Source organism: Hylobates moloch, unplaced genomic scaffold, assembly GCF_009828535.3.
Source record: "Hylobates moloch isolate HMO894 unplaced genomic scaffold, HMol_V3 SCAFFOLD_10, whole genome shotgun sequence".
Taxonomy (NCBI): Eukaryota; Metazoa; Chordata; class Mammalia; order Primates; family Hylobatidae; genus Hylobates; species Hylobates moloch.
Genome location: NW_026652285.1, coordinates 63,905,712 through 64,191,706, shown reverse-complemented (window position 1 = coordinate 64,191,706; position 285,995 = coordinate 63,905,712). Strand labels below are relative to the sequence as shown.

Here is a 285,995-nt window from a genome sequence, read left to right as displayed (position 1 = left end):
AAAAAAAAAAAAAAAAAAAAAAAAAGAAAAGAAATATATCTACCAAAGAAACTCAGGAAACAGAACTGGGAAGAAACTGAAGGACATTTTGGCAATTAGAGAACCTGGATTAGTCGGGTGTGGTAGTCACACCTGTAATCCCATCACTTTGGGAGGCCAGGCAGGAGGATCGCTTGAGCTCAGGAGTTCGAGACCAGCCTGGGCAACATGGGGAAACCCCGTCTCTACAAAAAATTTAAAAATTAGCCGAGTGTGGTGGTGTGCGCCTGTAGTCCCAGCTGGTCAAGAAGCTGAAGTAGGACAATCACTTGAACCCAGGAGGTCAAGGCTGCAGTGAGCCGTGATTGCACCACTGCACTCCACCCTCGGCGACAGAGCAAGACCCTGTCTCAGGAAAAAAAGAGACAAAAAAAGAAAGAACCTAGATGAGAACGAAAATTTAGAACTTGGATGAGCAGGGAAGATGTGTTGGGCCTGAATTCTACTACTGGGGGCAGGGGGCGGTAAAGTGATGAAGTACTCTGCATCATTGCAGAAGGGAATTTATTCAGAGGATTAGTAACAGAATTCAAAGATAAACATAGAACCAGTTGCCAAAGGACCTTGAATTCCAGGCTTAAGAAAATGCCTTTGATGTTTTCCAGTTTCATCCATGTCCCTGCAAAGGACATCATTCTCAGTAAACTATCGCAAGGACAAAAAACCAAACACTGCATATTCTCACTCATAGGTGGGAATTGAACAATGAGAACTCATGGACACAGGAAGGGGAACATCACACTCCGGGGACTGTTGTGGGGTTGGGGGAGCGGGGAGGGACAGCATTAGGAGATATACCTAATGCTAAATGACGAGTTAATGGGTGCAGCAAAACAACATGGCACATGGATACATATGTAACAAACCTGCACATTGTGCACATGTACCCTAAAACCTAAAGTATAATAATAAAAAAAAAATAAAATAAAATAAAAAATAAAAAATAAAAAAAGAAAACGCCTTTGATTCACTTAGGAATGGCTGGAGGAAATGTAACCTTGTAAATGCTGCTGAAAGACTTATCGGGGTGCCAGCTCAAGGTGAATCCAGGTGTTAGAGTCAGGAGAGCAAGTGAGCAGGGGTCAAGAAAAAGATCTGGAGAAGCCAAAGAGCTCTTCCTTCCCTGGGTACATTAGTGTGTTCTGAACACTTCAACAACAGTGAAACCCCAGCAGAGCCAAGGTCACTGAAGATGGTGGATTGTAATGAACCTGTTCTTCATTGTCTGCAAAGTATGATAAGTATCATGATGTTATTTTTTGCTTCTTCAATTTGTAGTTGCTTTTGTATTGTATGCCCCAAGTGGCACCTAATATCATACCAACATCCATACAGAACAAAATTGGGGTAATTACTGAAATAATTCAAGGGAAAGTATTCTCAATTTTTTGATATTGTAAATGAGTGTGTTTCTAGAAAAATCAAGATAATTGTCTATATTTTCCACTTCACTTGCTGTGAACATGCAAATTAGGCCTAAAGCTTGCAAAACACATTTAAAAACTCATTTTCTCCGGGTAGAAAGAAGCATCTTAGCACCTCCTCAGAGTCATGGAAAAAGGCAGAAATGAGGGAAGTGTCACTCTTCCCATTCATTAAGTTTGAGAGTAAATTAGCCTCAGGCCAGAAAGTTCTAGGATAGAGCAAAGTGTACTATAGGCCAAGCATGGTGGCTCACGCCTGAAATTCCTGCACTTTGGGAGGCCGAGCCAGCCAGATCACCTGAGGTCACAAGTTCAAGACCAGCCTGGACAACATGGTGAAATCCTATCTCTATTAAAAATACAAAGAATACAGGTGTGGTGGTGCACACCTGTAGTCCCAGCTACTCAAAAGGCTGAGGCAAGAGAATCACTTGAACCTGGGAGGTGGAGGTTGCAATGAGCCGAGATCATGCCACTACACTCCAGCCTGGGCAACAGAGCGAGACCCTTGTCTCAAAAAAAAGAAAAAAGAAAGAAAGAAAAGTATGCTGTAATAACTGGTGAAAGCACCAAGGTGGGGTGGCTCTTGCCTGTAATCCCAGCACTTTGAAAGGACAAGGAAGGAGAATCCCTTGAGGCAGGAGTTTAAGACCAGCCTGGGCAACGCAGCAAGACCCCGTCTCTAAAACAAATTTTTAAAAATTAGCTGAGGTGGTGGTGGGCACCTGCAGTCCCAGCTACTTGGGAGGGTGAGGTGGAAAGATTGCTTGAACCCAGGAGTTTGAGACTGCAGTGAGCTATGATAGCTCCATTGTACTCCAGCCTGGGTGATGGTGAGACCTTGTCTCTTAAAAAAAAAAAAAAAAAAAAAAAAAATTCTTTTTTCCTCTCTGTGCTTCATATTGGGTAATAAATAAATAACTGGGGTAAGCAATCAAAACTGGCTAAGCAGAAGAAAATACAAGCAATGGCTAGAGCCTGCTACTTTTATTTGTCCCTGCCTAATGTTCTTGCCAAGTTCTCTTATACCTCAGTACTATGAATAGTGTACCAAAAATTAAATGGTGCCTTAAACGTGCAGTAACGCATATTTATGATGAAAGCGTTAAGAAAGAATGAACAACAGGTTATTTTTGAGTATGCCTTTTATGTACTTTAAACATACACAGTGACAGTGAGTGCTAAGGCGAGAGCCCTGCTGGCATTTCCTTTGCCCCCTCTTCCCACAATTGTGATTGAAGAACTAGGTGACCAGGCCGCCAGTGACAGCAGATTTGGAAGCTGCTTCAGAGGAATGTTCTGCCTTTGCAGAGGGGAATTGTTTCCCTGGGGACATGGCTGGCACAGCTGGATTCCGTGAGCGCCAACTCCCAAGGAAGTGTGGTCCTCTGGGCTTCTGTGCGATGCCACTAACATTCACTGTACTTTGAGAACTCTTCCTGTGTCCCAGAAATAGCCTTTCACAGATCTCAACAGGGAAATTTAAATCACCTGGCCACATGCACAGAGTGGGTAGGTGGGGAGCAAGGAGGTGACTTTGAGAGCCACACTTCTAATCGCTATGCGACACTGCCTTAGGTCTGAGCTGGTAGCATTTTTTTTTTTTTTTTTTTTTTTGAGACAGAGTCTCGCTCTGTCGCCCAGGCTGGAGTGCAGTGGCGTGATCTTGGCCCACTGCAAGCTCCGCCTCCCGGGTTCATGCCATTTTCCTGCCTCAGCCTCCGGAGTAGCTGGGACTAGAGGCGCCCGCCACTGCGCCTGGCTAATTTTTTGTATTTTTAGTAGAGACAGGGTTTCACCGTGGTCTCGATCTCCTGACCTCGTGATCCACCCGCCTTGGCCTCCCAAAGTGCTGGGATTACAGGCGTGAGCCACCGTGCCCAGCCGCTGGTAGCATTTTTAAGGGCAAAAAAATCATGGGAGGGAGGGTGAGAAGCACAATAACTGTTTTACCCCCTCAGTTTAGGCCACAAGAGCCTAAACTAGTCTGTGGGCTACCACTACTGTCCCCAGTGCCAGCGAGCCCTGCATCATCTACCATGCTGTGCCCACTGCTACAGGCCAACCACCTCCCCAAAGCCCACACTGAGACACACTGCCCACCTTCTTTTTTTGTGGGGAGAGAGTCTCACTCTGTCGCCCAGGCTGGAGTGCAGTGGTGCAATCATTGCTCACTGCAGCCTTGACCTTGATGATTGCTTGCATGGCTGGGTTTCATGATGTTGCTCTGGCTGGTCTGGAACTCCTGGGCTCAAGCAATCCTTCCGCCTTGGCCTTCCAAAATGCTGGGATTATAGGCATGAGCCACTGTGTCTGGCCACATTGCCCACCTTCTAAAAACCTCAGGAGGCCCTCTTGGTTACAAATAACAACGCCTAAACCTCCTTGTCTGAAACTTAAGGCCCTCAACATTTCAGCTGATACTAACCTTTCCTGGCGTATCTCCCATCCTCTGTGAATTCCAGACTGTGGGTTGCAACTGCACTGGCTTGTGCCATGAATGCCAGGGACACTAGCCCGCATTTCAGATGCAGGAACAGACGACATGGCAGTGCATTCAAGGTAGCAAGTCTAGCTGCGGTTTTAAGAAACACACATCCTGACATGTTTCCATTTACAATGTAAAATGCATCTCTTATGATAGGTCTCTGCTGAAGCAAAGTCTTGAAAGCCACGATTTCATACCACTGATGTGAACTGTTCTCCTTGGAACCCAGGAAGCCCACAGAGAGGCTTTACCGGCCTCTGGGAGGCAAAAGAAGGGGGCATGAAAGCCTAGGTCTCAAGGCCCGGTTCTCCTCTCATTAGTGCTCCTCTTTTTCGTGTGTGTGTGTGTGTTTGTGTGTGTGTGTGTGTGTGTGTTTGTGTGTGTGTGTGTGTGTGGTATTGGGCTTCTACCTGGTAAAAGAGTTGTGCTCTTCCATACTCTGTGACCACATTCTTCATCACCCCACATACTGGGTGCTCTTACGCTTCTACGTCTATAGCACACGCCTGCCCTAGCATCCATCATACAGCTCTTTTCCTGTAGCATTATTCAAGTAAATTCTGATACAAGAAAATTAGGACTACCTTTTCAAGACAATCATTTTCTAGGTTAGATAATAACTGTGTACTACTGGCATTACTGTTCTTTCCATCTAAAAATTAGCCCTCTTAAATGGTACCCCTTGAAAACAACTTGAATAAATTAAGTAGTACCTCGCCAGGTGCTGGAAGTGCAAAATAAAAATGTCCTGGTATTTTAGACCAGTGGTTTCCAACTTTTGTTTATCCCACAGTCCTAGCTATTGAAAGGAAGGAAGGAAGGAAGGAAGGAAGGAAGGAAGGAAGGAAGGAAGGAAGGAAGGAAAGAAAGAGGAGGGGAGGGGAGGGAAGGGAAGGGAAGGAAGGAAGGAAGGGGGAGGGAGGGAGGTAGGGAAAAGAAAAGAAAAAAGTACATCTATCTATGTATCTATTATCTACTTTCCTACCTATCAACCATCTATCATCCATCTGTCATCTATCCACCCATTCACTCATCCATCTAGCTGTTTTCTATTTACGTATCTACCCATACATACATCATACATCTATCTATCTGCCTTTTTATCCATCCATTCATCCATCCGTCTATTCGACGAGAGAGAAAGTGCAGGTACTAAAGTCAGTTTGAACATTAAATATTAATAAACCTTGCTGAGTGGGGTGGCTCATGCCTGTAATCCTAGCACTTTGGGAGGCCAAGGTGGGCAGATCACTTGAGGCCAGGAGTTTGAAATCAGCCTGGCCAACATGACGAAACCCTATCTGTACTAAAAATACAAAAATTAGCTGGGCATGGTGGCACACACCTATAATCCCAGCTGCTTAGGTAGCTGAAGCACAAGAATTGCTTGAACCCAGGAGGCGGAGGTTGCAGTGAGCCGCTGCACTCCAGCCTGGGTGACAGAGCGAGACCTGTCTCAAAAATAGGCATAAATAAAATAAATATTATTAAAGCTTAATGTATCTCATTTTCAGACGTGGAAGCAAATAAATACGAAAAATAATTCCAATATTCTCCCTGCATCACGGAAGATAATTTTGTAAACATACTGGGCATCATCCTTGGACGCCAGTAAAGACCACTGCTTTGTATGAGGAGGGATTGGAGGTAGAGGAATGGCAGCTCTTCATATACTTGATCAGCTAACTGGGTTTTTACAAAAAAAAAAAAAAAAAGTAAGGCACATTTTGACATCCCAGTTTAAAGCTTTTAGATGTTTCCAAATGGTAAAAATATACACACATCTCTATTTCTTCTTCTCCCTATTTCTTCTCACCAGCTTGGATTTTAATGGATAAGATAGCCTTATAGATAGTTTCTAGTTTTGGACTATTTTTGACACCTACACTATATTTTAAAATTGAGGCTATGTTTGTCTTATAAAATGCCTAAGACTTGTTTATTACCTAAAAATGAACAAGGAAAGTCATAGCCTGCCTTAGTGTTGTTCCAGCGGTCAGCAAAAAGCTTCTACCACTGAGCAGTTTAATGATGCAATGGGAAACTACATAAAGTTTGGCTTTGAATCCATCAGGAATCGTGTTGATTCAAGGCACCAGACAGCTCCTTATAGAATATAAGGCCAAAGAATATAAGTTCCCCTTTTATTTTATTTTATTTTATTTTATTATTTTTTGAGACGGAGTTTCGCTCGTGTTGCCCAGGCTGGAGTGCAATGGCATGATCTCGGCTCACTGCAACCTCCACCTCCCAGGTTCAAGCGAATTCTCCTGCCTCAGCATCCTGAGTAGCTGGGATTACAGGCATGTGCCACCACACCGGGCTAATTTTTTTTTTTTGTATTTTTAGTAGAGACGGGGTTTCACTATGTTGACCAGGCTGGTCCCGAACTCCTGACCTCAGGCAACCCACTCTCCTAGGCCTCCCAAAGTCCTGGGATTACAGGTGTGAGCTACCATGCCCGGCCAAGTTCCCACTTTAAAAGTTGTAAATTCTTTCAGGGCTAGCATTCAAATAGGCTTTGAGGGAAAGCAATCACCTATTAAATTCTTTGTGAGAAACATTTCTGGATTAAACTTGTGAGGGATTCCATCTGGTCTCTGATCTTTGAGATTCTTTATAATTACAACCGACCCCAAAGTCATTCTATTTTGCAGTGTTCTACCTTGGGTTCCAGCAGCCTTCATGATGTTTGTAAGATATTAAAATTACCATCTGCTATTGCTTACTATGTCTTAGGCTTCTGATGTGATAAAAGTATTAATTATTTTAAGCAGTACATTTTTAAACTTTTTATCCTCTTTTATGAATGCTCACTAATGAATTCTTATTAAGCCATTAAGGTAAGTATGGTAATTTATTATTACATTTTTTTTCTATAAAATGGGAACAGCTTGTCTGGATTTGCATCTATAATGATAACAGAAGCTTCAAGAACATCTGCTTTGGTGTTAACTTCTAATAGGCCTTGCATGGAGCAATCTGTTCTCCATGTATGAGACTCAGTCATTACTCACATTCCTGAGAAAAGATGGCACCAAGTCAACTACTGCTGGTTTTATTTGTATTATTTTTAAGTCATTTTATTTTTTGCTGTAGATATCCTGTAATTGAAACACACTACTTACTTATAAGAATTCTACTAAAATTCCATTTCTATACTAGGACTAAAGTATTAAATTAGGAAGAAACATACATAGTACATTCAAAGAATGCATATTTCATGAATCTTTGAGGTATTCTTGCCATTTGAGGAATTCCTGAAATGAGTCATAACCCACAGGATACATATCCGCAGAACTTTTGTTGTGTGACTTGCAGCAGCAAGTCACTTACAACCAGTTTTACACATGTTTGTCTGGTTTAACTTCCTAAAATACAAATGTGATCAACCCAATCTTCTGATTTCTTACTTTACAGACTAAGCTTTGCTATTCAAAGTGTGGTCCAGGCCCCAGCAGCGAGAATCTGACATGGAATCTTCTAGAAATGCAGACTAGCAGGCCCCTCTCAGAATTAGAATCTGCATTCTAACAAAATCCCCAGGTGATACATCATACTCATTAAAATGTGAGAAGTAAGAGCTATAGGAACGGCCCCCAAAAAAGTCTGTCTTGGTGAAATTAGTGAAAAATGAAGAACACAGTGAGTTTGCCATAAAGCTAAAGGTATCTAACATTCTTAGTAGACAAGTATGAAATCTCCCTCTCCCCGCACTGCCACCCTCCAGTCTGTTCTCCATCCGCAGCGTCCTTGTTCCCACCTTGCACAACTCTGGGGCTTTGCACATGAAGCTTCTTTCATTGGGAATCCCCATCCCTGTCTGACAAACTCCTTTGAATTCTTCAAGACCGACTCAGTTTCTACCACATCTGTAAAGACATTCTCAGTGGTGTCCCTACAATGCCATACTCATGCTGTGATTATAGTGTTTCTCACATTATATAAAATATTTTTCATGTGTCTGTCAACACACTTAGACCATGTGCTTCTCAAAAGCAGGACTGTGTCCTCTCCGTCATCGTCTCCTCAACTCCTAAGAAAGACAGACACAAACTAGTTGCTCAATATGTTTGCTGAATGAATGTGACCTATGTGGAAATAAGCACCAGCAGAGATAGTTATTGTGAAACACTCCATTTGATAGGTTGAACATGGTACATGGAAAGGCTGTCGGTTCAGGAGACCACTTGCTAGAAGACTTTGGTCAAGTCACTTAATCCTTCTGTGCCTCAGTTTCTTCACTTGTAAAATAATACCTGATTTCTCTCAATGCATTGGATTATTCTGAGGGTAAAATGCAAGGAATTATGAAAGAATCTTTAAAAGTTAAAAAGCAGGAACATCAAACACATGGTTAAACATCAATATGAGGCAGTAATCTTTTTTTTTTTTAATGTACCATTAGAATGAAGACATACTGTATATGAGTATTTGTGGCTCTTTTGGTTTTCTAGAGCTGCTGTAACAAAGTCCCACAGTCTGGAGGCTTAAACAACAAAAAATCTATTTTCTTGTAGTTCTGGAGGCTAGAAGTTTAAGATAAGGTGTTGGCAGGGTTGGCTCCTTCTGAAGCCTCTCTCCTTGGCTTGCAGATAAATGACGTCTTCTCCTTGCATCTTCACATGGTCTTCTGTGTGTGTCTGTGTCCTCTAACTCTCTCTTTTTATAAAGACACCTGTCAGATTGGGTGAGGGCCCACCCTACTGACCTCATTTTAACTTAATTACCTCTTTAAAGACCCTGTCTCCAAATATACTGGCATTCGGAAGTACCAGGTGTTAGGACTTCCACTTACAAATTTTGAGGAAGACAATTCAGCTCTTACTAGTGACTTATTTAACTTTACACAATAAGTGTTTGTGGCATTTTAATAAAGGTAAGGTACCTCCTACCTGCTCTATCCATTCCTCAAATCCAGCCGGTTGTTAGGGTTCCCAATCTTTTTTTCCAACAGTAGGCCATTCAGAAATGCAAAGCACCATTCAGTCAATAATGGTGCGCCAAGACGGTTCAGACTTGGTAAGTGGGATTTCATTCGAACATGACTCAAGTGGAGAAGGAGGTTTTTACGATATTTTTAACGTTATAAAAATATAAAAGAAACATAATATAGAAGTATAGAAAGAAAAATTTAAAACGTCCCCTTCCCCAATCTGATCCCCCCAAGATGACCAATGTTATGTGGTTTAGTGTGTATTTTTCCATATTAAAAATGCTTATATATGCAAACCTACACAAAAACATATGCACATATGGAGTCTCCATATGGAGGCATTTTCACACCCATTTTACTTTTGTCAGTAACCCATCATACTGTCTCAGTTTCATGATGTAATTGCAGTGGAATTACATTTAACAGCTCAAAGTTACATATAATCAACACATTTCGATGGGGGTGGAGGAGGCAAGCAATGTGCCTCTTACTTGCCGGTGAGCCCCAGCACTCTACTACCTCCTCATGCAGACTTAGTCAGTTGGCCACCATGATGGCTAATTTTAGGTATCGACTTGACTGGACTTAAAGGATACCCAGATGCTGGTAAAGCATTATTTCCGGGTGTATTTGTAAGAGTGTTTCTGGAAAAGATTACCATTTGAATTGGTAGACTGAGTAAAGAAGGTAGCTCTTCCCAGTGTGAGTGGGCATCATCCAATTTGTTAAGGGCCCACACAGAACAGAAGAGCAGAGGAGGGGCGAATTTGATCTCTTCCATTTGGACTAGGACATCCATCTTCTCCTGGCCTCAGACATCAGCACTCTGGGTTCTCCGGCATTTGGACTCCAAGACTGACACCGTCACTTCACTGTTCCTGATTCTCAGGCCTTCAAACCCAAACTGATTTACATCACTGGCTTTCCCGAGTCTGCAGCTTGCAGACAACAAATTATGGGACTCCTTGGGCCTCCATAATTACATGAGCCAATTCCCATGCTAAATCAATTCCTCTCTCTTGTGTGTGTGTGTGTGTGTGTGTGTGTGTGTGTGTATAAATCTATACAACCCTACAGTGAACTCTTAACTCACAAGAGTCAACCTCTAAGATGCTGTCCTCTGTTTTGTAGCTTTATACTGATTTATTTTCTTTCTTTCTTTTTTTTTTTTTTGGAGATGGAGCCTTGTTCTGTTGCTAGGCTGTAGTGCAGTGGCGCGATCTCTGCTCACTGCAACCTCTGCCTCCCAGGTTCAAGTGATTCTCCTACCTCAGCCTCCTGAGTAGCTTGGATTACAGGAGCCTGCCACCACACCCAGCTAATTTTTGTATTTTTAGTAGAGACGGGTTTCACCATGTTGGCTAGGCTGGTCTTGAACTCCTGATCTCAGGTGATCCACTCGCCTCGGCCTCCCAAAGTGCTGCAATTACAGGCATGAGTGTACTGATTTCTTGAGTCACTTGAAGCACAAGTCTCTCATTTTTAAGAAGCTAAATTTACTTACTACCATGCTTAATTTAAATGTTGTTTTTCTGGCTTTAATAATTTCTTGTCTTTAGAAAATTATCACATATGTTCATATTCCAATGTGATTAAATGCTTGCAACTAATTTTTTGTTTCCTTTTCCTAATATTTAAGGCACTATGCCTTGTGGCCTAGCCGCTTTCCTTTCCATCTCCCTCTGGGGTCTACCTATCTGGGGAAGCATGCATTCTCTGCTCCTCTGTGCCTTGAGTCTTAGGGCACCAGCTCCTCACAAAGATGAGGAAGCAAACAGTTTATCAGCTACAGCAGTTGTCCAGTTCTATCGGTGATCGAGCAAGTAGATCTTATTCTAGAACCTGGTATTGGCAGGCTCATTTGGCCTACAGATGGAAAGCCATGTTTGCTAATAGTCGTGTTAGTAATAAAAGTAATAGAAGAGAACCTGAGATAACACATAAATGAATGTTGGCTTTGTCTCCCTCTCTAGTCCCATTGCTCAACAGGTTGGGGTAGTAGAGTATAAAATGCATAGCATTACGTGCATGTTTTGGTGGTGTTTGTTAATATTCAATTCTGCTATGGAAGGAAAAAAATGGAAAGGAAGAAACTTAAGATAGAAGTATAGATGAGTAGTAAGTATGTAGCTTGGAAGACATCCACAAAATTCCCAAGATACGTTAGATAAAGAAAAGTGGTTAGCAAGCAAAGCGTGAGAGAATGGACTGAGAGATACCCAACATATATTACTCTAAATATATAGGAGGCACTTGAGGCACTACATATTCATGAGGTTTTAATTCAACCACCCATCGGTGACGCCCTTTCTGGCCCTACCTGTTCTCTGTCTAAGAAAAGCAGATAAAACCCTTATCTGCTCAGCAGGCTAATTGACAAGCTGTCAAGGGGCCAGGCATCCTTGCCCCCTTGGTGCCAGGCATCTCCTATGGTTGGGCACCCTGGCTCAAACCTCAACACTAGTCCTTATAACATCATCTATAGGGACAGCTGATGAGACAGAGATGAATGACAGACACACCACATGAACACTGTCATGTACCAGGATTCAGAGAGCATGGCCCTTCATCCTGCTCGCACCCTACACTAAGTCTGCTAACTAATCCTATTTCTTTTCCCTTGCATCTCCGTGTGTGTTTTAAATTGACTTAATACATTAAGCGCCTGGAAGAGTTTAACTTGTTCGGTGAGACTTTCTGTTCTGTGACCTCTGGAACCACTTGGCTGGTAATGTCAAGTTGGTGATGAGTATGGGATGAATCCCAACTAAATTAACAGGAAAACAAGGTCACACTGCAGAAAGACTCTCTGAAATCAAAGCCATACTTAAAAGGAAAACCTCCAGGCTAGGAAGACTATGAAAAACTGACTCACGGTCTAGTGTAGAAAAGGCATTAAACAAGAATTTAGGAAATAAATCCAGGTTAAAACTCAACGCAGGCCTAACCAAATCCATAGGAGTGAAAACAAGAAGTGAAAACCTAGAGCCAAAGGTGATGGCTTCAGTGTTAGTGGGAGCTTTGATAATGTGCATAGGCAGAAGTTACGGCAGAAATCAGACTACATAGTAGCAACTGCCCACCTCTGGGAGCTGACCCTGGGGAGTCTTTGACAACACCCCAACCTCTGCCTGGAGGATACAAAGAGGATCACTACGATTGACCAATAGAGTGATTGTATGCTTCAAAACCAGGAAGTACTGCCTGTGGTCCTGTTGCTCAAATCAAGGAAATGGGAGGCTTATACTAGGTCAGACTTAAAACAAATGGTAGGAGAATTTAATTAAATCTCAAGAAACATAATGAATTAGCAGACTGGATTAAAAAAATTCTAGGCTGGATTTAAAAAATCCCAGCACTTTGGGAGGCCAAGGTAGAAGAGTCACTTGAAGCCAGGAGTTTGAAACCAGCCTCAACAACAAAGCATGTCTCTACAAAAATAAAAAATAAAGATAAAATAACCCGATATGGTGGTGTGCACTTATGGTTCCAGTTACTTGGTAGGCTAAGGTGGAAGAATCGCTTGAGTCTGAGGTTACAGTGTGCGTGTAATCACACCACTGCACTCCAACCTGAGTGACAGAGTGAGAGTCTTACTCAAAAAAAAAAAAAAAAAAAAAAAGCAGAGCTTGGTGGCTCACATCTGTAACCCTAGCACTTTGGAAGGCCAAGGCGGATGGATCTCCTGAGGCCAGGAGTTCAAGACCAGCCTGGCCAACATGGTAAAACCCCGTCTCTACTAAAAATACAAAAATTAGCTGGGCGTGGTTATACACGCCTGTAATCTCAGCTACTTGGGTGGCTGAGGCTCAAGAATCGCTTGAACTGGGGAGGCGGAGGTTGCAGAGAGCCAAGATTGTGCCATTGCATTTCAGCCTGGGTGATGACAGAGTGAGACTCTGTCTCAAAAATAAATAAATAAATAAATAAATAAAGAATGATAGAAGAATTTAACTAAATCTCAAGAAACATAATGAATTAAAAAAATTCTGGGCTCGATATGGTGGTCACATTTGTAATCCCAGCACTTTGGGAGGCCAAGGCAGAAGAGTCACTTGAAGCCAGGAGTTGGAGACCAGCCTGGACAACAAAGCACATCTCTACAAAAATAAAAAATAAAGATAAAATAACCCAGTGTGGTGGTGTGCACCTATGGTCCCAGTTACTTGGTAGGCTAAGGTGGGAGAATTGCTTGAGGAGTTTGAGATTACAGTGTGCTGTAATCGCACCACTGCACTCCAGCCTGAGCAACGGAGTGAGAGTGTTACAAAAAAAAAAAAAAAAAAAAAAAAAACACCGGGAGTGGTGGCTCACTCCTGTAATCTCAGCACTTTGGGAGGCCGGGCAGATCACTTGGGGCCCAGAGTTTGAGACCAGCCTGGCCAACATGGCGAAAACTCGTCTCTACTAAAAACACAAAAATTAGCTGGGCATAGTGGTGCACATCTGTAATCCCAGCTACTTGGGTGGCCGAGGCATGAGAATTGCTTGAACCGGGGAGGTGGAGGTTGCAGTGAGCCAAGATTGCACTACTGCACTCCAGCCTGAGTGATGACAGAGTGAGACTCTGTCTCAAAAATAAATAAAAACAAATGACAGAAGAAAGTAACTAAGTCTCAAGAAACACAATGAATTCGCAGAATGGATTAAAAAAATTCTGGGCCAGGCATGATGGTCACACCTATAATCCCAGCACTTTGGGAGGCCGAGGCAGAAGGGTCGCTTGAAGCCAGGAGTTTGAGAGCAGCCTGATCAACAAAGCATGTCTCCACAAAAATATTTTAAAAAAATAAAATAACCCGGTGTGGTGGCATGCACCTGTGGGTCCCAGTTACTTTGTAGGCTAAGGTGGCAGGATCGCTTGAGGAGTTCAAGGTTACAGTGTGCTGTGATCACACGACTACACTCCAGCCTGGGTGACAGAGTGAGATCGTTACTCCAAAGAAAAATTCTGTTCAGAACCACTCTACCATTATAGTTTTTGTTTTTGTCTTTGTCTTTTCAAGAATGTCTTATAAATGGAATCACATGGCATTTAACATTTTGCATCAGGCTTCTTTCACTTAGCACAGTACCTTTGAGATGATCCAAGCTGTTTTGTGTATCAACGATTGGCTCCTTTTTATTGCAGAGTAGAATACCATGATGATACGGCTGGACCACCATATGTTAGCCATTCACTCTTTGAAAGACATTTGGGTTGTTTCCAGTTTGGGGCTATTACAAGTAAAGCTTGTGCAAAGTTTTGTGTGAAAAGAACTTTTCAGCCCGGGTGCAATGGCTTATGCCTGTAATCCCAGCACTTTGGGAGGCTGAGGCTCATGGATCACTTGAGGTCAGGAGTTCAAGACCAGCCTGACCAACATAGTGAAACCCCATCTCTACTAAAAATGCAAAAGTAGCTTGGCATGGTGGCACACGCCTATAATCCCAGCTACTTGAGAGGCCGAGGCAGGAGAATCGCTTGAACCCAGGAGGTGGAGGTTTTGGTGAGCCGAGATAGTGCCACTGAACTCCAGCCTGGGCAACAAGAGTGAAACTCCGTCTTAAAAGAAAATAACTTCTCATTTCTCTAGGGTCAAAACCCAGGGGTGGGGTTACTGGGTCATATATGTAAGTGTGTGCTTAACTCTGAGAAACTGTCAAACCGTTTTCAAAGTGATGGCACTGTTTTGCATTCCCCTGGCAACGCATGAGGCTTCCGGCTGCTTCCTATCCTTCCCAGCACCCAGTATTCTTTATGGTACTCATTCTAATGGGTGCCTAGTGGTTCCTCCTTATTTTTTTCTCTGTCTCTTTATAAGAAACTTTGAAGATTAACTCATCATAAAAGAAAAAACAAAACATTGTCACTTGTTAGATACCTGAAAGAAAAATAATAGAATGTAGCCAAGGAAAAGAATCAATTAGGCCAAAATAGCGATAAACTATTTAGGCATTACCCAAAGAAGGCCTTAGTACTAGATGTTATAAAGGAAAAATAAAAATAACAGCTCTTCCTCTCTGGCAAAAAAAACAAAACAAAACAAAAAACTACACAGAGGCCCAGAGAGACGTTTGAGTACTGGAGACATATATTTTAACCTCGGGTAACCTCTTTATGCAATTACTGGAAGACCTGGGACATTGGGAGAAGGGTCTCACAACAGCTCACCCTTGACCCACCTGAGCAAGCTGGTCTCACCTCCCTCCTATTCTCCCCATCCCTTTACCTGGAAATCACTGTTTTGGATAACTGTGCTTTCTTGTCTCTGACATCAACAAGTAGGTGGTTGGACAGTCTGAATCAAATACATTGATACATCGATTTACACAGATACACAAACACACACACACACCCCCCACACCACACACATGCTACAATAGTATACCGGGCATTACAACAAACTGGAAACTAGCCAGCAACACTGAACACAACAAGGGCAATGGGTTGGATTTACCCCCGGCCAGACATAGTGGGGATACAGCCTCTCTACTCAGGTAAAATGAAGAAGGACATCACAGAAGGGGCTGAGAACCTGCGGTGTGCCATTTGCTGTGGGCCTGCTGGGGTCTAACAAAGCTTGGAGGGGTTAGGGGGTGGGAAGACCCTTGAGGGGAAGGCCCTGCGGATTTGGGCCCTCCCTGTTCAAAGCTCTCAGACAGGCAGTGCCTGAGGCCCTGGGTATGCTCTGCTGAAACTCCCAGGGACCGAGCCTGGCCAGGCTTAGCCAAAGGTGGGGAAATGTGTCAAGTTGGCTGAATTACAAGCTATGCTCAAAGACATAATTGGTGACATATTTTACACTGATTCCTAAACAATACCAAGTGGTGTAACTACTTGGTCTGCACATGGACAGACTACAAACTGGGAAGTTAATGGCAAAATGGTGGCAAAATCTAGCAAAAAATCATAAAAATTTAAAAAAAGAAAGAAAGAAAAGGCCAGGCATGCTTCGTGCCTGTTGTCTCAGTTACTCAGTAGGCTGAAGTGGGAGGTCGTTTGAGATCAAGTGTTCAAGGCTGCAGTGTACTGTGATTGCGCCTGTGAATGGCCACTGTGCTCCAGCCTGGGCAACACGGTGAGACCCTATCTCTAAAAGATGTTTAAAGATTAAAAAAACAAAAAACCCAACCAACAAAACAAGCACACAAGCAAAAAGAACATTGCCATGTAGCCCAACCCTCACCTTAAATAAATATCTGAAGCCATATAACAGGAGTCAATGGACAAAGTAACTCAGAAAGTATATACAAGACTGTATTACACAAGGAACAGTAAAAATTCAACATAAATTAAGCATAGTAAGATATTAACAACAATAACTCATAATAAAATGAGCAATTATAAGAATATACTGAAATAAAAGTTATGTGAATGTAGTCTGTGTCTCAAAATATCTTATTGTACTGTACTCACCTATTAGTGGAAGGCGCTTGACTGTGGGTAACTGAAACCATGGAAAGTGAAACCCTGGCTAAGGGAGACTTCTGTACACTAATCAAACAAAAACAAAGCTTGGCAAGTGACACTTTTGAAAAAAAAAAAAAAAAACACCAAAAACCCCCATAAATTATCCCATAGAATACAGTAAATTGTGTTTCTGAAGACTCAGGACACTCAGGAAAAAATTCTCTGACAACAAGAATTGAGCAAAAACACATTCCTTTAAACAACGAGGCTATTTTACCAGCTCTCCAAAAATGTGATCCATGTCATGCTGATGAAGTCAGCCTTTCACTTGTCGATGGAGAGATTGACAGATCAGAGGAAATAAACTGAGCCAAAGATGGCAGATGGGTTATGGGCAGGTATTACCCAGACCCCTGTCATGGAGCAGAGAAATACTGTCTCAACACCTAAGATACAAACTCAGCACTGGCATTTGCTGTCCAGGCAGATCTGCAATTCCTGACCACTGCTATAGGGTCCTGCCGTCTCTCCAAAAATGACTTCTGCTCACAAGCAGAAAATGATCAGAGAAAATGACCAGCATACTTCACAACTCAGGTGGTCCAGGTAGGGGCAGAGGTACATAGGCTTATCCATTTAAATAGGGCTTTTACCTCCCCTTGAACTCTGAGTTCAGAATTAGATGAAGTTCCTTTTATTAATTTGGCCTACAGAACTTTAAGAAGCACCAATTTAAAATAGGCCAGAGGGCAAAAACAAAAAGCAAGAACAAAATTGGGATGGGTGACAAAATAAACTTCTAAAGTTTTAAGGGTGTTAGTCTTTCAATATGAGTCCTTGTCTTACGGAAGTGGCCAAGAGAGTCCATAAATAACAATGACTAAATAGCTAGATAACTAGATAAACCAGAACACCAAAAAAAAAAAAAAAGAAAACATCGGTACTATTAAGTACAATTTATTTTATATATATTTTTTGAGACGGAGTCTCGCTCTGTCACCCAGGGTGGAGTGCATGGCGTGATCTTGGCTCACTGCAACCTCCGCCTCCCAGGTTCAAGCGATTCTCCTGCCTCAGCCTCCTGAGTAGCTGAGACTACAGGTGCACGCCACCAGGCCTGGCTAATTTTTGTATTTTTAGTAGAGATGGGGGTTTCACTGTGTTGGCTAGGCTGGTCTCGAACTCCTGACCTCATGATCCGCCCGCTTCGGCCTTCTAAGGTGCTGGGATTAGAGGTGTGAGCCACCACGCCCGGCAGTACAATTTAAATGAACTGTAACATTTGGTTGGTAAATGCAGAGGTATACAAATTGTATGGAGAACATCATGGGTGGCCAGGCTCAGTGGCTCACACCTGTGATCCCAACACTTTGGAAAGCAGAGGTGGGAGGATTGCTTGAGGCCAGGAGTTTGAAACCATTCTGGGCAACATAGAGAGCTCCTGTGTCTAAGAAAAAAAAAAAAAAAAAGAATAAACTAGCTGGGCATGGTGGTACATGCCTATAGTCCCAGTTACTCAGGAGACTGAAGCTGGAGGATCACTGGAGACCAGGAGTTTGAGGCTGCAGTGAGTCATGATTGCTCACTACAGCCTGGGTGACAGTGAGACCCCAACTCTAAAAAGAAAAAAGAACATCGAGGGTTATATTCCTATTTAATATGAATACTTGAACACAGTATGTTAGTACACACAATATATTCAAAACACAGTATATTCAAAAACATCTATTTGTCTTCTCTCTAATCTCATTATTTTATACTTTCTAAATTTCCTCTGTTGATTTCATGAGTCAGATAAATTATAATTCTTTACACAAAATATGTAAAGGCATAAAAATATAAATATATGTATTTAACTAAATTAAATAGCAACTGCTGTTTTCTAAAAAGATTTGTTCCTGTAAACCTGAAATAATAGTGTAAAACAGTTCACTCTTGCTATCTGCATGTGATTTTTTTGTTTTTGTTTTTGAGAGACAGGGTCTCACTGTGCTGCCTTGGCCTGGTCTAGAACTTCCGAGCTCAAGCTATCCACCTTCCTTGGCCTCCCAAAGTGCTGGGATTACAGGCATGAGCCACCATGCCCAGCCCTTCATGTGATTTTTTTTTTTTTTTTTTTTTTTTTGAGATGGAGTCTGGCTCTGTCTCCCAGGCTGGAGTGCAATAGTGGGATCTTGGCTCACTGCAACCTTGGCCTCCCAGTTTAAGCGATTCTCCTACCCCAGCCTCCCGAGTAGCTGGGATTACAGGTATACACCACCACCCCCAGCTAATTTTTGTATTTTTGGTAGAGAGAGGGTTTTGCCATGTTAGCCAGGCTGGTCTCAAATTCCTGACTTTGGGTAATCCACCTGCCTCAGCCTCCCAAAGTGCTGGGATTACAGGTGTAAGACAACATGCCCAGCCCTGCATGTGATTTTTAAATATTGTACCTTTGATTTTTAAAATCAACAATGATTATATCACACTTTAAATATAATTTTGAGATCTGTAATTGTCTTCAAGACCTATGACTAATATTCAATTAAGGTAATAAATAATATTGTCACCTGAAATCTTTGGTGACTAAAATGCATAAATAAGAACAGAGATTACAGAAGTGATAGACCACTCTATAATAACATATTTGCTCTTTGCAAAGCTCAAATTAAGATGGTAAATTTATATGAGGTATATTGCTTTAGATAATACAATGGTATTTAATTTATCAATGTTTATTTTAAAAAGCTGAAGTTAAAACTTTAACTACATATGTATATTTAATAAAAATGCATATAAGGTATATTAAAGATGTTAAATGAAAAGATCCTATGAATAATGAAGACAGAGTGAATAGTTCAGGCGAATATTATTTTGACCCTTGAATATGCAATCTGCTCTTTAAAAAGAGAAAACAATTTTGTTCTCTGTCTTGAAAACAGAACCCCACTGTTAACTCTTCTCACAAGAGTGAACCTCTGAGAGGTCGTTCTCTATTTTGTAGCTTTGCCCTGATTTCTTGAGTCATTTTAAATAAGTCATTTTGAAAAAGTCAAATTTAGGTACTAGTATGCCTAATTTAAATATTATTTTTCTGGCTTTAATAATTTCTTGTTTTCAGAAAACTATCCCATGTTTATATCCTGATATGATTAAATGTTTGACAATTCTTTTTTTCTTTTCCTTTTCCTAATCTAGGTACACAAATTAAACCTGGCGAAAAAAGAAATTAATTATGTAGTGATAAAATATAACTAATATAAATTTCAATAATCATTTGCTTTTCAGGTTGGATAGAACATACTTAGGTTATGTATAACAATTGAGGCAAAGCTGTCAACAAATTAGTTTATTCCTAGATGCAAAACTCCTTGTAATTTGGTACAACTCTAATATAGGAACAAAATCAAAGACCCTGGACATTTGTCAGTATCTTCCCTGATAGTTCCTTCTCTCTGTATGATCATTGGCTAAATACCCAAATAGGGGATTCCATTCTCCTCTCTTCTGATTAAATAATATTGACTAATCAGAGCTATTCAGTCTTGTCTCCTGCAGGTGGTTTTATAAACTGTAAATCAGAAATTGAGTTTTCTAGAAGTGCCTCCTCCTCAAAAAGCCCTAATAAAAGATGGTACCAGATAGGAACAGACTTTTCCCAAGGGATAAAATTAGGATTTCCAGGACTCTTAGTATCTAGAGAGAGATGACTCCATTGAAGTAGACTGCTCGACCCAAGTTTATCAGTATATTTGACTTTTGAGACTATGCCAACTGGATATCCATGTATTGAAAAATTAAAATCAGAGTACTATTTCACACCATACACAGAAATAATTCCTGATAGATTAAGGACATAAATGTGAAAAATAAAATATTTAATATTTTAGAAGAAAGTATAGGAAAATATGTTTTAAGACTCTCAAGTAGGAAAATATGTAGAAAAGTCACATCTGATAAGAAACAACCAGTAAACCTGACATCATTAATGTAAAACCCCCATTCAACCAGTGACAATAGAAATAAAATGAAAATAGAGCTCAAAGAGTGAGAAAAGATACTCAAATGCACATAAGAGGATATAAAGAATATATTAAAAACTTCTACAAACCAATAAAAACAGGATATACCACTCAGAAAAAAACCTAGATAAAGGATATGAGTAAAGAATCTACAGGAGAAGAAATTAAAATATTGCATAATCATTTGTAAACCACTCAGTCTCTCTAGTCATCTGAGAAGAGCAAATTTTTTTTTTTTTTTTTTTTTTTTTGAGACGGAGTCTTTCTCTGTCCCCCAGGCTGGAGTGCAGTGGCGCGATCTCGGCTCACTGCAACCTCCACCTCCTGGGTTCACACCATTCTCCTGCCTCAGCCTCCCAAGTAGCTAGGACTACAGGCACCCGCCAACACGCCCGGCTAATTTTTTGTATTTTTAGTAGAGACGGGGTTTCACCGTGTTAGCCAGGATGGTCTCGATCTCCTGACCTCGGGATCTGCCCGCCTCGGCCTCCCAAAGTGCTGGGATTACAGGCTTGAGCCACCGCGCCGGGCCCGAGAAGAGCAAATTTAAAACACAAAGATCAATCATTTCATGGCCATCAGATGGGAAAAATAATTTGTTGTCATTATCTTTGTAGAAACAGAAATTCTTTTTTTTTTTTTTTTTTTTTTTTTTTTTAACAGAGTCTCGCTCTGTTGTCCAGGCTGGAGTACAGTGGCGCGATCTCAGCTCACTGCAAGCTCCGCCTCCAGGGTTCACACCATTCTCCTGCCTCAGCCTCCCAAGTAGCTGGGACTATAGGCACCTGCCACTAGGCCCGGTCAATTTTTTTTTGTATTTTTAGTAGAGACGGGGTTTCACTATGTTAGTCAGGATGGTCTCGATCTCCTGACCTCGTGATCCTCCCGCCTCGGCTTCCCAAAGTGCTGAGATTACAGGCATGAGCCACTGCGCCCGGCTGAAACAGAAATTCTTATGCATTGATAATGGAAGTATAAGCTCACACAACTACTTTGGAGGATAATTTCTCAATATTTTATGAAGATAAAACTGCTCATATCTTTTGACCAGTTTCATGATTTGGACAATATTTGTAATTTTCTGGCAAGTGTGTATAAGAAGACAGATAACAGAATGTTCACTGCAGTATTGCCTATAATACTGAAAAAATTTGAAGACAATGTAAATGCCATCAACAGAGAATAAAATAATGATTTATTCCTTTAATTGATACAAATAATCAAAAGAGTGAACCAGAGCTGCATGTATCAAAAAAGATACATTTCAAAATCAAACTGAGTTAAAAAATACGCACACTGAGTTTGAAGAGTTAACAGTGTAACAACTTGCAAGAAACTAAGCACAATATTTTAGAAAAGTGACCATCTCTGGGAAAGAAGAGGCAATGAGAGGATTTCAGAAATAGCTTTAATGTTTCCATGTTATGTAATACCCTTAAAATAATTTAAACTAAGGCAAAATACTAGACTTTGAAAGGACTGGTTTGTGGGTATATAGGTGCCATTTTGTTACTCTTTGTGTGATTTTCCATGTTTGAAGTATTTAATCACAAAAATGTAATAAAGAATTTTAGTTGTCTCAATAACTTCCGTCAGTTGCTATAATTTAACAAATGAAATCTGGGATAGTTCCTCAGGCTTTGTCTTTTGTGGCGTTTAAGAATATAAGAATACACATATGTATAAGAATGTTCTTCATTTGGAGCTTGTCTAATGCCTCCCCACGAGTAGAGTCAAGTCACTTGGATACTGTGCAGATGATGGGTCTTTCACAGGATTCACATCTGGTGGTAAGTGATATCACTCATTGGTATTGCTAATTTTGATCATCTAGTCATGCTAGTGTCCAGCTTCTCCATTGTACAGTATTTCCCCTCTTACATTACAATAAGCAATCTGTGGGGAAAGACTAGGATCCACTCCTCATCATAATGGCTCACCAACTTGGTTTATCCTTCATCGCTGCTTCTTGATGGAATCAGTATTTATGAAGGATGTTGTAATATGAATTTCCAACTCCAGCATTTCCTCCATGTTTACCACTTGGCCCTTGACATTCTACTGTAAGCAAATGCTTTCCCAGTGCAATCAACCATCCATCCACCCACCCATCCATCCATCCGTATCTGTCTATCTATTGTCAACAATCTTCAGTATGGACTCATTGATTTCCCCCTTTTTTTCTTAATGGTTTATAATTTATTACCATCTTAGTTATTTTGGTGTTCAAATTATCTCGGATTTGGCCACTGGCATCCCCTTAAAGCCTGCTCATGCAACATGTGCCCCTTATTTTATTTTATTTTTTTAGCATTTCTTTCTTTCTTGAATAACAGCATATTCCAGGATTATCTTCTGCCATCTTTGCATGATCCCTGGAAATTCTCTCCAGGGACTACGATTATAATTTATCGGGATAAGTTCCTCATTTTCCCTTTCAGTGTGATTATGATATTCATTTGAAATACAGGTAGTTTAAGGTTTGCTTTCAGTTTTTTTCTTCTTCCTCATTCTTATAAATTAATATTATTTTTTGAAGATGTAGAACATTAACATGCTTCTAAAAATCAAACTGATATAAAAAGGAATAGTGTCATTATCTTCTGTATCCCATTAATCACAACATCCCCTCACTTATAGTTAACTATTCTCATTTTTTTTACTTATCCTTTTTGCATTTTTCTTTGTTTTTGTAAACATAAGCAGATATGTGTATGTCTTCTTTCTTCCTCTTCTTTCTTACATAAAAAGTAGCATACCATATATGCTCATGTTGGTCCGGCACGGTGGCCCATGCCTGTAATTCCAGCACTTTGGGAAGCCAAGGCGGGTAGATCAATTGAGGCCAGGGTTTGAGACCAGCCTGGCCAACATGGTGAAAACTTGTCTCTACTAAAAATACAAAAAATTAGCTGGGTGTGGTGGCGCATGCCTGTAATCACAGCTACTCAGGAGACTGAAGCACGAGAATCACTTGAACCAGGGGCGGGGTGGGGGTGGGAGGCGGAGGTTGCAGTGAGCCAAGACTGTGCACCACTGCACTCCAGCCTGGGTGACCGAGTGAGACTCTGTTCCCCTCAACCAAAAAAAAAAAAAAATATATATATATATATACACACACACATATATATGTTTACTTTGCTTTTTTTCACTTAACTGTATATCTCAGATATAATTCAATCTGTCTAGAGCAATATTCTTCACTCATTTTACAATTGCATAGGACTCTTCTGAGCACAGAGTTCTTGAACATTATGACAAGACCTGATGAATTAAGAACAGAGAGAGGAGAAAGGCAGGAGACAGGTTTTCTAAGGATATAGAGAAAAAGGCTGCTTCATTTACTTAAAATGTCACCCAGGGCTCTGGGAGTGTGCCAACACCATAGTCAAAATACCAGCACTGGGTTGGAAGCCTGCATTTCATAGCTTCTGTCTCAATTCCATTTAAATCTCCTTTAGAGACAAGAGAGGAAGCAAGAGAAAAATACACATCTATCTGCTATCACCCTCTTCTCCTTTTTACTATAGTCAGGATTTCCAAACTGGAATGGAACTCAAAACTTGACTACACTATACATTTGTGCTTGGCCCAGCCGTAATAGTTTGTAAAACTAAAAATATAAATTAAGTGATCCTAAGAAAGTCTCAATTTCTCAGCCAAATAATGTGTTCCTATAAAACAAAATAGAAGATTATTACCTATAAGAACAGCTACACCATAGAATTTTTAAAAATATACTCTACATTCTTGCTTCTTTGTATAAGAACTCATAATCTGACCTCTTGGGTTAAATTTTAAAAAGAAGTCTCACATGTTCTTAAATAAATAATACTCAATTATTTTTGCTGTAATCTTTCTCCCCTGGGCAGTAGTGAGGAGAACTTCATAAACAGAGTTACATCGTATTTAAACTAATAAGCAATCAATGCACTAATGTCTCCTCTCATTTTCGGTATTTCTTCAGTGGTATCTACTATGAAATGGGCTGGGCTCTTATCAACTCCAGGAAATGACCAAGAGCCTGATAGTGATTTAAGAGAAACATCTGGTTCCTTTTATTAAGTGTGGAGATAGAAATCAAGATAAATGTTATCATTGGAATGTTGCTTGTGTTTCATTATCCTGGCCACTGATAAATGAAGTTCCAGAGTGCTGTTCTTGCTCAATAATTCAGAGATTACCCAGAACAGCAATTTTATGCATTTCTTGGCCAAAAGAGCCCTAGTTGTTGGAAACAGCCTCTCAGGCAGCCTTTCTTCTTGTTCTGCTGAGACACTGATACCTTGTGTGCTTGGAGCTGCAGGAACTATTGAATTAGTGATTTCTGCCCTTCAGGGGACTTTAAGTATGCTGTACAAATATCAATTTCTGTGGGCACCATAACATGAAAATGACCAGAAGTGTTGTTCATAAGACAAAAGTCACTTATTGTCTATATGCATTGATGGGCAAATAGCATTTTTCAGCTGTAAAATTTCAAATAATTTTTAAGTACTTCAGAAAGAGAATATAGCTTAGAAGAATGCAATTTAGTAACAATTGCTTTTAAATGCCTATATGTACTATATATAAAATAAACGGCCTGAAGAATCTGCCTCTCCTAACAACACTTTAATACAATGTGTATTAGTCCATTTTCACACTGCTGATAAGACATACCCAAGACTGGGCAATTTACAAAAGAAAGAGGTTTATTGGACTCACAGTTCCATGTGGCTGGGGAGGCCTCACAATCATGGCTGAAGGTGAAAGGCAAGGAGGAGCAAGTCACATCTTACATGGATGGCTGCAGGCAAAGAGAGAGAGAGCTTGTGTAGGGAAACTCCCATTTTTTAAAACCATCAGATCTCGTGAGACTAATTCACTATCACAAGAACAGCACAGGAAAGACCCAACCCCACAATTCAATTACCTTCCAACGGGTCCCTCCCATGACACATGGGAATTGTTGGAGTTACAATTCAAGATGAGATTTGGATGGGGACACAACCAAACCATATCACAGTAGTTCTCAGCCTTGGCTGTACATTGGAATCGTCTGGGGAGCTTTTAAAAACCCCAATGTATAGGTAGGTGAAGTGGCTCATGTCTGTAATCCTAGCACTTTGGGAGGCTGAGGTGGGAGAATCACCTGAGGCCCAGAGTTTAAAACCAACCTGGACAACATAGTGAGACCCCCATCTCCATAAAATTAAAAGAAAAATTAGCTGGCATGGTGGTGTGTGCCTATAGGCCAGGGCAGGAGGATCACTTGAGTCTATGAGTTTGAGGCTGCAGTGAGCTATGATCCTACCACCAGCCTGAGTGACAGAGAAAAACCCTATCTCTAAGAAAAACAAACAAACAAAAAAAAACCCCACAAAAACACCAATGTCCAGGCTGCAGCCTAGACCAATTGAATCAGAATCCTTGAGGGTGGTATCAGCAATTTTAAGAGTCTGGCCCTCCTAGGAGATTCCAATGTATACCCGAGAGTGGCCACTCTAAGAACACACATTTTATTTTGTCACTTCTTCATTTCCTATTTTGTGAGAGCCTGTAGAAAGGTGCCACACAGCACCAATATGGCCAATACCTACCTGGGCTCTACCCTAGTGAGTCTGAGGTCTTCATCCAGCTGTCCATGTTTTCGTTTTCCTTAAATGAAATTCAGAGGAATGTTTTAACTTTAAGTGTTGTCATTTGACTCATGCAATCCATTGAAGAGTGACGTGTTTAAAAAAATACAGCTAAATAAATGATGTTTTAACTAATCTACCAGAATTGGTACAGCAGTGACAGATTAATACTATCTGCTCTACAATTCTAATTTAAAAGCCAAATGCTAAGTCTTCAAAATTAAGTCGTAATTTTTGGAGGGTTTGGTCCTAGTTCTGACTGACCTCATGGAAAACCACATATCTTAGTTTTATTCTAACAGAATGAACAAATGCAATGTTTTGCATGGACACAAAGAAGGGAACAACAGGCACTGGGGCCTGTTGTGGGTGGAGAGAGAGGATAGAAAAACTACCTATTGAGTACTGTGCTTATTACCTGGGTGATGAAATAATCTGAGCCAGGTATGGTAGCTCACGTCTGTAATCTCAGCACTTTGGGAGGCCAAGGTGGGTGGATCACTTGAGGTCAGGAGTTCAAAACCAGCCTGGCCAATATGGTGAAACCCTGTCTCTACCAAAAGTTAAAAAAAAATTAGCCAGGCATGGTGACAGGTGCCTGTAATCCCAGCTACTCGGGAGGTTGAGGCAGGAGAATCACTTGAACCCAGGAGCAGAGGTTGCAGTGAGCAGAGATCATGCCACTGCACTTCAGCCTGGGCAACAGAGCAAGACTCTATCTCAAAAAAAAAAAAAAAAAAAAGAAAGAAAGAAATAATCTCTACAGCCAACTCATGTGACATGCAATTGACCTATGTAACACACCTGCACGTGTACCTCTGAACCTAAAATAAACATTTAAAAAATGCAGTGTTTCAGACCATCTAATTTGTGCCAGGTGTTGTGGCAGACCCCGGGAACACAGTGGCACGTAAGATGCACAAAGCCACTGTTCTCATGATTCTGATCACTTAGCAGTAATGAGGTGTGAATTCTGAGAACACACATAAAAACCACAGACATTCTTCAACATAATTGAGAAATCCGTCCTGGCCTACGGACTTGAAAAAGAAGAGCACTTAGCCCCAGATGTCAAAACTTAACACATGGCTCTAGATTATACTTTCCCATACAGTAGATCTCATATGTACTTCCCAGAAACCGATACCATTGATAAATAATTATAAAAAACAATAAGCATTTTCCCAAGCAAGATTCATATTATACCAAATGCCCCCACTTAGGCATAATTTTCTCTAGTAGCACCTCAGTGATGTGCTTGCTAAAAATACATGCTCTTTCTTTTATATTTAATAGGAAATGAAGTCAGCTTTGTCTTTAGGGCTAAATATGCCTTTTGGCTCTAAAGGCCAACATATTCCTGGGCATTCGCTGGGTTATAACACATTGTGACTGAGTTGAAACAAGCCACAGGGATTTCTGAGGTGTGTCCCCTCTCCCTGGGGCTCTACACCCCAAAACACCTAATACTTGGAGGGGACGTCTCTATTGTTTCAAAAAACGATTTGTTTGATAGGTTTGATATTCTTAGATTTTTCTCCCTTTTCTCTTCTGTTTCTCTTTCAAAGCGGTTATTATTTCAAGCAAAATTTTGAGTCTCCCTTTTGCCTTGAACTGCAACTGTAGACTACCTTTCTCTTAGAAAAATAAAAGTCAGGGCCAGGCACAGTGGCTCATGTCTGTGATCCCAGCACTTTGGAAGGCCGAGGTGGGTGGATCACCTGAAGGTCAGCAGTTTGAGACCAGCCTGGCCAACACAGTGAAACCCCGTCTCCACTAAAAATACAAAAAATTAGCCTGACCTGATGACGCGCACCTGTAATCCTAGCTACTTGGAAGGCGGAGGCAAAAGAATCACTTGAACCTGGGAGGCGGAGGCTGCAGTGAGCCGAGATCACAGCATTGCACCCCAGCCTGGGCAACAAGAGAGAAACTCCATCTCGAAAAAAAAGAAAAGAAAAAAGTCAGGCTCCCACATGGCAGGTCCTCTGCATCAACCTCCTGGGTGGTAGCCACTCAGGAAGGTGGCACAGAACAAATGTGCAAGAAGCACAGGGCGCCCACACTGCTGCTGATTAACAGGGGTTGAAAATCAGGAGTTCTTCCTTCCACATCTCACAAGCCCCAGCTTCATTTAACTAGGTTTTCTAATTTGGAGATAGATAATTATCAAGTGACTTCATTTAAGATGACAACATGGAGAGTTTCTACTGGACATCTATAGTAATGTTGCTGATAAAATAAGGTCTTACTCATTTCCTGAATTATTTATAAATTCAGTTGCTGAAAATAAACCCACTGCTCTTGATCTGTTGATTTGACAAAGGAATTTTCATGAATTGCTGGGGTTGGAAAGAAACGCATCATCCCGGCTTTCTTGGCCCTAGTTCAAAATGTGAATATTCACATGCTACGCTACAGGTTGGCAAGCTTTAAATAAGTAATGATTTGAAAATATGTTGTGGTTTGTATGAAAGAGACTTAATCTTGAGAATGAAAATTCTATAACACTTCTTGGCCTTTTGGCTAAGATCAGGTGAAAATGCTCTACACTGGCCAGGCAGGTGGCTCACGCCTGTAATCCCAGCACTTTAGGAGGCTGAGGCAGGTGGATCACGAGGTCAACAGATCGAGACCATCCTGGCTAACACAGTGAAACCCTGTCTCTACTAAAAATACAAAAAATTAGCCGGGCGTGGTGGCAGGTGCCTGTAGTCGCAGCTACTTGGGAGGCTGAGGCACCTTTCATCCAAGAAGTGCTTTGCAAACATCGGGCTGGGTTCTATCAATTGTATAAATCACATCTGTGACCCCCTGAATGCCCCACCTGCTTCATCAACCTTCTGGCTACTACTGTAGGGGTGGAGAGCAGTTAGCGATTCCCCCGCAGGCCCCAACATGATAATGAGACCTTTAAGTTCTGGAAGAAAGAGGCTCAGGGAGAATGGTGTGAACCCGGGAGGCGGAGTTTGCAGTGAGCCGAGATCGCGCCACTGCAGTCCAGCCTGGGTGACAGAGCAAGACTCCATCTCAAAAAAAAAAAGAAAAAAAAAGAAAATGCTATACAAATATATGTTTCTGGACTTTTATTAAATCTCTGAGCCAATTGTCTCCAATTTTTAAAAATCACATCTTCTACCAGTGAAAACATTTTTAGGTACGTAATTCCTATATATACATGTTCACACATGTATGTATATATACCCACATATGTATATGTATGTATGTACACACACGAATAAAAGTTATAGGGAGAAGTAAAAATACAAGCAGAAGTCCTAGGGTTTTTTTTCCTATCCTAATGTATATTGTCTCAGAATAACTAATCATGCCAAAGTTATTGTATCTTAAAGGTAATGAAAATAACAACTGACATTTATTGAATGCATATAATATGCTGTACTATACTAAGTACTTTACATATATTATTTCATTAAACCCTCAAATGAATTGCTATGGTCTGAATGCTTATGTCCCCCCAAAATTCCTACGTTGAAATCTGATCACTAATGTGACGGTTTTTGGATATGGGGCCTTTGGGAAGTTATAGGTCAGGAAAGTGAAGCCCTCATGAATTGGGATTAGTGCCCTTATAAAACAGATCCCAGTCTGCCCCTCTAGGGCAGACGCAGTGGCTGATGCCTATAATCTCAACACTTTGGAAGGCCGAGGTGGGCCGATTACTTGAGCTCAGGAGTTCAAGACCAGCCTGGATAACATGGTGAAACCCCGTTGCTACCAAAATACCAAAATCAGCTGGGCATGGTGGTGCATAACTGTAGTCGCAGCTCCTCGGGAGGCTTAGGCAGAAAGATTGCTTGAGCTCAGGAGGTTGAGGCTGCAGTGAGCCGAGATCATGCCACTGCACTCCAGCCTGGGCGACAGAGAGAGACCCTGTCTCAAAAAAACAACAAACAAAGAAAAACATAAAGGAGACCCCAGAGAGATGCCCTGCCCCTTCTATCATGTGAGGACACAGCTGGGAGGAGCCATGTATGGACCCAAAGTGGACCCTCAACAGGCAACCAACCTGCTGGCACCTAGATCTTGCACTTGCCAGTCTCCAGAACATTGAGAAATAAATTTCTGTTGTTTATAAGCCACCAGTCTATGGCATCTTGTTAGAGCAGCCTGAATGGACAAAAACACAACTGTATAAACCAAATAATATTATTTCTCCCCTTTAATAAATGAAAGTTGCTCAAGGACGCACTACTAATAAATGGTCTCATTGAGGCCGACATTTACATGGTTCGAATCCAGAGGTCATGCTTGTAATCACCATTCTCCCAAAGTGATCTTAGTTTCTGCAACATATTTTTAATTTCACTTCCTTTACTTTTAAAAAATTATCAGATAATAAATGAATGTGGTTGAAAAGATCCAAATGGTTAAAAAAAAAAGTACAAAAGGAACAGGAAAAGTCTCCCTTCCCTCCTAACTCAATTTTTTAAGTGATTTGCCAAAAGATCCTAGATATTGCGATGTCAAACACAGGAAGCATTTTTTTCTCAGAAGCACAGCTAAATTGTCTTTGCCTCATGTTTGGAGTTCCGTTTCTGGTAATGACAGAGTGGCTCGTATCAGACCAAACCTCCTGAAGATGACAATTATGACCTCTGGGCAAAATATAAAAAACAACTATCCAAAAGCACTGGCGGGAAAAGAAGAGTGGGAAGACACTTGTTGAAGTTATTAAGATAATCTGGCTTCACATCGTTGAAAAGATAGGAATATTATAATAACTTTTACTGATAATTGTGGATATTCTTTAACATCACACTAAAATTTGACAACTGGTAATTTCTTAACGGTTAGTTGCAATGTGGAATCTGAAACTGTATCTAGTCTGCTTTATTTCATATTCTATTCTATCAAAATCCATTGTTTTATACTGTACTTTGAATGAATAGTTATGTATGTTTTCCCATTTATTCTTTATAACCCTAAAACATGAGCTCTTCATATTCCTACATTACAGATGAATGTTTTAAAATTTGTACAGGTGGGTGGATCATGAGGCCAAAAGTTCGAGACCAGCCTGGCCAACATGGTGAAACCCTGTCTCTACTAAAAACACAAAAATTAGCTGGGCGTGGTGGTGCATGCCTGTAATCCCAGCTACTAGGGAGGCTGAGGCAGGAGAATGGCTTGAACCTAGGAGGCAGAGGTTGCAGTGAGCTGGGATTGTGCCACTGCACTCCAGCCTGGGTGACAGAGCAAGACTCCATCTCAAAATAAATAAATAAATAAATAAATAAATAAATAAATAAATAAATAAATAAAATTTGTACAGTAAGGCATATTGATCCTTTCCTTCAAAAAACACATAATCTCATGAGGTCACCAGGTGAAAAAACAAAACATATGTATCAGCTATGACTTTGCTACTACAAACCTTTATTTAGCTTAATCCTTTTTATAACAGGCTTGTATTCAGATACTACTAGTATATGAAAATAACAAGAACAAATGTGATTCAAGAACATTTTCTGGCCAGGTGCGGTGGCTCATGCCTGTAATCCCAGCACTTTGGGAGGCTGAGGAGGGCAGGTCACTCGAGGTCAGGAGTCGAAGACCAGCCTGGCCAACATGGTAAAACCCCATCTCTACTAAAAATACAAAAATTAGCCTGGCGTAATAGCGTGTGCCTGTGATCCCAGCTACTCTGGAGGCTGAGGCAGAAGAATTGCTTGAGCCTGGGAGGCAAAGATTTTGCCACTGCACTCCAGCCTGGGCAACAGAGTGAGATTACATCTCCAGGCCAGGCTAATTTTTTTTTTTTTTTTTTGAGAGATAAGGTCTCATTATGTTGCCCAGGCTGGTGTTGAACTCCTCAGCTCAGAAGATCCACTGTTCTCGGCCTCCCAACGTGCTAGGATTACAGGCATGAGCCACCGTGTCTGGCCTGGGAGAGTTAGTGTCTAGCATACTGCAGACCTAGCCTTTGCAAAACTTGGTGGCTAGTCCCCCAAATGTCCAAGTGATTTTTCTCTTTGCGATACAAATGGAAAACTACTTTACTCAAAGAAACAATTATGACCCTGATAGAGCAGTACAAAAAGAACAACATTGGAAAGTCTTGAGAAGTAGAATCTACTTTGCTGCTTTTTTTTGGTAAATTAATTTCTGGATAGTCACGAATCAAAGAGACAAACCAACTGCACTGTCATCTGTTGCTTTTTTTCTGAAGCTGCTGAAAGCACTAATGATCAGGAGATTAGCTAAGGCCTATTCTTTGAGCAAAAGGAAGCATTATTCTATCAGTGCCTCTACTGTCAGTGCCTCGTGCCTAACTATGACAAAGACTTTAATGAGAATAACTGGATGTCCTGGAGAAAAAAGAGAACGTGAACAGGGAGGCAGGAGGTTATGACAAAATACCTTGCATGGATTTGCATAAGGTTCTGCAGCTTACTAGCTATGTGACCTTTGGCAAATTGCCTTCCTTAACAGGGGGAGACAGGGTGCTGATGGGCATAAGAGGAGGTGTGGGCTGTTGACATTATTATCATCCAGGGAGGCTGCCACAGATTTGGGGAGGCTCAGGGATATGGGGATAGGTCTACAGAACTGGCTACGGGAAACAGAGGAAGAAGAATCCCTTTGTTATAGACTGAGCTGTACCCCTCCAATTCATATGTGGAAGCCATAAACCCCACTGTAAGTGCATTTGGATATAGGGCCTTTAAAGATGTAATTAAGGTTAATTGAGATCATAAGGGTGGGGCCCTCATCTGACAGGAAAGGTGTCCTTTATTTAAAATTAAAATTTAAAATTTAGTTTCAGGGGGTACACGTGCAGGTTTGTTACAAGGGTATATTGCATGATGTTGAGGTTTTGGCTTCTATTGATCCTGTCACCCAGATAGTGAACATGGTACTTCCAATAGGAAGTTTTTCAGCCCTTGCCTCCCTCCCTCCATCTCTCCTCTTGGAGTCCCCAGTTACCACTGTTTCCATCTTTATGTTCGTGTGTACTCAAGATTTAGCTCTTACTTACAAGTGGCAGCATGCAGTATTTGGTTTTCTGTTTCTGAGTTAGTTTGCTTAGGATAATGGCCTCCAGCTGCATCCATGATGCTGCAAAGGACACGATTTCATTCTTTTTATGGCTGCATAGTATTCCGTGGTGTATATGTGTCACATTTTTCTATTCTGAATAGTGCTGTGATAAACACATGAGTGCATTTTTGGTAGAAGTATTTATTTTCCCTTGGGTATATACCCAATAATGAGATTACTGGGTCGAATGGTAGTTCTATTTTTAGTTCTTTAAGAAATCTCCTCTCTACTAAAAATACAAAAAATTAGCTGGGCATGGTGTTGGGCACCTGTAGTCCCAGCTACTAGGGAGGCTGAGGCAGGAGAATGGTGTGAACCGGGGAGGCGGAGCCGGGCGTGGTGGTGGGCACCTGTAGTCCCAGCTACCAGGGAGGCTGAGGCAGGAGAATGGCGTGAACCCAGGAGGCGGAGCTTGCAGCTAGCCTAGATCGTGCCACTGCACTCCAGCCTGGGCGACAGAGCGAGACTCCGTCTCAAAAACAACAACAACAACAACAAGAACAACAACAACAATGAAATCTCCAAACTGCTTTCCACCATGGCTGAACTAATTTACATTCTCACCAGCAGTGTATAAGCATTCCCTTTTGTCTGCAGCCTTGCCAACATCTGTTATTTTTTGACTTTTTAATAATAGCCATTCTGACTGGTATGAGATGGTATCTCATTGTGCAGGGGTCCCCACCTCCCGGGCCACCGACCGGTACTGGTCCACGGCCTGTTAGGAACCGGGCCATACAGCGGGAGGTGAGAGGTGGGCCAGCGAGCATTACCACCCAAGCCCCGCCTCCTGTCATATCAGCGGGGGCATGAGATTCTCAGAGGAGCCAAACTCTATTGTGAACTGTGCATACAAGGGATCTAGGTTGAGTGTTCCTTATGTATAAAACTCTAATGCCCAATGATCAGAGGTGGAACTGTTTCATCCCCATTCCCTCCCGCTCCCAATCCTGGCCCAGTCCATGGAAAAATTGTCTTCCATAAAACCGGTCACTGATCCAAAAAAGGTTGGGGACCACCGTCATTGTGGCTTTTATTTGCGTTTATTTGATAATTAGTGATATTGAGCATTTTTTCATATGTTGGCTGACTATATGTCTTCTTTTGAGAAGTGTCTGTTAATGTCCTTTGCCCATTGTTTATTTTTTATTTTTATTTTTTGAGACAGGATCTCACTCTCAGTCAGGCTGGAGTGCAGTGGCCCGATCTCAGCTCACTGCAACCTCTGCCTCCCAGGTTCAAACAATCTTCCTACTTTAGCCCCCCACCCTAGTAGCTGGGACTACAGGTGTGTGTCACCACGCCTGGCTAATTTTTATATTTTTAGTAGAGATGGAGTTTTGCCACGTTGTCCAGGCTGGTCTCCAACTCCTAAGCCCAAGTGGTCTGCCTGCCTCGGCCTCCCGAAGTGCTGGAATTATAGATGTGAGCCACCATGCCTGGCAGCTTTGCCCATTTTTTAATGGGGCTATTCGTTTTATTCTTGTTGATTTGTTTAAGGTCTTTATAGATTCTGGATATTAGGGTTTGCTGGATGCATAGTTTGTAAATATTTCTTCTATTCTGTAGGGTGTCTGTATACTCTGTTAATGGTTTCTTTTGCTGTGCAGAAGCTCTGTAATTTAATAAGTTCCCACTTATCAATTTTTGCTTTTCTCGCAATTGCTTTTGAGGACTAAGCCATAAATTCTTTGTCTAGATAGATGTTCACAAGAGTATTTCCTAGGTTTTCTTCTCTGATTGTTACAGTTTGAGGTCTTAACTTTAAGTCTTTATTTCATCTTGAGTTATTTCCCTTGTATATAGTGATAGATAGGGGTCCAGTTTCATTCTTCTGCATATGGTTAGACAGTTTTCCCAGCACCATTTACTGAAAAGGGAGTTGGAAAGATGGTCTTATAATGAGAAGACATACCAGGGATGTGCACACACAGAGGAAAGGCCATGTAAGAACACAGGAAGAAGACGCCATCTGCAAGCCAAAGAGAGAGACCTCAGAAGGAAACAGCCCTGCTGACACCTTGATCTCGAACTTACAGCTTCCAGAACTTTGAGGAAATAAATGTCTATTGTTTAAACTGCCCAGTGTCTGGTATTTGTTATGGCAGCCCGAGCTGACTGACATACCCTCTTCAGTACCCTTTACTCCATAGAAGGTTGGTTGATTTAGAGGAGAGAAAAAAATTCTCATCCACTAGACAAGGGCTTAAGTGACAAAGCACAATGAACCCGAAGACTATAAACAAGAGGGGGCTAAGACCATAGATGTCTAGTTATACCCTGATAGAGCAGGTGTTCTTTTTACCTATTTGGAGGAGTATGAGGGAGATACCACCTACCTTAAACTAAGAGGGTTAAAAGCAATAGGGTGGGCCTCCTGATCTTAGACTTAAAATTTTATGAACAATTTATATCCTAGACCTGCTGAAAGCAGACAAGAATATCATATTATGTTATTACAATAGTATATCACTGATTAATATCTGTCCTTACTACTTTAACTACTGTTGGCTTTGTTTATCTTTGATACCTTCCTCGGGTAGGGCAGAGTATCTACATGAATTATTGGAAATTCTTCTGCTTGGGAGTTTGGTCTCTTCTCTCTCATTTAACTATTCAATCATTTATCTGTATCAGTATGGATTCATGGATATTTATTTTATGCTTTTGGATATCATGATATGCCACTTTATTCTATTGTTCATCTTGTTCCAGCTGTGGCCACTGGGAACTCTCTCAATTGGTTCCTGCGTCTCTTTGACATATGCCCATCATTTTGGGGTTATTTTGAACACTTTCTTATTTTCTGGTACCACAACATCCTTCAGGCTCATCTTGTATATTTCCTGCCCCAGTCCTAGAATCACCCATTCCTCCAAGGATCAATGGGGAATTCTTTTTTACTGGAGGATGGTATTAGAAACCAAGATCTAACACTAGGTGTGCTCGTCGTTTCTGGTGTGTTATTGCTTCTAGTTCATCTTAGCTGACAGAGCAGGAGATATGTGTATCCTCATGTGTGCATATGTACTTATCTATAGATGTTTCTATGTGTATCCATCTATGTCTGTATTAAGCTAAACATGAGTTCATACTGATGTTCCCAGTGCTAATCCCTTATCAAACAGATCATCCTGGCCTCCTTCCCTTGCTTACCTGTAGTCTCCCATACCAACAGGGAGAAACTGGCTTCTACCATCTGCCATCCATTTACTTAATTGTTCACTGATATCTTTAAAAAATGCTAAATGTTTCTATCCATTACTAGCATGGTTCTCTTCAATGTTCTAATTGTCCCAGGCGAGGCCAGTAGAAACCCTTCCGAGCGGTGGTCTTTCACATTTCTGTCAATTGTGGAACACTTCAGTGTTTTCTGGCACAAGGAGATATTCTGATCTCACCTAGTTTTTCTCTGTCTCAGACAATCAATCATCTCTTCAAGGATCCCAAATCCCATCTCCTGACTTTTGCAGTAGCTTTATTGAAGTATTATTCACATGCCAAGCAATCCCCCCATTTAATGTGTACTATTAAATGGTTTTTAGTATATTCTCAGAGTTTGTGCAAACATCATACAATCAACTTAGGACATCCTTATCATCCCTAAAAGATGCCATGTACCTTTTTGATCTCATCCCCTAGACTCTCCGTCCCTCTCATCCTGAGACGATGAAGGTTTGTATTTTCAGGGTATGGTTCATGTGTTTGTATATTTGCATGTATGCACGTATACACAATCAGCAACTATGGAATTGTCAGGGAGAAGAAGCAGTATCTGGGAAATCATGACCATGCAGGATCCAACGCAGTGAGTGAAATTTCCAAATGAAATGATAACAGAAGAGCTTGATAAAACTCCCTACTGATTGGGGTCAGAGTAGTGGTGGAGAAGATGAAGCCCTTACAATCAATTAGGAAAAGCAAACAAAAGAAAGTCATGGTTAAGAACTCAGATTTTTGGAGTAGAGTGTTTGAATTCCAGTTTCAGCTTTCTAATTTATTAGCTATGTAACTTTCAGTAATTATGCCTCTCTTTACTTGTCTGTATAATGTCTACTCTTCTCCAGAGGTCATGGAGCTCATAGGCACACATGGTTGCTACCTAAAATGAGACCTACAATAACCTTGGTGGGGGTGGATTGCAGTGTCTGGTCAAGGAGTCTCTGCAGGGCAGAGTGAGAGAGGGTGTCTTCAAACACACCTTTTCCCTGGGGGTAGTGTCCTTGGGTGAGGCTTACTGGATCCCTTCAAGGCTCTAGAGATTGGATTTTCTGGATTTGACATCCAATCCTTCCTTTTGGAGATAAGTACTCAGACTAGATGGGAAAAGACCTTCTGGAGTGAAAGGCCACCATGGGGCTTATGATATCATGATATACTAAGAAAAAGATATTTGGTCCATGTCTTAGTCCATTTTGCATTGCTATAAAAGAATACCTGAGGCCGGGTAGTTTCTAAAGAAAGGAGGTTTGTTTACCTCACAGTTCTGCTGGATGTAGAAGAGGTAGAAGCAGGTTAGGAGATTAGTGAGTGTAGTACTCTGAATACTCCAGCTTTTCCACTCTTTCACTCTTGCCATTTCTTCCTTTTTTTTTTTTTTTTTTTCAGTGGCGGAGTCTTGCTATGTTGCCCAGATTGGCCTTGAACTCCTGGGCTCAAGCAATCCTCCTGCTTCAACCTCCCAGTGCACACCACCACACCTGGCTATACTCTTCTCATTTCAAACAACAAGCCGCTACCCGCCTTTTCCCAAACTGATATTCATTATTCCTGTTTCATACTTGACAATCTTTCACTGAAAAGTAGAAAGGAATTCCAGAGGTCATGACATTTTATTGAGTGCCTTAACATTTATTGAAAGGCTGTTCTAACTAGTGATTAAGAATATGGGCTTTGACTGGGCCCACTGGCTCACACATATAATCCAGCGCTTTGGGAGGCTGAGGCAGAAGGACAGCTTGAGCCTAAGTTCAAAACCAGCGTGGGCAACATAGTGAGACCCTTGTTTCTAGTAAAAAAAAAATTAAAAGATTTTTAAAAAAGAAAAAGAACATGAGCTTTGGAGTCAGATGTATCAGTATTTGAATTCCAGCTCCATGGCTTCCCAGATGCAGGCTTTGGTAAGTAACTTAATCTCAGTTTCCTCATCTATAAAAATGGGGGTAGTAATACCAACTTGAAAGTTTCTTGAACATTAAATAAGATATCAAAATGCCTTCTTAAACAGACTAAGAAGGAAGTTGGTAAATGGTAGCTAATATTTCTATGCTGTTATATTTCTTTCTTGGTGCCAAGTGTTTTACATACTTATCAACCCAATAAATGGGCATAATTATTCTCATTTTATAGGTGAAGGAATTGAAGATAAAGAATTCAGCAGGGCATGGTGGCTCATGACTGTAATCTCAGCACTTTGGGAGGCTGAGGCAGATGGATCATGTGAGGTCAGGAGTTCGAGACAAGCCTGGCCAATGTGACAAAACCTTGTTTCTACAAAAAGAAGAAACAAAATTAGCTGGGTATGATGGTGTGTGCCCATAGTCCCAGCTAGTCGGGAGGCTGAGGCAGGAGAATCACTTGAACCCAGAAGGTGAGACCACACCACTGCCCTCCAGCCTGGGTGACAGCAAGACTCTGTCTGAAAAAAGAAAAAAAAAAAAGAATTCATAAGGTGAAATAGATATATTAGCTATACTGCAGATGAAGAAGTGGAAGAATGAAGTATTTAAATAACTCACTGATGTCTCAAAGTGGAGCAATTATAGAGCAGGGATCCAAAGCCATGTCTATTTGGTTTGGAATTTGTTAAATTCCTGATATTTGGCAATTTGCTATTAGTTGTCATGCTTGACAGGTTGTGATAGTCATGGTGATGTTTATTAGTTGCATTAATTTTTAAGAATCAACTTTGGTCACAGACCTGAGATAGTGCATGACTATTGTAAATAAGGACAAGAGTCCCAAATGTTAGGGAAGGGGATAGTCCTCTATATTGCATTTTTTCCATCAGGCTCTATGCCTTTAGAAACAATGGGTGGTCCTTTGTTTTCTTCTATGACCCAAACAATCCATGATTATCTTTCTGCAACTGTCCTAGTCAATTATCAGTATTATCTGAAGTTATATTATTTTAAATAGCACTGTCAGGAGCTCTGTATAACTGCTTTCTCTAAATTTACCATCTATTGATGAACCGACATAAAGATATCAAAACAACTGGAGACCAATATTAATAAACAGTAATTATATAATTGCAATAATTGCAATGGTTGATCTGTAAATACAATTCTGAGTTTCCTAGTGTTACGGGACCTTTGAGGTGTCGATTTCTTGGCCAGAAACCTCTGTGGCTGGTGGCACCTTTGCCAGAGTTCTTGTCCTGTGCCCAGGAAGAATGAGGTATGCAGACAAGTGGAGGTTGAACAAGACAAAGAGAAGCTTTGTTGAGCATTAAAACAGCTCAGAGGAGACCCGCAGTGGGTAGCTCCTCTCTGTAGGCAGGTTGTCCTGAAGTCTGCCCAGCTCCTAACAGACAGGAGACCCTGGAGAGGGTCACTCCCTTCTGAAGCTGGTAGTTCTGACATCTCTGCAAGTCTCTGAAGCTCTCAGCTAAGAGGGTAGCTCCTCTCTGCAGCTGGTTGTCCCATCATCTGCTCAGCTCTGGCTGAGTTGGGGATTTTATGGGCCTCAGAGCAGAGCAAGTGCCTGCTGCTGATTGGTCCATGGGCAGCCATGGGCAGGCTCGGAAAAGGCACCACAAGTTCCCACTCTGGTTCGTGGGGCTGGCAGCCTGACCCCCAGCCTTCAGGCCCTCCTTGGCCAGAAATTGGGGCCTCACTGGGGACCTACCCCCTTCTACCCAGGAGTCTGTCTGCCTCCCACTGCCATTCATGGTGCCTGGGTTCAGCCTCAACTTTGCTCCAAGAAGGGAGCAGGTGCTAACAGCAGGGAGAAGCCAGGCAGCAGGAGCAGGCACTTCTGAGCCTGTGAGGGCATGCAGGGCCTTCCTGGTCCCCCAAGAGTGCAGGGATGCCTGGGGCTGCAGCTGTGGTTTGGGTGGCTGCAGCTGCCCCCAGGAGGGCAGGGCTCCTGCCTGCTCCTGGCCCCCCAAGAGCACAGGGAGGCTCAGATCTGCAGCCACACCTTGGGCGGTGCTCCCATCTGCTCTGTGGAGCAGGAGGCCCCAGTCTGCAGCTGTGTTGCAGAGGAACTCAGGGAGCTCCCATCCCAACTCAGAAGGGGTAGGTCTCCCGCTTATCCCTGGCTCCTGCCAGAGAGCGTGCAGCCCTGGCCATGCCTCCTTGCTGCAGCAGCAGGCCGTCTGGAGCAGCCGCTGCCATCGCTAGTACAGTGATTCTCATAATTTTATTTTGCGTTGGCATCTATTTTGAACATGTTTAACTTTCTCATATGAGAAGCAGGGCTCAATCACCTTTGATACAGTTTCCAGTTCTCTGCTTCCTCCCAGTTCTTCAATGTGATCCATCCAGATATCTGCTTAATGCAACCACTTCCTAGTGACCATCTCCCTATGGGACAGGTAAATGCAGCCTGCTTGACTCACCCGTTGACCTCTATAACCCACACGGACTGTGTAGATGGGCTCCAGTGACCACCTCACAGTGACAGGGTGACTCCATGGAACTTGTGCCTGCTTGCTCTAAACCCACCAATTAGAACTCCCATGGGAAACTGCTTGGGTAACACGCTGGACCCCAATAGAGGCTTTAGCTCCACAAGTGCCCCTTCCTTGACCCCCTTCCACTGGCTGAACTCCCTGTCACCTCCAGATTTACCCTCCCTCTGGTGACCACAAGACCAAATTAGAAAGAAACCATAACAATAAAAATCACAACACCCAGCAGTCAAAGTGAACATCATTATCAGAAAAGAGGAAAGATACAAAGGAAGCAAAGTTTTCCTTGTAGTAAAATTCAAGAAAATTTTCCTGCATGGAACTTTACAAAAGATAGAATAAAAAGTGGGCTGTGCATGGTGGCTCACGCCTGTAATCCCAGCATTCTGGGAGGTCGAGTTGGGTGGATCACTTGATGTCAGGTGTTCGAGACCAGCCTGGCCAACATGGAGACACCCATCTCTACTAAAAATACAAAAATTAGCCAGATGTGGTGGCGTGTGCCTGTGATCCCAGCTACTCAGGAGGCTGAGGTGGGAGGATCATTTGAGCCTGAGATGCAGAGGTTGCAGCGAGATGAGATCACACCACTGCACTCCAGCCTGGCCGACAGAGCCAGAACCTGTCTCAACAAATAAAAAATAAAAATAAGAAGGTGCCTTCAACATCATTCTACAGCAGATGCAGTAATGGAATTCAGTCTACTTTTTGTTTCTACATTGGATAAAAGCTGAGGACATAATGAAGGATGTTTTGCTTAGGACTAAAAAATACAAGAAATTTCTGTGGCACTAGACATGCTCATAGCAGCACATTTTTCAAACTGTATTCTTTTTCTTTTTTTTTTTGAGACAGAGTTTCACTCTTGTTGCCTGGACTGGAGTGCAATGGTGCAGTCTCAGCTCACCGCAACCTCCGCCTCCCAGGTTCAAGCGATTCTCCTGTCTCAGCCTCCCGAGTAGCTGGGATTACAGGCATGCGCCACCGCACCCGGCTAATTTTGTATTTTTAGTAGAGACAGGGTTTCACCATGTTGGCCAGGCTGGTCTCAAACTCCTGACCTCAGGTGATCCACCCGCCTCGGCCTCCCAAAGTGCTTGGACTACAGGCACGAGCCACCGCCCCCTGCCCAGTATTCTTAAATGCAAGCTTTCCCATTAGAGATCTGATAAAAGCTAGGTAGCAAAAATTCTACTGCAACGTGCTTTGATGAGTACCTACACACTAAATTGATATCCCGAGTTTCTGGAAGAGCTACATACTCTAAATCCCATCTCAGCGTATGGCTTGTTTGAACCCCTATAGGACTCTTTCCATCCAGGAATGGCCATGGGACATCGGTACGAGTGGGTGGGCTGGAGAAAGAACTCCTTTGCCTGTTTGCTGTTCTCATCCTCTTCCTGAACGCCACGTAGTATACATCATTTATGCTTATCAGGGACGCTAAACCAACAACCTGAGATCCATAAGTAAGGCAGTGACCAACGATGGGCTGCCACACCTTCAGCCAACTTGAGGAGACAAAACTTTTTTGTTCACTTTTGCAGCTTACTTAACACAGGACCGCAAGGCATGGTCCAGGGAGTACGGGGAGACAATTCCCTCTGGGTAGTTCTTGTAGAAAAGTCTTCCCTGAATTATTCCATAGCCTTGGAAAACTACTTTCTTTCCTTCTGTATTGGACAAACCATCCAACCTCGCGTGGAGAATGAGGCAAGGCCTCGGGTCACGGGGCCTCGGCGGGGCGGTGAGGGGCGGGAACACGGCTCCGGAGGGCGGGGCCAAGCCGGAGCGAGGCTGGGGGTCGGGAAGCCGTGCGCGTGCGCGCGGCAGGTCGGCGCCGGGCGGCGGCGGAGCGGCACTGGCAGTTCCACGCCGTAAACAGACAACATGGCGGCCGCGGTGGCGGCGGCACCTGGGGCCTTGGGATACTTGCATGCTGGCGGTGCCCGCCTGGTGGCCGCTTGCAGTGCGTGGCTCTGTCCCGGGTTGAGGCTGCCCGGCTCGTTGGCAGGCCGGCGGGTGGGCCCGGCGATCTGGGCCCAGGGCTGGGTACCTGCGGCCGGGGGTCCCGCCCCGAAAAGGGGCTACAGCTCTGAGATGAAGACGGAGGACGAGCTGCGGGTGCGGCACCTGGAGGAGGAGAACCGAGGTGAGGTGCGAACGCTGGGCAGGCGCGGGGCAGGGGGCGGCCGCTCGCTCTCAGGACGGGCAAAAGGTGCAGCGTCCGCCGGCAGGACGCGGGGTCGAGGTCAGGCAGGCGCACGGAACCTGGGTCCCTCCCCTTTCTCACCTCCCTACTCACCCAGCGTGGCCGTTTCCTTGTACACCTATTTCTTGCTTTTAATAACCTAAACGTGTACCCCCGAGCAGCTTACCTGTAAAGTGACCGCATTCAGCGCGGCAAACAGAAGTGCAGCTTACGCCCTCTGCTCCAGACAAACCAAGGTCAATATATACCCTGGGTATTTAATCCTTGCTACCAGGCTTTATTCTTGCTGTGTAATGGCTTTCTGTAAACTCAGCTATTAGTGGTGGAGTTGTAAAAGCTGCAGTGAAACTGCTTTTTATTATTACGGAGAATCTTAAATTTGAAGCTGCTCAGCTGGAACAATTTTTCCTCTTGTTCATTTTCTCTTAGAAAGTTAGTCTTGAGGGACTGTTCCACTTCATTTAAACAATTTTGAGCACTTTTTATTTTCCTCAGCTCTGGCGATAAGAATGTGGATGGTATGGATCTTGCCCTTGAGCTACCTTCTACGAGAGGAGACATCATTAGCAATATACACTACAGAGGGTTGAAGGCTTTGAAGGAGGCTGACAATCCTAGGGAATACTGTTAAAGCTCAGTTCCTTTCACTGGCAGTGCAGGGAAAAGCTAAACGGGTCGTGAAGGGTGGAATAGCAGTTTACCCGGGTTAAGCCAGAGGACCAGTCTTTTAATTTTGACATGCATTTGTTGAGCACCTATAATCTGTTAAGCAGAAGTGAAAAGCGTGTAAGTCATGATGCTTTTAGTATAGTGAAGCAGATCCTGGTTATTAGTAGGCTGTGTGAACTTCAAGGCATGGTAAGAGGAAAGGGCTGTAATACCTGCAGGGTTTCGCCATTTGAAAGGGGTTCCAAGGCATTCTTTAATAGGCAGTGGATTTTGCCATTTGTGAGGGTTCTTGGGCAGACTTATCTCACGTGGAAAACAGGAAAAACAATACCAACTTTATAGGTTTGTTATGAAGATGAGATGAGATTGTTAATATAAATTGCTACTAGCCCGTAGCAGTGCTTCAGGAGTATGATGAATTACTTTATTCCTTACTTATTATTCCAGACAGGAACAAGAACATGGTCAAAGCATGGAGATGTGAACATGTGTGGTGTATTTGGGATGTAACATAAGGCAAGTGTGGCAGTAGTGTGGCATAAGCAGAATAGTAAGAAATTCAGCTGGAAGCGTAGATTGGCACTGGAGTGATTAGAGCCTGAATGCCATCATCTTTTGGGTAAGCTTAGTCATGCTGGGACTTCACTTCCGTTAAGTGTACCAACAATATGTTAGATATAAAGGGATTGCAAGAACAGCTACTAATATGCACCATATTCTATTTTTTTGGTCGTTATGACTTGAACGCAATTAAAGGAATATTTGTGCAAAATGTCTGGACAGACTTTAAGTTAGGATCTGAATGGACAGAATAGAGAATATCAGATAATAAAAAATAATAAACGAAAATGTTTTTTGGATATCATGGTTTCTTTTTTTTTTTCTTTAGCCTTCATTTCCTGATGAGATAGGACATACATCATGGTTTCTTAAAGTTGACCCCGCCTCCTTTGAGAATCGGCAAGAATGACGACTCAGGCTTGGCTAACATTACCTAGGCTTTGCTTTGCTTTACTGTTGAACCAGCAATAAGCAGTGCAAAGAAAAACATGAGGTCAAGGATACTACAGGTGAAGGAGTTTCCTGGGTGCCTTTGTTCTCTTAGAGGTGGGTCCAAAATTTGGTGCTCTCAGCAGCCTCTGAGGAATAGGATAACTCTCCTAGTCACAGGAGCCTCAAACAGCACGCAGCACTTTAGGTGGGTGGGGGTAAGTAGTGCAGAATACACCAGGTCTCATCTGGGCTCTATATGTGTAATTTGTTGTGGGAGGCGTAGGTCTATAACCAAATTTCCTTTTCTTTTCTTTTTTTTTCTTTTGAGACGGAGTTTCACTCTTGTCGCCTAGGCTGTAGTGCAATGGTGCGATCTCCGCTCATTGCAACCTCCGCCTCTCAGGTTCAAGTGATTCTCCTGCCTCCGCCTCCCGAGTAGCTGGGATCACAGGTGCCCGCCACCACGTCTGGCTAATTTTTTTGTATTTTTAGTAGAGACGGGGTTTTGCCATGTTGGCCAGGTTGGCCTCCAACTCCTGACCTCAGGTGACCCACACGTCTCGGCCTCCCAGAGAGTTAGGATTACAGGCATGAGCCACTGCCCTCAGCCACCAAATTTCTTTAGTGGTTATTTCTTGCATTGTTGTCCATCCTACTCAGTTTTAGAGCAGGAGTCCTGGTCATGGCTTACAGAGGTCTCTCCTGCACAGCCTTCTTCATAGGTCACATGGTCTCCAAGCATTCTCCTTCCCACTTTTTCTTCCAGGGGTGCTGGAGTTACCTTTTTTCAAGGCCAAAAACCACGAATCTGCTCAGTTAAACACCTCCAAAGGCTCCTCGTTGCCTGCTGGGCCTTCTTAACCGTCAGGCATCTCATAGTCTATCTCCCTGCCACTGGACCTGAGCTCTGCTTTTTCCTGTTCTTTTCTGTGTGTAGCTTTTGCACACACTTTCTGGAATGACTCCTCCCCTTCCCCTACCAACCTTCCTGCGATTTGGCATAATTATGGCCCTTTTCAAGATCATCTTTGTGAACCATGTCAGAACAACTTCTAGCAGAAATACAGCAAACAAGCAATTGCATAGTACAGATCCTCCTTGATACCTGCTTCTTCCTCCTCTTTCACATCTAGATTATCATCAGGTCTTCTCGTGTTTGAAACCTTTCCATGTGCTTCTTTACTGACAGCATCCTTGTCCAAGCCTGTCAGGTGGACTGTGGCAGAGGTAGCAGGTCTTTCGGTACCTACTGCCTTTTCTGATTTAACAAGTTGATTCCTTTCATATGGTTTTTTCCATGTTTAAAAAAATATATTTTTATATATTTTATGGTATGTAAATTATATCTCAATAAATATATGTATTGAGATACAGTGTATGTATTTTTAAATCTCTAAGATTAAGATTTAATCTCATCTATATTGAGATTTAAATCATATACCATAAAATTCAAAATGTACAGTTGTTTTTAGTATATTCACAGTTATGCTTTGTCAATACAAGCCAATTTTAGAACATTTATCAACTCAAAAATAAACCCTGTAGTCTTTAGCAGTGACTCCCTACTCCCCCCCTTATCCCTCCAGCCTTAAAAAACCCTCATTTGTCTACTTTTGTATCAATAGATTTGTCTATAAAAGAATAGTATAATAAGTCGTGTTTTTGTGGCATCTTTCACATACCATATTTTCAAGGCTCATCCTTATTGTAGCTTGTACCAGTACCTCTATGCTTTTAATGGCCAAGTAATATTCATTGTATGGATATATCGCATTTTATTTATCTATTCATTGCTGATGTACATTTGGATTGTTTCCATTTTTTGGATAATATGAACCATGCTGCTTAGAACATTCATATATTAATATAAGCTTTTGTGGTCATCTTTATATTTTCACATAGGAGTGGGATTGCTGGGTCCTATGGTAATTCAATGATTAACATTTTGTGGAACTGCTAAACTGTTTTCTAAAGCATCTGCATTTTATATGCTCCTAGCAAGGCACGAGAGCTCCAGTTTCTCCACATCTTGGCAACAGTTGTTATTGTTCTTTTGTTAGCCACCCTATTGGGTGGGAAATGGTAACTTTTTGTGGTTTGGTTTGGTTTTCCCTCATGGCTAGTGATGTTGAACATCTTTTTTTTTTTTTTTTTTTAAAGATGTTGAGGAAGACTATTCAAAAGGACTACCATGATGGGGTTCTGTTGTAGGAGAGCTTCAGATCAGGTTCAACTCCCTGTTGGAACATTTTTTCATATGCATATTGGCCCTGTGCATACATTTGGAGAAATGTCTACTCATATCCTTTGCCACTTTTTTTTTTTTTTTTTGAGACAGTCTAGCTCTGTCTCCCAGGCTGGAGTGCAGTGGTGCAATCTCGGCTCACTGCAAACTCCGCCTCTTGGGTTCAAGGTATTCTCCTGCCTCAGCCTCCTGAGTAGCTAGGACTACAGGCGCTTGCCACCAGGCCTGGCCAAGGATTTCACCATGTTGGCCAGGATGGTCTTGATCTCTTGACCTCGTGATCTGCCTGCCTCGGCCTCCCAAAGTGCTGGGATTACTTGTGTGAGCCACTGCGCCTGGCCCCTTTGCCACTTTTTAAATTGGATTATCTTTTTATTGTTGAGGCATGAGAGGTGTCTTTTTATCGTTGAGACTGGATACAAGCCTCTTGTCATATGGATGGTTTGCAAATATTTTCTCCCATTCTCTGGGTTGTCTTTTCACTTTCTTGATGATATATTTTGAAGAACTAGTGTTTTTAATTTTGATGTAGTTCAGTTTCTCTATTTGTTCTTTTTGTAGCTATGCCTTAGATTATATTTAAGAAACTATTGCCTAACTCAAGTTTACAAAGATTTACACTTACGTTTTTTATGAGTTTTATGGTTTTCACTGTCATGTTCATCTGTGACTATGATTCAATTTTGAGTTAATTTTTATATGTGGTGTGTAGTAAGAGGCCTAACTTCATTCCTTTGCTTGTGGATATCTAGTTGTCCCAGCTACTCAGGAGGCTGAGACGGGAGGATTGCTTCAGCCCAGGACTTTGAGGCTGCAGTGAGCTATGATGGAGCCACTGCACTCCAGTCTGGGTGACACAACAAGACCTTGTCTCTTAAAAAAAAAAAAAAAAAGTATAAACCTATTTATGTAGAATAGCTCCAACAGAACATATGATGCATTTATGTAAAATAGCAACAACAAGCCAAATGGTAATATACAACTCTATTTCTGTATGTAGGTACGTTGAACATCTTCTGGAAGATTACATTACATGTAGCTGTGATAACTGTGGCTTCCTCTGGGGAAGGGAGTGAGCTGGTTCTAGGGAAGGAGGACTTTCACTTTGAGTGTATTTTTTCATTTTGTATAAGCAAAATGTATTTTTTTTGTTTTTAAAGTCTCAGCAAAGTTGTTACATTCATCTTTCAGTTGTGTGAGCTTTATAGAGCAGGATTAATGCTGTGATGTGACCTTGTTACAGATTCACTGAAGATTTTTGTATGTTTTGTGAAAAGTCAGGAAAATTAAGATTGGCATGTGAATGCCTAAGCTTTTCTGAGTTTGGTAAATTTTCTAGGTTATGTGAGGAGGATGCATGATAATTGAGTTCTTGAGAAGTGATTGAATTGTGAATTAAAGTGAGACAGTTATAAAACAAAAACTTTCAGACTTTGCCAAATAAAGCTAAGGTTTTATCCATTTTAGAATACCAAAAGTCTACAGATACATTTGATGGTACAGTTGTTACATATTAGATAATTCATTTCAGATTGCAGAGCTAATTTCTAGCTTTTTGAAGTGGAAGTACTCAAAACATCAAGTCTCAGATATGGGACCAAAACTGCTGGAATTAACTGCGTTAGAATGTTTTGATGGCACTTTACACTTCAGTAATAATGTCAGCGCTATCATATCTAGCAGAAATTATGGTGAAACTTATTGCATGAGAGGTGTTCATGCTGGAAGGGAGGATAATTGAGTCCTCATGTTGTAAATTTTACATGTATCATATCATTTTATTCTAATACAGTCCCATGGAGTGTGGAACTGTTAGTATCTTAATAGAGTAAGAAACTGAGGATCAGAGAGGTTAAGTAACTTGCCGAATAGCTAGTAAGCGGCAGACTGGGATTTCATCCCCAGCAATCACACCTTAGAGCCTGCATTCTTAGCCCTTGAAGGTTGTATCAACTTGGATGTCTGAAAGGCACTTCAGATTCACTTTAATTCAAAACAAAACTCATGAGCTTTACTCCCCTCCACCCTTACCTTGGTAGTTTTATGATTTTGTCTCATTAAATATCATCTTCTTTCATCCAGTTGCTGAAGCCAGAAACCTGGTAACTTTCTTAACACTTTCTTCCAGTTAAATCAGTTCTCAGTCTAGGCATCCTTAACTCATTTCAAATTTTTGAATAGTTCTTGAATCCTTTCACTATCCTTTATTCTACCACTGCCAGTCTCAGCCAAACCTGTTATCTGTTGATTGGACTCGAATTGTGTCTTGAAGCTCCCACCCCTATCTACTTCTGGTATGATCTCCAAGTATAGAAACTATTCCCCCGCCCGCCCAGTTTTATATGTGCATGTGTATGTTTATACCTACATAAACTCCTTCAGTGGTTCTTAGGATGAAGACCAGAATTTTAGCAGGTCTGTAAGGATATTTCTGGCTTGTGCTGACCTCTTTACTTTCATTGGTCACTCTCTTCTCCCCCTCGTAGGTTACAAGACATTCAGTGGGACCATGACTAGTTTATGCTTTTCCTGTTTCCTCCGCCTGGCAGTCAGTCCCTCTCCTTCACTCTCACCTTAACTCCTACTTATCCTTCTGACCTTCACTATCTGGGGTAAGCTTTCCCTAACCATCTCCTTTTGCCCCAGACCATTATCAATTCTAGTTACAAGTTACTGTGGCACCACTTACAGCTTGTAAAGCAGTTTAAATTGATTATTAATGATATTTATGATTATTAATGATTTCTATGATTATTGTTTGTATTTCCCTCCTAGACTCTAGTTCCATGGCTGCTGATCACTATAGTACGTACTCAGTACGTTTGAATGAATGGACACATCTAGTCTTAGCTGCTTGATTTTCTTCCTGAGGAAACTGAAGCTTGAACAGTGTAACACAGTTTTATTCAAGTATAGAGTTAGATTACCACTTAATAGCTGAAGGAAGTTACTTCACCTCTCCAAGTCTCCATTTCTTTATCCGTTAACTGTGGATAAAAGTAGTGCCCACCTCTTGGGTTGTGGTGGGGATTACATGAGTTAATTCGCTTAAAGCACCTGGAGCAGTGCCTGAGGCCTACTGGTGGTAGCTGTTGTCAGTAGTATTGGGACCTACCCAAAGTCATTCAGCTGTTTAATACAGGTCCTGTCAGATAGCAGTCCTTTATGCTTTTCTCTGTACTGAGAGCATTTGGAATTCTTGCAAATTTACTCTTGTGAGCAGAAGTTCATCTTTATACTTTAAAGAATGGGTCTGCACAGTTTCTTGCACAGCGAAGGCATGCGTACATTTTGTTGTCTTCAGTTTAACTCAGTTGCAAATAAGAACCATACCCACCCTGACTCAGTGGAAGGCATTTCTGATACACGGTGAAAATTTGTCTACTCCAGGAAAAAGAAGGTTAGTAGAGGTTGTGTAGAACTTTGAATATCAAATTAGGATCTTTGAAGTTGGATATTTTGAAATAAATAATGAAAGGATTTTAAGTAGGGGGTGAATTCTATGCATAGTACTGTTTTTAGAAAATTGGTAACTGGAAGGAATGGGAGGCTGGGTTTAGATGATGGTCTTTGATTAAAAAGTGGGGCAGTTAGGAGTGACAGCTGGGTTTGTGGGAGAGATAATGAACTTTGTTTTGTATAGGTTGAGTTGGAAGTACTTCTTGGACATCTAAATGGAAGTGCCCTCAGGTTAAGTGTATCAGACAAATCAGGAGAGAAGCTTGGGATAGAATTACTGAAAACTGTGTAGTATGAACAACAAAAAAAATTGAGATATTAACAACTGGTCCTAGAAAAAGCAGATGCTGTAATACCTGCATGTGACAAGGTTTATTAGCGGTTACTTCTGTATCTACTTGAAGATGATGAAACCACATTTTAAATAGTATCCTTTAACTTAAAACTTTCACTAATAAGTGTGGTCTTCCCTCTAGTTTGAGTTAGTGATGTAAAATTTACCAAAATGTTGCAAATTACCTTGGTGCTTAAGAAGAGATCAATTGAAGGGAACCTGATGTCATGAATTTCTTTGATTTGTTAAGTTCAAGTTAGCTAGATGTCTGATGTAGAGTCTGTTCTCTGAATGCCTTGCTCACTCAAGTGCTTGTGCTTTTTTTCCCCTTTAACTAGGAATTGTGGTGCTTGGAATAAACAGAGCTTATGGCAAAAATTCACTCAGTAAAAATCTTATAAAAATGGTGAGTGTAAAGATTAAACTGTTTGCTTCTAATATTAAGATACATTATTGTCATCAATGTAAAAAGGGGTGTTTTTTTTTTCTCTTTTTCCTCCTATGCTTCCTATTTCTGTTTAGCTATCAAAAGCTGTGGATGCTTTGAAATCTGATAAGAAAGTACGGACCATAATAATCAGGAGTGAAGTCCCAGGGATATTCTGTGCTGGTATGTAAATATGTTGTATTATGAAATTAAACTGTAGTCTGATTTTTCCTCAGTAGTAGTCTGTTTTCCATTAGAATGTTCTTTGATTTGAACCCTATTACCAACAACTCCTCTTCGTCTGTGTTTTACTGATTCACAAGAAAAAAGCATGCTTAGTCTGTCAGCATTAGAAAGAAGCTTTTGCAACATTTAGATCGTTTTGGAAGTTGAAAAAAAATCTTTGAGCCATTAAAATACTTGTTTGTAGTACATGTAGTACAATATTGTTTGTTGTGTCTTAATTGTAGCCAATATTCTTTAGTTTCATTCTTTTATTTTTTTAAGATAGAGTCTTGCTCGGTCACCCAGGCTGCAGTGGCGTGATCTTGGCTTACTGCAACCCCCACCTTCCCAGTTCAAGTGATTCTCCTGCCTCAGCCTCCTGAGTAGCTGGAATTACTGGCGCCTGCCACCTCACCTAGCTAATTTTTGTATTTTGAGTAGAGACAGGATTTCACCATGTTGGCCAGGCTGGTCTCGAACTCCTGACCTCAAGTGATCCACCATCTTTGGCCTTCCAAAGTGCTGGGATTATGGGGGTGAGCCACTGTGCCTGGCCCCTAGTTTCATTCTTAAGGATTCTCAGTTTTTTTAAGCTTCAATCTCTGTGGCTTCTGCCTTAAAATATTGCAGAATAGTGTGATATTTAGAAATATGCAGTGTATTTTGGCTTTTGATAAGGTTTTATTGCCTTCTTAATACATTTCTTAAAATGGAGGATACCGAAAAGAATTACTTTTAATTCCAGTTGAGTAACCGAAGAGTGTAGGTTTATCACTCCCAACTGCTAGGGTTATGGCGTTATGCAGTACAGATTTCTGTTTTTAAATTTGTCAAATGTGAGTAATACTGTCTGCTTAGTAGGAGTGCTTATAAGGGTTTTATGTATATTTTGATTTCTTTTCTTTTTAAACCATGTGAAAGACTTATATGAAGAGAATTAGGATTCTTATGTCTAGATCATATTCACCAGGTGAATATGATCTTGAGGTAAAGGAGTGTAACACATGACTGATGGTTGAGAGGTTCTCTAAAGGTCATTGGATGGCTTATTGGGAAGATACAGAGTAGCTTTAGGGTTTTTAAAGAAGGCCCAATTATGTGAATTTTTGAGGAGTGATATCAATGTTGTGAAGACAGGTTAACATTTTAAAAATAAGTATTAGTGGTCATCCTGGCATTGTTTTTCTGTTGGCAGTAGGTTTTATAACTATCGCACTATAGTTACTGGCAGAATTCTTTTTATTTTACATACTCTTTTGCAGCCCATTTGTTCTGGATTTCTGCATTAGGAATATACTTTGAAAAAGGGTTTAATGCCTTAGCACAGTGTGTAGCTGTCTGTTACAGATTGCCCTTTTGAGGATATGCAAAATGTCCTCAAATAATATACCACATGCTGTTTATAAGAATAACTTGTTAGCCTTGAGTACTTTTTAACAAGTTAATTTAATCTATTTACTTTGCTTTATGTGCTTTTAAACTTTCGTACAATCAGGATAATCTTTTAACACAAGATTTGTGACTGTATTTTGTCAACAAAAGTCAGTGTCTTATTTATAGAAAAATTGGGGCATATCATTCTCTTTTAGTAATTCAGTGTATATGATGGAACTGTTCTTTCAGATTTCTCTGAAAGGTTTTCCTTTCTTTTTTTTTTTTTGAGACAGACTTTCACTCTTGTTGCCCAGGCTGGAGTGCAGTGCCACGATCTTGGCTCACTGCAGCCTCTGCCTCTTGGGTTCAAGTGATTCTCCTGCCTCACCCTCCCGTGTAGCTGGGATTACAGGTGCCCGCCACCACGCCTGGCTAATTTTTTATGTTTTTACTAGAGACGGGGTTTCAACATGTTGGCCAGGCTGATCTTGATCCTGACCTCAGGTGATCCACCTGCCTCGGCCTCCCAAAGTGCTGGGATTACAGGCCACACCTGGCCTCTTTTTTTTTTTTTTTTACATGTATTTACATTTATAAGCTGACCAGTAGGTCTGTCTTTTTTGTTTTTTTTTTGAGACGGAGTCTTGCTCTGTCACCCAGGCTGGAGTGCAGTGGCACGATCTCAGCTCACCGCAAGCTCTGCCTCCTGGGTTCACCCCATTCTCCTGCCTCAGCCTTCTGAGTAGCTGGGACTGCAGGTGCCCGCCACCAAGCCCGGCTAATTTTTGTATTTTTAGTAGAGACGGGGTTTCACTGTGTTAGCCAGGATGGTCTCGATCTCCTGACCTCGTGATCCGCCCACCTCGGCCTCCCAAAGAGGTCTGTCTTTTAACATGTACATATGAAATAAAATTCTAGGTAAATAAAATCTCTTTACATTATTTAAAGAATATTTAAACTTACAGCCTATATTAGTATAAACATCTTAATCAGGCCACATTTATCAGTTATTGTTGGAGAATGTGGTCTTTCACATAATTAAAGCTTTAATTTGTATTCCAAAGTAGTAATATTAAAAGAAACCTCAGCTGGGCGCGGTGGCTCACGCCTGTAATTCCAGCACTTTGGAAGTCGAGGTGGGTGGATCACAAGGTCAAGAGTTCGAGACCAGCCTGGCCAACATAGTGAAACCCCATCTCTATTAAAAATACAAAAAATTTTCCGGGTGTGGTAGTAGGTGCCTGTAATACCAGCTACTCAGGAGGCTGACGCAGGAGAATCGCTTGAATCCGGGAGGCAGAGGTTGCAGTGAGCCGAGATGACGCCACTTCACTCCAGCTCAGGCGACATGTGAGACTCCTTTTCAAAAAAAAAAAAAAAAAGAAACCTCAAAAACCACAGTGTACCATTTATTGGTTATCCTTTTAGCCTCTTCTCCATCCCTTCAAAGTCATCATTTTCCCTCTTCTTTTTCTTCTCCCACAAAGGTTTCTCTGTATATATTAATACCTGTATTCCAGTGATACCCTTGTTCATTTCTAAATAATTAAAGCTTAGCAAATGGTCTTGCCTCAAATTTCTTGAGCATAGGGACTCCTCTTATTCTTTGAGAATCATCTTTTACATTCTCAGAACACAGCAAACAACAGGGACTCAGCATTTATTTGCTGGAATTGATCAGCCTTTAAACTGTGCTTTAATTCACTGATTTTTTTTCAGGAATGGTTGGGATATAATAAGCAACTTCTCTGAATTGTCTCATACCACTCTCCTATTTACTGATAGTAAGTTTGGCTACATCTTTTTTCTAAAATGCTAGGAAAACAGATAAACATTAAAGAGATTCCTACATTGCATTGGAGGTCGGGCCAAGTGATTTCTGACTTCTCATTTAAATCTACCTATTATTTAGCATTATTAAGTACTTCACTTACATTTTAAGTTTTTTAATCAATTTTTAATTAAAAAAAGTAGAATGGTAGGTCAAAATGTATGAAAATGTATACAGAGAGAACTCTCTCTAACCCTATTTCCTCTGCTTTATTCATCCCCTAATAAAAATAATTATTTTTGTCCTTCTAGTATTTTACTTTATATATATGTATATATATATACACAAATACAGTCATGTGCTCCATAACAACATTTTGGTTAACAGTAGCCTGCATTATACAGTGCTGGTCCCATAAGATTATTTATTTTTATTTTTTTGAGACGGGGTCTTCCTGTCACCCACGCAAGAGTGCAGTGGTGTGATCTCGTCTCGCTGCAACTTCCGCCTCCAGTGTTCAAGCGATTCTCGTGCCTCAGCCTCCTGAGTAGCTGGGATACAGGTGTGTGCCACCATGCCCAGCTAAATTTTGTAATTTTAGTAGAGATGGGGTTTCACCATGTTGCCCAGGCTGGTCTTGAACTCCTGACCTCAGGTGATCCACCTGCCTCGGCCTCCCAAAGTGCTGAGATTACATGGGTGAGCCACTGTGCCCAGCCTCATAAGATTATAATACTGTATTTTTACTGTACCTTTTCTGTTTAGGTACATATAAATACTTAGCATTGTGTTACAGTTACCTACAGCATTCAATACAGTCACCGTACAGGTTTGTAGCCTAAGAGAAATATGTTATACCATATATCCTATTTATGTAGGGGATGGTTTCAGGGTGAAACTGTTTCATCTCAGATCATCAGGCATTAGATTCTCATAAGGAGCGTGTAACCTAGATCCCTCGCATGCGTAGTTCACGGTAGGGTTTGTGCTCCTATGAGAATCTAATGAGGCTGCTGATCTGACAGGAGGCACAGCTCAAGCAGTAATGCTCCCTTGCCTGCGCTCACCTCCTGCTGTGTCACTGGTTCCTAACAGGCCACAGACCAGTACCATTCATCAGCTCGGGTTGGGGACCCCTGGCCTATACCATGTAGGTTTGTGTATATATACTCAATGATGTTTATACAAGGATGAAATTTTCTAAGGACTCATTTATCAGAATGTTCTCTTTAAGTGACTTCTTATATACCGATGTGCTCATTAGAATGTTAAGTAGGTATTTAAAGTGATACATATAAAGACATATAAATATATGATACTTATAAAGTGATATACATGGAGTGTGGAAAACACCTGTTATAAGCGTAGAGAGAGTTGTATATAAAATGTTATGGCCATTATTACTGTAGCTGTGTAAACTATGTCTACCAATAAGATCATGGGCCAGGTGGCTCACACCTGTAGTCCCAGCACTTTGGGAGGCCGAGGTAGGCAGTTGGCTTGAGCCTAGGAGTTTAAGACCAGCCTGGGCAACATCGCAAAACCCTGTCTCTCCAAAAATATACTAAAATTAGCCAGGCATGGTGGTGTGTGCCTGTAGTCCTAGCTACTCAGGAGGCTTAGGTGGGAGAGTCACTTGAGATTGGAAGATCAAAGCTGCGAGCCATGATTGTACCACTGCATTTCAGCCTGGGTGACAGAGCGAGATCCTGTTTGAAAAAATTAAAAAAAAAAAAAAGATCATGGATTAAAGGTGATATTTTTTCTGTCTTCAAACTTTCTGAAATAACTTCATTATATTAACAAATTATGTTAAGCAAATATATGCAAAGTAAATAATTTTGAAAAAAGTACAAAGTATATTAGTGTATTTTTCTTTTTTTGGAAACTAAAATTGGGATATTAACTGAGTTCCTAAATTGTTGTTACAACTTTTTTTTTTTTTTTTGAGATGAAATCTTGTTCTGTCACCCAGGTTGGAGTGCAGTGGTATGATCTCTGCTTACTGCAACCTCTGCCTTTCAGGTTCAGGTGATTCTCCTGCCTCAGCCTCCCGAGTAGCTGGGATTACAGGCGTCTGCCACAATGCCCAGCTAATTTTTGTATTTTGAGTAGAGACGGGGTTTCACCATGTTGGCCAGGCTGGTTTTGAACTCCTGACCTCAAGTGATCTGCCTGCCTCGGCCTCCCAAAGTGCTGGGATTACAGGTGCGAGCCACTGTGCCCAGCCCGTTATAACATTTGAGAATATAAATTTTAGACTAAAAGAGTTCCTATAGAATAATTCAGGCCCTTTAATTTTATAGAATCCCTGTGAAGTGAAAGACCTGGTTAAAGGTGGTGGCTTAGCTGAAACTACTTCTCTTGACAATTAGGACAGAGTTTTCTCTTAGACTGTGGTTTCTAATCTAGAACCTAGAAGGAATATGAGGTCTCCCTTTAAAGTTCTTAAAATTTTATACACTTAGACATTTTAGTGGCACTACGTTAAGAAGGTGTGTAATGTCAAAATGTCATTGTTACAGTAATGTATTAAAATAGATGTTTCTGTTAACCACAGTAAAATGTAAATACAGATAAAAATATGTCATAGTTGTCACAGATACAGTGTTTCCCATACATAATGTGTTTTCACATGGTGTGCTATACCCCCCAAATTTTAATATATTGTCGATCGTGACATTCTGGAAAAGTCTTTCTGGTTGGCCAGCTGCATTGGATGTAAATGTGTGATCACAGTCATACCCTTCAGGTTGGGAATCACTGTTGTGTATTCTTTCTTGTAGATTAGAACACCACTTCTGGGTTCATGGCTTGCCTGTACCTGTCTTAGAATACTAAGAAATACAATTTTGTTAGTCAAAGCTTCTTGTGAAGCATTGGCTACATGGATTATGTGAGATTGGCCTTAATGTGTGCTGCCTCCTTACATATCCTAAAAACTGTAATCACTTTTAGTTTACCTTCTCTCTCTCTCCCTCTCTCTTCTCTCTCTCTCTGTGTGTGTGTATCTGTCTCTCTGCCTCACACACACACAACCACACACACATGCACACAAAAGTCAGAATAATTCCGCTATTTCAAAATGTTTATGTAGTTAAAATTTTAATATTTGCCAATCACAAAATTCTAAAAAAGTCTGATTGGGCTGCTGCATTGGATGTAAATGATGTAAATGTGAGATTACCGTCATCTGTTTATTTTTGTTCTTTTACTTTTCTAATTCAAAGTAACAGAGTGCACATGCATTGTTTTTACCAGAACATTTTTGAAATGAAATTTTGTGAGAAATTACTGAGACTGAGGATTTTTTCTTTTGAAATTCCTAAGATATATGATAAACAATTCTTGGTAATTGATTGCTGTATGTAGAACCCTAAATTGTTTCACTGAATTACACCAGTGTGGGTTTTATAAAAAAGTAAAGGTAGTTTTGCTTCTGCTTTTGAATTCTAGTAAATTATGTTATGACTAAAGACTGACTTGTCACTAAAATTGTCAACATGCATTATTGAATGTTGTGTGCTGTTCATATGGATAAAAATGTCATGATCTGGACAGATGTGTGGGCACCTTGGACTGTGAAGTAACCTGGCCGTTGTTGTTTCAGAATCTTAGATTGTCATATTTATATATTTAACTGTTAGTCCTTCAGAGAGTTTGATAGGTAACGTGAAGGGATAGATACCATAAATTTGTAGTAGTTTAACAAGTTTGTGTTAGTTTAGCTATATAGGGTTTTGTTCTTTTGTTGTTGTCATATATGGTTTGTTGGAATAAAAAATGTTTTATTGAGGTATGAATTACTTGGAATAAAGTTTACCAATTTAAAATTGGTGTACTTATAATTGATGAATTTTGACAGGTATTTAAACCATAATCAGAATTATGATACAGAACATGTTCATTACTTAAAAAGGTTTCTTGTGTCCATTTGCAGTCAAGCCCCTTCCCTTGCCCTGACCTCCGAAAGTACTAATCTCCTTTCTACTCCTAGTTTAGCATCTTCTGTAATTTTTAAAATAAATTGACTCATACTATGGGTAGTCTTTTGTGTCTGACCTCTTTCATTTAACATAATGGTTTGAGCTTCATCCATGTTCATGTTTCACTAGTTTCATTTTGTTGCCATGTATTTTATTTTATTGCTGAGAATAGTATTTATTGTATGACTATTTCACAGTTTGTTTATTCATTAGGTGATGGTCATTTGGGTTTTTCCATTGTTTGGCTTTTATGCATCACTTCTGTGACCATTCACACACACCTTTTTGGCAATGCATAATTTTATTTCTCTCAGGTAAATAGTCAGAAGTAGAATTACTGGTTTTATCCTGTGTGTTTAATTTTGTAAGAAACTGCCAACTGTTTTCGGTATCATTTTGCATTCCCACTAGCGATGTATGAGAGTTTCAGGCGTTCCACATGCTCACCAACACTTGATAATATGAGGTTTAAAAATTGTAGGCATCCTAATGGATACAAAGTCGTATTTCATTGTAGTTTTAGTTTACATTTCATATGTGTCACCTGTATATCTGTTTTGGTGACTTGTTTATTCAAATTTTTTCCCAATGTTTTTCTTAGAATCTCATCTCATTGAGTTGTAAGAGGTTTTTTTTTATATTCTTGATACAAGACTTTATATTTTCTAAGTTTTCTTCCACTAAATGGCCTGTCTTTTTTCTGCTTTATAATTTGTTTTGAAGAACAAAAGTTTTTTATATGATGACTGATTTTTTTTAAATTTACGTATTGTTTCTTTTTTTATTATACTTTAAGTTCTAGGGTATGTGTGTACAACTTGCAGGTTTGTTACGTATGTATACATGTATGAAGACTGATTTATCATTTTTTTTCCTTTTATGGTTTGTACCTTTTTGTGAATTTTAGAAATTTTCTTTTATCCCACAGTCACAAAGATTTTCTCCTGTTTTCTAATACTTTTGTAGTTTTTATATCTTACATTTAGGACTCTGAAGTATTCTGAGTTAATTTTTATATATGTTGTGAAAGAGAATAAAAAATATATTTGGTCTTTGCCCTTGTTCTTGGTACAGAGCTCTTAAAACCCTGGGAGTTTCCTGAATGGTCCAAGTGCTTTTTGTTGTGTAATGAGATGACCCTAGATAGCTTCAGGATGAGGGGGCGGCTTGTCAGAAAAAGCAGTCATGGGTTAGAGGATTAGAACTTTTAGCACCCTCTCCCCACAGAGGGGAAAGGGGCCAGAGATTGAGCTCAGTTACCAGTGGCCAGTGATTTAGTCATTCGTGTCTCCCTGTGGAGGTAATGAAACCTCCATAAAGACCCTTAAACAGCAGGGTTCAGAGCCAGGCACGGTGGCTCATGCCTGTAATTCTGCCACTTTGGGAGGCTGAGGCAGGTGGATGGCTTGAGTTTGAGACCAGCCTGGGTAACATGGCAAAACCCCATCTCTACAAAAAAAAAAAAAAAAAAAAACCCTCTTAACTGGTTGTGGTGGCACATTCCTGTAATCCCAGCTACTTGAGGGGGTTGAGGTGCAAGGATTGCTTGAGCCTGGGATATTGAGGCTACAGTGAGCTGTGATTGTGCCACTGCGCTCCAGCGTGGGTGACAAAGTGAGACCCTGTCTCAAAAAAAACAACAAAAAAAATGGGGTTCAGGGAGCTTCTAGGTTGGTGAACACATTGATTTTCTAGGAGGTTGGCACTCCTAAAGAGGGCATGGAAGCTCTGTTCTCCCTCTTCCTATACCTTGCCCTATGCATCTGTTCCATTGGTCTGTTCCTGAGTTACATATAGTAAATAAAGTGTTTTTTTTTTTTTTTTAATTGTAGGAGTCATTCTAGTGAATTAAGTAACCTGAGGAGTTTAGGGGAACCCCCAAATCTATAGCTGGTTGTTTCAGAAATATGGGTTGCCCCTGGGACTTGTGAGTTGCATCTGAAGTGAGGGCAGCCTTGTGGGACCCCTTAACTTGTGGGATCCCACTAATTTTGGGTGGTGTCAGAATTTAACTGAATTGTTGGACACCCGCTTGGTGTTGAAGAATTGGTGTGGAAACCTTCAGACATTTGGTGTCAGAAGTGGTGTTAGAAAAAAAGACCTCATAATTGGTGTCAGGAATGAAATTTGCTAGAGCATCTCATGAAACTCAGGAAAGTGCTTTATTTACTATTACCAATTTATTATAAAAGATAAAACTGAGGAACAGTCAAGTGGAGGAGGTACTTAGAGCAAAGTTAGGGTGGAGGGTTGCAGAGCTTCCATACCCTCTCCAGGTGTGCCACTCACCTAGCACATCCATGTGTTCACTAACCTGGGAGCTCCCTAAGCCCTGTTTCAGGGATTTTTTTATGGAGGCCTCTTTACATAATGATTGATTACATCATTAGCCATTGGTGATTGAGCTTAATCTCCAGCTCCTCTCACTCCGCGAGGGTGTGGGTAGGGCACTGAAAGTTCTAACCCTCTGATCATGGCTTGATGTTTCTGGTGACCAGCCCCTATCCTGGAGCTATCTAGGGGCCCTCTAAGAGTCACTTCATTAGCATAAACTCAGGTTTGGTTGAGAAGGGCATGTTAGGAATAACAAAAGACACTCTATCACTCAGGAAATTCTGAGAGTTTTAGGAGCTTTGGGCCAGGAACCCGGAATAAAAACGACCAAGTATTTTTTTTATACACAGGTGGCTTTTTTTAGGGTTTTTGTTTTTTTGCATTTTCAATTCTCCCAGCACCTTTGTCAACAAGACCAACTTTTCCCCCATTAAATTATTTTGGGACCTGTCTAAAATATCAGTTGACAGTATATATGTGATTATGTCAGGGTTCTCTGGGTGTTTTTTTTTTTTTTTTTTTTTGAGATGGAGTCTCACTCTGTCGCCCAGGCTGGAGTGCAGTGGCACAATCTTGGCTCACTGCAAGCTCTGCCTCCTGAATAGCTGGGACTACAGGCGCTTGCCACCATGCCCAGCTAATTTTTTGTATTTTTAGTAGAGACGGGGTTTCACCCTGTTAGCCAGGATGGTCTCGATCTCCTGACCTCGTGATCCACCCGCCTCGGCCTCCCAAAGTGCTGGGATTACAGACGTGAGCCACCGCACCCGGCCTTCTCTGGGTATTTTTAATGCCAGTAGCACACTGTCTCAGTTACCATGTTCAGGTCTTAGATGTGTTTGGTTAAATTTATTTCTAAGTTTTTCGTATTTTTTGATGTTACTGTAAGTGGCATTTCTTCTTAATTTTACTCCCAATTTTTTATTGCTAGTATATTGCTAGTATATACAATTGATTTTTGTATATTGTCTTTGTATCCTGCAACCTTGTTAAATGCACTTTTTACTTCTAGGACTCTTTTTTGTAGATGCCCTGGGGTTTTCTACAAATGTAGTCAAGTCATTTGTGAATAAAGATAGTTTTACTTCTTCCTTTCCTATCTGTTCACCTTTTATTTTTTTCTTATATCCATTACATTTTCATTATAGAGTTGACTAAAAGCAGTGTGAGTGTTCATCTTTGTCCTTTCTCAGTCTTACAGGGAAGGCATCCAGTCTTTTACTACTAGTATGACGTTAGCTGTAGTTTTTTCACAGATGCAGTTTATCAGAGTGAAAAGTTTCTTTTTATTTGTAGTTTGCTGAGGCTTTTTTTTTTTTTCATGAACATGTATTGCATTTTGTCAAATCTCTTTTTGGCATCTATTAAGATTCTCGGAGAGGCTGAGGCAGGAGAATGGCATGAACCCGGGAGGCGGAGCTTGCAGTGAGCCGAGATCGCACCACTGCACTCCAGCCTGGGTGACAGAGCGAGACTCCGACTCAAAAAAAAAAAAAAAAAAAAAAAGATTCTCATATTATTTTTCAGCCTGTCAATATGGTGAATGATTGATTATCAATTATTAACAATTGTGTATTCCTGGAACAGACCTCTCTTGGTCATTTAATCCTTTTTATATACTGCTGGATTTGATTTGCTTAAGTTTTTTAGGATTTTGTAACTGTTCATAAGGGAAATTGGTTTGCCTTCTTTTCTTGTAAGGTCTATAGTTCTGGTATCAGGATAGTGCTGGTCTCATAAAATGAATTGGGAAATGTTCCTTCCTTCTATTTCCTTGAACAAGTTTGCATAGTTGTTATTATTTCTTACTTGTTTGGTAAAATTCACCAATGAAGTCATTTGGTCTAGGAAGTTTCTTTGTGGGAAGATTTTTAACTATGAATTTGATATCTTTAATAAATACAGGGCTACTTGAGTTACTTCTGTTTGAAAAGTCAAATTCTGTAACATATTTGAAGAGATTTATTCTGAGCCAAATATGAGTGACCAGCCCCAGGAGATCATGAGAATGTGTGCCCAAGGTGTTCAGTATACAGCTTGGTTTTATACATTTTAGGGAGACATAAGACATCAATCAATACATGTAAGATGTACGTTGGTTCAGTCTGGAAAGGTGGGACAACTGGAAGCAGTGAGGGATAGGGGGCCTTCCAGGTTATAGGTAGATTCAGTGATGTGCTGATTGGCAATTGGTTGAAAGAATTTATCTAAAGACCTGGAATCGGTAGAAGGCAGTGTCTTAGTTGTGGAGACCAAGGTTCTTATTATGCAAATGAAGCCTTCAGGTGGGAAGCTTCAGAGAAAATAGATTGTAAATGTTTCTTGTCAGGTTTAAAGGGCCTGTTCTGTCAGTCTTCAGGTCCTGTGTTGACGTTAATGCTGGTCATCTGTGCCTGAATTCCAAAGGGAGGAGAGTGTAATGAAGAATGTCCTACTCCCACCCTCACTTTCCATCATGGCCTGAACTAGTTTCTCATGTTAGCTTTGGGTTGCGCTTGGTGGAGGGGAGGGTCCATCAGTCAGTTGGGGAACTCAGAATTTTATTTTTGGTTTACATTTCTTTTTGAGTGAGTTTTGGTAATTTGTGTCTTTTAAGTTGAGTGAGTTTTGGTAATTTGTGTTTTATCTAAGTTTTCAAGTTAATTGCCATAAAATTTTTCATATTATTCCTTATCCTTTTACTACATTGAATCTGTAATGATATCTGATCGATTATTTATTTATTTATTTATTTATTTATTTATTTATTTATTTTGAGACAGGGTCTTGCTCTGTCACCCAGGCTGGAGTGCCGTGGCGTAATCTCAGCTCACTGCAACCTCCACCTCCCGAGTAGCTGGGAGTACAGGCATGCACCACCACACCCGGCTAATTTTTGTATTTTTAGTAGAGATGGGGTTTCACCATGTTGGCCAGGATGGTCTTGAACTCCTGGCCTCAAGGCCGCCTGCCTCAGCCTCCCAAAGTGTTGGGATTATAGGTGTGAGCCACTGTGCCTGGCTGATGTCTGATTATTTATTTTTGATGTTGATACATTGTGTCTTTTTTCTTAAATGCTAGCAAAACATTAGTCACTTTTGTTTATCTTTTCAAATAAGTGGCTTTTGGTTTCATTTTTTTAATTTTGCTTTTCTTTCTATTTCATTGATTTCTTCATTATTTTCTTCTCTCTGTTTGCCTTGGGTTTAATTTACTCTTTTTTTCTAGCTTCCTAAGGTGGAAGTTTAGATAATTGATTTGAGGCCCTTCATTTCTTATAGTTGACCCTTGAGCAACATGAGAGGTTAGGAGAGATGACACCACCAACCCGCACCCCTGCCCCCACCCCTCACAGGTGGAAATCCTCCTATAACTTGACTCCTCAAAAACTGAACTACTAATAGTCTACTGTTGACTGGAGGCCTCACTGGTAACATAAAGGGTTGAATAACAAACATTTTGTGTATGTATTATATGCTGTATTCTTACAGTAAAGTAAGCTAAAGAAAAGAAAATGTTACTAAGAAAATCATGAGGAGAAAATACATTTACTATCAATGGAAATGGGTCATCACACAGGTTATCCTTGTCATCTTCATGTTCAGTAGGTTAAGGAGAAAGAGGAGGGGTTGTCTTGCTGTCTCAAAGGGGTGGCAGAGGTGGAAGAAAATCTGTGTACAAGTAGACCTGATGTTGTTCAAAGGTCAGCTGCACTTAAATTTTAATGTTTTCATTTGAGCACATCAGAGATGCCGTTAAAAATGACTCAGAGTACTCGTGCCCTTTCTGTGTAAGTAATGATTGATTGGTTGTTGCTAATTCATTTCTGACTCTAATTCCATTTTTTAAAAAGCCTACCTGTATAATGTTTTAGGATCTGTAGAGATTTTCTTTTTAAGGAATAGGAAATGTATATTACTAATAACCTGCTGACTAATCTGCTTCCACTCTTGCCCTTTCCCCACACAGCAGCCCAAATGATCTTAAAAAAGTTAATGGATCACATCACTCTGCTATTTCAGACACTCTTCAGAAATAAACTGTGTGGGAGGCAGAAATGACCCCCAAAGCTGTCCACGTCCTAGTGCTGGAACCTTACATGGAAATGGGAACTTTGCAGATGTGAGGAAGGTGAAGATCTTAAGATGGGGAGATTTTCCTGATGTATCCACTGGGCCCAATGTAAAGACAAGGGTTCATACAAGAGGGAGGCAGGAGGACTCTGAGCAGGAGAAATGACAACAGGAAGCAGAAGTTGGAGAGAATCAAGGAAGGGGCCATGAGCCAAGGACTGTGGACAGCCCCTAGAAGCTGAGAAAGGCAAGGGAGCTCATCTTTCCTAGTGCCTCCATAAGGAATGCAGCCTTGCCAACCCATTTTAGACTTCTGACCTAGAATTGTCAGGTAATCCCTTTAAGCTTGTAGTTATTTGTCCAGCAGCACCAGGAAACTGATACCAAGTGTGTCAGGTCTCGCCTACTCTGGCCACATTGCCTTTTCCCACCCATTTCCCACTGCCTTTCTTACTCTCTCTGCTTGACAAAGCTCATTCTTCTCTCCAACTCATTGTACTCAGTGTTCTCTTTGTGTTCAGAAAGGCCTCTGCTCTAATGTCATCTTAGATAGCTGTTCCCTCATCACTTAAACCAAAGCAGGTCTCCCTACTTCCCCCAGCCTCCATCACATTTTTCTATTTTAGCTTCATCTCTGAACGTTTCTGTTCCTGAATTTATTTTTTACTTATTGATTATCAGTCAGCCTCCCCCGCAAATAAGCTCCTTTCCTCGGCATTAGGGCAGAGGCCTATTGCCAGAACAGTGCCTGGCCCATAGAAGGTGCTTAGCAAATAGTTCATGGGATGACTGTGAACCATTTTGGTCATTGAGGAAGTAACATTGGCAAAATGTCATGGTTAAATAAAACAGGCTTTGATACAGAGCATGTGTAGGTGGCTCATGTGGTTAAGAAGAGTGATTTGTTCTTGAGATATTGTCAATCTTATAAATAGAAGGTTGTATCTAGGGTACCAGTAAATTTAACCAGTAGAGATTAAAACATTAGCTTTATGACTTACCGTTAAACCTATTTCAAAGATATGGCTTTGATGTGTTCCCAGATGGACTTCAAGTTCTGTCTCCCACCTGCTACCACAAGGGATGTCTTGGAGGAGCACAGCTGCCTCTGTTGGGGTGAGCAGAGAATGGGCCCCCCAGTGGGTGTGCAGCTGGTCAGAGAGCCTAGGCTGTTCTCTCTCAGTCCGCTTTCTCCAAGGCTGCCCAGTTATGTGGTGAGGTGAGTATTGTGGGCAGTGGGAGGCTGGAAGGGGTCCTTCCTGCAGGAGACCCCTCTTGCATGAGGCCAGGGGAGTGGAATTCAGCTCTAGAACTTTGGTTAGCTTGAGTAGAGCTCCAGCAGCTAGAAAGGGAAACTTGAAAAAATTAGATTTTTGTCAATCTGCTTCTGGAAATTGATACTCGGTAGTAGTTTGCCTTCTGAGGGCTTTCTCTGGGAACTGGCATTCGTCTAGACTGAGGTTAGTACATTTTGTGTGTAAAAGGCCAGCTATTTTAGGCTTTGTGTGCCTCTTAACAATTTTTGTCACATATTCTTTGTTTTATCTTTACAACCCTTAGAAAAGATATAAAAGCTGGGTGCAGACTGGCCTGCAGGCTGTTTTTTGCTGTCTTCTGGTTCACACTCCAGTTTTCTCTGTTTGTTCCAGCTGGAGGAGCTGGGGTCAGTCACACTGGGCTTTGCAGGAAGAAGCTGGAGAGGCCTGGCCATGGAGGCTGTTTTTCTTGACATAAAAATAAAAATGTTCATTTTTTCTTGTGTGCTTGGTGAGTGATCTGGAAACAGTTGTACAACTCATAGTTTGAGAAGTATTTTGTTCAGTGATAGTGTCATTTGGGTAAATGTTAGATTTGAAGGCCACTACCAATTAGGATGATCTTGAGGTTTATGGTTCTTAAAAACTCCCTGAGTTGAAGTTTCATTTGAATAATGTATTGCTTTTTGGGGTAAAATAAGGTTGAAAGAGATGGAGGTAGTCAATATTTTTACATTCTCTAAAAAAGGCAACAGGATTAATACCAGTATTATTTACTCATTAAATTTTATATTAATGGATACTATGTTTGTTACCTTTTTTGTGACTGTAAACATTTGGTAATTTTTTTACTCTTGAATTATGTGAAATACCTGTCAATTGGTTTTGTTTTGTGACAGATAGGACACATGCCTATTAGGTGTCTTTCTTATTCAGTGTGGTTTTGCTGCAGAAGGTAGTTACTGTCCTGGAGGATCAGTCCAGCTAGACATAGGTGTTCACAAGTTCTCTCTATTCCTGCTGGTCATAGCATGAATGCCTTTCAGCTCAGTGTAATCTCTAGGATTTGTTCATTTCATAGCTCCCCGGTTGTATTTTCTTTCTCTAGTAATTTTCTGTGAATCAGTTTACTGTTCAGCCTAAGCGTTAGGGAACCCTAGTGCAGATTACTGGAGCTCTTCCTCTGAGAGGTTACCCCACCTTTCCATTTATCTGCCCTGCAAATTCCAGCCACCTCAGCCTCCCTGCACTCTGATCTCAGATCAGCAAGACCACAGTGCTTTGTTGGGGTACCCCTGCCTTGCACCAGTCTGTCAGGTGTCTTCAGGAAGAAAACAGGGACAGTCACAGGTTCCCAGACGGTCGTCTTTTACTGCCTGTTGATCAATAGCTGAGCCATTTCATATATTTTGAGGGAGGGGATCCAGTACCAGTTACTCCATTGCAGCCACAGGTGCAAGTTCTTAGTTCCCATTAGTGGGGAATGGTATTGAAGAACCAAGATCTGGGTACAACATGTGCACACTGTTATATGGGTGTCTTTGCTTCTCAAGACAGACCTAAGAAATAAGTAGATAAATTACATTACATATTCACACACACATTTTTACAACCATTTCTGTACTTACATGTTGAAAACCATGAGTTTATATTGTTACCTCCATTTCCAGTTTATCAGCACAGGGTTCATTCTTACCTTCTCCCTTTCCATATTTGTAGTACCTGCAGTATATTGACTCATTTGCTCAATCCTGTAACATACTGAAAGTAGTTTCAGAGTTGCTGATCCATACCACTGTGGTAAACATACCTTTTATCCAGAGCTTATTACCTATTGACAGTACAGTCCCTGACTTACAATGGTTTGACTTAGCGATTTTTCGATTTACGATGATGCAGAAGTGATACACATTCAGTAGAAATTGTAACCCCATTTTAAGTTGAGGAGCATCTGTAAAATGCATTTTCCAGTTGTGATATTTTCAACATCCCATGAGTTTATTGGGATATAACCCCATTGCAAGTCAAGGAGTAGCTGTACTTTATATCTTTGGACTGAAGGTATGTAATACTGTAATATACAATACTAAACATATTGTGTGAAGAGTTACTTAGGTTATTTCTTTATTGTGGTTGTGTTTTATTCATTAGAGGTAACGTTAGGTTTCCTCACTCCTATTTATTTTGATATATAAAATATTAATATGGTTTCAGAAGTCTATACCAAGAGATACAATCATAGAAGTGTCAGTACCCACTTCCTCCCTCTAATCTCTTCCCTCCAGTTCCCACCCTTGAGGGTGTTAGTGAGTCTCATTAGTTTCTAGATTATCCTTCATGTTTCTTTCTGCAAAATTAAGGCTATACCTATTTGTTCAACTATTTCCAATCTTTCTTAACGATAGTAGCATTTTATATATATTCTTGCACTTTACTTTTTGCAGTTAACAATATCTCTTCCCAGCACTTTGGGAGGCTCGGGTGGGTGGATCACCTGAGGTCAGGAGTTCGAGACCAGCCTGGCCAACATGATGAAACCTCATCTCTACTAAAAATACAAAAATTAGCCGGGCGTGGTGGTGGGCACCTGTAATCTCAGCTACTTGGGAGGCTGAGGCAGGAGAATTGCTGGAACCTGGGAGGCGGAGGTTGCAGTGAGCCAAGATCGCGCCATTGCGCTCCACCCTAGGCCAACAACAGTGAGACTCTGTCCCCCCCGCCAAAAAAAAAGTACCTCCTAGAAATCAGTCTCTGTTAGTTCATTGAAATGTAGTGATGGCTGGAAGTGTATGAGGGATCTGTGAGACTTTTTCACGATGGAGGTGTTACAATAGTTTGCATGCTGATGCAACTAATCTGATTCTATTGAAGAGGGAGAGGTGTCATCATGTTTCAGAAAGAAGCCTCGAAGTAGGCCTTCAAGAGGGGCTGAGATGCTGGACAGAAATGGAGGGTTTTGGTTTTGGTTAGTGAAAGGACACTTCACTTTGAGGAAAAGTGACATCTGATTTATTAGAGCCTTGAATTCTTATAGAAATCCTGTAGCAGAATAGTCCTTTTCATCAAATGGGCAGGTAAAATTTTACTGGGTGAGTTTCCAAGATAGAAATTTTTTATTTAATTGGAGTGAAAGGTGGGTGCAGGCTCTGGATGAGGAGATAAGTGAAAGCACTTACAAGTTGGTATTCTTATTGAGGATCTAGTGCTCTAGAAGCTGTGACAGTAGTCATATTATACCAAGAAGGTCATGCTCCTTAATCTCACTTGATCCTCTCCAAACCTTAACTAGAGACTTTCTGTAATCATTAGAGCTAACTTTATATCTCCACCAATCAATTCCTTCCCTTAAGAACAGATGTGGACTGAAGCAGAACCAATTTGTAATCATTTCTAATACATCATCTAGTTAGATAATAAGCTCTCAGCTCCATCTAACAAAGCATTTTCGCAAATTGAGTTAAACTATAAGCCTGTTAGGGTTGTCTGAATCCAGTCATTTTGAATTTTTCTGAAATTCCTATAGTTTACTCTGTTTGCCAGCTTTATATATGGGTTGGTGGCCTAAAACTTCAGTTCTGGGCCCCATATCCATGCATGACTCTGTTGAAAGAAAGAGAATACTCTGCTGCAATCCAAGCTGGAGCCCTTCAATTGACCTTAATTTGATTGCTTAGGGGAATGGACCATGCTGGTTAGCTTAAGCTAACCATAGTCCACTCCTGGATATGGGGGTAGATTCGTCTTCTTCCAAAGTATATGGACTGTGGGGAGTTGGGAGGGCAGACACCAGAACAAAAATAAGGCTGCCATCAGGAAATGGGAGGAGGGAAGTTGGAGAGGATGTTAAGGTAGATGGTTAGTATTCATACGTCTTAAGCATTTCTACTGTAAACTCTCTTCATCAGTTCTCAACTACAAAGAAAACACATGAATTTAATTAATTCATGTATGTAATATTTTTTAGAGGGAGCCTGCCATGTGTCGGGTACTGTTCTAGGATCTGAGGATATAGCAGTAAATAACAGAGAAATAATCTCTGTTCTGTGGGCAATGGGGAGGGACCATCCCATTTTGCCAAGAGGATGTGCGATAGTATTGTTGGATCTCATATGATGTTTATATGTGAACATTTACTTGATACAGCTTGTAAATGATGTGTTGAAGGCCCTTGTGTATACAAAGGTGATAAGAAGGAAATAGATGGCATAGAAATGAAAACAAGTCATTGGCTTGATCATTCTGACTGATGTTTATAAATCTAAAAATGAAAGTATATTGCAGTTAGGGAGCAAAGAATATGGCTGTCCTCTTTAAATTAAGAGCCATCAGTGTTTTCAAAAACATTGCATTTCTACAATGCAAGTCCAAGAACCAGAAGTAGTGATAGTAATGATGATCTGCTAGAGATGTATTTGAAACCTATATTCAGCTTTTATAAACCTGTGCAATCCAGTTTCATTTCTTTTGCTTTTTTTTTTTTTTTTTTTTGGAGACCGAGTCTTGCTGTGTCACCCAGGCTGGAGTGCAGTACAGTGGTGCAGTCACGGCTCACTACAACCTCTGCATCCCAGGTTCAAGTGATTCTCTTGCCTCAGCCTCCTGAGTAGCTAGGATTACAGGCGTGCACCACCACGCCCAGCTTATTTTTGTGTTTTTAGTAGAGACAGGGTTTTGCCATGTTAGCCAGGCTGGTCTCAAACTTGTGGCCTCAAGTGATCCACCCGCCTTGGCCTCCCAAAGTGTTGGGATTACAGGCATAAGCCGCAGTGCCTGGCCAATCCAGGTTTATTTCTGTCTATTAACAATTTCGTTCAAATGACGTGGCCTTTTTCAGGTGTGTTTGTGTATGTATGTGAGTATATATTTGTATATTTATAATACGTATGTGTTTGTAGGTGTGTGTGTGTATATACATATACATGCATATACCAGGAAAACAAAATAGCGATATGGATTTGTTACGTTTAAATTTTTACTAAAATTTCTAATAAAGTTGTTTTTTCACTATTATTTTTCTTTAAATTGTTTGTAAATTGACCTAAATATGAAATAAAGATCTAAGGAGTCCATTGGCCCCAGCCGATAGAGTGTTGGTTACTTTTCCTGTTGACTGAGGGTTAATGTAATATACCTGCGTGGACATTCATCCGCAGTGGTTGATGACTAGGCATTCGTTTCAAGCACACATGGACTATTTATGAAAATTAGCCATCTGCTAGGCCATAAAACCTCCACAGATTTCAGAGGACACCTATCATCAGACCACATTCTGTCACCACAGGCAGTTAAGTTAGAAGTCATTAACAAAAAACGTAATTAGAAAAAGTCCCCTACATTGGGAAATTTAAGATAACTTCTAAATAACTTACAGCTCAACAAATGAATCTTAATGGAAATTAGAAAGCATTCAGAACTAAATGCTAACAAAAAATACTTTAAAAATTGTGTAATATAGCTAAGGTTGGACTTCAGGAAAGAAAAAAGGCTGAATAAACTAAGCATGTTCCTTAAGTGAAAAAATAACTGCAGGATAACCCAAATAGGGTAGAAGAAAGGAAATGAAGTGAGCATAAACTAATGACATGGAAGACACATTAAGTATTAAGGGTAATAAAGCCCAGAGCTGGTTCTTTGAAAAGCCAAATAGTCAAACTTTTGGCAAGATTAATCATGAGTGAGGGAAAAAATACACAATATTCAGATTGGAAAAGGGAGCCATAGATATAAATTCCGCAGAGATTAAACTGGTAAGATAATGTTAAGAATGACTGTGCCAATAAAGTCAAGATTTTAAGTGGAATAGATAAATTAATAGAAAATCAAAATTAACCAAAACTGACTTAAGAAATAGAAAACATTAGTAATACCAGAGCAGCATGGAAATTGAAGCAGCAGTTAAAGATCTTTCCACACAGAAAGCACCTGGCCACAGTGACTTCAGAAGAATGTTACACCTAAGCATTCATGCAGCAGTTAATTCCAATCTTTATATACTCTTTGAGAAAACAGAAAAAGAGAGCCTTTTCCAGCTCATTTTACGAAGCTAGGGTACCCCTGACAACCACCACGTAAGAGCAGCAGGAAAGGAAAACAGACTAGTTTCCTGGTCCTAGTTGGAGATATTCCAGGACTCAGGAGAATCCCCGCTTTATCCAGTTTGCTTGCAGGTTAAGATGTGGATTTAGCCACATGGAAATCATTGGTTATCTTGACCTGATTATTTGGCTTTATTGGAGAGAATAAAAGCCTATTTAGAGTGGGATCAAGAGACCAGGGTGTTCGAATTGGCAGCACATGTACAAAAATTGGAATGATTGAAATGATGACTTTAATCACTGCATAATAACCCCCTACAATTTTGTGAAGCATTTCATCTTTTACTTCTGAGAAAAATGCAACTTAAAATTACCGTTTCTCATTCACTAGATTGCCACAATTTAATAAGTGTATTAGGGTTCTCCAGATAAATAGTATCAATAGAATATAAAAGATTTATTGTGAGGAATTGGCTCACAGGATTATGGAACTGAAATGTCCCACAGTCTACATCTGCAAGCTGGAGACCCAGGAAAGCTGGTGATGTAATTCAGTCTGCGTCCAAAGGCCTGAGATTCATGGGAGCCAGTGTAAATCTAGTCCAAGGGCAGGAGAAGATGAGGTGAGATGTCCCAACTCTAGCAGTGGGGTGGAAAATAGAGGCCAGTTCCTTCCTCCTTCACCTTTTGTTCTATTGAGGCCCTCAGGGAATTGGATGATGGCTACCCACAAGGGAAGGGCTGCTGCTTTGCAGTTCATGAATTCAAATGCTAGTCTTCCAGAAGGACCCTTACCGACATACCAAGAAACTGTATTTTATCTGGGCACCCTGTGACTCAGACAAGTAGACACATAAAGTGAGTCATCACAGCAAGTATGACAATGCCGTGTACTGGAGGCAGTGTGTGGATGTGCAGCCACTTTGCTAGGTCACATGTGCAGTTGCCATATGACCTGGCAACTGACTGCTGACTGATGGGACTTAAAAACAAAGATCCCCTGGCTGGGGCCGGGATGTTTCTAGGCCTTCAGGAGGTGCACAGATCTGTCTAATACATAAAGGATCTGTCTAATACGTAACGTGTACCCTGTCATAAAACTCTTCAGGCTGAACTGGAGGTTCCAGTTCTCTTTCTCTTCGTAGTTGCCTCTTCCACAATGGAAAGTTATTCCTGACCTTTGCTTTGTTGCTCCAGGGAGGGGAAAAAAGCCTATGAATTGCCAAAAAAAGAGGCCTTTAAAATATTAATGTTGAGAATTTCAACTGGGATTCTTATTCTGGCAGTTTCTGGTTCTTTGCTTTCAACATAGTTTGAAGACAGTTTACTAGAATTGTTGGGAAATTGTTAAATGTTTCTTGATTACGATGTGATTTTTTCACCAGAGTGCTAAAGGAATGACATTGCTGTAGTAAACATCTTCCTTGTTTATGTGAAAAGGTTTTCTCAGCATGAGTAAAATTGATGGTAAATCCTGCCTCACTCTAGCAGTAAATAATACTCATTCATGAATATATGAAATAATGAGAGGAGGGAAGGTAGTCCCATCTATCTCATTGTGATGCATGTCTAATAAAAGTTTATATTTAGTATTTGTAGTTATCAAATTTGAAATATATTTTTGCTTTTGTCAGTTCTGTGCTAATAATACTTGTAATGAAAATTCAATCCAGAAGAAAACTTTTAAACTTGGCACTTTATAGGGAATTTAATAAAAATTAATTTAATTTGCATACACATTTTGTTGCAAAGAAATGTGACAGAATGACCAATAAAATATTTTAAAGCACAAATACCAGTTGTATCAGGAAAAAAAAATTGAAGGAAAGTGGAGCAAAAATACCAGTTAATGAAGAAAAGAGATGATGTAACATTTTTTATATTGAGAAATAAAAATGAAATGCTAAGCCAACTGACTTGGACAACTGTGACCCCCTTTTGGCCAAGGAAAATCTCAGCCATGACAGGATGGGAGGTTGGACATCTCTTATAATACCCCCTCCCTGGAGAACTGCCATTAGGCTTTCTTTCCTGAAGGTTAAACAAACCAGCCCTTTGGAAAGACTTGCTCCACTGCCGATATCAACCTACTGCCTGGTGCTGCCCCTGCCTTTTGTAGTTTTAACTGCTCACCAGCATTCTTTACTGATAAGAGAGCAAGAACCACAGAGTGGTTCTGGGAAGTCTACGAAAGATGCACAGTGAGGGTTTTTGTGTCCTCTGCTTCACCTTTGACAGCAGAGGGCTGGAAACTGCCCTCGGGCCATGCTCACACCCCCATTTTTTGTATGTGACCCATGAAAGTGCATGAAGCTCAATTGTGTACACGCATTTCTCCTTTTATAATATTCATGACTTAGAGCTTATTAAATATGTATATTCAGTCACCTCGTTCAGCATAAATTCCACTTCCCTTTGCCTTTTCCTTGAAGTGTCTGTTTCCAGCTTCTGGCCAGAGGCTGTGCTCCCCAGCCTGTCAGTATGGCACAAGCTGCAACCCTTTATGAGAAATAAAATTCTCCTTTCCAAATTTATGAACCTCCTCATTCTTCAGTTTACACTTTTTAAGGATAGGTTTGTTTGTATGTTTTATTTATTTTTTTGAGAAAGAATCTTGCTCTGTTGCCCAGGCTGGAGTGCAGTGGTGCGATTTCAGCTCACTGCAACTTCCACCTCCTGGATTCAAGTGATTTTCCTGCCTCAGCCTCCCAAGTAGCCGAGATTACAGGCACCCGCCACCACTCCTGGCTAATTTTTGTGTTTTTAGTAGAGTCGGGGTGTCACCATTTTGGCCAGGCTGGTCTTGAATTCCTGACCTCAAGTGATCCGCCTGCCTCAGCCTCCTAAAGTGCTGTGATTCCAGGCGTGAGCCACCACGCCCGGCCTGTTTTAAATGCAGTATGTTTTAAATGTGGATGATTTTGAGAACCAAATCACTGATAATGTAGATTCCACTGGATTCATTGAAAATGGCATATGAGTTTTGTTTAAAACTGTCAGTGTTCATAGTGCATTGAAATCTTTGAAACTACTTAAACTTACGATGAAAAATTTTAAATGTCAGCATAAAAATGTTCAAAGGAGCACATACTTTCAAAATTCTTTTAGCAATAATAGGAACGAAAAGGTCGAAGATCACTGGTTTAAAGCATTAGATCTCAAGGGGGACGTTAACACCCACTGTGGAGCGTTTTGGAATTTGAGGGACATTTTTGGCTGTTGAGGAGCTTTATTGACATATGGTTAGTGGGGGCCAAGGAAACTAGACATCATGCAGTGCATAACAAAGAATAGTGTGTTTTCCCATAACTTCTCTAAAGTTCACTGGAGTAGTCTACTGCAAATGTAAGTATAGAAATTTAATACATACTAATCCTAAAGAATATTTAAAAGAAGGAATTTATTAAACTGAAATTTTAGGAGAGGGCCATTATAGTGGGTGGTGTTTAAAATATATGTTTTCTCAACATTGTTAAATAATGTATCAATTCCATGCATTGTCTACTTAGTGTATTATACATTTCCAAATATGTATTTAGATGAAAAGAGTTTGCAATAGATGATGCAAAAGCAATACAAGTTATTACTGGCAAGTTACATACAAATATGTAACAGGAGATATAAAGTTCATTTAAAATGTCTGAGAACCAGGTATTAAATTATTAGAAACACTTGAAATACAAGGAACATATGAAATCTTACTGAATCTTATTATACTTTCTCTTAGAATAATCTCTCCTCAGATAAACCTCATTGGCTACGATACTGCCACTCACGAAGCTTATTATACATTCTCAAATAGAAGGGTTTTTATGACATTATCGAATATTGTGACACGGTCACCACCTTTAATACCCGTCTGTACTATCTTCACCTTTTTCTCCAAAACATTTATCCCCTTCTATGTAGATTACTTATTTGTTATGTTTATTTTTTACTCTTTGTCTCCCTTGCTTGGAGGCAGTGTAGGAGGAGAGCATGGGAGGGCAGGTCTTCGGAAGAGTTTGGCGTAAAAAGGAGGAAAAAATTGGTAGCTGGAGGGGGTAGGGCGTATGGAATCAGGAAACTTAAAAAAGTTTTTAACTGAAGTATAATGTGGGCCTACAGAAAATTACACAAATTTAAAAGCACATAATTCTGTAAATTTCTACAAAATGAAGTCCCAGCACACCACAGTCATCCCACATGTCCCTTCCTTATCATTTACCACCCAAAAGACATTGGCAATTATTATGACTTTTATCACCAAATACTAATATTGCCTATTTTCAAACTTTATGTAGTTGGAATTTTGCAGGCTGATCACTTCCGTTGAATATGTTTGCAGGATTCAGCCTGTACCATTCGTCTAGGAGTAGTGCAGTCCCGTTCCTTGTAGGAATATTTCATAATTTGTCTCTTCTACTGTTTGCTTGTTGTTTGAGGTGTTCCCAGGTTTTAGCTGTTACTAATAGTGCTGCCCTGACTATGCTTGTACATGTCTTTTAGTACACATCATGCATTTTTTGTTGAGTGTGTATATTTGGAGTGGAATTGCTTTCCAAAATGATTGTACTGGTTTTACTCCCAGCAGTCTTAAGTCAGAGGTCTCATTGCTTTATACCTTCACCAATACTTTATACAGTATCTTGACTGTTGTTGGCACTTTGCATTTTCATCTTATTAATTTCCAGAAAAATTGGGATTTTTATTGGAACAACATTTAATCTATTAATTTGGAGAGAATTTACATCTTTTAGTATGGACTATTCTAACACATGAATGTAATGTGTTCTTTTATTCGGGGCTTCTTTATTTCAGTAAGATTTTTCAGTTTTTGTGTCAAGGTCTAATGTTCCTTTTGTTAGATTTATTCTTTCACTCCTTGATTTTTGGATGTTTTGTAAGTGATACTTTTCAAGATTTCACATTCAAATTTCTTTTGCTAGTATATAGAAATACAGTTGATTTTTGTGTATTGAGCTTATATCCAGCAACCTTACTAAATTTACCTATTTTCATGGTTTGAAAATTCTTTAGGCTATTCTTCATATACAGTTTAGTTATCTACTAATAATGACAGTTTTATTATACCTTTCAATCCCTGTAAGTTTTAGTTTGGTCTTATCACACTCGCTAGTACATCTGTTACAGTGTTTAAAAGTGTTAGGGAACACCTTTGTCTCTTGGTCCCTGGGAAGAAGCTTTTAGTAATTGACTATTAAAGATTATGTTAGCTATAGGTACTTTACAGTTACTTTCTATTATAAAGATTCCCTTTTCTTCCTAATTTGCTAAGATAATTTAATCAGGAATGAGTGTTGATTTTTAGATATTACCAGAAAAGCACAAGTGATAAAAAATTTATAATTTAGATTAATTTTAATCAAAATTAAAATTTGTGCTTCAGAAATCACCAAGAAAGTGAAAGGCAAGCCACAAAAATGAAGAAAATATTTGTAAGTCATATATTTTAGAAAGGGCTTCTGTCTAAGATATAACTTAGAACTCAGTAAGGAGAAAACAAATTACCTGGTTTTAAAAAAATGAGCAAGATTCAAATGGACATTTCACTAGAGCAGCTGTTTGAATGGCCAGTAAGCACATGAAAAGTGTTTAACCTCATTAGTCATTAGGGAAATGCAAATTAAAATCCTTATAGGTACCACTTCACACTCACTAGAATAGGTATAATAAAAAAGACAATTGTTGGTGATTAGGAAAACAGAGACCCTCATGCATTGCTGGTAGGAATGTGAAATGGTGCAGCCAACCTAGGCAAACAGCTTGGCAGGGTTTTGTTTTTTTTTTTGTTTTCTCCAAGTTAAACAAAAATTTACAGTATGACCTAGCAATTCTACTTCTTTGTGTTTATCCAAGACAAATGAAAACATTTGTCCACACAAAAGCTTGTAAGTGAATGTCCATATCAGCATTAGTCATAGTAGCCAAAAAGTAGGAATGATATGAATATCTGTCATCTGATGAAGGGATAAGTAAAACGTTTATATGTTCATACAGTGGAAGACTTCATGCTTATAACATGCATGAACCCGAAAAGCAAGCCATATGAAAGAAAACAGACAAAAAAAGACCACATATTGTATGAATTTATTTATAGGAGATGTCCAGAAAAGATCAATTCTTAGGAACATAGATTAGTGGTTACATGGTGCTGGGATCGGAACAGGGAGCAACTGCATATGGGCATGAGAGATCTTTCTGTGATAATGAAAGTGTTCTAAAATCAGATTGAGGTGATGGTTGTACAACTCTGTAAATTTAGTAAAAATTGTTGAATTCTATACTTAAAGTGGCTGAACTCTATTTTATGTAAATTATTCTTCAGTGAAGATGTTAAGGAATGAATATTGAATTTTATCAAATACTTTTTCTGTAACTAATGAGAATGTATATGATTTTCACCTTTATTTCATTAATTTGGTGAGTCCCTTTAGTGGGCTCTCTTGTTTGTAGTTCCTTTTTCTCCAAGATCTTGGCCTCAAAGTTCTGGCTGAGCCAGTAGTCTTCACTGCCAGTGTTTGTCTCCCCAGTTCCAGATTACAGAGATTTCTGAGCTGCTGCTTCATGCTATGGCTTTTATACCCTCTTTCCCCCACCAGTTTATAACTCAGTGTATGTTTTGGGGGGAAAGCAGAGGCTTACCATAGTTTCCCTTCTCTGGCTTTCCAGCCTCTTACGTCCTGGCTGTCTTAGTTGCTCAAGCAGCGGTCTTAACATATTTTCTCCAGTGTTTCGTGGAAGAATTGGTCTGATGATAACCTATTCCATCATAGCTAACAGTGGAAGTCTATGTGAGTTTTTTTTAAGATGTCAGTATTACAGCATTGCTATATGCTGATGGGAATGAACCTCTAAGGAGGGGTAGTATTGATGCCAGCCAAGGAGAGAGCTTAAGTGCTGGAGTGAGTGATGTCCCCAAGGAGATTAGAAGGGGTTGAATCCAGTGCACAAGGGGATGGATTGGCCTCTCTCATGATGTTACAGGGTTCCTTCAGTGCCACTTTGCCAGCCGGAAATCTTTGCTGCCCCTGCCACCTCTGGGCCTCGCTTGGGCCCCCTGGCCTTACTCCACCCTCTTGGCCTGGCAGGTTGTGCTTGGCTCGCGCCCACTTGAATCCTGTGCCTGCTGCAGCTCCACACTCAGCTTGAGGCTGGACTGGGCATGCCATGAACAGCTTCCATGTCAGGCACCGGTGTCTAGACAAGGGGAATGTGGTGTCACCCAAAAACTCAGAGATACCAGCATTCATGGAGCCCCAAGCAGTGTTACAACTCTTGCTCGGGGAGTCCTGAGGTCTGGGACCCCAGAAATGTTGCAGCTCTTCACTCCCGTAGCTTGGCTAGCGGGAGCGTGTTACAGCTCTTTTATTCCCGTTGCCCGCAGCTTGGCGAGCCGGCCAGGGGCGTGACAGCCCTTTCATTCCTGTCGCCTGCAGCTCAGCGAGTTCCAGGTCCTTGTCCCGCGACCAAGAGGAATGAGGTGCATGGACACCAGAGAGTGAGTAAGGCAGAGAAAAATTTTATTGAGTGACATAAGGAAAGCTCTCAGCTGTGAGAGGGGACCCAAAGTGGGTAGCCACCTGAGAGGGTGAGTCTGGGGTTTTTATGTGTTAGAATGGAGGCGTGTGTGCTGCTTCGTCCCTGGGTGGGCTTGGAAAAAGCACTGTTTGATTGGTTAAAAGGCATCATCCAGAAGGAACCAATCAAGAGAGTGAGGGTAATATGGGGATAGAAGTTCTCTCTCTGTTTGTGGACTCTCTCGAACCAGCAGCTCGGTTTTTAGACTTTAAACTGTCAGTGGCTGGAAGATTGGGTTTCACTGGGGACACATCCCTGTCTGCTGGGGAATTTGTCTGTCTCCTGTCACTCTCAATGAGTTAGTTCATTCATAGTAACAGGAGGCAGGGCAGAGTATATAGGTTCAAGTCCTAGGTGGATAGCTTTGGTGGTAAGTACTAGTAGAATGTCTTTTCTGGCTTTTGGTAGGATTGATAGGAGGTTTTAAGATTCGTAGAGAGGGAAGTTGTGAAGTGGTCTGTACGTGAGTAGGAGAGTGAATGAACTCAGGAAATACAGTAGGATTGCTGGGCAGCAGAATGGCTCACTTGAGATGAGTGATCATAAATGTAAAATATTTAAATTTAAGAAGTAATGGAACTGAGAAATACTGGGCCTCAAAGAAGAGTTTGGCACCGAGTTAAGCCAGTTATTTGTTTTTGGTTCTGCCAACATTTTTCTTTGTTACATATTAATTCTTCATAGAAAAATTAATTATGAAGACATGTATCAGGCATCTCAAAACATTTAAAGACTTACATATATAGCACCCACCACCCAACCTAAGCAATGCAGTATTACAAATAAAAGTCCTCTGTGTACCCGTTGCCAGTCATACCCCAGCCCCCATAACCACCAATTGAATTTATCATTTCTGTGTGTTATATATCCCTGAATAGCATTATTGTTTTTAAAATTTATGTTCATTATCCTGTGTATCTTTCTGTAATTATACTTTTTCAATAATATTATTCATTAGATTTATCTGTATTTACTGTTAATTCTTTCACGTTCATGCTATACAGGTAACATTCTATTTATAATTATGTCCTTGTTTTATTAATTCTCCTATGGATGGATATTTCGGTTATATCCATTTTTTTGCTAGTCTTTGTATGCTCCCTTGAATTTTATTGTATGTATTTTCTTGGGTATGTGAGAGATTTTCTAGGGTTTACCTACCTAAGATCTGATGGATGCTAGGATATGTGCTTTGTCAACTGAGGTTCTCACTCCCTCTGGAAGTGTGTGAGATCAGAATGCCTCTGCCCTAGCCCTTACTTATGATATTGTGTATCATCATGATTGATTTGTAATAGACTAATAAGGGTAAATAGCTGAGTGTATGCCTTCTATATTGTAATTTTACTTTGTTGTTTGTCTATTTAATTGGGGACCCATCTTTTCTGTTAATTTTGCTAAAGATCTTCTTTGTTCTCAGAGTTAATTATCCCTTAAGGAATTCCATATGTTTATTTTTCTCTGTTCCAGAGTTACGATTCTGTGCTAAAGTCATAATTATGAAATCGTCAGTTTGTTCATAATTTAAATCTATGCTTCTCCCATGTGGTTGACAGTCCCCAAGGCAGGTATCCATGAAGTCAAAAGGACTGACCAAAGTGTAACTGCCCTTTTTACTTGGTTGGCATTTGTGCTAATACACTGCAAAAGCAGTGGTGGATAAACTGACAGCACCTTGCAAAGAAGCAAGGTGGTGTCACCAATTTGTCATTATTTATGTTAACATTAATGGGTTCATTTGTATTTTTAAATGAATAAACATTTAAACAATTTCTTAGTTTTGATTTCTAATAGAATAACTATAGATCAGTAGATGCCAACTATAGTGTCTTCCTTTAAGAGCGTGAAGGGGCCTGAGACCGGAAAGCTGGGGAAGCACTGCTTTAAGCACATGGTAGATGTATGAATAGACAAATACTTTATTCTTGCTGAACATGGTCATTGGGAAGGAAAACTTAGGTAATGTCATTCTATTAAAAGATGAATTAGGCTGATCTTGAAGTTGTATACTAATCTTAAGTAAATTTTCAATTCTTTGCCTTAAAATTTTGTTTACAACTAGATTATATTTGTAAATAAAATACTTTGCAGGTGCTGACCTTAAGGAAAGAGCCAAAATGAGTTCCAGTGAAGTTGGTCCTTTTGTCTCCAAAATAAGAGCAGTGATTAATGATATTGGTAAGCACTATTAAATTCTTCTTTCAGCATGCTGAAGGTGATCTTAAATGTCACATTTAAAAAGTTACACATTATATATAAGCATTGGTTAAATATTTATATAATTAGATAATCATGACCTATAGCTGTTTGTTTTAACATGGCACTTAATATATTTAATTTGAAAAATTATGTAAAATATTTAATAATTACAGATGTCTTTTATGTATGATAAAATATGAAGGTATTTATTAGACAACAATAATAATTTGCCGTAAGCCTTTAACTTACAATAGCTATATTTAACTATACATGCAAACATACATTTGGGATTCCTTTGTTTTTTAAATATACAGGATCATACTTTTTTAAGAATTACAGTAACTATCAATTTATTTTATTTTATTTTTAATTTACTGCTGTATATTAATCCAGTCTTATCCAAAATTTTATATTATTTCTTCATTAATGAACTTTTTGTCCTCTGTTTATGTTATTTATAATAAGGTAGTGAATACCCTTGTACATAAGCATAGATTCTTAATCAGGGAATCGCTGTTCCAGATATCATTTGTTCATTTTATATTTTAGTATTAATAAATTCTACAAAATTATATTCCTGTCTGTTAAAGACAGTATATGTTTCCTCATATTCCTGCCAGCATTTAATGTTGCTATTTTTGAAGTTTGCCTAGGTTTAAAAAAAAACAGACATCTCAACCTTTTAATTTGTATTGTCCCAAATGCTTATGTGATGTTTCATCTTTTCAAATGAGATTGGCTTTTTTTTTTTTTTTATTTTGGTTTAGTTGTTTTTTTTTTTTTAATTTTTGATTTTTTCTAGAGACAAGGTCTCACTTTATCACCCAGGCTGGAATGCAGTGGCATGATAATAGCTCACTGTAACCTTCAACTCCTGGGCTCAAGAGATCCTCCTGCCTCAGCCTCCTAAGTAGTTAGGACTGTAGGTGTGAACCACCAGGCCTGGCTGATTTTTAATTTTCTTGTAGAGATGGGGGTCTCACTGTGATGCCCAGGCTGATCTTGAACTCCCACCTCAAGCGATCCTCCTCCCTTGTCTTCCCACAGTGTTGGGATTACATGCATGAGCCGCATTGCTCAGCCTTTTCTTCATTTGTAAATTGCCTTTTCACGTCCTTCATCCTCCTTTTATAGGATTATTTAATGACTACTTGCTTATTTAAAAGGCATTTTTATATTCTTTGTGTTTAAATGTATTATAGATATTGTCCTCTAATGTGCTTAATTTGATTCCAATATCTTTAAATTTAAAACTTTTAATATCTAGATGATGCTAGGTTCCCTTCATTATTCTTTTTCCTTGAAGGTTTTCTCTATTGATTCTCACACATCAGTTTTTCCAAATGAATTTAGAATTTTTTATATGGCAAAGGGGAAAAATTTCTGTATTGCAATGTGATTGGAATTTTATAAATTTTGTCAAGAAAATTTTGACATTTTTATGATAGTAAATCTTTCTATCCATAGTATGCATGGCCCTTATTTTCTGGGGTCATTCATTTTTTAAATGTCTTTCAAGGAAGTTTTGTACTTTTCTTGGTCTTATATCTTTTTTTCCCCTCAAATATATTCCTAGCTATTTTATAGCATTTATTCCTTTGAATGACACCCTCCCCTTGTTTCTGTTGCAGTCTTGTTATTATAGTCTGTAGGGAAGTTATTAACTTTTTTTTTTTTTTTTTTTTTTTTGAGCTGGAGTCCCGCTCTATCACCAGGCTGGAGTGCAGTGGCATGATCTCAGCTCACTGCAACCTCTGCATCCCAGGTTCAAGCGATTCTCCTGCCTCAGCCTGTCGAGTAGCTGGGACTACAGGCACGTGCCACCATGCCCAGCTAATTTTTATGTTTTTAGTAGAGATGAGTTTCACTATGTTGACCAGGATGGTCTCAATATCTTGACCTCATGATCCACATGCCTTAGCCTCCCAAAGTGCTGGGATTACAAGCGGGAGCCACCGCACCTGGCCAAAAGTTAATAACTTTTATGTGCTTATTTTATGTCATGTCAGCTGGATAATTACTTGTGTTAATTGTTCTTCTTTAATTTTCTTGTGTTTTCAGTTGAAAAGTACAATATAGATAATTACCTATAAGTAATGCAGTTTTTATCTCCTCCCCCAACATTTTAACCTTATGTATTCATATTTTTTCATATTGGTTCAGGCCTTCATAGAGTATTCATTTGTTAAGGTGAGCGTGATCATCCTTATCTTTCTTTGACTTTGGTGGGTGCCTTTAATATTTTGCCAGTAATTATGATATTCAGGCAGTTCTCTTCTATTTCAACTTGTTGGGAGATTATTTCTGTTTTTAATCAAGAATAAGTTTTAAAGTTTGTCAAATGCTTTTAAAATATGCATCAGGATTATAATTGATGTATGTGAGCGTTTGCCTTATTTAGCCTTTATTATACTGAGTTGTGTTAATAGATTTACTAATGCTGCAGTGGCCATACATTACTAGAATAAGCTCTGCCTGGTCATTGTGGTTAGGGGTGGTGTTGGTTTTTAATATATATTGCTGGATTCAATAAAATACTTCTGGTAGAATCATAAAGGAGATTGAGCTTTTAATTTTGTTTTGTGTTATTATTTTTTGGTTTGGTGTGAAGGTTATTTGCCTTCATAGAATGAGGTGAAAAGCTTTCCATGTTTTTCTATGCTATATACAGAACAAATCATGTTACTTGAAAGAATTGTAGAATTTGACCATTTAACACCTTTTTGCACCTTGTGTGGTTTTGTTACTGTTTTCTCACTTTCTTAGAATTAAAATTTAAAAAATACATGTTTTGATTTCTATAATGGCTTTGGCTTAGCTGTCTATTCTGCCTCTTCTCGTTCTGTGCTGGTATTGTCTTAGGTCCTGCTTCTCTCCCCAGCTTCAGCCTCATGTTTATGTACCTTCTGACACAGAGCATGAACTTTGTTTAGAAGTTGGTCAGAGAGCTTGATTTTAGAAGTAAAAGTTGATGGTACCTGTAAGTTTGTATATATGCAAGGGGGTGGCTAAGATTGGTTTCATTGTTCAAATTACCTTGATGTTTGTTCCAGAGTGTCTTTCTGTTCTATGGATTCTGAAATTGGGATTTTTCTGGAACTCTTTTTGTTTTTGCAGTGGCATTTTCTTTTTTGTCATCGTAGCTGTAGCTTTTCTTTTCTGAGCTAGTTCTTATCTCCATTTTTTCTTGGGAGTTCCTCCATATTTATTAATGATACTTTTTATTATAACATTACAGTAGACTTACTGTGATGATTCCGAGATTTTAAAGGACATGTGGAAACTAAGTATCTTAATAGAATCCACTCATTTAATATGTTAAAAATCACAGGCAGGCAGACTTTATCTTGAAGGGTCATATAGTAAATATTGTAGGTTTTATGGTGCCATATGGTCTCTGTTACAGCTATACAACTCTGACTTTATAGTATGAAAGCAACCATAGATGATGTATCAACAAATGTGTGTGGTTCTGTTCCAATACAGCTTTATTTATGTATATCCAAATTTGAATTTCATTTGATTTTTATGCATTTTGAAACTATTTTTTATTTTGATTTTTTTCCCCAGGCATTTAAAAATGTATAAACCATTCTTAGCTCACAGGTTGTACTAAAACAGGCAGTGGGTCTGATTTTTCTTTGAATGTCATGTGTCTTCTATCTTCATTTTTCCTGTTGTTTGGAATTAATTCCTCTATTTTTATTTATTCAAGAAATCTCACTTCAGTTCTAATTTGAACAATTTGATGCATGCTTGGCTCATACCTTTTTCATTGGGTTTTGCTTTTTGGAGACATAAAGGTTTTAATTTTAAGGTCTTTGCTTTGATAGGGAGTTTAAAATATTGCATCTAGGGGTTTTGTATTCTTGATAAAATTCGGGGAATAAGAAAGGAACATAAAATTTACAAATGAATAGGGAGGTGGTGGAGGCAGTAGTAAGAAAAAACAAAACAAAAACCAAAGATAAGTTCATCCAATCTTAAAAAAACGTAAAGAGAAAAAATAGCATAAACTTAGAACGTATTGAATAGTAAGATGTTGAATAGTAAGATTTAATAGTAAATCCAGTACTTAACTATTAATGTTAGTTGATTAAACTTGCTGTTTAAAGACATAGATGTTCAGATTTGACTAAATAATTGACATCAGCTGAATATTGTTAATAATAGCCACATCTGGGGTACCTCTTTTTGTACCTGAAGATTACTAGCCAAAAAAAAGATGTATCAGTGTTGATATTGGTCAAAATACATTTCAAAATAAAAAGCATTACTAGAGAGAGAGTTGCTGCGTGTGATAAAAGATTCAATTTTTCAAGAAACATACCCTTAAACTTGTATGCACTTAAAAACAAAAGTCTCAAGATACACAAATAAAATGATATGGATAAATTGGTAATTTATCATCACTGACAAAATTATCAACCCATCTCCCTCAATTTACCATGAGGTCAAAAAGACAAAAGTTAATAAAAATTTTTCAATGATTTGAACAACATAATTATCAAGTTTGGTTTAATAGACTCAACCCCAACTTACGTATTCTCGTGAACACAAGAAATATTTAAAAATGTGGGTCACGTGCAGGATCCTAAGGTCTCTGTTAAATTTCAGAAAATTGGTGTATAGAGACCATATTTTCTGTCCACGGTGGAATTAAGTTATGTTAAAAGAAAAACTTCAGCCAAATTAAGTTTAAAGGAGTTTAATAGACCAGTGAACGATTTATGAATCGGGCAGTCCCCAGCATCACAGTACATTCAGAGAGACTCCAGGGGTGCCTTATGGTCAGAACAAATTTATAGACAAAAAAGAAGGAAGTTTATAGACAAAGAAATCAGAATCTGATTTATAGACAAAGAAATCAGAAGCGAGGTACAGAAACAGCTGGATTGGTTACAGCTCAGCATTTGTCTTATTTTAACACAGTTTGAGTGGTTGAAGTATGGCTGCTGGGATTGGCCAAGCCTCAGCTACTGTTACAGGGCATACTCCTAAGTTAGGTTTTCTGTCTTGTGTACCTATTAAGTCAGGTTGCAGTTCATCCACAAGTATACAAGTACAGAGTCTTTCTAAGGCCATATTTAGTTTGCTTTAACAGTTAGAAACAAGATATCCATACGTACAGATTCTAAAACCGTGTATTTGTAAACTGAGAATACTGAACAGCTCATGGGTCAAAGAAGAAACTATAATGGAAAAGAATACTAAAACTGAATGATTGTACAATTACCATATGTCCAAATATATGTGATTTGATTAAAGTGGTACTGTTAGCTGTAATGTATCCATGTCATGCAACACAAGTATGTTAGCATCAGTGAATCTGTATGGGTCTGTAGCAGTCTCAGTTCTTGCCTCCTCAGAAGAAAGAATTCGACCCAGGAGCATAAGGCTGGAGGAGAGACTGGGGCAAGTTTTAGAGCAGGAGTGAAAGTTTGTTAAAGAGCTCCAAAGCAGGAAGGAGAGGAACTTGCACAAGGGTCAAGTAGACGACTTGAGAGATCAGGCGTGCCATTTGACCTCTTGAATTGGGGTTTTATATATTGGCATTCTTCTGGGGTCTTCTGTTGCTTCTCCTGTGATTCTTCCCTTGGGGTGGGCTGTCTGCATGCGCAGTGGCCTGCCAGCCCTTGGGAGGGGCTGCACGTGCAGTGTGTTTACTAAGTTGTAGGCCTGCCTACTTGAGGCGCTTTCTCGCTTTGCAGTCCCGTGTTCCTAGAGGGAGGTCATCCGCCATTTTGCTTCTCAGTGCTCATGCTCAAGTGCACTTGCCCAGCTCCTGAGATCTTATCGGGAAGCTGCTGATCACCAGTTTCAGGTATTTCTATCTGGAAATACCTAATATTTCCAGGAGACTGCCTTTCTCTGGTGCTGGCTGTGACCAATTATTATTTTAGAGAGACAGTTAACAGCCGCCTGACAATTATATGGTCACCTGACATTCCTGGTGTGTGTATTTTGTGGGGAGCCCTCTCCACCTCTGCTCGTGTCTGATTAGCTACCTACTGTAACAGTACTTGAGGGGAATTTACAACATTAAATCCATAAGTTAGCAAGGAGATGTCATTGATGATAAATAGCTAAGCATTACCTTAAAAAGATTTTTAAAAGTTTTAAGTTCAAAGAATGTTGAACTAAAGCAACAATACAAGGATCAGAAATGAGTAAAATGGAAGACAGAGATGCAGTACATAGGGTCAACACAAGGCCGTGCTCTTTACAATGGAGTAAAAAGTGTTTTAACAATACGTATTACAAATGAAAAAAAGGTGTGGTTATAGACACAGGAGAGATTATAAAGATAATAAGAAAGTACTGGGAAAAAACTTTATGCCAATAAATATGAAACTTCTGTCTCAAGAAGAAATCATGGGCTGGAATAGTCATGTAACCAACCAAAAGAGGGTCCAACTTCTCGCCGCTTGTAGAAAGAAGCCAAAATAACAAGAGTGAAGTATGATAAAGAGTGTGAATTTTATTAATTGTTGCCAGCAAGGGGGAAAGTGGACAGAATCCTTTCCAAAAACTGCCACTTTCCAATTTCTGGAGAGTGCAGGGGTTTAAGAAGAGGGGTTTGCAATGCAGGAGAGGCAAGGGGGCTGGGAGGTGCCCAATGGCATGACTTGCTGCTATGGCTTATCCTGAATTATTGTTCCATCTGGTGAAGGGGCCAGCACCATCTTGGGCCCAACCAGGCCGAATCAGTTGCAGTCAATCTTGCTGTCAGTCTCTGGCCGGGAGTAACTCTGGCCTTGGATTAATATCCTGCTAGGGAGAGAATTCTGGAGGTGCCTGGTTTGCATCAGGATTTGGCCCCTGAAGCTTCTCAGGAAACATATGACCAAATAAGTGAGCATGGTGTGAGCTTAACAAGCATCCAGGTAAATACATGTGCATCAGGCATGAAAGCATAAGGTGGGAAAGGGAGGGGAATGGAGTTTTAAAGCACATTCCGAGGCTGTATTTAAAGACAAAAGAAAACACATCTGTGGTTTGTCTCAAAGCTATGTCTTGAGACTGCGATGAAAAGAGGAAAGGAAAAAAATTTTAAAAAGCAGTTGAAGCTAAGCTGCTTGGTTACAGTCATACAATCACTGAAGTGATCAAACCAGTTCTTATAGTAAACTTTTTCACAGAGAAAGCACCAGACCCAGTTTTTTGATGATAGAGATTTACTTTTAAGATGTTTTACCCAATGCATAAGGAACAGATTCTTACAATCTTATACAGACAGTTCCACAGGATAGTAAAGTGAGAGTTTACTCCTAACTCATTATTTCAGACTAGTGTAATCTTTATACCTAAATCCGAGAGAAACAGTGGAAGAAAGGAATAGGAGGAGACAGCCTCACTTGTGAGCATACATGAAATCCAGCAGGTTGTAACAAAAGACCAAATTGGGCTTTCCCAGGAAGGCAATGGTGGTTTCCGCTGGAAAATATTAAATTTTAACTCATGATGTTAGCCAATGAAAATAAAATCATATGTGTATCTCAGTAGATTGAGGAAAAAGCATTTGAGAAATATCAACATGTATTCATGGAAAATGTTCTCAGCAAACTAGGAATAGAAGGAAACTTCCTTAGTCTGATGAAAAGTATCTCTTTCTTAATAATAAAATATTAGAAGTCATCTTCTAAAATCAGGAATAAGGCAAGAGGACCCACTATCACCACCTCTGTTCTATATTATTCTGTAAATCCTGGTTTGTGTAGTAGGCAGGAAACAACAATAAATAAGGACCGAAAAAGAAATAACAGAGTCCTTCTCATGTGGTATGGCTGTCTCCATCAAAAAGCTAAAAGAAACAATAAATTATTAGAAATAAGAGTGTCACAAGATGGCTGGAAATGAGATCCATATTCAAAATAATCAATTGCCTTTCTTTATACCAACAACAGACAAAAGATGTCAAGTAAGGATACCCTGGAAAGTAGGAACAAAAATGAGTCTTAGGAATACATGTAGCATATTTGGAGAAATTGTAAAACATTATTGTAAGATGTTTAAAAAAATAAATGGAGACAAATTATCCTCTTGAATAGGAAGATTTAGTATTAAAAAGATGATTCTCACAAATGGTGTAATTCATTGTAATTACACCTAGACTCTCAGTATTGATTTTGTGAGGGACTTGATGAGCAAAAAGAGACCCCCAAATAGCCAAACACTCATAAAGAAGAAAATGAAGCGTCTTGCCATTTCAGCGCTCAAGATTTATTATAATGACATAGAAATGAAGACCGTGTATTATTGGCTTTCAGATAGATAAGTATACCATTGGGTTGAAATATAGAACCCCTAAAAAGACCACCCAAGTGGGGAAGCTGATACGTGACAGAGGTGGCATTGCAGATCGCTGGGGAATGGCAAACACTTAATATGTTTAGAAGTGGAAACTAAAACTTTAATGATCTTAACAGAGAAGAGTTTCTTAAAACATAAAATATGACATATAAAACGGTGATCAATTTTACCAAATTAAACTTAAGAACATCAATTCATGAAAAGATACTGTAAATAAAGTAGAAAGAAAAGACACAGACTGGGAGAAAATACTTGAAACACATAGTTGCCAAAGGATTTGTGTATGCATTGATAAGTTTATACAGGAATCAATACGTGCATATGTATGCACAGCCTTGAAGTCAGCAAGAGGACATGACAGAAAAACATTCACACAGAGGTAGAGGAGTGAGGGTAGACATAGGAAAAGATGGTCAGCCACAGTAGTAGTCATAGACCTGCAATTAAGACCACAGTGGGATGCTGTTTTACATCCACCAGATTAGCCAAAAATTCTTAAGCCAGGTCTTACTAAGAGTTAGTGAGTCAGCTGGATTACCAGGCAGGAAGATTTATACTTCTAATGGGAGCTGAACTGGTGTAACTGCTTAGGAAAAGTATTTGATACTGTCTTTCAAATTTGAATATCCACATTCCATAAGACTCGGTAGTTCACTTTTTAAGGGGTATTTACATAGAGGGATAACTTAAAGACTGTTTTTATTGGACCTGTAGTAAGAAATATATTTACACTCTGGCCCAGTAAACACATAGGGGTGGGAGAGTATCAAAGGTTGTGGTTCTTCTGTCTGTACACTCCAGTTTGATACTACCCTATGTCATTAAAAAAAAATTCCTCATCTTGACTAGCTCATGAATGGGTTGCTACTTGGATTTGAAACTACATTATTCTGCAGACATTTTGCACATGTGTCCTAGGGACACTTACAGTGTTAATAGCAAAAAGCTGAAAAAAACCAAATTTCTGTGACAGGAGAATGGAAAAATGTTTTGGTATATTTATACAATTGGATAGTAGAGAGCAGTGTACATAAATGAATGATACACACATGTACCAATATGGATCAATCTTTGAAACATGTTGATTTAAAAGTATGACTTATTTTTTATAAAACTAATAGCATTCAAAGCTAAACAGTTTGTGTTTAGGGATGTGTAAGTGTGTAATAAAATCACATATACACACACACAGAATTTACAAGGATGGTTATCTTTGGTTTGGAATTCAGGTGGAAGAATAGTTGAAGAGCTCAGTGGCAGACAGGTGTTAGTTCTGACCTAGATCTAGCTTTGAGTGGTGATTGTGTTGGAGTTTATTATGATTATGCTTTATTACATGTATATGAATATATTCTTTATATGTGCCAAATAAGACCAATTTTTAGAAGATTCATCTATCTTGAAACCTGTGGACATTTCTTATGTTATCTACTGTATCTTTTTTTCTTTCTTTCTTACTGTCAGGTGAAGAATGACAAGGTTCATAACTTTAGAAAGGAGAGCTCTATGTCTCATAAAGGGTTACAGCCTGCAAGGTGGCTATTCCCACACGCTGGGAAGCACAGCCTCTGGCCAGAATCCAGAAACCGGCACTTGGAAGGTGGGGTAAAGGGAACAGGAATGTGCGCTGAGCAGGGTGGCCAGGTATACATAGTCAATAAGCTGCAGGAGGAGTCATGAATATTTATGAAAGGAGAAACAGGCACACGTGCATTTGAGCTTCAGGCCTTTCCGTGGGACCCATGTTTAACAAATGGCAGCCAGAGCATGATCTGAGGGTGGAGTCTTGGGCCCTCTGCTGTCAAAAGATGAAACAGGGCCGGGCGCGGTGGCTCACGCTTGTAATCCCAGCACTTTGGGAGGCCGAGGCGGGCGGATCACGAGGTCAGGAGATCGAGACCACGGTGAAACCCCGTCTCTACCAAAAATACAAAAAATTAGCCGGGCGTGGTGGCGGGCGCCTGTAGTCCCAGCTACTCGGAGAGGCTGAGGCAGGAGAATGGCGTGAACCCGGGAGGCGGAGCTTGCAGTGAGCCGAGATCGCGCCACTGCACTCCAGCCTGGGCGACAGAGCAAGACTCCGTCTCAAAAAAAAAAAAAAAAAAAAAAAAAAAAAAAAAAAAAAAAAAAAAGATGAAACAGAGGGCTGCGCGCGGTGGCTCATGCCTGTAATCCCAGCAGTTTGCGAGGCTGAGGCGGGCAGATCACTTGAGGTCAGGAGTTCGAGACCAGCCTGGCCAACGTGGTGAAACCCTGTCTCTACTAAAAAAAAAAAAATACAAAAATTAGCTGGACATGGTGGCACACACCTGTAATCCTAGCCTGTAGTGCCAGCTACTAGGGAGGCTGAGGCATGAGAATCGCTTAAACCAGGGAGGCGGAAGTTGTAGTGAGCCGAGATCATGCCACTGCACTCCAGTCTGGGTGACAGAGCGAGACCCTGTCTCAAAAAAGAAGAAGCAGATGACACGAAAACCTCACTGCGCCTCCTCTGTAGACGGGCCAGAACCACCCTGTGGTTGGTAGTCTCTTTATCAGGAAGAAATGCTTGTTGGTTGTTTTGACAGAACCGCAGAAGGGCAGGGCAGCATTCAGGCTGTTGGTTGAAGTCAGCAGTGGCATCTTGCAAGGGCTGGTTTGTCTTTAGCCCGTTAGAGGAAAGCCTAATGGCGGCTATTTAGGGAGATGGTCTGACCTTCCATCACATCATAGCTAGGAATTCAGCTTCTGAGGTTTCTCTGTGGTCTCCTTGGCCAAAAGAAGGTCAGGTCAGTTGGTTGAGGGGCTTAGAATTTTTTTTTTTGTTTCTCATTATTTTCAAGGAAAGCCAAGATTTTACATTTCTAGAAAAATAGCTCTTGGGCTTTTGGTTTTAAGGTTTTTTTTTTTTTTTCTTTGAGAGAGGGTCTCCCTGTGTCACCCAGGCTGGAGTGCAGTGGTGCGATCTCGGCTGTCTGCAGCCTCGACCTCCAGGGCTCAAGTGATCCTCCCACCTCAGCCTCCCGAGTAGCAGGGATGGGCTTTACCACGCCCAGCTAAGTTTTGTGTTGTTTCATCATGTTTCCCAGACTGGTTTCGAACTCCTCGACTAAAGTGATCCTCCCACCTTGGCCTCCTGAAGTGCTGGGATTACAGGCATGAGCCACTGTTCCTGGCCCCCTAGTTTTAAGGTTTTTGACCTTAAAACTTTTCTTGAAATTTTTTCTCTTTGATGGGAGAGAAAAATCCTTTTGCATGTCTAACAAAATACGTTTATGGCCAGGCACAGTGGCTCATGCCTGTAATCCTAACACTTTGGGAGCCTGAGGCGGGCGGATCACCCGAGGTCAGAAGTTTGAGACCAGCCTGGCCAACATGGTGAACCCCCATCTCTACTCGAAACACAAAAATTAGCCAGGCGTGGTGGCATGTGCCTGTAATCCCAGCTACTCAGGAGGCTGAGGCATGAGCATCACTTGAACTTGGTAGGCGGAGGTTGCATTGAGCCGAGATCGTGCCATTTGTACTCCAGCCTGGGCGACAAGAGTGAAACTCTGCCTCAAAAAAAAAAAAAAAAAAAAAAAAAAGCGTTTATGGACCAGATACTGCACAGAGACCTCCATCTTTCTTTCTGGCTCTCTTTTCACTAGTTCTTCTCATAAAGTTTGTTCATTTTCTGAGAGAAGAGCTTCTAGGCTTATTTTTATCTTGGGAGGAAGTGACTTGGCCGTGGATGTTCATGGATACTGATGGTGGAGGATCCTGCATTGTACTGTTAAAATTATGGGAGGCCATTGTTTTGGACTGAGCTCCTGCTCACATCCCCAGCAGACCAGATTAAACTGATATAGTCACTCCTGCAAAATGCCACATAATCAAATTGAAACTTTATTAAGGAAGCAGACAGATTCCAAAACGGACCAGTTTTTCCTGAAAACAGGAGATTCCAGTCTACCTGAGTCAGCTTAGTAAGAAAGTCTACTCTGCTTTAACCCTTGCCAAAAAAACAACCCCCCCGCGAAGCCTGATGTAACCTGTTAACCAATTAGGTTTTTTGCCTCTTGTCCTGTTTTCTTGTTTCTACCTTACAAAACCCACTGTTCTGCCATTGCCTCATGGGAGCTTTTATTCTGTTTTGTAGAATGGAGGCTGCCCTGACTCGTGAATCACAAATAAAAGGCAATTGGATCTATAACTCAATTTGTTAGATTTTGGTCTTTGACAGTACTTACGGGGCTTCTTCCTATACAGACCCTCCAGTAATTAAATACCTTGGCAGTGGTGTGCTGGGGCCTGCTCACACTGACTCCAGGTGATTGTTAAATTTTCAGGAATTTTTTGTTTGTTTTAAAAAAAAGATGGGGTCCCACTCTGTTGCTCAGGCTGGAGTGCAGTGGCACGATCTCGGCTCACTGCAGCCTCCACCTCCTGCGTTCAAGTAGTTCTTCCACCACAGCCTCTTGAGTAGTTGGAACTACAAGCGTGAGCCACCGTGCCCAGCTATTTTGTATTTTTTGGTAGAGACAAGGTTTCGCCATGTTGGCCAGGCTGGTCTTGAACTCCTGGCATCAAGTGATCCCCTAACCTTGACCTCCTAAAGGGCAGGGATTGCAGGCATGAGCCATGACTCCCAGCCTAATTTTCAGAAATTTTGTGAGCTGGCTGTTGAACCATAGGCATCTTTAAATTGTGGCAGTATTGGTACTGATACAAATCAGGGGTCACCCCTGTCTGTTGGGTACCATTTTTCCCTCTTACCTCCTGTTATATTTACATTTTCTACAACCGGAGAATTGCTGGGATCTGAAAGGCAAATGTATTTTCTCTTTGGCCACCGTGATTTCCCGTACTCTGTGTGTTTTTAATGAAAGAGAGTTTATAAGCAACTTACAGACATGACTTATTTGAAAGCTCTTCTATTTTATTAAAACAGAGATCAGAAAGTAGTTCTGTATTTCATTCAGAGTCACTAAATTTACTTTATTGTTCCTAGTGTCTTAGAAAGTCTGTTCTTAAACAGTAACTCAAATCCTAGAATAAAGTTCAGTTCTTTTGTTCTTAAAAAAAAAAAAAGTCATATGACTATTTTTGAGATGTTTCTTTCATTCAAAGGAAATGGTGAATTTTTAGATTTCTAAAATGTTAATCATTGTTACAAGTCCCCTTCCCTCTTCAAGTTTAGGTTGCCTGGGTTAGAAGTAGTAAACTGATTATTTTGAAATATTAGGCATCAGCAAGGCTACACAGCAATGAAATTATCGGGATCTATTAACAGCTGTTGTTTCTTACCATTCCTTCTAGGGCTTCCTGGTGTGCACCTTCCTTCCAGTAGTTCGTGGTGGCAGTGTTGACATCACTATTGGGATGCACATTGTGCACATTAGCAGTATAGAATATGGGGAGTGGACACGTTAATTACCTCACTGAGGGCCATTCTTGCCTTTAGTAACATTTAAATTAGATGATATTTCAAGATGAGATAGAAAACATTTTTAGAATTCTCTAAGTGGAAACTCTAAAGGGATAGACCTAGTTCTCTCAAGTTGAGATATCAAAGAATTGTTACCTAATGATAAAGAAATATTTAAAATAGATTTTCAGTAGAATTTTAGATTACAGAATTTAGTGTGAGGCAATGTTTTTGTAAATGATCTTCCACAGTAATCCTTTAAAATACCAGCGTTCATAACTTTTTTTTTTGAGACAGAGTCTCGCTCTGTTGCCCAGGCTGGAGTGCAGTGGCACAATCTCGGCTTACTGCAAGCTCCGCCTCCCGGGTTCACGCCATTCTCCTGCCTCAGCCTCTGCGAGTAGCTGGGACTACAGGCGCCCACCACCACGCCTGGCTAATTTTTTGTATTTTTAGTAGAGACGGGGGGTTTCACCGTGGTCTCGATCTCCTGACCTCGTGATCTGCCCGCCTCGGCCTCCCAAAGTGCTGGGATTACAAGCGTGAGCCACCGTGCCCGGCCCCATAACTTCTTTTTCTTTCTCTGGTGAAATAAAATTGCAAAAGCTTTAATTTAGCAGTGTAAATGCAAAGCTGGATTGAAATACAGGTAATTATGTTAAAAGGGACAGCTGACAAAATTCATCTATTTAACAATTTTTTTCTTAACATTTTGTTATAAGATTTTATAGACAGAAATAATTTAATTTTGGAAATTTTCAGTCTCTGGTTATCTGTTCTTCATGTGATTGAAAATCTACTGTCCATATGCATTTTTCTATGAAAAAAGCTCTCTCTGAAATACAAAGAATATCTTTGTATAACTGAATGAAAAAATTCTGTATGAAAAATCTGATGTAAGTTTTATGGTATAAACCTCTTTTCAAGCAATGCTTCTCATTTTATTTTTGTTAGCATGTCTTTCAGTTTGAGAATTGGGATACATTTGAATTTTATTACTGAAAGGCTCAAAGTAACACAAAACAAGTCACTAATAATTAACAGACCCACTACAGTATGATAGATGCACATACATATCAAGCTTTCATCTTGGCCTCTCTTCTGCAGAGGTTTAAAATTGGAATCAAACTCTTCCTGTCCTAGCCTAGCTATCTTTGTATAAATGAGTGTTCTTTAATGTTTTGGTAACCACATGATCTTTCTGTCATCTTTATCTTAAGCTTGAAGTTCCATTATATTTCAGAATGTAATGATAGTCTTAGGAGGTCACAAGATCTGCTCAGTTTAAGATTTTCTCAAAGATATTGCCATAAGATGATGTTTATTTTGTTGTAGACAGTTTAGATTTTATACATTGTTAAAATGTGATGAACTCTTGAATTATTTTGGTGTAAGTTTATTGATCTTGATCTCTTGATGTGGAATCAGAAAATGTGGATTCTCTCTACCATCTGGTACTTTCCATATCTCCCCATTGCAAGAACCATGAGTTGGTTTTTTCTTCACTTATACCTAGTGTCTAGTAATGAGCACATGGTAGGTACCCGATTGAAAGGGCAAATTGGCTTATGTCTTATTGGTGTAAACATGTTAGCCATACTGTAATTATTTCATCTTATCTTCAGGCTGAACCTTCTGCAATCCCTTTCCTGTCTGCCTCTACCTAAAATTCCAAGAATCCTGCTCAACTTGCCTGAGTTTGATCATCTGTCTTTTCTATCCAAGCTCCTGCTACTCCTAGGACATGACTGAAAATGATAGAATGAACATGAGTGGAGCAGTTGTTGGACTGTCTATTGTGATGGTAAATTAGGACTGATCCTTTGCTAGACTGGGATGGAAGGTCTCGCTCAGGAGTCCAAGTTTGATTATGTGAAGGTAGTGATGCTTAGTGGACATCCAAGTGCAGATGAATTTGGAGTTGAGGCGGATTGACCCAGGTGAACTTGGGAGTCATCAGAATGTTAATGCTATATGAAGCCATGACCACTGGATGAGACACCTAGGGGGTTACTGTAGAGATAAAAAAAGAGTCTGAGGACTGTGAGGCATTATGATATTTAGAGGCTGGAATGAAAGCAGTAGATCGAGAAAGGTCAGCCAGGGTAGGAAGGTAGGAAGAAAACAATATTTGTTTGTGCTTATTTTATGTTAGATCCAGGTGTACATGTGCAGGTTTGTTACATGCATGTATTGGGTAATGGTGAGTTTGGGCTCCTAGTGAACCTATCACCCAAGTAGTGAACGTTGTATGCAATCAGTAATTTTTCATCTCTCACCGTCTTCACCACTGTCTTCCCCTGTGGAGTCCCCAGTGTCTGTTATTTCCATCTTTATGTTCATGTATACCCATTGTTTTGCTCCCACTTATAAGTGAGAACATGGCAGTATTTGATTTTCTATTTCCGAGTTATTTCACCAAGGATAATGACCTCAAGCTCCATGGGGCAGCAAAAGACATGGTTTCATTCTTTTATTATGGCTGCATAGTATTCCATGGTGTATATATACCACATTAGGAAGAAAACAGTATTCCAAAAGCCAAGTGAAGAAAATGTTTCAAGGAGAGTGTGATTAAATGCTGTTGACAGGCCAAGTAAGATGAACAGTAAGAATTGACTACTGGGTCTTTGAGACAGTTTGGGTATTTGGCACCACCCAAATCTCATGTTGAATTGTAATCCCCAGTGTTGGAGGTGGGGGCCTGGTGGGAGGTGTTGGAGTCATGGGAGTGGATCCCTCATGGGTTGGTGCTCCTGACCTCAGGTGATCCACCCACCTCTGCCTCCCAAAGTGCTGGGATTACAGGCATGAGCCACTACGCCTGGCCAGCAATTCTTAACATAATATGTTTAAGATAAAAGTTAAAGCCAGGTACCGTGGCTCACGCCTGTAATCCCAGCACTTTGGGAGGTCGAGGCTGGTGGATCACCTGAGGTCAGGAGTTCGAGACCAGCCTGGCCAACAGGGTGAAACCCCATCGCTGCTAAAAGTACAAAAAATTAGCCGGGCATGATGGCTGGCGCCTGTAATGGCAGCTATTTGGAAGGCTGAGGCAGGAGAATCGCTTGAACCTGGGAGGTGGAGGTTGCAGTGAGCCAAGATTGTGGTATTGCACTTCAGCCTGGGTAACAACAGCGAAACTCTGTCTCAAAAAAAAAAAAAAAAAAAAAAAAGAATTGCTTAATAAGGAACATTTTCAAAGTTTGCAGAATTTTTTTATCAGTCCACCAGGTTGACCTGAATTTTTTATTTATGTTCACTGTGTCTTTTTTGAGGGTCGAAGAGATTTCTAAAAATATGTAATGTAGTTTATTAGATTCAATCCAGCATATGTTTTACTTTTTATTTTCCTAATTTGATGTAATTATTAGAAATTGGAAGTGCTGAATTATAGTGTGTGAAAGATTAATTGGTAGAACACTTTACTGTCTTTGTTTTCTGCACAGTGACTTACCGATCTTAATTTTAGTTTTCTTTATCCTGTCATCAAGAATGATGGAGAATGAAAACAAACATCTGGGAGTCAATTCTTTTATGAATTATCAACATCCCTCTCCTTTTGAATCATAGTTCAGTATATCGTTTTCTTGTTTTTAGAGACAGTGTCTCGCTCTCTTGCCCAGGCTGGAGTGCAGTGGCACAGTCATAGCTCACTGTAGCTTTGAACTCCTGGGCTCCCATGATCCTCCTGCCTCAGCCTCCTGAGTAGCTAGGACTACTCAGTCCACCATGCCTGGCTAATCTTTTCCTTAGTGGATGGATACAGCTTCTTTAAATATATTGATGTGTTTGGTATTAGGCCTGTCATTATGCTTTTCTGTGTCTTCTGATTTTGGCAATTTTACATTTTAAAAATAATCTAACTATGTTAGGTGCTTCTCTGGTTTGTTCTGTGTGTGGGTTTATTCTAATAATGTTAAGGGTTGTATTTTGGTACTACCTTATCATCATTATTACACTTATGTAGTGTACTTGATCCACTGTTTCTTTGGAAAGTTCTATTGAACGATGACAGAATTTATGTTATTTCCTGTTTTAAATTCTTCCTTCCCACCTTTCTCTTCTCCCACCCTTTTTTCTTAGTGTTTTCTTTATACAATAGTTGACCCCTTATTATTAGGGGATGCACTCCAAGACCCCTAGTGGATGTCTGAAACCACAGATAATACCAAACCCTATATATACTGTTTTTTCCTATACATACACGCCTATGATAAAGTTTAATTTGTAAATTAGGCATAGTGAGATATTAGCAACAATAACTAGGAATAAAATAGAACAATTTGCAATAGTATTCTGTAATAAAAGTCATGTGAATGTAGTCTGTTCTCAAACTATTTTACTGCATTATACTCACCCTTCTTGTGTTGAAGAAGGGATGAAGCAGGATGGTGTGAGATTTTGTCATGCTACTCGGAGTGGTGTGTCACTTAAAACTTATATATTGTTTATTTTTGGACTTTTCCATGTAATATTTTTTTTTTTTTTTTTGAGACGGAGTCTTGCTCTGTCGCCCAGGCTGGAGTGCAGTGGCGCGATCTCGGCTCACTGCAACCTCCGCCTCCCGGGTTCACGCCATTCTCCTGCCTCAGCCTCTCCGAGTAGCTGGGACTACAGGCGCCCGCCACCACGCCCGGCTAATTTTTTTTTTGTATTTTTGGTAGAGACGGGGTTTCACCGTGGTCTCGATCTCCTGACCTCGTGATCCGCCCGCCTCGGCCTCCCAAAGTGCTGGGATTACAAGCGTGAGCCACCGCGCCCGGCTTCCATGTAATATTTTTTAACTGCGGTTGACCATGGGTAACTGAAACCTCAAAAAGTGAAACTGCACGTAAGGGGAGACTACTATAATTTTATATTTACTCACACCTCTGTTACTTGGTGTACAAATTTTAAATTATATCTCTCCATCAGCCCTTGTTCATGAAAGCTCAAGAAACCAGTGTACTTTCTTTTGTTGACTTTATGATTTTCAGATCAATTAGATCATATAATTCTTTAAAATAGCTTTATCGAGGTGTAATGACATAAAATAAATTGCCCATATTAAAGTGTACAATTTGGTAACTTTTGACTTGTGAAAACAGCACCACAATCAAGATAATGAATATGTCCATCACCTCCAGAAATTTCCTCATGGCCGTTTGCTGTCTCTTTCTTTTGCCCCTCCCTGCTACCCTCAACCTATCGTCAGGCAATTACTGAACTTGTATCACTGTAATTTCCACATTTTTGAATTTCATGTAAATGCAACAGTATGTATTAATTTTTGTTTGTATTCTATTAGCTTTTTTTATTTGGTCACTAGTTCTTTTTTATTGCTGAGTAGTATTCCATTGCCCAGATGTACTACATGAAAAACATTTGGGTTGTGTTCGGTTTCGGGCTGTTACACATAAAGCTGCTACAGACATTTGTGTGTTAAGCCTTCACTACCCTTGCATTTGTGGATCAAGTTATGGCTGTTGCTTCCTCAGTAGCATTTTCAATGTAGTGGATCAGCATATTATCCTATGGATGGTGAGATTGTCAAGTTCCCTGTGGATTAGCTTAAGTATCCAGAGCTCCTCAAAGTGTGTTGTGTGTATAAATCACCTGGGTTAAAATGTACATTGTTAAAAATATAGATCCTGCTTCAGTGGGTCTGCGATAGGACCTGGGCGTCTACATTTATAAAAAGCTTACAGGTCATGCTAATCCTGCTGTTCTACAAACCATACTCTAAATAACAAGGTTACAGAGCCTGAGAGTTTATGAAGCAAGGCAATAATGGTGAGGTTTTTTTCCTGCCAAGTGAAAGTAAACTACTTATGGTATGTTATCTTTTTATCAGAAATAGAAATGACTGCACTTACCATGTTAAGCAGCATTTTAAATGCCAAGAGTTTTGTTAAATGTGGAACAGCAATCAACAGAAGTCATTACTCAGTTCTACTAGTAAGTATAACCTTCCAGATAAGATTGCTGAGTGGGCATGGACTTCCCTGCCAGCCTGTCATCTGTGCATTTCCCTTAGGGAGGGTTTTTTGATTTGGAATTTTGGTAGGAAGGAAATATTCTGGGGTTGGCCCTTTTTATTTTAATAGCCTATAGAGTCATGTACTGGGGGGCACTGCCACGCTGTGGGTTTGGGGGTTTCCAGAGAAAACTCAAGTCAGAACTTGATTACAGTCAGCTGACTGGTGCTTTGCATCCAGTTCCCAAGGTTTCCCCAGTTGAACCCAGTGAACTGTGGTGTTGCCGTAGGTCTCAAGGAATTAGTGGTGCACAGAGCCAGTGTGCTGTCGGGCTTCCTATTGAGTTTCAGCATTTCCCTTTTCTCGGGTACATGGTCACAAGTCCTTAGGGGAAGGGTGGGAGGATGGCTTACGGTGTTGGGGATCTGGGGTGTGAGAACTAGTGACAGGCAGTAATGGTTAAGAGCAAAACCCTGAAACCAGACAGCCTGTGCTCAGACTGTACCAGGCAAGTAACAGCAACTCCTTTGTGCCTCAGTGTGTCCTCATCCATAAATTGAAAGCCATGAGTTCTTACATCATAAGGCTGATAGGAAGTTTAAGTAATATTTGTAAGGTTCTTAGGACAGTGGCCACACATAGTAAAAACTTTTTAAGTATTTGCTAGATATATGAGCATATACATAGAAAGGTAGGAAGGCAGGTGGGGAAATGATAGGCTTAGAAAAATTAAGCAACTTTTCTCAGGTCTCACAGTGGTAACAGTGGTGGCATTGAGCCAGGATTTGACATTTGAACTCCCCACAGTTGCATTCTGTAGCTTCACTTAAATCATTCAATATGGTATCTGGCATATATTTGATGAAACAGTGACTGAATTTAGGACTTCACCAGTTTACTAATTTGTTGAGACGTGAAGTGTCAGCATAAGCATAGTATACCAATTTAACATGCCTGAACTCAGACTAGACTATGTCTGTGATGTTCTGGCTTGGGTCGTATTAGTAATAAAGTAGAGAATAAGCTCAGGTGTAGTTATATTGTTGACCCTCAGTTATATTAAAGAATAGATCCTTTCTAATAACTGAATTTTTTTTAACTTTTCCTGGACATAGGTATATATGAATTGCTTTTTAAAGAAATTGTAGGTATTCTCTTCTAATTGACTAAGGAATTCACCATCTGATTTATATCAGATCAGATTGTTTTATAAACATTCTATCATGTTGTTTTAAAGATGCTAAAGGAAATAATATCCTAGTGTGGTATTAAAATAATGTATTGCTGAGTTTTTCCAAATGAATAATGTATTGCTGAAATTTTCCAAATTTTTCCATGTAATATTTTCAAACTGCAGTTGACCATGGGTAACTGAAACCTCAAAAGTGAAACTGCACATAAGTGGAGACTACTATCATTTTAGATTTACTCACACCTCTGTTACTTGGTACACAAATTTTAAATTATATCTCTCCAGCAGTCTTTGCTTATGAAAGCTCAAGAAACCAGTGTACTTTGTTTTTTTGGCTTTTTTACTTCATTAAGCTGTTTTACTTAATTCTTTCGTTAGAAACATTTTGTAGACAGCTTTCTACAATGCTAATTTGTTAATTAATAATTTAAAGTACCAGTGCTTAACCTATTTAATGATTTGAGAATATTAGTATCCCATTTTTCTTGTTCTTTGTATGTAGAACCCAAATTTCTTGTCATTTTGTGTTATATATTTCCTATAAGCTTTAGGTACAAGGTGCTGTTAAGAGTTAAGGAAGGTGCTTTCTGCCTTCATCATCGAATATAAAATCTACAGCACTGCAGTGAGGCTGTCCTCATGCTGTTGCCGCTCATGGTCTTACTCTGCATCACTTGCAGTATTAGGGAGGAGTTGGACCCTATTCCATGTTGCCCACATGCCTTTGGTTTTAGTTAAATCGGGGATTGATTACTTATTTTATGCTGTTTCTAGGCAGTTTTTCTCTTTTTTTCCTAGTAAAAAAGTAAATTTAGTCCTCTTTTCTGTGTGAATCCATACAACCTGAAATTACTATGACAGGCTTGTATAAAAAAACATGTGAGGGGGAATGCTAGCTTTCAGCAATTTGTTCTTGGTATAATGACCCCTTCTGTAAGGAATGTTGCTGCTCTTCATCTGTTAGTTTTTCTTCACAACAACTTGTAGAGTTTTTCCATTTTATTTAGATTTTAACCTAGTGCTAGAATCAAAGTGTCATATTTAAATACTGTTACCTTTGGCTTTTTGATATATGCTCCTTTTAAGGTCTGTGGTGCCTGACACTTCTCACTTTGAACTCCCATCTCTCACCCGTGGTGTGTTTGCAGCAATGACCCTGGTGTGGGCCTCCGGGGAGCAATGGCCCATCCAGCCTGCAGGCTTCACTCAGGGCTTGTTTTGTTATTGTGATTTTTTTTTAAAACTCAGTGATGGGAATGGGAGAATATATGTTAGGATGAAGGTAAAGTTTTAGCCAAAATGAAAGATAATTAGGTATTTATTGTAATTTTCAGTTAACTTAGATTTTATTTCTATTCTTCTTGAAAGATTTTAGTATTCAGACTTCCAGCATAATGCTACATAGGGCCTTTCCCTTGAAATGCCTGATTTCACTGCTTTCTGTAGGAACGCTATTCTTCAAGCAAAACCAAATTTAAAAATCATGCGGGGCTGGGCGCGGTGGCTTATGCCTGTAATCCCAGCACTTTGGGAGGCTGAGGCGGGTGGATCACAAGGTCAGATGGAGACCATCCTGGCTAACATGGTGAAACCCTGTCTCTACTAAAAACACAAAAAATTAGCTGGGTGTAGTGGCGGGCGCCTGTAGTCCCAGCTACTCGGGAGACTGAGTTAGGAGAATGGCGTGAACCTGGGAGGTGGAGCTTGCAGTGAGCCGAGATCATGCCACTGCACTCCAGCCTGGGCGACAGAGCGAGAGACTCTGTCTCAAAAAAAAGCGTCTGACACTAACATTTTCCTTTAATAATCAAATTGTTCATATTTTTCTAGAAGCATCAAATAACCTACATTATGTGTTGTATTTATCTAAGAACTGAAAGTAGATACTTTAATTTCCCCCACTTTCATAGTCCCTTGACTCTAATTATCGTAGGCTGCAGGTCCTACAGACTACTGAAGTGAACCAGGGGCCTTCCTTACAGTTGCTTTTTTCCCCCTTAAAATAGCAAGCTGTTTAATTGTTTGCTTTAATTATATTTTTAGGAGCATTTCAAAGGATTATTATCTTCTTTGTCATACCTGGCTCATTTCCTGGTACGAAACTGAAAATAGTATCTGATCCTATTGGTTGCATAACATACTGAGTCATAATTTCTTCCTCTTGCTGTTGGGAATAGCCATTGCTCATTGGATTCGCAGTTCCTGTTTCATTTCTTTGTGCTTATATACAACTGTCGTTTTGCTGTTCCTTTAGATCTTTGAAATTCATAATCTACCTTTCTAAAGGTGTGTTTTATTGAGTTCCTGCTATGATTATTAACATTTGTTTTCTTTTTTTTTTTTGAGACAGAGTCTCTCTTTGTTGCCCAGGCTGGAATGCAGTGGCACGATCTCAGCTCACTGCAACCTCTGCCTCCAGGGTTCAAGCAATTCCCCTGCCTCACCTTCCCATTAGCTGGGATTACAGGCACGCACCACCATGCCTGGCTAATTTTTTTTTTTTTTTTTTGGAGATGGAGTTCACTCTTGTTGCCCAGGCTGGAGTGCAATGGCACGATCTCAGCTCACTGCAACCTCCAGCTCCTGGGTTCAAGTGATTCTCCTGCCTCAGCCTCTCGAGTAGCTGGGATTACAGTCATGTGCCACCACACCCAGCTAATTTTGTATTTTTAGTAGAGATGGGGTTTCTCTGTGTTGGTCAGGCTGGTCTCAAACTCCTGGCCTCAGGTGATCTGTCTGCCTCAGCCTCCCAAAGTGCTGGGATTACAGGCGTGAGCCAATTTTTGTATTTTTAGTAGAGATGGGGTTTCACCGTGTTGGCTAGGCTGGTCGCCAACTCCTGACCTCAAATGATCCACCTGCCTTGGCCTCCCAAAGTGCTGGGATTACAGACATGAGCCACCACGCCTGGCCCCCTCTTTGATTATTAAGTGCTCCCAAGTAGAAGAAATACTAGATGTAAAAAATCCACATATATCAGGTAACTATGAGACTGGCATGTGTTTTGAGATGACGCATATTTTCCTGGATAAAATTTACTATGACAGACATCTTTTAGGGAATAATTAGGATGAGGTATAGCTTTAGAGTTTATAATGCTGTAAAATGGCTAATATTTAATTACCCATTGAATATGAATTAAGCTGTTTTACTTAATTTTTTAGTTAGAAACATTTTGTAGACAGCTTTCTGCAATGCTAATTTATGTTAATTAATAATTTAAAGTACCAGTGCTTAATCTATTTAATAATTTGAGAATTAGTATCCCATTTTTCTTGTTCTTCTTGTATGTGGAACCCAAATTTCTCATCATTTTGTGTTATGTATTTCTTACAAATTGTAAGGCATATGGTGCCGGAGACTTCTTGCTCTTGGAGCTCCTGTCTCCCATCTGCAGGCCCCGGTCCTCACCTCTGGTATGTCTCTTGGCACCCAGGCTGGCTCCTTTTGCTGTGACCCTGGTGTGGGCCTGCACAAAAGGAAACAAGCCCTGGAATTGTTAAGCTTCTCAAGGGGACACAATTTTCATCCTCTTTAGAAACATAATTTCTCAAATTCTTTCTTAAAAAATCAAGATGAGGTCTTACCATGTTGCCCAGGCTGGTCTTGAATTCCTGGGCTAAGGCAATCGTCTGTCCTTGGCGTCCCAGAATGCTGGGATTACAGGCATGAGTCACTGTACCTAGCTTAAATTCCTGTCTATTAGACTTAAAAATAATTTTTATTAATTCCAAAAAGTATAAAGATATTGGAGAAATAAGAAAGGTGCATTTATCACTCCAGAGATTCCAAGGGTTTTAAGAGCTGTGTGTATGGAAACAGGGCTGAAGACCAAATATGTATTTCATAATATCACAGCCTCCAGCAGCTACTTGCTGAGTGACTTCAGCACTCATGTAGGGGAGGGAGCACCCACTCTTTCTCTGCTTCTGCTCTCTCCATCTGAGAACTCTTGGCAATTTTTCTTTTCTTTAGTTCCATAGGACTGCATATGTTTATTTCTTTATTAAACAAAAGAGGTTAATAATAATAAAAAAAGAAAAGTAGGCAAAATACCGGGATTAATATAATAGAGGAGGAAGAGGCAGTGAAAAACCTTGAGGTTTGTCCCAGATTAGTAAGGACATTATTGAATAGCATTGATGTGATGTTAATTTTTGTTTCATATGGGCAGTATGGTAGTGAATCTTCTGATAGAAAAGGTTATGCACAGAGTGCCGTGTGAGCATAGAGGAAGGGACATTTGAGCCTTGACAGACAAGTAAGGGCTAGCTAGGCGTTCTAGGCAGAGCTGCACCTTGTATACAGGTAGTGAGTCTTGAATGGAGACTTTTGGAGCTGTTTTAAGTAGTTTGGGGCTGGAACAGAATATCTGAGGTTTTGGAAGAGATTAGGCAGGTGTGCAGAACTTAGTTCCAGGTGCCTTCCTGTGCCATGCTAAATGTTTACACCATTTCTATCCTGAAGGTAGAATAAATCATTGTACAGTTTTAAATAGGGGAATAGCATAACTGTGTTTACATTTTAGAAAGATTACCCTACAGGAAAGGTAGAAGATGCATAGAAGGGTGGCAAATTGCAGGTGAAGGAGATTAATTAGGTACTTCCTGCTGGTGAGAAATGATGGGACCCAGAACTTGGGCAGCAGAAAAGGGCATTGGCAAGGAGGACATGTGGGATGACTTCTGAGTGTCTTGAGTAACTTGGTGAATGGAGGTGCTACTAACTGAAATACAGCCTAGAAGAAGGATTGAGAAGAAATGGTTTGGACACATGAAGTATTTAAGTGGATATGTCCAACAGGCAGGGGGTTGTTTGGGTTTGAGGTGGAGATCTGGAAATCACTGGTGGAGTATAGGTGGTAAAAGTTGTGGATGAGAATGAGATCTCCTGGGAAGAGCTTTTATTGAGAGGGGGAGAAGGCTGAGAAATTACCAGAGGTAGATGGAAAGGCAGGAAAAATGAAGGACCCAGCAGGCAGTGAAGGGAGGAATACAAGGAGGGAGTGTTCAGAATGGATGTCTCTGATCTCTTGAGGCAGTACATTTAATAGATACTGAATATTGTCCACTGGCTATAGGACAATCTTATAATGTCATTGGTAACTGGAACAAGAGTGGTCTTGGTGGTTTGGAGGTGAGTGGGTATGGGTGGCATAGATTTACTCTACTGCTCTCAGAAGCTGGTCTGTAAAGGAGGTGAGCTGGAGGGCCTTAGCAAGGCCTAAGGAAGGCTTCTGACGGGTGAGACTTGAGGTTGGAGAGATAGTAGATTGAGGAGGTCTAGAAATAAATGATCTCTAGGCAGGTTTTTAGGAAGGAAGAGGAGTTGAGAGTCGGTAACCAAAGTCATTACATTCTACTTGTAGTAGCTCAGGATGACCTTGGGAAGGAGTCAGTTTAACTTGCTGTTTTATATTTTTATTGATTTTTCTTTTTTTTCCAGATAAAATTCGCTAGATATTGTTTGCACATTAAACTCATTTCCAGACTGCAAACACTGACATAGCTGTTATTTTTTTCACAAAGTGTTCTGGAAAGCACATTTTGAATTTGTCCTGTCCTTTCAAGTCCCTCCCCACCCCCAACCCCTAAATGTTCAGACAGGTACAGATAGTGAAATACTGCCTGTGCAAAAGCCCCTTCCACGCCTGCTCTTCTGGGAATGCTTTAGGCGGCAGCTGTGTATGTGTGCTCCTTCCTGGCCTTTTCAGACTTGATCTCGAATAACTCTGAGGAATTTGTTTATTTATGAATAAGACTCAGTGTGCTTCAGCAAATTTGTATATTTTAAAAGGAGTCAAGGAGTGAGCCTCTGGGGGATTTTACATATCAGAATGGAAGAGAGAGATTTGGGGGGATAGTACCTTTTTATTGTTTTTGTTTGTTTGTTTTTTGAGACAGAGTCTCACTCTGTCACCCAGGCTGGAGTGCAATGGCACGATCTTGGCTCACTGCAACCTCTGCCTCCCGGGTTTAAGCGATTCTCCTGCCTCAGCCTCTTGAGTAGCTTGGATTACAGGCACCTGCCATCGTGCCTGGCTAATTTTTGTATTTTTGTAGAGATGAGGTTTCACCATGTTGGCCAGGCTGGTCTTGAATTCCTGACCTCAGGTGATCCTCCCACCTCGGCCTCCCAAAGTGCTGGGATTACAGGCGTGAGCCACAGCGCCCAGCTGATACTACCTTTTTAAAATCCACTTTCTGTTGTATATTAACATTGGCCAGCCTTGCTTCACATTCCCATAGTCAGAAATAAAATTAATGGAAAGAGTTCTGCTTTTCAGAATAACTAATAAAACCAGTCACTTTTTGAACTGGTTAGGAAAATGAAATGTGTATGTCATAATTTACAAAAGTTGTATTAGAATAATACTCAGTTTCTGGACTCAAGCAAGTTGAGCTTTTAGTTCTGTGACTGGCTGACCCCTTTCCAGGCATGCTTGTGAGCAGGTTCTCAGGGCATCTTGCCTCTGAAGTGGAAGAGCCTGATTGTTTTCCAGCTCTCATTCATAATGTTAGGGCTCCTCACTAAATGACAACTCACGGGCCAGTGCCACAGCAACTACTTGGACAGTTTCTTTCTTGTTTGAGCAGATGTCCTTCTTTGAATGAGACTCTGTCATTCCAAGCACTGAAGTAGCCCATAAAGGATCATAAATTTCACAATTATGTATAAGTCATTTCAATTTGAACTTTGTATGAACCAAACATCTTGTGAAAGATTTCTGGCTGTAAGATTAAGAAATCATAGAACTGTGATTCTGTTAATTCAGCAAAAAATGTTTATGAAAGTAATTCAATAATATGGGAAGGTTTAAAGATATTGCACATACATGTGATGGAACACTATACAGTCATTATATAATATTTTTGAAGAATAATGATGGAAATGCTTATATTTTGTTAAAGGTAAAAGGGATACAAAAGTCTGTATATGATCTCCCATTTAAAACGTAGATTAACAGAAAAAATTTTAAAATGAATTATACACTGAGATAATAATCTTATTAAGGAAGCATAAAATTTTTCTTTCCATTTCAGCTAATCTTCCAGTACCAACAATTGCAGCAATAGATGGACTCGCTTTAGGTGGTGGTCTTGAACTGGCATTAGCTTGTGATATACGAGTAGCAGGTGAGAATTAATCCTGTTAAAAACATAACTTAAAAAAATGGAAGTTTGTGTTTACTCTTCAGGTAATTTTAAATATTTTATTCTGCTTCCTGTTGTTGAGTAGAATGTTTTCAAAAAGTCACTTGTTGGGCCTAATGGTGTTTTCAAAATTCCCACCTGAAAAAAGTCTTTTGTTGTTTCTTGCCAGGATTTGGGTCAGGTAGAACTGAGTTTGAATCTCAGATCTTGGACCAGGCGCGTGGCTCACACCTCTCTAATCCCAGCACTTTGTGAGGCTGAGGTGGGAGGATCACTTGAGCCTGGGAGTTTGAGGCTGCAGTGAGCCGCGATCGTGCCATTGCACTCTAGCTCGGGTGACAGAGGGAGACCTTGTTTAAAAAAAAAAAAAATTAAAAAGGAAAGAAGAAAAGGAAAAGTATCTGAGGTCCTCCCCTTTTTAGGCCAATATCTTCCTCTTTAGAGGAAATGGGGGAAATGACTGTTGCTGTTGTGAAGATTAAGCGATTAATCTGTGGATGTTAATCCAAGCACTAGATCACCATTAGCTACAGTAATGATAACTTAATCTCTTTGAAGTCCACTTTCTTCCTGAATGGTTTTCTGAGGATCTTATGAGGTGAGTAGAAAACGAGTGAAAAGAATTAGTGCTAACCACTTACTGTGTGCAGTCCAGGCACCCAGTGTTATTCTAGCACTTGACATGTATTCACTCACTCCATCTACATAACAGCCCTCAGAGCAGGTACTTTGGGGCACTGGAGGAAACTGGAGAAGAGAGAGGGGAAGTAACAAGCCCCAAAGAAGTGACTGAACTGAGATTTGAACCCAGACTGTTTGGCCACAGCCCACACCCCTGTTACCTCATCAGAGCAACGTAGACTGATCTCCCGGATTTATCGTTGTGGACATTATATTCCATAGAGACTCAGCTCCGCCTGTGGCCTCGGGCTCTGAGACTGCGAACTGGGCACAGCGGATGGCACAGAGTTGTCACTGTTCTTCTCTTGCTCTCCATTATCGTTTCTGATGTGGCTGCATGTTAAAAGCAGAACTGCCAAGGCAGAAGGATTGATTGAGGCCAGGAGCTCAAGACTAGCCTGGGCAGCATAAGGAGACCTCATCTTTACAAAAGATTTTTTAAATTTTTAGAAAAATATAGTGTCAACATGATTCAGTTTCTTGGGATTTCCGGTTGCTACTCCATGTGTCCTTTTTCTTCCTTTTCACTTCATTTTAGGACCCGATTTTCTTGTAATGAAATCATTGGATTTTAAATTGAAAAGCTAAGGTACATGTAATCCATTTCTGAAAGAATACAGGTTTTGGAAATTAGAATATGGGAAGTAGTCTATTTGGATATGCAAATAAAGAAGTTATTAAGATGTTTTAAAGTAGCCATGAAAACAGACATGAAAAGAGGAACCCTGTCCACCTGTCAGAATAGTAAAACTATTTGTCAGAAGGTAACTAAAGACCTGGTCTTGAAAAGTTGCCATATCTGATATGACCTATTAAGCTCTTTGGTCTGGGGGACTATATTCAGGCAACTGAAGAATTTGGGGTTGTCAGATACTGACAAGTCTGCTGATCCTGAATAATTAATAGATCTAAGCCTCCAAATATGACTTGGCAATATCAGGTCTAATAATGGAGTTACAGCCCTGGTCTTATGAATCAAAAATTAATTCACTGCCAAGCAGTTTTTAATAGAAAATGTTGTGTGACTCTCCTAATACATGTCATTTAGAGTGCTTACTTATTTCCATAACAATGCCTTTTAAAGTGATTTTTTAAAGAATTTGTGATATCAGTTTAATTAGTAAACAATATTTTAGTGTATCTCATAACTTTTTCAAGTAGTCATATTTGAATGTGATGATATAGATGATGCTTAATTTTCTTTCTTTCATTTTAGCTTCCTCAGCAAAAATGGGCCTGGTCGAAACAAAACTGGCAATTATTCCTGGTGGAGGTATGAGTAGTTCACGCCCATTTCTCAAATCCTTGATTTGTTCCTAGAAACAGGGCATAAGGCAAAATCATGTTAATTGGAAAGGCAACAGTTTGGGTAAAGAGACAATGGTATATTGTTTGCATCCCTAGCAAAGTCCCCATTCAAGTTACAGGCATACCTAAGAGATTTTCCCCACCGCAATGAAACAAATACTGCGATAGGGCAAGCCACACAAACATTTTGGTTTCCCAGCGCATATAAAAGTTATGTTTACACTATCTGCAGTCTGTTAAGCATGCAGTACCATTGTGTCTAAAAACACAATGTACGTATCTTAATTTAAAAATACTTTATTGCTAAACATTCTAATGGTCACCTGAGCCTTCAAGGAATCATAATCTTTTTGCTGGTAGAGGGTTTTGCCTTGATGTTGAGGCTGCTGACTGATTAGAGTGGCGGTTGCTGGAGGGTGGAGGTGCTGTGGCAATTTCCAAGGACAGCAGTGCAGTTTGCCACATCAGTTGACTCTTCCTTTCACAAGAGATTTCTCTGTAGCATGCGCTGCTGTTTGATAGCATTTTATCCATAATTCTTTCAAAATTGGAATCAATCCTCAAACCCTGCCACTGCTTTATCAACTAAGTTTATGTAATACTCTAAGTCCTTTGTTGTCATTTCTGCAGTGTTCACAGCATCTTTATCAGGAGTAGATTCCATCGCAAGAAACTGTTTTCTTTATTCATCCATGTGTTAGTCTGTTCTCATGCAGCTAATAAAGACATATGCAAGACTGGGTAATTTATAAAGGAAAGAGGTTTAATGGACTCACAGTTCTACATGGCTGGGGAGTCCTCACAGTCATGACAGAAGGCAAAGGAAGAGCAAAGGCATGTCTTATGTAGAGGCAAGCCAGAGAGAATGAAAGCCAAGCGAAAGGGGAAATCCCTTATTAAAAAAACTGTGAGATTTCCTGAGACTTACTCACTACCACGAGAATAGAATGGGGGAAACCGCCTCCATGGTTCAGTGATCTCTCACCATTTCCCTCCCACAACATGTGGGAATTATGGGAGCTACAATTCAAGATGAGATTTGGGTGGGGACACAGCCAAACCAGATCAATCCACAAGAAGCAACTCCCCATCCATTCCAGTTTTATCATGAGACTACAGCAGTTCAGTCGCGTCTTCAGGTTACTCTTCTAATTCCATTTCTCTTGCTATTTCCACCACATCTGTAGTGACTTCCTCCACTGAAGTCTTGAATGCCTTCAAGTCATCCATGAAGATTGGAATCATCTTCTTCCAAACTCCTGTTAATATTGATATTCTGGCCTCTTCCCATGAATCATAAATGTCCTTAAAGGGAGCTGGAATGGCAGATCCTTTCCAGAAGGTTTTCAGTTTAATTTGCCCAGATCCATAAGAGGAATCGCTATCTATGGCAGCTATAGCCTTATGAAATGTGGTTTTTGTTTTGTTTTGTTTTTTTGAGACAGAGTCTCGCTCTGTTGCCAGGTTGGAGTGCAGTGGTGCGATCTCGGTTCACTGCAACTCCTGCCTCCTGGGTTCAAGGGATTCTCCTGCCTCAGCCTTGTGAGTAGCTGGGACTACAGGTGCACACCACCATGCCCAGCTAATTTTTGTATTTTTAGTAGAGACGGGGTTTCACCGTGTTGGCCAGGATGGTCTTGATCTCTTGGCCTCGTGATCCGCCTGCCTCAACCTCCCAAACTGCTGGGATTACAGGTGTGAGCCACTGCTCCAGCCTGAAATGTGTTTCTTAAATAAAAAGAGTTGAAAGCAGAATGATCCATGGGCTGTGGAATGGCTGTTACGTTATCAGACATGAAAACAGCATTCATCTCCTTGTCCATCTCTGTCAGAGCTCTTGGGTAACCAGGACATTGTCACTGAGCAATATTTTGAAAGAACTCTTTTTTTTGAGCAGTAGGTCTCAGCACTGGGCTTTAATATTCAGTAAACTATGCTGGAAACCAGATGCACTGTCATCCAGGTTTTATTTGTTCCATTTATAAAGCATAAGCAGAGTTAACTTAGCATAGTTCTTAAGGGCTCTAAAAGTTTGGGAATGATAAGTGAGCAGTGGCTTTAACTAAAAGCCACCAGCTGCATTAGTCCCTAACAAGGGAGTCAGTCTGTCCTCTGAAGCTTTGAAGCCAGGCATTGACTTCTCTTCTGTAGCTATGAGAGTCCTGGATAACATCTTCTTCTAATAGTAGGCTGTTTTGTCTACACTGAAGATCTGTTATTCAGTGTAGCCACCTTCATCAGTGATCTTAGCTAGATCTTCTGGATAATTTGCTGCAGCTTCTACATCAGCACGTGCTGCTTCACCTTGTACTTCTGTGTTATGGGAGATGGCTTCTTTCCTTAACCATGAACTAACCTCTGTTAGCTTCCAACTTTTCTTCTGCAGCTTCTTCACCTCTCTCAGACTTAGCTCTAGAATTAAAGAAAGTTAGAGTTATAGTTAAAGAGAGTTAGGGCTTTGCTCTGGATTAGGCTTTGGCTTAGGGGAATGTCGTGGCTAGTTTGATCTTCGTTATGGACCACTAAAACTTTCTGCATATCAGCAATAAGGCTATTCTGCTTTCTTCTTATTCCTGTGTTCACTGGAGTAGCACTTCTAATTACCTTCAAGAAATGTTGCTTTGCATTGGCAACTAAGCTAACTGGTGCAAGAGGCCTAGCTTTTGGCTGATCTCAGCTTTTGACATGCCTTCATCACTAAGCTTAATCATTTCTAGTTTTTGATTTCCAGTGAGAGACGTGTGGATCTTTGCTCTACTCCAACACTGCAGAAGCCACTGGAGGGTTATTCATTGGCCTAATTTCAATACCGTTGTGTCTCAGGGAATAGAGAGACCCAAGGAAAGGGAGAGAGATGGGGGAACAGCCGGTTGGTTGAGCAGTCAGAATACATGCATTTATTGGTTAAGTTTGCCGTCTTATGTGGGCGTGGTTCATGGTGCCCCAAAATAATTACAATAGTAACATCAAAGATTAATGATCACAGGTTACCATAAGAGATACAATAATGAAGAGGTTTGAAATATTGTGAAAATTACCAAAATATGGCACAGACACATGAAGTAAGCACATGCTGTTGGAAAAATGGTGCCAATAGATTTGCTTGATGCAGGGTTACCATTAATTTGTAAAAATGCAGTATCTGTGAAGTACAATAAAAGGAAGCACAACAAAATGAGGTATGCCTGTATGCCCTATTTTTAGCTTATGTAGACAGTGAAGATGGTGGTTCTTAAGTTTTAAGTTACTGTGCTAATTACATTTTTGTCACTGTTTGGATCTATTCTCCTAAAGGATTACACAAACATTTCAAGCTTTTATGCGTGCATTTAAATGTGTGTGTCCTCACCAACAGCTTCATGCAGACAGTGAAACCCCAAGTGGAAGAAGAAGTGCCTGGGAGTGGTGGCTCACGCCTGTAGTCTTAGCACTTTGGGAGGCCGAGGCGGGTGGATCACTTGAGGTCAGGAGTTTGAGACCATCCTGGCCAACATGGTGAAACCCTGTCTCTGTTAACAGTAGAAAAATTAGCCAGGCATGGTGGTATGTGCCTGTAATCACAGCTACCTGGGAGGCTGAGGCAGGAGAATTACTTGAACCCAGAAGGCAGAAGTTGCAGTGAGCCGAGATCGCACCACCGTGCTCCAGCAGCCTGGGTGACACAGCGAGAATCCGTCTTCAAAAAAAAAAAAAGAGGGTTCCCAGGCTTTGTACCATCTTTCTTGTGTTTCTCTGCAGTGGGACAAAAGTTGGGGTTAGTGGGTAGCCTGAACTTAGAGCTGAAGAGGTGTTGTTTCTTCTATTCCTATGAAAAAAATAGATGGGTTTCTGTTCTTGAAAGAGCCATTTAAGAAAACATCTTTCCAAAATTGATAATGAAATCTTGCATCACCCAATAAATCTGAAATTTTTGATCTTTTGATTCAGAGAATTTGGAGGCATTCCCGTTTTGTGAAGTCATTCTTTCAAAAAGTAGACTTCATTTAAGGATATGCATGTTATAGTAACCTTCCTTGGAACTTACTTTTTTTTTTTTTTGACACGGAGTCTCACTCTGTCGCCAGACTGGAGTGCAATGGCACAATCTTGGCTCATGGTACCTTTTATGTATGCTAAATGATGCTTAGAGTATGAATGAAACAACAGTAACAATGTAAATATTAAAGATGATGTTGAACATGGCAGACATGTTTGCATATGAATTGGTTAAAATTGTATGGTTAACCTTATCATTATAAGAGTATTTATTCTGATAGGTAGAAATTTAAAACATAGGTTACAGTGAAATTGAAGACTTCTCAGATGAATGTGTAAGACTCCCCATGTTTTCTACTTTGGTAATTGATGAAAATGTTATTCTTGTAGGCCAAAACCTCTAATATATACTTATTCTATTATGCCTGCCTTTTTCACTGTGACTAATAAAAAAACACTAGAAGGATTTATAAGACAATGGATCAATTTAAAAAGAATTCTCAGATAACTAATATGTGAAATAAAGCAAAATTTAGCAAAAGGGTGATGTGACATATTTCTGAAATTCTTTTGAGAAGTAAGCATTTATTGGTAATGAGGATGTGACTCATCCTAGAAGATAGAAAGATAGTGGCTGTAGTGGATTGGATGGTATGCCCCCTCCACCCCCACTCCCCCAACAGACACCAAGAGATGTCAGCCTGGAAGGAAAAGCGTCTTGCACATGTAATTAAGGATCTCAAGATGACATCATCCTGAATTATCTGAGAGAGGCTTAAATCCAAAGACAAGGGGTCCTTATAAGAAAGAGGAAGACACAGAAGAAGAGAAGGTGATGCGAAGACAGAAACAGAGTGCAGTAATACATCTACACGCCAAGGAATGCCGAGGGTTGTCAGCAGCCATGGGAAGCCACTGGAGAGAGGCATGGAACAGATTTTCTCACAGAGCCTCTCGAAGGAACCGCCCTACAAACACTTTGATTTTGGGTTTCTGGCCTCCAAAACTGAGAGAGAATAAATTTCAGTTGTTCAGAGGTATCAGGTTTGTGGTAATTTGTTATAGCAATGAATACAGTGACTTTTTGGTGATGTTTACATAATTTTTGGGGACAGATGGGGGTTAGGTGGCAGAAATTTGGGGAGGGAGCAAGATGAACTTGGTAATTTGGATATTTACTGTGACTTGATTATGAAAAGTTTTGTGTTACATCTACCAGAAGATAGAGAGCAGTGTTTGGTTTGATTAGATGAAAAAAGATCGATTATACTATAACAACCTCTTCTGTCTTGTCTCGTAAACTCACTGTGCCATACCATATGAGGTCTAGAAACTAGAATTTTTTGCCAATTTACTTAAGTTCTTTAGGGTCTTCTTCAATAGTGGATGCATTAATTAGAATCTACTTTTTATAGGTTTGATTGAATTTGGACTACATACTCTGAAAATAGAATTATTTTTCTAGTTTCTATTAAATGTGTCATAAAAGTCAGAATGCTTTGACATTTTCCCATGTACTTACAAAGGATGGTTGTCTTTTTCTTTTCTTTCTGTTGTTTTTTGGAGACAGGGTCTTACTTGGTCACCCAGGCTAAAGGACAGCGATGTAATGATAGCTCACTGCAGCCTCAAACTCTTGGGTTCGAGATCTTCCCACCTCAGCCTCTGGAATAGCTGGGACTATAGGCACACAGCACTGCACTCGGCTAGTTTTCTTCTCTTTTTGTAGAAACAGGGTCTCACTATGTTGCCCAAGCTGGTCTTGAACTTCTGGCCTCAAGCAATCCTCCTGCCTTGACCTCCCAAAGTGCTGGGATTACAGGCATGAGCCACTGCCTCTGACCTCTTTTTTCCTAAGTGAGTTTGAGGAATATATTTTAGTTCCTCTTTTAATACCATGAAGTTTTCAAGTTCATAGCTCATAAAATGTTATGTAGCTTTGAATTTTTTAATGCAAATGAAAATCAGATTCATTTTTGTTATTAATAAAAATTTCAGTAGTATTCACATTTAGATAAGAGATGCACAGAATTTTTGGTCTACTTTTAAATTAATATTACAGTTCTTAAAGTGCCCTAGGTGAAGCCTGTTCTTTTGAAACAGCAGAGATTTTATTTTAAAAATACGCTTTTGTGTTTATTACCTAAAGGAGCTATTCTGAAATTTTTATGTAGAAAAATCTTCTGCTCCATCCACAGAAGATTTTTTATCCATAGATATTTTTACCATCTCCTTTCTTCTCTTTCCTTTGTTATAGATGATATGACAAGACTGCTCTTTTCAAAAATTATGTTTTTAAATTGGTGAATTTTGCCATGCCTAAAGTGATCTCTGAGATATCCTCCTTTTCGGGTATAAATGTTTCTGTTAACTGTTCTAAAGAGCTTTCTATAATAGACACAGTAGACTGTACTTAATTTTTTTTCTCTCTTCTAGGTAGATCTCTTTTGGTTAAAAGAAAATGCGTCACTTGCCTCCTATTATAGAAGCTTGTATGAGCAGCCAGGGGTGCAGTCTCCAGGGAAGGCTTGGCCATTCCCAGTGAGCCTTTGCTCCACTGTTAGCTGCCTCAGCTTTTCCTCTTTTCCAGATGAGCAGGTGCTGACAGCCAAAAAATAGAAAATAAGTGGGGAGAATTCAAACATGGGGAAAATATTGTGGGAAAAATAGATGCTTAATTTTTCTTCTTAGTATTATGTAGAAAGTAAATATCTTTGGGTAAAATACATGAATTGTAGCCACTCTAGAAAACAGGTGTTTAAAATCTGACAAATAATCTTCTGCTAAGTTATCACAGGTCCATGATTTCATACTGGCCAGCATTTGTAAGTTAATCCAAATGAAATTGTATCTCCTTATTTGAATTTACTGTACATTTGATAAAGACAAGAGAATTAACATGATGCTATTGATGGTCATATCATCACTTCCAGCCTTTTCTGATAGCAGTTTACAGCAAAACAGTTTGTCAAAAAATAGTATTTTGTTTTGTTTTGTTTTCTTTACCTGAGCTTTGACCTGCATAGCAATATGTTGATTTTTAAGGTATGTTTTATAAGTTTAAAAAATGCTATTATAAAACAATGACTTTGAAGAGATGGTAATATTTCTAATGAACATATTAATAGACTACTGCTATCATGTAGTTTTTAATTTAGAAGGCTCAATTTTAGTTTTTATTAGAAAGAATATTGTTTAGTATCAAATGACTATTAAAAGTATTAATAGTCATTTGTCAGATGACTATATTAAAAGTATATAGTCAAATGACTATATTAAAATTAATATATTAAAATTGACTATATTAAAGTAATACAGTCAAATGGCTATATTAAAAGTATATAGTGCAATAAAAAGAAAGATGTGAAGGAATGTAGAGACATTAAAACAAAATTGAACCTCCTTAAGTAGTAGTTATATCAGATGTAATTAAAAGATGGGATGTAATTTGACTATCAAATACTTGAACCAGTGCTTTTATTTGTAATATATATGTGTATATATGTTTTTGATTACAAATATTAAACATAAAATGAAACACTATTGATTTGAAGCACTGGCTAATTTAAAAATAATTTAAATGATTACCCCAGAACCTTGTCGTAATTTTATTGGGGATTTTTGTACAATATATAGCCCTAGTTTCGTCTCCAACATTCTCACCCTTAAGAAAGCATTTACATTTCCTATCCTCTCCCAACTGGGAGAATATGCAAATATTATAAAATAAAATTCTCTTTTAGAAATAGTTCCTAAAACAGTACTTTCCTTTAATACATTTGCAAGGATGAAATACAAGTTCAGAGGATTAAGATCCTTTTATTTGACAGTATCTCTTTAAATTTACAGAGAAAATAGTGGCAGATTTTCTAATTCCCAGTCTTTGTTCTTACCTCTTCTACTGGAGGTTTTGGGGTCTGTATCAGGAAACCTTATTATTACTAAGGTAATTTGTTAAGACTTTTTGCTTGGGTGTACACCACTGGGATTGAGATGCTTTGTATTTCCACTGCTCTGTGAATTCATTTTTTATTCCCCCCAGCTTCTGGCGGGAGGCATATGCAGACTAGGAAGTTTGAATAGCAGTAAAACACACATTTTTATACCCTTTACAAAGATCTATTCCTTCCATTTTCTTTCTCCTTCCATTCCCCAAATCCTTCTTTCTCATAGAAACATTTCAAAATATAGATGAGTCTTTCAATATTTCAGCATACATTTTCTAAGAATCAAGAATGGTCTCTTACATAATCAACACTATTATCACACCCAAGAATATTAACAGGAATTTAGTAAGTAATATAATTTAATATATGATTCATAATTGGATTTCTCCAGTTGTCTGTAGCTGTCTTTTTGTATTTTGTTTTTCCAGTTCAGGATTAATTTTTCATTTGGTTAAATCTGTAGTTTTTTCAGATCTGAAAGAGTACCTCATTCATGTTTTTTATTTTCTGTAACACTAATTTAACTTTTCATTTTGCAGTAATTTTAGATTTACAGAATAGTTACAAAGATAGTATAAATCATTCTTATGTACGCTTTACCCAGCTTCCTCAAATATTAACATGTTATAGAACTGTACCACAGTTATCAAAAGTAGACAGTTAATACTGGTATGTTATTACTAACTAACCTGTAGACCTTACTCAAATGCTGTCACTTTTTTCACAAGTGTCCTTTTTCTGGTTCAAGACAGTTGAGGACTCCACGTTGCATTTAGTTGCTGTGTCTCCTTTGTCTCTTGTATTTAATCAATGTATAAATTTGTATTTAATCATCTTGACAATTTAGAAGAGTGCCAGTCTGTAATTATATGGAATGTCTTTATTTTTGAGTTTGCCTAATGTTTCCTCATGAATAAATTAAGATTATTCATTTTTGGCAAGAATTCCCCAGAAGTGATGCTGGGTTCTTCTCGGGGCATCCTATTGGGGTTGCATGATGTCCCTGTGTCTCATGATTGGTGATGGTAACTTTTCTTTTAACCTGAAACATGATACTCACCAATTTTTTTAAGGGATTAAGTATTTTATTTTTCTAATTGACAAGTACAAATTCTGTGTATGGTGTTTTGGTATATATCTACACACACACATTGTGAAGTGATTAAATTAAGCTAATTAGCATGTATTGCCTCATATACTCATTTGTGTGTGTGTATATATATGGGGTGAGAACATGTAAGATCTATTCTCAGCAATTTTCAGGTATATAATACGTTATCATTACCTGTGGTCACCATGACATACAGTAGATCTTTTGAACTTATTCCTCATGTCTAAAGTTTGTGTACTTTGGCTAACATCTCCTCAGTGTCCCCACACAAACACGATAGATAGATAGATAGATAGATAGATAGATAGATAGATAGATAGATAGATAATAGATAGATAGATAGATAGATAGATAGATAGATAGATAGATAGATATAGATTTTTTTTTTTTTTTTTTAGAGAATTCAGGCAATTGTCTTACTGAGGCTTGCTCATTCTAGATTTAACTTAATATTTCCTCATGGTTAGATTTAGGTTAAGACATTTTGCCAAGAACATTAAAATGTCAATGCTGCATGTTTCATTTTGTGTTTATTATATGATTCCTAATGTTACGTCATCTCACTTTGGGTGATAATATCTTTGATCATTTGGTTGGGGTAGTGACAAATGTGGGCATATTTTTAGGATTATCTTAGAAAATTTTCAGGAAAAGAACCTATAGTAATTACCATTGGCCGACTATTTCCAAATTTAAAAAGAAAGGAAGAAGGAAAATTAGAGCACAGAGGTTTCATGGAACCAAAAAAAAAGAGACTGACTCCAGTTTTGCCTTTTTTTCCCCTCCCTGGGTGAGGGATCTGGGGGCATTACTGTACGTCATTGTTGGCTGTGTTCAGCAGTAGGGCAGTCTTTTGGCATGTTTTCCTGGAACTCGATTTTAAATCCTGTGAGTGTGTGTAGTCCTGAACACAGTAGTCATTTTGAAAGGCTTTGTTTATAACCTTTGTTGAGATCCTTTTAGAAGTTCCGTCAGAATCTGAGCTTATTCTTTTAAATATCCTCAGCAGTGACTCATTTTTATCCTGTGAGGGTAAATCTGATTTTCATAAATATCAAAAGATCATTCTGTGCCAAATATGATTAATAAGGTCATACTATTCCAGGAAGAAAAAAAGCATAACAAAAGTAAGAACGATTTTTTTTTAAAAAGAGGCTTATACAATGTTGACATTTTACCGATGTGAAGAAAGAACAGAGTAGTTGGGTTTAGTGTAGCACTTCCCCAGGTGACTTCCTTAAAGCTGGCACTGATTCAGCCCTCTGAAGTCTAGTGTATTTATTAACATATTAACATCATTAACATACCTTGCGTATACACGAGCACACACTACAAAGTCTCATCTTTTTATACGTTAAAGTGTAATTCAGTGACTAGTTCTTTTTGTGTAATTAGGGTGGTTTGGGAGTTATTTGCTGACTTTGTACTGTGTACAGACCATTTTGTTAGTAGCTGTGGAGTAAACAGGTTTATGTAGGACTCAGTAGTGCTCCCTTGGAATTGATCATCTAAAATCTGTTAGGAGAGATGAAATGTGTGCAAACATCATAACTGCCCTTTATAATACTGTTGTTGTAGTCAAACAGGGATAAGGCAATATAAAGCTGGGAGTCATGAGTTCAGAAAAACAGTGTGGCTTCTGTCAGCCATCACCAAGATTTTTTTTTTTTATATACTTTAAGTTCTAGGGTACATGTGCACAACGTGCAGGTTTGTTACATATGTATACATGTGCCATGTTGGTGTGCTGCACCCATTAACTCGTCATTTACATTAGGTATGTCTCCTAATGCTATCCCTCCCCCCTTCCCCCACCCCACAACTGGCCCCAGTGTGTGATGTTCCCCTTCCTGTGTCCGAGTGTTCTCATTGTTCAATTCCCACCTATGAATGAGAACATGTGGTGTTTGGTTATTTGTCCTTGTGATAGTTTGCTGAGAATGATGGTTTCCAGCTTCATCCATGTCCCTACAAATGATATGAACTCATCATTTTTTTATGGCTGCATAGTATTCCATGGTGTGTATGTGCCACATTTTCTTTATCTAGTCTATCATTGATGGACATTTGGGTTGGTTCCAAGTCTTTGCTGTTGTGAATAGTGCCGCAATAAGCATACGTGTGCATGTGTCTTTATAGCAGCATGATTTATAATCCTTTGGGTATATACCCAGTAATGAGATGGCTGGGTCAAATGGTATTTCTAGTTCTAGATCCCTGAGGAATCGCCACACTGTCTTCCACAATGGTTGAACTAGTTTACAGTCCCACCAACAGTGTAAAAGTGTTCCTATTTCTCCACATCCTCTCCAGCACCTGTTGTTTCCTGACTTTCTAATGATCACCATGCTAACTGGTGTGAGATTGTATCTCACTGTGGTTTTGATTTACATTTCTCTGATGGCCAGTGATGATGAGCATTTTTTCATGTGTCTGTTGGCTGCATAAATGTCTTCTTTTGAGAAGTGTCTGTTCAAATCCTTCGCCTACTTTGTGATGAGGTTGTTTTTTTTCTTATAAGTTTATTTGAGTTCTTTGTAGATTCTGGATATTAGCCCTTTGTCAGATGAGTAGATTGCAAAAACTTTCTCCCATTCCATAGGTTGCCTGTTCACTCTGATGGTAGTTTCTTTTGCTGTGCAGAAGCTCTTTAGTTTAATTAGATCCCATTTGTCTATTTTGGCTTTTATTGCCATTGCTTTTCGTGTTTTAGACATGACATCCTTTCCCATGCCTATATCCTGAATGGTATTGCCTAGGTTTTCTTCTAGGGTTTTTATGGTTTTAGGTCTAACATTTAAGTCTTAATCCATCTTGAATTAATTTTTGTATAAGGTATAAGGAAGGGGTCCAGTTTCAGCTTTCTACATATGGCTAGCCAGTTTTCCCAGCACCATTTATTAAATAGGGAATCCTTTCCCCATTTCTTGTTTTTGTCAGGTTTATCAAAGATCAGATGGTTGTAGATGTGTGGTATTATTTCTGAGGGCTCTGTTCTGTTCCATTGTTCTGTATCTCTGTTTTGGTACCAGTACCATACTCTTTTGGTTACTGTAGCCTTGTAGTGTAGTTTGAAGTCAGGTGGCGTGATGCCTCCAGCTTTGTTCTTTTGGCTTAGGATTGTCTTGGCAGTGCGGGCTCTTTTTTGGTTCCATGTGAACTTTAAAGTAGTTTTTTCCAATGCTGTGAAGAAAGTCATTGGTAGCTTGATGGGAATGGCATTGAATCTGTAAATTACCTTGGGCAGTATGGCCATTTTCACAATATTGATTCTTCCTATCCATGAGGATGGAATGTTCTTCCATTTGTTTGTGTCCTCTTTGATTTCATTGAGCAGTGGTTTGTAGTTCTCCTTGAAGAGGTCCTTCACATCCCTTGTAAGTTGGATTCCTAGGTATTTTATTCTCTTTGAAGCAATTGTGAATGGGAGTTCACTCATGATTTGGCTCTCTGTTTGTCTGTTATTGGTGTATAAGAATGCTTGTGATTTTTGCACTTTGATTTTGTGTCCTGAGATTTTGTTGAAGTTGCTTATCAGCTTAAGGAGATTTTGGGCTGAGATGATGGGGTTTTCTAAATATGCAATCATGTCATCTGCAAACAGGGACAATTTGACTTCCTCTTTTCCTAATTGAATACCCTTTGTTTCTTTCTCCTGCCTGATTGCCCTGGCCAGAACTTCCAACACTATGTTGAATAGGAGTGGTGAGAGAGGGCATCCCTGTCTTGTGCCAGTTTTCAGAGGGAATGCTTCCAGTTTTTGCCCATTCAGTGTGATATTGGCTGTGGGTTTGTTATAAATAGCTCTTATTATTTTGAGATATGTCCCATCAATACCTATTTTATTGAGAGTTTTTAGCATGAAGGGCTGTTGAATTTAGTCAAAGGCCTTTTCTGCATCTATTGAGATAATCATGTGGTTTTTGTCTTTGGTTCTGTTTATATGCTGGATTACGTTTATTGATTTGCGTATGTTGAACCAGCCTTGCATCCCAGGGATGAAGCCCACTTGATCATGGTGGATAAGCTTTTTGATGTGCTGCTGGATTCCGGATTGCCAGTATTTTATTGAGGATTTTTGCATCGATGTTCATCAGGGATACTGGTGTAAAATTCTCTTTTTTTGTTGTGTCTCTGCCAGGCTTTGGTATCAGGATGATGCTGGCCTAATAAAATGAGTTAGGGAGGATTCCCTCTTTTTCTATTGATTGGAATAGTTTCAGAAGGAATGGTACCAGCTCCTCCTTGTACCTCTGGTAGAATTCGGCTGTGAATCTATCTGATCCTGGACTTTTTTTGGTTGGTAGGCTATTAATTATTGCCTCAATTTCAGAGCCTGTTATTGGTCTATTCAGGGATTCACTTCTTCCTGGTTTAGTCTTGGGAGGGTGTGTGTGTCCAGGAATTTATCCATTTCTTCTAAATTTTCTAGTTTATTTGTATAGAGGTGTTTATAGTATTCTCTGATGGTGGTTTGTATTTCCGTGGGATCGGAGCCATCACCAAGATTTAACAGATGACAAGTCCTACAAGGTGGGTCCCTGGCTACTTCTCTGACCTCAGCTCCTACCACTGCTCCCCTTGCTCACATACCGTTTTCCAGGCATATTTACTCACTTGCCTTAGCAGACATTTGTTGAATCATGCACTGATGTAGACAACTGGGGATACAGCCATGAACAAGGAGAGGAAGATCCTGCCACCAAGCAGTTACCTTCTAGCACAGGAACAGTAGACCTGGCAAATGATAAATTGTGTATTATGGCAGAAGTGGAAGGCGCTATAGAAAAAAAAAATAGGGGAAGGGGTCCAAGGAGAGTGTGGGTTTGTAGTTTAAAACCAAGAGGTCAGAGCAAACCCTATTTAGAAGGTAACATTGAAATAAAGACTTAAGGGAGTTGAGGAAATTAATCATACAGATGTGAGGAAGAGCATATCAGTCAAAAGTATCAACTAGTAAAGAGGCCTTAGATGGGAGTGTGCTTGGAACATTTCGCCACATCACCACAACCATAGCAGAGAGGAGGAGGAGGAGAGCAATAGGAGATACTGTCAGAGAAGCAATAGGGGAGTCAGATCTAGAGGTCAAATAGCCACTGTCAGGACTTTAACTTTTACCCTGAGTGAGAAGGGGGCTCACCAGAGGTTTTTCAGCAGAGGTGTGACGTGCTCTGACATGCTATTAGATATTTGATGGTTCATTGTCATCACTGTGTTAGGAGCAGATGATAGTAGGGCCAGGTTAAAAGCAAGCCTATTCCTGCCACGAGTCTCTTGCTGTAGTTGAAGTGGAATGTGATAGGGGCCTCGACTGGGATGGGAATGGTGAAGGTAGTGGGGTGTGGTTTAGATTCTGGGTATCTTTTGAAGATGGAGCCAAAAGAATCTCTTGACAGACTAGATGGGGAGCATAAAAGAAACAGATGTAAAGAATGACTCCAAGGATTCTGGCTGCAGTAACTGAAAAGAGAGGCTGCCTTGTACTGAGATGTAGAAAGCTATTCAAAAAGCAAGTTGGGAAGTGACAATCAAGAATATTGTTTTGGATATGTTGGCTTCAAAATGATCATTAAATATCAAGTACACTTTTAAGTAGACTGTTATACAGATGTGGAGTTTTCGAGAGCAGCCTGGGCTGAAAATAAACCGTGGGATTCATTTTTTTTCTTGCCATCCAGAGGCCTGTTCTAAAGGCATCCTGAAACACAGAAATGGACATTGGTACAGACAGAGAGAACTCCAGGACAGTAACTCCAACAAATAAAAATCTTAGGATTAAAAAATAAAATTGCCAAAATAAAAAACGAACTGGATGGACTGAATTGCAGAATGAAGATGAACAAAAGAGAGAGTGAGTGAATCTGAAGATAGAGCAATAGAAATTATTATTCAATCTGAACAACAGAGAAAAAATCATTGTGTGAAATAAATGAACTGAACCGCAGGAACCTGTGGGATAATACTGAAAGGTTTAACATTTGTGTCTCAAGTGTTCCAGAAGGAGAGGAGAAAGTGTGTTTCGGGGTGGGGGCGGGGAATCGAAGAAATAATGGTTGAAAACTTTCCTAATTTGGTGAAAGATATAAGGATTTAAGAAGCTGAGTGAACCTAAACAAGCCCAGAGAAATCCATGATCAGACACACATAAATAAACTCCCTAAAATTCAAGACTTTTAAAAAAATCCCGAAAGAGGAAAATGCACAGGCAATTCAATGGAGAAAGTGTGTTGTAGGAAAAATTGGACTGCCATGTGCAGAAAATAATAAAAAAGAACCTTGATGTAAACCTCACAATTTGTGCCAAAATTAGCTCAAAATAGATCATAAATGTAAAACTAAGTTTTTGAAGCTCCTCTCGTTCTCCAGAGTGTAAGACCAAGGGGCCTAGCCCACTGGTAAGTCCTCAGTGTGTGTGTATTTGAATGTGTGAATTACTGCTCCTGGAGAAAAGAAAATGAGATTAACTTCAAAGGATAGTTATACAGAATAGATTGGAGAATTAATACTATAAGAATATGTTACTTACTTTAACTGCCTTTTTTTCATTAAAAATAGCTTTATTTATGTGTTCAAATTGTGTAAGTAATGAAATCTAATTAATTGTTGATTTTGATCGAGTATTTTAATTTCCTCCCTATAACCTCAAATTTATGTCAGTGTTTATAGATCTCATTTTTAAAAATCGCTAGTAACTTGCTCTCTTAAAAAAACAGGTTATTCATTTTATGAGTGGCAGGTTACTTTCTTATTATCCAGCTGTAATCAAGGTAGTCTTATTTACATTTTAATATTCTATAGTGTTTATTTTATATATCAAGTTAAATAAATGGTCTTAAGAATCACTTTAAGCAGCCTAGAAAGCAGATGTTCAAAGACCTTTTTCTCAGAGTCATTAAATAGAATATGTAGAAAGTTAATCAAGGAAGGTAAATTAGTTCTGCCTATAAATTAAGAGCAGCAGTTCATTTCCCTTATCTTTTAAAAATAAAACTGAATTCACTTTTTACAAATCATCCAGTTTGGTGACTACTTTTTTGAATCTCTAGTGCCTGTAATGTGAAAAACGATGTGAACTGTTTGGACTTACCATCAGAGGGATATTTTAGTGTGTACCTTTCAGCTTGCCATCCGACAAACTTAAATGTCAAGTCTAATGATAACAAGAACTCTCATTTGGAATAATAGAGTTAAGATTACATTCCTTTAAGAAAACTAAACACACTAGCTCAGCAGTAACATTTATGGTTAAACATCTGATGACTAGCCATGTCTACCTGTGCAGTCGAGTAAGTAGCTCATGGTATGTGCTTTGGAGTGAGGTCCCTCTTGGCTTGTGATAGAGTTTAGATATTTGTTCCCACCAAATGTCACGTTAATTGTAACCTGCAGTGTTGGACGAGGGGCCTGGTGGGAAGTGACTGGATCGTTGGGGCAGATTTCCCATGAACAGCTTTGCACCATCCCCTTGGTGATGAGTGAGTTCACAGGTGATCTGGTTGTTTAAAACTGTGTGGCACTTCCCCCTCGTTGCTTTCTTGCTCCTGCTCTCACCATATGAGATGTGTGCTCCCCCTTTGCCTTCTGCCGTGTTTGTAAGCTTCTTGAGGCCCTCACCAGAAGCAGATGCTGATACAATACTTCCTGTACAGCCTGCAGAACTGAGAGCCAATTAAATCTCTTTTCTTTATAAATTACTTACTCTCAGGTGTTTCTTTATAGCAACACAAATAGCCTAGTACTGTTGGAATCCCATCTCTGTCACTGAACTGTATTTCTTTAGGCAAGTTATTTCTCTGTATTATATATCTCAGTTTCTTTTGTACAATAAAGATAATAATAATGCCTATATCATAGGTTGTTGTGAGAATTGACTAGGATAATGCCTGTGTCATTACCTGGCACATTGTAAGGACTAACACTTTATTTTTATTGTTACTTAATGGTTGTTCGCAATAACTTTTCTTTATTTTTAATATCTTTAACAGCGTTATTAAGTTATAATTGATGTACAATAAACTACACATATTTAGCATATAATTTGATAAGTTTTGGCATATATACACCCATGAAACCATAACCAAGATGATGAACAAGAGAAAAAACTCTTAAAAAACTTTTTTTTAAAATTTTTTTTATTTTTTATTTTATTTTATTTTATTATTATTTTTTTATTATACTTTAGGTTTTAGGGTACATGTGCACAATGTGCAGGTTTGTTACATATGTATCCATGTGCCATGTTGATTTCCTGCACCCATTAGCTCGTCATTTAGCATTAGGTATATCTCCTAATGCTGTCCCCGCCCCCCCTACCCCCCACCCCACAACAGTACCCGGAATGTGATGTTCCCCTTCCTGTGTCCATGAGTTCTCATTGTTCAATTCCCACCTATGAGTGAGAACATGCGGTGTTTGGTTTTTTGTCCTTGCGATAGTTTACTGAGAATGATGTTTTCCAGTTTCATCCATGTCCCTACAAAGGACACGAACTCATCATTTTTTATGGCTGCATAGTATTCCATGGTGTATATGTGCCACATTTTGTTAATCCAGTCTATTGTTGTTGGACATTTGGGTTGGTTCCAAGTCTTTGCTATTGTGAATAGTGCCGCAATAAACATACGTGTGCATGTGTCTTTATAGCAGCATGATTTATAGTCCTTTGGGTATATACCCAGTAATGGGATGGCTGGGTCAAATGGTATTTCTAGTTCGAGATCCCTGAGGAATCGCCACACTGACTTCCACAATGGTTGAACTAGTTTACAGTCCCACCAACAGTGTAAAAGTGTTCCTATTTCTCCACATCCTCTCCAGCACCTGTTGTTTCCTGATTTTTTAATGATGGCCATTCTAACTGGTGTGAGATGGTATCTCACTGTGGTTTTGATTTGCATTTCTCTGATGGCCAGTGATGATGAGCATTTCTTCATGTGTTTTCTGGCTGCATAAATGTCTTCTTTTGAGAAGTGTCTGTTCATGTCCTTTGCCCACTTTTTGATGGGGTTGTTTGTTTTTTTCTTGTAAATTTGTTTGAGTTCATTGTAGATTCTGGATATTAGTCCTTTGTCAGATGAGTAGGTTGCAAAAATTTTCTCCCATTCTGTAGGTTGCCTGTTCACTCTGATGGTAGTTTCTTTTGCTGTGCAGAAGCTCTTTAGTTTAATGAGATTAAAATCCTACAAGAAAACCTAGGCAATACCATTCAGGCCATAGGCGTGGGCAAGGACCTCATGTCTAAAACACCAAAAGCAATGGCAACAAAAGCCAAAATTGACAAATGGGATCTCATTAAACTAAAAAAGTTTTTTCATGCCACCACTGAACTACTTTCTGTCACTGTAGATTAGCTTTTGTTTCCAGAATTTGACATAAATGTTATTATCCCTTATGGAATCTTTGCTTGGGTTCTTTTCCTGAGCATAATTATTTTCATATTCATCCAAGTTAGGTTGGGCAGTCTCAGGGCTCATGTCGCTTGTTTCAACAGTTACTGTCCTTTGTTGCCTCATGTCCAGTGTCTTGAAAACTGTTTTTTGAGTTTTTCAGGCAGGAAGGTAAATCCAGTCTTTGCTACCCTATCGTGGCTGGAAGAGGAAGGACTATGATTCATTAAATTAATAAATGCACTGTTCTTCAGTTGCATTATTTTTGTGAAATGAGCGACCACTTAATCAGAAAAGTTATCTTCTGTATATCCAGACTTTCTATTTTTCCATTCGTTGAAATCTCACCAAACTACTTCCAAGATTTGTTACCCACAAAGGTGAAATCAGACTTAACAGTGACGATCTTAAAAGGCATTTGGCATGAATAGTTTAAAGGACCACTTTTCCTTTGAAATAGACTTACTGGTTTTTATAGTTACTTGTCACTCAGAAGTGAGCACCATCTGTCAAGATTGTGGAAGAGATGGAAAAAAAAAAAATCCTCAGTGTTCAGGTTTCTTATCTTTACTATGTATGTAAAATTGACTTTTATAAAATAATCTTTTTGCTACTTGTAAGATTGCACTGTGAAACTAGAATGTGTTTTCATATTTGTGTGTCTCGCTTTCCCCATTATTTTTTCGTTTTAAAGTGGGGCTTTGTGAATATGTTGCTGGATCCTGTGGTCGCTAGGCATGGCACTCTCGTGTGGCAGTGCGATTGTGTGATCTTACTGCATACAGCATGTTGCCAGCCCTCCGTTGTTTTCTTTTCCTACAATTTCTTCCCCTTGGTCTTCTACCTTCTGCTGTCTCTTTCCTGACACCTCATCATTAAAACTCACCTGCTGCCTCTATTATGCCTCCTCCAGTGGGGAAACCTTGAGCACCCTACCCTCAGAGCCTGTGTCCCCTTGGTGGGGAATCTTGTGTACCAAACTGTTGTAATCTCAGTTAATAAGAAAGAACTAGCATTACTTCCAGATTTAACTCCCAGAGCATTCAAAGACAAAAGTAATGTTGCTACTTTTTTTTAAAAAGGGAAATATATAAACACTAATAATGTCTGATTAGGGAATCAGAATCATAGTTGGAAATAATTTTGGGGAATTTCAAAATTTCATCTTTTAGTAATTGAGGATTTCTTAAAAGTAGTTGTCTGTGTTGTCTCATGTCACTTGATTTTGATTCAAACAATAGGGAAAACAGCCCCAATAAGTAATTACTGTTAATGATTTGATGCCTGTCATTTAAAAATTTTTAAATGCATACACTGATACATTCATACATACATACATACATAGATTTTTTTTCCCTGAAAATGATTATATCATACATTCTGTTCTGCAGCTTGCTATTTTGATTTAATGTTATGTTTTAGATATCTTTCCTTTTCACTTACAACTCTTATGAAAAAACTTCTGTTTTACCGTGAAACCTTCTCCTGGCTTTTAGTTTGAGATATACTTCCTTAATCATGTTAAGGAACTCTCTTGACATGTTGATAATACTACATTTTTTGATACTGGAATTATTTAGATAGATTTTCCATTGTTGAAAGAGTAGCTTTTCTGGAATGAACTGTACATGGTAGTGGTATATTATTCCTTCATGCTAAATTGTAATTCTGGATTCTGTATATGCCTAAATTGGAATGGTATTTTATGCATCCATTTTTATAGATGAGATTATTAGCCCTTAACATCTTAAAAGGTATTTGGAAATCTTAATGTTAATTTTTAGAGATAGGGTCTTACACTGTAACCTCGAACTCCTGGGCTCAACTGATCTTTCCATCTCGGCATTCCAAGTAGCTGGGACTACAGGTATGCCCTACCACACCTGGCTGGTTTTTTAAAAAAATTTTTGTGGAGATGAGTGTCTTGCTATATTGCCTGGGCTGGTCTTGAGCTCCTGGGCTCAAACGATTTTTCTGCCTCAGCTTCCCAAAGTGCTGGCATTACAGGTGTTGTATAATACATTTCTTCTAAGAGGTGATTTTATCCCATTTTCACATTCTTTACTTGAGGAAGAAAACCACATGGCAAACATGTTTTATAAACCCAGTGTCTTCCAGACTCGTTTCTTGTCCTCTATGTTCTATAAGCTATTGTTCTTGATTCTTGCCAGTGTATAAAGTGACAGGTTTTGTTTCCATGGTGCTATGTTGTAAGTTCAGTGTTTATGTTTTTCTGTGCATGTAACATAAAGATCCTTTTTTAAAAAAAAGTTTAGTGTTTCATTACTTGCATTTTTCTTTAGATGTGGCACTGCAAAGTGAGTCAGTAACCTTTGTTGAGTTTCTAAAAGATAATGACCTGTTACAGTGTTTTGTTCTCATTTGTTATTGTTTGGAAAAAGAGTCCAAAACAATTTTGTTAAAGTCACGTTACTCTGTGGATAGGCATAGGCCATATTTTTGAGAATTCACATTAATAACAATTTTATATATGCAATACTCTATTTTTTTTTTTTTTGAGACAGGGTCTCACTCTGTCATCTGCAATCTCAGCTCACTGCAACCTCCGCCTCTGGGATTCAGTGGATTCTTTTGCTTCACTTTCTCAAGTAGCTGAGATTACAGGCGTCCGCCACCATACCTGGCTAATGTTTTTGCATTTTTAGTAGAGATAGGGTTTCACCATGTTGGCCAGGCTGGTTTCAAACTCCTGGTCTCAAGTGATCCGCCTGCCTCGGCCTTACAAAGGGCTGAGATTATAGGCATGAGCCACCGCGCTCGACCTGTTCCTAATTTTTTTTTCAAATTTTGAAATACAGATAATATTATGTGCCCCATTAGCTTATGGGGTACATAAAGGAAATTTGTATTTGATATTGGCTCTGGTTATTACTTTTGTCCTTCCATGGACAATTACTTAAAACCTTTAATGCATGAAGCTGTATTTTAGAAAGCTATTTTGGTACTAGTCTCGAAGGATAGATTGGTTTATCTTTCCCACCCTAATGAAACTAGGTCACTGGCATTTGGCACATCTCCATGATGTGAGATTTGATGTTCAGATGTGCTGTCTAGAAATGGTAATGCATTGTCAGCAAGACCACTTTTCATTTCATCAACATAATTTCCACTGCCCTGGAATCAATTTATTCCTTGACCTGTTAATAATTACACTTGGTCACTAGCATTTCAGTGGCAGAGAAGGCCTCTGGAAATGGCCATAGTCATCCTTTTGGGTGATAAGTTATAGGATTTCTGTTCGGCTTGGAGGTTTGGCCTGTTGAAGTGGTTGACATTTTATTAAAACAAAAGAGCAAACTTTTACCTGATGGGATGTTAGGATTTGCTCTGTCAAGTGGTCGAGAACACTCATTTAATTATCTAACCGATGTTAGGATTCGCTCTGTCAAGTGGTCGAGAACACTCATTTAATTATCTAACCGTACTTTTGCATTACATTTTTTTTATGGCCAACTTTAAACATGCCTAGGGAAGTTCCCATTCTATTCTCAGCCAGAAGCAAGTATTTGAAAAATGAGAAATAACCATAGAGCTCCTCTAAGATTAATTTTTTACAGGTCCAAGAATACTTGATATTTAAAATGAGCTACTTTGAAATCAGTCATGTATCACATCAGTGTTTCAAAAAGAGATTGAGAAAATATGGGCTGTTAGAAAACCACTAACCTCACCTGTTGCTCCGTGGTGATTTGGAGCCCTGGAGCATGGCTGCCTGGATCTGAAACTTTGCTCTGTGGCCTTTTGGGAAAGTGACTTGCCTCTCTGTGTTTCTGTCCTAATCCCTAAGTGCAAGAGTGGTCATGCATATTTTATAGTGGCATTGAGAGGATGACAGGAATGAATGCATGTAGAAGGCTTTGAAAGGGTTCTGGTAGATCACTACCCAGTGTGTGTTGTACTAGTCATCATTGTTACTGTAGCTTAATGTGTTTTAGTGTTTATAGATGTCCTTTTTTCTCTTTTGCTATCCCAGCGCCTTCCTTGCCTAATTGTTACTCTCTTCTGTGTGGTTAGGAGCAACTAGTTCAGTTTAATTTCCCTTAGAGAGCAAGTTTTAGATATAGCATCATTTTGAACTACTAAGGAAGTTTAATTCTCCTAGGATTGGTCATATAGCCTTCTTTAGCAAAATTGAACAGGAACCTTAGGTGAAGCTTGGTTAGCCAGGTTTATGGATCTGGGGCATTTTCTATGCTTTAACTTTGTATATTTGACTGTTTAGTAGATGTTTATCTTCCTTGTTTGAAGTTCACTTTCATCTTATTGTTGTTAGTAACCTACATATTTATTTAATGTGGATTAAGTCCTCTATTATTTAGAAATAAAAATTGAGTTGCTAATCTGATATTTACACTACTTTTCCCAATTTTTATACACTTGACTTTGCAGTTATACATTTTTTGCTAATTATTCATAAGGCTTACAACTACTACTGGTAGTTCAACAGAAAATAAGTACTGTATTGTAAAATCCTAAAGGATTTGGGTTTTTTATTCAAGTGTATTAAGAACACATCCTTAGGTATTGAAATAAGAACCTTATAACATCCTGTCATCTTCTAGTTTGCAGTTTCACCTCTTTGCTAGTGCCGATGAGGCCACTGATGTGTCATCGTAACACTCTGAGTGGCAGTAGGGAAGGAGCTGTTTCATTTGGTTGACTACTGTATCAACAGTATCTAGCCCATTGCTCATTACATGATAGGTGCTTAGTAAATATTTGTTAAATGAAATAAAATGATTTTCTCTATATTTTGTATTTTCTAGGATTTTTAGGAGGCATACCCAGAAAATAGGCTTATATGGTTTTTTTGGATTTGTTTCTGCTAATTATCAGTATGCTTTGCACGTTTGTATTCTGTTTCCATTTCTTTTGTTGTTGTAGTTTGTTTTTAAATAGGCACAGTTTCAGTACCTGTTTCCCTGCTCTACATAACACAGACCTTGAGAGAGACCTTCTCTTGTGTGCCTATTATTTTTAATCCTTAGACTCAAAAGAACAGATTTTCTTTCTTAAATTCAAATATACCTGGCCAGCCCTTTTCCACCTCTGAGAAGAGAGAAAAGAAAGTATATTAAGATTCTGGAATTATTTGTGTTTTATGGCTGTGCAAAATTAAAGTGTCAAAAAATGTTAGAGAGCTCAGATCCTTTTAAGATGCAAACCACTGAATTTGTGTGTCAGTGATTGCCCTGGAACTGGAGGTATCCCCCTGCCAATGCCCGGTTTGGGGGCCACTGTGTAATTATTTTTTACTGATTTGCCTCATGCATGTACACATATGCATGTCGTTTTTGATGCCTTAAAAACATCTCAGTTATAAAGACAGAGAGTTTTAAATACTTCAATTTGGTACTTTTATTTTGAGCAACTTTAAATAAATGTTAACATTTTCAATGCCAGTTGATATTGCAGAAATCTAAATTGCTGTTCAAATATGTGAAATTTGTCATACTAGTTTTTCAGCTGTTTTCACTTACAGTGCTAATTAATAGCCACTTAACCTTAACACTTTCATACTAGTCAGTTATAGTAGAATCCTGTCATCATGCTGCTATTAGGAGGTAACTGTGTTACAAGGAATACTTGGGAGTTTTCTCTTTGATGTTTGTACTACGTACACAGTGAAGGGTGTTGTACATCGTGACTGTAGTGAACCTTTTTGTGTGCATGTGTGTGTTTTTAACCTTGGCAGCATCTTAATCCCTCTTTCCAAATCTCTGGGTCCCTGCTGAGTTTCAGCAGCTTTGTCCCTGCCCAGGACAGCAGGGTCCTCATCAGAAGTGGGCCTCTCGGGCGTGGCTTGGGGCTTCAGTCCTGCTTCATGGTGTGTTACTGGTTTTTGCCTGTTTTCTGAACATATTTCTTCAGCATTCCTGGTAGTTTTGGGGGCCACCCAAAAACCTTTCAGCAAATTATTCTTCTGTATAAATCAGCCAAAGTTGGTATCTATTGCTAGCTGCCAAGAAACTTGACTGATACAGCTGTGTATTGTTCGGTTCGCCTAAATCCCAGTCAGTGATGTATATTGATGCTAAAGTACAAATGTTATGTAGTCAGAATTTTGCTCTCCTATTTCTTTAGAGTATGTTTTATGCCTACTAGGTCTTACTTGATTTTACAGTGAAGTTTTTTTTGGTTCGTAAGTTTGTGAAATATATTCAGCTAAAATTATTTTATTGAGTACTGCTTATGCACCAGATACTTGTCGTAATGGCTGGAAGTACAGTAATAAACAGAGACAAACCCCCAGCCTTCACTGAGCTTACATTCGAGGAGGCAGACAGATACATAAAATATATACTATGTTAGACCATGGTAAATGTGGTGATGGAAAAATTAAGCAGAAGATGGGAGAAAGAATGTGAATGAGAAGGTTATTAGAATGGGTATTGGGTGTTTTGAGATGAATCCTGATGGTCTTAAGACAGAGGTGGGAGGGTGCTGGGCACTGTTCCCATTTCTGCTGGGCCCGAGTGGAGGCCCAGGGAGGAGCAAGGCAAACCCAGAGTGCTCTCGGCTTCTGGATTTCCCTTGACCCCTAAGATGTGCTGATTGGCTCAGGACACTGACGGGACGTGTAGAAAGCAACATTTTAAAAGAGTAGCAAGCTGGGGGAGCATGAGAGCAGCTTAAGTGTACTTCAGCAGGCACGGGTGTAGTGGGATTAAATAGGCAATTATTGTAGAATGAAGTTTAAAAGTACATTTGGATACAAGAATTGACATTTTAAATACTTTACTATAAAAATTGAAGCACATGGCCTATTAAATCTGGACCATATGTTCGTTATCCTAATGTCTATTTTAGTTGTGACACCACACAGAGAATGTGTAGGAGCACCAGCTTTTAGAATAACACAATTTCCAGGGGGAGCTGCTGTTGTGTTTCCTTATTTAACATACAAAAGCATTTGACGCCTGATACTCACATGCTTGTGCAATATATATAGAAAAGTCTTGGAATTATAGAAAATTCGAAGCATGTTTAGGCCGGGTGCGGTAGCTCACACCTGTAATCCCAGCATTTTGGGAGGCCGAGGCGGGTGGATCACCTGAGGTCGAGAGTTCGAGACCAGTCTGGCCAACATGTTGAAACTCCGTCCATACTAAAAATATGAAGAATTAGCTGGGCGTGGTGGCGGGCACCTGTAATACCAGCTGCTAGGGAGGCTGAGGCAGGAGAATCGCTTGAACCTGGGAGGTGGAGGCTGCAGTGAGCTGAGATTGCGCCATTGCGCTCCAGCCTGGGCAACAAAAGTGAAATGTCCCAAAAACAACAACAACAACAACAAAGCATATTGAAGATTTTGTATTGCATTATAGAAAGACTAATATAATATTTTATTATGCAGAAAGGCTACATATATTTGAAGTAATTGTCATAGGAGAAACCCTACTAAACGTAGAGTCTTCTTTCCTCACTTATATTTTTACTAAATGCCTTAGACCGAATATTTATTTTTGTCGCTGTGAATATTAAAGAAAACCAAGCAGAAGCAGTCTTAATATCTTCTTGATTACATTTCAGAAAAAAAAGAAATGGCAGAACATTAAGCCTGAATGCCATTTGCTATAATTACTCTGTGTGAAATATAACTGGTAGCTGTCAAGCTTTGATTGAAATTTACTGAAGGTTGACACCAGCTGCATGTATTAATTGTCTCTGCAAGCAAATGCACATACCACCATTACCATTTGGAAGCATGCTCTTTTCTATTGAATTTGTTGTAAAGCATTTTCTGATTGTGTTTTGATGAATGCTTCTCTAAGTTCAGATTTATCTTTTGCTTCATTTCTAGCAAACAAACAAATGTCCTTTTAGCTAACTCCTAAGTACATCTATATGAAGGATATTTCCAAATTTGTAACACTGACCATTTGGAGAAGGGAAACTTAAAAATTATTATTTTAAAGAAGTGTTTTGAAACATGTTTCTAATAAAGATTTATATATATATTCCCTATTTGGACTATTAATATTTGACTCATTCTACATGAAATTCAATTCATGGATTAGTATTTTTATAAGGTAGTTCGATCATATTAGGACAGTTATTTTTTCATCCTTTTTAGTTGGGCAGTAGCAACCTCCACCTGAAATTTTTCTATGCATACTATTCATAAAATGTATTTTTAAAAGCATTGAAACAAGCTTATTCTTTATATCAAAGTGATAAATACAGGTGTGCAAACTTATTTGGATTGTGTACAAGTGTATTTTGGTAGGTGCATTGCTACAGTGTTTGGTTTGATAGGTACCACATATGGCACCGGGTGGGTCAAATACTGATTCTTTATTCATTTTGATCACAGTCAGAATTGAACAAAGATTCTAGGTGCAGCACAAACAGAAGGTGTTCACCCCCTTTTTGCTCTACAAGGGGCGTCTATTTTGAGTCTTACAGAAGCCAGAACAGTGTGAATATGACCTAAATTCATCTGAAGACCTATGCTGAGAAGTAAATTGGTATCATTGGCCTATTGAGAATCTACAGTAGACATTTGTTGCTTTTTAGCTGTCCAGGATCTATTCTCCTTCCTGAGAACGCCCCAGTTTCTATGAGGAAAGCACAGGCCTGTTCCCACTAGGGAAGGGAACCAGAGCCCCCTCCACCTCCTTTCTCTTTGGAGGTGGAACTTTGAGTTTCTGCAGGCTGGAGCTCTTCCACAGGGCTTTCCAGTGGGAGGTGGAGCCCAGCAGCCCTGGAAGTCTCCATGGAGATGCACTGACCCTTTCCCTGCACATTGCCAGTTGGTCTCTATGGTCTCTGTATGTTATCTTTTGGAGCCTCCCTTTGATGGTCTCTGAGAGTCTTCCAAAAATCCCCTTTCCTTATGCTAACCAGAGTCAATTTTAGTTGCTTACAACCTTCACAGGAGCTTTAATTGGCTTAAGAAGCATATCCTTTTAAAATCTAAAGTGGAATTTTAATTTTAGCAAAAGTGTTCTTCTGGCTCACTTGATAGAGTTTGATGCCAGTTTAAACTCCATTGCTGGGAGACAGCTCTTACACTAGCTCTGTAGACCCAGCCAGGTAAACACTTTGTTTCTCTTTGTAGTTAGGTTTTGAAGATAAGGTTTGTACAGATCTGGGTATCATGTCATAAAGGGATTTGGCAATGTTGTTTTGTGGAATAGTATTTAAAATTTTAGGAACGTTTCCCAGAGCACGAGTGTTTAAAGCCATCATTGGTGACTGGATGCTGTGTGTCTTAAAGGGGTAGCTGAACTCAGACATTTCTTCAGCTGCACTTTGTATCGTGTAGTTTTATTAAAATGAACAAAATATATCCCTCTTTTCCTTATCGTAATTTTAAAGTGACAGTGTTAGGGTTAGAAGTATAACATGACTGAACTTGAAACATTACATTTGGAAATTCATTAATACAGAATAAAATGTACTTTTCTCATTGAAGGCACTTGGTTTCTATTGAAATTAGAATATTACTAGCAGAATCATATATTGAAAATAATTTAAATGTTTATCTTTCAATCTAAGTATGAACTAAAGAAATGGAAAATTTAAACATTTATATTTAGATCTGTCACTACATAGTTTTTATATTAGACTACTGTCTGTCTCTATCATATTTTCACTGTAGGCCTTCCAGACACATAAGTGTTTCTGTGAATTAATCCATCTTTTATGAGGGAGTTCATGAAGACTGGTTTCTTAGATACTTAGAAAGTATTAATTATCTGGCTTGGCGTGGTGGCTCATGCCTGTAATGCCAGCACTTTGGGAGGCCGAGGCAGGCGGATCACGAGGTCAGGAGTTCGAGACCAGCCTGGCCAATATGGTGAAACCCCATCTCTACTAAAAATACAAAAATTAGCTGGGCATGGTGGCGCACGCCTGTAGTCACAGCTACTCAGGAGGCTGAGGCAGAAGAATCATTTGAACCCAGGAGGCAGAGGTTGCAGTTAGCCAAGATCGCACCACTGCGCTCCAGCCTGGGTGACAGAGCGAGACTCCATCTCAAAAAAAAAAAGAAGGTGTTAATTATCTGAATCATTCCACCTCAGTAGGATAAACCTTGATAGAATGTAGTCATGCCAGCATCTTGTTTTATATTCTTGTCTATTAAACAAATGCTTAGATATTGTATTATGCATATCCTTGAATATATTTAGAAGCATCACAATTGAATATGTATGGATTTACCTCAAAGAAGACTGGGAAATAGTTACAACTGGCATATTGTCATAAAAACTAGAAGTATTATGGGTTTTAAAAAAATAGGTCTATGGGCCGGGCGTGGTGGCTCACTCCTGTAATCTTAGCACTTTCGGAGGCTGAGGCAGGTAGATTGCCTGAGCTCAGGAGTTTGAGACCAGCCTGGGCAACACGGTGAAACCCCATCTGTACTAAAATACAAAAATTAGCTGGGTGTGGCAGTGTGCACCTGTAGTCCCAGCTACTCAGGAGGCTGAGGCAGGAGAATCGCTTGAACCTGGAAGGCCGAGATTGCAGTGAGCCAAGATGGCTCCACTGCACTTCAGCCTGGGCAGCAGAGTGAGACTCCGTCTCTTAAAAAAAAAATGTCTAGGAAGTGTTGTGTTTTTTCTCAGTGTGTTTGTGGTCCTTGCACATTCATATGGCTGCAAACACTTTAAATTTTGTGCCCTCCCAACATAGATATGAGTTATGTTGGAATGAGTTTATTTTAAACCAGAGTATGTTCTTATTATAGAAATGTTACATAGGATGAGAAGACCCATGGAATACTGCTGAAGCCTAATTTAACCCAAAGTTTGGGTGGAGCACTTTGTGCTTTCATGTATAAAAGAAAACCGTTTCTGTGTGAATGAAGTTTTAATGGCAAAAAGCTACTGAATTTGGAATGATGATGTTTATTATGATTGTTGGTCCTTGAGGGAGGTTGACTCTGTGGGGTTTTAGTCTGGTTTTCATTTTTCCTACCTTGAGAACATCCTTCTGATCATCTGGAGTTAATGTATGAAGACCAGAGCAGCCCTTAGCTGAAACTGGAAGTTAGGAGGATAGATCTGTGAGTCCAGAATTAGGGGTTCTGGGCAAGGGTGCAATATCTGTGGATGCAGGGGCTGGAACCAGCAAATCTGCACTATTGTCTTCCAAGAACTCATATGGAAAAGGTGGTAGTAGTGTTAGGTGAAGGAATGCATTTACAGAGTAGAGAAAAGGGGCTAGGAAAGGGGAAATGAGCTCCCTACGTCACCTTTCTGCCCTGCCTGCCTGGAGTACTCAGTACCTGAGAGAAGAAGCAACCAAATGTTCCTGAATGGTAGACCGAGGCTCCCTTAAACCACTGACAGCAAGGATGCGGCATTTCAGTGGAATGCTTTTACCTCTTCAGTTGCAACCACTACCAAGGGAGAATGCTGTGTACTCCCTGTGGTAGCTTCATACTTGCTTTCCATTTGCGGAAGACTCTGAGGGGCAAGGAGATGCCGCCCAAAGGAATAGAAGTGCAGGCAACTGAAGACATAAATTTGAAAACCTTGAGTTAACCTACTTGGCTGTTAGAGCCATTAAACAAGAGCAAGACACCATAAGAAGGGAGCAGGTGAATGGTGAAAATGAAAAACATGGGCCTCATCCTACATTGTAAAGGTTTAGAGTTAAGGAGACAGGGTTTAAACCATTAACTAATTGTGTGACAGGCCACTAATTATGGCAAGGTACTCGGGTCTCTGATCTTTTCTTTCTCTGTAAAATGAAGGTGATGATAGTATCTGTATTGCAAAGTTTTTTTTAAAGACATTATATTTGTTACCTTTTAAAGACTGCTTTGTAAACTTTAAAGCACCATACACATGTTAGTTATCCCATGGCTTTTTACATTGGTAGCTGGGGCACCTTTCTAGGGCATGCATTGCTAATTCTAAGTTTCAGTGATGCATCAGTAGGCTAAGCTGACACTTCCCTTTCTGCCATGTGGACTGATAATCAAGAGACCTGGATTATAGTGCTGGAGATCTGGTTTTGCTCCTGAGTAGCTTTGTGCTTCTCAAACTTCCCACCAAAATAAAACATACACACACAGAGTGCACTAGCAGTCTGTCACATGGGCATACTTTGTCTAAAATGTCAGTTTAATCATTTTTTGTAAAGTTTGCTATCTAACCCTTAAAATATATGTTTATGTTCAACTATACATACCTCTAAGTTACCTATGATTAAGATTGCCTGAGCCTGTTCCTTTATGTGCCCCTAATCACAGGGGCATACACACCCAACTCTTGAATTTTTATTACTTGTTAAAGAAGAGTACTGGACTCTGTGAGGCCTGGTGTACCTTTCTGGACAATTATTCTGTGAACCTGTAGAGCAGATATTGCAAAGAACTCTTGACCTGGTTACAAAATCAAATTATGTGACACTCATTTTTATCAACTGGTGTCTAGATATTGTGTAATCCTTACCCATATGAGCCAGTCATAGAGGGCTTTGCTCAGGGTTTATTATTGTAGAGGCCACAAATTAACCAATGTTATTGGCTTACAGATATTTTTGAAGGTTAGCCATCAAGTACATGACCTTTCATTATGGTCTTCACTCTACTTTTGTGTGTGATTGTAACTTTCCTTTATAAGCTTAAAAATCATTAAGGCTCTGGGTCAAGAAAGCAGACTTGTTACTGAGCATTGTCATCTGCCTTCTCATTTTAAGGCTTCACCAAAATGAAAACATAAACTATAAAAGAGAAAAAAAGGTATAATTACAAACATGAATACCAAAGAAAAGGGAAAGGAGTCATCAACAAATGAGATATATAACTCTTTAGGAAGAGGGGATTGATTTTACAGATGAGACGGGTTGAAAATCCCTAGCCTAAATGTACCGCAAAGAGATTTCTGAAGACATGCAAGTCTTCAGAAAAACTGACTTCTTTAGACATGAGACTAAATTCAGAAAACTAAGACTTCTGATATGGATTTTGATGTTGCACAATAAAATCCTTCTGATTCTGTGGAGTCTACTGCTCGATAGTCAAGCTGTTTTCTGTTCATATCAAGTAAAGCCTGCCTATTGAGGCAAGCAGAGTTCAGAATTCCCACTTAAGCTAGGAGGCCCTCCCCCAGAATACGCCAACTGACACGAGTGGAGGAGAACAGTTCCCACTCTCCTGGTGTTACTGTCTTAAAGAACACACAACCAAGAGGTCATGGAGTACATGAGGAGAATTGACAGTGTGAAAGAAAAACAACTGAGCCTTAAGGAAACAGCTAATACAGAAACAATGATATTACAAAAAAGAGCTATTAGGTTTTTTTTAAAGGATTGCTGAAATGAAAATTTGAGTAGAAATGTGAGAAAATGAAGTTGAAGTAACCTTCTAAAATGTAGAGCAAAGACCAAAAAAAAAATGCAAGAGCAAATATGTGGGGAATTAACCTCTGAGGTTTGACATTTGACTTAATGAAGCTAGAGAAAAGGAAAGAGAGGAGAGGAAATTATCAAATTAGTGGAGGAATATAATTCCCAGAGATGGAAAAGACACACATCTTTATATTAAAAAGACCCACTGAAAGCCAGAACAGTTAATGAAAAAGAGTCACTGTGGGTGTGTATTTGTGAAATTTCAGTGCTCGGAGGATTAAGATCGTAAAAGATTTCAGAGAGGAAGAAAAACAAGTTGCCTGTGTGTGAAGAAGTATTAAGCTGGCATCAGTTGTTTCATCAGCAACATGGATGCTATAAGCATTGCCTACAAAACCCAAAGGTAAATACACTTTTAAACCTAGAATTCTGTACCTGAGGTATGTATAGATATATATGAGATAGCAAAGATATGTCTAGATATAAGATAGCAAAGTTAAGACATTTTCAGATGTGCAAGGCCTGGAAAAGTTAGCTTCCCAAATACCTCTTTTTGCTTTTTAGAGATAGGATCCCACTGTGTTGCCCAAGCTGGTCTCAGTCTCAAAGTCCTGGGCTCAGGCAGTCTTCCTGCTGTGGGCTCCCAAAGTGCTGGGATTACAGTTGTGAGCCACCATGCCCAGCCTCCCAAATACATTGATCAGAAAGATAGTTGAGTATGTACTCCAGGAAAACAAAGTAATAACCAAGAAAGAGAGACTTGGCCTTCAGGAATTAGAGGAACCAACCTAATTGCACAGTCAAAGCAGGTCTTTGAGGTAATAATGGCTATACAATAGTCCAGAAAACAACCATTCCAAATTGGAACAGGAGTACAAAAGACTCGAAGCAAAACAATGGTTGACAACTTGGGGATAACATCTATCTCCACTTCAACCTTATGCTCCCAGAAAAAAAGCAATTAGGAACCCTAGGAGAACCTCCACTCATGCCTCAGTTTGTAGGGGAAGGTCAGGCTTTTAAGCAATCAGCAAGAAAAGTGGGTCCATTTAATCTTAAAACTAGATTTTAAAAATTTATTGTAGTGGTCAGATTATGACATTAGATTTGTATAGAATGAAATGTAATTTTAGTATACCTCTTGGCCTGGTATTAAATTGTGTATACACACACACACATATAACACATATATGTGTATATATATAATATTGCAGATACTGATTACTGATTTTCAACACAGCTAGTCTGTGATAAAGTCTTGATAGTGGTTATAATCTTGATGTTATAGGAAAAGTGAAGCTTACGTAAGGTGGGTTGTGGAAACTCAGAGGAAAAGGGTGTTGTGGCTCCAGTATCAGTGAGAAATTGATATACATGGTGGACTTGGTGAAACAGAGAACGTAATTATATTCTATATACTTATAATCACAGCTAGTAGAAGGGCTAAAAATTGGGAGAGGCAGTTGCCCAAGATTAATGTAGATGAGCTAAATTCTAATTTTTAAATTTAGGAGAATCAGTAGACATTATGTAAAATTATTACATCCAGAAACGTAGATACAAGTTTACTATTTAGGGATACAGAGATGACTACCAGAAGAATGAAAAACAAGAAGAGTCAAAATTTATTCTGAGGAATGGGTCATGGTATAGGGAGGGAATGTGGAAACACAAATTCTCTAGTGTTATTAGATTTATTCTACATTTACATATTTTGAGAAAACAAAACACTTAAAATATTTTCTTATTTGGTGTTTCACTAATCTAGACCTATAATGAAGTTTTGTTAAAGAGTTAGTTTAAATAATTGTCTGAACTCTTTGATACTTGCCTTAAATAAAATAATATGAAAACTTTTTCTTCACACTTGGCTTTTAAAACTGAGTTATTTTGGATAAGAACAAGAAAAAGTCACATGAACAATTATTTTTCCCATTATTAAACCTAACACTTTTTCCTGAAAACATTTGTGCTTTTTTACTATTAGTTGTATAGATATAGAAATAAGTGAATACAGCTCACTTTTAATAAGTGTGAAATTCAGCCCTGAATCTGGTAGACCAAGTCATTGATGACACAAATCATATCCTGTGGTAAACCATGGTATAGAAGTGAGGATGGGGCTTCAGAATCCTTTCCAACACTGTATTCCAAGCATCAAATAGACATTTGGTCATTTGCAGTTGACTCAAAAGCAAAGACCTAGTTTATGTTCTTGGCACTATTCTGCTTCTACTCTAAAGATAACCCATAGTAGAGTGACCTAGGGAGAACATGTGGAGTACTATCTCAAAACACAGCAACACTGCAGTAACTGCAGCAGAACAAAAATGCCTGCAACACTCAAGAAACGTACCTGTTGCCATGGCCGCTTGCAACTTTTGTGGCCTGTAAGTGAGATTGATAATTCCTATTTATCCCTCCCCAAGCGAATGTCTACTATATGACTATATCTGAAAGTTCTGTGATTTTCTCATCCTGACAGAAACAACTTCTTATTCACAAAACAGGCAGCTGGTTCACTGGCCATAGTTTGCCAGCCCTTGATGGAGTAGTTACAGAGTTTTGAACTAGATTACCTAGGCATGAATGTTGTCACCACCCCCCGCCCCCACCCCACTCCAATTGTGGGACTTCGTTTTCTAATCTTTAGTATTACCATAATGGATGTGTCAGTGCCATAGAGTTTTGTGAGGATTAAATGGAGTGTGTAAAGTGCTTGAGAATCGTGCCTGGCTCATAGCAACTGCTCTTTAAGTTTTATAATAGCTATTATTGAAATAGGGTACAAGTGGCTAAGTTTACTCTCATATGCTGGCTCAGCCTGGTCAGAGTGTTTGGGGCCATGTTCATGTTCAGTGGAAATAATGCTGTCTGATTAGCTGTGTTGGAGGGGCGAGGGGAGACTGTAGTAGCTGGTCTAGGTCTTTGGTACCTCTTGTAGATGATCCTGTCATCCTCGGATAAGCTCTTCATGATTAGGAATGCAATACTACATTAAAATATTTCTATTAGAAAGCAGATTTAATTCAAAGTTATCTCAGGTACACTGGGTTTTACAGAAACATAACTGATGTAAATTTAAGGTTGGCGAGTAATGGATTTATAAACTACCCTTTAATGATGTTAGTTAACTCGAATTTATCTTGATGACATTTTGCAAAAATAATATTTAAAGAACAAAGCAGTTTGTTGAACAGTATGAACTAAATGGAGTATAAACATGAAATGCTTTTATTTTTCTCTGGTTATTGGCTTCAACTGAACTTTTAAAAATCTTTTTTTCCCAGTGGTTCATGTGTTGTTGACTGACTCAGTAACTTTCTAGTCATTTTGGTTGTTCAGGAGAAAGATGCCTGCTTAATTTGGCTCAGTTTAAAACTTCAATCTCAAGTCTAATTCAAAAGTATCCTGTTTCTATTTCCAGAGAAATAGAAAGTAACAGAGTAACAGAGACCAAATGTGTCTTTCTACTTTAAATTACTGGAGAATGGGGCAAATATATGAAACAGCTGTTTCCATACACTGGATTACAGATAGCACAGATCTGTGATCCTGAGAGAAAATAATCTACTAAGGGAAGTCCTAAAATCACTGCTTTCTGCCTAGAGGCATTTTCCAGACGACAGTGAAAGAAAGGAACCTAGGAATTCTGAGGAGGCTGAAGTGGATTAATATGTGGGATACAACACAGGATAGGAAGTAGCTACACAGGAGAACAGAAATTTGCACGAGGGTGACCTTGAGTTTGTTGGTGATTGCCAAGATGTGCTTTCATTTGATAAAACTCAACAAAGCCACAAAGGAACTACCAGAGAAAGAGAACTGTAAGCAGACTAATTCTCAGAGTTCACACAGAAGTGAACTGGAAACATTTAAAATTCTGAATAGCAGATTAAAGAGGCTTTGTAGGACACCCTGAAGAAAATAGAAACCCAGAAGGATTATGCTTTGGTAGGGCCATACTATCCTTAAAATAAAGAATTCTCTAGGCCTGTCTTAACAAAGCTTAGAAACAAGCCCCAAAAGGATCCACCTGCTTGACAAAGAATTTAACTGCCTTTGGTACATCATTCAATATGCTTTGAAGAAATACAGCATAATCCAGCACAGAACAAAATTACATAATATCTAGCAACCAATAAAAAAGTAGTAGATATGAAAGCAGGAAAATACGACCCAGGAGCAGAAGCAGTCAGAAACAGAGATGATAGAATTGGCAGAAAAGGGTCTCAAAGCCACGACTACATTTATACTCAAGGATTTAAAAGAAAAAAGCTAATAAGAGAAATTGAAGATATTAAACAACTATGTGAGATGTCTGGGGGTAAAGTTCACAATCTCTGAAGTGAAAATTTTGCTGCATTTATTTCACTTCAGAAATTGTAAATTTTGCAAGTAACAGCAGATTAGGTACTGTGGAAGAAAAGTTGAGTGAATCTGAAGACACAGAAATAGACACTGTGGAAACCAGAGTACACAAAGAAAAAAGACCTAAAAACTATAACGAATAGAGCCTCAGGGACCTGGGTCTATTGTGTATACATATTATCAAGTGGTCCAGTGGATATAAAATAACAGTAGAAGTGGGGAAAGAAAGAATATTTTAAAAACTAATGGCCAGAACTTCCCCAAATTGAGTGAAAATTAATTTTTACTGCCTCAAGACATCTATTGTACATAATGAATTAACTTCTGTCCTGTGCATCTAAGAGGTATATGTACCATCATTGGGATATTTTAAAGTATTCATATTATTTCCTGTTAGCTGTATTCTCTCATAAAGCCCTAGCTGAGAAAGGCCATTGTTGATCAACCACTAAAAATGCAGAGAAATACAGCTAGTAAGCCAGTAGCGAGGATAGAATGGAATACTAAAAACACTCATTCCAAAGAAGACAGGAAAAGAAAGAAGAGCAAGTAACAACAGGTGATAAAAATGGAAAACAACAAGATGGTAAGTTTAAACTCATGTGGATAGTTACATTAAATGTAAATTTTGTATACAATACAGTTAGAAGGAAGAGATTGTCAGATTAAACCAGTAGATTCAATGGCATGCTGTTTATAAAAGACACACTTTAACCATAAAGATACAGTATAGGTTTAAAACTAAAAGGATAGAAGGAGATATGCCATGCTAACAATAGAAAAGAAAGCTGGAGCAGCTATGTTAACACCAGACAAACTAGGCTTCAAGACAAGAAATATTACCTGAGATAAAGGAGGGATGTTTCATAATAATAGAACTTCAACATGCATAGAGTGAAAATTTCCAGAACTAAAAGAAAAAATAAATCAACTGCGTTGGTTGGAGATTACATAATTGATAGAGCAAGTAGAAAGAAAATCAGTGAGAATATAGAAAACTTTAGGTATATTAGGAAACAACTTGACCTAACATTTTCAGAGAACTCCACAGAAGAAAAGAATTCACATTCAAGATACACGTGGAATATTTATCAGAATAAAATGATGGACCATGAAACTTCGAATTTAAAAACTGAAATAAGAATATATTCTCTGATGCCAGTGGAATTAAATTAGAAATAAAAAACCGAAAGACATTTAAAATCTCCAGATAATTGGAAAATAGAAGAATATGCCTCTAAGTAGTCTGTGGGTCAAGTAAGAAATCACAAGAGCAATTTGAATGTATTTTTGAATTTAGTGAAAATGAAAACATTAAATTTTGTGGGATATAGCTAAAACAATGCTTGAAAGAAATTATAACTTTAAAATCTTAGGAAAAAAGGTCTAGAATCAGTGATCTAAACTTTTACCTTAAAAGTGGAAACTAGTGAAATAGGTTATGCACAAATAGAGAACAATCAGTAAAACCAAAGCTGATTCATTGAAAATGTTTAAAAAAAAAAAAAGCCAACCTAATCAATGAAATGAAAGGTGGTAGGTCGGAGGTGAGGTCAGAGGGAGAGGGGACACAAATGACTAAAATCAGGATTGAAAGATCGTTCATCGCTACAAATCCTACAGACATTTAAACAATAGAAAGAGAATATTATGAGCAACATTATGCAAGCAAATTCACCAACTTGCAAGACACAATTACCAAACCATGACATGAGAATAGGGAATCTGAATACTTCTGTACTTTTTTAAGGAATTGAATTTGTAATTAAGAATTTTTCCACAAAGAAAGCTCTGAGCAGATAGCTTCACTAGTGAGTTCAGTCAGCCATTTAAGGAAGAAATATTATCATCTCTATTCCAGCTGTTTCAGAAAATAGAGCATACTTCCAGACTCATGTTTTGAGGCCAGCATTACCTTCCTACCAAATACAAAAATAGTTAATGAAAGATATATACAGATACATACAGATAATGAAAGATATATACAGACAAGCATCCCTCAGGAAAACAGGTGTAAAAGTCCTAACAAAATTTTAGCATATCAAATCCAATAATTCATAAAAAGATAATACATCATAACTAAGCAGGATTCATTTATAAATCAATACAATTCACAGTTTTAACAGAAACAAGAATTGTGTGGTCATCTCAGTGTTCACAGAAAAAGCATTGGACAGAATTTAATATTGACTCATGATTTCTTAAAAATTTCATAAAATAGAAACAAAAGGATACTTCCTCAAACTGACAGAAGGCCTTTACAAAACATTTACAGTTAGCATATTTAGTGATGAAAAACTATATGCTTTTCTGCTAAAAGGGGAACTAAACAAGCCTGTCCACTCTCGTCACTCTTATCCAACATTGTCCCGTAGGTTCTTGCCAGTGTAATAAGTGAGCAAAAGAAATAACAGACATACAGAGGCTGGGCACGGTGGCTCACACCTGTAATCTCAGCACTTTGGGAGGCCATGGCGGGTGAATCACCTGAGGTCAGGAGTTCGAGACCAGCCTGACCAACATGGTGAAACCCCGTCTCTAACAAAATACAAAAATTAGCCAGGTGTGGTGGTGCATGCCTGTAGTCCCAGCTACTTGGGAGGTTGGGGCAGGAGACTCCCTTAACCCAGGAGGTGGAGGTTTGCAGTGAGCCGAGATCACACGATTGCACTGCATCTCAAAAAGAAAAAAAGAAGAAAGAAAAGACATACAGAATGGAAAGAAGAATTTAAACACTGTCTTCACACATGTCATGATATGTTCAGATAAAATTTTAAACAGTCTACCAAAACACTGTTAGAACTAATAAGTGAATTAAGCAGGGTCATTGGATACAAGTTCAGAATATAAAATGAATTGTGGTTCTGTGTACTAGCAATGATCATTGCAAAGTAAATTTTTAAAAAATCACTAAAATTTACAATAGCATTAAAAACCATGAAATACTTTAAATTTAACACAATATTTGCAAGATCTGTAGACTCAAAACTACCAAACATGGCTGAGCAAAAATGAAAGAAGACTTAAATAGAGACATAACCTGTTTGTGGATCAGAAGATGAAATATTTTGAAGATGTCCTTTCTCTTTGAACTAATCTGTAGATGCAGTGCAATCCTGGATAATATACTTAACAGTGATTTTTGTGTACAGTGGCAAGGTGGTTCTAAAATTTTGATGGAAATGCAAAAAACGAAGTTGGTAGATTAAACACTGCCTGATTTCAAGACTTACTATAAAGGTACAGAAATCAAGACACCATGATATTGGTGTGAGAACAGATATAACAGAGCCATGGAACAAAATAGAAATTCCAGAAATAGACCTGCACATACATATATGATGAGCATTGGTGGCAAGGGGCTGTGATCTGTTTGTTATTCTGCTCCTTCACCTTTGAGGGAGTGGCAGTCCTCCCCAGGACCCCCTTCACCCCCATTCTAGATCTTGATTCCTTCTCTGTGTTGGGGTGGATCAAGAGGCTGGATCAAGGCTGTGAGGAGGCTGATCAAGAGGCTCCTCGCACTGCTGCTGCTCCTGTTCTCTGGGTGGCATGTGTCCAATGCTGGCTCTCCTGTGGTTTGTCTTGGTGCCACCGCTCCTTGAGGTAGGAGGTCTGGCTACAGATCCCTATCTTGCACTGCCACTGGGCTCTGGCAGTGCCCAGTAGTCTCTGTGGCAGAGTCTCTAGTAGTCTCTGTGGCAGAGACTACTAGCTGTTTCCAAATAATGGATGGATCTTTCTTTCTTTCTTTTAGTAATAATACTGCTACCCTGGTTCAGATCCAGCTAGATCAATGTAACCATTTTAGCTCTACATAACCATTTTAGCCTCCCATATAGCTTGGAGATGGCCTTATGGCAAAGTTTCTGCCCACATAGATGGCTGCAATGTGAACTGGAGAACATTCTCTTCAACCTCACAGACAAGAGCAACACCCAGCGGGTGGCAGAACAACACGAGAGATAACCCAAGAATGCCTACAAGTTTGGGATATTTTAAAAGGAGAGAGAAACTTTGATCTTTTTTAAGCCTATGTTATTTTTGTCAGCTGAATAATCGTAACTCATGTCTTTGCCTCATAGGTTGTCTCTCTGTGTAAGGGTCTGGCAAGGTAGCTGCAGCCCAGGTACCTTCCATGGTGTTGAGAAGAGACTCTCATATCCTCACCACACCAGAAAGCAGGTGTGCAGGTTGCCACCAGTGTTCTCTTCCCTATCCACTCCCCCACTTTTCTTTTCATTGGTTCAGTAGAAGGAGGGGCTGTGCAGTAAGTCTGCCACTTGAGCACAGGGACAGCTGTCACTGCAATGCTGGTCTCCTGTTCTTGGAGGCACCCCAGTCTCCTTGACCTCTTAGACACCCTCCTACCCCCAAGGTGGGGAAGGAGCAAGGAGAGGCAAAATCCCAGCCCTTGTTAAGACTGCAGTGACTTTCCTCCTCTCCCTTCTCCACATCCATAATGCGTAGCTGGAAGGAAGTGGCTGGGTGGTGGTGCTAGTAGCTCTGCTGGTGTCATGCCAGGTGCTCTTCGTGAGCACCAAAGGAGGGCAGGCTCAGGTTTATTGCTGTCTTTAGAATCTGGGGTTCTCGATAGTCTTTGCCCTCTGGTTGGATCTCAGTCTCCAGGTTGTGGGTAGCAGGTCAGTCCCACTTCCTGTCTCATTATAAGATGTCATATTTCAGAATAATCTTCTTAATGGTTTTATTAACAAATGTTATTTCAGGACAGATTTCATGAAGTGTTATTTTATGCCACTAAATAAATCATAAGCTTAATTGCTACAGTCTGGGTAGAAGCATATTTGTTTTACAGTATAAGCCTCACTAACTGATTTAATGGAGTAGCCAAAAGCAATTTCAAATACTTCCATATATTACAAATGATCAGTCTTTGTTGTTTCTAAGATAAGATGTAACTGAAATAAAATGTTTATATGACATAATTTAAATTTAATTATATTTAATTCCTATAAAATAGAAGATAAAATGCCAGAACTTAGAGCTTACTCTTCAATTATCTATTTTTAAAATAGAACTGCATAACTTATAGAGCCTCAATTCATGAACAACTAACTTGCTTTTTGAAAATGAAAAGGAGAAAAAAGACAGTTTCCAAGTTAATTCACATTATACTTTTGATTTTAAATAATAAATGTCATTTCTAAATGATCACTTTGCTGTGTACCAAGTTAGCACTTGATAGTTGAAAATAAAAATTATTTTATGACTACTAATTTGTAAGGAGGCATTATAAATAGCTTTTATATGAAAAAATAGATAATATATGCCCAGGCATATTTAATCACTAAAAATTGCTTATCAGGACAGTCATGGAAATATCGTTCTGTAACAGTTTTTCTCAGATCTATTTCAGACTTTTGCATCTGTTACTATATTTATCTTTATCTTAATCAGCCCTTGCTGTGAGGGTTGGTTATTTTATTACAAGCAGCTGGGCAAAGCTTTTTCTTTTAAAAACTACATTCTTTTGTAGTGCTGCCATCACTCACATTACACACTTGGGCAGCAAATTAAAAGCACGTAAACAGTAGAACTAGATGAAATACTTGATGTCACTATATTTCATGATACTGTAACAAACCACTCTGTCGGGACGATAGAACATGAAAGCATTACAGTTTTTTAAAATCATAACAAAAGATACAGTCAGTGTATGGATGATTGCTCTTAGAGTTTTTGAACATGAAACTTCTTTTCTTATGATAGGTTTAACTGTGACTATATTTACTCATCTGAGGGTTAATATCATGCCAACATTTAACTAGTTTGCTCTGATACTAATATATACATACTAGTGTTTATATTTAGTGACTTTATAAGATTATTAGAAGTCTGCAATTCCAAACCTCTGGCCCAGATGGGAACTTTTTAAATATATAAACCCTTTTATAAATCTAAACTTACACTTTATTCCAACTTTGGTATGACAGTTTGAAACATTTTCAGTTCCAGGCTGTAAATTCCAGATTCAGTTTTCCTTTGAGTTTGTGCTGTATACCAGGTCCTGGGGTAGGAATTATTCCATTGTCTCTTAGTTTTATGTCAAGCCTAAAAGGTAGGTTACTCCCATATCAAAAATATGGTAACTGAGTCTTAGAACCTTTTCCAAGGTCACACAGGTAATTAAGGATATATTGATTGTCCCGTTCTGCCATTTAGGATTTTTGTTAGTTAAGAGATGTGCTGCGATATTAGGAAAATGATCTTCAGTGTAAACATATTGTTGCATTGATGTCATACGAATGGTTGCTATTCGTATGACAAGGCAGTTCTTGACATGTTTTATTAACTGAAGAGATATGGACAGCTTGCTATTTTAGATTACCCACCTCTTATGTTTAGAATTCATTTTTGTTTCTACTATCACCGTTTTAATTTAGACTTCTGTTACCTGCCCTCAGAGCTAATCCAGCACCTTACAATTGAACTCTGGAATTCTATCCTGCATACATTTATATCCATGATTGCTAAATGAACTTTACATCAAAACCAGTGGTTCACATTGCTTACTAAAGAAAGCATAAGCTCATCCTGGCTTTGAACACTTTATTTTCACTGCTCAGTTTTGCCCTTCCCATCCTGTCTGTGCCCCATCTAAGCCATTTGAGGCCCCTGCTGTTGTTGGGAGAGGCCTTCTTGTTGCCAGTGCCCCTGTTCAGGGAAGACTTTCCCCAGCTTCCTCCCTTAGTGCTTTGTTTACTACTCTTACATTACCTTTATTTTAGCCCCAAGCCACAAAATCTGGGAAATACAGGTCAACCAAGTAAGTTTGTGCACACCATCCAGAGATACCTTCTTCACAGATGTGCAGTCTCTTCCTGTGTCTGCTTTCTGGGAGAGGCCTGTGCACTGAAGACAATTCAGATTTACTTTATTAACATTCTTTCTGTGAATCTGTTTATGGATGAATCTTTTAAGTATGCCAGAAAGGACATTAGTTTTATTTCCGTCTTAATTAGTTGGAAATGTAATTATTTTCACTCTGTACTTAGCTTATTTACTTGACCTAACGTTAATTTTTTCATAACATGTTTATAGCTTGTCTCCTTAAATTGTGCTGTATTTCATACCATTAAAATACAATTTGTATGCAGAAAAATTACTTGTATTAACACTTTAAAGTATACAAAGATTATCCACCACAAAGTGATATATTTAGATAACCTTGACAGACTAATCTGAAAGGAGGTGCTGAGTGTTAATTCACATGGAGCCGCCCCACAAGGGGGTACAGAAACTGCTTCAGTGAGCAGCTTGCAAGGCTCCTGATGACTGCAGTCCTTAGCTCTAGATACCAAGATAAGGGATCAGAGAAGAGCCACAAACCCGTGAAAGTCAGCTCCTCATTACACTTGACAAAAAATTTGGTTCAATGTAAATAGAAAGGTGCTTGTTCTGGGCTAGGAGGCTTACTGTGGTGAGCATGCAGTACATACAACCTTAGGCCCATGAAATAATACTGTAGGTTTACCTCTTTTTGAGTGTTTTATTATACCCCATAATTTATTTTCTGCTTTCACAGAGTTTTGGTGGGATGTGTTTATAAATTTAACATAATAACAAAAATATTATTTACAAGTTTAGTTTTTAGGCTGTAAGTCATGATTTTCTGATAAATATGAGTCTCTCAAATCAGAATATCTGATAAATTTCCAGAGTTCTAGTTAGTTGCTCACTTTACATTACACCATGTAGAAAGCCCTAATCTGTGGATCTGTTAAACATTAGAATGCTAACTAGTAAATTAATTTTTTCAAATTTCCCTTGAGTAAGAAGTAATTTGTCATGTAGTCTGAGGTTGCAATGTTTATTAGGTACGAGCTTACTTTTCATTCTGTATTTATGAAAGATTATTGTAGAATCTTGGTAAACTTAATCATTTCAAATAATGAAAGGACTTTGTTTAAGAAACTGTATGATGGATTATTCTCTGAAGAGTAATGAACCCTAGCATACTTTCAAAAATTTTAAACCATATGTTAGATGTACAGAAAAAGACAACCAAAAAAATCACTGGTATTAACAACTAGTACAGAAGCAAAAAGTTTGCCTATTCTCATTACATATACAGCTATATCATATATAATTATGGTCCAGTAGTAAAAATTAAAAGATTGTTTTGGTACCTTCATGTCAAACAGTCAATGCTGTTGGCTTTGTTTCTTTGCCTTAAGGCTTTTATGATAGCTATTAATCTAATTTAGTCAAAATATGTATTGTATCCACATCCACTGATACCTTAGTAGTGTTGCACTTCAAGCATTCTTTTGCTGTCTATTTCTAATATCTTGCCTCTTTGGTAATCCAGGTGCGTCCTGCCCTTTATGCTACTGTAGCTGGGTGGGGTTGGGAGTCAGTGAAGATAGCCACACACAGTCTTTGTTGTCATGAGAGAGACAGAAGAGGTAGCGTAGTGATGGATGTGGTCACACTGCCAATGACAGCCTCTTGGAGGTTCTGCAAAATGAGGGTGGTGGCACCACCTCAGAGAATTGATGTGAAAATTAAAAGTTGATAAAGTTCTTAGGACAGGGCCTGGCACATAATAAGCACTAGATACGTGTCCCCTGCTGCTGTTTTATGCTTTTTTTCCAAGTCACCATACTAACATGTAGCTCTTCCTTGACCATATGTAAAAGTTTTCTTTTTAAATGCCTACTACTTTTTTCCTAAAAAAAAAAAAAAAAATCGGCCGGCTGCGGTGGCTCAAGCCTGTAATCCCAGCGCTTTGGGGGGCCGAGGCAGGCAGATCACAAGGTCAGGAGATCTAGACCATCCTGGCCAAGATGGTGAAACCCCGTCTCTACAAAAAATACGAAAATTAGCTGGGCATGGTGGCGGGCTCTTGTAGTCCCAGCTACTGAGGAGGCCGAGGCAGGAGAATCGCTTGAACTGGGGAGGTGGAGGTTGCAGTAAGCTGAGATCGCGCCACTGCACTGCAGCCTGGGCAACAGAGCATGACTCCATCTCAAAAAAAAAAAAAAAAAAAGATCCCGAAAAGTAAAAAGAGGTTAAAAAAAATAAAAAGGCTGACCGATAGATTGACAGATTTTCTCAACAGCATCTGGAGCTCAGTTAGACTTGAACGGTTTAACAGTAAGGAGGCCTTTGCAGGTACTGGAATGCAGGAAATATTTATCAACTCCTTACCACATTATAATTACATAATCACAGCACTTAAAGGGGCAGCGTGAATTATTCTTTGCTTGATGAGTGTAAGAATTTATCCGAAGAGTTGCTAGAATAGATGAGGGCTATTGGGTTACGAGGGAATGAAAGAGAATGCTCAGGAGCAGCAGGAGTAAATGGAAAGTTTACTCTATCCTAGCGTTCACTCGACATTTGGCTCCCTTTCCCTTTTTCTTTTACAGGCTCTTTGGGAGCTTATATCAGTGGAAACCACAGCTTCTGGCTTTTATAATGAATACATGATCAGCCAGTGATTGACTTGTATTTACCATTCTCCAGTGACTCCTCTCAGAAATCCAGCTACTTTGTAAGTAGTAAAGAGCCATCATGAGTTAATCTCCTATGAGTATTCACACTCTGAAAACACACAGCACAGGCATAAATTTCATCTTGGCAGCCTCTGCATTATAGAAAGACCTGTGAGAGGAGGTGAAACTTCTTTACTGGAGAAAGGTTAGTTTCAGCTTAGGAGAGAATAGCTCATTTTCATGTCTTAATAAGAGCCCAGCACCTCAACCATGTCATTGCACCCCAAATGTTGGAGCACTGCTGCTGCACCTAGAGGGGACTGGCAAGGAGAGACATGGCGACCTCCCAGAATGTTCATAATGGCAAGCCCATCCTGTCTACCTTACCTAGGAGGTGATAGAAATAAGATTCCCAAAGGTAAATGCATCTCTGTGGTACCTCGGTAACCCCTGGTCTGGACCCCTAGGCTGATGCCCTTTCTCTTCTGCTGCAGCCATGTGTGGTGGGCTCACAGCTCACCCATGTGCTGAGGGAAGCTGCTACTCCACCCACGAGTGGTTTCTTCTCTTTATCAAGTACTTACTTGCCTTTACAACACCCAGGGGATGTGCTGATGTGTAATATTAGAAGTCCTCTAGAGCAGAATTCTGTATCCCTCTCTAAGTTGAAGGAAACAGGGAACTCACACTTGGTCATCCACAGTCTGATAGAGGCTTGTCTTGAGGGTGACTCTGCCATCAAAAGATGGAGGACATCAGTGATTCATTAAATATCGGAAACTAGAAGTTTCTATTTACTGAGCTTTAAATGATGGGTGCTGTACTCTAGACAGAAGAAACATAATGAGTATGTCCTCAACATTTTCTTAGGGTTTTAGTTGCCTGAGCAATAAAATACGGGTATGCAGATTACATAGTTGCTGCAAATATGTAGCAGTGGCAAAAAATACTCTGTAGTGATTTAGAATCACATAACTAGCAAAAATACTGCTTAAGCTAATAGGTCACACATCTGGCAGCTCCCTGGGAATATAAGAGACTCACCTGTCTCCGTGTGTGGAAAAGGCAAGGGCAAGTCCTCCTGCTGTAACTGATCCTCCCTCACTCAGGACATGCAGCAAACAAGAACATGTAATAAATAGACACTGTGTTTGCTGAGTGATACAGTGGCCTTTAGGGCCCTTTACAGAATGCTTTGATATGACTGTGGTATCAAGATAATTTTTCAGAGGAGTGAGAAAAACTTGCACATCATGGCAAGCTGGGATGAGTGAGTCGTGAGAAGTGGGTGAGGTGGGTGTGCATTGGGAGGGCTGCCGTGTGCTGGGCAGCAGGTGTGGTCTCAGAGCTCCCGGACTCCAGGCCCGCCCTAGCAGGTGGAGGCCAGGTTCTTGACAGCTCCTCTGTCCTTCTGCCTGGAGACAATTTTTTAAGTTTTTCATTTTTTTTTCCTTCTTTCTAAAAGAAGAATTTAGTGGAGAATACAACTGGAACCCCTGATTTTTTTTTTGTTTGTTTTGAGACGGAGTCTCACTCTGTCACCAGGCTGGAGTGCAGGGGCGCTATCTCAGCTCACTGCGGCCTCCACCTCCCAGGTTCAAGCAGTTCTCCTGCCTCAGCCTCCTGAGTAGCTGGGACTACAGGCACGCACCACCATCCCCAGTTAATTTTTTTGTATTTGTAGTAGAGACGGGGTTTCACCATGTTGGCAAGGGTGGTCTTGATCTCTTGACCTCGTGATCTGCCTGCCTCAGCTTCTGAAAGTACTGGGATTACAGGTGTGAGCCACCGCACCCTGCCAGAACCCCGATTTTAAAAAAATTGCAAAGCCTTTTTGTTTAAAATGAACACAAACAGTAGTTGATGAATACCTTTTTGAACATGGTCTTTAAGTGTACTTTTACCTGTTGTATTCATAATCATGTGCGAAGGTACAGAAGATATTTGAGTATTAAGTATGCTTTCAAAGTATCTCTTATATTGCTGATCTTATGTCGGTGCTACCAAAAAAAAACTACCAACCAAACAACTTTTGTGTAATCAGCTCAAAGAATAGCCACAAGGGTGAGGTTATAGGAAAAGAGGGCTTTACAAGATGATGTGTGAGATATTGTTTCTTTGGTATGTCACAGAGCCATGTGGGTCCAGTGTTCCCCAAACCCCCTCTTACAGAACTCCAGATCAGTGTTCAGAAATATTGTGTTCTTTTTTTTTTTTTTTTGAGACAGGGTCTCTGTCGCCCAGGCAAGAGTGCAGTGGTACAATCATGGCTCACTGCAGCCTTGACCTCCCAGGCTCAGGTGATCCCCCCACCTCAGCCTCCCAAGTAGCTGGGACTACAAGTGTGCATCACCAGGCCTGGCTAATTTTTGTATTTTTTGTGGAGGCAGGGTTGTGCCGTGTTTCTTAGGCTTGTCTCGAACTCCTGGGCTCCAGTGATCTGCCCACCTTGGCCTCCCAAAGTACTGGCATTACAGGTGTAAGCCACCGTGCCTGGCCCAGAAATGTTGTATTCCTTACTCATTTCTGCTTTTCATAATTTACATGGAGGTATCCACTGCAAACATAAAAGCCTAGTCACAGTGTCACAGTGTTGACTGTGAGCAACCGTGAGTCAAAAATGCCATTGTGCTAGCCTGCTAATAGTAACAGTGAGTCCTCGCTTAGCATTGTTGTCGGTTCTTGGAAACTGCAACTTTAAACAAAATGATGTACAGCGGCTTCTGAAATCACATCCTTTTGTTCATCCTTGTTCTTTTATAATGTTGTTGTGAGGGGAAATGGTTTTGTTATATGTTGTTTTGCTTGAAGTCCCAGTTTCCAGGAACCAACAATGTTATGTGAGGACTTATTGTACATATATAAGTGCATTTTGATATGAAACAGTGAGGACAAAAACTGGTATTATAAGCTTAAGATTTACCTACTAGTTATTTAAATTTCCATGTCCCACCCCAGAGCTCATATTTGCAACCTAGGCCACATTCCCACTACCCCTGGGTGCACTCCCGCTTCCCACAGGCTTCCTTTGTATCACTCCTTTTAGGTTGTGCTTTCTTTGTCTAAAATCCAATATTGTTAGGAACTTATGCCCTTATTTTTCTTCCTTATATTTCTAATAGTTGTAGGCATTTTTAGGAAAAAGTTATGTCCTTTATCTTGAGATGTTTTTAGTAGACTCCTTAGAAACAAAAATAACACATAATACAGAGTTGAACATTGAAAAATAAAGCCTGATGCAAAGGCAGTTCATCAAGGAAAGAACAGGCTTTTCAACTATTGGTTGTCCATATGCAAAAGGATGAACTTCAATCCATAGTTCTCACAATATGTAAAAATTGATAAAAATGGATCACAGACTAAAAATGTAAAACCTAAAAACAGAAGTGCTTAGAACAAAGTCCAGGGAAAAATATTTTTCTCATTTCGGGTTAGAAATCTAAGGTTTCTTAGATGAGACACCAAGAACATGATCCACATGAGAAAAAAATAGAAATACTGGACTTACTGAAGTTAAGAAAGTCTTTTGTCAAGACACTGTTAAGAGAATGGAAGTACGAGCTCCAGAATAGAAGAAGATACGTGTAAATCATGTTTTTGATAAAGGACTTGTATCCAAAATTTGTAGAGAATTCTCTAAACTCAGTAGTAAGAAAACAAAGCAACTTAATTAAGACATGGTCAAGAGATTTAAGTAGACGCTTCACTAAAGAAAATGTAAGTATGGCAAATATGCACATAAAAAGATGCTCAACATCGGTAGTCTTTAGGGAAATACAAATTAAAACCACAGTGAGACAATACTGAACACCTATAGAATGACTAAAATTAAAGACTGTAGTAAATGTTGGCAAGGATGTAGAACATTGGGAACTTTCACCAGTGCTAGTATTATTGGTCACCAATTCAGAGAGAATACTAACAGTTTGGTGGCTGAAAGATTTTGGCCCTGGAGGACACAATGGGATTTGTTTTAAACTGGAGAATAGATTCCTTCTGCCAGAGCCCCATGTGTCAGGGAGGAGGGAGGGGGTAGGACAAGATGTGATCCAAGGAGATGGAGAGGCTGGGAATTGAGGTACTGTAGGCGTGCAGCTGTGAGTGTGAGACAAATGGACCAGTGGGAGTGGGAGAGAGAGGAGAGATGATCTGCATAAGAGTGTGACTGACTGAGGGGCGAGGCAGGGAAGGGGAGTGGTGCTGTGGGAAGCACCTTTATGGGGAATGAGAGTTAGCTGCCCCCCTTACCCTCTTACAGAGTAGCACTATCGGATGAAGTTGATGGGTCTCTGCAGCAGTGCTGCTCTGTCCAGATGTAGACTCAGAAAAGGTTAAAAGGGTGATGCAGTGTACGGAGGAGAGTTTGCCAGCCATGTGCAGTGAGAGAGGAAAGAAGGCTTCACTGCAAAGAATGTGGCTGAGCTGTTGCAGCAGTGGGAGAAGGCTAGATGGAAGGGAATTGAGTGTGAGTAGGCTGAAGGATTGTCGGGGAAAGGAGGCAGGTAACAGAAGACTCAGCTGACTGTGGCTTAACAAGGCCTTGGGTATCTTTTTATAAGAAATCTGGGAAGGCATTGCTGGCATGGCTCCGCTGCTGGCATGGCTCCGCTGCTTAGGCATGATGGGGACTACCAGACTTTACAGCCTGCTGTTTTGCCATCCTCATCATGTGGCTTTTCAGCCATAGATTTGTCTTCTATTCCTAACTCTTGGATTTTGTGCTTTAGAAACAGCAGTTTTCCTTGTTAAATAGTCATTTATCCTTTATGCCTATTCTCTTAACATTTATTTGCTTAGCTTCTAACTTCATTGTGTGCATATACCACCTTTAAACAAGTGTTTTGCCTTTGGCGTGATTTCTGACTTTAGCCTTATTCCTTCTAGGATGCCATTTCTAATTCATTCATTTGTTCTATATTTATGTTATTTTGGTCCTCAGTGTTTTGGGTTGCTCTACAATCTTGTTTTTCATTTCAGCGTGTTCATTTGCCATCGCCTCTTCGAGTCTCATATATTGATTTTATGTCATCTCTAAATTATTTCATACTAAGCACTTCTGGGAACTTTTCTTCAGTTATTAGCTAGGCTTTCTTAAATAAAAGACGGTGTCTTTAGGATGCCATGTGTGTGCCTTTGCTGTCCTCCATAGGGGGCTTGTTTGGTTTGGTTTGCTTTGAGGAGTGGGGAGGCTGGCCTGTCTTGTCCAGTAACTATGCCATGTCTTTTGTTAATCTTCCACGTGTTTGTTTGTTTGTTTTGTTTTGTTTTGTTTTTTAGCATGAACCTCTGTCAGTATTGTTCTTCTTTTACACAGTGAGTGAGCTTCGGGTTGATTCTGGTTGAGGGCTCAGAATTGTTGTGTTTTTTTTTGCTTTTCCTCGTTGTCTGAGAGAATGGGAGGAGAGGAGGCAGGAATCACCCAGCAGGGCGGGAGGCCATGATTCAGCTTTGTAAATATCTCTTCCCAGGGCTGCCTCCACCGAATCTGCTCATATCTGTTTCCTGTGAGACACACCCTTTGCTTAATATGGTTTCCCAGCTCAGGACGGGAGTCTGGCATTTTAGGACAGTAGGTCTCTGGTGTTTATGGGCCCTGCTCCTGTCCCCATCCTCCTCACATCTTGCCAGCTTTAGACAAGAAGGATGGGCACAGTCCATGAGTGTGCACATGTGTTTTTAGGGACAGCACAGGGGTCAAAGGTGCACTCCCTCTAGAACACAGGGGAGGAGAGGGCCAGAGCAGGCTCCCCAGGCTTGCATCCTGGCTCCAGGCCCTACCTTAGGCCTCCATTTTGTCATCTGTGTGGAGGAAGATGATAGTCCCTACATCCTAGGGTAGGTGGAAGGATTGAATGAGATAATGCCCATAAGTCACTTGGCACCCATTTGCTTCTGTCAGCAGATGTCAGCTCCAGTCATTGATGCTTCATAGACTTCTCACTCAGGCACTTCCTACTCAGTCATCTTGGTCCCACTGATCTTGTTTCATTTATTTTCACTTTTGATTTACTTTTTACTAAACCCTTGCTTAATTGTTGGGGGTGATTAGTGATTAGGTGATTTTGATATTTTTCTTCTTTCTCCTCTTATCAGATAAAAACCAAAATGGCTGTCTTCTGTGGGACTGCCTGCTGAGAAGTGGGGCCTTGTTTTTCAAAAAGCGTTCTGATTTTAAAACTTTTCATTGGCTGCCATCGCACTCCTTTGTCTTCCCATGGGAAGAGGGTGTAATAGTCTCATACTTTTCACAGTTCTGCCCATTTGCCAACTCTGTGCCTGGGGTAGGCCATGCTTCCCCATGGGGCTCCTGGGGTGGGCCGTGGTTCCAGTTCCCACCTGCTGGGCCCACACTTGAAATCTCTTGTGTGTGCTCCCAGCCCTGCTCTTCATGCTTGTGCCATGCAAGTGTGTCACTTCTTCTCTCATTGCTCTTTTCCTCCACACCTCTCATGCCTTCCCTCTCTGGTTATTCAATTAGTTGTTGTTGCTTTGATTGAGTCAAAGAGGGTGTCTGGGAATTAGTTGTGAGCTAGCTAAATAGAGAAATCTGCAATATACATTTTAAATTTGTAATCAATGCATATTTTGTTTTCAGTGTTTAAAGAATTTTTCATTTAAAATACTGACAGTATGGCTTACTTTTAACCTTTAACCTCTGCATCTCAAATAATTTTTCAGAGGTGCACCTTGGTAAATCCATTGTTGCCATAAGCCATATTTTGTATAGTGACAATACTTTGATGGTTCTTGTTAGGAGAGCAGTAATTAATACTTGTCACATCTAGAACTTCCCTTCACACATTCTCCTGGAACAGGGTACAGGACAGGGATTGCCCCCTCTGGAACCTGCCATTGTGGGTTTAGAACCCTCAGGACACTGGTAAGCTGAATGAAAGGAAGTCACTGACCTATTCCTTACCAACATACTTAACAGTCCCTGTAGGAAGCTAGTTAGGAGATGTGGATGGGAAGGAAAAAGTGTCAACATTTATATGAATTTCAAATATATCTTATCTCTAGCTGTGCCTTAAAATGTTTTGAAATATGAAAACTAAAAAATATGTTAAAACATGTTTATTAAACTTGCAGCTTAAGTTTATATTCAGTTTAATATAACTGACTACATTAAGTTTATGTGCAAATTCAGTAACTAGGAAGTCTACAGGTGGCCAATGTTGTGAAGTTATCCCCCAACATTTTATTATGACAGCTTTGGTCAATGTTATTTTAACTGATATTCTATTAATACTATACAGTGAACCTTTTACAAATATTGGATGATTTTTATAAATTAGCCAGCTGAATCTAAAAAAGCAATAGGTGTTGGTGAATACATTCATTTTATATGTTGTGGGTAGTTTTTCTTGCTGGTTTAGGTAGAGATTTTAATTGTTTTATGGTATGCCTTGATTTTACTTTTGTTTGGGATGGGAGGGAAAGATTGTTTTGTTTTGTTTTGTTTTTGTTTTTCTTGAAATATGTCTTAGAGTTTTGAAAAACTGACTAGATGTTGGATATGTTTTACAAATATAATTTGTTTCCAGTAAGTTAGAGTTTCTTTGCTACGCTAAGAAGAATGGCTCATTCCACTTTCTTAATATGAAACAGTTGTTGACTAGTTCATTAAATAACAAAATCTTCTAATACTGTCCTTTTACAGAGTGTTTGATGATTTTCCCAATGAAGAGTAAAGCTATCTGGTTCACCTTTATAGCTTTAGTTATAGTCAAATATCCTGCTTGTTTTAATTTGCTCCTTTTGCTGCTCGTTTTCTGTTAAAGGTTACAAAGCAAAAAAACAAACAAGCAAACAAAAAAAAAAAGTGGGCTGCTCCACCCGGGCTGATCTCCAGCAGGAGACCCCAGAAGGTGCAGGGTGGGACACGTGACACATCGGCTCAGGCCCCTCTGCACAGGTTCTGTGCTTTGTGGTCAGTTCCATATCTTTCATGTCTCAGGCGTTTTCTTGTAGCACTAGCCCTAAAAACTGTAAGATAAGATTGAGGTGGGCCAGCACAGAGAATAGAAAGCGAGGAGGAAGATCTGCAGTGAAGTGAGGAGGCAGAGTGTTGTGCACCCTTCCATCACACGGGCCTTGCTGTGTAATTCATTTCTCTCCAGCAACACCTGCCCAACCAGAGCTGACTGCTCTGTGATTTTGTTTTGAAGCTTTCTGCCATTGTCACTGCCTCTGATTACAGATGAGATAGGTAATAACTCATTTTTCCTTTTGTTCTGATTACCCAGTTACATTCTTACGCCAATTAAGTCTCGCTGAGGCTTAGCCCTGTCAAAGATAGCTAAGGAGCTGTGGGTCTCAGGTTTCCGTTCTCTGTTAGTGGTAGGTAGCTGACTGTTAGGAAAAGCAAGTGACTTGCAGAATGAGACATAGCTAATCCACCACTGATTTTACTAGTGCACATGGATCAGGTGGCCACCTTACCGCTCTGAGCCTTCAGTTTTCAGATTTGTCAAATGAAGATAATTATGATAGTGACCTCATAGGATTCTTTGAAACATTATAAGAGTAATGTATTCCATTACATATTACATAGTACCTAGTAAGTTCTCAATATGTGGTAGTTATTTACCTGTTAATAATGGTATTGCTATGCCCAGAATCTTTAAATTTTCATCATGTGCCCTACTTTTGATAAAGAATATCAGAAACATTCTTGTCTTCATGTCCACTCCATTCTTTGGTCATTTCTGGGTAACATGAAATATTTTCACATATTATTTCTTTTGTTCCTGATATTTTACTATCTGATAACACCTGGTAAACTTAGCCAGATGTTTTGTGTTTCTAACATGCAGATAGTAAGGATTTCCCACTTACATCTTAAGTCTTTTATTAGAACCCTCATTTAACGAAAACATGAAAGTTCAGTTTTTATGAAATGCAGTGTTTTTTATTGTTACAGTTATTACAGTTAATTCAGAAACGCAAGAAAAACAGTTGATGTGAGGGTGTCACTTCCTTCACTTCTGACTGTGCTTGGCAAGTATGGTGTGTTTTTCATGTGTTGAGCTTTCCAAAAGGAATGTTTTCCATAGTATTCTCTCCACACTTTTCCTCCTCTATTATTTTTCCAAGATAAGTGGTTCACATATTCTTTTTTACTTCCTCCTTGATTTGGAAAGAATGAGGGATGATTTTGAACTTTGGGAAATACTCTCTGAATGTTGTCTTGAAAAATACTGGGTTTTTTTGGTAGAAGAAAGATGAGTAGACGAAAAGACGCTCCTTACAGTGTGTGCTGCTTGATCAATCTTTGTCCTTGTGGTAGGCAGCCTCTAACCTGGCTGCCTGGTGTTCACACAGTGTAATGCTGCCTGTGGAGTGAGGCTGGCCATGCTGACTTAGAAGCAATGGGACGTCACCTCTCAGATAGGTTGTAAAAAGACTATGGCTTCCTTGACTCACTTGCCCTGGCAATGCCCTGGTCAAGAGGCAGCCCTGCAATGTAGCTTATGTGTGCAGGACCGAGAAGGCCTGCCAGCCGTGGGGAAGGGAACCTGGAAGCAGGAGAGCCAGCCAAGCTCTTCCTGGATTCCTGACCCCTTAGAATCTATCAAAGAGTAAGTGTTTTGTTTTAAACCACTAAGTTTTAGAGTAATTTGTAGTGCACAATAAATAACTATTATTTAAATCATTAGACATGATGACACTGTTTCCTTCTTAAACAGACTACATGGTTTATGCTTTACTGTATTCAATGTCCGGTTGGACTAGGACATATTACATAGTTGATTTGTTTTCACCATTTAAGAGAGTTTGATTTTTTTTTTAAAGTGTAAAATGTTAAATACAACTCTTAAAGGGTGGTATCTGTAGGTATCAAGGTATTAAGTTTGGCATTTTGCTTCAGTAGTTACATGATTTGTCTAGTAAGGTAAACATGAAACATTATATCTCTGGCAAATGTTACTGCATTAAAATAATGTAATCAAGACTTTTCTTTAGGGCTGGCTTATGTATTCATGTTCGTTTGACACAAGTATATATGTATTATACATACATAATACATATTATATACCTACCACAAAACCTAATAAAGGAAAACCTAACACAAAATCTCAAAAAGGAAAAAATATCCAGCCTAGCCATAATCCTTGTAATACATTTGTAGATACTAATATGACTTTAAATCAATCACATATACTTATATATAATATATAACATATTGTCTATATAAATAACTAGGGATTAGAATGAAAAAGTGCAACACATGTAAGACATAGTTGTCTAGGCATGTTATGGCACAATATTTTTACTGTAGGTAGGTAGATTTCTTACTGCAGCCCTAGTAATTGATCTGATACATGTATGCTGCTACAGAAGAGTCCACTGGATCCCTTCTTTCTATTAGTTTTGTTTCTCTGGACAGTTTCCATGTACCTGGGATAGGTGTTATGTTCAGAAGGCTGTTGGGAAGATCTCAGTTTAGATCAGGCTGGCCAATACCACTTCTCTTGTGTATGATGAGCAGCTGTATTGTAAGATTATTATTTAGATTCTGAATGTCTTCCTTCTTGGGTCACTTTTGTGTGACCCAGGTTGTCTAGACCACAGAACGCACTTATCACTAGGCATCAGCTGGCTGTTTTCCCACTTTGTGCTGTGCAGCATCCTCCTACCCTGGCCATGAACTGTAGAGATGTTGTGTAGACCTTCTCCCTCAGCTGCATCATTGACTAAGACATTGGGCATGTTGAAATGAACTGTAGGTCATGTCAAGTTTCTTTGGTTTTGAACAGAAATCAATGTTGCCACCAAAAGGGAGCTCATGGAAGACTAAAGGGCCCCCAGAGACTCAGTGGCAGGAGACTCTAGACCTGTGCCATCTAGTATTGTAGCCACTAACCACATGCGATGATTTAAATTTAAATTGATCAGAACGAACTAAAAATTAAAACTTGAGCCATACTGGTCACGTTTCAAGTGTTCAGTAGCTACATGGGGCTAGTGACTTCTGTATTCCATAGTGCAAACACAAACCCTTTCCACCATCACAGAAACTTCTCCCTGGAAGTACACCTCCACATAGCCTTACCTGGAGGCCTTCACTCCAATTTACTAGCCCAGCCATTCCTTCCATTGCTCTGTTCAAGATCTGCGCTGAAGGAGAGAGAGTTGATTGGTCTGGCTTAAGTCATGTGCTCACGTCTTGGTCATATGGGTATGAGAGAGGGTTGGGCAGGAGAAGCCTCCAGAGACCCCTCAGAGCCACCAGGGCAAGCACCTGAGTTCACAGCCTCAAGACAGCACTCAAGGGCAGAGGGGTGCACAGTGCTATTGGTGGGAGCTGGCTAAGAATGGACAGATGCACACCATGGCAGTCTTTAAATAAAAGATTTTGAAAGGAAGATTTTGTGTTCCTCTGGTAGGTAACAATACATCCTTCAAAATATTTTTTAAAAAGATAACACAATGTATCGGCAAATATTCGTTTTTAAAGGTGCATGTAAACATTGAAAAATAAGCGTAATTTTGTTTTTAATGATTAAGACTTTGGTGTGTCTGTTTCTCTAACTGTGTGGTATAATAGTTGAAAAAGCTTTCTATAATAAATATTAATGAAAGCTGTATCACAAAGGTGTTTAATTGTGGAAATTGCTTAATTTGCTTGGAAAAACATTTTTGATGTCCAGCCTTCCTTCCCCATTCCAGTCCTGATTGCTAAAGGCTTCTCTTCCGTAATCCACAAAGAGCTCAAACTAATACACTTCAGGCAGGTTCTGCTGGGGTTGAGCCAGTTAGGTTTTTGTCCTTACATATCCCTCTGTCTTGTGCGTGCGTGCGTGTGTGTGCGTGCATGTGTGCATGTGTGTTTTCATTGCTTTACAACAGGCCTCAGGGAATAGGAAGCATTACAACACTTTAAACATTGGTCACAAATGGAAGGATAAATATTTTTATGGTTTTTGTATGATTGTGACATAATCTAAGACTAGTAAACATGTCATGGTTGTTCTCATAGCTCACTCCTCTTTGACCCTGATGCTTTCATTGTAAAGTGGGAGGAAGTCAGTTTTGTAAGCATCAAGCCCTGATGTATGAAGAAAGCTCTTGCCTAAGCCGTCTGACATAGAATTCCACAGGAATCAGTTTGCAGTGGGCTTTATAATCCAAAGCTGGCATTGTACTGCAGTGTTTCCTCCTGCGGTTCAAGGAAAAAACAACCTGAAATGGGGCTTTCTATTTATGAGAGAAGATTTATAAGTAATTCAAAAGTGGTATTTACTTGCAGAAGTCAGAGATCACTTCTAATCATATCAGTAAATGCCCTCAGTTTGGTATCCACATAACTTTTAACTTGGAGGATTTGTTATGAGCATCCCCCCTTATCAGTATGACTTCTTTCTTTGTGCTGTCTTGAGAAGGGAAAAGATGAAGGCTAAAAAAAAAAAATGAACAAAAAGCTTGGATTTTCCACCATTAAATGTTACTAAAACATACTTTATAATCCAAAGTCATAAGGTATGGTCAGTTCTTTACACATTACATTGTAATTGATTGTGAAATGTCAAATAAAGCTTGCTTTAGACTATTTTAATACATGTAAATATAAAAAGGGGGAAGTAACATCTATATTTTACATTATTCTGTACTTTGAGTTTAGGTCTTTTGGTCTTGGAGGAAAGGGGAGAGTAGTCTCAGATTGCTGCCAACATCTCCCCATGGCGTTGAAGGTTCTCATGTCTCCCAAGAGACAGCAGGGAATACAGGAGACAGCCAGATATTTTAAACATTTTGCTTCTTGCCTTCTCTGGCAAAAGCTTGCTGTGCTTTAAGCCTCTGCTAATACAGGTTGCTACTTCAAAGTAAGTTGTGTTTTAAGTAGTATAATCTCAGGAGATTATTACCTAGGGAGAAAAATTCTTGATGTTTTCTCAAAAAGATTAAATGATGGAAAAATTATAAACAGTAATATTACATTTCAAGTATATCTTTATCCAAGTGATACATAAACATGAAGACATTTTGTTGCATGATGAAAACAGTTTTGCCACTTGTGGTAGTGTCTGCTAATTGCCTACCCATTTTCATTTTCCCTTAGTGATAGAGTCCCAATTTTATTCTCTATGCTATGGCAAAACACTCAGCAAGGAAACTATATTTCCCAGCCTCCTCCAGCTACACATGGCCAAGTTCTAGCCAGTGAGATGCAAACAGATACTGTTGTCCAGTACTTAGTCAGTGGCTTTGAAAATGGAGCACTACCTTCCCATTCCCCCTTTTCCCTTTCTGCTATTTGGTTTGCAGACCTGATTGCAAGGCTTCAGCAGCCTTTTTGGACCATGAGATGATCTGAAAGACAGAAGATGCAGCCTGAGGATGGCAAGTGAGAAACATTGAGGGAACCTGGTTTCTAACAGTGGTCATTTGTGATCTTTATGCAACCCTGAAAAAACTGGTCCCAAAATTTTGTTCCTGACTTTTAAGCTTTCAAGAAACTGGTTAAATCAGAGCAATAAAATTAGTGTAAAGTGGACGCTGAAAAGGATGGCAATCCAGTAGCATCGTGTAGTGAAGTACTGACTAGCAAAAAACTCATTCCTCATACTCACTTGGTAATGCTCATCCTCAGTGCTCATCATTTGTTAGAAAAGAGAAGCTTTGAACCTCAACGCAAAATCTTTAAGAGAATTCAGAACATACCACATGAAATCATTGCTATTGTAAATAAACTTGATCATGATATGAGCAAAAGCTTACATTTAAAAATGTAGCTCCACTAAAAGGAATCAAGGTCTGAGGAGGAAAGGTACAAGGTGAGCTTGGAACATTTTGTGATACCAGATAACAGGAAGTTATCGATGACTATTTTGGTCATGTCAAAAGGACTTCAGAGCCAATCTAAGTAAGTCCGCACTGGTCAAAGCTGGGGTAGTTTGAGCATCAATAAAGATCTTAACTGCAGTGGGTTGTCGTACATCAAATAGGTTAAAATCTATAAGTTAATTATGATTTCCAAAGATTAAAAACTTAACTGTTCAGCGTTAGAGGATACTAGGGAATGACCTTGTAATTTTGAAAACTAGTGAATAAATGAAAAGAATCAACCACTTATAAACTAGAAACTCATTTGTATATTATTTACAGATCACAAGCAAAAGAAACAAAGATACCCATTTTGAGTGTTTTCATCCTCTTATTTTGTCTGTGGCTTCAGACAGTGAGTCAAAGCCATTCACTCCCAGGATCTTGAGTACCAACAAAAGAAATTCATTTGAGTGTGAACAGTTTTCACTCTTGCCCCAGCACACAGCTTTACCACATCACCAGGGAGTAACAGTGACTCTTGCCTTTCTGCCTCCTGTACCACCAGACTTTTCATTTGATAAGTAACAGTTTTGAAATTCTTTGTTAATTTTGCTAAGATGAATTTCGCATTCATCTTTTACTTGTAACATAGTTTATTGTTTATTTTCATCACATTATCTGTTTAATGCCGCATAGGAGGAAACATAATCTGTAGCTGATAGATTCATTTTCTGCACATACACATATCCCCTAAATAATTCATTAAGAATTCAGTAAGTAGGTAATTGGTGTTTAAAATGCTAAATATTATGTAGAAATTGTGGTAGACTGTTACATAGCAGTTTATGGGTTTTTTTTCCTGCCATTTTATCGATTTGTAGGGAAATTGGTTGGAGCTTTTGGGTGGGCTAAGAATAAATTACTATTTTTCCCATTTAAAAATGATGGGTTCTCAGTATTCAAATATTTGCTTTTCAGTGGCTTTTAAAACACAGAAAATTTGTTCCAGAAACCATGATGAGCATTATCTATACATTGTCTCATACCGTCCATGAACTGAATTTTAGCAGTCTGTGACTGCACCTGCAGGGATCTCTTCCTCCTTCTCATTCAGCCCAGTCACCCCACGACCTCCAGTTACGCACACCTGCTCTGTTCTGAATCTGGATTTCCTGCCTCTCACTCTGCAGCATCTTAACCTTCCAGTTCTGTTCAGACCTCACCAAGTCCTCAGGTCTTGGGACACTTTCACTTTCAATCATTTCCCTCTTTTCCTCTCTTCTCTCCTCACACAGCCTAGATTTCATGGTTCTTTGTGATAATCACTTTCTTACAAATGACCTTAGCTACCTTCCCACTAACCTCATAGGGGAATTGTAAGGATTAAATGAGTGAATACTCTTGGAGTACTTGGGAGGATTTACATAGTGTTATGTAGTATCTGCTCAGTAATGTCAACGGTTGCTATTACTTAGCTCTCTCCTCTCTTCTTGTACTTGTCTGGCAAAGTTCCAGGCCCCCGCCCCAATCCCCCCAACCCCCACCTCCAGTTAGCTAGAAATTGCTAGGGATGGAAAAGATAATCATGCTACTCATCTCCTGATCACGCGTCTCAAATGTGTAGTTAATTTTGCCCAGCAACACTGCCATACTTCCCTAGCATGTTTGCTTTTCCACTTTCTGAAATGCATGTTCAAATCTCTTTCCTCCATCCACCTGTACTTCCTGATGTTCTTGGTGCAAATTACAGGAAACCCTATTTCAGCTGGCTTAAACAATAAGAAAATACCCTGTAGCATCACAAGCAGTCACAAAGTAAGGTGTCTTCAGGATTGGTAAGGTCAGCAGCCTAGTGCTGTCTTTCTGCTGTACCATCTTCAGTTTGGAGACTTTGCCCTTGCCACCTTCCATCATGGTCACAAGGTGGCTGCCATAGCTCTAAGTGTCACATGTAGAGGTGACAGCATCCTGGAAGAAGACCTGTGTATTCCTGAATGTCTTTATTTCAGTGAAGAATATCTTTCCTAGAAGACCCCTGCAGACATAGCTTTATTGAAGGTAGGGTAGGGTGAATAGTGGTAGAATAGGTGACTTACAAAACGTGGTTGGCTGCACCTGAGCAGCTGAACAGCCTCAGTGAGCACCTATCCAGGTCTTGCTGACATTTGTCTAAACAGTCTCCCTAAGTGATCTTCTTCAGGACTCTGAATGCCACCTGTATGATACTAATCATTGGTAAACCTTATTCTCTGTGTCCAGTCTCACACATGACTGCTCCACTCTTATGTGTAAAAGATACCTTATACTTACCTTGGCCAGAGCACAGCTTCCCCCTCCTCCATTCTTGTCAGTGTTCATAATATTGGACACACACACACTTAGGCTAAAAATCTAGCCATTAGATTGATTTTTCCTTTCTCCCAGCATCCATTTAACTAGCATTTCAGACAGCACTTATTCCAAGTCCTCTGCATCTCTCTCCCTACCTTGCCTTATCTCAGTCCAAGCTGCCATCCTGTTGTACCTGGGTGACAGCAGTAGCTGCCTACTGGGCACCCTGCTCTGATTTTGCCCCTATCATCTCTTCTCCCCCAGTCTTACAAATGATCTTTTTAAAGTGCAGATCAAATTATGCCACTTGCTGCTCAAAATCTTCCAGTGCCTTTGTGTTACTTTGCCTAGGGTAAAATGTAAACTTCTACTCAACCTACCCAAGCTCCTGTCCTGCTACTCCTCACATCCTTTCCTCTGAGCCACAGTGGTCTCCTTCTTCTTCAATGGGCCATACTCTGCCTCATCTTTGCATCTTTGTACCAGCTGAGCTCATTACTGGGTGTTCTTCCTGATCTTCATTTGGATATCTGGTTATATTTTAGACATTGGCATCACCTTTATCAAGCAGGCCTTCTCCAGCCACCCAGTCTAAATTAGTCATCTAATGTGCTGTCTCAGAACTCTTTTCCCTGCCTGAAATTCTCTGTGTAACACTCCTCACAATGTCTTCTCTCTGGCCCATTGCTTCATGCTGTTTGTCTTTGCTTCCCTTCTGCAGGATGGTAAGGGATGGTCCATCTTACTCAGCACTGCGGGTTCAGCACCTAGGACAGTGCCTGGCACTTGTTAGGTTACTCAATCAATAAATTATTTATTGAACTTAAATAAGCTTTATTTGGAAAAAGTCAAACAGATAAACTCCCATTCAGTTTCATCTGACTTTTTTTAAAGAGAAAGAAAACTAGTAGCTCTATTATTGTATCATTCATCTTTTTGGAGAGGGAGAGTAAGCAATAGAAATTGACTCTGGCTACCCTAAATGAAAAGGAAATTTATTGTGAGGCTCCTGAAATCAATAGATGGATAGAGATTGAAGCTTAGAGCACAAACTGGAACCCAGGAGCCCCAGAACTAGACAGTCTATACCATGGCAGGTCTGCACATCACTGCCCTGCGCTCTTTGTGAGCTTGGCAAATCTCCATGCCACTAGGCTGCCCATTCAGACTGTCAGTCCTGGAAGCAGCATCCAGCAGGCCAGACCTGATGTAGATGCCTGTCCAGCTGTGTCAGGGCAGAGGAGGCAGCTCTGGCTCTTGGGCTTCAGTTGCAGGGATCTTCTACTATCCAAGGCTGATATAGTGGAGAGAGGGGTGGCCAAAGGGGTCTCCAAAAGGAAGACCGGGATTTTAATGGGGGCAATGGATGTTGAGCAGCCAAAACATGGCCAACATTCAAAGCATTTGGGGAACTTGTTTAGAAGTCTCTCTCCGAGCTTGTTGGAGCTCCACCACAAATAGTACAAACATCTGCCTACCCCTGTCTTCTTAGTTCATGGCCATAATTCTCCCTCAAATCTCTGAGGAATCAAAATGGAATCACTGGTGTTAAAAATAATAGCCCTGACAAATAGAATTGAGAAGGCCATGAAAAGAGGGTTCTTATGCTTGTATGCCTGATAACTAAAACCATCACAAAACACTCTGCAAAAACCACAACCTTACATGAAGGCCATTGTAACCTTATACAAAAGACACTTCTGCAAGAATATCTGTTCAACTGCCTGTCCAGCCTCAGGCTGGCATCACTTGTTATTGATCTTTGTAGCCAAGGATAATTATTTTGAAACAGTTATATAATCTTCATTTTTTCCTCTACAAACCTTTGTCTTCCTTTATCTCCCTGAATATGCACATTGTTTATGGCATACGCATTCCCATTGCAATGCTTTATTCCCAGATTTCTTTCAGAGGCCCTCTCTCTCTTTTTTATTTAGGTTGACAAGCTCAAAGCTTCATTAGAGAATGACAGTCCTATACCACTGTTTCTCAGAAGATGCTCTCAGATGCTCAGTGGCTTCTTGTCCCCCTCAGAGTAAACCCCAAGTCCTTTTGGGCCCATGGGACCCACAGGATCTGCCCCTGCTGTGCACTTCAGCCACACTGGACTTCTTTGTGCTCCTCAAGTGAATCAATTGCAATTCCCACAAGACCTGTGCCCTACATGTTCCTCCTGGAGATTCATTCCCCAGACCTGTGTGGGAATCCTTGCTTCCTCCTGCCTCAGCTCCAGTGTCACCTGCTCAGAGCCCTTCCCTGGCCATCCTGTCTTAACTGTGCCCATCCCCACTCCGTCTCCCCCTGCTTTCTTACTCTCTGTGTGTATTTCTTTATTTATTGCGTGGCTTCCCATGACAGTGTTGAACGCCAGGGGCCAGGGGCTTTGTTTTGTTCATGGATGTATCCATGTACCAAAACAGGGTCCCTCCGTAGTGATGTTTCAATGAGTGAACAAATGGGTTGTCATCTGTGAAATTAGTTTTAAAGGAGGAATTCCAAAATGGTCCTAAACAACAAGTAGACAGCATGTGAGGTGATGATTGCAATTACTTACCTGGTTATGTAAATTCTGTTGCGTTAATTTAAGAGAATTATCTCTCCACCTCCTGTTTTAGAGCAGTGGGTTAGTAGATTCTGCTGCCTCTTCAGCTGAATGTTGGAGCCTTTTAGAAATGCAGAACCTTACGTTTACCTCATACTCACTGAATCAGAACCTCCAAGTTGACACAGCCAAGGCTAAAAGCCTTAGAAATCCCCTTGTATTTTCTAAGCATTCACACATTAGAAAGGGAAGGGCAGTGGCCAAGGCACTTTCTTTCTTCATAGCATAGTAATGCAGCTTTGGAACTCAGTTTCTGCTTGCTGATCTGGACATAGCGTCATGTAGGTACACGTAACTTCACATAGTACCTTTGGCTGGTGGGGTGTTGAAATGGCAGAAATGCTATAGTTGCTTTTCTGTGGAAGGAAAAGTGCTATAAATTTACTACCCCTAGGAAGGTTTGAGGCACTTGTTTTTTAAAATTTATTTTTAACTGACAAATAATTGTATATTTATGGGGCACAATGTGATAATTTTGTTTTTGTTTTTATATTTTTAGAGACAGATCTCGCTCTGTCACCCAGGCTGGACTGCAGTGGCATAATCACAGCTCACTGTAGCACCCACTTCCTAGGCTCAAATAATCCTCCCGCCTCAGCCTCCATAGTTAGCATGCGATGCCTGGCTGATTTTGTATCTCTATGTGTGGTAGAGACAGAGTCTTGTTATGTTGGCCACGCTGGTCTCAAACTCCTGGGCTCAAGCTATCCCCCTGCCCCAGCCTCCTAAAGTGCTGGGATTACAGGTGTGAGCCACCACCACGCCTGGCCATGGTGTATTGATCTATGTAAACATTGTAGAAAGAGTCAATCAAGCGAATTAACATATCCACTACTTCACCAACTTATCTTTTTTTGTGTGGTGAGAACATTCAAAATCATACAGTACATACTATTATTAACTGTGGTCGCTGTGAGATCTTTGTTTTTTAGTGGAAGCCTTGTGAGCTATCCTGTAATTCTCAGCTTAGCTTCACATTTCTCCTCATACTCTGTAGTACTATGGAGTACCTGCAGGAGTGTCCTGGTAATGTGTTACTTGCTGATGTTGTAATCCCTGAGTATATGGCTCCATCCCAGGAAGCCTCAGAGCAGATCCTGACCAGGAGTCAGGGCTCTGCGTTGGAAGCTGTTGGGATGGACAGTATGAGTTTGAATAGTTTTGTAGACCTTTGTCACTTTGAATGCATTAGGGCTGCTTGTCAGACTGAAACAATTATAATTTCACCAAGGACAATCCTATTTTTTAATTCCACTGCTTAATGTCATCAGTCACCAAGACTGGTTAGAAATGGCACTTTAGAAATCCTGAATTCAAATGCCTAAGGGAACTAGCAGATTATATGATCTAATCTAATGAAGCAAGCAAGCCTGGTGTAAAACAGTCAACTGACAGAAATAGGATACACTATCTTCACTTTTACTCCTAACCCTAAGTTAATATTGGAGTTTGATATTCAGAATTAAGAAAAGGTGAAGTAATTTTTTTATAGTTCTCCTCTTTACATTTGGAGCTTACAGTCTGATGCCAGGCATGGCATGCTAACTAGGGAGGCTGAGGCAGAAAGATCATTTGAGCCTAGGAGGTGGATGCTACAGTGAGCTATGATTGCACCAAGATTTTGGCACATCTCGTCTTTTGGATTGGGATGTTTTTCTGCACTATTTGACTTCCTTAACCAGCAAGAGTACTGAGTTTCATTTAGTTTAATTATAGAAAATGCCTGTTCATAAATTTAAGTACTTTCAAGCTGGAAAAGAATGTTGGCATAAAAAGTTTGCCATTTGGGGTAACTATTCCAGAGATATTTGTAAAAATCTTAGATTTCATATCAATCATGTTTAGTTGTCCAGTGTTGCATCATAACTTCCATTTGTAAAGTTCTTTGCTCATAGTATCGTTAGTAATTGAGAAAGGCAAACTGAACAGATTATATCATTTTTATAAAGCTTGAAATCATGAATTTTGTATGCCTGAGGGGTGGAGGGGACAGCTTACTTTCCATTCCACATATGTAAAAATATATATAATTCAGGCCATCAGTCTTAGATTTCTGCAAACTGGGATAATTTCTTGCCAAACAATGTTCTAAAAGTTAAAATTTCAGTGGGAATGAGTGAATGAAATCATGTATTTGTGTAATCATTTAAGAATGTCCCTTTCAAGAAGTAGTGTTGGGAATACTTTTTATACCCTATGCAAAAATTAACACAAAACTGATCAAAGACCATAGCATAAGAACTAAAAGTATACAACTCTTAGAAGAAAGTATAAAGAAAAAGCTTTATAACATTGGATTTGGCAATAATTTCTTGGATATGACACCAGTAACACAGGTAACAAGAGAAAAAAGAGGTAAATTGGACCAAAATTAAAAGACTTTTATGCATCAGGCACTATCAAAAGAGTGAAAAGGCAACCCATGGGATGGGAGAAAATATTTGCAAGTCTATATCTGATAAAGGATTAATATCCAGAATATATAAAGAACTCCTCTAACTCAACAAATGAAACAACTCAAGACACAAATTAAAAATAGGCAAAGAAGTTTAAATAGACATTTATCCAAAGACAATATATGGATGGCCAATAAGCACATGAAAACTTAGGCATTCAGCATCACTACTCACAAAGAAACTGTTAACAAAACACCAGGGGTTTTGTCTAGGTCCTCCTGTTCACCACACAGAAAGCCCATCACTGTCACGACAAGTATTGCCAAGGAAGAAGGCTTTAATCGGCTGCTGCTGCTGAGATGGGAGCTCAGCCTCAAATTCATCTCCCTAACCCACTAAAACTAGGGGTTTATATAGCAGGGAAGAAATGTAACAATGTGTAAGAAAACAAGAACTAGGGAGGGGCAAGGAGTCATCTGGTGTGGTGATCAGCTGAGTTTTGGTTCTTTGATAATTTTTTTGAAAGGCCTGAAGGTCCTTTTCTGGGGAAGAAACTCAAAACAGATGCAAGTTTCAAGCTTTAACAGCAGAAGGGTCAATTTCTGTGTTTATCCAAAAAGAACTGTCTATGGGACTATTGGGCGGGTTTCAAAATGCTACTGCACACCCATTAGGATGGCTACTATAAAAAAAAATAGTAAGTGTTGGTGAGGGTGTAGAGAAATTGGAATTATTCTTCTCTGTTGGTAGGAATGTAAAATGGTTTGGTGACTACGGAAAACATTATGGTGATTTCTCAAAAAATTAAACTGGAATTACTGTATGATCCAGCAGTCCCAGTCTGTGTATATTGAAAGCAGAATTGAAAGCAGGGTCTTGAAGAGATATTTGTATATCCATGTTCATAGCAGCATTATTGACAATAGCCAAAAGGTAGAGCAACCCAGGTATCCTTCCAGGGGTGAATGGGTAAGCAAAATGTGGTATATATGTACAATGGAATGTTATTCAGCCTTAAAAAGGAATGGATTTCTGACACATGCTACAACAGAGGTGAATCTTGAGGACATTATGCTAAGTGAAACAGGTGAATCACAGAAAGACAAATACTGAATGATTTCATTTATATGAGGCAATAAAGTAGATGGCTTGTGATGTCATCCAAAAAGATCAAGTCCTGGATGCAGTGTTAGTGGGTGAGCCATGCCAAGGGTTTTCCCCTGGTTCCTGTGATGCATTGTTTTCAATGGGTCAGAAAGTTAGCTCTCTTCTGCACCATACCTCTAGCCTCCACCGCAGGCCCGCCAGCCATCTATTGTGTTATGCATCCAGCTTAAGAAACAAAGCATCCAGCTGTCTGCCTCTCAGCTTAAGGGACTGGGTCTTTTTCATAGTGTTAGTTACCACCTACATGACCGTTACTTTGTTAAGTTTCTGCAAAAATCCTCATACCTCAGGATCATACTATAAGTGGAACGATATGATGAACGAGTTTGAGCTTCCGGGACTTGGAAAATGTTGTTTCTGTTGAATAAAAAGTGCGACATTAACAATGTGGGTCACATTTGTTAATTTTGACCAGTCTACATTAAACTTTTCATAGAACATGAGAAAGAACCATTTCCTAATATGCTTATCATGAATAATATATATTCGTTAAGTTCTTCAGTCTCATTAAAATTCTCATAAGCTCCATGAGTAAATATAGTTATCTGAGTTATATTTATATCTGTGTTCTAATCGGCTGCCATTGGAAGCACCATAAATAGCTTTTCTTTTCCATGCAGCTTATCCCATAAGTTCTCAGACCTATCTTTACTACACTGAGCAACATCATTGTTGAAAGTTAAATTTAAATTTGTCAATAATTCATTGTCTTCAGACACATATTTTCTGCCGTAGCGAGTAAACACTTGTATAAATTCACCATCTCTAACGCTTGGGCAGCTTAAACATGTAAAACTGCATTTTGCAGTAGCATTATTGTATTTGTTTGAAAACAGTCTGTATTGAAAATACTAGTCCTTTTACAATTCATTCAGGGTTTCTTTTTCCAAATATACCTGTGTTCTAAGTATTAATTATGGTTCTTAATATGGTTTGCTTAATAATGGCATCTTAAGCTCTGTTCTTCCAACTGAGGCATACTTTGTAAAACATGTGCCTTCTTGTGGTCTTTTTTTCCACTTTTCGTAGAGATGCGAACAAAAAATGATTTTGCTTTCCTTTAAAGGAAAAGTACTGGAGGGAAATTGGTTTTTTAGATAAAGTCATTCATCTAGTTTTAAATGTTGCTAACTAATGCAGAAAGAAAAGTTTCAAATTTTGTAGGCCAAGTAAAACCCAGTGAGCTTGTGTAGATGGTGGGCGTCAGTTTGCTTTTCCTGCTCTGCAAGGGGGCAGTCCGCTGCTCCTCTGCCTCCTGGCACAGCCATTAATAGGGTGAGATTTAGGTGAACGCTGATGTTGAAGCTGTTTTCATTTCTTCTTGGTAGACATTGAGGCTAGACCTGTGTTACCTGCTTTTGCCCAACTTTGTATATTTAATGAGATCCCGTCCTCATCACTGGAAGATACTGAAGTGAATACATAGATGGATCTAGTGAGTTAGGCCATCTTCAACAAAATAGGCATCTTTTGCTGTAGAACTATTCTGACCTACGTTTACCCTAAATCATGCTAATATACCCACTGTGTTCCCTTGGAGTTGAAGAGTTAATCGACTCCCAAAGTCCCTAAAGTAGTAAGTGGCAACGTCAAAACCAAATGCATGACTTCTGACTCCACACACTGGATTTTCCTCACCAGCTGGAAAAGGGGTGTGTTTGTGTGAGAGAGTGTCTCCGAGAGAAGAGCTAACAGAGATGACCAGGACTTGCACTGAGAAAATACCACCAGGACAAAGCCTGTTTTCATGAGTCATTGTCTGGTTTTATTTCTAGATTAAAATTTGTTTACAATATATTTGCCATAAAGGATTCTTTAAAAGTATAGGAGTTGAATGTCTCACAATGTGTTAAGATTTATTTAAGCTGAAAGAAGAATGCCAAGCTTGGTGGAACTCTGCCTTTCTAGTCAGTGGACTTACTGGCTGGTACTGCCTGTCCACTGCTGTGCACCTGATGGTTACTGATGTGGTGATGACTGTGGATTTGACTCAGGGTATACCAGAGAGGTTGCAGGTGATACTCAGTGCCAAAATCACTTAATAAGGATGTAAGGTTCTCGAGTCCTTTTTTGGTGTTATTAGTTTTATAAGGAAATTAAGAAATTAGATTCTGTTCTGAAGTAGTTTTCCAGCTACTAATTTTAACATATAAACTTCTGGCCCTGGTTTATTTTTGTAAATGAAGATATGAAACACTGAAGTGTTAAAACTGACAGGTGTCAAATCATTGCCTTTTCTCTCTCCTTCACCCCTCAGGGGGGACACAGCGATTGCCACGCACCATTGGAATGTCCCTGGCCAAGGAGCTCATATTCTCTGCGCGAGTCCTCGATGGCCAAGAAGCCAAAGCAGTGGGCTTAATCAGCCACGTTCTGGAACAGAACCAGGAGGGAGACGCTGCCTACAGAAAGGCCTTGGACCTGGCGAGAGAGTTTTTACCTCAGGTATTCTCATTAGAGTTTATTTTTTCTCATTTTAGGAAACATTATAACACTTTGACTAAAACAGCAGTCATCTTGCCTATGGAAGAAGTCCCTGGCTTGCTTCCAAGTAAAGGGATGCGTGGGCTCTGTAAAACTAGAGCAGTTACATGAGATAAACACTATGATCCCGTGGAATTCTGATGAGGCTTTGAAGATGCTCCAAGGGTCTTATTGTAGCCACACTTTGATAAAATATCCCTTGACAACGCTTGTCACATGTGCACAACTTCCTAGCAAGGTGTTTTAATTTGCTCACCAGCTGAGCGCTCTAATGGAAGCCGTAGCCATGGAAAGAAAGAGTGATAGGGCTGGCTGTCACACTGGGCCACCCCAAGTCAAAATACATTGAAATATGCTGTTTTCTAGTAAGGGACCATAGTCTGTTGTGCCAGAGTGGACTTTCATTGCAGTGGCTTCACTTGAAAAGTGAAAAGCCTGCTTGAAAACCAGCAGTTGTTTGTCTTCCTGTGTGTTTGCCTATGGTGGTGTAGGCATTGTTTTGACTCCATTGTGCTTCCTCACAAGTACACTTTCAAATCTAGAACACGATGTGTACGGCTGACTCAGGAGTGATATCAGTGGCCGTGCACTGACAGTCCTGTTTTAAGCAATTCTTTTTGTCACCCATTCAGATATATTTTTCAAATAGGCCTTTGGTCTGAAATCACAAGATTAAAGGGCTTTAAATTGAGAGAAAGAGTCTTCTTTTGCTGTGTAAGCAGTAGTGATCTTTATTCCTAGTGGAGTTTGAAGTTTTATAATCCTCTAACCATTTCTGGAGTCAAAATAATTTTTCTCTCTAACTCAGGGTTGCTTAACTTAAACCGGATTCATAACCTTTTTGTGGGCTGTGGATCTTTTTGGGAATACCATGAGATTCCAAATTCATGCATTTGATTCTTTTTAAAAATGCACGAATGCTCACATTTGTTCAGAGTCTTGCATCCAGTTTCAGAAAGTGTTCTTGGCACTCAGCACAGGAGCCTTTGCTGACAAACCAGGCCCCACTCTGCTGGTATGCATCTGCTGAATCAGTTTTTAAAACCACACTGCCTGGCATTGACGCTTCTGGTCCTTCTTAATTAACTTAGGAGCTATTAGCTCTTTTAGGGAAGGACCGTTATATAATTTATTCCCCACATAAGGTAATGCAGAGCCATACATTCAGTAGATGCTCAGTAAGTATTTGTTGGATTGATGGAAACAGAGCAAATAAAAAAAGATTTTTGCCTTAAAAAGATAGATTCTCACTACAAACTTATTTATTCTCCTCAAATATGAGAGAAATCTCTACCTAAAGACAAATTAAAGGTGCGAGTATCAGGAGAGTATAATTTGACTGACTATTGGTGTTATAACCTACCCTGGCTTAAAACTTTATGACCAAAACATACCTCAGTTCAAATACAGGGGTGTGTTTAAGAAAGATTATGATACAATTCCAATTCTGATGATCTGCAGAGCCCGCTCCTGGCCTCCTGACATGGATGTTCAGCTCTCTGCTTCAGAGCTCCCTATAGGCAGCTTATTAGCCCCTTAGGGCCTGACTTGCTCTCTCCCATGATGCTTCTGTGGCCACCATGCAGCAAATGCCACCACCGTCCACACACCGCCCCGCCTGAGAACGTGAGCACTGTCCTCCGCTCTGCTCCCTCCTTCCACTGCCAGTGTGTCGAGCCGCATCCCATTGTGTGGTTACCCAGCCGTCATCACAGCCCCTGTGCGTGTGCCTTTGTCACCTTTCATTGGAAGGACACTCCTTCAGAATGTTGATTGTTAAAATTAATTTTCCTCCAGGTCAAACAAATGTATAAGAAGATGTTGAGTTACTTCAGAAAAGATGTGACTGCAAAATTACATGCACAAGTCACCAAATGAAGTTTGAGTGGAATCACCTTTATTTTTATGTTTGTTACTTTGTTGCCAAATGATTAGTCCTCCAGGTAACTGAAAGCTTCTGTAAAATCAGTATTTCTAGGTGATATCTGTATTATATATTACTTCCATTTATCTGAGAAAAAAGGTTTGTAAAGAAGAAAAAGGCACTGGAAATGTTTTAAGGGGGAAACAAATTAAATCAAGCACTATCTCTAATAGCATTTTGAATTTTCCTGTTTTTCTCATGGCTTTCTAAACTTTACTTCCCAAAGTGTGGTCTGTGGACCAGCAGCCTGGGCATCTCCTGGCAGCTTGTTAGACGTGCAGAATCTCAGGCCCATTTCAGACCCACTGAGTCCACATCTGCATTTTAACAAGGAGGATGGGGATTTGTGTGCATCTAGGAGTTTGACAAGCACCTTTTCTTGGTCAGTTGACGATGAAAATGGAAAAATTAGAGGAGCACACCATTTAATAAAATGGATTGATTATCATGAAAAAAATGATGGTGTTGTCTATGACACATACAAATCACAGTGGGAATAATTATCAATAAGATATTTGTCTAACAACTATAGCATTGGAAATTGTGGCCTTTGAAAAAGATTTGTAAACATGATTTGGAAGAAAATTTAGATAGGTCAAATTTAATAATAGAAACTCCTTGATAGGAAAACATGTCTTTTCATGCATTCATCCATGTCACCATCTAAGAGTCCTTTGCTGTGCCTGTTGTTTAGAGCCTACCTTGTGTTTTAATTCAAAAGAGCATTCAGTTCAAAATATAGCATTGAATTCACATTTATCACCCACAAATGGTATTTTAGGACTTTAAAATGTGATCGAATAACGAAATTCCATCTGAGGGATTCTGGTTTTTCTGCTTGGTAAGAGTTTGGCTTCTGCAAGACACAGTTGACATTCTCCTTCTCACAGCAGATATCCAGTTCATTCCTTGTGACTCTTCTACATCCTGAAAGACTTATGTAGACTTCAAATTTATGTGTGCTGTGGGAGCACTGCTTAGAGGACACTGTTGATTAATCCACCATCATTGCTGTTAGTTGTCAAGGCGAATGGAGGAAAGATAGAGAGCCAGTGTCTGAAAGCGATGGTATCAGAACCCTACCTTAATCAATAGCAACAGCCTCATCCCCAGCCCAAGCTTCTTTCAAAAGCCCTAATTGGTATGCTACTGAGGCAAAGACTTTACCTCGTTTTCCTTCCTCTACTTAACTTCTAGGAAGTGTTGCTGAAGAACAGCAAGCTCACAGCTGGACACGCACTACCTGCTCACCTTTAAGGATCTGGAGTTTGCAGCATAACAAAACGTGGAATCTAAATAATGTGCTGATGCAGTTGTTGCAGTTGCTCTTTAATTACAGCCTTGCAAGGCTCAGAAAATTTTCCATCTAGTATCTGACAGCCATTGCTGGCTGTGCCATGGATCCACTGGTGGGAATTCTGAATTTTATTGAGATATATGACATAATTTGTATAAATAATAATTAAAGTCTGTTTCTTTAATTTGAATTTTAGGGACCTGTTGCAATGAGAGTGGCAAAATTAGCAATTAATCAAGGGATGGAGGTAGGTTCCTTAATGCTTGAGTTTGTTTTGGGAATGGAGAGTGGAGATTTAATTTAAATGAACCATGTTTAGACTTCTACATTTTTTTTAAAGTTCTAAAATATGGTTGTTTAAATGCTGCTGTTACTGAAAGCTACTGAAGTTCCTTGCAGGTACGTCATTTATTTCATTCTTAGGGTTATTGCTAATTCAGTATCACAAGCACAGAATTCAGTAATTTTACCAGTGCCGTGAAGCTTATGACATGCTCATGATTTTTGCCATCGAATTAACAGACAGATTTATTGGCTAGTAGTTCATAGAAAACCAAAAGAACAGGGCATTCTGTGTATTTTTAGCATCAGTATTATATTATACAAAACATTCCAAGGAGAATTCCTAGCTCTCTCCACCTTTAGCTTCTCAGTGTGCCTTCTGCAGGGAGGCACACGCAATGCAGGTACAAGGTGAATCCATCGTGTGTCCTGGGGGTACCCCAGGTAGATGACTCCAAAACAGTGAAGGCCCCAGGCCAGGGAGGATAGGGTGGTGCACATACCCATTTATTGGACTTTTCATGGCAGTTGTTAGATTTTGGTTAAATTATGGGTATTTTGAAGAAAAGTGCTTCCTTCTTGTAGACTAAGGAACCTCTGTATCTTCCTGGGCTGTATCGCAGTAAAAAGAGATTGACTTTATTAGCAGTAAATACAGTTTCATAAATTTGCAAAAGTATCTGATTGGTTTATTTAAATATTTACATAATGGTAACAATACTAATAGCAAATACCTTATATAGCCCTTACTATGTACTAAGCATCGTGTGTGTGTGTGTGTGTGTGTTGCGATATAAAGGCCCCACCTAGATTAACTCATTTAATCCTCACAATACTCCCATTTGGCAAGCATTATAATTAGCCCCTCTTGTTCAGACATGCCTCTTTGAAGCACAGAGAGGTTAAATAACTTCCCCAAGGTAACTCAGCTCCCAAGTGATGGAGTCAGGACGAACCCAGGAAGCCTGGTTCTTTGTCTCATGTTGGTCACACTCTGATCTGCTGTACTATATCAAAGGATTGGGTGCTTTGGGGATAGGTTATTCAACTTTTGAATTTTTTGAATTTCTATTGAATATACCACATTTTGCAAAGTTATTTCTGCTGAAATGGATTATGTTTTTATTCTCAGGTCGATTTAGTAACAGGGTTAGCCATAGAAGAAGCTTGTTATGCTCAGGTATGTAATACAATCACAAATTCAATGAGGATGACCCTTACAAATTATATTTACCTTCTGTATAATTCAAATGAATTTCACTGAGCAAGATTACCCTTGTGCCCATTCCAAAATCATACAAATGGGTTGAAATTAGTTGTTTCTGCTATTTGTTACCAGCTCTTATGACTGATTCTGTTCCACAGGAATGTCTCGTCTATATAATCTAGAAAACTCTTAGAGTAACTGAGTCAGTCCTGGGTGTGCAGGAGCTGTCTCTCTAGGCGTATGCTTTCTTTTGCGGGTATGGCCCTGGCCTCCCACTGCAGTGTAGAGAGGTAGAGGAGAGTGGTAATGAACGTGTGCCTGCCATGCAACCTGGGGTGAGACTCCTTGGCTTTTCCTGAACCTCTGCGCCTTCTCTCCTGACCACTGAAAGTTCACTAATGAAATTATAGTTTTATTTTTTACAGAATCGGCCCTTTTCATCTGTAAGTTTTGCATTTGTGGATTCAACCAAGTGTAAATTGAAAATATTCAGGAAAAAAAACGGATGGTTGCATCTGTACTGAACATGTACTGACTTTATTCCTTATTATTCCCTGAACAATATAGTATAAGAACTGTGTACATGCCATTTCCATTATATTAGGTATTATAAATAATCTAGAGATGATTTAAAGTATACAAGAGGATGTGCATAGGTAATATGATATGCCATTTTATTAATATATAAGGGACTTGAGCATCTGCAGATTTTGGCATCTGCAGGAGGTCCTATAACCAATCCCCTGCAGTTACTGAGGGATGACTGCATACAAATTAGTAGGTCTTCCTGGAGAGGAAAAAAAATGTTTTCCCTTTTTTGTCTTTCTCTGAAAGATAGAACTTTATTTTAGGGCATCTGAAATAGCAAAAAAGTTTTGTTCTACCTTTCCTGAGAGTTGGAAACTGCATGAGCACTCGTTTAAAGGAGCAGTATCTAGAGTGTGACTCTGTGTCCAGCTTGTATGTATAAATCATCACCTGTCATTGATGAGTACGTGCCATGAGGAAAGTGAATTACAAACGTCTTAGAAATAGCCTCAGAGCCCAAAGAAAAATTTTAAAAGCACATTTGGCCATAAATTACAACTTACTAAATGTAAACACCAGAAATTATACAAGGTGTATTCTTCAGACCACAATGGAATTAAACTAGAAATCAATAAAAGAAAGACTGCTGGAAAGCCCAAAATATTGGGTGATTAAACAACATCCTTCTAAATAATGTTATATGTCAAAGATGTCTTGAGGAATGTATATATATAATATATATAAAATTATAAAGTATTTTGAATTAAAATGAAAATACAACTTCCCAAAGTTTGTGGGATATATTAAAAGCAGTGTTTAGATAGAAATAGCATTGGATGTATATATTAGAAAAGAGGAAATATCTAAATCAATAATAACCTTCCACCTTACTAGGAAACTAGAAAAAGAAGAGCAAAATGGGGTAGAGGACCACTTGAAGTAAGAAGGACGAGTTTGGTTACATAATTAGGAGAATTGTTCAAGTGACTGATAGATTTCAAAATTTTAGAATGTGGTTCTAAGTAGTTTTCTTAGTGCTTAATAAACTTTTACAGTTGATTTAACATTTTTGACATATTTAATATTTTGTTTTTCTTAGACCATTCCAACAAAAGACAGACTTGAAGGTCTTCTTGCTTTTAAAGAGAAAAGGCCCCCTCGCTATAAAGGAGAATAAAAGGAACAGAAATTCTTAAGATGCCAATGTAATAAATGTACTTCTGGAAGTGTCTTTCGGATCCACTATATGCCTCAGCACATGGAATCTTAATGACCAAAGTGAAGAGCAGATTATTCATATAGTGTAATAAGCATCCGGAATGGACCCATCCGTGTACTTCATTCAAATGTGTAAATGTCATATTCATTCAGATTTATAAAGCTAGTAGTGTATAGTCAGAAACAGAATCAAAGTGAGATATACATTTTTAAATATTTACTGCATATGAGGCTTTCTGTTCTTAATTTTTTAATGTGAATAATTTATATATTGCACATTCTAGGGAATAATATTGATTGTATATCTACTGTGCTGCATTAAGAAAATAAAATTTCTATATACCAAAAATGTGAAGTTATACCAAATAAAGTTTCTAAGTGATTAATGCATACGAACAGATACATATACATATATCTAAACCTGAAAAATGAATTGATATTCTGAGTGAAAACTACCTAATATAAATAAAATTAGTGAAAAGAAAACATGAGAATCTTTCTCTTACCCCATTCTTTTTGAATTGACTAAATCATTGCATGCTGGACTTTAGAAGAAACAATCCTTTCATTGCTGCTTCTATCAGGCAACCTCTTTACATAGTCCTGTAATACAGTATTGAAGGTGAAGAATTAATCCAAAGACAGAAGCCAAAGAACCGAAGCGGACAGGAGACCTGGTGCAGTGGGACTTCCAGGACCTCCTCCCAGCAAGTGGTGTGGCAGCTGCCTGGCCTAGGAAAGGAGATGTTTGCACACAAAGGAGGAAAGAAAATGGGGCAGCCAGGATTGGAGCATGGAAATGGCTTGGGGTCATGGATTAAAGTGGAGACTGTTCTCTGCTTCCTTACCCTCAGCTGTTTGCATCCACTTTCTGGAAGGGAAAGAGGTGAACTTAACAACCCTTTATCCTAACAAACACCTGCCTTCCTACCCAGGCCAGGTCAAGAAGCTGTAAACGGAGAGCCTCCAGGTTGCATACCTGAGTAGCCACACCTGGGGAGTAGGCACAGGTAGGAGTTGTGTGGGACATCGGGTACTGGAGAATTCGCTGTGGAAAAAGGAAGAACATTCTGATGCCCTTAAATAATTTGAAATAGCTCTACTTTACATTCATTTTACCAAACCACCCTGCCTTCCTAGTTTGTGCCAAGTCTGAGTGTGGTCATGCTGGAGACGACGTCCCCGGGAGTGCCCGTGCAGCAAGCTTCACTGTGGTACAGCTCAGCTGTGTCCCTAAGGTGTCCTCCTTTCACATTTCCGTATATCAGATAAACTCCCATTTTACTGTGGATTTACATCGTCATCGTGGCGACTTCATTGCTATTTGAAGCCATGTGGGCTTCATTTTTTAAATTCTGAAACTTAACATTTTTTAACTTGGGAATTTGAAGTCAGCCTCAATTCTAAAATTCTTATAAGAGGCAAATGTGGACTGGCCGTCTGCTGATGTCTGTCCTGACCAAGGTAGGCGGTGTCTTCACTAATGTTTGGACACTAAGGTAAGCGCTGTTTTCTTTATCACCTTAGGTGCTGAGGCTCTGTGGATTTATGATGATTGCTCAGCTGATCATACTATAAAGAGGGCTTACTAAAATTCACATTTGGCTCGCTCTGTGGTGGTCGTATCGGGTGGCATGCATACTTGTTTACTGATAAACTTGCTGAGCTGTTCGTTTTGTGCATGATAATCTGCACCTAAAATGCTGCTGGTGGTTTTCATAGCCCTTTAAAGGTTGCAGGGCCAGTTTGTCCTATCCATGACATGCTAAATACCACTTTCTCTTGAACTGAGCAGGAAATAATTATGTTGTTAGGAAAAAATATTAAGAGTGTGCTGTATGAGTCGTTTCTCTTGGATTCATAGTCTAGTCTACTGTCACTGATCGAGCACCATTTAATTTCCTAACAAGTTCTGATGAAGTCACTAGAATGTATCTAAAAGCAAAGTCCTGTAGTGACTTAAGGTATTGCAGACTTCACGTATTATGGCAGAGAAAAGTGCCTGTCCAATTCTCTGAATAAATGTTTGCCTTTCTCTTGATTTTCCTTTCAGTATAGGTCTTGCTGCTAAGCAGTCCTGATCCTCCCCCAAGTCAAGCTCACGGGGCTCTGGATAGGGCCGTGCTACCTAGGGAGGGTCCCCTGCCTGGGCTGCTCCTCTTTCTCCAGCACACCGCCTGTTGGTGCATACAGCTGGAAATGCAGTAGACGTATCCATGTGTTCAGACTAGGTTAGAGAAGGCTCTCAAAAAAGGAGGATGAGCGATCAAGCACAGATAGAATTCAGAGGATGAAAGCAAAATAAAAAGTTTCCCGTTATCTCAGAGCATGAGGCCTACTGGTTTTGAAGTGATTTAGTGCTAGTTAATTTTTAACTTGTCTATGAAAGGAAAGGAAAAGAGGTCTCCAAGTTTCTAAGGTTCTGAGGCAAGAGAAAAGTTGTAGTAATGGCCAAAATAAGAGTCAGATTTTCTGAGATTGATTTCTGTAACGTAAAGGATCATTTCACGTTTGCTTCGTTCTTAATAATGATGGATCTGGTTTTCCTGTCAATCATCTTTTTTGTTGTTTTTCTAGCAATCAAAAATTGGCTTGTCACAAAGTGTTACTTTTCTGATAGCACTTTTCTAAGTGCTTTGTGAATAGGCCAAAGCAGTGGAGTGTTGATTCATGGATCAGCACTTAGAAAAAGTGTGTACCTGCACATGGGTGTGTTGCTGGCCAGCCATCGGCCCTTTTCCTCACTTGACCTGAACTTCTACCTCTGGTGATATGCCCTACATTTGTTCTTATTTGGGCTCCAAAGATCCTGGCACACACATTCAGAAATAGTTAATCATGCCATTATTTGTCTACTGATCTAGTAAAATATTAACTAATACTTACATCAGTATGTATTGAACTTTATCAGAATAGCAATAGAAGTTATTTTCTCATAGTCTATTAATAACTGTTTACATGTTTCACAAAAAATAAAACATTTTAAAGTTAGTTGCTAATATTCTGGTAACACGAGGTACTTTTCTGTGTAGAGGAAGCAGGATACAGATTGTGATTTGGGGTATTTTGGGAGGCGGAAGGTGGTCGAATCCTCTGTTCAATTGTATTTGTGTCTCAGGCTCCAAAAAATCACTGTTTCAAATGCTTGCCTTTGGATTTTCACAGTCTTCTTTGGGACCTCCAAAAATTCAGCTACCCCTTAGAGGGTTAGCACCTAATAAGCAACTTGGTGTACACTATTTGTTTTCCAAAATAATTCTCAGGGCAGCATGAGAGATCTGGGGACCTGGTGGGGAAAATAAAGGATGTCAAGGACAGACCAAGACATGCACCCGTGTGGCTCGGGAGCAGCCCTGGAGATGCGCCCGTGTGGCAAGATGTGAGATGGCCCCTCCTCCTGGAGCTGGCAGTTCCCTTGGGGTCCCAAAGTGAGCTCCTAGTAACCAACATGTAAGTTCCTTTTTAAAGGCCTAATACAGAAACAGTAGTGTGTGGTGTTTTGATTTAAGGAAACATTTTGACAAGATCACTGAAAATACCCTCTAAATACGATGAGCGAATAAGAGCTGGGTATTATGGTAATACTGGGTAACATTTATGAAACCATTCATACCTACCAGGTGCTTAACAGACACTACATCCCCGAAATGATAGGCACTTTGGTTATTCTGTGGCACGGAGGAAGAGATACATAAACCATAGAGTGATCACTTACCCACAGCCCCACGGCAGGCACATGCTGGAGTCAGGAATTATACCCAGGGCTACTGGCCCTTTTGTCACTGTTGAGCTTGAAAACAGCCAAACAGCATAACAGAAGGCTGCTGATACGTGTGTTTTTGTCAACCTAGAGGGAGTAGTGTCCTTTGCCCTGATTTGGTCACAATTTTCTCATTACTTGGAAAGATACCAAAAGTGTGCTTATCAGCTGATCTGATGACACAGGCAAGTAATGTAACAATTAGAGCTAACGTCCACTCAGCGCCTCCTCTATCAGCCACTGTGCGTTTTCACACCTAATAGCAAAATCTTATGAAACGGGTTTGCTGATTTATAGTTTAAGAAACTGAGGCAGCAGGATTCATGCTGGGCATTCTGTGTTCTGGATTCCAATGTTTAACGGCTATACCATCAAGGGCATGGAGCCAGTCTTGGTAGATGTGAATGATGCCTGGATCTGTCAAGATGCTAGTAGTGATTGGTATGTCCTCACAACTCAGTTCCCCCTAAAACCAGCTACTGGAGTATAAGTGTGAAGACTCATGGTTTGATAGCAATGCTTGTCAAAAAGGGGGCAAGATGGCCTGTAATCCCAGCACTTTGGGAGGCTGAGGCGGGCAGATCACGAGGTCAGGAGATCGAGACCATCCTGGCTAACACGGTGAAACTCCGCCTCTACTAAAAATACAAAAATTAGCCAGGCGTGGTGGTGGGTGCCTGTAGTCCCAGCTACTCGGGAGGCTGAGGCAGGAGAGTGGCGTGAACCCAGGAGGGGGAGCTTGCAGTGAGCCGAGATTGCACCACTGCACTCCAGCCTGGGCGACAGAGCAAGACTCCGTCTCTAAAATAAAATATAAAACAAAAAGAGGGCAAGATGTGCTCCCTGTGGGTCAAGAGTGTCCCAGACAACTTTCAGGAAGGGTGACAGGTGTGTTGCTCTATTTGGCCCTGGTCAGACTCATCTGGAGTGTTGTATTCAGTACTCAGCATTGCAATTTCAGGTGGTCATAGGTTGACTCTGTAGTTTTCTCTAAAGCACACAGGAGTTCTTTGGCCAAGTTCCAGATCCACCGAAGTCAGCGATGACACCATGGACAAAGTGCCTCATGTCCCTGAGCCCATTTCTTCATTTGTAAAAAATCCAGTACTTGTTCAGGATGGTTTTGAAGATCCGGTCACATTGGATGTGATCTATATAAAAGTGCTTTATGTGGTGGTTGTGTTTTATTTGTTTCATATTTCAGAAGATGAGAAGGTGGGTCTCACAACCACGGCTGGTTTGGGGGCATGTACAAGAACCTGGGCTCTTCACTTAGGAAAGAGAAGTCTAGGGAAACATGGTAGCTGCCTCCAGTAGAACTGCAATATGAAACAGGTCTTCAGAGGCTTCCAGGGCAAGGGGAAGCCATGCAGGGCTCCTCCCCACCTCCCCACTTCTGCTCATTGCTCTGCACATGTCCAGAGACAAGAGATGTGGACTAAAATCTATGCGGGGAAGCTACTTACACCCTCCTAGGTCCAAAAGCTGCCCCCTGCCTCTGGAGTGTTAGAGCAGAAAGTGGGCAGGCATGGGCAAGGCCATTGCTGTGGGAAGTTAAGAGGCACCAGAGGACAGTTCTTCCAACTTAGACGGTTTTTGTGAAGTGAAAGCAGACTGCAGGCCTCAGCACTGGTGCAGACTCTAACTGGTGCAGGCCTCTAACACTGGCACGGATGTAGCAGATGAGAAAGATGGGTCTCCTTACAAATACTGGTTGTTAGTGAGTTGGGCCTTGAGAGACAGAGAAAACAGGTATCTGCCTAAGGTGTGTCTGGTTAACTATATTGGCCCTTGAGGTAATCTACAGTTGAAGGAGTTTTAGTTCCTCTAACATTTTAAGAAATCATTCTCACGTTTGAGTGCCATGTTTATAGTACCAATTTTTGGGACCAGGGTGGGAAGATTGCCCTGAGCAAAGCTGCCCATTTTCCCATCACCTGGTTGGTTTTCATGGAGCGGCCCACCTGCTCCCCACCTCAGGAGATACTGAAGGACTCTAGCCCTGCGGTGGGCTGTGGTCAGGCCAAGGGTAGGCCAGGCTTCCTTCCTAGGCTTCAGTTCATTCCCCCATCTTGCTGCCAAGGTACTTTTAGATGTTTTGGTCCCCTAAAGCATTTAAACAGACTGACGTGTAAAATGCTGTCTGAACAAAGTCTCCCATGAACCCACAGCACAGTGTGCACCTGAACCTCCCGAGAGAAATAGTAAAATCACCACATCATCAAGTTGCAGCTCAGGGACTATGTAGCTTTAGTGGTGATGTTTGCAGGAAAAGGTTTCAGAGAAATTTGAAAATTGGCAGGTGCACTTTCTTGACCTTTCCAAAAATAGTCTGAGTCACTTTCACTTTCAGCTTTCAAACTGTTGAATGAAACCTTTGTGCAGTTTACAGAAAGTGAAGAACTGTTTGGCAAGAGAGAGAAGTTCGAGCTCCTAATAGCCTCGGCTGCATTGAGTAATATTTCTTTTGAGTTGTCTATTAACACTTTCATGAAACATGCTTTTTATGATGCCTAGAACTTGTATAAGAGTGACTGTAATTTGAGTTCTTTAAAAATGTAAGTACAAGAAATGTGTCACATGCCATAAGAGCTAGGAAATGACAGCTCACATTCATCTTGGTGGAAGGAAACTCTAATTATTGGAAGATGTGATTGGAATATTTGTTCTTAATACCTACGGGTGGCTCTGTCGTATGCTTGCCTAACACCAGTATTGGCATGCAAATAACACTGAAAACCTCCTTTCTTTTCCTCTGGTCTTTGTGGGAAGGCATGGTGTGAGTCGAGATTGCTAAACCACTCTTCTGAGAGGACTCAGAGAGAGTGTTTATCCTAGACCATCCATGGCGGTGGTACTTCTGAGTTCAGTTATGGTGTGATCTCATTAGTCCAGGCTCAGAATGGCTCGGTAACCTCAAAACTCCAAGCCCTCGGTGCTTGCTTTGCTTCCCTAGACTTGCAGCTTATGTATGCCCACATGTGCTTCATGTGTATTAAAAATGCTTGCATGTGTAGATAGGAAGATATATGTTGACTGCCCTGAAAAACTTGACATCCTAACATTTAAAATTGTTTTGAGTTTCCCCTGGGTATAAACTAGTCTTCAAATGTAAACGTGATGAGCAGCGTAGGGGTTATGGTACCAGAGAAAAGAACCAAATCTCGGCCCTGGCCCAGCCCTACCCCTTGTGCTCTGTTACCTGCAGTAGAGGTGGAGTGGGGGCCATATCTGTGAGCAGGACCTCATCTTATCTATTCCTTAGACCCACCCAAGAGCAGGGATTCCCAAAACTGCTGGCACCTGTAAGAGGTATTGTATTCTTGGACTCCATTCCATAACCTCTCATCAGGATTCCGGGTTTGGAATTCTAGAATCAATGTTGAGGAAAAAGACACCTTGGCAATTTTATTTTTCTAGGTATAATTCACATACCATGAAAGTCACTCTTTAAATTGTACAATTCAGTGGTTTTTTAGTATATTCAGAGTTGTATAACCATGACCACTAGCTAATTCAGAATATTTTCATTGCCTCCCAACAAGCCTAGTACTCACGAGTAGTCACTCCCTTGCCCATTCCCTCCACCCCTAAGCCCCTGGCAACCACTAATCTACTTTCTGTCTCTATGCATTTGCCTATTTGAGACATTCATATGAATGGAATTATATAATATGTAGACTTTTGTATCTGTTTTTTTCATTTAGCAATAAAAATTTAGCATAAAGATTTGTCCACAATGTAGTGTGTCTCAGTACTTCTTTCCTTTTTATCACTGAAAATATTTCATTGTATGTATATGTCACATTTTGTTATCTACTCATCAATTGATGAATACTTGTATTGTTTCCACTTTGGCTGTTAAAAATAATGCTGTTATGAACATGTGTGTAAAGTATTTGTGTGGGTATATGTTATTTCTCTTGGGCATACCTACAAATGGAATTACGGGATCATATGACAACTTTATGTTTAATTTTTTGAGAAACTACAAAACTAACGAGCTGTACCATTTTCTAATCCCACCAGCAATGAATAGGGTTCTAATTTTTCCACATCTTCATCAACATTTGTTATTGATCTTTTTGATTATAGCCAATCTAGTGAGTGTGAACTGGTATCTTATTGTGATTGTGATTTTGATTTGCAGTTCCCTAATGATGTTGAACAGATGTTCTTATGCTTGCTGGCCATTTGTATAGTCTTTAGAGATATATCAGATATATCTATTTTGCCCGTTTCTAACTGAGCAAAACAGAAAAAAAAATTGAGTTGTAAATGTTCTTTATGTATACTGCATACAAGCCCCTTAACAGATATATGATTTGCAAATCTTTTCTATTCTGTAGGTTGTTTCTCCATGTTCTTGTTGGTATACTTGGAAGCATAAAAGCTTTTATTCTGGTGGAGTCCAGTTTATTGTTTCCTTTATTGCTTGTACTTTTGGTGTCGTATCTAAGAAACCACTGCCTGATCCAAGGTGATAAAAAGTTTTCATTGAAGAGTTTTATAGTTTTAACTTTTACCTTTATGTTTTTGATAAATTGTTTATATATGGTGTGAGGTAAGTATGCAGCTTCACTGTTTTGCACATTGATATCCAGCTATTCCAGCACCATTTGTTGAAAAGACTGTTTTGCCCCATTTATTGTCTTGGTACCCTTGTCAAAAAAAAAAAAAGTTAACTATAAATGTAAGGGTTTATTTCCAAACTCTCAATTTTACCCCATTGATCTTCTGTCTGTCCTATGCCAGTACCACACTATCTTGATTACTAGAGCTTTGTAGTAAGTTTTGAAGTTAGAAAGTGAGAGTCTGTCAACTTTTTCAAGAGTGTTTTGGCTATTCTGGTTCCCTTGTATTTTCATATGAATTATAGCATTAGCTTGTTGATTTCTACCCCGAAAAAGGCATCTAGGATTTTGAAAGGCATTGTGTTAAATCTGTAGATCAATTTGGGGACAGATGTACCCTCAACAATACTGTCTTATCTATGAACATAAAATGTTTTTTCTATTTAGTTCATTGATTTCTTTCATCTGTTTTGTAGTTGCCTCTGTATGTCTTGTATGTCTTCAACTTCTTTTGTTAGATTTATTCCTGAATATTTTATTCTTTTTTTTTTTTTGAGATGGAGTCTCACTCTGTCACCCAGGCTGGAGTGCAGTGATGTGATCTCTGTTCACTGCAACCTCTGCCTCCTGGGTTCAAGCAATTCTCCTGCCTTAGCCTCCCAAGCAGCTGGGACTACAGGCACTTGCCACCACATCCAGCTAATTTTTGTATTTTTAGTAGAAACGGGGTTTCACCATGTTGGCCAGAGTGGTCTCGAACTCCTGACCTCAAGTGATCCTCCCGCCTTAGCCTCCCAAAGTGCTGGGATTACAGGCATGAGCCACCATGCCCGACTAGAATATTTTATTCTTTTTGATGCTACTGTAAATGGGATTGTTTTCTTTTCTTTTTTTGTTTTTATACTTTAAGTTTTAGGGTACATGTGCACAATGTGCAGGTTTGTTACATATGTATACATGTGCCATGTTGGTGTGCTGTACCCATTAACTCGTCATTTAACATTAGGTATATCTCCTAATGCTATCCCTCCCCCTTCCCCCCACCCTACAACAGGCCCCAGTGTGTGATGTTCCCCTTCCTGTGTCCATGTGTTCTCATTGTTCAATTCCCACCTATGAGTGAGAACATGCGGTGTTTGGTTTTTGGTCCTTGCGATAGTTCACTGAGAATGATGGTTTCCAGCTTCATCCATGTCCCTATGGGATTGTTTTCTTGATTTTATTTTTGGATTGTTCATTGCTAGTTCATAGAATTACAATAGATTTTTATATCTTGATATCTGGCAGAAGTACAGTTATTTACTCTGAACTGATTTATTAGTTCTAATCTTCTTTTAGTGGTTTCCTTAGGAGTTTCTATAGGATCCTGTCATTTGCAAAGAGATAGTTTTACTTCTTCCTTTCCAATCTGGAAGCCTTTATATTTTTTTCTTGTGTTATTTCCCTGGCTAAAACCTCCAGTGTAATGTTGAATAGAAATGGCAAGAGCAGACATCTTGTGTTATTCCTGACCTTATTCCTGACTATTACTTATGATGTGAACAGTGGATTTTTTTTTTTTTATAGAGGCCCTTCATCAGGTTGAGAAAATTCCTTTCTATTTGTACTTTATTGAGTGTTTTTTTTTTTTTTTTTTTTGAAATCAAGAATGGGTGTTATGGGTGTTGGATTTTGTAAAAATGCCTTTTCTGCATCTGTTGAAATGAACATGTTGTGGTGGATTTGTCTTCTATTGATAATTGTTATCACACTGATTAACTTTCAGATACTGCACCAACTTGCATTTCTTGGACAAATCTCTTGTTCGTGGTGTATACTCCTTTTTTTATGTTGCTGGATGTGGCTTGCTGGCATTTGGTTCAGAATTTTGGGGTCTATCTTCATAAAAATACTAGTCTGCAGTTTCCTTGTGATGTCTTTCACTGGCTTGGGTCTCTGGATAATATTGACTTCATAGAATGATTTAGGAAGCGTTTCCTTCTCTATTTTTAGAAGCGTTTGTGTAGGATTGGTGCTAATTCTAATTTTAAACAATTGGTAGAGGCCGGGCACAATGGCTCACGCCTGTAATCCTAGCACTTTGGGAGGCCGAGGCGGGCGGATCACGAGGTCAGGAGATCAAGATCATCTTGGCCAACATGGTGAAACCCCGTCTCTACTAAAAATACAAAACTTAGCTGGGCGTGGTGGCAGGCACCTGTAGTCCCAGCTACTTGGGAGGCTGAGGCAGGAGAATCGCTTGAACCAGGGAGGCAGAGGTTGCAGTGAGCTGAGATTGCACCACTGCACTCCAGCCTGGCGACAGAGTGAGACTCCGTCTCAAAAAAAAAAAAAAAAAAAAAAATTTGGTAGAATTCACCAGCAAAATCATGTGGATCATATCTTTTCTTTGTTGGAAGTACTTTGATTGCCAACTCAGTCTCTTTATTTGTTACAGCTTTCTACTTATTTTTTATTTCTTTTTGAAGAACTTCCACTAGTTTGTGCCTTTTTAAGAATTTTTCTATTTCATCTAGGTTATCTAATTTGCTCACATATACTTGTTTGTAGTATTCCTTTATAATCTTTTTTATTTCTATAAAGTCAATAATAATCCCCCCCCACTCCCACCCCCAACTTTTCATTCCTGGTTTTAATATTTCAGTATTCTATTTTTGTTTCTTGGTCAGTCTAGCTAGATTTATCAGTTTTACTGATCTTTTCAAAAAACCAACTTTTCATGTCATTGATTTTTCTTGGTGGTTTTTCTTATTCCATAATTCATTTATTTCCATTCTAAACTTCATTATATCCTTCCTTCTGATTGCTTTAGGTTTAGTTTGCTTTTATTTTTCCTAATTTCTTAACATAGGACATTAAGTTATTGATTTGAGATCTTTATTCCTTTTAATATAGACATTTGCAGCTATGCATTTCCCTCTAAGCACTGCTTTAGCAGCATCCTGTAAGCTTTGGTATGTTTTTTGTAGAAAAGAGTTAACATAGCAGACCTGAATGGCTATCACTGGGAAGGATTGATTGCAGGGCTGGTCCTTGGCTGGCTTTTGGGAGCTTATCAGCATTCCCAGACCTTATAAGAGTTATATCTAAACTGTACAAACGATATGGTTTATACTAAACACATGCTTTCTTTTTAGGAAGATGGAATTTGGGTATTTGCCAGGTGGAGTATGCCTACATGGCTAGCCCCCAGCAAAAACTCTGGGCTTTCAGTCTCTAATGAGATGTTGGCAACGTTTCACAACATTTCATGTGTTGTTACATTAATAATTTGTTGCTGGGGAATTAAATACATCCTAGGGACTCCACTAGGAGAGGACCCTTGAAGCTTGCAACTGTTCTCCCCCGTCTTTACCCTGCGTTTTTTCCCTTTGCTGTTTTTACTTTGTATCCTTTTGCTATAATAAATAATAGCTATGAGTATGACTGAGTCCTGTAAGTCTAACTAGTGATTTACTGAACTTCTGACACATGTGGTTTTGTTTTCATTCATCTCAAAGTATTTTTAAATTTCTCTTGTGATATTTTTTCTTTGACTCCCCTTTTTTTAGGATTGTGTTCTTTAATCCACATACTGATGAATTTCCAAATTTCCTTTTTTTACTGATTTCAAATTTCATTCCATTATAGTTGGCAAACATACTTTGTATAAACTTCAGTCTTTTTCATTTTATTGAGATGTGTTTTATGGCATAACATATGGTCTATCCTGGAGAAGGTTCCATGTGCACTTGGGAAGAATGCATATTCTGCCATTGTTGGAATGTTCAATAGATGTCTGTTAGGTCTTCTTGGTTTTGTTGTTTCATTCTTTTATTCCTTGTTGATCTTTTGTCTAGTTGTTCTATCCATTTTTTAAAGTGAGATACTGAAGTAGGCATATTATTGTTGACTTGTTTATTATTCAACCATAATAGTTTATTATTATTCCTGTAATTCTATTAGTATTTACTTCATGTATTTTGGGGCTTTGCTGTAGATGCATATATGATTATAATTATTATGTCTTCTTGATGGGTTAACCTTTTTATCATTATAAAATATGCTTTTTCTCTAGTAACCATTTTATCCATTTTAACCATTTTATCCTTAAGTCTATTTTGTCTAATATTAGTATAGACACTTCAGCTCTCTTTTGGTCACTTTTTGCATAGTATATTTTCCCCCATTTTTACTTTCAGCCTATTTGAGTCTTGGAATCTAAAGTGATCTCTTGTAGACAGCATAATGTCAAGTCATGTTTTTAAATGTAAAGGCTCATTCTGCCTTTTGATTATAGTGTTTAACCATTTACATTTAATATAATTATTGATGAGGTAGGGTTTATATCTGGCATTTTGCTATTTGTTTTCTACATGCCATGCCTTTTTGTTTCTTTCTCCATTACTACCTTCTTTGTGCTTAATGGATATTTTCCTGTGTACTCAACTACCATTTTAATTCCTTTGTCATTTCTTTTGCTATATGTTTTTGACTTGTTAATAGCTTTTTTAGAAATTACAATTACCATCTTGACTTATACAATCTATTATGAAGTAATACCAACTTAATTTCAACAGTATACAAATTCTTTGCTCCTGTGTAGCATTTTATCTTCCCCCATCCTCTGTGCTTTTATTGTCATACAAATTAAATGTTTATGCACTGTAAGTTCATCAGAACAGTTTATAATTATTGCTTTATGAAGTTGTCTTTTAATTGGAGAAAAAGAAGTTACAAATGAAATGAAAGTTACAAATGAAAAATATACTTACACTGTCTCTTATATACATAGTTACCTTTACCAACACTCTTTTTTTAAAAACTGTGGATTTGAGTAACTTTCTAGTATCTTTTCATTTCAATCTGAAGCACTCCCTTTAGTATTTCCTGTTGGGCAGGTCCACTAGGGACAAATTCTCAATTTTTGTTTATCTTGGAATGTCTCAATTTTTCTTTCATTTTTGGAGGATGATTTTGTTAGTCATAGGGTTCTTGATTGACAGCCTTTTTCCTTCAGCACTTTCAGTATGTCATCCCACTGCCTTTTGGCCTGCATGGTTTCTGATGAAAAGCTATCTTAATTTTATTGTGAATCCCTTGTGCATGATGGGTCACTTCTCTTGATGCTTTCAAGATTCTCTTTTTGACTTTGTCTTTTGACAATTTGAGCATAATATGTCTCAGTGCAGATCTCTTTGAGTTGACTCTGTTTTGTTGGGCTCTTGGTTGTGTAGACTCATGTCTTTGTCACATTTGGGAACTTTTTGGCCATTATCTTCTCAAATACTTTTTCTACCCCTTTCTCTCTTTCCTTTCTCTCTGGAACTCCCATTATGCATATGTTGGTATACTTAATGGCATCCCATAGGTCTCTTGACCTTTGAACAAGACCTTTGATTATTTTTCTTTAATCTTATTTCTCTCTACTCTTCAGATTTAGTAATTTCTATTGATAAGCCTTTAAGTTTACTCCTTCTTTCCTCTACCATCTCAAATCTGCTTTTGAGACCATCTAGTGGGTTTTTCATTACAGTTATTGTCACTTCAATTTTAGAATTATTCTTTGGTCCTCTTTAAAATGTTTTGTCTTTATTGATATTCCATGTTGGTGAGGCATCATTCTCATACTTTTCTTTAGTTCTTTGAATATATTTAAAATAGCTGATTTAAGATCTTTTCTAATACATTTAACATCTGAGCTTTCTCAGGAACAGTTTCCATTGAATGTTTCATTTCCTTGTATGAGTCATACTTTCTTATTTCTTTAGATTTCTTACAATGTTTTATTGAGTAATGAACATTTTAAATAATATAACATGGCAACTCTAGAAATCAGATCATCCTCTGTCCCATCCTAGGTTCACAGTTGTTTGTTATTGTTGCTGTTTGTGTATGGACTTTCCTGAACTAATTCTGTGTGTTTTGTTGTGTGTGGTTCCTGAAGTCTCTGCTTGGTTATTTTAGTGTTCAGCTCTTGACTGGACTCAGATTTCCTTAAATGCCTTGAACCAGTAAATCTCCAGCTCTTGCTGAAGGGCTGTCTATGTTGGGGCATGCCTTCAATACATTGACAGGCAATTGGCAACTCTGCCTTAGCCTTCACTTCCTCCTTGTGCAGAGCCTTAAGGTCAGCCAGAGGTGAGAGCTAGGGCCTTCTCAAGTCTTCCCTGAGCTTGCATACAGCCCTCACATGCACATGGCCTTCTAGATTTCTAGGAATATGTCAGAGCTTTTCATAGCCCTCTGTGGACATCTCATTCCCCAGTTTCTGTTTTTATGTTTTTTGGTCAGCTTCTTATTTGCCCCAACTCAGGCAGCTTTGATGCTAAACAATCATCACTGATTTTTTTCCTTAAACACCCTGCAGGAAAAAGCTCTCTACAATGAATGAGGTCCTAAGTTAGGTCGAATAAAGACAAGCCCTGTGAATGGGGGTTTTCTCCATTATTAAAACACCAGAGAACTGCTGGACATACCAGATAATGACAAGTTTCTAGGAATAGGGCTTTGGGGATGCCACAAAGACATTCATTCTCCTATGGTGGCTACTGGTTTTTATGGCTGCCATGAGTATGAGACTATTAGTTTTCAAGGTGTGTGTGGCTCTGGAAAGAGGGAGTGGAATAGGGCAAGTTAAAATTCCACAAAGCGGCTGGGTGTGGTGGCTTATGCCTGTAATCCCAGTACTTTGGGAGGCCGAGGCAGGTGGATCACCTGAGGTCAGGAGTTCGAGACCAGCCTGGCCAACATGGTGAAACCCCATTTCTACTAAAAATACCAAAAATTAGCTGAGTGTAGTGATGGGCGCCTGTAATCACAGCTACTCAGGAGGCTGAGACAGGAGAATTGCTTGAACCCAGGAGGCAGAGGTTGCAGTGAGCTGAGATCATGCCATTGCACTCCAGCCTGGGCAACAAAAACGAAACTCCACCTCAAACAACAACAACAACAACAAAACGAATAAAATGCCACAAAGCTTGTTCTTATTGAGATTCAGCCACTTTTCTTGAATAAATGCTTCTCAGATTGTTGCAAGCGTTTGGCTAATTTCTGGGGTTCTGAAAAAGTTTTGGCAATTTTTTTTTTTTACAATCTTTGGTGATGTTCTCATTGCTTATATGGAGGAGCAGATTTTCTGGAGGTTCTCACTGCACTATTCCCACTGACAGCCCTTCCCCATCCCCAGCTGATTCTAATGCAACCAGGTATACTATGGGCTGTTATTGGCAAGGTGTACAAGGTAGCTTTCTGACTTCTGGTACATCAAAACTGATATTTATTGAATTATTATTACAGCCCAAACTATTGACTATACCTCACTTCCCAAATGTCAGGTTTAGTTGTAGTCAAGGTAGGAGAGGATTTACTGCTGTATTGTCTTTTAAATGTGTGCTCTGAGTCTAGACCCAGGAAACAGAAATAGGCTGCTCCAGCTGAGGCTCCCCTTGCCTGGTCATGAGGTTGGATGATCTGTGAGGGATCTGTTCATTCAGCCCTTAGTTGCTAAACTAACAGCCATAAACCAAAGCAAAGCAATGCATAAATGCAGCATTCAAGTAGTAAAAATAAAAAGTATTGAAATCCCAGCATATATAGGTGTCTTATGTTTTAGGACAACTTTTCTTCCACACTGTTAAATTCATGTTGCACTGTTGGACATTTAGATTATGATGACAAAATCATTTATTAATCTGAGCCTTCAGACCCTGAACAGTATTTCATGTACAGTAAGAGTTTGCTAGTAATCAAATCAAAGAGTCCTTAAAAAAAAAATAAAAAGATGAAATTTAATTTCCAATATATGTTAGGGAACCAGATATATTCTAGTTGGTACTAGAATGTATAATTAGCCCTTGGTGAAATTTCAGAAGACTTTCTAGGTTAAGATATTATTGAAAACAGTCCCTCTACACCAAGGCTACTTTGAGGGTAGAAGATACGCGTGAGTCATCTCACCTCTGGCAGCACTGTTACCTCTCATAGCTTCTCACACACAGTGGCCATTGTTGTTACCACGGCTAATTATTAGCCTGCTCCAACAGAATTTGTGTTGATGTTACAAAAACAGTTTATGCTACACAAGCTCTTTATTCATGTAATAATTACAGCATGTTTGTCTTAAGTATTTCGCAAGTGTTCTCTTTGGATAATACTAGCAAGATTAAGTAATAGTTTCTTGCTAACACTATTGCTCAAGAACATCAAACATGATGGATTGGAATTTGATATATGTATGTCTTTGGCTTCTAGCATCTTTGACTTTTTGCGTTGCTTACATATAAAATACTCTTCTTGTGGGGGTACGTCTATTGTTTCTAATGCAAATGCCAGGAACCACTTGAGCAAAATATTTGATATCACTTTTAATGGAGAGTTTTTATAATGATCAAGAGTAATACAACCAAGCCAGCAACAACACCGTGCCAGAAGCCAGGGACTTCAAAGAGTCTTCCTTTTAGAACTCCAAAAAAAAAAAAAGAAGGAAAGAAATTTATGTTTCTCCATATCATCCAACTTAATCATTGGCAGTAAGTGACTTGGCAAGAAGCATGCATCACATGGTTCGAGTTCTGCATTGGAAAAGGTCAGCAGGAGGCACAGACACTGGCCTGCATTATGCAGCCGTGTACTCTGATCCCACGACACGTGCTTTGGAGCACGTTATGCAATGTTACACTGCTGATTAATGGCCGCTTGCACAAGAAGTTTTTCATTACCCCTACTGCAAGCATCCTGGGAATGATTAACTTTGTGACATAACTTTCATCATACAAATATGGAAGATTTAAACAGAATTTCAAAATAATGTGCTTCAGAAATAACAATGAGTTTTGGCTTCTTAATGCATACATGAATAACAACTATTTTAAAGCCACTGGGTGAAATCAAGACACCTATTTGGGAGTTGCCTTTTTTTTAGGAGTAGGGTTTCATGTGAGATTGGTTCATGCATGAACACTCTTCTACCCTATTTTAATTTTACCTTTATTCTAGTTTGATGTTGAAGATGTCAGACGTATTTTACAGTGCTTAGCTCTTATGAGCTAAATATTGAATATACTAGTTGCTTTTTAAAACATTTTTGGAGCCACAAAGATATGACTCTTATATTGTCACACACAGTGGAAAGTTATGGTGATGCTTGTTTTTGAGTCCATGTAACTAAAAAGGTAAACAACTAAAATTCTGCATTTTGTTGAACTTTGAATCTTTTTTTGTTTTGTTTTGTTTTTTTGTTTTTGAGACGGAGTCTCACTCTGTCACCCAGGCTGGAGTGCAGTGGCGCAATCTCGGCTCACTGCAAGCTCCGCCTCCCGGGTTCACGCCATTCTCCTGCCTCAGCCTCTCCGAGTAGCTGGGACTACAGGCGCCCGCCACCACGCCCGGCTATTTTTTGTATTTTTAGTAGAGACGGGGTTTCACCGTGGTCTCGATCTCCTGACCTCGTGATCCGCCCACCTCGGCCTCCCAAAGTGCTGGGATTACAAGCGTGAGCCACCACGCCCGGCTGAACTTTGAATCTTAGCAGTTGAGTGCAGTCTGAAATACTGGGTACATGAAGACTGTATTGTGATGGCAGAAAGTCAACCAAAGTAGCTTAGACGAAAGGAAACTTCATTGGCTCTCAGCCCCAAACTGTGGAAAGACAGGGGAGCCGGGGTCACAGGGCTGCCAGGACACTCCACTCCCCACCATGTGTTTGTAGTCTCTGGTGTGTGGCTCTATCCTTTGGGCCTGTCCCTGTGGACCAGCTCCACCTGATGACAGCTCCCAACTGCATGGCCCCCCAGCAGGAAAGAGGGGTCACGCTCTTCACTCACTTTGAACTCAGAAACTCCCAGGAAAGGCCTCTGATAGGCCTAGCTCAGATCATATGGCCTCCCTGTGGCCAAGGTGGTGGGGTACTATGATTGGAGGAGGGAGATCTCTTCAGGAGAAGAGAGGGCTGCTGTCATGGACCCAAAAACAAAGCAGCCACCCAGGCCAGCCTTGACTCAGTCAGCCATCCTTTCCCCGAGATAACCCCTACATGCCTTAAGGCCTCTCCTAGATACAGCCACAAACCTGGGCATCCTGCTCAGTAAGTATCACCCCAGGATTCTGCCCAGCTCTGAGTCCAGATCTCTAGGTTACGTCCATTCCTCTAGAGGCCAGGCGTGGCTCTGCAGAACAAAGTGGCCTATGGCCTCAGTGCCCAGCGAGGGAGGGAACTGCCTACAGATGGGGGCGAAGCATGCAAGGGCTCCAGCCCACACCACATTTCACATCACGGGAAGGGACTAGACAGGGACTGTCGTTTTCCTGAGAGTTGATTGATCCCTTGGCCAATCTCGTGACCAATGTTCTTGCTGCTAGGACTCTTTCCTAGAGGAATATTGGAGAAAATTTTTTCCCTGGGGTCTTATCACCTCATTGGTACATGTACTACTTCATTTTTGTTCGTGCAGTCTTAGAGAGTCCTGGAGGTTGTCAGAGGCTGAGAATAGACCCCTTCAACCTTATTTAGCCTTCCATAGATTTCATGTGGGGAGGGAGTCCATAGTCCACCCTCTCTCCAGACGTCAGCCGTATGGCATCTAAGAGCCACAAGAAGTAGGACTTGCAAGAAGGGGCTTCTGTTCTACCCTAGCACGTGCCCCCCCCCCCCCCCCCAGCAAGGGCCTGGACCAGCCGTATCGGGAGGAGCTCAAGGCACTGTCAGGGAAGTGGGTTAACCATGGAGACAGGGCATTGAGAAGGTGCCAACACCTGTATCAAAACTCTTCTGGAGGCAAGTAACAGACCCGGCTTGAACTGAACGAATCAGGAAAAGGGACTCCCTGTGCCCAGCCAGGGAGCCACTAGACTGCTGTCTCAGGACTCTGGGAACTCAGTCTTTCTTCTCCTGTCTCCCCATCTCCTCTGTTATCCAGCTTCCCCTGTGGTAGGAGGATATGGCCCCTGGCAGCTCCCAGGCTCCCGGCCACAGAGCAGGGTGCTCTTAATTGCCACTCTGCTCAGAGATGTTTGGGGAGGATGAGGGCCCTAGGCCAGGGGGGAGGTGCGGTAATTGGTAGTTGGTAGCCCTCATTAGGATGTCATGATTGGGGTGGGGTAGAAGCCCACCACACCTGGCTTTCAATTCCAGCAGACGGCCACATGGGTATTACTGGGCTTGTTCTTGTCCCTGTGTCTCTAGGTTATTAGTGCATTTCTTTGTTCACCTTTGGACATGCAGGGTGGCCAGACACCTGATGTGTGGCTTGTGGACCCCAGCAAACCACAATGCAAGATTCTCCAAATCCTTATTGCCACCAGCGGAGTAAATAAGCTTGGCACAAAATGGGCTACTATCTTCCTGGTGCTGTAAGAGTTGTGTTTAATGAAATACCAAGTCATCGTTTGATTCATGTTGGTTATTTGTCATTTTGTTTTCTCAGAGGAAGACAATTGTCCAGTTACTCTTATGTTGGGCTCCTCAAACTATTTTGAAGTTCATATTCAGAAAAATGGGAGCCCGGCTGGGCGCAGTGGCTCACACCTATAATCCCAGCACTTCGGGAGGCCGAGGCAAGCGGATCACGCAGTCAGGAGATAGAGACCATCCTGGCCAACATAGTGAAACCCCGTCTCTACTAAAATACCAAAAATTAGCTGGGCGCAGTGGTGCGCACCTGTAGTCCCAGCTACTCGGGAGGCTAAGGCAGGGGAATCGCTTGAACCCGGGAGGCGGAGGTTGCAGTGAGCTGAGATCGTGCTACTGCACTGCAGCTGGGCTGGGCGACAGAGCAAGACTCCGTCAAGAAAGAAAGAGAGAGAAAGGAAGGAGGGAGGGAGGGAAGGAGAGGAGAGAAAGAAAAGAAGAAAGAAAGAAAAGAAAGAAAAAGAAAGATGGAAATGGGAGCCCCTACTTTTGGTTGCTTGAGCAGTTCTAAGATTTTCTGCTGCAAGTTATCAGGCAACAAAAGTGAACTTGTCCTAAACAACAGAGCCTGTTTCTCAATACAACTTCTACAGAAGAGGATACTTGTTTTTCTTTCTTCTGAACAGTTGACATGACCCCGAAGTTACGTAAGATGAGTTAACCTGCAGCGCTGCCACATGTTCCTGTGAGAAGTTAAACAAGGAGAGGAAAACAGGAGGGAGGAAGCGGTAATTTACCAACTTCCTCCCGTCCAAAGTCCTTGATTCCAATTCTTTCCTTCGAAGAACAGACTTTGTGATAACCTTTACTCTTGATTGCTTCGTGACAGCAGTGGCGGGGTGGGGGGTTGTAAATGGCGCAGCGGCGGGTGCGGTGAAATTCGGGGTGCCGCCCTAAGCCACACGACTTTCCGCTGCATCGAGAGGGTTGTGCATGTGCTCAGCTGAGCCTCGGTGCTCGGAGCAAGCGTGTGCAGCCCCAAGGCCCCCGACCGCGACTCGCTGCTAACATTCCGGCTTCACCGAAAGCCAGTGAGTGGTTAAACACTGACTTCTGACCCCTGCTTCACCGGCGATCTGTCTTGCCTCTCGCATTCCTGCGGGTCCCGGGCCGGGGGACGCTGCCTACGTGCGGCGGCTGCCCCTGCGCGGCCGAAACGCCGGCTGCTTCCTGGAACGCGGTGCAGATAAGAAGCCGCTGCCGGGCTCGGGTTTCAGAAGCGCGCCACCGCGGGTTACAAAACCCTGTGTCATAATTTCACTTCGGATTTTTTTTTTCTTTCCTAGTGCTGGCTTCCCGCAGAAGGACATTTTGTGTGTTTGGTCCACGCGTGCGTGTGTATTTCCTTTTGGTAATTATTTTGGAAAACGTTCAGAGGCTAAAAACAGAGAAGCCAGAGGCCTCCTTGCTGCGCGCCTCGCGGCCCCAAGCTCTCCAGCGCACAGGATCCTGCTGAGACACAGCGACGACCACCGTGTGTCTCCCAGTGCCTGAGCCCCCTGCCGGGCCTGGCCGCTGAGGACGCGCTCCCCGCCACCCGCTCATTTTCTCGGTTCTAAAACCTTCAATGCCCGTCGCTAGCAACTTAATCTGCGCTCTAACTCGCAGAATTCTTTTGACCTGTTGGAGAAAAATAGCATTTTAAGATCTGGGTTATTCAAGAGGGTGGAGTCGGCTAAGTTTAGTGGACGCTAAAAATAGCCCAGCGGTGCGGGCGGGTCAGGCCTGGGGGCGCCAGGACCTCCGCCCTCACCCTGCCCCCTACGGGCCTACGAGCCGCAGCCCTCCCAGGGCCTGTGCGTAATTCTAGCCAAGGCCCAGTGTCATTTCCAAGAGGTGCCTCTCTGCCGGGTTACTCATATGTCAGATCCCCACTCTCACGTTGTGTTTAACGCAGCAACTGCATTTCCAAAGAAAAGCGTGAGTCACTACCAAGTGGCTGCAGAGGGAGGGGAGGGCGACCATACACCGGAAGAAAGAGGTGGGGGAAGGGGCCTTTTTATAGCGTTCTGAGCTGGCTTTCTTTTCCATAGGTTAATTTTTATCTTGACTACCAAACTTAGGCTGGATCGCCTTTTTATAAGAAATCTATTTAAATACAAGGGATTATTTGAACTTCTTTTTAAAAAGCCAAGGGCATTTTTTGTGTAGTTCTCAGCTTATAAATAAAATATATTAATAGTTGTTTAATGGGCATTTAAAATGCCAACTGCCTGTGACTGTTTTTAGTGCATTCTTCAAACACCACTTGGAGACCTGAAACTGCCCCCTCGGTTCAGTCCACAAGGGGACTGCCACCTTGCCATGGGCCAGGTATACCCAGCCCAGTGAGGCCAAGCTCATTGCTCTGAACAGATGGTGATTTTCAAACTGAATGCTATTCTGGTGTACTTATTTAGGAAAAAGATCTAAAAATAGACTTGAATGAGCATAACCTGCAAAAATAAGTTGTCAGCTTCTTTTTACTCCTGGAGGGTTGAAAACAAAGCTGTCAGCAATTTCTGCGAGCTGAGGAATCTGTATACTTTCTTATTTTAGAGAGAGCTTTTTCAGTGGGACTGTAATTGAGTCCCCTTAAATCTTTGTGTCAACAAATTACCATCTGTTGTTCTAGAGACTCTCAAATTGGTGAGATTCGCTGCTGCTTACTGCCGGGGTGGAGGGGGATGCTATCGTTTGCCCTTGTGGACATGAGCTTTGGAGAGGGAATGGGTGCCGCTGGTATCTGACGTCATTGCAGGAGTGAGTCCAGGCTCTGCCAGCCCCCGTTACCCAGACCCTGGGGTCTTGTAGAGGGAGTGATTGAGAGATGCCTGGGAGTATGGGCTTGGAGACAGGGGTGGCACTGAGGTGGAGGGGAAACCCCAGCCAGTTTTGGCAGGGCCTCAGGGGAGTCTCAACACCTGTTGGTGGCTGGGGTCATAGTAGCCCAGAGAGCTGGGTTTTGAGTAAATCCATGAAGCGCTCAGCTCTTCTTTATAAGGTACTTGGTGTAGCCTTTGTGGCAGGAAACCACAGGTAATGGGGACAACAGAGGGCCTTTGTCCCCAGTCTGGCACATCTACACCATTTTTCTGTGAAGTGACCGCACTTGCTGACCTAGAGAGAAGTCAGAAATGGAACTGAGCCCTTGTTTCATCTTGGAGAGGAGTTCCCCTGAATGTGGGAAACCGAATGAGGATGGAAATGGCCCCTCTCTGGATGGAGGATGGTGTGCAGAGTGGTCCCCAGACTCCGTACCCTTTGGAGGTCAAAAGTCTAGGCCCCAGCAAGCCCTGGCTGGCCCTGGGGCTGCCCATCCCATCCAGAGAGCTCGCCTGGCTCCCAGCTAGATTCTGTGCCTTCAAGCAGGGGAAACGGGCTCTGGCCAACAGAAAGTGAAATGAGTGGCATTAAACTCAGCAAAATCAAGTCCTGCAGATCCGCCCCCAGAAAGCCTTTCTCACCGTGGTGTGTTTAATTTCGCAGGTGTGCCTCAACTCCAAACAGCTCTTTTAAAACAATTTGCCCCAACAAACCAGACTGCCCACCAATGGGATTTGGGATTCTGGGGATTAGAAACTTTCTCCTTTCAGCATTTACTGTATTTTAACCTCCATGGGAATGCTGTCTCAAAAGAATGGAAACAAATCCTGGTTCCTACTTCCTATGCTCCCAGGAAGCACAGATGTGCACGCATGCACGCACGCAGACACACACACACACACACACACACACACAATGTGGAGAAGAGTGATTTCTCCTGGGTTGGGGATGGTGACATATTTGAGGACAGGAAGGAGGAAGAGAGCTGCCCAGGGGCTGGGAGGGGCTCCAGAGCCAGGCAGTGTCTCAGAGGGTTACCTCCACCTTGGGCTCTAGGAACCACCAACTCTCTCCAGTCATCAAAAAGGGCAAGGCCGAGGTGCCTGCGAGGTTTGGGCAGATGTCACTGGGGCACTGAGGGGCCTAGACAAAGTGTTGGCAGCTCCTGCCTTTTCAGTCCCATGGGAAACTGCCCGGCCATCAAATGGTCTTGTGTTAGCTGGTAAATTAACTTAATGTGACCTGTTTGTAAAAGGGGCTGGGGGGAATTATGTTCATTACTTTTCTCAAGGGCTGAGTTGGGACTGAAGCCCCCACCCCTGCCCCGCAACCTGTGCCCATGCATATTCTTTTTAAAGGCAGACATCACTAGATATTGCCAAGAAAAGCCCCAGGTTCCCGAGGAAGCTGCAGTGGGTGACACTGAGGAAGACAGTGGGGAAATGCCATGTGTCTTTCTGACCCAGCGAGATGAATCTCACAGCCCCTTCTTCAGGCCAAAAGCACATCAGTGAATCAAAGATTTTTAAATATTTCAAAATAATTTTAAAAGATGCCATCAGTAAGTCCAGTTCCTAAATGCATCGTCTTTAGAGAAAATGAAATTTTTAAAAGGAATAAAAAGCACAAACACAGTGACTGGGCATGGTGGCTCATGCCTGCAGTCCTAGCTACTTGGGAGGTTGAGGCGGGAGGATCATTTGAACCCAGGAGGTCGAGACTTCAGTGAGATATGATGGCACCATTGCATTCCAGTCTGGGTGACAGAGCGAGACCTTGTCTCAAAAAAGAAAAAAACGGGGGGAAAAAGGGACATAATGCTTCAAAAATTAAATGGAACAGACCAATGAAGCTTTGATGGTCTTTGAACTCTTAAAATAATGACTGTCTTGGCACGGACAGGGCAGGCTGATCCTCGGGCTGCTTGCTGTGGTCCAGAGAGCTCACCACCTGTGCCAGGACTGAGGACTGCTACCTGCCTCAGTGGTGTGGTTCTGGAAAGTGCCTGGCAATGGAGAGAGGCGTGGGAAAGGAACCTGCCTCAGAAGATACAATCATGCTGAGATCTGTACAAAGCAATGAATGGGGATGATAATGATGGTGCGTCAGGGAGGATCCCAGGCCGCAGCCCCTGGTCCTATGCAGGAAGGGTTATGTGTCAATTCTGCTATATGTCAAATGCCATACATTACAAGAAAGTATCTATGTTTTGACAAAGCAATTTAAATTCTAGGAATTTGCTCTAACCCAGTATGTACACAGAGAATGTTAATCTGGGAGTTAGGGGAAGCCTTCGTCAATTGGAAAGATGGGATAAATGCATTAAAGTCCATGCACTCTATGCAGCAATTGAGAATCATGTTGTAGGGGTGTCCATATATTTATCATAGGAAAAAGTTTACTATGTGCTGTTATATTGAAAAAGCAGGTTACAGTTCAGTAAGCACAATATAATCATATTTTCATGTAATAAATATTGTACATGCACCTATTCTAATTTTTCTACAGTTGTATTCATTTTCTATTGCTGCTGTAACAAATTACTACAAACTTAGTGATTTCAAACAATACGGATGCATGTATCATTGACAGTTCTGTAGTTTAGAAGTAAATGGTTCTCACTGACGAATGTGACGGTGTTGGCAGGGCTGCGTTCCTTGCAGAGGCTGTGGGAGAATTCTCCCCTCATCTCTCTGGCTGTCTTCGGCCACCCTGTCTCGTGGTCCTCACCTCTAGCTCAAAGTAGCAGCAGGAGGTTGAGTTCTTCCCACACCACGCCAGACCCCCCTGCCTCCTCATCCACCGCTGAGGACCCTGTGGTTCCACTGGACACACCTGGGTGATCCAGGATTCTCTCCCCACTTCAGGGTCAGCTGATTAGCAACCTGAATTCCATCGGCCACCTTGACTCCCTTGTGCCATGCAACCTAACATTCACAGGGTCCAGGGATTAGGGCATTGCTATAGTGCTGATGTGTGCCCCCTCCACATCCATGTTGAAATGTGATTCCCAAGGTTGGAGGTAGGGCCTCGTGGGAGGTGTTTGGGTCATGGGGGCAGACTCCTCACAAGGGACTTGGCGCCCTCCCCACAGTAATAAGTGAGTTCTCGCTCTGTTAGTTCAGGCAAGATGGAGTTGTTTGAAAGAGCCTGGGACATCCCTGCTCTCTCTCTTGTTCTCTCTCTTGCCATGTGACACACCCGCCTCCACTTTGCCTTCCGCCATGATTGTAAGCTTCCTGAGGCCTCACCAGAAGTTGAGCAGCTGCTGGTGCCACGCTTCCTGTACAGTCTGCAGAACTATAAGCCAAATAACCCTGTTTTCTTTATAAATTACCCAGCCTCAGGTATTTCTTTGTAGCAAGCAAAACAGACTAATACAAGCATGGATATCTTTGGGGGCCAGTGTTCTGCTTACCACAACAATGTACATGCATTCATTTTAATTAGCCAAGAAGAGCTAGGAAAGCCAGAAAGCTCTTGTCATTTTGTATCAATTTTCATTTCAGCATTAACATTCTCCTTCATTTCTGTAACTGTAGTTCCCATAATTCTCAGCGTTACTTCTAAATTTACATTAATCCAATCTCATTCACTTCATATCATAGCTTTTCCGTTTCTATGTTCTTGATTAATTAGGGAATTTTATTTTACTTTTGTTTTCCCAAAATGTTCTGTATTTCTTGAATCCTGGCAATTTTGAAAATATGTGTCTGTTGTCTTTGACTAGAGTAATTAATGACTTACCTGGGTATCAGATTCTTGGGCACAATTTTTTCCTCTCTGATGATCCTGAGGATCTTTCCTCCTGGCATTAAATATTGCTGGTAGGAAGTCTAGGAATAATTGAGCCCTCTCCCCACAACAGTTCTGTGAAGAATTGTTCATTTGAAGCCACTAAGATTGTTGCAGTAGAAAACTAATACAGTCATGCTGCTGAGGACCCTTTCTGGGATTCCTTAAGCCCAACCATATTCCAGACTGGGTTGAGGTTGTCCAGTCAGGCTGTCGCAGTGTGAGACGCAGGCCTCTGCCCCAGACCTGCCCAGCCCTGGGTGGATGCCCAGCTTTGTCCACTGCTCCCACTTCCTTCCCAGCCTAGGGAGGGAAAGGACAAAACTATATGGATTTTAGCCCAGAAATGGCTCATCTGTGGGAGAAGGGACCCTTAACACAAGACGCTTAGCGTGGCTTCTTCCTGGGCTGCCCAGGGTTCTGGCATTGCTTTCTTTCCCCTGTGGTAAATTTCTTTGTGCTCAACATAATGAGCTTGGGGTGGCCAACTGCAGCCATGCTTGCCACCAAAGACAGTCAAGCGGGGGTCCTGACTGCTGTTCTGCCCCTGAGGGGAAGGGGCCTTCCACTGTCAGTGGGAGTTGGAGTCTCTCCCTGGGTGGCCTGTGTTCCTGGTGGGCAGGGTGTGTCCACCTCCCTGAGGTGTGTGGCCTTCAGGGAGGAGCGCTGGGATCTTCTCACCAGCTGTCTCTAACTTTGTGGTGTGGGGCTGATCCTCTCTCTCACTGTGAGTGCGGCTGGCATGTTATTTTTCTGTTGTTGCTTTTCTGTGGATATGTACTTTGTAAGGTTTGGGGCAGAAGGTTTGGTCAGCGCCCATCTTTCCTGGAGGACGAGCTGAGTTTGGAAGATCTGGAAAGCTCAGTGCCCTGCACCTCCCCCAGAGGCTTCATTCCTCCCTTCCTGCACCTTCTCAGGGACTCCATCTCTCCAGCCCCCCGAGAGGCTGTGTTCACTTTTTATCCCTCCCATTTCCCCTAGTGAGAGAAGACATGCATTTCTGATCCATTGAAAGGAAGATTTTACAACTATTTTCTAACTCCTCTAAGTTTTAGAAATGAACTTTACCTCAAATATCTACAACTGTATTCCCCAGTTGACAGCTACGAAGAGCACATAATCTCTTTACAGTCAAATAAGCACCATATAACATGGACTGTGCAGTCGGGCAGGTGGGAATTCAACCTGCCTCTCCCATTTGCCAGTTGATAACTTAGTCTCTTGCCTCTCTGGATTTTGATTTCTTTGTTAAAAATTTTAAAAGGTGGTAATAGAATGACTCATGGCTGCAGTGCATGGGAACTGCCTCACATCCTCCTGGCAGGGTGGGGAGCAGGAGAGGAAGCTGAGGTGCAGTCACAACAGTGGCCTTAGCTGACCCCACAGGGAACTCCAAGCTGGATGGCCCTGCACAGGGTTCCTGAGCTTGGTCAAGGGGCTTTAGGTCCACATGAACTAGTCGCTGGAGGCAAAGGGCCCCCAGCAAGGGCTGAGTCGTGGGACAGGTACCTCTCTCAGTGGAGGCCAACAACCTCCCCACCCTGGGGAAGAAATCCTTTGTCCCCAAGGGAGAACCTGGGTGGCTCCTAGAGCCCATGAGTAAGTAGGAAGCTGTTACTCCTTCTGGGAACTCCCCTGCTCCCCCAAGTCTTCTGCTGATCCCCTCAGTGACCCGGCTGGAGCCACAGGGCACGGGACCCCAGGCGATCAGCTTATGGTGGCAGGACAGAAAATGGGTCCGGGCTCAGGGCAGGCAGAAAACAGCACACCCAGCATTGAGGGCCACCTGGCTTCTCCCCCGGCCCTGTACCTGGTCCTCAGGCTGCTCACCTGGAGCAGATACTGCTGCCTCCCTCGTGGACACATCATGGAGGCAGCCAAAGGGCTTGTCATCTAAAGGGCTTCATGAAATGAAGCTCAGAGTTTGGCTCTACCGAGTGCCTCTGTGGGAGCCGGGACATTGACAATGTGCCCGGGTCATCTTTGCAGCCAAAGCCATGTCCTCCCATTTCTCACTTCATTAGCAGAACACTATTCCCAAATGTTTGATTTCCCTGGGAGCAGGGTTGCAAGACTGCTGCTAAATTCAATTCCAACTCTTAATAATAGAAAGCCGTCTCTCTACAGGGAAGAAATGACTTTTCTTGGAGATACTCTGGGCTTTGCAAACATTAAATAACTATTAATAAATATGAAGTTGGCCTTCGGTGGCTCACGCCTGAAATCCCAGCACTTTGGGAGGCCAAGGCTGGTGGATTGCCTCAGCTCAGGAGTTTGTGACCAGCCTGGGGTACATGGTGAAACCCCGTCTCCACTAAAATACAAAAAATTAGCCGGGCATTGTGGCGTGCACCTGTAGTCCCAGCTACTTGGGAGGCTGAGGCAGAAGAATGGCGTGAACCCAGCAGGTGGAGGTTGCGGTGGGCTGAGATCAAGCCACTGCACTCCAGCCTGGGTGACAGAGCAAGACTCTGTCTCAATAAATACATACATACATACATAAAATGAAGTTGCTGGACCAGATGAGGGCTTTAGGCAAAGAAGCAGGAAGGCTTTTTCTCTCTGGCTTGCTGGGCACGTGGCCATTTCTCTCAGTTGTGGAGAAGCCCAAACCTATGTTTGCTCTGTGAGGGGCCTGAGGGGCCTCATCTCTGGGCCATGACTTTGCTCTTGGTAGAAGGCTTTTGCCGGCATCTGTGACCTGAACCTTCAGCACTTGCATGATGCATGTAATAAGCAAAGTGGCTTCTAGGGCATCTATGATGTCTGGCAGAAGAGCTAGGGAGCTGTGGGCTTTGGCAAGCGTGAGGACTCCTGAGACTGAGGAACCAGCCACTCGTCAGGCACAGGGGCTTGCATATAACCAAGGCTGCTGTGTGTGGCAGTGAAGAGAGCAGGTGATTTTTTTTTTTTTTTTTTTGAGACAAAGTCTTGCACTGTCGCCCGGGCTAGAGTGCAGTGGCACGATCTCGGCTCACTGTAACCTCTGCCTCCCGGGTTCATGCGATTCTCCTGCCTCAGCCTCCGAAGTAGCTGGGATTACAGGTGCACACCACCACACCTGGCTAATTTTTTTGTCTTTTTAGTAGAGATGGGGTTTCACTATGTTGGCCTGACTGGTCCTGAACTCCTGACCTTGTGATCTGCCCACCTCGGCCTCCCAAAGTGCTGTGATTACAGGTGAGAGCCACCGTGCTCGGCCAGTGATTGTGTTTTTAAAGTGGCTTTGTGAATCATTTTTGGGGGTTTGCTTTTGTTGAGGAACTTTTGAAATGGTATCTCTAAAATTCTGGATTATCTAAATATCTCTGGATTTTTCTCTTTCTACCGAGTTTGAGTTGAACAGAATTGTTTTTGAGCTTCAATGTCCTATTAAGAGATAGGATTTGTTTTCTGTAATTTAGTCTTGAAGATAAGCAGCCGGCCCCTCTGGAAGTTGTCCCTCAACTGCCATATTCGTGCCCTCATCCCGAGCTCTCTGGGGCATCGCCAGGAGCACCTCATTGGTGATGAGAGTGTGCTGTTATTATCAGAGTGGAAGCCACTGGAAACACTCCATTAGGGAAATGTGTGTCTGTTTCTCTGGGTGCCTGGGGTCAGCAGAGCCCCTATAGGCACAGAGGAAACAGAGGAACCTTATGACATTTCAGTTACTGCTGTGTAACACAACATCCCCAAATATGATGTGTCAAGCAATACAACCTTTTCTTTTCTTTTTTTTTTTTTGAGATGGAGTCTCACCCAGGCTGGGGTGCAGTGGTGCAATCTCGGCTTGCTGCATCCCCCCCTCCTGGGTTCAAGCAGTTCTCCTGCCTCAGCCTCCCGAGTAGCTGGGACTACAGGCACACACCACGATGCCCAGCTAATCTTTGTATTTTTGGTAGAGATGGGGTTTTGCCATGTTGGCCAGGCTGGTCTCGAACTCCTGACCTCAGGTGATTCACCCATCTTGGCCTCCCAAAGTGCTGGGATTACAGGCATGAGCCACTGCACCCGGCCCACAGCTTTTTCTTTCTCGTAATTCTGTGGATGGGAATTTGGAAAGGGCTCAGCTGGCCAACTCTTCCACTCTACTTGGTGTGGGCTGTGGCTGATCCTATGGCTGCATTTAGCTGGGAGCTTGAGCTGGCGGGGACATCCAAGCTGGCCTCCATCCTCTAGGGCCTCCTCCAGATGGCCTTGGCTTGTCCATGGATCTAGCTTGGCTTCCTTGCAGCATGGTGGCCAGGCTCTAATCGGGAGAACGTAGAGCTCAAAGCCTCTGAAGAATTGGGCTTGAAAGGCCCAGAAAGTCACATTCTGTTGGCCAAACAGGAGAGGAAGGAGACTCCCGGCCTCACAGACCAGAATAGGGATTAAATGAGTTGCTGTGTGGATGTGTCTGGCATTAGTAAATATCCTGTACACCATCGCTGTTTGCATTGTTATGCCCCTTTAGTCATTAAGTCATTAGCTAATACTCATGGTGCAGGGATGGAGGAAACAGCCTGTCAGAGGCAGTTTTGAGGGACAGGAGGTTTGCTCAAGGAACCATGTGCAGGAGGCCTCAACCCTGATTGCATATTACAGTCACCTGAAAATCCCCCGGCCAGAGCCCCACCCAGGCGACTTCAACCAGTCCTAGGGGTAGGATCCAGGTGTGGGTATTTTTTAAACTCCCCAAGTTAAGTTATTGTCATGATGCAGCTATTGACCATGACTGGTAAGAGTTGTTGATTCAGTGAATGAAAGTGTGTTTAATTTTTTTTTTTTTTTTTTTTTTGAGACGGAGTTTTGCTGTTGTTGCCCAGGCTGGAGTGCAATGGTGTGATCTCGGCTCACCGCAATCTCTGCCTCCCGGGTTCAAGCGATTCTCGTGCCTCGGCCTCCCAAGTAGCTGGAATCACAGGCATGCACCACTATGTCCGGTTAATTTTGTATTTTTAGTAGAGATGGGGGTTTCTCCATGATGGTCAGGTTGGTCTCGAACTCCCAACCTCAGGTGATCTGCCTGCCTTGGCCTCCCAAAGTGCTGGGATTACAGGCATGAGCCACTGCGCCTGGCCTTAAATTTTAATCAAATAGCACTTTTCAAAAACCTAACTATAGACAAGAAAGGTGCTGGGTCCCAGAATGTGAAAGTACAGGAGGCTTAAGTTAAACATCGACGGCCCCTGAGCCCTGCCTTTCCTGCAACAAACCAGCCAGGCTCCCAAGAAAAAAAGATGCCCCTTTGTTACATGAGATGAACATCTTAGACTTATCTATTAATGAAATAAATGTACAATTTGAGACTAAACAGCTGGACAGGAAGATGGGATGGGTCTGACTTCAGACACTGTTGGCGGGTGCAGGAGCAGGAGGGAGGCAGAGTGGCGGTCTGTGCCCACTCGTGCATTCATTTGTGACTATTATACAAGTAGTAGCACTCCAACATTTATAGCGTAGCCTCGGAATTATGCAGAATATATTTGCAATCTCTTTTTGGTGGCAGAACTGAAAATAGAAATTTAAAAACCTGAGAGAGAGAGAGAGAAGAAAAGGAGGTGGGAAGAGCAGGAGCTTCATATTCCAGGTGGAAAGTTGAAGTCATGAAACCAGACAGATCTCTCTTTCTTTCCCCTAATTAATTAAAGGTTGTAAAGTCAGGGTGTGGGCTGGGTGTATTCCCTTTATTTTTTAAAACCATGTTTGACAGCAGGCTCCCAGGATTTCATCAGGATCTCAGGTGCGCTGTAATTCACGTGTCATGCACCGGGTTGCGTAACTGCATTGTTACAAGGGCAGCGTTTCTCTATGGAGTCCATTTACTTCATCTCATCGGGAGAGAGGAAAGCCACAGCACCGTCTTGCCCTTAAGGAAAAGATGCAATTTCTTTCATGTTTTAAAGTAATCGCCTGAAAGATAAAAATACAAAAGGAAAAAAGTAAAAACACCCATAGTGCCCACCACTTAACAATGTTTAACACACGCCTCACCTTGCCTTTCCTATTTTGAGCATGGCGGCAAAATAGAAGGATTCTGGTCATGGACTTTGGACACAAGTTGCCTGACTTCAGAATTCAACTTAGGTTGGTCACTTGCCTGGTCCCTGACTCAGTTTCCTGATCTGTGAATTGGAGATAACAGTGGTAACCCACTTGAGGATTAAGTGCATGACTACAGTATCTGAAAGGTGCCGTGCCTGGCCCTGATAGGACACAGTACTGCTATCATCACTACCATGACGACTCCTGACTTCTTCCTGTACTTACAAAAGACACATGCACACACACACATGCATAGATACAAACAGGAACACATGCACCATGCACCCACATTCCAACAAGTCAATGCAGGTGCTCATTTGCACACACACACAAACATGTACATACCTGTGAAAACACACATACTTTTTCCCACAAACAATAACATACTCTACGTAGAGGTCTGCAGCTGCACACATGTCACAACATGTCATGGATATTTCTTCCAGTCAGCAACCATACATTTTCCAGCAAGGGTGCCATTCTTATTAGCTGTTCCTCCCTGGATGGTTGGGGTTGTCCTGAGCCTTCACTGTGACCCAGATTTAGCGCTGCAGGGCTTGCTGTGTGTTGGGGATGCAGAGTTTTAACTTTCTCAGACACTGTCAAATCGCTGTCCCAAATCTACGCCACTTTGCACACCTCCCGGAGGGCCTCTCTCCACATCCTGGGCAGGAGTGCACATGGATGCTGAACTCTACCAATCCGATCATTGAGAAACGCTCTCTCATTAATTTGCATTTCTGTAATTATTATTTATGCAAAAGCTTCTAATGCATCTTGCGCAGCCTGTAAGCACCATCGTGAACAATGTCAATCTATTCTTGGCCTGCACAGTTTGTTTTATAGCTTTGTTACAAACAAAAACTGTGCAGACAACCCACAGCTCACTCAGACCAGTAATGTGCCAAATTAGCGCATGAGGCGAAGAGGAGTTCTAAACGTGGAACACTGTTTCCAGTTGTAATATGTTGGAAGTGCCCATCCTCATCCTACCAAGCAAATAATTCAGCATCTAGTCGTTCATTCAAAAATTGTTTCCTGAGCACCTGTCTGTGTCAGGCTTATACTGATTATAGGCTTTCGAGTGGCCTCAGTAAACACAAATTTTTAAAAATCCCTGTCCTTGTGGAATTTATGGTCTATCCCAAATCATATCTGAAAGTGGGCACCTGAGACGAGGACCCCACAGCATATGGTGGCCGCTGCGTGTGGGAGTCCATAATGGCCATGGACCCACTTGGTGTCCCACTGTAGCTGTGACCGAGGCCACTCAGGGTGGGTGGGCAGACAGTGCCCCTAGGACCATGGGACAGGATCAGCAGAGAATGTCTCATGGCCCTAGAGCTGTTCCTTACACAGATGGGAAAAAGGAAGCCCAAGGGTGCCTGCCTGCCCATGGCACCTAGGAAGCCCACCTTCCTGCCTTCCTCCAAGGGAAGGTCTGAGGAGCCCTGTCAGGCCCCCACTGTTCCCTGGCACCCATGCACTGAGGTCCTGCTCTGGGGCTGGTCTCCAGGCTGGTCCCTGCTGAGCCCGGGCTGGGGCAGAGCAGCGAGCAGAGGTGCAGGAAGGGCCCAGGCAGTGGGACCCACTCTGTGCCGGCTGGTGTCTGCCTCTTACTCAAGTTAATGGGACTGGCCCTTGGTTCCCAGTTCCTATTTGAAATATACCAGGAAAGGACTGTGGTGCCTTGTCCTTGGCCGAGACTCTTGCCTCTGGACCAAGCAGCCGGCCAAGGGGGGTGGCAGCTATCACTGGGCCAGCGTGTTTGGGGGGGCTCAGCCTGGACAGGTCACCAGTGGGGTCGCTGAATAGCGTGGCTGAGGGAGGAAAGCATTCCCCAAATCCTCAGGGGCTTTCCCCTGAAGTGGAACCAAGCCATGGATGTCCATAGCACCAGCATGCAGTGGCCATTTGCAGGCCTGTGGCGAGGGCTGACTGAGTGATGGGGCCACCCATAGTGGCACCCCAGCCTCATGGAGCTGGCACCAGGCCTGTGCAGCTAGGGGGTTTCAGACACAAGCCCAACACGGGTGCAGGGCTGTCCTGGAGAGAGTGCTGCTCATTCGGAGAGCCAGGCGCACTTCCCCAGGGTGCTGATGGGTGATGTTTGAATAACAAGTCACCACTGACTTGGTGGCTTAAAACAGCACAGCTTTGTTCTCTTACTGTTCTGGATGCTAGAAGTCTAAAACCAATCTGACTGGGTTAAAGTCAAAGGTGGGCAGGGCGGGTTCTTTCTGGAGGCTCTAGGGGAGAATCCATTTCTTTGCTGTCTTTCTGCTTCCAGGAGCCACCTGCATTCCTTGGCTCTTGTCTCCTTTCTCTATCTTCAAAGTGCATCGCTGCAGTCTGCGTCCATCAGTGAGTCACCTCCTGCTCTCTTCTGGTCAGACTGTCTCAGGAGGACCCTTGTGACTACATTGCCCTCCTCCCCCAAATAATTCTGGGCTTCATCACATCTGCAGAGTCCTATTTGCCATGTAAGGTCACACCCACGGGTTCCGGGGATTAGGTTATGAACGTATTTGGGGGCCACTATCATCCTGGCACGTGGAGAGACACAGAAGGTGTCTCTGGGCAGGGGTGTAAAAGACAGGGTTTGCAGGCAGAGAGGGCGGTGCCCAGCACCTGTGGACCCCTCTGAGACAGTGAGTCAGCCCTGACCTGTTTCCAGCCTGGCCCAGCTCTGCACTGGGCGGGTCCGAGTGTGGCTACTCTCTCCAGGCAGTGTGGATCCCTGTGGGGAATTGCAAACCCGCCAGGTTGGCAGGAGCCAGGGGCACAGGGCAGGCAGCAATGGTGGGATGGGAAGGCTGACCTTGTGTGTTGCCAGGGTGTCCCCACCTAACCGTGCAGAGCTTGGGCACACAGCATGGGGGTGCTGTGGGGCATTGGCGGCATAGAAGGTAAGGGAGGATGCCCTGATGGGATGCACATGATCTCGGTGGAAGTAGAATGAACAGAGTCCTGGGCGAATGGAGCCGATGTTGGGATCGTAAGAGCCACCAGCCTAAGCCTAGATCCTTCAGAAACTGTGTGTTGGCTCCTCAGCCAGCTGCGGGGTCAGCTCGCGCCTTCCGGTCCTCTTTCCTCCCTGCTCATTGTATGGTCATCTGCAGGGAAGTCTTTCCCTTCTCAGCTCCATGAGGCCCACATCTGCACAATTGCACCTCTTTGTCCACCCTGATGACTCCCTGCAGCCCCACAGCCCTCTCCTCTGAAGGCCTGTGACACCTCCAGGTGGCAGACAAAGGGGCTGGCTGCTCTGAGGCAGGGGAGGCGGGGTCTCCCCACTGCAGGTGAATACACAGGACACTTGTTTCCAGATGGCACCAGGCGGTATGAGATGCCCGGGAACCACAGAGTGACCTCCTGTCCTCCACTCTGCGGCTTACTCCACGCTGTGCAACTTGACAAACCTCAGTAACTTTACCTGCAAGATGTTGGTTTCAGGGCAACTCTGACACAACCCTACCTTGCTCTCTGTAGGCCTTGGGCTGTGCCCAACAATTCGTCTTCTGTCATAAACGAAGTATCCTCTTTGTCACAGATGAGGTCCCCTGGGACTGGCCCCTGGGAGCAGCAGGAACTCACCTGCCTCTCCTGAAATGTCCCCAGAGCGGGACTGAGCCCCAGAGAGGAGTCCCAGCAAGGCCTGCTGGGGATGAGGGAGGCTCACAGGCAAGTCCTGGTGTCAGGCGGGGCACGTCCACACGTGGGCCCTCACCAACACAGGCCCACATAGGCAAGCTGCCCGTGCGCCTCTGCTCACTCCACACCCTGGACAGCCCAGCCATTTCCATCCTGGGGATGTTTAGCCCACAGCTGACAAGGATGGGGGGATTCTGTGGGCAGGGCCAGGCAGCAGAGCTTGGCACTGGGGGCTGTGTGGGTGGTGTCCGAAGTTTCCAGCCAGACCCCAGTGCTGCCCACACCCCTGCTGGCTGCTGAGTTCTGGCGCTGGGGCGTTGCCTCTCTCAGCTGTGCAATACCTGGGACCTCTCCTGTGTTTTCCTGTTCATCCAGACTTCTCATGGCTTGAGCTATGTTTCCCCCGGTTCCCAAATCCATCCAGCTCAGAGTTTCCCCTGCCAAACCACAGAAATAATACACAGCTCGTTTCCTGGCAAACACACCTTCCAGAGCCAGACTCAACTTGCCACAAGATGGGCTTATCATGAAATCAAATCTTAACACTGCAGTTCTCTGGGTTTTTGATCGTTTTCACAAAGGTGGGGAAACTGGAGTTGGCGTGTTTCAGAGCAATGGAAGCAGGTCACAGTCTGTTAACTGTAAAATAAAACCTTCTGGAAAACAGAAAATTTACCTGACCACCAGTGGGTGTGTGACCACAGGGCTCTGGCTGGGGCTCCTGCCTGCTCACCGTAGAGATTGCAAAGGAACAAACAGTGCATCGTTTCCAGTTTGCATCTGTAGGTAACCACGTTTAAGTGAAGCTGGGAGCTGACTCAGAAAAACGAAGCTTCAAGCACTCTTGTAAGATCTGAGCCAAGCGCGATGAATCCCTGTGCCCTCAGCAGGCCTGCCAGGCACAGCCATGGTGCCCGGCCAGCACCGCCACCACATTCACCACTGCAAGGAGCTTCCTGGCTCTGCAGCAAGATCACACCCAGGCCTGTGGGCCGTGGGAGCCCTGCTTCCTCATTGCCGTCCCTGGGAGTCCACTCTCCACCTTTTCATTGTCCCAGCAGGTCAGGCTACCCAGGGACGCCCTGGATTTTGGATCTCCTGGCACACTGACCGAAAACCCTTCTTTTTCCCTCAGAAAACACATTGGAAATGAGAGGGTATGAATCAGATAAGCTTAGGGACATCTCTGAAGTCATTAACATCTATTTTAAGCATCAACTGTGGGGTTTGAGACCCTAAGTATCATCTGTGGCTAATTGTCTGCAGCTTCCCCCAGAAACGACCGCCAAGCCACACTCCAGAGCTGCTGTCCTGGAACAGCCTGTAGAGAAGGAGCAATTTTTGGTAGTTTTTCCCCAATCTGTCTTGGGCCAATGCTTTTGTAAAACACAGAGGACATGGATTACTGAAACACAGGCACACACTTTGATGCCACAGTCCTGTCAAATTACCGCGAGAGTTCAGAACACGTACACTTCCTTACACTCTGTTATCTCGTCACGGGGCAGAAAGCAGCAGCTCACAAGTGATCTGGTCCACGGACTCTACTGGGAGAGAGCTGGCAGCCCCATACCCTAGATTCTCTGTGCGTTCCTATTTCAGCCATAAACAACCTTCTTATTGTTTTTTTTTGTTTGATAGAGTCTCCCTCTGTCACCCAGGCTGGAGTGCAGTGATGCAGCCTTGGCTCACTGCAACCTCCATCTCCCAGGTTCAAGCAATTCTCCTGCCTCAGCCTCCCAAGTACCTGGGATTACAGATGTGCACCACCACGCCTGGCTGATTTTTGTATTTTTGTAGAGACGGGGTTTCACTATGTTGGCCAGGCTGGTCTTGAACTCCTGACCTCAGGTGATCCACCCGCCTTGGCCTCCCAAAGTGCTGGGATTACAGGCGTGAGGCACTACACCCGGCTCTTATTTATTTATTTATTTTTATAAACCACAGATGCTGTCAAACTGCCAGCCAGAAAGTCCTTTGTCAGACCATACGGCCTGATCTTCAGCCAGAACACTGTCACAGTGGCTCTTCTACAGCCCCTGTGAGCCAGGCTTTTAGGGGCTCCTGATGCAGTTCTTCTGTCCGCTGCTCCACAGTCTTGACTCTTGGGTGTCACGTGAGCTTGACAATGTTCAGGTGGTCAGAGTCTTTCGTGGGCCTGACTTTTATACACCATGTAACATGCTGATTCCTAACCACTAAATATGTCCTAACCCAACTGTCACAGATATTCTGAGCAGGATGGCCACTTAGCTACAGGGCGGAAACAAAAATGAGGACGTCTGCCAACACAGAAACTGCAGTGCCTTCTTCAAAGATTTCACCTGGACATGCTTGTCAAATTCTGTAAAACATGCCACCTAAAATGGGCAGAAGCCCATTTTCCTTCTTGTATTTTTCTTTTCTTTTTTTGAGACAAAGCCTCACTCTGTTGCTCATGCTGGAGTGCAGTGGGGCGATCTTGGCTCACTGCAACCTCTGCCTCCTGGCTCACTGCAACCTCCACCTCCCGGATTCAAGCAATTCTTATGCCTCAGCCTCCCGAGTAGCTGGGATTACAGGCATGAGTCACCACACCTGGCTAATTTTTGTATTTTTAGTAGAGACAGAGTTTCACCATGTTGGCCAGGCTGGTCTCAAACTCCTAACCTCAAGTGATCCTCCCGCTTCAGCCTCCCAAAGTGCTGGAATTGCAGGTGTGAGCCACATCACCAGGCTGTTCTTGAATTTTTCTACATCCTTCTTCACCTACAAATCCCTTCCCAACACACATGGTTTTCCCAGGGTCCTAGTTAATATATTTGAATTTCTTCTAAACCGATAATTTGGTTTTCTGTGTTTCTTTGTCTAGATATAGCTTTTCTTTCCTTTTAAAAATTAATTTATTACTAAATTTGGCAAACTCTTAAAAATACATCGTGGAATGGAGTTTAACATTATTAAGTTGGGAGCTGATTTTGGTTCTCATTGGCTTAAATGAGCCATTTCTTCCACAATGGAGCCTGCATACACTTTGCAACTCTCAAAAAAGTATTAATTTGTTAACTTTAGTGGTGTAAAAAAGTTCTTTTTAGTGGAGTGGAGGGGGTTAATGTTTTTTTATCTTTTGATGTGAGGTTATGCTGGTCCCATGAAACATGGATGTGTTCTCTCTTCCTCTATTTCCTGGAAGAGTCTGTGTACAGTTGGTGCTATTACGTCTTTGAACATTTGATGGAATTCACTTGTGAAACCATCTGGGCTGGTTTCCTTGGTGGGAAGGTTAATGATGACAAATTCAATTTCTTTCATGGATACAGGATTATTCATATTTTCCCTTTCATCTTGTGTAAATTTTGGTAGATAGTACTTCTCAGGAAATTTGTTCAGTTCATTAAGTTGCCAAATTGATTGCTATAAAGTTGTTCACAAAATCAGCTTATTATTCTTTTAATATCTGAAGTGGTAACCAGTGTTTCATTTCTGGTATTTGTCATTTGTGCTCTATTAATAATTTTTTCTTATTAACTAGTTATGACTTTATTTTGTTGCTTTTAAAGAACTAAGATTTAGCTTTGTAATCTTTTTCTTTTTTAAAAAAGATTTTTTTTTTCACTTTGTTTCTTTACAAACCCTTGTGTTGAGGGCGATTTTCAATACATCACAGCGAGGGAAGCAGTGTAATCTTTTCTAACATTTGTTTCCTCTCTTGTTGACTTCTGCTCCTTCCGTCTTCTTTGGGTTTACTTTGCTCTTCTTTTTTTAGCTTTTGGAGGTGGACTCTTCTGTCTTTGAGGTCACATGTTTCCTCTTTTCTAACATAAGCCTTTAAAAGTGTAAATTTTCCTCCTCACACTGCTTTAACGCATCCCATACATTTTGATATATTTATTGTATTTTTACATATCTGTCAATTAGAAATATTTTTAAAATTCCTTGGGATTTTTTTTTGAAACGTGCATTATTTAGAAGTGTGCGGGTTAATTTCCAAATATTGGGGGATTTCCTCGATCTGTTATTATTTCTAATTTAATTCTGCTGTGGTCAGAGAACCTACTTTGTGCTATTTCAAATATTTTTAAATTTTGGGGACTTGTATTATGGCCCAGCATATAGTTTGTCTTAGTGAATTTTCTATGTGTACTTGAAAAGAATGTGTAGTGATACAGAAATAGCAATTAGGTAAAGGTAACTGATGATAATGTTCACTTCCTCCAAAGGTTTACTGATATTTTTGTAACTGATCAATAAGCTGATGAAAGAGAAGTGTTAAATCTCTTAATATGAGTGTGGAATTGTTTCTTTCTCCAACAAACTAAGCAGAGAAAGGGACTTCTTCCACCTGATAAAGGGCATCTGTGAAAAACCTGGTGCTAACCCAATACAATACTTATTGTTGAAATATTGAACACTTTCTCCCTAGGATCAGAAAGATAAGGAAGTAAGTGCATGCATTCCCTCTCCCTCTCTCCCTCTCTCTCTCTCTCTTTCTCTCCTTCTAGTTAATTGTACTGAGAACCTAGCTATGACAATGAAACAAGAAAAACATGTAAAGGCATAAATATTGGTGGGAAAGAAGTAAAATTGTCTCTATTTGAACATGACATGATTGTTTACATAGAAAACCTCAAGGAAACTACAGAACCACTAGTATAAGTCTGCAGGATACAAAAATCAATAGCATACATACATATATACTAGCAGCAAACAATTGGAAAATGAAATTTTAAAAAATTTATTTACAACAGTACCAAATAAAATATTTTTAAATATTTAACAAAAGATGCAGAAGTCCTTTTCACAGAAAACTGCAGAATATTGTTAAGGGAGACATTTTTAAAGACCTGTACAGGCCAGGTATGCTGGTTCATGCCTGTAATCCTAGCACTTTGGGAGGCCGAGGCAGGCGGATCACCTGAGGTCAGGAGTTCGAGACCAGCCTGGCCAACATGATGAAACCCCATCTCTACTAAAAATACAAAAATTAGCCGGGCATGGTGGCACACACCTGTAATGCCAAGTACTCGGGAGGCTGAGGCAGGAGAATCTCTTGAACCTGTGAGGCAGAGGTTGCAGTGAACTGAGATCGCACCACTGCACTCCAGCCTAGGTTACAGAGTAAAACTTTGTCAAAAAAAAAAACAACAAAAAAAACAAAACCTGAATACATGGAGAGGCATTGTTCCAAATCTCAATTGGATAAGAAGACTCAATAGTGCTATCAGTTCTCCTTATTATTACCTTTTGTATAAATTCATGGGGTGCAAGTGTAATTTTGTTACATGCATAGATTGTGTAGTGGTGAAGTCAAGGCTTCTAGGATATCTATCACCTAAATAACATACATTATACCTATTAAATAATTTTTTGGCATCCATCCCCTCCCACCCCCTCACCCTTCCAAGTGTTTGTTGTCTATCATTCCACATTCTGTGTCCATGTGTACACATTATTTAGCTTCTGCTTATAAGTGAGAACATGTGATACTTGTCTGTGTCTGACTTATTTAATTTAAGGTAATGGCCTCCAGCTCCATCCATGTTGGTGGAAAAGATATGATTTCATTATTTTATGGCTGAATAGTATTCAATTATTTATATATATATAAATTTATATATAATAAATATATATATTAATATATATAAATATGTGTATATATATATTAATATATATATATAAATGACATTTTCTTTATCCAGTCATATACTGATGGACACTTAGGTTGATTCCACATCTTTGCTATTGTGAATAGTGCTGAGAGAAACATGAGTGCAGGTGTCTTTTTGATACAATGATTTATTGTCCTTTGAGTAGATCCCAGTAGTGAGATTACTGAATTAAATGGTAGTTCTATTTTTAGTTCTTTGAGAAATTTCCGTGCTGTTTTCCATAGAGCACATACTAATTTACATTCCCACCAATAGTATATAAGTTCCCTTTTCTCTGCATCCTTGCTAACATCTGTTATTTTTTGTCTTTTTAATAATAGCCATTCTGTCTGGTGTAAGATGGTATTTCATTGTGTTTTTAATTTGCGTTTCTCTGATGATTAATGATTTTGAGCATTCTTTCTTATGTCTGTTGGCCATTCGTATGTCTTCTTTTGAAAAATGTCTATTCATGTTCTTTGCCCACTTTTTAATGGGATTATTTGAGGTTTTTTTGTTGAGTTGTTTGAGTTTCTTATAAATTCTGACTGTCAGTCCCTGTCAAAATGCATAGTTTGCAAATATTTTCTCCCATTTCACTAGTTGTTTGTTCACTCAGCTGATTATTTCCTTTGCTGTGCAGAAGCTTTTTAGTTTAATTAAATCCCATTTGTCTGTTTTTGTTTCTGTTGCCTGTGCTTTTGAGGTCTTGGTGATGAATTTTTTGCCTAGAGCAATGTTGAGAAGTTTTCCCTAGGTTTTCTTTTACTACTTTTATAGTTTCAGATCTTACATTTAATTTGAGTTGACTTTTTTTATATGGTGAGAGTAGGATCCAGTTTCATTCTTCTGCAAATGACAATCCAGTTTTTCTAGCACAATTTACTAAAAAAAGTGTCCTTCCCCCAGTATATGTTCTTGTTGACTTTATCAAAGATCAGTTGGCTATAAATATGTGCTTTTATTTCTGTGTTATCTCCTCTGCTCCATTGATTTGTGTGTTTATACCAGTTCCATGCTGTTTTGGTTATTGTAGCCTGGTGGTATAATTTGAAGTCAGATAATATGATGGCTCCAGCTTTGTTCTTTTTGCTTGGGATTGCTTTGGCTATTTGGGCTCTTTTTTAGTTCCATATGAATTTTGGGACTATTTTTTTCTAAATCTGTGAAAAATGATGTTGATATTTTGGTAGGGATTGCATTAAATTTGTAGATTGTTTTTGGCAGTATGGACACTTTAATAATATTAACTCTGATCAATTAGCATGGGTTGTTTTTCCATTTGGGTTATCTACAATTTCTTTCATCAGTGTTTTGTAGCTTTCTTGGTAGAGGTCTTTTGTCTTCTTGGTTAAAAATATTCCTGGATGTTTTAATTTTTTGGTAGGTATTGCAGATGGGTTTGCCTTCTTGATTTGGTTCTCAACTAGATCATTATTGATGTGTAGAAATGCTACTAATTTTGGTAGATTGATTTTGTATCCTAAAATTTTCCTGAATTTATTTATTGAATTGAAGAGTTTTTGATGGAATGTTCAGGGTTTTCTAGATGTAAGAATGCATCATCAGTGAACAGGAATAATTTGACTTACTTTTTTCCAGTTTGGATGCCTTTTATTTCTTTCACTTGATTGCTCTAGCTAGGACTTCCAGTACTATGTTGAATATGGGTGGTGAAAGTGGGCATCCTTGCCTTGTTCCAGTTCTTAGAGGGAATGCTTTAGACTTTTCCCCATTTAGTATGGTGCTGGCTGTGGGTTTGATGTATATGGGCTTTATTATTTTGAGGTATTTTCTTTCTGTTCCTAGTTTGTTGAGGTTATCAATTTATCATGTAAGAGATGCTGAATTTTATAAAATGCTTTTTCTGCATCTGTTGAGATGATCATATAGTTTTGGTTCTCAATTCTGTTAAGTGATGTTTCACATCTATTGCTTTATGTATGTTGAACCACCCTTGCATTCCTCTTGTAAAATCCACTTGATCAGTTCTCAAATTGATCCATGGATTCAATGCAATCCTAATCAAAATTTTAGCAAAGAATTTTTTGTAGAAGTTGAGAAACTAATTCTAAAATTTACTTGAAAATATAAAGGACCTGCATTAGTCAAAGACATTTTTAAGAAGTTGGAGGGCTGACACCACTTGATTTTAAGACTTCCTACAAAACTACAGTAACCAAGTAGTATGGTAATACTGGAATGTTAGATACATAGAGCCCTTGAACATAAGAGGGATAGTCATACACAGGCAAAGATAGCCATAGATAATCAATTTTTAACAAAGATACCCACTCAAATTAATGAAGAAAGAAATGTTTTTTCAACAACTGAGTATATGCATAAGGAAAAAATGAACATCAACTCTTACCTTGCTCTGTATACAAAATTCACTTGAAATGACCATACACATAAAAATCCTAGAAGAAAACATAGGAGAAAATCCTTGCAACCTTGAGTGGCATATGTTTTTTACATAGGATACAGAAAGCACAATCCATAAAAAATTGATAAACTGGACTTATCAAAATTTACAGCTTTTGCCCTTCAAAGGCACTATTAAGAAATGAAGGCAAGTCACAGAATAGGAGGAAATATTACCAATACCTATATCTGATGATAACTTGTAATCACAAAACATAAATTTTGCTTAAATCTCAATATTAAGGCTGGGTATAGTGGCTCACATCTGTAATCCCAGTGTTCTGGGAAGCCAAGGTGGGAAAATAGCTTGAGCCCAGGGGTTTGAGACCAACCCAGGCAACATAGGGAGACCCCATCTCTACAAAAAAATTCAAAATATAGTCAAGAGTGGTGGTGCATGCCTGTAGTCTCAGCTACTCAGGAGGCTAAGGTAGGAGGCTCACTGAAGCCCAGGAGCTCAAGGCTGCAGTGAGCTATGATCATGCCATTGTATTCCAGCTTGGGCAACAGAGTGAGACCATGTCTCCAGAAAAGAAAAAGAAAAAAACCTCAAAATAGTAAAAGGACAGGCTTTTTTTGCAGATGCTGCCACCACCCAGGGCCCCCTGCCACCAACCATAATGGACATCACCGATAATGGTGAGCCCTTGGGTTGTGTCTCCTTCGAGCTGTTTGCAGACCAAGTTCCAAAGACAGCAAGAAACTTTTGCACTCTGAGCATTAGAGAGAAAATATTTGGTTATAAGGTTTCCTGCTTTCACAGAATTATTCCAGGGTTTATGTGTCAGGATGGTGACTTCACAGGCCATAATGGCACTGGTGGAAAGTCCATTCATGGACAGAAATTTGATGAAAACTTCATCCCGAAGCATACAGGTCCTGTCATCTTTCCATGGCAAATGCTAGACCCAACACAAACGGTTTCCAGTTTTTCATCCACACTGCCAAGACTGAGTGGTTAGATGGCAAACGTGGTCTTTGGGAAGGTGAAAGAAGGCATGAATATCTTGGAGGCCATGGAGCATTTTGGGTTCAGGAATAACAAGACCAGCAAGAAGATCACCATTGCTGACCCTGGACAGTCTAATATCTTTGACTCGTGCTTTATCTTAACCACCAGACTTTTTCTGTAACCTGGAGAGCACCCCTCCACCCCATTTGCTCACAGTAGCCTATCATCTTTTGCTATCGATGCATTTTTTTTTTTTTTTTTGAGATGGAGTCCCCTCTACTGCCCAGGTTGGAGTGCAGTGGTGCTATCTCAGCTCACTGCAACCTCTGCCTCCTGGGTTCAAGCGATTCTCCTGCCTCAGCCTCCTTAGTAGCTGGGACTACAGGCAAGCGCCACCACACCCAGCTAGTATTTGTATTTTTAGTAGAGACAGTGTTTCATCATATTGGCCAGGCTGGTCTTGAACTCCTGACCTCGTGATTTGCCCGCCTCAGCCTTCCAAAGTGCTGAGATTACAGGCGTGAGCCACCACACCTGGCTGATGCATTCTTTAGGTTCCATATTTTCCTTATTCCCCTCCAGTTCTAGCTGGATTGCAGAGTTAAGTTTAAGATTATAAAATAAATATTAAATAACAACAAAAATAGTAAAAGGACAAATAATACAATGTATACATGGGCAAATTACTTGAACAGACACTTCACCAAAGAAGATATAGAAATGACCAACAAATATAAGATACATAAATGGCCAAAAAAACCATGAAAAGATGTTCAACATCATCCATTGTCTGTGAATTGCAAACAAAACTGCAAGGAGAGATCACTACACGTCCACTAGGATGGCTAAAATTACAGACTGACAATACCAAATCAGTCTTGGTGGGAGTGTAAGTGATGCAAACACTTTAGCAAACTATTGGGCAATTTCTTAAAGTTAAGCATATGCTTTTCATATGACCTAGTTTTTCCACTTTTGGGTATTTTCCCAGAATAAATAAAACATACGTTCACACAAATACCTGTGGGTGAATGCTCATACCAGCTTTATTCACAGTAGCCCCAAACTGGAAAAACCCCACATGTTTATCAACAGGTGAATGGAGAGTCACTGTTTTATATCCATACAATGGAATATACTCAGCAATGAAAGGGAATGAACTCTTTATACTCACCACAGCATCAAGGAATCTCCAGATCACTATGCTGGGTGAGAGAGGCTAGCCAGAAAAGAGTATATCCTTCATGATTTCTCTTACACACAAATTCAACAACTCAAACTAATCTATAGTGATTTAAAAAACAGATGTGTGGTGTCCTGGTGCCCAGGGTGGTGGGAGAGGAGGCAAAGGCGACCAAGGTGTCCCTTGTGGGTGATGAAGGTGTGTTCCCTCCTGATTGTGACCTTGGTTTGTGACCTGAGTGTGCACAGAGTCAGTCCACTCACTGGACTGGAAGCTTGAAGTGGACACAATTTACTGGACAGAAATCATACCCTCAATAAAGTTTCTAAAAAGCTGCCTTGCCTCTGGTTGGTGGTAATTATAGACTGGGATGGATAGCAAGGAAATCTGGGGAAGCTGAGCGGTGCTCACGTGGACATATACATGAGCAGATTCAGTGAGTGGCACACTTAAGATCAGTCATTTCACCCACTGTGCTACTATGCATGTACATTTCAAACCTCAATTAATAGAAACTGTATACAACTCACTGTTTCAGGCTGAGAATAATTCCTAGAAATTTTACAAAAAGATTTACTCTTTTTTTTTTTTTGAGACGGAGTCTCGCTCTGTCGCCCAGGCTGGAGTGCTGTGGCGCAATCTCGGCTCACTGCAAGCTCCGCCTCCCAGGTTCACACCATTCTCCTGCCTCAGCCTGTCCGAGTAGCTGGGACTACAGGTGCCCGCCACCACGCCCAGCTAATTTTTTTTCTGTATTTTTAGTAGAGACGGGGTTTCACCGTGTTAGCCAGGATGGTCTCGATCTCCTGACCTCGTGATCCACCCGTCTCGGCCTCCCAAAGTGCTGGGATTACAGGCGTGAGCCACCGCTCTCAGCCAAAAAGGTTTACTCTTTTGGTAAAGTAAAAACTCATTTTCTTTTGAATTAGAGTTTTATGCATCAAATTTGCTCTAAATGGCACAAACCAATTAATAAGAGAAGGAGAGGAAATCCACATCTCTTTATGTTCTCACTGGGTGCATCAGGGAATGCTGGCATTAAGCCCCTTCTAGCTTTGCAGGTAAACTTTTCCCTCTAGGAAATTGGTGTAAGAGATGCCCTCCAGGAAACTGGCATGAGAGAAAGAAAATAATGCTAAATATAAACAGTTCATTTTCTAAGAAACATCACCTGTTTGTTTATGAAATTTTGCCTTGGAGGTGCAAAATACTAAATAATTTATTGAAGTTGCTGCTGCGATGAAGTGTTTTCAGGGAACATAAAATAAATGTTTCCAAAGGTTTTTGTTTGTTTGTTGTTGTTGTTGTTTTGCATGACCCAGTGTGTTCTAGGAATCTCCCAGCCGGCCGAGCGCAGGCAGTCTAATGATAGAGACACCTGGGCCACCCCAGGGATTCTAATGGGAGAGACTCCCGGCTGACCCCAAGCATTCTAAAGAATGCAAATTAAACTTGGCTTTTAGTTCAGTTTGCTAAGTTGAGGCCCTACTTTTTGTTGGCCTCTCTCCATAAATCCTGTTCAGTGAGAAATTGATCTCAGGTTCTTTTCTGATTATGTCATTGAAGACCACTCACTTTAGTTGTTTAATGGTTGTTGCATTCTTATCGGGCGGTTTTTGCCTAAGGCACCCCTTTCCCACTTATGGAGGGCAGAAATCTAAGGTGGCCCCAGAACCAGAACCAAGCCCCCTGGCGTTATTCGCATGATTATGTTACCTCGTATGGCAAAAGACTCTTTCAGATATAATTAAGGTCACTAATTGTCTGATCTAAAAATTGGAAGATTATCTGGGGTGGGGCCTAATATGAGTTCTTATTTATTTACTTATGTATTTATTTTTGAGACAGCATGTCGCTCTGTCGCCCAGGCTGGGCAATGGGGCAATCTTGGCTCACTGCAACCTCTGTCTCCAGGTTCAAGTGATTCTCCTGCCTCAGCTTCCTGAGTAGTTGGGATTACAGGTGCCTGCCACTGTGCCTGGCTAATTTTTGTATTTTTAGTAGAGACGGGGGTTTCGTCATGTTGGCCAGGCTGGTCTCAAAGTCCTGACCTCAGGTGATCCGCCCGTCTCCACCTCCCAAAGTGCTGGGATTACAGGTGTGAGCCACCGCACCTGGCCAAGTTCTTTAAAAGCAGAGTTTTTTTTGTCTGGTAACAGAGCTGGAGTTAGATTTGACACCAGGGTGGATTCTCTGTTGCTGGCTTTGAGATGGAGGAGGCCCTGGGAGGTCCCTGTTACTGAGAGCAACCCCTGGCTGACAGCCAGCAAGAAAATGAGGATTTCAGGGGACTGCAAGGAAGTGAATTTGCCCAACAACCAGATTGAACTTGGAGGTAGATTTTTTTTCCCCCAAACCTCCAGATAGGAGCCCTTGACATTGGCCTTGTGAGACTCCAAGCAGAAAACCTCATTAAACCTGCCTGGACTTCTGACCTGTAGAATTATGAGACCATAAATGGGTGTTGTTTTAAGTGATTAAGTCTGTTATGCAGTAATCGGAATTTATTATTTGTTACATAGTTATAGAAAATGAATATACAGGTGGGTGGGGTGGGGGGTATAGCTCACACCTGTAATCTCAGCACTTTGAAAGGCTGAAGTGGGCGAATCACTTGAGCCCAGGAGTTTGAGACCAGCCTGGGCAACATGGCAAGAGCTCATCTCTACTAAAAGTACAAAAAATTAGCCGGATGTGGTGGTGCATGCCTGTAGTCCCAGCTACTCAGGAGGCTGAGGTGGGAGGATCACCTGAGCCCGAAAACTTGAGGCTGCAGTGAGCAGTGACCATGCCACTGCACTCCAGCCTGGGTGACAGAAAGAGACCCTGTCTCAAAAAAAGAAAAAAGAAGAAAGAAAGAAAAAAAAATTAATATATATGGCTCTGATAATACAATCTCAGTAATAAACCATTTGATTTATTTCCAGTGTTATTGCTGTTTCCTGGAATAATGAGTGTGGTTCGAGTTTATTTTTACTTTTTAGTTGTGGACAAGGTCTCCATTGTCTAAGCCACTGTGAGAATTCAGGTAAATCACAGCCCATCCTGGGACAGTTCCTCCACATTCTTGCTACTCAAAGTGTGCTTCATGGACTAGTGGCTTCGGCCTCACCCAGGAACTTGTTAGAAACACAGAATCGTGGCCCCGCGCCAGACCTCCTGATGCAGAATCTTCATTTTAGTAAGCGACCCACTGCCCCCGCGCCCCCTGATGGGGGCTCATTAAAGTTTGAGCAGCACTGTTCGAGCTTGCCCTGAAGTTGTAGTGCGCTCCTATGGATTTGAAACCAAAAAGCATTACCTCTGTGAAGCCAGTCTGGAGCCTGGCTAGACCTTCTCCACCACCTCGGGGGCTTCTTATGTTCGAAAGTCTAACACTCTGGCCAGCTACCAGGGACCTTTCACCGTCAGAACCTGTGCTCGCACGTGGCAGCGAGCAGTGCCTGCACCTCGAGGCACCGCATCTTTCCAGCTACAGCGGGCCTGGCTGCTCCCGCTGCGCCCAACATGCCTTAGTAGGGGAATTAAATACCCCCCTCACTCCCAGTTTTGTGTATTTAAAAAATCCTCGGAAGAGAGTGGTATATGAGGCTTGAGGCTTATCAGCAGCTGCAGCGGCACGGGCCACGTCGTAGCTGTGAGTCACAGACAAACATGCACACTGTGGCTGCCTGAGGCCTCTGAGCTGCCTTCCACGGTCCTTCGCTCTGCAGGGCTCGGGCATGGCGAGGCGGCTTCTTCAGCAAGTGCTGCGGTCAGCGTAGCGGGATTCAGAGTGCAGCTTGTCCGAGTGTCCTCTGCTTCAAGCTCACCTCGGCTCTCATCCCCCAGTAGACCACACATGCCCAGGGGAATTTGACACTTTCTCACCTCTGGGTCTTTAGATGCTTTCTCTCCATCTCACCTTCTCCTGTACCACCTGAGGTACTAAATCTTCCAGGAAGCCTTCCTTGAATGTCTTCTCCTGACATCCCGGTGAAGGGCTCCTGATATTCACTTCCACAGTGCTTTGGTCACCTACTGCAGCATAAAACCACTCCAAATTGAATTGCTTTGCTCACAATTGCACAGGCCAGGGATTTGGCCAGGGCTTGGCTTGGCGCTTTTCACAAGGTGGGTCCCCTTTGTGGATGCTGTTTGATGCTGTCCTCTGAAGCTTCCACTGGAGGCTGGAGCTGCCTGTCCAAGCTGGTGGCCTGACACTGCTGGGGGGAGGCACAGGTGGCACTTTGATGAAAGCACCTACACCTAGCCTGTCTCTGTAGCTGGGGTTCTGTCACGGCATGGTGCCTGGGCTCTGAGACAGGGGGTCCTGAGAGCAAGTGCTCCAGGAGACACAGCCGAAGCCACGGAGCTCTCTGTGGCCATGTCTGGAACTTTCACACACCACATATGCTGCATTTCTGTCGGGTCAAATGTGTCAAATAAGTCTGCACAGACTCAGAAGGAGGAGACTTACACCACCATGCTGTGTCAGGGACAGCAAAGACTGTGTGGCCACGCTTCCTCTATCGTGCGTGGCCAGGGTCTTCCCCACCACGGCTCCTCCCCTAGGCTGTGCCATCTCACAGGGCTGCCTCCAAGCACATGCCTTCCCCAGCACCACACTCAGTGCTGGCCCTGTGAACACATCTATGGGACTGATGGAGTAGAAACCTGCTTCAGCAAAAGTCGGGGAGTGGCAAACCTGGGAATGTACAGAAGCACTCTGTGTGCAACATGTATTTCTTATGTACCCAATGACGGCTGAAGTCCATGCAGAGTTTATCACTACTGGTCAGTTTCAGAGTGTAGGTCAGAACCCATGAGCCTTCCTTGCAGAACAGTTTGGAGTGTCACACGAGGACTTCAGCCTGGACACCAGAACCAGGTGGGCAGTGGGGCCCATCACACTGGGACAGGGTCTGCCTGCTGGTCTGCCCAGGGAGAAGATACTCCTAGCTCTTCAGGCTCCTACTCAATCCCATGACAGCACCCCTTAGCGAAAAGGCACCACCCTCAGCGTCAAGGGCATCTCTGAATGAGCGTCATGGTGAGCTTGTGTTAGGAAAATAGCTCTCTTGCCAATGCGCAGGCAAAGTAAGCTTCTGCAATTCTCAAAGTCCTGAGTTTGCAGAATTTTATTTACAGCAAAATGTTGGTTTACCCACAAACATCCTGCTTGGCTAAATATATCTCCTGCTCCTAGAACAGGACCTGTGGTTTTCGAGTGTGGGTTTTGGCCTCCCTTCAGCATGCTGGCACGCATGTGCCCTGCTCTTTCTCCTGTGATCATCGGCATGATAGGAGGCAAGTGAGGAACTCAGTGTCTTCTGACACAGGCATCTCACAACACCAGTGCAGCCGGACCTTTGTCTGGTAGGTCTGTGCACCCAGGAGGACCTGGGCCTGCGGGAAGTCTGGGGCCCACTGCTGGGCGTGTTCGTTTCTTGAGCATCCGAGTCACCTTTACAGTCTGCGATGACTGACAAGGTCAAACAGGACTCACTTGCATTGCTGGGTCTCTATGGCGACAGGGAGGACTTGGAGGTAGGTGTTCAGGTCAGAAGGGACAGTCCTGACTTCCTCCACTGCTGCCTGCAGAAGCAGAGGCTGAAGCCACAGGCTGCGGGGGTGGGGAGTGTGCTCCAGGAAGTGGGTCTGGGTGCTCCTGTCCACAGCCTCTGCAAGGAGAGGCCCAGGCAGAGAACACAGTATGGCAAGTGAGGAGAAGGAGACAAAACCAAATTACATGCTGTTTCTCCTTTGACAGTAGGAAGGCAGGAGGGAAGGGAGCTATGTAGACACAGGAGACGCTCCCAGTTCTGCTGGAGCTTAGGCTGGCCCTGGAGCTAAGCTTTAGCAATCTCCAAGGGAAAAGGATTGTTTAACAGAAAAATGGGGCCGAGGAAATACTGGACTTCAAATGAGAAGAAACTTTTTCAGAACTTTCATGGCCTTGGGGCTGGTTGTCCTTCCCAGAACCATACTTTGTGGCAGTGGTGAAGTCATCTCTGATCTGAATCCTCCCCAGCCGGGATGTCAAATGGTCATTTACAGAGAATTAGTAACTGACGGGGAGAGGAGAGAACACCCTTCTTTGCCTGTGAGTGATGGCTGAGTCACAGGCAGTGTGCGGTGATGGGCAACCATTACCTTTTTTCTTGCTGAAATAATTTCATGGTGCAGACTGGTAGGGAGAGTTCATTTTTGAGAAAAGTCAGTTTCCTGTATTTGAGCAAAGAAACCACAAATCATTCTTTAACATTAGTAAATTTCTGTAAAGCACGAGTTGTCCTAAGTAAGGTGCAAACGACACGAATCTTTTCCTCAGGCACAGAACTGTCATTCCTGCATTCTTGTGAGCCAAGGGTTAAATATTCAGGAATGTTCTGCCACCTGTTCTCAGGCAGCAATTTGAGCCTGGGAGGCCGCCCAGACAAGGACACGACAGCCCCCTCATGCCCCTTGCAGTTCTGAATGCCTCTCATCAATCCTGGGGTCCTGGGGGAATGGCAGAAGGATCCCCATCACGGTAGAGTCTCCCTTTTCACTTATAAACGCGGCGGGGCTGTGCTGTGCCCTCCGAGTGAGGAAGGGCTCTCTTCAGCCCACTTCACAGAGCCTCCCTGGCAACCCAAGACCCCTAGTCCAGCTGCAGATGGCGAAGGAGGCCCAAAGTGCAGAAAAAAACTCTATGGATAACCCTCAACAGCACTGCAGTGGTCCGAGGCTACTTGAGGCTAAGGGTGCAGAAGACCAGCCCAGGCACAGGTGTCAGGGAAGGCCCTGTCCTCAAGCGTTGGGAAGGAGGTGCTCTTCCAACTAGCCTCTGTCCCCCAACTGAGTCCGGCCAGGGACCACCTGGGCCCACCCACACCCACTGTATCTTCTCCTCCTTTTCCGTCTGGTGACAGCTGCATTTCTGTGGGTGGCCAGGAGAGTTTTTGATTCCCTCGCTGTGATGAAGACATGTTGGAAGAAAAGAAGCTGAGCTCACTCTGAGCCAGGTGTCAGAGGGCTATGGAATGAGGGGCTTTGGTGCTGATACTGCCTGGGGATGTTGAGTGTGTGACGGCTCCTAGGATCTGAGCCGGGCCAGGAGGACGCACAGGAGGGCCGGGGCGCCACCAAAGGCAGGGAGAAGCCCACGTGGACGTCATCAGATCCCCCCTTCGTTATTTAACTGAGACTCCAGTCCACGAAGGACACCGTGTTGTGGGCCCTGAGAGACCCCTGGCGTTGGCGCTCCAGCCAGGCCCCTCTGTCCTGTTGCTGCGTCTGCACTGCCCTGTTTTCTGTATGCTTTTGCTGTATGGCCAGGACCTGTGGCTCCCGTGGCTTGCCCTTGAGCTGCCCTTGGACTCATGGAGCTGTTTTGCTGGCAGGCGCAGAGGCAGGAAGGACCCAGGGGTTTTGATCCTCACCGCTGTCCTCCCCGCCTCATGCCTTTGGCCAAGAGGACCACAGTGGGAGTAAGAAGCCGGGGCAGACGGGCAGACTTGAGGGTGTCATTAGGACCCAAGTTCCCCTAGGAGTTGGGCTCCATCCACCCCGCCCCGGAACTAGCCCGAAATTGTGCGCTACCTGCCGCTCCCCTCTGGGCCCTGCTCTGACTCGCCCTCCCCAGTATCCCCTGGAGCCCCCTCCGTCAGTCCCTGGGTGCTCATCTCACGGCGTGCTCCTGCGGAACCGACAGCCCCTGCCCAGACAGCAGGGAAGCCTCAGGAGAGCCCTGGGGGCGGTTTGGGTGGTGGGGGGGAAGGGGAGGAAGGATGGAAGCCCACAGGGGGCTGTGTAGTGCGGGGGCGGGGGCTAAGCTGGGCAGAGCCCAGGCGCCTCTGCTCAGGCCTCTTCTGAGTGGGGTTCCAGGGCCTGCACGTTCCCCCCCCCGCCCCCTCCACCCCGTGCAGTAGTAGGATTCCCCCGCAGTGCGGGAGCTCCTGCCCTGGGCAGGTCCCCAGGCCTCTCGCCCCGACCAGCAGCTTGGGCTGGAGCTGGAGCCGGTCAGATATTTTTCTTTACTAGGGAAACTTGCCTAGCACTGCTCGGTTCTCCAGGCAGGACGACGGCCTTTGGGGGCTGGTGGGCGGGATTGGATGCTTCCCTCTCTGCTGCAACCGCTTTGGGCCCGTCTCGATTGTTCCCCCCACCGTTTGCCACGTGCTCCCTGCGCTTCGGGCGCTGGGTTGGCCGCGGGGACCCCCGCACGGTCCGCGCACCCCTGGGGACCCCCGTGAACAGACCAGGAGGTGGGAGCTATTTTAGTCACTGCAGGGTTACAAATCAGGATGTAAAGTGGGGGCCAGGGGCCAGGAATGAGAACCAAGGGGCGCCGCGGGATCGGGGTGGGGGCAGGCCTCGCGGGAGGGGCCGCGGAAGCGAGGCCAGCAGCACCCTGAAGAGGGGCGGGGAGGGTGCTTGGCCCATTCTGGGAGCTGCCAACGGGTGACAGACTCAGGGTCTAGCCGTGAGGGACGTGGGCTGGGGCAGCAATGGAGCAGGAGCCCAGGCAGGGCGGGTGCGGGCCAGGCTTGCGCAGGCCAGGCCGAGAGTACGCGCGTTTGGGTGGGGGTGGGAAGGCGGGGCGAGGCCCCGGACAGCGTCTGGTGTCAGAAACTGGCTGGGCGGGGACCATTCCAGAGGCCAGGAGAGCAGGAGGAGGACGGGCGCAGTGGGGAGGAGGGCCCTAAAATTGACTTTGGAACCGGTTACCTGTGAGACGTCTCAGGGAGGAATGTCCAGCAGACAATTGGCTACGGAAATCTGGAGCTCAGCGAAGAGAATGGGGCCGCGTGACCAAGACATTTACCCAAATGATCCTCAGCAGGCCTCGCCAATTTCTGGGGACACCAGCCTCTCACAGAGGATCTTTCTGTCTTCTCAGAGTCACTTTTACAAGTGTTGCCACAGGGTTATATTGCTTAGCTTCCTTCCTTCCTTCCTCCCTCCCTCCCTCCCGTTCTCCCTCCCGCTCTCCCTCCCTCCTTCCCTCCTTCTTTGCCTCCTTCCGTTCCTCCTCTCTTTCCTCTCTCTGCTTACTTCCTTCCCTCCCTTCCTCCCTCCTTCCCTCTCTCTTTCCTCTCTTCTCCCTCCCTCCCTTCTTCCCTCCTTTCCTCTTTCCTTCCTTCCTTCCTTTTTTCCTTCTTTACTCCCTCCCTTCTTCTTTCCCTCTCTTTCTCCCTTTTCTTTCTCTCCTTCCTTTCTTCCTCTCCCTTCCCCTGCCCCACCCCTTCCCCTTCCCTTTTATAGACAGGGTCTCATGCTGGTGCCCAGGCTGGAGTGCAGTGGGGCAATCATAGCTCACTGCAGCCTTGACCTCCTAGGCTTAAAGCGATTCCCCCCCCACCCCCCCCCCCCCCCAGACCTCCCAAAGTGCTGGGATTACAAGCATGGGCCACCAACCATGCCCAGCCCACTTAACGATTTCTTGCATATAACTTGTAACTGACCTAAGATAAAATTATGTGAATGCTACTTTGGAGGGAGGAGAGGGTGTCAGTAGAAGTCGTATGACTTTTGCATATCTGTGCCATCAAATATAGGTAAAAGTATCAATGGTGCAATTCTGCTGTTTAAATAGCATCCTTGGCTCTAAATAAAAGGGCTGATATTTTAAGTTGGTTCATGTATTGTAAATTAATCCAACCTAATTTTTAAAAAATTGGGGTAATGTTTTTCTTGTTAAGTCATGTTATAAAAATAAAAACTGGAAATTCTTGGCTTAAAAAATAAATAAATTGAAACAGATTCTTAAAATAATCCTCAGCTTAATGTAAGCAATTTTGTCTGTGACATATCATGAGTTTGATAAGCTGGAGATGTTCTATTAAAAATATTGAAATAGAAATGTCTGTGACTCATGCCTGGCGGCATCTTATATGCTACACTCCTTGGATTATGAGCCTAGCCTTTTGGAAATGGATGGACTTGGGCTTCAGGCACAGGGTCACCCATTTCTAGCTGCAGCTTCTTAAGCTTGGAGATTGGGTCCTCCTCCATAAAATGGGAATTCCTAAACCTCGCTCATGGAACTGTGAACTTCTTGGAGAGGCCCGTGTAAAGGCCATGGGATGGCGCCAGCACACACTTGTCCTGTCATTCGTTATCCACGCATGTCATTTCCTTTGTGTGATATGGGCTTTGTGTAAAATACCTGGGTGAGAGCGTTTGAGAAAGATTACTTGATAATCACGCACAAGGATGGTATCAATGAGCTGGATGTTCCCTAAGATGTGACTTCAAGCATTCCTGTCTTAGGATACATATTCAGTTTGCCAAATGTCCTGCAGAAAATTGTGTAGAAGCTCCACAGCTGTCTCACCAGCCCAGGTAGAAGATAGCATTCTTTGGGTCCTTGCTACAAAGCGAGGTCCCTGGACTGACAGCATTCTTGTCACCTGGGAGCTTGTCTGAAATGCAGGCTCTCAGGCTTGATCCTGTGTAACCATGACTATGGCCACTGGAAATGTAGTTAGTGCCACATGATGAAATCATACTCTTTTGGGTATATTTGGTTAAATAAAGTATCTTATTAATATTAATTTCACTTTTTTTTTAACTTAAAGTCTCTACCAGGAAATTTTAAACTTCATATGTGACTCCCATTATATTTCTTTATTTTTTGAGACAGGGTCTTGCTCTGTCACCCAGGCTGGAGTGCAATGGTGCAATCTTAGCTCACTGCAGCCTTGACCTCCTGGGCTCCAGTGATACTCCCACCTCACCCTCCCAAGTGGCTGGAACTTCAGGCATGTGGTACCACACTCAGATAATTATTATTATTTTTTTTTTTTTTGCGATGGAGTCTTGCTCAGCTGCCCAGGCTAGAGTCAGTGGTGTGATCTTGGCTCACTGCAACCACCGTCTCCCAGGTTCAAGCGATTCTCCTGCCTCAGCCTCCCGAGTAGTTGGGATTACAGGCACCCACCATCGTGCCTGGCTAATTTTTGTATTTTAGTAGAGATATGGTTTCACCATGTTGGCCAGACTGGTCTTGAACTGCTGATTTCAGGTGATCTGCCCTGATCGGTCAATTTTTTAAATTTTTATTTTTTTAATAGAGACAGGGTCTCACTATATTGCTTCAAGTGGTCTTGAACTCCTGGGCTCAAGTGATCCTCCTGCCTCAGCTTCCCAAAGTGTTGGGATTACAGGAATGAGCCACCTTGCCTGGCGCCATCATATTTCTGTTGGACAGTGCTGCTCTCAAATCTGTGTTCTCAGAATCTGCATTTTAACAAGCTCCCTGAGTGATCTCTGTGCCATTAAAGTTTGAGAAGCACTGCTCTCCGGTAACTACAGCCTGTGGGCCAAATCCGGCCCAACGCCTGTTTTTGTGAAGTGAATGTTACTGGAACGCAGTCACACCCTTTGTTCACACACTATCTGTGGCTCTTTGTGCTTCAGGGTTGGAGCTGAATAGCGGTGAGCTCGCAGCAGAGCCTGAGAGGCCATCTAGCCCTTATAGATAGTTTCCTCAACCCCTGGCCTAGGCCGTGTTCCTGCCAGCATCTTATGGTGTGGTCTCCAACCCTGATGTGCCTGTTCATGTCCTTGACAGGAAAGTCCCTAGGCACAAGTGCCCGTGGTAGAAAATGCTGTTGGAGGCCTGCTTCTTTCCTGGAAGTCACAGAGGAGGCCAAGGATCCATGGGATGGAAAAGATTAAAAGATGATTTAAGATCAAACGTCCCTAGTGATATTGGAAAGGCCCTTTGAGGCCACCTGACATTATCTTGCTTGTTGATGGGTGAAGCAAGACCCCAATAGGGGGTGGGTAGTGAGTCCTTTAGGTGCCGGGTAAAGGAGCCGGTGGAAACCTGGGTGAAGCCGGATGGGTGCCACCTCCAGTTGTTTTTGCAACAGGGTGTTTTCCCAGATTGTGGGTGTTGGTGGGATGGGAAGGCCCAGAAGTGAGTTGTGCAAGCAACACAGAATTTTGTCCTCTCAAATTAACACTTGGTTTTAGTGGCAATATTTAATTTACTGCTCAGTTTTCAAATAATATTAAAAGAAGGCATGGGATTTGTACGTTAATCAATGGGAAGCATAGAGTTAAAAAGACAAGACAAGAAATGCTGCTCTATTTTTCTGCTACTCAAAGCGTGGTCCACAGACCAGAGGCATCAACATTGCCAGGAGACTGCTAGCAACGCAGAATTTCAGCCAGCCCCGTTGAGTCAGAGTCTGTATCTTAACAAGGTCCCCAAGTGACTTGCAAGCACAGGAGCGTCGGAAACCCATTACTTCAGTTACTTTTAGGCTTTGGTGTGTCTTGAAATCACTTGGGAGGTTTCAGAATTCTGAAGCCCAGGTCCCACTTCAGAGCTCTGTCTGGGGAGAGGCCAGGCATGGAGCCATCTGAGGGTCTCCAGATGGTTTGAACGTGCAGTGGAGGGTGAGAGCCTCAGTCCACACTGGGCTTGTTTTTGCTCTGAGTTTCACAGCCATGAGCTCCAGTGTTCCATGGTGCAGGTAGAGTCATCTAGGGGTTTGCTCCTGAGTCAGGCTGCTGAAGCCCACTGTTTGTTCCCTCTCCATGGGAGCGTGGAGATCCAGCCCTCTCTGGATTCTCTGAACCTCTGGTGAAACTTCTGGAAGGTGTGGCAAGGATTCTGACTCCGACTTCCATGACCAGACACTTGCATGGCAGTGAAAGAGCAACGGGATTTGGTGCTTCCCCCACTGGGTGATGCAGGAATGTTCTGGATATCAAACAGGGAGTTGGCTTACTGAGACATGATTTTCAAACCCATGAGCAGTATGCTTTCTTTAAGAAACACTTGTATAAGTTGCATTACTGTGAGGAATGGTTCTCAGCACTGTACAGATATTAGCTCATAAATAACATGACAGTCCTGTGAGGTGGCTTTACAGCTCCACCCACCGAGAAGTGGAGTCAGTGTTGGTCCCCTTGATTCTGGGCCTGCCTTAGTGGCCTGTCCACCAAAATTACGGTGGAGTGATGCTACATAACTTTCAAGGCCAGGTCATGAGGAGGTGACAGCTTCTTGCTGGCTCTCTGGAATACTCCTGGGCCACCATGGAAGCAGTCTGACCGCCCTGATCAAGCATGGCCACCATGTTGTGAGGAAGCCCAAACAGCCCACACGTGGAGAAGTGCTGAGGTGCTGAGGTGCTAAGTGACTGTGATGGGCAGAGCCCCTGAGATTGGCAGGCCACTTGTTCCTGCATCAGATCTGGTTCGTCCTGACCGATGGGCCTTGTTTGCCGTGGGAGGGGGCCACGGAAATTGGGGCCCCAGTGTAGCTGGTGTTATTTAAAGTCTGACTGGCTGAGGCCCCCTGAAATCAGGGTTGACCCTGGGCTCTGTGCTCTCCCAGCTGCCATTCATGCTACACTTTTTCACCCACCCTTGGCCTCAGGTAGGGTCAGAGGCCTTCAGGGTGTCCACCTTCCCTCCTCCCCAAACACCTGCTGAGCATCCCACTCAGTCACACCCCAGAGCTGCAGTAGCCTTAGGGGACTTTTCTGCCTGGGTTCCTTGTGGTCGGCCAAACACCAACTCCAACTCCTCATAGTGGGAAGCGTGGGATGGAAGCCAGGGGACGTCTGTTGGCAGGCACACAGCTCTGCAGGCATCTGCCAAACAGACCTTATCTGACAGCCACTGTTAGGCAGAATGGTTCTCCAGACTTCAAAATATGCCAAAGAGGGGACGCTGGGAGTCACCAGCACCCAAGATAGCACCCCGGGGCCAGGGCTTCGGTTGTTGGTGAACTCCTGTCCCTTCTGCCACTGAGCCCTCCTCGACTGGGGCAACCATAGCCCCCGGAGACAGGGTGTAAGTATCTTACAGTGCATTGCAGTAGAGCGGTGACGTGAATATATAAGGGAATACCTTAGAGACAATAGCATTAGAACAAGGCTGAGCCTTCAGTTTGAGACAAGGACCGGATGCACAATGGGCCCTTTAACAACATAGGTTTGAACTGTGTGGGCCACTTATACGCAGATTTTCTTCCACCTCTGCCATCCTTGGGACAGTGAGACCAATCCCTCTTCCTCCTCCTCGAGCTACTCCACTTGAAGACAAGGATGAAGACCTCTATGATGATCCACCTCCACTTGGGGATTAGTAAATATATTTTCTCTTTAACAATTTTCTTAATCACATTTTCTTCTTTCTAGCTTATTTTACTTTAAGAATACAGTATATGACATATATAACATACAAAATATGTGTTAATTGGCTATTTATGTTATCAGTAAGGCCTCTGGTCAACAGCAAGCTATTACTGTAAAGTTTTGGGGGGAGTCGAAATTTATATGAGGATTTTTGACTGCATTAGAGTTGGTGCTCCTAACCCCTGCATTGTTCAAGGGTCAACCGTACTTTGAGGTACTACAATTTTAGTGATTAATTTGTCTTTCTTGTTGGTGCTTTATTGTGTGTGTTGATTTGTTTTCATGAATGTGTATTGGTAAATAAAATAAGAGTTTTAAAAAAGTAAAGCCTAGGCTGGGTGTGGTGGCTCATGCCTGTAATCCCAGCACTTTGGGAGGCCCAGCTGGGTGGATCATGAGGTCAGGAGTTCAAGACCAGCCTGGCCAAGATGGTGAAACCCTGTCTCTACTAAAAATACAAAAATTAGCTGGGTGTGGTGGTGGGCACTACTCAGGAGGCTGAGGCAGAGAATGGCTTGAACCTGGGAGGTGGCGGTTGCAGTGAGCCAAGATCGTGCCACTGCACTCCAGTCTGGGTGACAGAGCGAGACTTTGTCTAAAAAAAAAAAAGCCTGTGTTAACTGCACCCATTAGCTGTGTGCTCTTCAGCAAATAACTTACAAGGGGCCCTCCACCTTTCCCTACTCATTCCCTCTGAAACTGCATTTGCAAAATTATGACAGTGAGAGAAATCTGACATGGTTGATTGCATCTTGCTTCTGACCTCCAAGCTGTCCTTGGTCAAGGCAACATGGGCCAAGGTAACTTTAGGAGGAATATAGTTTACAGTTTAACTTAAAAGCAAGGGTAAAAGTAAATCCCTCCGTAAAACTAACCCCCTCCTTGCTCAGGGACCAAAAACCATCTTTGTAAGAGTAATGAAGGACCACAAGATTAGAATTGTGGGAGAGGCCTGAACTCTGCCTAAATGATGGCATAATTTCTATAATCCCTTACTGCTGAGGGGTCATGTGGCCAGAGGTCACAAGATTTGTCACTTCCCCAATTGCCTATGGATACGTTGCTATTGTATAACCTATGATTGGTTTTATCTGATTTTTTGTCAGACTGACTTCACCTGGACCCTTGACTCATGACTCTGCTGGTCCTGTGGTTCCACCCAGAGGTAGACTCAGTGCACAAGGATTGTTTTCCACCCCTTTATGATTTCATCCCCAACCAATCAGCAGCACCCATTCCCTAGTCCCCCGGCCCACCAAATACTTGAGTGATAACTTCATTTCTCCTGCATGGGCCAGCCTTACTTCAGTTAAACTCTTTCTCTATTGCAATGCCCTGGTCTCAGTGGATGGATTTCCTGCAGTGGGCAGGCAGAACACATCAGGTGATTACACTTTTACCTCAGTTCCCTCCAGGACTCAGGAACTCCTCTCTGGGCCCTTGTAAAGATGAGAAATAAGACACATACAGCCTGGAGCTCAGTGTTATTTGGGCAAGGCTGTGGGTAAATGTTTGTAGGTAAAAGATGGGAATCAGATCTACCCAGACTGCTCTTCATGCATGCATGTTGGGGAGACAGAAAACTCACCATCCAGGGAAGGCTTTCACCCATGTGATGGCTTATTTTATGAGTCAATTTGAGTGGACCATAAGGTGCTCAAATTAAACATTATTTGGGTGTGTCTGTGATGGTTTTCTGATGGGATTAGCATTTGAACCAGCAGACTGAGTGAAGCGGATGCCCTTCTCGATGTAGGTGGGCCTCATCCAACCCCTTGAGGGTCTGCACAAAACAAAAGGCAGAGAACAGAGGAATTTGCTCTCTTTCCCCCTTACCTCCGTGCTTGAGCTGGGACATCTCATTTCTTCTGCTTCTGCCCTGGGATTGGGATTTACATCATCTGTTCCCCTGGTTCTTAGGCTGTTGGAATGGGAGTGAATTATAACACCAGCTTTCTTGGGTCTCCAGTTTGCAGATGGCAGATCTCAGGACTTGTCAGCCTCCATAATTGTGTGAGCCAATTCCTCAGATAAATTTCTTCCTGTGTACATACCCTATTGGCTTTGTCTCTGGAGAAGCCTGTCTAATTCACATGTGGTGGGCAGGGATGGTTAGCTGGCTGAGCTCCTCCCTTTCCTCACTCCATGTTGTCCTGTGCTCTCCCTGGGCCATTGGGGTGACAGAGGGGAGGAAGGGAGGGAGGAGACGCAGTGGAGAGGATGGAGGAGGCTTGCTGAGGAGAGCAAGGGGCAGCAAAGGGCAGCAAAAGGCAGCTGAGCTGTGTGGGAGGCAGGGAGTGGGAAAGCAAGATGGCAGTGGGAGGTTGAGGGATGTGGTGGGAGCTCAGTCCCCTTGTGTGGTTGGAGACTTGCAGAGCTGGCTTGATTATCCTCAAGTCCCCTTTGGTCCCTGGGCAGCAACACCCACGAAAAAGTGCTGATTTCCCCAGACCATGGTGCAGCTACCACCCACTGAACCAGGGTTGAAGCTTTTATACTCAAGGGAGAGTGGAAACTTCTAGAATAGGGAACAGCTTGGTGAGCAGGTAAATATGGGCAGGCAACATTTCCGAGAGTGGGTGTGCAGGTGGTGGGCGTGGCGGGGGAGGCACTATTTTTTTTCCCCAAAAGAACTAACTCATTCCTTAACTCATTCCTTAGAGACAACTTCATGAAAACAGAAACAACGATGCTCCCAGAATCACAATCATATGTTGGATTTACTCACTTGAAGCTTCTCTCCAGATGTGGTTAAGGAAATGTGACAAATAGACCTTGTTCTGATTTTTACTTTCTCTAAAGAACTAATATAGCTGATGGATTTATGATGAGAAAGCCATTAACACCATGAGCTGGATTCATAGTGCTCCTTGTCTCTCAAAAAGTTGAGATACTTTGAAATAATAGGTATGTTTCTTTAAGAACACATTCTAGAAATTCAAGGCAAGAAGACCCTGCATCTGAAAGAACACACAAGTGGACATTCTGTGTTCAGAGAGGAGAAGTTCCTGCCCTGGGGGACTATTTGGGTACTCAGTGTTCGTAATGATAAGATTCATTTAAAATGCAAAAACCCACAAACTAAAATGCGGTCAAACTGTTGCAGAGAGTAGGGGTGATGTACAAGGTGAAGGAAACAGAAGTTGTGTGGTTTAATAGTTGGTTTCATGATGAGTTATGGTATTTCTTCAGAAAAACTCTGCAAGCAGTTACATGGTGCTATTAGACAGCTTTGGGAACTAATTCAGTCATGGTTTTGTAACTCATCTTCAATGGTGCTTGTTTTTTGGTTTGTTTGTTTTTGGTTTGTCTTCACAGTCACAGCCCAATACTTTTGTTTGGAGGTGGGGAGGGAGTGGGTTCCAATTATCTGCTGCTGTGTAATAAACCATCCAAAATGTAGCAGCATAGAGCTACCATTTTATTATTCCAGTTCTTCAGATTGCCTGGGGTCAGCAGGATGGTTCTTCTGCTGACCTCCCTTGGGGTCTCTCCTGTTGGCAATGAATGGTAATAGGGCTGATTCACCTGGCCCTGGGACTAGGAAATGGAACATGGACAGCTGAGCCTCTCTCTTTCTCCTTGTGGCCTCAGGACTTCTCCATGCAGTCTCTCCAGCAGGTCGATGGTCTTTTAAAATCAGGGGCCAGCAAACTTTTCTGTACAAGACCAAACATTTTAGACTCTTTGACCATATAGTCTATGTCACAAGTACTCAACTCTACCATTGTAATGCAAAGGTAGCCATAAGTGCCCATAAACAGATGGACATTGCTCTGCTACAATAAAGCTTTATTTACAAAAATAGACAGTGGGCTGGATTTGGCCCATGGGCCATAGTTTGCCAACCCCTGTCTTACATGGTGGTTCAGGACTTCCAAGAGCACAAGAACAAACATTGCCAAGCTCTACAAGTTAGGCCCAAAACAGGCACAGAGTCACCTGCTACACTGTTGACTAAAGTGGGTCTCAGGCTTAGTCCAGACACAATGTTGGAAAGCAGGGAAGAAAGAATGTTTCTTCTGCCCTTTTAGGTTTAGTGACTGTGGCCTGCAAATTAAACTAACAAAGGACACATTAACAGGATAAAAAGTATACAAATTGTATTTGATGTTAATATCTTAATTTTTGGGCTGGGCATGGTGGCTCATACCTGTAATCCCAGCACTTTGGGAGGCTGAGGCAGGCAGATCACTTGAGGCCAGTAGTTTGAGATCAACCTAGCTAACATGGTGAAACCCCATCTCTACTAAAAATACAAAATGAGCTGGGCATGGTGGTGCACACCTGTAATCCCAGCTACTCAGCAGGCTGAGGCAGGAGAATCGCTTGAAGCCCTGAGGCAGGAGAAACACTTGAAGCCAGGAGGCGAAGGTTGCAGTGAGCTGAGATCACGCCCACTGCACTCCAAGCCTGGGCAAAAGAGAGAGAGTTGGCCGGGTGTGGTGGCTCATGCCTGTAATCCCAGCAGTTTGGGAGGCCAAGGTGGGCAGATGACCTGAGGTCGGGAGTTCTAGAGCAGCCTGACCAACATGGAGAAACCTCATCTGTATTTAAATAATAATAATAATAATAATAGTAATACAAAATTAGCCAGGCGTGGTGGCACATGCCTGTAATCTCAATTACTTGGGAGGCTGAGGCAGGAGAATCGCTTGAACCCAGGAGGTGGAGGTTGCACTAAGCCAAGATTGCACCACTGAACTCCAGCCTGGGCAATAGAGGGAGATTCCGTCTCAAAGAGTGAGAGTCTGTCTCAAAAACGTATTTTAAAAATGTTTACATGTAAACAAGTATCTTACAGAAAGTGAAAACCCAAAGAAAGAGTTATGACTGAGAACTCATATACCATTTTAACAAAGACTATAAATTTGTGGCAAAATGACAAGGCAAAGACAAAGGATTTGAAATTCTAGTGGTGATAAACTGTGGAATGTCAAATATGCGAGAGAAAACTAATGGAAGGTAAGGTTTATTTAGTAAGTTTGTTCATGCAGATTGAAGCCAGTACCATGTCAGGGGATAAGCATTGTCTCCTCTTCCTGGCAGAGGGGGACCCCTTCACAAAGGGAAATTTATGCCCTCTTTTACACAGGTGGGAGAGAATAGAGAGATTTTCCTGCTTCTGCTGTTTCTCATTTGCCTTCAGCTCAAAATAATCCTTATGCCAAAGTGGTATATTTTGGGGTGGCATGCTCTGACTCCCTTCAGGGATTACTGCAGAAGGGCAGTTACAAGGATTTGGGGTTCTTGGGGCCATCTTTGGAGACACCTGCCACGGGAGTGAGAGATGTAATGTCACTCTTTGGTGTCTGATTTTAAGGAAACATTAGTGTATGCAAACTTTGTGTTTAAACCAAAGAGCAGAATTATCATTTGAAATGAAAATTTTATAGCTACTAAAGTAAAAATAGGTGAGTTTTGTTATTTTCCGTTGAGTGCTACTCCACCAAGGTCAACAAAAGGACTGAAGTGCAAGGATTTCGTGGTGAGTATGCTTGTCTCCTTTGCCTGCTTCCCCTCATTCATTATTTTTTTATCTGGATACAAGAAACAGAAACGCTACATGACAATTACTCTCAGATGCAATGGTCTTTCGGACATCATGTTTTGCTGGGATCAGATGGGGACCTTATTTTCTGTGTGTTCTGGTTCCCCTCTCTGTTCTCCAGGTATTCTGATCCACTTCTCTGGTACAGGGGTGTCCCCAGGGGCAGCTTTTAAAGGGCTGAGTGGCTTCAGGCACAGGCAGGGGCCCTCCTGCTTGGGTGATCCCCTGGTGAGACAGAGCCCCTTTACTCTGGTCTGCACAGTTTTACAAGCCTCCACTTCCCAAACTCAGATTCTCCCACCTTAGTTCCAGCCACGAACCTGACTGTTTCTAGAATACACTGGATCATGTTACTGCCTTTTGGGAAAACCCCCGACTGCTCCTCCTGATCTTCCTGACTGCCTGCAGTGGAAGCATCATCTATATTCCAGCTTCACCATCTTCCTGCCCACCCAGCACACACTGCCCAAGACCCTACTCTATAATCCCCCTGGATTCTTCAGTCTTCCCAAAGGAGTCCTGAACCTTCCTATCTTCTCATGTTTACTCAAAGCCTGAAATGCTTCCCCCATTTGAAGATGATTCTCCAAATCTCAACCTAAGTGCCCCTTTCTCCAGGAAGCCCTCCTTAGTTTCTTTTTAGTTGGATCAATTGTTCCTTCCTGAATGAACCCGAGAAGGGGAGAGAGAGAGGGAGAGAGAGAAAGCAGATTTTTACTATTTTACTGAAACATATCCTAGAAGCCCCATAAATACTTTCACATGTAAACTTAGAACACATTTACCTTTGCAGAGTGCAGAGTGCAAGAAAGTTTAACTGAAAACTGTGATAGTTTCTGCTTCTTAATGATTCATCTCTTGCATGGTGAGCAATTCCGCACCTGGTAGAAGAGTTGCTGAAGTATGTTCCCCAATTGCTTGTTCTCATTTCCACATAATGTGTGTGTGTGTGTGTGTGTGTGTGTGTGTGTGTGATGCATTAACAAGTTAGCCAGTATATAAGTTTACATGCTGCTCTTCAATTTCTCCAAAACTTTCTTATGGATCATTTAAAAGCTCAATGATGTCCCTTCAATAGCTCAGCTGATAGAGCAGAGGACTGTAGCTAATTCCTCATAAAATCTCAATGAGATTAAAAACAAGCAAGCAAGCAAGCAAGCAAACAAACAAACAGCCCAGAAAGGCAGATGCAAAGCAGCAGCTAAGCCTTCCCTGTGGCTATGTGAATGGATGCTCAGGAGGGCCCTTTGCCTGGGGTTAGGGAGTACACAGGCTTCTTTTGTTAGTTTTTGTTTTTTCTCTAGTGAGGTTGGCAAAGCTGCCTCCTCTCCCAGCCTTGAGCTGGTGCCTGGGCCTAGGTGGGTGCTACAGAGGTGTAAAAGGAAGTCGGGGCTCTTGTGGACAGGGGGACCACCCACCCCAGGATTTGGAGTTAGGACAGGCTCTCCAGGTGAATTTGGGGGGCCTCATGGCAGCAAAGTGCTATGAGCTCAGGCACACTTGAAGGGCACTGGTGCAGGTGAAACAGAACAACCTGAGGATCTCAGCAGGAGGGACAACACGAAGCTGTCTCTGCACTTAGGGGCACAGCCTGCATGCAGGTCACTGTTCCTACACGGCTGTTGCCCCTGTGTGCCACATCCAACTATTTACCAGATGTCATCATTGCTACTGCCTTGATAGCAACCATCTCTCCTGTCCAACCCCAACCCCACCCCAGCTTGGGTCAACATCATGTCTTAAGAGATGCCAGTGGTGGCCACACTAATGTCTGTCCTCCAGCCTCTTTTCCCCCCAACGCACTGCGGAATGCTGAGCGGTTCAGAGTGTGCTGCCCCAAAATATGCCACTCTGGCATAGCATTATTTTGAGCTGAAAGCAATGTAAAACAACAACACAGGACAAACCCTCTTTCCTCCTTTTCTCTACCAAGAATAGCAGGGAGATTCTTTTTTTTTTTTTTTGAGACTGAGTCTTGCTGTCACCCAGGCTGGAGTGCAGTGGCGTGATCTCGGCTCACTGCAGGCTCCGCCCCCTGGGGAGCAGGGAGATTCTTAATCATGGGAGACAACTCTAGACTCATCAGGCTAGGATGACACCAAAGGAATCTATATCACAAATCTTTCAAACTAGCCCTTATCATCCCCTAGCTTCCCCCTACGTTTGTCTTCCTACAATTTGCTGTCCTTAGAAGCTCAAAGTCCTTTCCTTGGTCTTATCACTTCTCTACAAATTTATTGTTCTTTGTTAAGATGCTATATAATGCTGAGTTGTAACCACCCATTTGAGTTACTCATGGCTAAGTGATCCCACATGTGAGCAAAATGCACATTAACAAACTATTTTCCCTTGTTAATCCAAGGGTTCCAGCCAATGAAACTAAGATGAGTAGAAAATAAATCTTTTTTTTCCTGCTCTAACCAAATGTGACTCTGATCAGGACTGTAAGTGGGTGCTAGAACCATTTGCTCAAGTGATGCAGAACTGACGGTCACTTGGTGCCAAAGAATCACACCCTCAGTATCGTCACTTGCAAAGGGGGTGTTCCTTTATGGTGCATAGATCTTGGGGTCCTCATATTGTCCACATGATCAAGTTAGCATCACTAAGGATGGGGCAGCCTACATTCTGTGCCCCCTGAAGTGAAGAGACACAGAGGCTATAGCATCATCTATGAAGTGGTCTGGACAAAAATGCTTAATCTGAATTGCATGAAGACTCCAGAGTTCCTTTCAGTTTACAAGCAATACAGGGGCTAAAGAAAATAACCAAAGGGCACCGCAAGAAACAGTCCAAATCCAGAATATGGGGCATTCTTAAGACAACCAACCCAAACTTTTCAGAAAGCCAATATCATGGGGAAAAAAGCTTGGTTCTAAACTACAAGGGACTCAAGAGACCTGATATCCACATGTAATGGGTGAACACAGATGGCATCCTGCAAACACACACACCTCCCAACTCTAAAGGACATTCTGAGAACAACTGGGGAGACTTGGACATGGACTGGGCATTGAATGTTAGTAGGGAATTATCGTCAGTTTCTGTAGTTGTAATAGGCTGTGTGGGAGAGGGCCCTTCAGCAATGCATGCTGAGTGTGTAGGAGTAAATTTTAATGATGCCTGCTCCTTACTTCAAGTGATTCAGTGAACAAACAAACACAAATGCTCGCAGAAACAAATGCAGCACAATTAAAGAGTTGTAGAATCTAGGTTGGAGTGTCTTTGGGTATTGATTGTATTATTTTTCCGACTTTTTTCTGTATATTTGGAGTTTTATAATGACAAAATGATAGGGAAAAAATAAAATGCAAAACTAAGCCTGCTACTCCTAGGACTGAAAACCTTCAAAAGCCTCAGGGTAAGTCCGGAGTCTCAGCCTGCCTGGCTGGCCCTGCTACCCGGCTCTCCCTGGCCCCTTCCTGCCTTTCATGGCTCACCATGGCCACCTCTGCCTGGGGCCATGGGTGTGGTGGGTGCTCCACCTCTCCCGGACTTTTGCCTTCACCAATTTCTCTGCTTGGAAGACCAGCCTGCATTCACACTTTGGCCCTGAATGAGGAGCCCCTTGTATATACTCCCACAGCTTGTACTCATCACAACCCGTTAGGCATTTCATTCAGTAGACTGCAAACTGTTGAGGGGAAAATATTGTGTCCCCAGTGCCTAATACATGCTTGGTGTATAGTAGGTGTCAATGCATGTACCTCAAGAGTGGGCCACTTTTGTGCACTTTGCTGTAGTGTGGGAAAATATGGAACTCAAAGTCTGTATTTCTGGACACTGTAAAGAGTTGAGCAGGCCATGCCATCAGTCGGATGCTGCCAAAGTTTCTGGAGCTGGGATAGCTGAGCAACTGGCATCCTCTGGAAGTTATTTAGGCTCCTGGTCTTCCTTTAGACAGAACAAGTTTTAGAGAAGAACAAGGTTTTAGACAGAACCTTTAAACAAGGTTTAGACAGAACAAGTCTGAATGGGGAAGGATGACTGAATACTTTCAGATGCCTCTGACCCATCTGAGATTGAGGGTGGGGCCTGTGTCATCCAGGCTTAGTGCAGCTGTGGGATATTACTTGTATGGCTGAGTAGAAGACAGTTGCAGACAAGTTTTTTTTTTTGAGATAGAGTCTCACTCTGTTGCCCAGGCTGGAGTGGTATGATCTTGGCTCACCGCGACCTCCACCTCCCGGGTTCAAGCAATTCTCCTGCCTCAGCCTCCAGAGTAGCTGGGACTACAGGAGCATGCCAACACACCTGGCTAATATTTTTGTATTTTTAGTGGAGACGGGGTTTCACCATGTTGACCAGGCTGGTCTTGAACTCCTGACCTCAAATGATCCGCCATCTTTGGCCTCCCAAAGTGCTGGGATTACAGGGATCAGCCACTGCACCTGGCTGCAGACAATTTTTATTTGGCATGCTGGATGGATGGACGGACGGACAGATGGATGGATGGATGGATGGATGGATGGATGGATGGATGGATATAGGTAGAGACATGCTGCTGAGTATATTAATGCTGGATATTTTGCTTCCTATAAAATGAAATAATGTCTTACTTACTAATTTATGTCCCAGCCCTCCAAATGCCTGAAAATTAACTCTGAGTTCCTTTGCCAGAAATAGCCACCCTGTGATGGATTCAGGGTTCAGGCATAACGGGGTGAGTCTCATCTTGAGGTAAGCTCACAAACGAAGTTTTCCAGAGAAAATTATTTTGCTCAGATACCATTTCATCATGACATAGGCTTGGGCATCTCCCAAGAATTTAGGGTTTATGTGGCTCAAGAATGAAGTCATTGTATTTGGGGCTGTGTTTACTGTTGCTTTTTGTTCAGAATCCTTTGTTCTGAGGTGTGAATGAATGGTCAGACTTGTAGGGATAATGAAGTTGGAGATTCTTGGGTATCTTAGATAACCATCTGAGGCTTAGTGAATATACGTGCACTGAGAGATATCTGATGGAAAGCATCCAGCCATCAGCCCAGGAATAACAATGTAAGAAGCACTGATTCCACAGTCTCCCTAGTTATAGTAGATGGAGCTATAAGACAGGCAACTAACTATGGGCCAGACAAGTCTTCATCTGGGGTCCCTCGACTGGCATGACTTTGACCCATCTCAGAATAATGACAAGAGTAGGGATAGAAAGGAAACTGAGGAGTCAGGAGCTTAAATCTTTCTCCTTGTTACTGTGGACAGCAACAAGGAGAGACAGAGGGAGGTTCCCAGCAGGTGGCAGGGACTTCAAAGGAGCTACGGGGAGGGGGGTTAGGTAGGAAGAAGGAGAAATACTTTGGAAGGTGCGATGGTTAGACTGTAGTAACCCGCCATTTAATCAAACATGAATCTAGGTATTTTGTAGATGATAGATATGGCTAACCTCTATAATCGGTTGAGTTTAAGTAAAGGAGCTTGCCTGCAATAATATGGGTAGGCCTCATCTAGTCTGGGGAATGGCCTTAAAAGCCAAAATCTGAGGTTTCCTGAAGAAGGAGAAATTCTGTCTCAAGACACCAGAATCAACTCCTGCCTGAGTCTCCAACCTGCTGGCCTGTGATGAAGATCAGAATATGCCATGCCAAAATATGACATTTGGCATAGGAATTATTTTTAGCTGAATGCAGCTAAGAAAAAGCAGACACAGAAAGAGCTCTCTGCCTTCCTCCTTTCTGCCTAAAAGCAGGGGATAAATTTCCCTTGTGAACGTGCCCTACGCTGACCTCCTGTCTTCAGTCCCCTACCAGAAAGAGGAGAACAACCCTTATCAGCAGAGATGGGGATGGCACTGACATGAGACAGCATAAGCAAACCTTGCAAAATCATCCTTATGCACCATTAGTTTCCCGCATATATTTTCTTTATCTTTTTGTTTTTTTTTTGAGACTGAGTCTCACTCTGTCGCCCAGGCTGGAGTGCAATGGCATGATCTGGGCTCACTGCAACCTCCGCCTCCCAGGTTCAAGCGATTCTCCTGCCTCAGCCTCCTGAGTAGCTGGGACTACGGGCGCATGCCATCAAGACTGGCTAATTTTTGTATTTTTAGTAGAGACAGGGTTTCACCATATTGGTCAGGCTGATCTCAAACTCCTGACCTCGTGATGCACCCACCTTGGCCTCCCAAAGTGCTGGGATTACAGGTGTGAGCCACTGCGCCTGGCCGGTTCCCCCATATATTTATCTTCCCATAATCTACTGCCCCTCAAAGCCCCAAACACCTTTTCCTTTAGCTAGTCACTTCACAATTTATCATATTTTGTTTAAATGGTATATAAACCCCTGAAACAAACCACTTCTTTGGGGTTTCACTTCTTTTCCGTGGAGCCCTCCCATGCACATAACATTGAAAATAAAATTCGTGTGTCTTTTCTCCTGGTAGTCTGTCTTTCTGTCTTTTGTCAGTTTAATTCACAGGCTCTCAGCACAGACCCTAAGTGTGTAGAGGAAAAGTTTTTTTTTTTTTGCTCTCCTATATCTGCCCTACAGATTTTATACTTGCCAGCTCTCACAATCATGTGAGCCAATTCCATGAAGTATTTTAATATGTATCTAGGATATATTCATGTGTGTGTGCACGCTTGTGTCTCAAAGTATTTTCTCAGCATCTTTCAAGACAGCTTTGCTAGGCATCTGGTCAGAGGCTGGAAAAGTGACCGTAACAGGGCATTGAATTGTTCAAGAAGAGCATTGCATGTATTTTCTCATTTGCATTTTAAACCTGTCAGCATGTGCCCTTCTAATAAACATCTTGAAACTATCCGTCCATGTCCTCTGTGTGTGTGTGTGTGTGTGTGTGTATTTTCATGTGTGTTTCCATCTGTGTCTGAGTAGACATGCAAGATGTTACACAGTAACTGCTCAATGAAATGCTTTCAAGTTTTCTGATCTATCTAGGCAACATTGCTGAGGAAGTCATCTTACTGTCTATAAGCTCTTTTATTTATTTATTTATTTATTTATTTACTTTTTTGAGACTGAGTCTCACTCTGTCGTCCAGGCGGGAGTGCAGTGGTCTCGGCTCACTGCAACCTCCACCTCCTGGGTTGAAGCCATTCTCCTGCCTCAGCCTCCCAAGTAGCTGGAATTATAGGTGCCCGCCACCATGCCTGGGTAATTTTTGTATTTTTAGAGTAATATTTTGTATTTGTACAGATGGGGTTTCACCATGTTGGCCAGGCTGGTCTTGAGCACCTGATCTCAAGTGATCCACCCGCCTTAGCCTCTCAAAATGCTGGGATTCCAGGCGTGAGCCACTATACCCAGCCTATAAACTCTTATTCATTATTATTATTATTATTATTGTTATTATTTTTGCAGGGAAGTGTGACATTTAAAAATATTTATTTTCTTGCTTTCTTGTTACATACAGAACAACTCATGCAAAGAAAACCTAGTTGAATAAATTGCTTTTGTTTAGTAGCTGGTGAAAAAGAGCTTCTTCAATTTCTGAAAAGTATTGGGTAAATGAAATTAACTAAGTGCCATATGAATCTTATTCATTTATTTATTTTTTGAGATGGAGTCTTGCTGTGTTGCCCAGGCTGGAGTGCAGTGGTGCGATCTCGGCTTGCTGCAACCTCCACCTCTTGAGTTCAAATGATTCTCCTGCCTCAGCCTCCCAAGTAGCTGGGATCACAGGAATGCACCACCATGTCCAGCTAACTTTTTTTTTTTTTTGTATTTTTAGTAGGAACAGGATTTCAATATGTTGGCCAGGCTGGTCTCAAACTCCTGATCTCAGGTGATTCACCTGCCTCGGCTTCCCAGAGTGCTGGGATTACAGGCATGAGCCACGGTGCCCAGCTATGAATCTTTTCTTTTGGGGAAAAGTTATTCATTAAATTCCCTAATAGTCTGACACAAATGAAGCTCTGAACATTGTAGAGGAGTGTTGCAAAAGCAAATGCCATATATTACACACTGCAGAAAGTAAAATTAGGGCAGACCTTGGGAGCTATGAATGTAGCATGTTTTTATAACTTAAAAAATATAGATAACCACTGTTCATTAAAAAATTAAAACTCTAGAAAAATCCAGAAATAAAAATAGAAATCAATCATCAATATGATCAACATATTGATGTTTTTTCTTTCTACCCCCAGGTGATTTTTCCAGTGCTTGATAATTTTAAAGTAAAAACTATGTAAATATGTAGGAAAAAAACAACTCCTTGAAAAAAATATCTGGCACCTGCTAACAATCAAGAGCAACAGAGTGCTCCAGCTGGAGGGCCTGGGGGGCGGGGGTCACAAGTAGTATGCACACATACACACACACATGCACACACACATGCGTGTATGACATGGACAGACAGTTTCAAGATGTTTATTAGAAGGGCACATGATGACAGGTTTAAAAGGCAAATGAGTAAATGCTAGCCTTAAAAGCAAGTGCAGAACTTCATGTCTACAATGGGACCATTCACCAGTACTGTTTAAGCAAACACATGATTCACTTACCCAGGATTGACTCAGGAATAAAAATTAATTATCCCAAAGTGAGTAGGCATCCAAAACGGCTTTTTGAGCCACTGAGTCATTGTCACTAAAAGTCCATGTTCTGCCCTTTACCATACTGAGAACATGGCAGTAAGGGACAGAGATAAAGATGGCAAAAAGAAAAAAAAGGAAACCTCTCAAGGATGAATAACAAAGGGTGGTGCAGGCGCGAGAAGACCCCATCAAGGGCCTGAGCACCTCTTCACAAAAAGAGAAAGGAAGGGGAGGCAGGAGGGAGAGATTCAGTTGGGAGTATCCTCTCTAAGAATGTAGAAACGGTTGGGCTCAGTGGCTCACACCTGTAATCCCAGCACTCTGGGAGGCCGAGGCAGGCAGATCATCTGAGGTCAGGAGTTTGAGACTAGCCTGACCAACATGGAAAAATCCTATCTCTACTAAAAATCCAAATTTGCCGGGCATGGTGGCGCATGCCTGTAATCCCAGCTACTCGGGAGGCTGAGGCACGAGAATTGCTTGAGCCCAGGAGACAGAGGTTTTGGTGAGCCGAGATTGCACCACTGCACTCCAGCCTGGGTGACAAGAGCGAAACTGTCTCAAAGAAAAGAAAAAAAGCGTAGAAACTATGTGAAACATTTTGAAGAATTTGTATCTCAAAATTTTATTTGTTTTCTTCTATTATGTGTCTTATTCTACACAACTTTATTGAGATATAGCTAACGTACCATGCAATTTACCTGCTTAAAGTGTACAATTCATTGTTTTTTTTAGTATATTTACAAGCTTGTGCAACCATTACTACAATCTAATCTTAGATTTTTGTCCCTTCAAAAAGAAACTTCGTATCTGTTGCATTAGCATTTTCCATCCCACCCCAAGCCCTTTGCAACTGCTAGTGTGGTTTTTGGCTTTATAGATTTGCCTGTTCTGGACAGTTCATATAAATAAACCATACAGCGTGTGCCCTTCGGGTCTGAATTTTCATTTAGCATATGTTTTCAAGGTATATTCATGTTTAGCACGTGACAATATTTCATTTCATTTCATTATCAAGTAATGCCCATTGAATGGATATATCACATCTTAAAAATCTGTCAGTTGATGGAGATTTGAATTGTTCCTACTTTTTGGCTATTATGAATAACACTGCCATGGACATTTGCTTATAAGTTTCTGTGTGGACATATATTTTCTTTTCTCTTGAGTAGATGCCTAGGAGTAAAATTTCTAGGTCATATAGCAACTCTACATTTAACATTTGAAGGAACTGCCAAATTGTTTTCCAGTATATCTGCACCATTTTACATTCCTCCAAGCAATATATGAAGATTCCAACTTCTCCACATCCTTGCCAACACTTGTTATTTTTGTTACAGCCATCCCAGTGGGTGTGAAGTGGTATTTCATTGTGTTTTTGAATTGCATTTCCCCAATGTCTAATGATGTTAAACATCTTTTCATGAGCATATTGGATGTTTATATACCTTCTTTGGACAAAAACCTACCAAATCCTTTGCTCATTTTTAAATTGGATTTTTTGTTTATTGTTGAGTTATAGGTTTTTTTTACATACATTCTAGATACACATCATACGTGTTTCTCAAATACAGGATTACGTCCCATTCTGTGGGTTGTGGGTTGTCTTTTTATTTCCTTGTTGGTATTGCTTGCAGCACAAAAGTTGTTAATAGATCAAGTCCAATTTATCTTTTACTTTTGGTGTTGCATCTAAGAAACTACTGCCTAACCCAAGGTCCTGAAGACTTACTCTTATATTTTCTTCAGAGTGTTGTGGTTTAGCTCTTACATTTGTGCCCATGATCCATTTTGAGTTAATTTTTGTAAGTGTTGTGAAGTAGGAAGTCCAACTTCATTCTTTTCAGAGGGGTTATCTAGTTGTGCCAGCACCATTTGTTGAAAAGACTATGCTTTCCCCCACTGAGTTGTCTTGATGCCCTTGTTGAAAACCAATTGACCATAAATGTAGGGTTCATTTCTGGACTCTCAATTCTGTTCTGTTAAACAATATCACTATCTTTCTGCCAGTACATGCTTTCTTGGTTACCATAGCTGTTAGGTAACATGGGGTACCTTAAAATGGCGCCGTACCTTAAGATGGGGCCAGTTCCAGGTTCTTCTCCCCTCTTTGACTGGGCACTGTCTGAACCCGCCAAAGGAGGGCCAATCAGAAAGAAGCATCTCCCGCCTTCCCTTGGGCCCGCCCCTAGCCCAATCCACGTAGGCCCAAGGGATATAAAACCCAGCACACCAGCAGCCCTCTCTCTCTTCCTTCTCCGCTCGATACCTCCAATAAAGATCTCTTGACCGCGACTGGTGTAGTTTGGTCTCCGCCCGGCCCCTTTCATTGGTGCCATGACTCGGATTGGGACTCCCCACCCCCCTCGGTGGGACCCCGATCCCTTTTGGGCTCAGTCCAGACCCCGGCTGGTCTTTGCTCATTTTCCTGTTCGCCGACCTCTACGCCCAACACCGGCCTCATCTCGGTAAGTCTCCCCTTCCGGTGTCCGACACCAGTCGACCGGCTCCCGCCTCGGCCGCCCACACGGCTGCCGTAAATCCTATTTTAGACTCGGCCTCCAGGGAGCAGGGTTCCCTCCTTTTCCTCCTCACTCGCCAGGCCTGGGCCCCTTCCCCTTTCTCGCTCCGAAAATCCTGGTACCAGGTGGCCCATGGCCCTCGGCCTCCTAGAGGCCCTCAGTCCTTTCGTTTCGGTGACGACCGACTCGAAGGGTCTGACTCACAGCATGGTCATCGGCTGGTAGGGGACGCCCTGCCCAGCCCTTTGCCATATATTTCCGTAAACCCCCTCTTCTCATAATGGGAGCCTCTGCATCCCTGCCGGCCGACTCTCCCTTACAATGCCTTTTAAATAACTTATCAGCCCTTGGTTTGGCTGCTGATCTCAAACCTACATGCCTGATTAAACTGTGCACTCAAAACTGGCCCACCTACCCCCTAGACAACCAAAACAGATGGCCCACTTACGGGTCCTTTGATCCCAACCTTCTCCGGGATCTCTACAACTATTGTGAGCGAACAGGAAAATGGGCAGAGACCCCCTACGTTCATGGCTTCTTTCTTCTACGGGACAAACCCAACCTCTGCCTCTGTTCTCAAGCTACCAACCTCTCCTTCCGCTATGGCCGACCTGCACTCCCACCAGGTTGAAACCGGCTACCAACCCGGACCACACGAAGAACCAAACTCCTTACGCTCCGCTCTCATGCATCTCCTAAGTCCTCTTCTCTGGCTTTCCGCCTCTCACATCTTTACACTTTCCTCCGCCTGCGGGCCCTCTTCCCAGCCCTATTCTCACTATGATAGAAAACGGCTGGGACCCTCTCTTCCACATGTTCCACTTCGCCGTCTGGCTCCCACATCAACAAACACACCCCCGTCCTATATTATACCACTAAAAACAACGCCTCCTCCTGAGCCATACATATCGACAACCCCGCCGACCCGGTCTGGGGCCAGTCAGTTACAGGAGGCATATATCCCAGCAATGCCTGGGCATATCCAACTCAAACCATAACTATTCCCTGTTCCCTCAAAACTGAGTATCCATCTCTAACCAAACCTTTAACCAGCTTCTCCTCAGAAACTACCAGCTCCTAGCGACTTGTGAAGACACGGCAGACTCCAGAGACAGTCTCACACCCTGCTGACCTCTTAAACGGCCAAAGACCGGCAACAGATACCCAGGATTGGGGGGGAGGGGGTAGGCCTGCCCTCGCACCCTAAATTAACTACCATCTTCTTTTCTCTTCGGGCAGACCAAACTCTACCCCTAGTACCCCAGATGGCTACAGCAAGCCGATTCTACCAATTCTTAAACACCCTTCGCTCAGACAGCTGGCTCATTGCCAACCCATCCCTGCCCCTCAACTGGCTCACGGCACTGGAGGATCTATACCTACAAGGACCCCATGCACAACCCTGACAGTTCTCCCTGTGCCCCCTCCCCACAGCGCCCCCACTCAGCAGGAAGTAGCTAGATGAACCACGACGCCCATTTTCCCCCATTTAAGAAAACAAAAAGGGAGGAATGTTAGGTAACATGGGGTACCTTAAAATGGTGCTGTACCTTAAGAGGGGGCCGGTTCCAGGTTCTTCTCCCCTCCTTGACCGGGCACTGTCTGAACCTGCCAAAGGAGGGCCAATCAGAAAGAAGCATCTCCCGCCTTCCCTTGGGCCCGCCCCAGCCCAATCTACCTAGGCCCAAGGGATATAAAACCCAGCACACCGGCAGCCCTCTCTCTCTTCTCTTCCTTCTCCGCTCGATACCTCCAATAAAGATCTCTTGACCACGACCGGTGTAGTTTGGTCTCCGCCCGGCCCCTTTCAATAGCTTTTTACTAAGTTATGAAATATTAAAGATTATTTTGGTGATTGAAGTTTTGGCTATAGTTTAAGAAACAGATATAGAACAATCAAATGAGCATGTTTCTCACAATTAGAGAATTAAGCAGCAATATTTCCCAAGGATATGAGATTCAGGTGATATGGTTTGGCTGTGTCCCCATCTAACTCTCATCTTGAATTCCACATGTTGTGGAAGGGACCTGGTGGGAGGCAATTGAATCATGAGGGCAAGTCTTTCCCATGCTGTTCTCATGATAGAGAATATGTCTCATGAGATCCAGTGGTTTTTAAAAAGGAGTTCCCCTGCATAAGTTCTCTCTCTTTGTTTGCTGCCATCCATGTAAGATGTGACTTGCTCCTCCTTGCCTTCCACCGTGTTTGTGAGGCTTCCCCAGCCACGTGGAACTGTAAGTCCAATTAAACCTCTTTCTTTCATAAATTGCCCAGTCTTGGGCATGTCTTTATCAGCAGTGTGAAAATGGACTAATACAAGTGGGTTACTGTCTGTGTTTTCACACCAGCAGCCTCCATGGGGCAGGCTCTGTGCTGGGCATTGGAGATAAACCTGATGTATAAATTCCACATAATCACCCAGGGCTCGGGGTGTGGTGACTGCCCTCAGTTCCCACAGCTGAGACCCCGCAGAGCCAGACCTGGAAGTCCGTCTGTCTGACTCCATGCTCTTTGCTGTTATTACATATTTTCCAATAAACTAATACCCACCTGCAGGCAGCATGGGGAGAGGAAAAGCACACTGCTCCCACTCAAACAGTTAAATACTTTTTCTTATTGTGGTAAAACATACATAACATGACACCTATGATTTTAATCATTTTAAGTGTACTAATCAGTGGCATTAAGTACATTCACACTGTGTGTAACTATCCACCATCATCCATCTCTACAACTTTTCATTTCTCAAACTGAAACTCTGTTCCCATTAAACACTAACTCCTCACTGTCCCCCAGCCCCTGGCAACCCCCACTCTACTTTCTGTTTCTGTGAGTCTGACTACTCTAGGGACCTTATATAAGTGGAATCACACAGCACTTGTCCTATTGCGACTGGCTTATTTCTTTTTTTCTTCTTCTTCTTTGTTTTTTTTTTTTTTAGATGGAGTCTCACTCTGTTGCCCAGGCTGGAGTGCAGTGGCATGATCTCAGGTCACCACAACTTCCGTCTCCCAAGTTCAAGTGATTCTCCTGCCTCAACCTCCTGAGTAGCTGGGACTACAGGTGTGTGCCACCATGCCTGGTTAATTTTTGTATTTTTAGTAGAGACGGGGTTTCACTATGTTGGCAAGGCTGGTCTTGAACTCCTGACTTCAGGTGATCTGCCCACCTCGGCCTTCCAACATGCTGGGATTACAGGCATGAGCCACTGCGCCTGGACTTCAACTGGCTTATTTCAGTTAGCATAATGTCCTCAGGGTTCATCCATGTTATAGCATGTGTCAGCACTTCATTCCTTTCCAAGGCTGAGTAAAATTCAATAATATATAAATACAAATATATATACACTATATATATGTACACACACACACACACACACACACACACACACCACATTTTATTTGTCCATGCGTCCACTGATGAACTCTTGGGTTCTTTCCACCTTCTGCTTCTTGCGAATAATGCTGCTACAAACATGGGTGTACAAATATCAGTTCAAGTCCTGCTTTCAATTTTTAGGAAATATACCCAGAAGTGGAATTGCTGGGTCATGTGAGAATTCTATGTTTAACTTTTTGAGAAATGTTCACACAGCCTTAAAATGCCGCTTTAAGAAACATGTTTGGAACAGGCAATATTTTCTTTTGACTATGCACAAGAGGAGAAATTTTTGTCATCCAGAGATTGACATTTTTTCTTTTTAAAACAATAAAATTGTCATTCAAAAGCAAATCTGGTGAATAAGGTAGAGGGCGACTTTGAGAGTTGATTTGTGGCAAACATTTAGATGTGACATTTACTTTTTGTGAAGTGTCTTCCAGTTAAGTGAGCAATATTTACTCTGTAGGGACTGATCATTCCAATACAAATGTTCACCAGAGGCAAGAGTAAGAAATACTTAAGAACCAGAATAGTAGCTTCCTCAGGGGCTTTTAGGAGACTAGAATGAGAGGTTCATAAAATTCACCTAGCACAGCACTTGGCACAGAGCAGGCACTCTGCAAACTCTAGCTCCTTTTCTATTTTATTCCAGAGTAGAAGAGATGCAGGCCTGGGAACTGGAAGGTAGAAACCTGTTTTGTTAAAGGAAACAGCCCCAGATGCCACAGGCAGTTATAAGGGTCTTCAATCCAGGTTAGATGTCAAAGGTCATGCAGCAGAGACAGTTCCATGATAAATTGTCTATATGTGTAAGACAATTTGTTAAAACCCAATAGCAATGATTACATTTGGCAACAAAATACTGTTTCCCTCCTTAAAACCCAATAGCAAGTATTACATTTGGCAACAAAATCCTCCCTCCCTCTCTTCCTTCCTTCCTTCTTTCCTTCCTTCCTTCCTTCTTTATGAATAATACTTATCGAGTATTATAAATACTTATTGAGAGTTTACTATGTGTATTAGTCCGTCTTCATGCTGCTGATAACGACATAACAGAGACTCAGTAATTTATAAAGAAAAGAGGTTTAATGGACTCTCCGTTCCACGTGGCTGGGGAGGCCTCAGAATCACGGTGGAAGGCAAAAGGCATGTCTTACATGGTGGCAGGTAAGAGGGAATGAGAGCCAAGTGAAAAAGGAAACCCCTTATAAAACCATCAGATCTTGTGAGACTTATTCACTACCAGGAGAACAGTATGAGGGAAAACTGCCCCCATGATTCAGTCATCTCCCACCAGGTCCCTCCCACATTATGTGGGAATTATGGGAGCTACAATGCAAGATGAGATTTGAGTGGGGACACAGCCAATCCATATCACTATGTCCCAAGCTTGGATATAATATTGAAAAACGAAACAAAAATTTTTGCCTTTATGGAGACTTATGTGTAGTGAACTAAACATCAAAAATAATAGAAAATTTGATTTTCTATTTGCAGATGATGTGATTACATATTTAGAAAACCTAAGGGCTTTTGCCAAAATAAGTAATAGAATTAGAATATTTTAAGAGGTAGCTGGAAACAAAATCAACAGTATCTTCTCTTTTTTACTAGCAACTAGTTTTCTCATGGGAGTGAGATTAAAACATCTTCCCAAACCTAAAATCCCTAGAAAATAAATTTTACCAAAAAGGTTCAAGACATACTCAGAGAAAGGTATAAATCTCTGTGTAGGATGTAGATCAATTCTTGAATAAATAGAGAGCAATTCCATACTTCTGGAGGGGAATATTTAAACCTTAAAAATGTGAGTAGTTAAAAAAATATATATATTATACAAAACTAAAGTTTGTACTTATACATTTTTAAGATATTTAACATACTGAAAACATTAATAAATTGTATATATTTATTTTATACACGTGATGCAATACGAAATATAATGCCAATAAAATGTATTTGAATTGAGCGGAAATTATTTTAAATTTCCTAAAGAAAAATAAATGAGTAAGAATTGCCAAGAAAACTTTAGAAAAGAAACGTGGTATTGGGCAGCCTGTTCTACTTAATAGTAAAACTTATTATAATCTAAAACTACTGTAATCAGAGTAGAATGGGTAGGAAAAAAATGAAAGCGGTCCATAGACCAGAAATAGGTCCAAATATGTATGGGAATTTAATATCTTTTCTTTTCTTTCCTTCCTTCCTTCCTTCCTTCCTTCCTTCCTTTCTTTTTCTTTGTTTCTTTCTTTCTTTCCTTTTTCTTTCTTTCTTTCCTTTTTCTTTTCTTTCTTCCCTTCCTTCCTTCTTTCCTTCCTTCCTTTTTCTTCTTTCTTTCTCTTTCTTTTCTTTCTCTTTCTTTCTTTCTCTCTCTTTCTTTCTTTCCCTTCCTTCTCCCTTCGCTCCCTTTCCTTCCTTCTCCTTTTCCCTCCCCTTCCCTCCCTTCTCCTCCCCTCCCCTCCCTTCCCCTTCCCTTCCTTTCCCTTCCTTCTGACACAGTTTCACTCTATCACCTAAGCTGGAGTGCAGTGGTGCAATCCTGGCACACTGCAACCTCCACCTCCTGGATTCAAGTGATTCTTGTGCCTCAGCTTCCTGAGTAGCTGGGATTACAGGTGCACACCACCATGCCTGCCTAATTTTTGTATTTTCAGTAGAGGTGGGGTTTCGCCATGTTGGCCAGGCTGGTCTTGAACTCCTGGCCTCAAGTGATCCACCTGCCTCAGCTTCCCAAAGTGCTGGGATTACAAGCGTGAGTTACCTTACCCAGTCGGGAATTTAATATATGTTAAAGGCAACATTTTAGTTGAATGAGACACAGTCAGCCCTGCAAAAAATCCTTGCCGAATGAAGGAAGGCTTGTGAGAGTTTGAGGGAAAAAAAAGGCTCTCCATGCGTTGCTAGTGGGAATGTGATTGTTAAATATTTATGGAAAGTAATATGAGAGTATTTATTAAAATAAGAATGTCTCTTTCATCATAGCAATCCTTTCCTTTTAGAGACTGCTCTTCAGGAACAAAAATGCCAATAGATGAAGATATATTTATTGCTTATAATGGCAAAAAGTGGAAATGATACAAATATTCATCAAAAAAAGATTGGTTGACTAAACCAGAATACAGTTATACTATAGAATATTGGGATAGAATGCAGCTCTCTAAATGTTAGGCAGAATTCTATATCTCTGTATCTAAGAAATACCCATGATGAATTGTTAAATGAAAAAGCAAGTTTCAGAATATGATAATATTTGTGATCTGAGTCCATTTCTCTGTGCGTGTAGGAGAGAAAACCACAGGCCTCTGCGGTCCATATGTGCGTGGTGAGCGTGCAGGAGGCTGCATGCCAATGCTGTCAATGGGGTGGGGATGAACTGTGGCAGGATAAGTCATTTATTGCTGTTTCCTTTATACATGTTCTTTCTTTGACTTATTACAATGAGCACGTAGTACTTTCGTCATTTCATAAAATCCAGTAACAGCTTCTCTGCACAGCCCTCCAAATAAATAAAAAGTCTGTGTTCTTCCAAGGGCGGGACTGAAGTGGTTTAAAGCTCCCCAACTCTGGCTGGCACTGCGCAGGAGCCTGGGGGATTGACCGGGGGAATGGGGAGAAGGAAGATTCAGGCTCTGTCCTGGTGACAAGGGAGCATACCTGAGCTTGCCTGACCCAGATGTCTTTTTTTGTAGTAACTTTTATTTCTGATACACTTTTAGACTTACAGAAAGGTTGTAAAAAAAAAAAAAATCAGAGTGACTATATAACCTTCATCTGTGAAAAATCAGGGGCCAACACTGGTGTAATGCTATTAACTACAGACTTCATTTAGGTTTTCCCATGTTCCTGCAACATCATTTAGCTGTCTCAGCATCCAATCCAGATCCCACATTGCACTGAGCTCTTGCTCCTTAATATCCTCCAATCTGGGATGGCTTCTCAGTCTTTCCTTGTTTCTCTTGACCTTGACACTTTTGAAGGGCACTGGTCAGTTATTTTGAAGAATGTCTTTCAATTTGGGTTTGTCTGATGTTTTCTTATGATTTGATGGAGAGTATGAGTTTTAGGCAAGAAGACCTCAGAAGTGCCTTTGTCAGTGCATTGCAGCAGGGGCACGTGATGTAATATGTGTCATTGTTGGTTTTGTTAGCCTTGATCATTGGGTTAAGGTAGTGTCTGCTTCACTGCTTAGTGCATGAGTAGTAAATATCAGTAAGGAACGTAAGACATAAGAAATACAATAAGAAATTATAAAGTAAACATAAATAAGAACTAGTTTTCCTTTTGTATTAATTTTTCCCTTTGCATGAATAGACATCTATATTTTTCATTCTGATTAATAGATATTTTGTGGGAGATACTTTGGCACTAGGCAAATATTCCTTTTATCCACAAACATTTGGCAGACCTTGCCTGCAACCACCATTACTGTGGTGTTCACCTAATGATGATTTTGTACTTTTCTTATTCTTTCTGCATTTGTTAGTAGAATTGTCCTGTGTGACCTCTCTCTCCTCCCCCATTTACTTACCCATTTTATTCTGTGATTTATTCTATTCGTATGGACTCAAGATATTTATTTGATTCTATGTGACGAAGACATCTTATGACCAGGTTAAGTAAGGGACTTGTGGACTATCTTCAGTTGTCTGTGTGTGTGTGTGAGCGTGTGTATAAGACAGTGAATATGTAAATGGCATTTATGCAAAGTTTTATAGGAACACATCTCATTGTGATGAAAATACAGAACTTGCTTTCAAAATCAAAAGAATAGCTTTAAAATTGTGAAAAACTCCGTATCATAATAGGGGGTATTTTGACATATATGACTATATCCCATTAACCTAAGAGATCTGAGGTCACAGGAAAATAAATGTGTAACTGGACTCAATGCTGAAGACCTTAGGAAAGCCCTGAAAGGAACGAATGGGTTTAGAAGGCACTTCCTGAGCAGAAAAGAACCAGGAACATAGAAAAAGTGAAGAGTGAGCTTGGTCCTGCTCACAGCCCTGTGCTGTGGTCCTGGGGCCTAGTTTACAGGGTGAGTTCTGGGGTCAGGCTGGTGAGTGCCTCTCCTCTGGTGCCTTAACCTCCTCCTCTGTAAGCTGGCAAGCATAGTATGATCTACTGCATGGGGTGTTGTGAGACTGGATGGGCATTATTGCCTACAAGGTACTTACAAGAGCTCCTGGCACATGGCCGGTGCCCAGTGCCAGTAGCTGCTATTTTTTTTTTTTTTTTTTTTGAGATGGAGTCTCACTCTGTTGCCCGGGCTGGAGTGCAGTGCTGCAATTTCGGCTCACTTCAACCTCCATATCCCAGGTTCAAGCGATTCTCCTGCCTCAGCCTCCTGAGTAGCTGGGATTACAGGTGTGCACCACCACCCCCACTAAAATTTTTGTATTTTTAGTAGAGATGGGGTTTCACCATTTGGCCAGGCTGGTCTCAAACTCCTTTTAATACCCTGCCATACATCCTTGCTCACTTGAAGTGGCTCGAGTGAGTTCTGTTCTTTGCAAGTGAGCACAGACAGGTCATGATAGACTTGGAAACTTCTCTTGGCATTAGCTACATATCTGTATACCAGCTGTACAGTTTCGTTAAAATACTGACAAGACGATGGCATTGCATGTAGACCTGCTTATTTTGTATGATGATCTTGGTTCCACTTACAATGAAAATATGCCTCCTTTGTGGCCGGGTGTGGTGGCTCACGCCTGTAATCCCAGCACTTTGGGAGGCCGAGGCAGGCAGATCATGAGGTCAAGAGATCAAGACCATCCTGGCCAACATGGTGAAACCCGTCTCTATTAAAAATATAAAAATTAGCCGGGCGTGGTGGCGGGCGCCTGTAGTCCCAGCTACTCAGAAGGCTGAGGCAGGAGAATCACCTGAACCCAGGAGGCGGAGGTTGCAGTGAGCTGAGATCACGCCATTGCACTCCAGCCTGGGCGACAGAGCGAGACACTGTCTCAAAAAAAAAAAAAAAAAAGAAAGAAAAGAAAAGAAGAAAGAAAATATGCCTCCTTTGCTGCTAAACAGATAATAAATGTAGGACCCAAATTTCTGTCTGACTTTCTATAGGCAGCTTCTCCGGTTCCAGAGAGTCCTGAATATTAGGCCATAATTGGATTTCACAATAATTTTGGAGGAAAGAGCTCAGGGAAGAGTCTATAACTCATGCCAGCTTGGAAAGTGGATGAAATAGATGGAAAGAAAGTTGATTATAACTTTAAAAGGACATTAATATTATGGAAGACGTTTAAAGGGCAATTGCCTCTATAGATTATGAAGCAATTTAGGAAACAGATCCACAAGTATTTTAGAAATGCATTTTTTCTTTAAGAAGAAATTATTAACTACGCCTCGCTCCCCCTCTGGCTGTCAGTCACTTAACTGAGTTGTCTCAATATTTTATTTAAATGTGATCCACATTTGTCAGACTTGAGTGTTTCAAGAATTGTGTTGTGGAGTCTCTTGAGAGAGAAGCCCATTCTAAACGGTGCCACTAATGTAATATTTATGCTAATGCAAATGCTATAAAGACAGTTGAAACATCCCTTTGGACACTGTGTGAATGAGTATTAGCATAGCTGTACCTGACAATGATTTTTGTAAACTGAGAAACTTTGTGAGACCTAGGTAGGGCTGAAGGAATGAGATGCATAGATTTACACTCTGACATCATGTGTTATCCCCCAAAACATATATAAACACACACAATTATGCACATTTGCATATACCATTACACACTTACATCCACAAAGATATATATCATTCATGTATACATACACACACAAGCACGTATACATGGAAGACATGAACATACACATGTATATACATTCACATTTATATACATCCACATACATACCCACAAACATGTACATGCACACACTCATATAAGCATATATAGTCATGCATTGCTTAACGATGTGGATCTGCCTAAGAAATGCATCATTAGGTGATTGTGTCCTTGTGCGAACATCATCGTGTACTCACACAAACCTAGCTGCCTACACACTTAGGCTGTCTAATATAGCCTATTGCTCCTAGACTATAAACCTGTTCAGCATGTTACTTTATTGAAAATTGTAGGCAACTGTAATACGATGGCAAGTATTTGTATATTGAAACAACATAAACATAGAAAAGGTACAGTAAAAATACAGTCTAAAAAATAAAAAATGGTATACCTGTATAGGACACTCACCATGAATGGAGCTGGCAGGGCTGGAAGTTGCTCTGGGTGAGTCAGTGATTGGGGAGTGAATGTGAAGGCCTAGGACATTACTGTATACTCAAGTAGACGTTATAAATACTGTACACTTAGACTACACTAAGTTTATTAAAAATTTTCTTTCTTTAATAATTAATCATCCTTAGCCTACTATAACATTTTTACTGTCTAAACTTAAATTTTAAAAAAAAACATTTTTACTCTTTTGTAATAATTCTTTGCTTAAGATACAAACACACTGTATAGCTGGACAAAAATATTTTTTTCTATCCCTATTCTATAAGCTTTGTTCTATTTTAAAATGTTTAATTTTTTAAACTTTTTGAATTGTTTTGTGAAAAAAAAAAAAAAACAAACCAAGACACAAACACATACATTAGCCGAGGCCTCCACAGGGTCAGTATCATCCATATCACTGTCTTCCACCTCCACTTCTTGTCCCACTGGAAGGTCTTCAGGGACAGTAACACGCATGGAGCTGTCATCTGTGATAACAATGCCTTCTTCTGGAGTCCCTCCTGCAGGACCTGCCTGAGGCTCTTCTTGAGGAGATGTCCCTCTTTTCAGAAACACGATTATGATGCTTTGCTTGGTTTGTTTCTTCTTTTCATCACAGATTTGTGTCAGCAAGGAGTTGGTCACTAGACGATAAGAATTTTTCAGCTGCACTGTAACCTAAGGGGCCACCGGGGTCTGTGTGGTCCAGTGTTGACCCAGACGTCACTATGCGGCACTTGACTGCACACACATAAAGCATGAACACACACATCGCATTGCCTAGTTTGACCTGGGTGCCTGTATTTTTTCTATCTGTAGACAGCAGCATTTTAAGATTTATGTTTACATCAGTACTCAGGCTGTTCCTGGTGACTCCTGATGATGCAGGCATCCAAACTTCATCCTGGAATGTGCAGCTGGTGGTGAGGATGGGCACCTCAGGGGTTGCAGTGAGAGCAGCGGTTGCAGCCTACAGAGTGCTCATGGGGTGCCAGCCCCGGCCCTGAGCACCATGCATGTGATTTACTCATTACAACGGAACCATGAAGCAGACGTGGCTATTTCACCATCTCATGGTTAAGGACATGCGGTCTGCAGAGTCTCAATAGTTTGCCCTGGGTCACAAATGGAGAGTGGACATTGGCTCCAAACCCCTAATCCACTTATCCAGGCCACCTTGGCACCCTGACCCCTTAGAACCTGGGGCTTTCTGCTTAAAGCCCATAAATAGATCTCAGTTCCCATGGGGCCTGAGCCTCAGGTACAAGGGCCCCTGGTTCTATCATTTACTTTTGGCAAATTCTCCACTTTACACAAGAGCTGCCTGGTAGGTACCTAGGAGACCACATTTTTATTTGAGGAAAATATTACCTGGAAATTGGGGCAAGGTTGCTCAATGGAATAAAGGGTGCCCACTTTGTGTGTGTTTTGTGGTGGTGTTTTGTTTTGTTTTGTTTTGTTTTGTTTTTGAGACAGAGTCTCACTCTGTCGCTCAGGCTGTAGTGCAGTGGTACCATCTCGGCTAATCGCAACTTCCACCTCCCAGTTCAAGTGATTCTCCTGCCTCTTTTTGTATTTTTAGTAGAGACAGGGTTTTACCATGTTGGTGAGTCTGGTCTCAAACTCCTGGCCTCAAGTGATCTGCCCACCTCGCCTCCCAAAGTGTTGGAATTACAGGCGTGAGCCACCGCGCCCAGCCTTAAGGATGCCCTCTTTGGATGGCAGGGCAAACCTAAATTGAAGAGCTACTGGATGCCAAACCTGGCCTGTCTCCAGTGTGATGTATGTTTGTGCTTTGCTCTCTGTTTAGGCTGGGGATCTGCTTAGAAGAAAGTGCATATTTTAAATGGTACCAGAAACAGAGAACATAAAACATAGCCAGGGGAGGAAAAAAACCCACAGAACAGGAATCAGCCTATTCCTAAGCCCAAATGGAATCACTTGAAAACTGTTACTGCTCTATACATTTCTAAAGAGTGAATTATTGATTTTTCTGTTAAAAAGTTATATATGGAATTATGATGACTGACTGAATTCATGTATCTACCATCATTTCAGCCCCAATTCCCACAAAATGGCAAGAAAAGAAAATTTTAAAATAAAATCCTTAGTGACGCAGGAAAATAAAAGAGTGCCAAGAGAGATCTTGGATAGTTTCTGAAAGACAGACCACAAACAGGACCAGCTCCCATGAAAAATGAAGCCAGAGCAAAATGAATACTGGAGAAGACAATGTGAGGCAGGAGGGTTTGAGGAGATCAAGCCCAAGGTCAGTGAAATGCAAAACTATAGCAGACAAACAACAGACATTGTTAGGCACCAAGGACTCAGAAAATGTACCACTGATGGACCGTCTATGATGGATTTTTTTTAAAAGAAATGTGCATGAGCAAAACAAAAATAAATACAAAGGAAACATGAAGGCTACACCAGAAGCGGTGAGTAAATAAACTTGAAAACGAGTAAACATGCCTAATGATCACAAGATGACTGCCATAGCTCTAGATCTTATGCTCTTACATCAGCATCCTATGCAGGAGCAAAATGTCAGCAAGGCCTCTGTGAAGAAATGCTGGCTTAGATTTAATCATCATTTGTCTCCTAGCATGGGCATATTGCTACCCTTGAAAAAAAGTCAGGGTGTATGGGCAAATAAAGTGGAGTGGAATAACTGCTGGGTGAGCAGTTTGACAAGGGAGACAAAAAAAAAAAAAAAAAAAAGGATGTAGAAGAGTAGAATAGCATAATTAACAAGCTTAACTATAAATGTATATAAATCTATACACACAGACACATTTCTCTTATGCCAACAAAGATCATACCATCTTTTCAAACGCAAACAGAACATCCACAAAAATTGTTGCTAAGGTAGAACACAGAGAACATCTTAAGAAATTCCAAAATCAAAAAATCAGATAAGCCACCTTTTCTGAACAGAGTGCAGAAAAAGTAAGCATTAATATCAAAAGGCTGGCAAAATGGTTCTATTTCAATATTTTTAAACACCCTTTAAGATAAAAAAGAAAATAAAAACTAAATAACTGGAGTTAGTTATGGATTGAATGAATGTCCATGAGAGTACCACGTCATGAAAGACATGGACAAAGCAGTCATCAGAGGAAAATTTGTAGCTCTCAATCCTGGTGCTAGAAAACAAGAGAGGCAGAAAAAATAATAAAATAAATGCAAAGATAGCAAAAGTAAGAAAATAATAAAAATAAAAGTAAACATCAGTGAAAGAGAGTATAAACAAGCAGAATGGTAGTGCTTTGAAAATAAAAAACAATTTAAATAAATTTCTGGCCATTCTGAACAAGTAAAAAACAAAAACAGTAAGCAAACCCAGGCATAAATGAAAGCATTCGAAGTGAAAAGGTGTCCAAAATTGAAGTTATAAAAAGATTAGAACTGAATACAACTCTACGTCAATATTTTTGGGACTTTAGAGGAAAGTAATGCTAATCCAGGAAAATATAAATTACAGTAGAATCCCTCTTATCCAACACAGTCCAGGCCAATAGTCAGTTGGTTAAGTGAAAAAAAGTGTTTAAAGTGAAGAATTATTAAAAAATGTCATTATGAATCTCAAACTTTTACTTTAATTGAAACCACAAAAACATACATTCACTCACCAATGTTTTATGCAGGGTTAATGCCTTCTCTTTAAAATTGGACCTCTGATTGGATTTCTACCTCATTTTTCTTATGTAAACACTTATAGTTCACTTTTGATAATTTATGCGTTTTGATTTTTGAAACAGAGGGAAAATGTTGAGACATATACTGTTCAGTAATGCCACCTAATCCACAGCTCTGCCTCCTGGGTTCATGCCATTCTCCGGCCTCAGCCTCCCAAGTAGCTGGGACTACAGGCGCCCGCCACCACACCCAGCTAATTTTTTGTATTTTTAGTAGAGACAGGGTTTCACTGTGTTAGCCAGGATGGTCTCGATCTCCTGACCTCCTGATCCGCCCATCTTGGCCTAGTCGGAACACATTTTTGTTTAAGTCTTCCATCCACAGATTTAATGCCTTTCCCACCTTAACCAGATACTTATCAACACTGTGGCCATAACTTTTGCAGCTGGAGGTATGACAGCAAAACTAGCACAAGTTTCTTTTTCCCTCTTTACAATTTTACAGATAGCAGGTTCATTCTTACTGCAGATCTTAACAACATAAGCATAGTATTCATTCCCCTTATTAAGTTGAGAACTTTCACCTTTTCACTTAAAGGAAGCACTTTATGGCTTCTCTTCGGCATATTTGAGTTGTCAGCATCACTACTCTTGCCCTCTGGGGTCACTATTAACCAAAATAAGAGTGACTTGAACACAGGGCACTGTGATACTGATACCATGACAGTCAATCTGCTAACCAAGGTGGCTACTAGGTGACCAACAGATGGGGAGTGTCTACAGCTGGATAAAAGATTATTTAAATCCTGGGCAGGATGGAGTGGGACAGCAAGAGAATTCATCATGCCACTTAGAACAGTCTGCAACTTAGAATTTATAAATTGTTTATTTCTGGAATTTTCCATTTAATATTCTTGAACCATGGTTGACTTTGGGTAATGGAAACAGGAAAGGGAAATGTCAGATAAAGGGGGCACAATTGTACTCTGATTGTGGAATTCTTGTAAATCAGAGCTTCTCAAACTTTAATGTGCAAACAAATGTCTTGGGGATCTTGTTAAAATGCAGAATCTGACTCAGTAGGTGTGGGTGGGGTTCTGAGATTTGGCATTTCTAACAGGCTTCCAGGTGATATTGGTGCATGGGCCACACTTTGAGTAATAAGGATATAAATTCCTGCCTCCACCCATTGTTTCCAGTCGTATTAGAACATTTAAGTACAAATCATTTATCTAAGTGACTCAATTCTATCTAGTCCTCCTAAAGTATTCAACTTAGTCTTCATGAAAATGAAAACTCTTTTTTTGGCAATTATTCCATTGGTCTATATAATGTTAAATTAAATAAAGTAATTATACAGGTACACTTGTAAATAAATTTGAGAGCAAACACAGCTGAAAGCTGGTAAGCATTCACCTTAAATAATGGAAGCAGAGGGTGGAATTATAACAGAAACTAACCTATAGGCCTACCAAAGTATCCAGCTTGTTGTGAGAATCCTCCCTTCAAAAGCACTTTACCCTTTTCCTGAAAAAGCCCCAGACCCAGAGGTTATAGATAGGTTTTACCAAATTTGCAAGGAATAAGTATTCCCGATTTTATGTATGTTTTTTCAGTAAGTAAAAAATGAGACATATGTTCTGCTTTGATTTGAATGTTTGAGCCCTTTGAGACTCATGTTGAAATTTCATTGCCATTGTAATAGTATTAAGAAGAGGGGCCTTTGAGAATTAATTATGTCATGGGGGCCCCGTGAGTGGGTCGATGCTATTATCTGGGGAGTGGAATGACCCTTGCCAGAGGACAGCATCATGCTGTTAGACTTACCAGCCTTCAGAACCATGAGCCAAATAAACTTACTTTCTTTATAAATTACCCAGTCTGTGGTATTGTTACAGCAACAGGAAATGGACTAAGACGTGTATTAGTATGCTGTCATGCTGCTAATAAAGACATGCCCAAGACTGGGTAATATCAACATGTCCCAACTCATTGTATAAAGTTCGTATAATCCTTATCCCAAACTAGGTAAGAGTACAAGAAAAGAAAATCACACTCATATAATTATGAACATAAATATGAAAATCCCAAGTAAATTTTAGCTCACTGATTTTAATTTTATATTAAAGAAGTAAAATATTATGAAGAAGCAGGATTAATATCTCGAATGTAAGAATGGTTCAATATCAGAAAATCTACTGACATAGTTTATCCCCTTCATGGACAAAGGAGAAAAACTATGTATTCTCTCAATGGATATAAAAGTATTTAAAAATATTCAATATTTTTTCCTAATTAAGGAAAAAAATCCTTGTTCACTTATTAATAGAAAATATTCCCTCAACCTAATAGAGGCTATCTATTGGAAATCTACAGTTGAACCTTAAGGAACACAAATCATTTTGAATAAATAGAAAGACCTATCATTTTCCTGAAAGGATGCCTGAATATTATAAAGATTGCAATTCTTCCCAAATAATATAAACTCATTTCAATCACAATAAAAATTCAAAGATTTCTCTTTTTAGTTGGAATGGTCAAACTGATTCTCAAGTTTATATGCAAAAGAAAATGCACAAGAATAGCTGTTCTGAAACATTTAGAGAAGACAAGTAACAGATAGGGAGATTTTAGCAAACAAATAAATAGTATCCGGAATGTATAATGAGCATCTACAAAACCATAAGAACAATGCAAACAATGAAAAAGAAAAATTGACAAAATAAATAGGCTATTTACAGAAAACGAAATACAGGTAGCTAATAAACATATACAAAAATGTCCAGTCTAAGGAAATTGCAAATTCAAATCTGGGCTCGTTTGTTTGGGTTTTTGGCCATTGGATTAGAAACAACAGGAAGAATTGTTAAATACATTATATTCCATCCACTTAAGGAAACAGATATGTTAAATAATTGTATTCTATCAATTTAAGGAAAAAGATATATCGCTATCAAATATAGCAAACACAAAAAGAAGAACATGTACATGTAAACTCTAAGTGTGTGTACATAAAAAAAAAGTCAGTGCATCTAGACATGCCAGTGCCCAGCCTAGACATGCTGGGCTGTTAACCCAGGCCCAGTGGGGCAGAAGGGTGGGCCAGGCACAGTGCCTTGTACAATTTGCTCAGGATACTAGTATGTTATTGAATCTCTGGCATGAAGATCTATTAATAGATTTTTTTAAGTGCCCTAGCCAAAGTCTATGTCTTCTAGAAAAATATTCTGCTTCTGTTGTTCCTTTAGAGAGCTGTTCAGCATAGAATCTAGATGTTTCCTTCTGAAACAAATCCAGTAACTATTCAACTATCAAATTTAGCATTCTGGCTGTATAGAAAAATAACAATGCTATATTAAGTTACCACTGTGAAGTAGGTGGCCAAACTGTATATGTGACATTCCTAGTTTTTCAACAAACTGAATATGCCTGAGGCACGTTTCCTGAATGCTGCTTCTTCCAACAGCCAAAGCATGATATTATCATCCACACAATTTACATTCCCAGAATGGAAGTTTGCATTCCGACAAGGGAAAAGGCTCTGAGGCCCAGGCCCCTGCCCCGCTGCATGCCATATATTTTGGGAGAGTTGTCCTTTCTCAGCGACATGGTTTGCAACTATGTTCAGAGGGAATAGTATGAGTCACCTCCTCCCAGGGCTTTTCAAGAATCAATAAAATGAATTTGAAACAAACAAAGATTTGATCCAACATGAATACTGATTTTAACAACTTATTTTGATTCCCTTGACTTTTTCCATTTCTAATTTTAGAACGGAATGAAATTATTTGTGAATGCATGTTTATGAATTTTCTGGCCACTTTCAAGCCTTTAACTATTTCACACTTTCTCTCTAAAGATCAAAGAAACTCTAGTAACGTGGAAATTCATGCTCTGAGCAGTGACAAGCCAGTGACTTTTTCTATAGAAAGGGTACCAGACTCCAATTTGAAAATCTCAAGCAGCTTTATATTCAAGCAAGTTCAATCCAATCTCTTCCTGACTCACTGTCTCATCAACATGCAAAGCTCTAGAAAAGAAATCATCTCTTACTTGCCTGAGGGAGTTCTGGCAGACGTTTTGAATGTGGATGTGGAAGTTCTTTCCTCGTCTCCATCCTGTCAAGAGCCGTGGAGCAAACAGCAGGATGAGGAAGACATGGAAGACAAAACTGATAACGCACGTCACCTCACTGAAGCGGGAGACGGAATGTAACTTCAATTCAGCCTCTTTGGGGTTTGGGTTCTGACCAAGTAAATCGGGAATGCTGTTAACATATCAAGCCAGCCTTTATTGTTTGTCTTAACCCAAGAAAACACAAAATGACACTTACTTTGTTGCTCATTTCGGTTTTAACTTGTTGATGTCCTCCCCACAAAAATCAAACTTGAAAATGCCTGGCAGGGCCCCCTGAGATCTAGGGTTTGAAATGCTCTTTTGACAAGTTAAGAGGTTAAAAAGAATTCAGGAACATACTGTAGAGTCTCATGGGGGATTTTAGAAAAAAAAATATGCAAAGCATCTTTAAATGTGTGGAAAATCCTTAGCAGTGAAATTGCACTGAAGTCAGATTGTTTTCCTATTGATGTTGCATTGCTCGGCTGCAAGAGGTGGGGTGGGCACATCGTGGGGGGAGAGCAGAAGTGCCTGTTAGGGTGCTGCCAGACCTCAGTGTGGAATTCTGCTTCTCACAGTTGGCCATAATCAATCAATCAGACTCTCTCTTTCTCCTCCCTTCTCCCTCTCCCTTTCTTTTCCTGGTTGAAGGGGCCCTCTTAAATCACTCTTGAGCCTGCATTCTAATTTGCTCTCTCTCCCACGTGAAATCCACTTCTCCCAGCTAAGCTGCATTTTGCAGCTTTATAGACGGTACCGAAAGCACTTTATTTCCACTTAAAGAGCTGCCTGTTCTGTTTACCATCACTCTCGGGGTACTTAACCTCATTTAAAAGGCTGACTTTTCTCCTGCATTATAAAGTTGCTCGGGAGTCTCAAAGCCTCTTTCTCTGCCCAGCCCGCAGCCAGCCCTCTCCAGCCACCCCAGCCTCGCCCTCACCCCTCCCAGCCTCTGTTCCAAGGCCCAGGCGCGCCCCGCGTGGGGCACGTGTCCCTGAACGCCCCGCCTCCGGCCAGCCTGACTGCTCAGTGCTTGGTGTCACTTCTGGCACGTCTCCACATTCCTACAATCTCAGAGAGAACCTCGAAATAGGATAAAAAACGAGAATTTAAATAAGAAGCAATAGCCCTTGCAGGGCTGCCCGCTCTGGCTGGGGAGGGCCTCGGCCCCCGCCTCCACCTGCGGCCTTTGTTTCCTGCGCGGTTTTGCAACGTCAGAGCCGTCCACACTCGCAAGCCATTTTTAGCGGCCTGTTGGAAAGGGAAGACGATGAAATCGGGCTAAGCAGGGCAACGCCTTGCCCTCTGAGAGGCGAGCTTGCGAAGCTCAGAGAGCTACGATAAAATGCCTAAACGACCTTCCTCTCCTCCGAGTCACCAAATACGAGGCAGGCGGGCACCAGATGGGCAAAGTGAGCTTGGTAGAACCTTGCGCCTTCGCCTTCGTGTCTTTGGTTGGGGGTGTTTCACTGGGGACTGGGCACTTTAGACCGACGACAGATGCACCGCCATCAGAGAGGAAATTCACCTGTCTCGCAGGGAGGATGGCAGGATGGTTGCTGGGGCAGGCAGAGCCCACGAGGGTGGGGCCGGGAGATCCTGCTCGTTTTGCCGGGTTGGCCTCTGCCGAGCCCAACACCCGCAGTGCAGAGAGCACCCCGGCTGGGTTTCCCCCCGACCGCGTCCCCGGAAGGCAGGAGCCCCTTCCCGCGGCGGCCCAGGCCCCGGCTCTGTTGTGCTCGCGGGAAAAGCCTCTTGGGTGGATGAACGCGCCTCCTTCCTGCTCACACTCCCAGCGCAGGCCACGGCCAGAGCTGTTTCCCCTGCACACACGGAGAGGGGCGGCCAGCTCACGGTGCAGACCAGCGGGATGGGGCTTCACCGCTTGCTACCGCCTCAGTGTCCCCTCAAATCATACCTTGAAACTTACTCGTAAATGGAATGGTATTAAGACCCAGCACTTTGGGAGGCCAGGGCAAGAGGATCACTTGACCTCAGGAGTTTGAGACCAGCCTGGGCAACATAGTGAGACCCCGTCTTAAAAAAAAATACAAAAATTGGCCAGGCGTGGTGTCGGCACCTACAGTTCCAGCTCCTTGGGGGGCTGAGGTGGGAGGATCACTTGAGCCCAGGAGTCGAGGCTGCAGTGATTTGTGTTGGCACCACTGCATTCCAGCCTGGGCGGCAAAATGAAACCCCGTCTCAAAAAAAAAAAAAAAAAAAAGAA

The 285,995-nt window shown here is 41.3% G+C and overlaps 1 protein-coding gene and 2 long non-coding RNA genes across 13 annotated transcripts; 1 reads left to right on the top strand and 2 right to left on the bottom strand.

Annotated features, from left to right (window-relative positions):
* Positions 1–42,432: 42,432 nt before the first annotated feature.
* AUH (AU RNA binding methylglutaconyl-CoA hydratase) lies at positions 42,433–189,100 on the top strand. 10 transcript variants are annotated; one of them, XM_032164519.2, is made up of 11 exons: positions 42,795–44,554; positions 49,498–50,122; positions 50,854–50,921; positions 51,038–51,125; positions 81,648–81,734; positions 109,653–109,745; positions 111,661–111,717; positions 181,856–182,043; positions 185,500–185,550; positions 186,718–186,765; positions 188,420–189,097. In XM_032164519.2, the coding sequence occupies exons 3-11, from the start codon at positions 50,919–50,921 to the stop codon at positions 188,495–188,497; spliced, it is 693 nt and encodes a 230-aa protein (XP_032020410.1). In that variant the 5' UTR covers positions 42,795–44,554; positions 49,498–50,122; positions 50,854–50,918; the 3' UTR covers positions 188,498–189,097. The 10 variants fall into 10 exon arrangements, 6 of the variants coding, with proteins under 6 accessions (XP_032020402.1, XP_032020403.1, XP_032020404.1 ...); XR_009215071.1 differs by lacking the exons at positions 42,795–44,554; positions 49,498–50,122; positions 188,420–189,097 and adding exons at positions 42,433–42,755; positions 183,544–183,708 and having other exon boundaries at positions 183,880–185,550; XR_009215072.1 differs by lacking the exons at positions 42,795–44,554; positions 49,498–50,122; positions 188,420–189,097 and adding exons at positions 42,433–42,755; positions 183,544–184,025 and having other exon boundaries at positions 185,204–185,550.
* Positions 176,155–189,101, bottom strand: LOC131384334 (uncharacterized). Of its 2 annotated transcripts, XR_009215075.1 has the most exons (4): positions 189,045–189,101; positions 186,089–186,197; positions 179,884–179,955; positions 176,155–176,391 (listed from the first exon to the last, which is right to left on the bottom strand). It is a non-coding gene; the product is annotated as an uncharacterized LOC131384334 (long non-coding RNA). The 2 variants fall into 2 exon arrangements; XR_009215074.1 differs by lacking the exon at positions 189,045–189,101 and having other exon boundaries at positions 186,089–186,358.
* Positions 189,102–220,501: 31,400 nt separating this feature from the next.
* On the bottom strand, positions 220,502–243,619 carry LOC116474216 (uncharacterized). The gene is made up of 3 exons (XR_004249634.2): positions 243,402–243,619; positions 232,520–232,568; positions 220,502–220,735 (listed from the first exon to the last, which is right to left on the bottom strand). It is a non-coding gene; the product is annotated as an uncharacterized LOC116474216 (long non-coding RNA).
* Positions 243,620–285,995: the final 42,376 nt, after the last annotated feature.

Bases quoted from the DNA above. Each gene is read 5' to 3' on its own strand.
- AUH (XM_032164511.2), top strand. From the start codon at position 42,494: ATGGCGGCCGCGGTGGCGGCGGCACCTGGGGCCTTGGGATACTTGCAT. The intron at 51,126-81,647 runs GTATGTAAATAT...AATACTTTGCAG, and splicing joins CCCAGGGATATTCTGTGCTG to GTGCTGACCTTAAGGAAAGA. The intron at 111,718-181,855 runs GTATGAGTAGTT...TTCACCCCTCAG, and splicing joins GGCAATTATTCCTGGTGGAG to GGGGGACACAGCGATTGCCA.